The sequence below is a fragment of the Manacus vitellinus genome, unplaced genomic scaffold, assembly GCF_001715985.3.
Source record: "Manacus vitellinus isolate BGI_N305 unplaced genomic scaffold, ASM171598v3 scaffold_2_pilon, whole genome shotgun sequence".
NCBI lineage: Eukaryota > Metazoa > Chordata > Aves > Passeriformes > Pipridae > Manacus > Manacus vitellinus.
The window spans coordinates 31,020,695-31,257,412 of NW_021940208.1; the positions used below are offsets into that span (position 1 = coordinate 31,020,695).

General features: G+C 40.1%; 4 protein-coding genes across 12 annotated transcripts; 3 read left to right on the forward strand and 1 right to left on the reverse strand.

The window, feature by feature from the left end:
- The first annotated feature begins 11,340 nt into the window (after positions 1 to 11,340).
- Positions 11,341 to 126,970, forward strand: FNDC3A (fibronectin type III domain containing 3A). Of its 7 annotated transcripts, none has more exons than XM_029960847.1 (26): positions 11,341 to 11,450; positions 30,554 to 30,682; positions 51,646 to 51,721; positions 75,497 to 75,573; positions 80,145 to 80,382; positions 82,214 to 82,486; positions 84,519 to 84,577; positions 93,061 to 93,218; positions 94,380 to 94,439; positions 97,267 to 97,405; positions 98,007 to 98,060; positions 98,678 to 98,802; positions 102,580 to 102,754; positions 103,381 to 103,467; positions 108,406 to 108,544; positions 110,218 to 110,286; positions 111,606 to 111,724; positions 113,817 to 113,922; positions 114,014 to 114,189; positions 115,284 to 115,397; positions 118,121 to 118,270; positions 118,355 to 118,638; positions 120,290 to 120,499; positions 121,878 to 122,044; positions 122,635 to 122,762; positions 124,655 to 126,970. In XM_029960847.1, exons 2-26 carry the CDS (start codon positions 30,581 to 30,583, stop codon positions 124,967 to 124,969), a joined length of 3,600 nt encoding a protein of 1,199 aa, XP_029816707.1. In that variant the 5' UTR covers positions 11,341 to 11,450; positions 30,554 to 30,580; the 3' UTR covers positions 124,970 to 126,970. The 7 variants fall into 7 exon arrangements, with proteins under 7 accessions (XP_029816707.1, XP_017926703.1, XP_008927344.1 ...); XM_018071214.2 differs by lacking the exon at positions 11,341 to 11,450 and adding an exon at positions 11,536 to 11,607 and having other exon boundaries at positions 124,655 to 124,975; XM_008929096.3 differs by lacking the exon at positions 11,341 to 11,450 and adding an exon at positions 20,980 to 21,122 and having other exon boundaries at positions 124,655 to 124,975.
- Positions 126,971 to 127,365: 395 nt separating this feature from the next.
- MLNR (motilin receptor) lies at positions 127,366 to 131,437 on the forward strand (the record flags this gene model as incomplete). The annotated part of the gene is made up of 2 exons (XM_025894978.2): positions 127,366 to 128,125; positions 130,025 to 131,437. Coding segments are annotated over 2 exons (1,074 nt in total), but the record flags the coding sequence as incomplete, so codon positions are not given.
- Positions 131,438 to 152,928: 21,491 nt separating this feature from the next.
- Positions 152,929 to 165,680, forward strand: CDADC1 (cytidine and dCMP deaminase domain containing 1). 2 transcript variants are annotated; one of them, XM_018071311.2, is made up of 8 exons: positions 152,929 to 153,030; positions 154,562 to 154,739; positions 155,524 to 156,102; positions 158,075 to 158,124; positions 159,172 to 159,347; positions 160,375 to 160,564; positions 161,202 to 161,262; positions 162,492 to 165,680. In XM_018071311.2, the coding sequence occupies exons 1-8, from the start codon at positions 152,929 to 152,931 to the stop codon at positions 162,563 to 162,565; spliced, it is 1,410 nt and encodes a 469-aa protein (XP_017926800.1). In that variant the 3' UTR covers positions 162,566 to 165,680. The 2 variants fall into 2 exon arrangements, with proteins under 2 accessions (XP_017926800.1, XP_017926801.1); XM_018071312.2 differs by having other exon boundaries at positions 159,178 to 159,347; positions 162,492 to 162,819.
- Positions 165,681 to 173,210: 7,530 nt separating this feature from the next.
- Positions 173,211 to 236,680, reverse strand: CAB39L (calcium binding protein 39 like). 2 transcript variants are annotated; one of them, XM_008929094.3, is made up of 11 exons: positions 236,571 to 236,680; positions 235,384 to 235,510; positions 219,918 to 220,141; positions 210,044 to 210,192; positions 198,243 to 198,407; positions 193,784 to 193,902; positions 188,173 to 188,341; positions 184,664 to 184,723; positions 183,075 to 183,140; positions 182,269 to 182,412; positions 173,211 to 175,053 (listed from the first exon to the last, which is right to left on the reverse strand). In XM_008929094.3, exons 4-11 carry the CDS (start codon positions 210,143 to 210,145, stop codon positions 174,874 to 174,876), a joined length of 1,005 nt encoding a protein of 334 aa, XP_008927342.2. In that variant the 5' UTR covers positions 210,146 to 210,192; positions 219,918 to 220,141; positions 235,384 to 235,510; positions 236,571 to 236,680; the 3' UTR covers positions 173,211 to 174,873. The 2 variants fall into 2 exon arrangements, with proteins under 2 accessions (XP_008927342.2, XP_017926864.1); XM_018071375.2 differs by lacking the exon at positions 219,918 to 220,141.
- Between the last annotated feature and the right edge of the window lie 38 nt (positions 236,681 to 236,718).

The following is a 236,718-nucleotide window of genomic DNA, read 5'->3' on the forward strand; positions in this document are numbered from 1 at the left end:
AGTTTTACCACCCAGATATACAGCTTTATTGGTGTACCAAAGCCTTTTTCTACACCACAGCTTTCATGACTTGAGCTTTGCCATACAGCCCAAAATATACGTGCCATTGCCAACATAGTGATGGAGAGATCATAGGGATCATCTGGTGTAGAGGATCAAGAAAAAGAGGATGCTTACCTTGTAAACAAGATTTTTCCTTCCAAATATTTCAGGGAAGATGCCATACAAAGCCTTCATATTTACCTATTAAGGCAGATCAGAAATAAGTATCTCTGAAAGACTGCTCTTACTTAATGTTTTACCACTTAAAAAACTGGCTGAAACAATTTTCAGTTGATTGAGGTTATTTTGTGGAAAATGACAGCAGATTTTCTCATACTTTAGAGGATTAGTTGTGTTTTTCCACTTTCTGCACTGATGGTTGCTTGATGCCCTGTTAGCCGGTTATCAGGAAACATTCACTTGCTGTTGTCCATTCCGACAATGTCCCATCCACTTTTATCTCCTCAAGTCGGGGCAGACAGGAAGGTGAGTCAGTAACGTCATTAACTGGGAGTTTGCCCACTCATGGTAAGTACCAGAGCAAAAATGCAGGAGTGTTTTATTGGTCTCAAATGTACAAATACCCTGGTACTAAATTAGGGACTACTGCTTCAATTTGGCTTTTTTTACCCACGGTGGATGGAATTTAGCCTACAGCATTTTAGGGAAAAAGAAATCAGAAAACAGTTTCTATGCACACAGTCCTAATTAAACAAGTTGGTAGATATGTATTCAGATCAGCAGGGAAACTATTTCATCTTATTTCTTATGCCTGTGTATGACAAAATAAAAATAAGAGTTTTAGGGCAGGAAGGTATGAGACCTCTGAAAAGGGTGTTTAAATTTAGAACAGGTTGGACTAGTAGTTACCAAACAGTGGTTAATCTAGTGAAACACTGTCCCTGACAGTATTTGGATTGAAATAGAAAGCTAAAAAATCATGTAATGCACAAGTCTTAATAGTGTGCCTCCAGAGGAAGTGTCTTCCTGACCCTAAATAGGAAGTGGCTGACTTTCATCCTGAAACATGAAGTTTTATAACCTTTTGCATATTATTTCTATTGAAGGTAGCAGCAGAAATTCTTGCTCAACTCCTGTTAAAACATTTTCTTGAGTAATGAGTTCTGAAAGTCTGTGTGCTTTTTGGAGAGACAAATTTAATCAGTTTGAGGGGTATTGTCATTTTAACCTCACTGGGAACTCCCTTGAGCTCATGCTTTTGCAGAACCTAAGGAAAATTTTGTTTATACCTACTATATCATTCCTTGTTTGTTCTTTCACAGCATCTAATAGCCTGACCTTTCTGTCTCTGTCTCACAAAGCCTATTTTTGTTGCTTCCTCTACACTTTTTTCTGTTGTATTCTAACTTCAGAGAGGATCAGAGTTCAACACAGTGACTCCAGCTTTACCACTTTCCAATGAGGTTTTCTAAAATGCTTCTGGACATAGTCTCAATTTCCTCAAATGTAAGACTCCTTGGCACACTGTCTACAAGCAATAAAAATGTGCCTGGAGAAGAAAAAAGTGGTCTAAGAGACGTGTGCAAGACTGTATGACAGGTTCTCAGTGCAACAGTCCACAAGTTTAGTCTTGCAGATATTTTGGGGTTACTCTTATGGTATGCACAAATCTATCCCAAGAGAGGCACTGATTGATTCTGCAACAACATAGTATATCTTAAAATGGTCCACATTAGCCTTTAGTATTCCCAACATAGTCCCACATCTTTTCAGCACACAACTTGCATCAAATGCCCCTGCAGTAAGAAATGTTAAAGCACGTAATACTAGAATAAACATAAATCCTTCAGCTATTGCACATTAAAATTCTTTATCAGGAACATGGAAATTCTTCGTCCACTGAAAGCAAATTACTTTAGTGAGGCTCGCAGCCCTGAGCACAGGACCTAAAATCTCAAAGCATGATTTGTAGAAGGTTGTGAAGCTAGAGGAGTCTGATTGCTTCTCATAAAAATCCTTGAAGAAATAAGAGATCATCACCGAAAATATAAATAAACACTAAACGATTGGAACAGAACTTTAGATAGGTAAAATAATCTTATCCTGTATGCTGAAACAGACCAGTCTAGACTGCTTTCCTTATCTTGCAGCCAAACTGTTCTCCCTATAGCAGTCAGTTTTACCTTTCAGTGGGCTCTCAGTCCAGGCGCACAAAAACATCCAGGGGAGGAGCTCTGTAAAAGCGCATGTTCTGTTGGGGCAAAAGCTGTTGGAACTGTGTCACCAGATAAAGAGAATTTTCTTCAGGCACCTTGGGTTGTAGCAGTTAATGAACACTGGCCAGCAGCAGAACTAAATTAAAGACAATAATCTTAAGTTGCAGAGTTGAACTAGTGAAAGTCCCGGAGGAGCTGAACCCCTACAGATATACGGAATGCAACAAAAAAAATTTATACATTGCACCATTCTATATCTTCAGTCAGTAAGTGCCAGTGGAAAGGAAGATTGGAAGAGACTCTTGTGTCTGACACCAGATAATTTGGGCAGACTTCTCCTCTACCCATTTTCACTTAAAATCAGAGGGAAGTCAAAAACATAGAATAGAAAAAAAAATGAGATGGGCTGCACCACACTGAAAATAAGATTAGCGCTAAACCAAAGGAACAAAAAATAATACAAAATTAGAAGGATCTGTGACTGTGAGTGAAGACCCAATATCCTGGGTGAAAAAAGGACAAAGAGTTAACCAAGTCTTCAATGACAGGCCACACTGTGACTGGAATCTAGAATGGTTAAAACTCACATAATCACGTGCCTTTTACCAGGAAACCCAAAATTAATATTTCCCCAGACATCTCAAAGTTTGCCTGAAACAAATTGCTTACTCTAGAGTAAATGTTCCTGTAGTAAGGACCATGCCTTAATACCCTCAGCAAGATGAAAACCCAAAACACTACTTGAAAAGAGGTCTAACTTTTTAATTTTAAGTGTAAAATCCACGCTTCATTCAATTCAGTTACTGGTATGAAGAACAGACAGACTTAAAAGATGATAGATGAAGAAGGGGGAGAGAGTTACTTAAGAGGCATTATAACAATGATGAAGTTCCTATATTTTTTAAATGCCTATATTTTAATAAATGGTCAGAATACAGAAGTACTGACCATAGTAAGAAAATGAGTACAAGGTAATTGCTGTTTCTTGTGGAGCTGTTGCCTGTTTCTCAGACAAATGTTTCAAATCACTGTTTTGTCCACAGAGATCTCCACTACATTCTGGGTTTCATCTTTCCAAGGGAGAATCTGATCTGCAAACACAGACAGCTATTTTTTGCACAATCCATGATGAGACAGTGGTAGGACTTCCCAGCATAAACAGAGTTTAAGGGATATCTACTGAAGCAAGAGGGTCATATTGACTAGACTATGTCCCTAGATTCTTCTCACTTGTCAGGGCCTTTGGAGTGGTGCTCATCCACCCTGGAACAAATGGGGAGTGATTCCTGCAAGACCGAAAACAATTAAGAAAAAATATATTTTGCTCTTTTTACATCATCAGCAAAATTTCAAGCTGTTTGACTCTTATTTTCAAAGAGAGATCCTTTCAAGAATTGTAAGGCTGCCATCATTTGCAAGGTCAGCATACAAGAAATCTGCTTGAGTTATCCCTGAACATATCCCTTGCTTGGATTCAAAGAATACTAGAATGAAAAAACATCAAATAGAAGCTCAAACTATTTATCTATATTATTTTTGTTTATTATTCTTAATACTTTATTAGGAAGCACTTGTCAGTTGTCTATTCGTTTGTAGGGACATGCACAAATAAACAGAAGCTGCTCACTTGCACAGTCTGAGGACTCTTCTAGTTTGTAAAGAAGTGTCTGCAGTAGTATCCATAATCAGCCACATATAAGGTTTAACAACCTATGGTCTCTGCTTGAAGTGCATGGAAAGATTACAGCCTACTTGGGGGAAAATTAAAGCAGAATTAAATAGTTTTCAGTGTTAAAACAAAATCAGCTAGAACAGAGAGATGCTTCAAGGTAAACAAAAGGATTTCACTTCATTAAGCAATTTTTCCTACCAGCAATCTAAGACCACAGCAAGTACTTACATGTTCTGCTCATGCCTCACATATATTAGTGTTCATCCTCAACTATATCAACATACAGAACTGGACAAAATCTTGGCTGGGGCCAAGGTCTGCTCCTTACAGACTAACACAACGCAATTTAATTTCTTTGTAGCCTATTCTTTGTTACAATTCTTTTGCACAGGCAAAATATAAACGCAGATGTGGACGAAAAGGCATAGCAGGTCAGACCAAAGTGAAGTTGTTCTTGAAAGCCTGGCACCCTGTCTCCAGCAATGGCCAACAGCAGTGCAAGGAGCAGCCGCACAGTAATACCTTTTAACAAAATTTTCCCATCCTGTAGTAATTTGTGTCTCAAAGATTCCTAAGCCAGATGCAGTGTCTCTGTTTTTAACAGTCCTCTGTGGCATACGTTATTCCCCTTTTTCATCCTGCCATGTTCCAAACTTTTCTCAACCAACGCAATTGCATTAACCAAGTGACCGGCTAAATATCTGAGTTTGCCCAAAAGTTGTGCACACATTAGCCAGTACCATTCGTACCAAACGAACAGACCACACAAAAGCAAGATATGTTTCTCTGGGGACTAAAACAAATTCACTTACAATACATGGTGATTAAAAAGGAGAAAACTCCAGTTCCAACAACAGATAGGACGGCTTCTACTGCTTATAGCACTGAGTTGCTTTTGTTATTTCCTGCCACAGGAACCAATTGCCAGTTGTTTGACACTGCTAACGTCTCTGAGACACCTCATCAACCATGACTTAAGCTTTTTATTGCACAGAACTTCAGAAGTCAAGACTGTTCTTTGTGCTCATCTTGGTTTGAAGATTTTTCAATGGCTCCACTATTCTGAAGCTAGTGAAGTACACTTGATTTCCACTGTCATAGGGTTTTTAGGTATGAACAGTATTTGTCTGAACACACAGATGATACTTTCACATCATCTGAATGCTTCATTTGGAAGAAAAATACTTGAAATAAATATGAGATGAACCGACTTTCTCCAAGCCATCATGAAGTAGTTAAATTCTTCTGGAAAACCACAAAGAATGTTGGTGACATGCTAAATATTCAGACTTCTTGGGGAAAGAAAAAAGAACAACCAAAAAACCAACCCAACCCTCCCAAAAACCCCAAACAAACAAAAACAAAACAAACAACAAACAAAGACAAAACCAAACAAAAAACAACCACACAAAACAAAACAAACAAAAAAACACACAGAAAAGCAGGAAAACCTGAATGAAGAGATTAATTAGTATTCCCTGAGCACATTGAACTCAGGTTGTTATCTTGGTGGACAAGGATTTGCACTTCGAGGTCCTTTATTGAACAAGTTTGAAATACACCCTTATGTGAAGAGGTTGATGAAACCTTTTTTCAACTTCTTTGTTTCCAAGCACAACATGAGTCTGGTATTTCAAAGGACAAAAAGAGTCACAGCAGAAACCCTAAACTCAGCATTTCAGGATGAGATAATGGAAATCTCGTGCTTCTCAAAACTCCTCAAAATAGGGGCATAGCTGCTCAAATGGGACAGGTAGTTTCCTTGCTGCTCAATTAGGACCTCAATTAGGTCAAAAAGTCCTAAGCAGAGTCAGTCCATACTAAACGCTGCCAGGTTTCATCAAAAGAAAGGTGATCTTCCAGAAAATTCATATTTGACTCTCAGCGATTCATCAGATGAAAGCTACTATTTATCCAAAGAGCAAATCTCTTGGAAAAATCTAAACCTGGGCATGAAATTCCTGAATATTCAAGAAGGAAAAAGGTCCTGAATAAATGTGGATCGGTAACCTATCCACTTATATTCTGCACCTGAATCTTCTAAGCCTTTCTGTTTCCATACAATGGATCTTTTAATGTCTAACTTTTCACCATGGTTTGAAAAGGAATGCTACAAAAGTATTTCAAACCAACTGCAAGTAGAAGCACAAATTCAAAGTATGCTTCTGGTAAATATTTTGATTACAGCCAGCGCTGGATGATTATTCAGCTTTATCTATCACAAACCAACTGTTAACTAAGAGATCACTAAAGACATTTCAGAAATATCTCTGCTCACAAAGCCAAAACAAACATCAATGTTTTCTGAAAGTAATGAGGCTAATAAATACTGCTTTGTCTACAACCCCTGTTTTAAATATCACTTCAAGGCTGTAAATAATACGAGAGCATAGCTTTAATTCATGATGGGAAAATCACAGTCCAACCAGTGGCTGATTTCAACAAATAAAGATTTGCAAGGTACAAAATGATCAGTTGCAACAATGCCAAGGTGAACATAACTGCTAGGCATTTTTCACTGTTTGTATTTTAGTTTTTTGACATGAGTTTGAAAAGTAATATTATAACAAGTAGGTTTGTGCCATATATTTTTTCCATTTTAACAAAGTAAGATAAATAATTTTGGTTCTAAACCATGTATTTCCTTTTTGTTCATGTAATCTCTGACTCTATTTTTCTTTTCCTCATAGCAAATAGACATATCAGAAAAACAAATGCCACACAATTAGGCTGCTTTGTCAGCTGGGCTCCAGTGAATGTTTTTGAAGTCTAGATTGCACTAAATTTAAAATTTAAAATTTTTGACTACTTAATTTTTCTTTTAGAGTTTGGTCTGATTTAACTCCTGAACCTCTTAAGCTCACAATGTCATACCTGTTTATGTTAATCAATGTCCAGTTCTGAAAGCAATCCCCTTGAAATCAGTGAAATTTCTCCCAGAAATCAAAATAAAGGAGTAAGAGGGAAATGGCAGATTTCAGTTAACCTCTGAATTTAACAAACTGCGATTTCCCTCAAATTCCCAATTCTGTGTTAGAGTTACTTTTGTAATGCAGGAGCTGAATGGTTGAATTTTGTGGCCTCTGATGGGATTAGTATTTTTATCTATTTAATCCTCCCATTCATTTTCGTGCCATCATTCTAAAATTTCAGACAGTTTAATCCTGTCATAGAATGATTGACTTCATCATCCATGTCCTGAAAAGCAGGTAAAGAAGACAACGAGTTGTGGATTTGTGTACTTTTAAGGTGTTCATCAGAATTTTGAGAAAAGCATGGTAAAATATATCATACAATATTTATTCTATAACAAGTGTCAAAAACCAGTTATAGACATGACAAAAATTGTATTATATGCCACTACTCAATGTGTTCTGAGTTCTACTAATTCACCAAATTTAGAAAACACAGCTGATAATATTAACTACATCTCAGATTCCTTTTTCCCAACTAGCGTGTATTTTACCATTGAAATGAATCATGTCTAGTATTAAACAGTTCTCATCGAACTGTCATTTTGATACATCATTCTGATATTAAGGTGGGATTTTTACAGTTCAAAACCTTTCATACAACTCAGAAACCAGCAAATAATTTATACTGATTGGCAGCCTCTTTGAAAGAAATCTGGACAAATACAATGAGTGTTATGCAGCTCAGGTGAAGACATTGTATGCCTGAGATGACATAAAGAAATCAGTAACTCAGTTTTGTGATAATAAAGTTTTCTGCAATTTTTTTTACCAACACATCAAAATTAAACCTCATTCACCTTATAAAGCTGCTATCATCTTATAGCTTGTTTATTTTAGGGGAGTTATGCTTATACATTAGTTACTTGTTTAAGAAAGTGGACACTTGTCTTTATTTCTTTACTTGTTGTATATTATACTGATGGTACTTGTCTGGTAGAAGACAGCAGTGCTACTGAACTCATGGTTTTTACAGTCCACAGTCCAAACTGCTCTCCTTCTGGTGTGTGAGACCACGGTAAATGTTCCCAGCAGTGTTTTCAAATGAAGTTTGGATGACAAACCTGTTTGTTTGGTGGTACATAAAACACTATAAAGTATAACTGCAGATCTGCTGATCTGCATTTGGCAACCACTGCCCTTACAGGAGGTCCCGTGTGACAGCAGTAGAGCTGCCACTACCAAGAGAGGTCACTGTTCTCCCTTCTGGCAGAGGTGCTACACGTAGTTACAAACTCGGCTGAAGTGTAAAAACAGGTCATTCACCATGGAGGCAGATGCACGTGTAAGAAACTTGCTGAACTCTCCAACATAAGCCACATTATTTTCACTTTAGAACTGGAGGTTTTCCTCATTTCATTGTAGAATGGTTCATAGAATAGTTTAGTTTCAAAGTGACCTTTAAAGCTCATCTAGTCCATCCCCCTGCAATGAGCAGGGACATCTTCATCTTGATCAGGCTGCTCAGAGGGGCATCCAACCTGGCCTTGAATGTTTCCAGGGATGGAGCATCTTGCAAGGATGGAGAGAATTGGAGAATTGGATCAAGTGATGTGCATTTTAAAACTAGCATGAGCTTCTGAGTTCTAATCCCAGCACCAGACTGCTACATATTTTGCTGAGTAAATACAACTTAATGCAAACTTGAAGTAATGACTGTTATAACACCAATTTTTCACAGTAGTCTGGAGACAGTAACTTTGTTTGACTGAAAAAATGAGGGCCAAAGAAGGAGAGCATTGCTATACAATCATGACTATATCTTAAGAGGGTACTCTGCAATACATTTTTGTATTTGTCTCCCCATCTCTCCTCTACTGTATTTAGCTACAGTACCAATTTCATAAATGTTCATCATGAGCACTTGGATGCGTATCTGTAAAAAATTTCTGTCTCCGTGAGTCCTTCTGGGAAGTTCTACAACAGATGAAAGGAAGAGCATTGGGTCAGTTGTTGAGAAGTGCCTGAGAATTGTATAGGCAATTCACACCTGTAAATAATCTAATCTATCTTAGTTTTGGCTTAGAAAAATCCATTTATTTACAAGCCCCTAAAAAGAGACACAGAGGTCGCTATATTGGTTCCCCAATGCCTTCCACTCACTTTTAATATTATGCAGAATGATTTCCAGGTGACTTTAATTGGTTCTCCAGCAGAAAATGGAATTTTATACGCACTTACTTATACATCTATGATTCTAAAATGAAGGAAGCAGATGAAGGACTGTGCCGTGCAATGCAAACTTACGCACCACCAGGACCAGTGTTTGGATGGGGAGAAGGGCCCTAAGCACTCTCATCTATTCCCTGTCACAGCTGTATGTCTGCACCCATATATCCAAAACATCACACAGATTTCTTAATTTCACATGCAAGGAATGTGAGGGGGCAGCACCCCTGAGAAGCCAGGAGACGACATGAAGGACGCTCTCTCCCAGGGCAGTGGGGCACATACAATCATTGCTGCATGCATCAGTTCAAAACTGTACAGTCTGACATAAAGCCAGGATCTGTGGCTGCCTACAATGGCACCCATGGCTGCTGCTGCCACTGCTGTTCTTGGCCCAACCACCAATGAGTGGTGCCTGATATAAGCAACTGTGGAAACCCTCTGCTGTATTCCACCAAAACTGCTGGCTAATTCCAGAAACCCATACTGAAACTGGAACAAGGTATGAAAATCAGTGATCTCCTAACAGCTGCAATTGGCAAAAATCTCCAGTTTATGCCCTTGGATGGTACAACCCACAAATGCTGTGCAGTGGCATTTGTTCAGCCTGACTCATAGACAGACGAATGCCACTGAATGAATCACCAGCAGCATTTTCCGCAGTATATAACGAGGTAGCTCATCCAAATATTGATCAGGTCCATGTCTCTCTAGTTTTTCAGATCTGAGATACCATAGTCTAGGATGCTATTCACCACTGAAATTATGAATTTTGGAAAGGGGGCCTATAGTGAGCAACCAGGAGATGGCAAAACATTGTTTAATGCACGCTTTGTTGATAGGAGCTACCTATCTGCCTGCTGTAAAGCTATAAAAATGGTATGAACACTGCTGAAATGCAAGAGAAATAACAACTTATTAACTTAATAACAGAGAACTTCAAGGCAAATTAACAAAATCACTTTATAAAACATCTCATTCTGTTTGGTCCACTGCTGCAGAAGGTCATTAAGTCAAACACTGTAGTAAAATAATTTCAATCCATAATGGCTGAAAGGACAAACATTAAGCAAAGGATAATCACAAATCAGCATTCAGAACACCAGCTGAACATTGCAGGTGTTGAGGGAAGACAGTTGCTCCCTGCACAAGCACCTGGAAAAGGCGCGTTTCTTCCCCTTTCCTCTCGGATATTGGACACTACATGCTTGGGCAGCAGGCAGGGTATGCCCCAGGTGCCCACAGCCTTGCACATGCACCTGGAGCTCTGCTCAGTCTCAGTCCTTTGACTTTCATTGCAGTAATGGCTGTACAGAAAAGAGGTAGCCCTTCCTACCCTTCACTCTGCCAATGCAAGGGCCCAACCTGGGCAAGCCCCTGCCCCAGCACCATGGTTCGAGTTGCATGTTACAGGAATTATCACAGCAGAAACCACCCAAACGAATGGAAGAGAAGCTTACAAGAAGCAGTGCATCAGTGACTCGACATGAGCTGACTTTGGCGCCCAGTAACTCCATACAACACACCCCTTCTCCTGTCCCGATTGACCACCATAACTGATAGAACCCAAACTCATGGAATAAATGAACTCAAAAGACATTTTGTGGGCCTTTGTGGCCATTTTATGGACATTTTACAAGGGTGATCCATTGACTAAAGGAATGACATCTGTGTATTATATCAAAGTACAGGAAGAAGGGGGATGGTTAAAGTTGTGCTGAATAGTGTGGGACCTGGGCATGATGTAAATGGTATGGCATAAAGCATGGAATGTGCGGGATTTGGCTGGGGTAGAGTTCACTTTCTTCACAGTGGCTAGTATGGGGCTGTGTTTTGGATTTGTAGCGAACATGGGGTTGATTAATATAGAGGTGTTTTCCTTATTGCTGAGCAGCGCTTACACAAGCAAGCCCAGACCGCATGCCCCAATACCAGGGCCACAGGCAAGGCTCAGGTGCAGCCCTGACCCCAGATCTCAGACCACAGACCCAGACCACAAAACAGGCCCAAGACCCAGACTCAGTACCAGACCCCCGCCTCCCCTGATGCCCTCCCGCACGCCCCCCCTCCGCTCCGGCCCCGCTCCTCCGCTCCGACCCCCCCGCTTCGCCCCGCCCCGCGATCGACAAGCCCCGCCCACCGATCTGTCACCGGCCCCTCCTCTGATAGACATCCCCCCACGGGAGTTTTTCGCGCAGGCGCTCTGCGCGCCGGAGCCAACTCCCCCTCGCGGCCCCCCAGGCCTCCCCAAAGACTGGCGGCCGGGCGCCGCCGGGTGAGGTGGCGGACAACGCTGAGGCGGAGGGCGGGGGCGGGGGCAGCGGCGGCGGCTGCAGCGGCGGCGGCGGGGAGGCCGTGACAGGTGCGGGGAGGTGAGGAAGGGACGGCGGCAGAGTGGTGCCGGCGGCCGGACCACAGGTACGTCGAGTAGGCGGGCAAAGGGGTGGGGGGAAGCTCCGCGCCCTAGCCTGGTCTGCGCCATCGGGACCCCCCTCGGCGCTGCCCGCCCCGGCGCCGCTGCCGCGCTGGCGGCGGAGCGCGGACCGTTAGCCGGGAGAGCCGCGGGGCCATGGCGGGAGTAGGCGCTGCTGGCGAACCGCCCCTTTCCCCTCGGCGGGGCGGCTGGAGGGGTGCGAGGGGACCGGGGCAGCGCCGATACCTGCCCGCGGTGCCTGAGGAGCGGCGCTGCCTGCGCTTGCCCGGGGAGAACCGGGGAGCCGGTCCTGCCGGCGGAGCCCCGCGAAAGAAACTTTGTGCCTCCGTCCCTGCTCGGAGGTGCCTGTGCCGGCCGGGGCGGTGGGATCGGCCCGCTGTCAGCGCCGGGCGGCCGCGGGAGGAGGCGATGGTGGAGCAGGAGAAAGAAGCAGATGCGGAGCGCGACCAGAACAGCTGAGCCGGCTGTGACAGGCGGGGAGAAGGAAGTGGTGCTGTTCAACACCTCTTTCTCGTTGTTGTTGTTGTTGTTCTGCTAAGCCTTAAAGGTTCCCTCGGAACTCCCAGCTAAAGGGATTGAGCTTCTGTGTGTAGGTAAAACAATCTTCCCGAAAACACGGTAATCATCTCGCCGAGTGCTGGCAGAGGCATTATTCTTTCAGCGAGATTTACGCCCGATTCCTCCCTCCCCGAGCATCGCCCAAGATTGGTTCTAACCTAAACAGAAACTTTTCGTTGCTTCTAGGCAACTTAGAAAGTGAAAACAACTAAAAGCAAAAATGAAACTTTTCAGCTGATTTTTATTGTCCAAAGTGAAGAAAATAAGCAGCAGAAACAAGGGAAAATAAATACACTGGGTAGGAGCAGACGCTATGACCGGCACCTCAAGACGCGTTAGTCATTAGTTTAACCCTGTCAAAGGCAATTTTATAAGCCACATTGACTGTCAAATGTTATTCCAGAACATTTCACATCATGAAGTAATTTGTTTTTAGAATTTAAATCTGCATTTGATCAAATACATATCTGATTATTAATGCCTTAAGGTATTGTGGAACCTTAAAATTTCATAATTTTTTACTGCTAAATACTTGGTGACTTCTGTCTTAGAAACTATAGGACCCAGTCCTGCTCAGCTTTTTGCTTAAAAGAAGCTATTTTGTTGTTATGGCAATGGGAAACTTTCTACTTTACACAGCATAGAAATTTAACTGTAGCCATGATGTGAACCTGCATCCACAGATGTGTTTATTTTCTGTGTTGTAAAATAGCAACACAAAATCACAGCAATCCAATGGTCTTTAAAGTTCAGAAAGGACAATCAGTTACTTTTTTTCTGCCTCTTTTTTTTTTTTACTTTTTAAGGAAATGGTCTCAAATAATTATGAAATTTAATCACATGATGAATGGGGAAGTAGCAAGCTTTCAGGTAGGGAGAAAGCTGTGCACGTATGTGAAGGATGGAAGTAGCTGAGTTTCTGTACTACTTGATGTTGCAAATTGGATAGAGTTCATAACAGCTGGTGTTTCTACTAAGCATGAGGGAGCAGGAAGGGTGCTGATCAACACGACATCTAGTTTTAGGTTCACTCTGTGTACCGAGTGTACACAAGTCATCTTGACGCATTATGTGTTGAATCTGGGACTTGTTTTGGCAAACTACACTAGAATGGTTTTTCTGGCGATTTTGGGGGAGAAAATTTATGTACTGTATCAGTTACATTGGGGCATTGGATTATGATTTTTGGCAGATGAAGCCTTGGTTAAGAGAAACACAGATCCTTGTCCTCAGAAGGGCCAGGACTCAGTGATCAGTTGCTTAGGTCACTTGGTCAGGAGGAGAGCAATCTGCTTTGAGCAGAGTCACAGCCTGACTACTGTAGATGGTAAGATTAAGACAGAATTAGATGAGTGTCACAGAGTGTTTTTGCAGGGCAGATGGAAATCTTCTGAGGCTTTTTGCTGTATGACAAGTGCTAGATGTAGGAATTACATGAGTCTCAGGTCATTGTACCCAACACTTAAGTTACCTGATTTCAGTCCATTAGTGGCATTTCTACCTTTTTCAGTTGGATTTTCTACTAGTTTGTGAACTTAAAACTCAGAAGCTTTAGATTTTTATAGGCAACAATGTAATAAAATTGCAGAAACTTGAATTATGATTTGGACTAATAAGTCACTTGCTTTGGGCTGTGAGTCCTGTGGATATTGGGATGCTTTTCTTTGTTATTCTTTGCCTTGTGGCCATTTAATTTTACTTGAATTCGGACCTACGTTGGCTAACTCAGTGTTATGCTGATAATCATTTTGGCTCAAAATATCTCAAGGATATCCTTCATAATTGTTATGGCAACTTTACTTAACTGAACATGCTTCTGCAGTGTTCTGTCTTAGGACTTACTGGGAAGCACAACTCTTAAAGCCTGACTTTGGGAGAGGTACAATTTTTCACCTTTGTCAATACTTTCTCATAAATGGTTTTAACTTCTAAATGCTTGTAGGCAATGCACTGATTTACCTTGCTGGAAGGTCACTTCTGAAATAGTGTATGCTATTGTAAATGCATTCATCTCTAGAAATACTAAATGCTTGGAAGGTGTTAAGTGCTATTGTCCATTGATACCTCTAGGAAATCCTGTAATCCAGTCCAGTCTCCTTTTTGGGTGGAACTGGCAAACATGCAGTCTTGTTCATTCCCAGACAGAGAGACACTAGAGAAGACGGTTTTTGTGAGGATGCAGGCCCACTTCCCAGACAGAGTTGTCTGCAGCTATTGATATTTCTTGTCAGTGTATCCTGGAACCCGAGGAATTCTTAACCTCTCTCCAGCAACTCTGTACCTCTTTTTCAACTCCATCTTCTAGTCTTTATGGGATTTCTAGTTAAATCTCTGCTAAAATATCTACAAGTAACATGCCGTTTTCATCTCTGTTATAGGTGTCAGTAAGACTTCTAGATTTTATCATTAATTTCTTTAGGACTGTTGGCTTGGGGAAATTCCAGGCAATCTGTAGGAAAATTCAACTTGGCTGCAATTTATAGTGCACAAGTTCGATTGTGAGCCATTAGTTTTCCTGTAGGACCAGATCTAAGTAAAAATAGATTTGACTTGGGTTGTCAACTCTTTAGCTTAACTAAAAGATACTGTCTGTATCTCAGGAAAGCGATAATAGTTTGGAATGAGTACACTGCTGCTTTTTCTGTTCAGCAAACACGAACAATGTTTATTTTGCTCATGGGGCCAGTGTTTCCTGAGCTACAGAAATGACCATTTTTTTGCTCGTTCTTTGACATATGCAGTAAACTTTGAGCTTCCTTAATGCCGATGTTCACTTGATGCCAATAGAAAAACATTATCAGCCTTTTTTTTAAACTTGTCTATCAATGAGGTTTAATGGTTTTGTTTATGTTCAGTAATATTTTGGATTGTCATCCCGAGGTCTGTATTTTGTAGGGCTGATGAGGTAGCAGGATGTTTAGAAAGTGTCTGTAACACTTAATGCTGTTACATGTTTCTTGTAGGTTGTCATCTTTAATCATTCCAATTAATTAACCTTTAGTTTCAGATGGAACAAATATTTTTTAAGTTGTTCTGTTTGCCCCCCAGAGATCTCATCCCATTCCAACTGCTCACATACTCTTGAGCCTGTAACCACTGAAAAATCTTCAGACTTTTTTGCTAACCTGTCATAGATGACCTTAACAAAATGCAAAATTAAGATAGAATTTGCTATGCTCTTTTGTCAATAATTAAATAGAATTTTTAGCTGTTGCTTTCACACTGGACTCTTTTTATACTCACTTGCTACGTTATGCACCCGTTCTTGGTTGTGTTGATAGTCTGTTTCGGTTTCAATACATGCTGCATAGACTGTTGGTCTTCACTTTGATGGCACAGTTGTATAGAGGACTGTGTTACTACTCTTCTTTGATGTATTGATTTAGAATGCTTTTGTTTTCACCATTTGTGTCTGGGCAAGCACACTTGTTGACCTCAGCCTCACCAAACCTACCTGTGTATCTACCAGTTTGGTTAATATAATTTATATTTTTGTCTCCCTTTAAGTTTTTGCTTTTTCAAGATGTGTGGACCTTCTGCTCATGCTGTTCTGCAGTCAAAACATCACCTAGGTTAACGTTGATACCCACTCTTTCAGTTTAGTATCTTGGGTGTCAAACACCATCCCAACAGCAGTTTGCAGAAGTTAAACGGGAGCACTGAATGTGCCTATAGTGTACCTCACCCCAGCTTTGCTTCCAGAACTGTTTCAAGGCATTTAGGACAGATGAAAAGATAAGCTGCAAAACTTCTGCATTTACAGGCAACGGAAAGTGTTGTACCTTATTATATATTTAATTACTTGAGGCATAAAGAGTTGTCAAAAATTAAATTATCCAGAAGTTTTCAATCCCAGTGTTACCAGTAGAGCTAATTTTTATTATCTATTAGTAAGAGAAGCACAGCACTTTCTAAGATGAAATAAGTGCCTTCTGCTTTCCAGAAGGACTAAAACAAACCCTTTTACTTTCTGGCAGCATACAGGCTTCTATAATATAGTGTCAAAAATATTGTTTCAAAACTATGACAATTCACTAAATTGAAGCAATGTCCTCCATGTTTTGAAAAATCTATTTAACAAAGTCTGGGAAATTGTCCTAGGGAAAGTGACAAGGTCCAAAAGGATTTGTACTGTGACAGGTGTGAATAGATAGTAACTCTGTTCTGTAATCGGGAGGGAAAAGGAATATGCAAGACACAAATGTTAACTTTACCTTCTTCATGACAGTTGTTTTTGAATTTACTTTGGATTTATTTTGTACCTTTTTTGCATTTAAATCTGGGAAACTCAGTTCTTAATGGCTTTTGATTTTAAGTAATTTGAAGTGCAACTTAGCAAACCTAGAGCTTTACTGTTACCTGCAGTAAAAAGTAAAAAAACTCTGTACTTCGCAAATGTAAATACTTCCTTGTAAATGGGATGGAGTTTCCCCAGTGTACAGATCCAATGTCTATGGTGTGCAGGATCCTACAAGCATGGACTGCTGTCAAGCTGTTGTCTCATTTCCCCTTGCTAACATAGCATACTCAATACTATATCTTACACCTTTGATTATAAAACAAATTCTTCTCTAACTTCCAGTTTTCAAACTGCAGGGTTTTGTTTTTCAGGGTTTGTTGTCCTTTTAACTGGAAGAACTGTATCTACTAGATGACTTGACAGAAGGAAATGTAGACATAAGCAACAGAATAGCAAGTGGATTAATTTTAGTTTGTGGCAAAGGAACACATTTTAGATAGTGATAGCAAATCAAGTAGTAATGATCTGCAAAAAGTGTGCATGTAGCTGGAAACTAATCTGTAAGCAAAAATTGAATGGATAAGAAGGTTTAACATGAACTTTGGTGATTGAAATTAATGCCTTGGCAGTGAGAGAGAACCATGACTATAACAATTCATTAATATTTCAAAATAAATATTGATAGGCTGTTAGAGGACTTTCTACATTAGGAATAAATGTCATAAGCCACAAGAGCTACCATGCCTCTGGAAATCCTATAGATTCTATTAAAAATGTAAATGGGGAAGACCATATTTTAAGACAATTATTTACCTATTTAATCTAGTATGAAAGTAGATTGAAGGTGTTGAAATGACATACTAAGAAATTAGGGCTAAAAGAAGCTGTGGAAGTGAGTAGTGACTGTTGACAATGAACAGTCTTAGGTGCAGCTGAAATATTGTTTTACCTTCTTCAGGCATGCTAATGACTTCACTGTCCACATATAATAATATTAGTATGTATGCACATTCCACTGAATGGTGACATTTCAAGGGTGAGGATAAGTTACCGTACATCAAGCATAGATCTCGAAAATACCCCAGTACATTTAATTGTGTTTATCATGGCAATACAGCTCCAAACAGATCAGTTTCTGATTTTTGTGGCTGTATTGTTGTTAATAAATTGACAACTATTGCAACTTCATGTGTAAAAGAGAAGGCTGAGAGCAGCTTTGTCCTCTTGATTTGATTGGGCAATCCAACTAGTTGGTCCCATGGTGTTTTGACTGACTAATACTTTTCTTGGAGGATGGTGTGGAACATGGGAGAAGAGAGTGCTGATATCATCGGAGAAACCTGCTATTGTTTTGCTTGTCTTCCCATCAGTAGTTGCAGACACTCCTCCACTGGAGAACTCTTGCATGAGTAGCACATTCAGTCTTCCAAGAGTTGCATTCAGGTTGAGGTGCTGTTTGACTGCTCTGCTTTATTTTTTTTTTTTTTCTGTGGCATACAAGTAACTGCTTCGGTACCATTGTGGCTACGTTTAATATTAGGAAAGTGAAGCACCTGGCATTGTCAATGCCTCTTGACCTTCTTTACTGTCATGGTCTGTAGCTTCATGAATGCTACGCATTGATGCTGGCAGAAGCAGTTCCTCTCGAAGCACATCGTCTCTGTTTATTCCTGTGCTTGGCATTCATTTGTGCATTTGCAAAAAGGGAAATTGATGAGAGAACTGTTCTATGTTAAAACTAACCAGTTTTTATATGTTTCGTTTTAAACTGCATCAGTGCCACAGTTTAATTCACTTTGTTGACCAGTTGCTTGCAGTGGTGCAGGTTGGGAGCTACTGGGACAATTAAGCAGAACTGACTTGGAGCAGAGCAGTTTTAAGTCTTGATAAAAGAACACCCTTTAAATGTGTTTGTTAGGCCTCAAAAGACCTTCCGTTTTGGTGGATTTTTGCTCTTGAGAAGTAGTTTCCATACGCCTGTCTTGATTTGTCATGTTTTGTGCTGTTGTCTTATTCCTTATGGAAGCGAGACCTACAGGTTTTCCAAAAAGAATCAGTGGAGATGAGTTTTTAAATCTCTTAGACATGTAGCCTCATCAATCGTATGTCATCTTACATTTGGATAGCACAGTTTCCATTTTTTGAAATGAACAGAAAAAAGCTGTTTCGTAAGAGTTCTTTAAAAGCTGCTTGTTCTGCTTGAATCATGCACTCTTTGTAGCTCCAACACTGGCAGCTGCCTCTGCAATAAATTTATCTCACTGACCAGTTGCAGGCATTAATAAAAATATATCTATGTTTTTAGTTTGCCTTAAAGGAATCATATGAAAAATTATTTGGAAATTTGTCCTTGTTACTCATAGCCTCTGAAAAAGGGGAGTCGATAACAAATGGGGAAGTAGCTTGTTTCTTGGCATTAAATTTGCTTGTTTTCTCAAAAAATAAGCATGTTGTTAAGCAGAAATGAAGGCAAGAGTAACAGTTAACTGGGAAAGGCCAAGTTGGTTTTGAAGCCATGTGATTTTCAGAAAACAAACTGAAGGAAATCCAGTCCTGGCAGAAGCTTAGAAGAACCTAATTTAGCTGGTATAAAGCTAGGAGGCTTTAAGGAAGTTCTTGAGAGTAACAAGAGTGTAAAACACAAAAGTCCCATAGTTCAGATCTATGTAGCATAAATAAAGTGGAATTGCATTGCAGATCTTTCAAAGTGGTGCAAAAATACACTATGCAGTTCATTCTCCTCATTTCTTTTTGAGGATGATTCCCAAGAGAATCTAAATGAAAGTTGTTCTCTAAGACAAAGGAGGCCACAATGTTGCTCTCAGTGTGTGTCAGTGCATTGGATTAATGTACCTGCTAAAGACTAGGTGTAAGTTTGCACCTAGCACTGATAGTTTACTCATTAAATGTAAAATGTACACTATGAAATTAGTTCCAAGTAAAAGTAACAGTTTTAATTCTGATTTGTGGTAGGGTTGCACTTACCACTTACTAAAAGTTACAGAACCAGTTTAGACTTCTTTGAAGGTATAAGAGGGATGGGCAAATGGTTGGAAAGCACTGAGTTTTTCTTATGCAATGGCTTCAAATTATATGTACTTCATCCACATAGGACTGTGAATGTGGTTTTTTTTTATAATCTAATAATAATAACATTTAAAACCAGAATGTGGTGTTTTCAAGTCGTCTCAGTTGCACTGGTCTCGCTGTGTACAGTCAAACATTTACGCTTGTGCTGGACAAGCTGAGGTGGTAAGTGCCATGAACATATTGTGCCTTTATGGATGACTGGTTTATCAGTGTCTAGTTCTTCTCTATATACTCTTCACCTTCAAAAGTTTAGTTTTCTACATCAACTACTATTAAGAACTTAGCCTCTTTGGCTCAGATTCAAAAACTGCTGGCTCATAAATACAAATGCATTAAACTTGAACAGCTGGAGCATTTCCAATTATCTACTATGCATTCCCATCTAGGTTATAGTACCCAGGGCATGAATGCATGAACTGCGTTTAAAACTGCTTCTAAATCATTGTGGTTCATATCCTGAAGTATGAAAGTAGCCTGAAGTAAGTATTAATTTACTATAGCATGCTTAACTCCTGCAGTGCTAAGGTTTGCCATTGTGTGGCTTGGCCATTCTTGCTTTGAATAGATCAGATGTTTACTGTTGGGTGTGAGTTAGATCTGGTAACTGTTTTGGCTGTTTGTGTGCAACTTGCATTCGCTCATCAATCAATGTTTCCTTCATAAGAGTATTGCATTAATTTTACAACTTCTGGTGTTCAACTTCTAGCGGTAATATAGTATGTACAGAGTTGTGTATCATGTTTCTCAGACTTTGAGAATCATATTGAGTGAGTGTGACAACACTTGAGAGTTACAGCTGAAGTATTTCCATATTTATGGTATATGTTGTAGATTCTTTTTTCCATAGGGAGTTCCAGTGCTTATTAAAACATTTAGCATATCTTCACTTTTAAGTGAATGTCCGACTCTGACTTTGTTGATTTACTTTAAGAAACTATACTTATTATAATTTTCCTGTATTGTCTATCTGCAATTTTGTATTATGACCAGCACTGAAGGGAATAGCCATTTCAGTTTCACTGTACTTAAAAGGGGATTGTCAAATTAGTGAAAGAGAAATGGTCCCCAGAACACCTTTCTTCTAACAAAAAATAACACTTCTCTATTCTGCTGGAAAATGTTTTATCAAGTGTCCCAGGAAACACTTCTAAAACAGGAAAAATACTTTATTGGGAACAAATCATATATTTTAAATAAATTGCATATTAATTGAAATAATTAGTTCAGAACTGAAAAGAAAAAGCTAGTGTACTGTAATTTCCACATCTGAAACTGTGTGACTAGAATGTGGTAAATGTATGGGGGGGAGGAATTAAAATCCTTCTGCTCAGTTCTGATTCTTAAAAACACAAAACTCTTCATCATGCTTCATAACTTTTAATAGCTCAGCTACAACCTTATGGATCTCTGGGTAATTATATTCTAATACATTTCTACGCCAGCTGCATCACTCTATCCGAGCTTTTTCCAGTACTACATTAAGTGATATGACTAACATCTGTTGTATATTTGTTCTCTCCTCTTCACCCTAGGATTGCATTGGAATATTCTAGAATTTTCCTCATTTTAGCATATTTGTACGTGTTGGGCACTTGTATTTGCCCACTCTTATCTGAGAACTTCTGAACTGGATGACCAATTTAGAGATAGGAAGGAATTATGATAGTAATTTTTACAAGTCTGAAATTGTCAAGAAGGAGATATGTTTTAAGGACTCTAGGAAATAATAAAGAATTTATCTCACAGTAGCCACCAAGGAATGGACAAGGTGAGTATTTACTTATAAATGTTTCAGTCATAGGAAAAGTTTAAATAGTAGCTTGCATCTTCTTGAGGAGTCACTCAGATGTGAGGCTCTAATCGATATAAAATAGGGCTTTATTGCTTCAACTGTTTGAAAGATGTTTGTTTTTCAAGTGCACCTGCTGCCTTCATATTGGAGAAGGCAGAATCAAAGCATTTCCTGCGTTAGGATTGGGTGATGGTTTTATGGTCTTTTAGGTTCTGTAAATTCATTCCTTGGTCTTTGGCAAAACCTGGGAAGTGCTGTCTCCTGTTCAGAGAAACCTTTCCTTCTTACTGGAAGTTATCTGGACTGGAGGATGAGCCTTACCTGTGGTTCCTGGGGGGAACATAGCTGAGGGAAGACCCAGGTGAAGAAGGAATGCACACCTGCTCTGCTGTACTGAACTCACTGGGAAAACACACCTTATGACAACCTTGAATTGGCAGCTGTAGTATGACACAGGTTGAAGCATGTATGAAACTTCATATGTATGATAACCCTGGCTTTATCACTTCTTATGTAATAATAATATACAGTTTGGAAACATTTAATATTGATTTCATTAAGCCTGTTTCTTACACTGTGCCCTTCTATGTTAGGTGCTTTTGTCTTCTCCCTGCTTAAACTTTTGTGTAGGATCAAGGCTCCTTTTAACTGCTCTCACTAATGATAAAAGTTTGTGTCTGTTCACTAGATTTGACAGAATTAGAATGTGAAAGAGTATTAAGTTGCTGTAAGGATTGTGATAATAAGTAGGTAGGTAGAGAAGCAGCGTTCTATAAATCACAAAAACTGAGCAAAAAAACAGCAATGCAAGTTTCTCCTTCAGTAGGCACCAGAGACACCATTGTGGAGTGTGGCTTTGTAAGTCTTCCAGTGCTGGGAAAAACAATTATACTTCATATCAAACTCAATAGCCAGAAGCAATGAATCTCTAGGAAAGGAGTGGTCCATATGTTTTTCTTGTACACAGCATTATTATTAGCTGTCACTACATTTATCAGAGTAGTGCCTGCAGCCCAACCAAAATGGAAATCCTGCTTGTGTAGGATGTTTAATACAGAAGTACAACTTTTTAATTCATAGCTATCCTCTAATGCAACCTTCTTCCTCTTATTAGGAGAAAGGCCAGATAATAAAGTAAGTCTGTTATAAACAGAGTTATGGGTATGTCTTCCAAAGTTTGAGTTTTGGTTAGTGTTGTCATTATTACTTTGAAATTTGAATTGAGAATCTGGCAGCTTTTAGAGCTCGGAGGCAAACTAGTGTCCTTTCTCTGGGTTCCAGTCTACTGAAAACCATTTAACTTTGGCATTATGTGTTGTATTTTGATTGACTAATATCCTGGAATTCGTGGAAGAATTTTTCTTGACAGGGCCTTTGGAGATTGCCTGCTTCAACCCTTTGTCAGGACCTTGCATAGTCAGGTTTTGATTTTCTACAGCACCGGTCTCCAAATTTTTTGATTATGTACCCACCCCATCAGTAAAGGTGTTCTGAGTGTGCTCTTCCAATATATGTCAATTTTTAATTATATGCATATGCTATTCTACTAATATATGTATACTATAAAGCAACACATAGAAAAAAAATAAAGGATAAGATAAAGATGAAAACCACTATTTAAAAGGTTTTTTTTTCAGTGACAAAAAATATTTTCTTCTCACACTCCAAGGCCTTTGACTTGTGCTGGGGTGCATTTACCCCTTTTTGGAGACTGGTGATCTACAGGATTTTTGCAGCCTCTCGGGCAACATAGGCCAGTGCTAAACCTCTCTCACTGTGAAAATATATTTATTTTTTTCCTTATGGCCAGGCAGAATTTCCAATGGTACAGCATGTGCCTGGCATAGAATCATAGGATATGCTGAGTTAGAAGGAACCCATCATAATCACAGAGTCCAACTCCTGGCTCTGCACAGGACACCCCAAGAAAAACACCATGTGCCTGAGAGTCTTATCCAAACACTTATTGTACTTTTGCAGCATGGCCTCCAAGAAGAGTTTGATTTAAGGCTCTCAACAAGCATCCTTCAGGTAGTGGGATCTAGCTAGGTGACCCCTGGCTACTCTAATGCTCTTAGCTTCTCCTTGTCTTTCATGGGCCTAAGCCCAGTAACAATCTTCATGGCATCTCATACTGGGGAGGAGGAGGTGGCTGGGAAGAGCAAAACCAAATACAGTATTCAGATTCCACCTTATTACTGCTGAGTAGTGGGGAATAATTGCCTCCTCCCTCAACCCTTCAACTGTGCTTCTCTGCAAATACAGCCCTGTATGCTGTTAGCCTTTGTTCCTCCGAGGACATGTGCTGCTGACTCATGTTGTTTTACCTTGGTGATCCAGCTGATTTAATGCTGATGTGTTTTTCAGAGACTATCCTTAAGATCAGCTGCTAGTCTCTTGGAGATGTGGAACACTGATCCTTTGCATGTGCAGAGGAAATGCACTGAATGCACTGCCCAATGATCTCAGCCTTACAATACTCCTTAACCCTTAATGAACAACTGACTAAAAAGCAAAGTTGTATTGTGCTTTACAACATGAGAGTAATGCCATAGAAACATCAAAGGCCCAAATCTGAAGGCATTTAAGAATTGAGTTAAATTGTCATTACCGTTCAAGAAGGCAAACTTGCTTGCTGAACTATGGAATGCTACAGAGGTTTTGAACCTCAACATTGTTTAGCCTTTTGCCTTTTTAGTGTAATCCATTCCTTAAAGGTTCCTGAGACATAAGTCCTGGAGTCTAAACAAATCATAACCAGTAAATTTAGATACCCTCACTTTGTTTCAGCTTTGATAGCCTTCAGAAAAATTTTTCAAAGTATTTTCAAATTCATATGTTGATAAGAAAAATTAATAGCATTTCAGGTGGGGGTAGTGTGGAATAGGTGGTTTGCAACTTCAGTCTCATACAAAGCATTAACCTACACATTTTGGTTAAACTCTTAGGAGACCCTGTACTTTCATCCTAGGACAGACTCGGTGCAGATTCTGAAAGAACAGTGTCAGCTGAGTTAGCAATCCTGAACTACGTTTTGAGTGTCTGGTCCTGGTTCAGTATATGCAGTAGCAAGACAAGAAATGAAATGGCTATTCATGCAGCAGTTGTTGCTGTGCATGAATCTGTGTGGATTTCTAAATAACCATGCATTTAATGCACCACCAGTAGCAAATTACTTCTCAGCTGCTTCTGTGCTTAGCAACTGTGCTGTGAATTATCTCTCTGTTCATCTAATGTGTCCTCTTTCTTGTCTGGTCCCTTTTAGTATGTCCACAAGAATGGTGCGGTGAGTAGGCCTTTAATGAATCCTTAGGTTTATCCCACATGTTATTTTACCCCTTCTAAAGGCTGCTGCATCTGTTAGTTTTCAGTGGTGCAGGAAACCTGACAATAAGCTAGTGAATTGTTTGTGTGGGTTCTGTAGGCTGATTCTTACCTGTTGTCCAAATGCAAGTTGCTTTTCTTGTGCCCTTTCCAAGACCTCACTAAACCCTGAGTACATCCAGAAACTAGGTGGAATTGGAGGACAGTTACATCATCCAGAGCAGTTTTATGAGGAGTACGGCTGAAATTACAGTATGCACATTTTGCTTTTGGTATTTTTAATATGGAACAATATTTTCAAGAAGTTGTCACTCATATTACACTTTGAAAAGTTATCAACAATTTTAAGTCAGCCAATTGTAGACAAAAGTTTGTAAAGTTATTCCAGTAGAGATTGTAGGTATTTGCAGCCAGAGGCAGGGAAAATATCCTCCATGTTGCTAAGGGAGGTAGACCTGTTGATATAATTGATAAAGACTTTTGGCAAGCCTGTGTTTGGCTGTCCACTTTTATTATTCTATCATTGTCAGAATCAGCCCTTCACAGGATTGAGTTCATTCTTTTTTGGTTTAGAAAGAATAGTGTTACCTTTATGTACTAAAATCTTCTGTTATGCCTAACTTTTTAAGCTATTCGTGCCATTTTAGTGGAGTGAAATAACTTCAATCTCTTATCACTGGTTTGTCATTTCCAGACTTTCTTTTGACTTCCTTTTCTTTTTTCTTTTTCTCTCTTTTTTCTTTCCTTTTTTCTTTTTTCCTTTTTTCCTTTTTTCCTTTTCTTTTTTCTTTTCTTTTTTCTTTTTTCTTTTCTTTTTGCTTTTTTCTTTTTTCTTTTTCTCCTTTTTTTCTTTTTTTTTTCCTCTGCGAACATGGTTAAAAATGTGTTCTGTAATGAGAAGCCAAGAATTGATACCTCCCTTCCTATTGGAAACTCGTGTGCTCAACAACTCTGTTAATATTTAAGGACTGTCTGTCCAGTTTTAATCCATGTAATATCTGTTCAGTGTTTTTATTGAAGAGAAATGTTGTGTAATGCCAAATAAGGTTTTAAGATTGTTTTTCCACTTCACTTATTAGTACCTTTTTCAGCAATGTCCATCACCAGAAGATTCGCATCAAGTTAATTGGACAAGCTTTTTCAATCAATCTTACTTTTATTTTAATTCTTACAAATAACATCCAGTGTTGACGTTCATTTTTATTTGGCCTCAGATCACTGTTTGATAACAGGCTTATATTGTCCCATTTACCCTTTTACAATAATTTACCCTTTTACAATACTGTATTTAATGCAAAACTTCAAGTTTTCTTCCAGACCTCTGAGACTTTCTCTGAACCCCAAAGGATTTGCAAGTAATTCTCAAAGATCTAGGTAGATCTCTTCCAGAAGTCTTGAATTCAAGCTGCTGATCTAAAGGCTCTGTTTGCAGCCATTTGAGGTCCTTGGATTGAATGTGATTTAATTTATTTCCAGGATAAGTTTATTGACCATTTCTTATCCTCATGCCAATCTTTTGTCAATTTTAGCTGACTTCTCCTTCTGCCACACACTAATTTTCTCTTTTCTAATTGCTATTTTTCTTTGTTCTCATAGTAAAAAAAAAAAGGCCCCTGCAATGGGTAGACACACCGCGTCTTACTGTCTGACCATATTATGCGTGCTGACTTGTAAGATTGCTGCCTCTTGACTACTGATGGCGAAAAGTCTTTCGATGAACGTGTAGTGTAGACCCACATTGGTGTGAAGTTTAAACCTTTAGTCTTCGAGACTAGTTCAGTGACATTGCAGAGGAATCTAATATTGTATTGTCAAGAAAACATTGATTTATTTTTTTTCCTAGATTGATTACACAGTCTGACAGGTAGCACTTTTATTATTGTTGCAGAGGGTGTCAGGAATAACACTACTAGTACCTCCTGTCAGGGTTTATCGATGAGCAGCATGCTTTGTCTCCAGAATAAATCAAGCACTTGGATCCAGACATGGAGCTTAGCTGTGCCCCAGTTAAGGCATGAAGGCTGTGTAACAAAGGTAGACTATCTACCTAAGCACTCAGATGCCTGTGGAAACCTAATTTTCATAAAAATCAAATTGTTAAAACACCTTTGCAAAAAAAAGGAAAGCTGCTTTGTGGAAGAGAACATGAGGGTGCTGGTTGACCTCCAGCTGAACATGAGCCAGCAGTGTACCCAGGTGGCCAAGAAGGCCAATGGCATCCTGACCTGTATCAGAAGTAGCGTGGCCAGCAGGATCAGGGATGAGCATCCCCCTGTACTTGGCACTGGTGAGGCTGCATCTTGAATCCTGCATCCATTTCTGGGCCCCTCCCTACAAGAAAGACATTGAGGCGCTGGAGTGTGTCCAGACAAGGGCAATAGAGCCTTTTGGGCTTGCTCACTACAACTGCCTGAAAGGAGGTTGTAGTGAGATGCGTGTTGACTTCTTCTCCCAGGTAACAAGTGATAAAACAAGGGGAAATGGCCTCAAGTTGCACCAAAGGAAGTTTAGATAGAATAGTAGGAAAAAATTCTTCACCAAAAGGGTTGTCAAGCATGGAACAGGTTGCCCAGGGAAGTGGGTGAGTCACTATTCCTGGAGGTATTTAAAAGATGTGTAGACATGATGCTCCGGGACATGGTTTGGTGCTACACTGGGTTGTGCTGGGTTAACAATTGGACTTGATAACCCTTAAGGTCATTTCCAATCTAGATGATTCTGTCAATGAATGAACCTGAGACCAAATGTTAGGCATGTCCAGAGCAATCCTGTCTTGGAAAGCCTGAAGAACTTGCAATGATGTTTTTATTGGAGTCAGTTTGAGTTATGTTTAGTTCTCACTGATGTTCAGTTTGATAGACATGTTTTGGTTTACGCCCAAAAAATGATGATAGCACTGAGTGCATCATAAGTTATGAATTCAGTCAAAAGTCATTTTGTGTGATAAAGGCAGTTAGTGCTTTCTGATATAAGAAACTAGTCATTAGCATGGCTTGGGAATAATGAGCTGCATTCAACTTAAACCTGGGGAAATTCAAGCCAGCTTAGTTCAGAAGTGTGTTGCATTATTGCTTGGAGTATTGGAATTACCTTTCTCTCTGTGATGCTTTAGATACCATTGTAAAATATTTGGAGCTGTAAGACCAAGAAATGGCACCAAGAGCAAGCCTGGTTTTAGCTCTTGTGGGAGCAGGAATCAGTGCCTTGATTCTAACCTCTGCTTCCAGGCTGTGTATTAATTATGCATTAAACAGTCATTGGATAATATCCTGGGAAGCTTATCATCAAACTTGCTGTCTTGAAAGATGATCCAAGTAAGTTTCATCAGCCCTCTGCCCACCTGCAGAAGTGTTGGGGACTGACTGTAACCTGGAGAATTTGTTTGATGAAGAGGAAAGCTTTTAAAGTAAGATAGGAATAAAAACCTCTGCTCTTACTGTTTGAGAGACTAATTAGCCTGGCTAAGCAGGTATAAATGACTTAGCATAAGTGTTGATGAATCTTCGTATTCACAGTTATGTTTCAGTCTTTTAACCTAGAGGGATTTTTCTTCCCCAGTTTAAATCTTTGCAGACTATACCAGGAAAGGAAATGAATCCTCTTAAATAGCATCAGAATGGATTTTTTCCCAAGTTTGTAGTTTTACAGCAGGACAACCTTCAGTGTGGGAATAGTTAAACCATTTTTATATGTACTATATATGTACTGTATAAGCTGTACAAGAGGCTTATAGTGCTATGTTAGTGCACAAGTCCTCTTGTACTGACAGCACTGTACTACGGATTTCAACCCACAGCAGAGGTACAACATCTGCCTTAGAGGGGCAAGAAAGTAAAAGCAGTCAGTTGGGTGGGATGCCTCTGAGTCAGTTTAGAAGATGCCTCTGAGTAGTAATCTGCAACAGCAGTTTTTTAACTAAATATCTCTAGAGCTTGGTATTGAAGTCAGTGTCATTAAGCTGATTTTATCACTCCTTTCTTATTTAAAGTTACATGCTGTAACAAGTAAACATCTCTGTTTATAAGCAGACAGTATATTTGTGTGAGAAGTTTGGAAGTCTTTGTAGAGAGTTTCATTAGCCAGATGATATCAAGGCAAAACATGTAACGCCTGTGGCATTACTGACTCAGGCTATGTAACTTCAAAATTGTACCTACTTTTTTTTACCAACCTACTGTGAGTACTGGCTAAGAGAGGCAGTTTTGTTTAAAAATACTGTACAAGCTGCTTCTGAGCTTAATCTTTATGTCCATGTTTGATGTTAAGTACTGTTTTCAGATGCAAAATATGATTAACTTGTGGGAATTCTAAATGTGCCATTCACCCAGTGAATTTTTTCCATCTGTCTTTCTGGTTTTTTAAGGAACACCAATATCTCAATTCTTGTTGATCTAATTCTTTTTTTATTTCAAAAGCTAAGTGTACTGAGTCTAGCTGGGATTGAGTTAAGACCAGTACACTAAACCAGTATAACTCAGTGGTTTGGTTTTGCAGTTTTTTTCAAACAAAATGAAATAAAATTTTAAAAGCAGCTTATAAGACTTGCAGTATGTATTTCCAGCATGGAAAAATGTTGTTCTTCAGCTTTTTTGGTCTTAATTCTTCCATCCAGTCTTCATATAGCATTAACACACAAAATACCAGAAAACACGTTACTTATGACTTGTTAAGGTAATTGAAAGGAATGCTTGGCTGAAACTTGCTTTCTGTTATGTTTGATGCCTAAAGGTGCTGAAAAAGAAAAAGAAACTCCGGAGCAGTTAATTGAGGATAAGAAAAGGGTTTAATTTGTGCCTAGGCATAAAGATCACAAGACAGGCGCGCAGGCTGTGCCTGAGATGTTACATTTTATAATACTGCCCGACCAATCTAAGTTTTGTCCATCCTGTAGCTTTTGCCCTGGTCCACCCCCTGACCCACCCTGGGAATTGGGTCTGGGGCCTTTTCTTCATCATCTTCATCTTCTTCAGAGCACAAAGGGTACACGGTCACCCATTTCTTGACTGTTCTCTTGTGGTTCAGGCCAGGATTAGATGTCCTCAAGCAGAAGAGGCCTGCCTTGACAAAAGACTAAACATTTTCTACTGGAATTCAGGGGTAGAATTGATATGGGGACATAGAATGGGGTGATGGGGTAGGGAATGTGTAAACTATTGTGCTAAAGGGTGAGGGAATAAGGACTGTAGCTATGTTGCTATGTGATCCTCCTCAGAGTTGAAGTGTATCACTGCTTTCATGGGCCTCTTGCTTCTGTGGCTTTTTTTCTTGTCATCAGGTTTCATGTAACTTTACAATGTGTGCTAGCAAGGGCTTTTTTGTAGTATAGTTATGAGGATTATAATTCCGTGTGTGGGCATCACCTCTTCCCTCCCTCCCCAGGTTTTAGCTGCTGATTAAAGCTATTAAAGGACCACTGATTATCAGAGTGACACAGCTTTATTTCTGGGTCTAATACACTTTGAAACTAAAGAAATGCCAGACTGTGCAGAAGATTTTTTTATTATTATTATTCATTTGTGCCTCACTTGGACATTTTCTAGTAACTAGTTGTTCCTATAATGTGTTCATTCATGATAATAATAGGAAAAGTGAGTTGATTATTAAGAAAAAAAGCAAGTGTCTCTGTGGTGACCCTGTAAGTCTTGGGGTTTTTTACCAGTTTCATATAAACAAGAACACTATATATATGGATTCTAAGGCAACTGCTTTTTCCTTTTCTTTTTTCCTCAGTAGGTGTTTTGTCAGCAGTGCCAGTCAAACTTAGACAAAACCTTGGTTTGTTATCAAAGTTAAAAGGTTCGGGTTTGTTAGCTCCAGGTCTGTGATGTTTCTTCTTCTGAGGTCCAGCCGCTAGAGGGGGTCTAAAGCAACCTCTCTCTATAACTAAGGCTTGTACTCGCTGACAAAACACATCTTCAGGATTGAATGATTGCTGGATTGTTGTGGAAACATACTTTTGAAAGGAGTCTGGTTTCATAATATTCTTTTGCTATTGTTGTTGTTTCTGAAGTGAGGCTGTTTTTAAGGATAATTATTCAGGAATATTTAAATAGTTTAACCATTTGAGTAACTTTTCTTTGCAGGTGATCTGGTGAATTAGTGTACCATCAATGATGGCAGAACATCCACCATTACTAGATACCACTTCGATTATAAGTAGTGAAATCCCTCTTCTGACTTCCCCCATTGTTAGTGGGGATGGAGCACAACAGGTAAGGAAACCTCAGTTGTATTTTTTTCTTTTTTTTTTTTCCTTACAGCAGTATCACTGACATATTGACACTGTAAAAGATAGTAATCCTTCATCTGGAAAATATTTGTGCAGCTTTGGCCGTTCATGAGAGGTTGGGGTGAAGGTAGAACTGATGCAGAGATGAAATTTGTAAGGAGTGTGAAGCAGAAAACCTGTATTGTGAAAGAACTTCATAGAAGAATGGGACCAAACAGCCGCCAAGTTGACAAGCTGCCATGATTGCGTCTTAATTTGGAAGCTATATATGTAAATTACCACATGATCTTATTAAGGTTAATAAACCTTCCCCTACGGTAGAACATAGTAGCTGAGGCACAGTGTGTGCTAACAGCTATGATGTCTAGATTGATACTTGCTTAAAACTGAGTACTTTAAATGGTGGGACTTGCTTTTGTATGTTAGTGTCTGCCTGGACACTTCTTGAATTTATATTTCTGGATGGCAGTGCATCCCATCTAGCACATCAGCTGCTCCTCCCAACTTTGTGTCTCTTGATGATGTACTTTGTCCCATCATCCAGGTCTATAAAGAAGATAGTAAACATTCTCTGCCCCAGGGTCAGCCACTGAGGTAGGTGACTAGTGGATGGCCTCCTGCTGGACTTTGCACTGCTGATCACAACACTTCGAGACTGGCACTTCATCCAGTTTTCAGTCTGTCTTGGTGCCTGTGTTCAGTCTGTGATTTACCAGTTTCTGTGTGAGGATGTTATACAAGACAGTGTCAAAAGCCTTGCTAAAGTCATGATAAACAGTAGCTGCTGCTCTCCCCTCATTCACCAAGCTCGTAATTTCATGTTGGGGGCCATCTAGGTTTGTCTGGCATGATTTCCTCTTTGTGAATCCATACTGACTACTCCCAGTCATCTTTTTATCTTTAATGTGTTTGGAAATGGCTTCTAGGAAGATTTGTTCACTCATCTTCCCAGAGCTGAAGGTGATGTTGACCAGCTTGTAGTTCCCTGGATCCTTCTCCTTGCCCTTTTTTGAAGATTGCCCTGACATTTGCTTTCTTCTAGTTCTTGGGAATCTCCCCTATTCATCATGACCTTTCAAAAGTAGTTGAGACTGAGCTACTTGTTCTGCCCTCCACAAAAATAAGACTGTCAAGCTGTGCTGTTAAGCTTAGTCTGTAATCATGCAAGATTTTGAGTCAGATATGAGTTTAAATGTTCTTTTGGATATGCCTTTTCTTTAAAATGTTGTGTCTTTCTCCTGCCAAGTAAGATTAAAACTGGAAAACAAGCAAAGTGTTTCTTCAAAGAAATAAATTTGCGGGGGGTTATGTTAATCTTCTTAAGGGAAAAACAGCATATATACTGTTGGTGCCCTTTTTTGTTAAAAATAAAGGGCAGCTCATAAAGGCTACTGTCTAAACTGGAACTGGTAGTGATCTTGTATATTTTAAAAAAGAGAATCTTTAGAAAATATTGGGCAAATTCTCAGTCATCAATAAGAAATGTAATTTTTTTTCCTCATTTCATGATAACTAGCAATTATACCACAATGTTGTCTACTGTCCATGTTCCACAATGTCTAGTGAAAGTTGCAACTTGCATTTTCTGTCCTTCCTTCCCATCTGATACATGATTCATGAAGAATCAGCAAGTGCATTTGTTCAATGGCAGGAAACTTTACTGGAAACCCTTTTTGCTTCTGGTGATTTAAAAGCCATCACTAAGTAGAAAATACTTTGTATATCTGAAATATGGGAAATCCAGAATTGCAGGAACTGCTTTCTCTGTCAAGGTTGTCCCATTAAGACTTAGGCTGCAGAAAGGTCAGGCAGGTGCTTATTTGTTTGAGTCTTAAAATTATTTGTTTGGTTTTTATGGTACGCTAATGAAAGGGGTAGATGTAAATGAAGTGTGATGTATTCAAGTTCAAAACACTGTAATGCTGAGCCTTTTTCATCTTTTTTGAAAAATATTTTTAACCTGAATATTAGTTCATTAGTTCATTGTATTACTTTTTTTTCCCTCTTGTGACTTTGAAACTACAAGAAGGGAGAAGACTTCTGCCTTCATGATGGAGTTGCTATTTTTTCTGAAAGCCTGTTTAATTAGCTACAGTACACATATTCTGTCAGGGTTACTTCCTTAAAATATGAAAAATACTTCTCCAGTTGCTTTCATAACAGCATTGTGGTCTTGGATTGCATAAACTGTAACTTCATCTGTAGTGCTGACAGAATTTGATTGTGTTCCTGCAATCAAAATTCAGAGCTATTTTGTCCATGTAAATAAATATTATATTCTTTTATCTTCATAGTGTATAGGTTGGTCTGTAGCTATTCTAATTAGTTTTAGTCAGTCCTGACTGAAAAAGTATTGAAGACGAATAGAAAATTCTTTATTTACCTATTTTGTTTGTATGTTGGTATTTTCTATGTTAGAATAGTTAACAGTATCCTCAACTTGTAAGTTTTTGTTCAGCTGTAAAACATCTGAGGATTTTTTTTTAACAATTCTCCCCTTCTTGCATCTTATCAGAATTAATTATTATAATTATGGTATATACTGCATAGCTGTAACCAACTGAATACAGACCATTCAGTACTTTTCTGAAACAGTTCATATGTTCAAGATAATCTGTTTCAAATACTTGAAGTTCTGCTAGCAGTGTAAATGTGAAATAGCAGTACAAATATTTGAACATGTTAAGATGAAAGGTCATATGCTTCAAATAGTGGAAGTGTCTGATCAGGCTAAAGCTGTAACTTTCCACCATGTTTTAAAACAAAACAATCCACAAAGTTAGAGGAATATGAGTGTTCAGTCAGAAAACATGGGGAACTTAAACTGAATGTTCATATGTCAGTCAGTGCTGCTGTGGGAGACTGCTGCATTCTCTGTCCCACAGAACAAGGGACTACTGTTAGTTTCATAGGATAAAACCAGTGAAAAGGAAAAGCAAAGACTAAGCCTGTGGGCTCCTCCTTCTCTGTTAAGCACAGAAGTACTTCTTTTACACCTTCCTATCACTGTGTTCAGCATGAGTGGGTAATGTACTTATATCTTGATGGTGAGTAGGGTTGTGGATGGAGTGTGGAGAAGATCTGTAGGAATGGATAGAAACCAAGTGACTCAGAAAATATTATGAGAGGACGGAAGTGCTTGAGAGTTTTTCATGTAAGGAATACTACTTCAGTCATGCTCTACTGATTATTGTTGAGGCTGGACAGGAAGGATGTGCTTGATTATGTGAGTCCTGATTTGGTGGGAGGAAAGAAAAAGAAGAGGCAAGAGTTCAAACTATTTTAACACACTGATGTTAAATTGTTTTGGAAAGTTTCTGCAGCACCCAGTGCTATTCCAAAACAAAACAGTAAGTTGCTGACTCAAGTTTCCAGCAGCCCTGAAGTTCTGGACCTTCACAGCACCTTCCCACTAAAGCTAGCAGTTGCAAAGTGAGGCATCTCTATATAACCTTTGTGTCCTTTATTACCAGAAAAGGTAGATAGCACTCTCAAAGTAGCCCAGTACCTGTTAACCATTTCCTTTTCTCTGGGAATTGGACACACAGTGTTTGACCTTTAGTCAGCTTTATTTCTTGGCAAGGTGTTGGGATAAAGTAATACTTCTAACTTGGGAAGCTGGTTGTTTGCCCTCCAAACTTTATTGAGAAGTTTAGATCCTTGGTGGGTTTTCCAAAAATTACACTCTATATGTATTTGTGTGTAGTGCATGTGTGTCTGTATGTATATACTGTGTGTGAGTTAAAGTAGATACTTAGCATCAAATCTACAAGGTAGTGTTTCTAAAACAAATTTCTTCTTTAAATATTTAAACCTCTGATCTTAAAGTTATTATTAACCTGTTATCATAGGAGAAAATCTTCAGTCAGCAGAGCAATAGATGTCTATAAAAACAAATTAAACAATCTGCTTTTTTGGCTTTCAGGTTGTTTCCATATGGGGCAGCACAGCAGAAATATAACAGTGAAGATGTAGACTACACTGCTAAATGCATTAGCTCAGTTTTCTTTCTGACACTTCTGCTTCTGAAAAGCATATGGTACATTATCAAGTTCAGTTTGCTTTGTTTTTCCCTTACTGCTGAAAATCAAGCCTACAACTGCATATGTTTCATGATCTTTTCCTCTACAAGAAAAAAATCCGTGTTAAAAGTTGTTTAACAACATATACTGTTTTAACTGTTGTCCCTGGTTTCCATATTGTGCTGTTTTCCCTTCATCTGTGTTTTGATTTCATAGAACACAGAGTATGTGCATGACTGCTTCTGCCTTTTTTGGCTGAGTTTTTCTGTTATTCTTTTTTGTACTTCCCCTTTGACTCTATTGAATTAGCAGATACGTCTAACTTCTCATTTTGGAGATTCATTGAAGTTTGTTTTAGTTGACAATTATTCTTTCATCCTTCAGTGACTTCATAGCATTGAAGTGCACCAGAAATGTGTTCCGTGGAACCATTGGAACTCTCAGGCATGCAAGTGCTTCAGTGCCAGCTTATTGAAGCTCGTTATCAAGCTGTATTTTTTCCCCAGGATTGATTAGTACTTTTGTGTAGCAACCGTCACTGGAAAACACATCATCAAACTTATATGAGACATTCTGTATACAAAAAAATCTCTTCCATGAAAGTTTTTAACTGTTTGTTGGCTGTGATTTTTTTAAAAAAGCAACATCGCAAAAAAGAAGCTACAAGGATGTGAGTTTTGATGACTCAAGATTACTAGGTCCTTCCTCTATTTGACTTAATCATATTTTGGTTAGGAAGTTTTGTCTTAGTTAAATGTAAATTTTTTTTGCCTTAGAGATCAGAATTTTTCTGATGTATTTAAGCTATATCTTTGATTGCAGATGCATTGAAAATTTACTTTAAAATTCCTAGAGGAAACCATCATCCTTAGCAGAAAGTGAAGATTCAAAATTCTTTGGTACCTAGTAATGTACGAATACTATGCTGCTTTTGGTTAGCAGAAAGCAGCATCAGACTTATTGCACAATTTATGCTAGCATTCAGATATATTTATTTTAATATTTGCTATTGGAAAATGAATGTAGAAACAAGAGTGAAGGCTGTGTAGTTCATAGCCTTTTCTACTTGTATTTGGTATGAAAATTTATGGAACGAAACATCATCATAAAACTTCTGAGTAATCCTCTGTTCTCTCTAAAATGTGTTTTTGTGTGCGTGATATAAATCCTGGGTTAATTTTGGTCTCTGATACAGTAGATTCCTCCCAAGGAGGCAGGATTTCTCCTGTTGAATGAATCTGTTCAGAAACTGACATATGGGAGAATTGGATGACATGTGAAAATTGGATTTCAAGTCATTTAGTCACTGTAGGTTGCTAATACAGTCAATGGGGAGAAATAAGCATGTCCAGAAGGTGATCCCTTTCATGTTTTAGGAAGGTGGCTAAAGATCTGTACTTATTTTTTTTCTCTCTCTTTTTTTATGAGGTGAGAAGGTGCAAATTGGCTGGATCTATCAGCACTGAGGTAGCCCAGTTCTTCTCTGCAGTCTGTTGCAAGTGGGCCCAGTTCCTGAGTCTGTGTGCTCTTTTATCAGTAAGGTTTGGAAGGGTACAGTTATGCCTAAGTGGTGTCCTGGACTCAGACATGTCCCCATCTCTCCCCTTCTCCATGCGATGGGAGACTTAATGCTGAGTAAGCCAGGATCTGAATGCCAGAGTCCAGGACCTATAAAGTCCTGAAAGTGCTATAAAGTGCTTACCTCTGTTTCCTCAGAACACAGGCTCCTGTAATCTCTCTGTAAGTTGTGACAAAAATGTAACTGTTTTGCAAAGTCATATTTTTAATTACAGAAACTCCACTCTTAAAATATATGAGAATTACACACTTGGCTAACAAGTAATCTGAATACATCCTCTGCTAGCTGAAACCTGGGTTTTTTGCTAGGAAGCATTTCTTTACTGAGAGGTGGTGAAACGCTGGAACAGGCTTTCCAGAGTTGTGGCCAATGCCTCAACTCTGTCAGAGTTTTAAGAGGCATTTGGACAATGCACTTAACAACTTGGTCAGCCCTCAATTAGTCAGGCTGTTGGACTAGATGATCCTTGTAGGTCCCTTCCAACCAAAATAGTCTATCATATTCTATTCCATGGTGATTGAGACTTTGCTGTAACTGGGCAGAGTCCATCTAAGCCTCTCTGTGTTACAGAATTATACACTGTATAGAGCAACCAGAATGACATTCTCTATTCTAAACTCGGGTTTACGTACTATAGCAAAAAATGGCCCTTGGCTTTAATTTTTCTCCCTTTCTTTTTGAAGTAGGAGAGAAAATATATGGGAGAGAATTGGGGTGTAGAGATTTCTCCCATCAAACCATTGGTCCATTGCTGACTGAGCATTCCCAGTCTGATCTAATTGGGGATGTATCCTTTAATTTCTCTTCCTGCTCAAGTTCATGTTGTCACAGTGGTTTGATATATGGTGATGCCCAAATTTCCACAAAGCTGGGTGTATAGGGTACTTTAGCAGGGTAAAAAAAGCCTACATTAGAAGTGCTATTGATACGCTTAACATTCTTTTTTTTTTAATGAAATGCTATTTTGAATAACTAGAAAATACAGTTCTTCCTTTGGCACTTTCTTTTGTGCTCTATTTAAGGTAAAAATGTTAGACACATCCAATAGTTTTAAATATTGTGGCATTTTAACTTGCTATATCCCCAAACAGGAATCTGAGCTGTCAGAAGCAATGTTGGGAAATCTAAAATTCTCTCCTAGTCCATAATACTTTGTAAACCAGTGGCTTATATGTTCCTTATATGTCTGAATTCAATTTCAGCTTGCTTATTTATATTTTTCTCTTAATTGTTGCAATTGCATTGCAGGAAGGGGGTTGTTCTTAAAGGATATAAAGGGTATTCATGACAGACTTTAATTTGATTTAAATTTTGTTCTGCAGAGTTCTTTAAAAATTGAGAAGGTGGTACCTTTTTCTCCTACTTATCCCATTGGCCCTTGAAACAGCTGTATAAATTACAGAATACTGCACAGCCTGAGTGAGCTCAGCTTTGACATGCTTAGGGAAGATCTCTGAGGGGGAGGCTAAAGTTCATAGCATTTACTGCTTGTAGGGGAGAGAAAGAAGAGGGTCTATGTGGCTTGCTAGGCCCTCTTTTTGTGCTTCAGAAGAGTGAAAGAAGTCAGGGCAAGGGCTGAAAGGGCTCTGCCTTAGCCTACAGAGGGGGAATCAACTGTCACTATGACTTTTCTGAAATAATGTTGTTCAGCTGTTATCACAGAACCATAGAACATGCTGAGTTGGAAGGGACCCACAAGGATCATCAAGTTCAACTCCTGGCCCGTCTCAGGACACCCCAAGAATCACACCATGTGACTGAGAGCATTGTCCAAATGCTTCTTGAACTCAGGCTTGGTGTTGTGACCACTTCCCTGGGGAGCCTGTTCCGGCACCTAACCACCCTCTGGGTGAAAAGGATTGATCTGGTTTATAATGTTGGATATTGTTTCTTGGTAAATGCCTAACTGGTTGCACACTCTTTCAGATATGTTTAATAAATCTTTTAACTGTCCACCTCACTTTGTTCATCTTGGCTAGCTTTCATAATGTTTGTGAGATTCTGGTTTTTAGTTATGACTAGGTATTACTCGGAAGGAAAATACTAGCAGAACTCTCTAACAATGGCACAACTGTTCAGGTTGTTTCAAATATGAGCTAAAGAGCAAACTAACTCTTCCCTTCCTCTCAGCATTAAAGTCTTCACAACAGATTCAGAGAGCCTGGAAGCAGAGAGTCTTCAGGAGTATTATTTTTTGCATAGGGAAACTCCAAATAATACCTGTTCAACACAGAGGACTTTGTGGCAACTGCTAGTACAGGCTGCAAAGTGTGAGAGTTGCAAAGTACGTACAGTTGAAGTACAGCTGAAAAGTGTCTTCACTTTTGATACTCAATTGAAATGATTGCAAGGGTGTTTTGATTCCACAAGTGTTGTAAAGAAGACCGGATTATTATGGGAAGAGAAGATTATTATTTTTTTAATACAGTATGTAAAAAACTGATAGGAATCAGATGAAAAATCTTCAAAGCACCTGACTTTCTTTGAACAATGCCACACATTGTACATTACAGTAGTTTTAACGTGAGTTTGGGGGGTTTATTCTGTGTAATATTTAGTAGCACCTTAAGCAACTGGGGGGTTGGGTGTTTTTTAATTGTATTTTTCACTTCAAAGAATCTTTGTTAAATTACTTAGTTTTCCAACATTAAATTGGCAGTTTTATACTTTCAGGGCATTTAGATAAAACTTCTGTGAAAGTTTACTCCCTGATTCTGTTTTGGACTGTTGCAGTTGTTGATCAGGGAAAACACCTACTGAGGGGACTAGCCCCTGGAAGGTATTAGTTAGCCCTTGCTACCACTTTGCTGTGCAGTATGAGTTTTGTTCCTCATCCACTTTTGCTTAGCATTATGGAACTGAAGTTTTGTGGCCTTCAAACAACAAATCATGAAATGAGAATAATCTGATTGAAGTCCTCCAGTTTTTATTTTTAGAGGTTGATGTGTCTAACCACTGGCCATGACTAGAGTTCAGTGACTGCCCCTAACACTGCTTCCTTCTAATTCCCTGTAAACAAGGCTTAGCTTAAAACTTTGAAGCACAAATGTTTGTCCGTTGCATTATCGAAATTCTTTGAAACACTGCTTACATTTATACTTTTGCTGATTTAAAGATATAATAGTGGTATTATTTTAAGAAGCAAATTTTCTATGCACTATCTGCTAACCACAGACTGTGTCAGTGCTGCTGAAACAGATTGGGTTTGCTGTAAATGAGACAAAGAAAACTTTGCGCAGCCAAGCTGTGAGAACTGAAAATGCAAAAGAGATGAGACAAATAAAGCAAAAGCAAGTAGATGAAAATTATAAGTATTTCTCAATAATAAAGAATTAGACATTGTGGAACATAAATTGATTGACACTGTTGTATGTGGACACTAAGAAGTCTTGAATGTTTATCAGTGATATTAGATGCAGATTTTAACATTTATCTTTTACTGGTTCTTATAAGAAAACTTTGTATTCTTATAAAACAAGGCTCCAAATCATCTTTCCCTATCCTTCTTCCCAGGGATCAGCTTTCTGCTGATCATCTTCCACATGAAGAGAAGGGGGAGAAACACAAGTACAGTAAGAATTTAAAAAACTTTTCATAGACAAAAACAATTTATTTGCTAGAATAAAAAAAACCAAACCAACAATTCTTGGATCTTTCCAACCTGCCTTTCTACAATAAGCAATGAAAGCCAATTGAAATCTATAGTTTTTGAACGTCACTGCCAATGAACAGACTAGTCATCTGTCCAATCTCCCAGTTTCCAGTTGCTTCTAGGGATATTCTGTCATCTTAACACATTCAGTGGTGCTGACAGAATCTTATAACAGTAGTTAAAGATTAAATGTTTGCTGATTTTATTATCTGTCAGCTGCCTTTTAGAAAAATGATGAAGAGTTGCTTGGTCTGTCCTCTGAAAACAGGCCTTAGGAGCATGTCACCAAAAAGGTGGCTTTTTTCTCTTACTTTTTCGAACATGCTGCTATTATCTGTGTAAGCTGAAATAGTTTGGGTTGAATTTGTTTTTTAAAAATCACAAGAATGTAAATTGCTACTATAACATATTATGTAACACTTAATTCTGTATGGATTTCCTCCCTAGTCCTGAAAACCAGGATTTGTTACTGGTTTTTTTACGTCACTACCTGTATGTTTACTATTCTTCATTGAGAAAGTGTTAAACTCCATATATAGAGCAGTTAGATCCTTACAGTTAATATTAGCAGATGCCAGGCTAGAGAACTGTGTAATCATGGGAAGCCTGTAAATTCGAATTTGTGGAAAACAGAATATTTAGAACTTTAGTGTTAAGATTGTTACATCATGTTATTTGGACAAAGATCAAAGTCTATAGGACACTTCTATAAATAGTAGTGAGAGGCCCGTTTTCATCTGTCATTGATACTAAAAACAGAAGATACTTTAAGGGAAAAAAAGAAAATTCTAACATTACTTTCCCTTAGAGATAACACAGAAATGTGTGCTGAGTCTTCTGCGAATTGGTGTGGTATAGTACAAAGCTCAACCTAAAATTTTCAGAACTCTTTATTGGTTAGTAGCCAACATAAATGTGCAGGGAGTAAGTTTTTAGGAGATGTAAAAGAAGATGGGAGATAGAAAAATCTTATGAAAGATGGCTTTAAGAAAGAATTATATGAAAGTAATATTTTTACAACCATGAAATTCATACGCCTTTGGCAATTCAGAAATAAAATTTAAAGTACTGTCAGATGTCAGATGTTCCTATTTAATAATCATATCCTCTCTGTAATACCTGTTACATAGATATTTTGCATTTTTCCATTTAGTATGTTTTCTAAGCGTTAGTGGGTTTGATTGTGGAAAAGAGTAGTTCATAGCCTCATTAGCCTTGTTATGTTATAAAAAGCAGATCTTGAACACACAATCAATGGAAAAACGATTGTGCCGTGTTTGTAACTGACATCACCTTAGCTCAACCACAGATGTGATTCCATCTGGCAATTCCGGTGCTGCTAATGAATAACAACGCTCTAGTCTTGCAGTATTCTTTGATAAGTAGCATGGAGGAACTTACAAATATTGTTGTACTAGTCCTACAAATGGGAACTCTGGCATAGGTGAGGTTACAAACCTACAAATCACAGTAATTCCATGTTGGAGCCATGGCAGAGCATCTTGAGTCTGCGTCTGATTTTCCATGTTCACTGAACCACACTCTGTGAAGCCAATTGATTATTTCCTTGCTTTATCTTTTTATTCTATTACAAGGTATTTTTTTCCTCCTTTCTTTCTGGCTTACTTGCAAAATGAAGTCATAAGCTGCATCACAGATTATAAAGTCAGAAGTTGGTTGATTCCGAGTTAGTATATCCTATCTGGGAATCGGGAGGCTAGATTAAAAATGCAGTTATAAAATGGCATATATTTGGAAGCTTTGTTCTCTTAAACCCGAACCTTCTGTTGACTGACGTTAGATGATCCAGAAGCAGATGCTGCAGCAGCTATTTGTTGATTTAGTTGCTATGGTGACATGATACATTCGTGTACAGCAGGAAGCTCACTGTACGTTGGCTAATTTGATAGGAAGGAAGGCTTGAGGTAGGTATTGCTGACTATATTGTTAATTGATCCCACCTTTCACATCCTGCCTCCACATGCTTCGTGGATGTACAGCTATAGAGGAAGGTAAAGTGAGATACTCCGGCGTGGCATTTAGGTTAAGGTGCCCTGTTAAAAGAAGGGGGGGGCAGTGTTCAACACATCACTGAAGATTACCTCAGTATTAAGTGAATGGAACAGATTGGAGCAGCTGGAGTGGTGACTGTTGAATCTTCTTCATCCTTTGTCACTGTGGTAGCACCAGTTGAATGAGAGAAATAAAAGGATGCGAGCAACAGTAAGTCAAAGTGCTAAGGCTTTTGAAATGGGTTATGAGATAAAGCATGTTGCTAATTAACATCTTGATTGAAGCTATTAGTGGAGAAAAATGTAATTGTTCTGAATAGGTGCCCTAATGACAGAGCATAACTGTAGCTCTGCCTGGAAGTTGTGCTGTATTATATTCACCCTTTTCTAGAAATACACCCTTTTTAAATCTTGTTGCAGACAGACTTTTAAAGATACAGTGTACATCTTCCAAAGAGCTTGACTGTACCATCCTCTTAAAAGGTTCAGCGTTTTAAATTTTTTTGAAGTCAGAATGACAAAGAGCATTAGCTAAAATGCTTTCCTAAATTTGAAAAATGTTCAAAAATTAATTTACCTTTGTCCTTTCCGTTAAAAATTTTCTGAGTACTGCTGAGCTGATTTCAGTTGCTGTATTTTTAGACAAACCACTGCTGTCTCTTTTTTTTTTCCCATGTTGATGTATATTAGTAGTGCATTTAGAAATACGATTTTGGTAAAGTCTTTCCATTATTTGTGGATTTTGCTGACAATCATTTGCTACTGACTCAGCACCTATAACCATATAAAGCTAAATATAGATACTTTCAGATTAATAATAAACAAAACAAAACAACCCAAAAGCTCTCTCCTATTTCCTAGTAAAACATCTCAGAAAATAGTGTTGTTTCTGCTAGTATAGAAATGGTTTGTGATTTTCTTCTCTTTAAATTTTGGAACACTTAGCCATTTTGGTTTTTAGGAAGTTGTAGGAAAAAAAACAACTCCCTGCTACCCCGAGAAACACACACATCCCACAAAACCACTCCAGAATGAGGGAAAAACAGAACTCTGCTTTTTGGTAGTATTGTCTTGCTCCAACTTGTAATCTTTCTTGTTTTACAGGAACAGTCTCTTACTATGTGGTTATGTTGGAGTGTACTTTAACCACAGTTGTAATGTAATGTAACATACTCTTATTTCTTCATTTTATATATACAATTTTAGCAATGGCTAAAATTAATGTAACGTGTTCTAGCTTCCCCACACACACTCCCTCCACCCTTTTCTTTCCTTTCTTACTTCCCCACATTTGTCAGTACTTTAATATGTATGACAGACTAGGAATCAGTTTTGTTGCTAAAGGATTTTTGGTTTTTTTTCCCCCTATGATATATTTAGTGGTAGATCTATTAGCATTCTAGTTGCATATATTCAGAGGCTTTTAACTTGGTTGGAAAATTTGTCCCAGATTTCACTCATTCTGGAAAAACATGTAAATTCACAAAGCACATCTAATTTCCTTCAGAGGAAGATATCGAGTAACCCACTCAGTTCCTTTCCCCTTCAGAGTGAGGTGGTGAGTGACTGGGGAGAGGGAAGGATTCAAAATACTCATTTACACTGAAATGCAGTCCAGTGTCTTTAGTTTCTTTGCCTTTGTGGCTGTAGACAGTGCCAGCCTGTGGAGAGAACAGAGTGCCAGTTCTCATGTGGGCATATCCTGCAACTTCACACATGACACAAATATTTAGTGTATTTCAGTTTCTTTAGCCTCAGTGAGGATTAAAAAACTTAACCTTTTTCTTTTTCCCTTCAGGAGGCTGATAGTCCTTGGTACTGAAGGACGTGTTTGAAAGCCAAGATATTTTGGACAGAATGAGTTTGATGTTTATGTAGATTTTTTTTTTCTTTATTGCAAATATAAAAATCTTTTTTATGTCCCAGGAACCCTAAAATTATAGTTTCAGTCTTTCACCTAAGACTTAGTTTGTTAGAAATAAACCTGCATGTATTAGGAAAAATAAATATTTTTAAATTTTCTTGCATATTGAGTAGTTAATAACTACTTCTGTGGACAAAGAGGCTTTTAGTATAAAAGCATTTATTTGGGCAACACTGTTTGTTACCTGCTACAAAAGATTTGAAAATGTGACTGTGAATACCAAACTTGTAAATAAGGTTTTATTGTATCTGACTTGATTCTCTTGATGTTTGTGCTGGTTTAAAAGAATTATAAACTGTTTCAGTCACTCCTGTCCTTTAAGAAATACAAGTATTATTTGAACTGGGCTGCAGAATGTATAATGCTTAATATCATCGTTATGTGGTAAGGATAATTAGACTCTCTTTCATAAACCTTATTCAAATGGGATCTGCAAAACTTTCCCCAAATTAGAAAGGTCTTCATAACTTTATAGAGCAGAGGAGAATGTTAACAAGTGTCTTAATTCTGAATATGTTTTGTTTTGTATCTGTGTGAAAGAATATCTAGTATACTTCCAAACACAATCATTTGTTGTTTGGGTATTGGGTTTTTTGTTACTCTTTTTTTTTTTACTTTGGACTAAATTTGAACTTCTAGAACCTAAGCAATAAATTAAAAATACTATTAATATTTTGCATATGTAGGGTTTTTTTTAAATAAAATCCCTTTTGCCTTACAGGTCCACTGCATATATGTAATCGATAGAAATGGCAAAATAATTTTGAGGCACTAGTTTTTGACTGGTTGTATCATGTGTGTTTATTTGGAGAGAAAACTTTGTTCTTTAGCTTTTTACATTTTATTTGGAGAGCTGCTTTTGCACATATATAGTTGTGAGCAAAAGAAGAAAAATATGTCAAACTTGCTATGAGATCTTTTATGAAGTTAGTTTTTAGAGCTCTTTGAGTTGTTTCATGGTTTACTTATCAGCTTTTTATTTTTTTCCCTCTGTAGTGACAGAAATAGTTTGGACTTCTGGTTGTATTTACAGTTTCTGCTATGGAAAGATGTTGCCTTAAAACAGTAAAGTAACATCCTTGTGGATTAGTCCTAAGCTGCTTTTGTTTTCCTGCTCTGCAAGTCCTTCACCTCATCTAGGGTCCTTATTAGGATGAATCTGATTTTGATATTGGTACTTCTCAATAACATCCATAGGTTTATTTCCATCTTGCTTACTAACCACATGATGAAGAATAGTTATTAATTGTGCAAGCCTATTTACAGTCTATCACTTTTTTTGTCACTGAAAGTACCAGGGGAACATTTCCCTTCTTGTTGTAATGTAAATATGCATTTATGATGATGCCACAGGTCTGATGCTGCCCTTCTTTCCTGTCAGCTAGCTGAAATTGTTTTGAAACCTGTCAGTCTGCTAGTACATCACTACTTGTGTTAGGAGGATGGAAGTTCAAGTAGAGAAGCTTGTAGAAGTGCATATCTTACAGAATGAAGGCTTGGTTTTAATTGTTATTTCAGTGAAGTTAATGAGATTTTTGGCTTTAATTAGTGTGCAAAACAACATATTCAAAACAAGGTTAACTAGTTCTGTGTTATAAATTCCATTCTGTCCCTCACTGTGCTCCAATGAAGTAATACGTTAACTGTGTATTTGTCTGGCACAAGCAAAATCTTGAGCTGCTTGTGAAAGTGTTCTTATACCTAAAGACTAGGATTAGTAAAATATAAATTAGCTATATTTTGTATTGTTGCTGTTTTGCTTTTAAAAGACACTGCCGTGACCATATTGGCAGAGTGAAATACCTCTAAAGTATTTCAAGGAGCCTCTGCTTCTTGCTGATAAAAGTTACTTCTAGACCTTTTTGGAGATAGGTGTTAACATTTGGCCTTAAATTTTTCATTTCTTTGGAGGCAGCCCTCTGAGTCAAGGTGGCTGCAGCTCTGCCTTGCACAGATCTCCCTTCCAACTTCTGTTGTTTGTATTCTTAGTCTTACAGGGTTTTTTCTGATTCCAACCATTTTTATTAAATTCACATATTCTGTGGTAGAAATAAGCCAAAGACTTTGAAAAAACATTAAACTGCTTTCCTGCTTCAGCCTGCAGAAACATCCTGTAGTTTCTCTTGCTGATAGTGAAGAGATTACCAAATAAAAATAAAAAACATTGAGCATTCTCCTCTTTGAACATTTTTACTTCTGTTAATTCTCTAGTTGCAAGATCTGAATATTTTCCACCCTGTTCACACAAATGTAGTAACAATTCATATAGAATATCCTGAGATGCAATTATTTTTAAATTATCATATCTGTTGGTGGTAGTATGTCCAAGTCAATGTATCTCTGTAGGATGTGATTATACTACTTGACTTACAATAAAATTATATTTTAATATGGAATTCGTTGAAGAGAGAAATATTACAGAATAGTTTTATATAAGATTATTGTATTCTAAGAGTGTATTTGCCATATCAGACCAGCTCAAATTGTGATTTAAGTTGAAGAAGAGATTTTAAAAGCTACTTCAGAGTGTGTCCCTTAACTAATCCTTGAAAGAGGCAAAATGTAATATTTCTTCAGGCTACGGTCAGGAATTGTTTATATATTAGTAATTTAAGTGTGCTCCAAATGTTTATGGAAACTGAGGCTAAGTGTCATGAAGCCAGTCAGTTTTAGTAAATCATCTTTTCTTGCAAACTGCCTGGTAAGAGTGATCTCAGGAATAGTTTCCAGTTTTATATGGAAGAAGATTGCTCCTTGGCGTCAGCCTGTGTTGTGCTCAGGACTCCTATAGCATATTCATTATTGCAGGTGAGTGTTCTAGCACCTGGGAATGTTCCTGAGCACTGCTTTCTTTCCGAATACTTATATGCGTTTAGGTATCACTGACGTAGTCAAGGGAACGTAGCAGTTCTCCTAGGAGAGATCAGAAATATTAGGACCCCTCAGTTTGCAGGGACTGGGGACAAGGAGGGGGGAATTGCCAAGGCTTAAAAAAATGTTGAAGGAGGTGGGTGAAATTTACTCAGAACTGTTTTTCAGCAAATCTCACAGTAGAGAAACTAGGGAACATGGAATTAGTAGGAGATAGTTTTAAAATGTCTAAAAAAGTAAACTTCAGGGACTTACTGCCATAGGAAGTTGTGGAGGCAATTCAAATTGTAAGTGAACTCAAAAATTTAGGCAAACTTATGGACAATAACAGAGTCCAGTATAGGACTGCAGAAAGTGGCCTGGCTCACTTGCTCCCCTTTAACTGCATCTCAATTGATGCAGTAGAGTCAAAGTGCTAGGCTGGATGGACTGCTGACCTGGTCTGGTGCCCCAGACCTTCAGCACATTTCCTGTGCTCTTAATGGTCTTGAGCCACTGCCTGAGTTCAAACAGCAATTTCAGGAAAAGCATACTGAGCTTTCCAATGTATGGCATGATTAGTTTTGTTAGGAGGATGGTCTTTGCCAATCTGGGCAATTTAATTAAACTACTACAAAGCTTAGTATGTTGTTCATTTGGTTTGGAGTTATCTTCTAAAATAGCCTTTGTAGAATAAATTAAGTACTATTCAAAAGTATGAGATTTTACTGTTTAAACCTGACAGTCTTTGGCAACTGATGTTATAGGTATTTCAAACTTTAGCCGTTTGGCTGGTCATTTTGTTTTATTTATGCAATATTTTAGCATAAATGTGTAGCTGCACTCTTGTATTGTCAGCCTGTATGTTAATCTCTGGAAAGAGATTTTGTACTGTTTTTCATCAAGAACTGTATTGAGGTCATGTGGATCATCTTTAAATAACTGTTTAAAGGAAACAGTTTATAGTCCCAGTGGAAATGACACAGAACTAGTTTTTGACCTAGTACTCCAATTTCTTAATGGCAATGCCTTAACATGTTTTGATTCAAAAACATGTTGAGTCAAAGTTCTGTTAGCATTGAGAAATTACACTCTTAAATTTTGTTAGGTTCTGTTATGGTTGGTTATGCTTTAAAAGTGCTTGTAGGATTCTTGGCTTTTATCAAGGCCTCAGTGTCCTAAGTTCACATAATTTTGTTAAGCTCGAGAAGTCCTTAATTAGTGTTTTGTTGATTTAGTAAGAGAAATGGCATTTGAAAAGTGCCCATGTTAAAGGTTACTCCCACTGAGACTGACATATCAGAAATGAGTCTTTAGGTGCTGTGAGTAAAGCAACAGAATTTGTCACAAAATGATTGATGCATAAGAAGAGAGTCTGAACCATCAGATTTTTCCAAAGCTTTTCACTCAGTTTAAACCAACATAAATATTTTGCCCAGAAGAGGAAGGAGATCAAGATCTACAATATTCAGTGTGAAAGACTCAGGCCTTGGTTTTCAGAAGCACTGATGCCAGGGTTCATGAAGTAGCATGTTCACTGATGGGATGTGCAAGCCTGCACAAAGCCACTTAGAATAAGATGAATGAGCTATAAATACCAAGCAACCCATAGATTTTTATTTTTTTTTACCTAAAACATGATGCTGTGAAAAACCCATGTTACACTTTCTTTCAGAGAAATTTTCTTGCATCTTTGATTTTGTGCTGCTTCCTTTCTTTCATTAGGTAAGAGGGAATCCCTGTGAGTGACTGTCTTTGGTAATACCTCTTCTGACCAGAAAAGTATCAATCTGTCTCTGTGCATAGCTTTAATTTTTCTTCTTTCAAATCACATCTACTGAGGTGGTGTCAGAAATGCCCTTCTCAAAGCTGTGATCACTCCATGGGGTTCAGCAGTGATAAGGCTGGCCAGCAACCAGTGCTGGTCACACACTGCCCCAGCACAAAGACTGTTGAAGCAATCAGTTCTTGAAACTTCTGAAATTACTTCAGCCCTGATTCAGAATCTCTTTTGGCACACTTGGCAACAAATACAGCCTGTCTTGGAACAATTGTAAAATACAAATGTGAATGCTCAACATAAAAGCAAGGCTGAAAGCAGGAGCCAGTGAAATACACAGTCAAGGATCAAGTAGGCTAATTGTCCCTTGACAAAAAAGACTGTTTCCAGTTCCCAGGAACTGACATCTAATTAAACTGCATTAAGTTGGTAAGTTTCCCCACCCTTCTGAGTGAAAGTCAGATGTCGTCAGTGATGTGAAAATCTGATGGTATCCTGAGTGTCAGAGTGGACCTGGACTCCATCAGGAGATCTGTTGCCTCATAGCACAACTGCTGCATAACAGTACCCCTCTCACTCTGTCACACCGTGGCTGAGCCTTTACCTTCTCAGACCAGCTGTGAAGTGAACAACAAAGATTCTCACACAGGAGAAGCTGCTATTAAAACAAAACCAGGAGGCATCGGCCCCACTTGCTGCAATGGGGCTGGCATGCGTATTCCCACACTCAGATCCACTCTGCTGGCTGGACCCTCTGGTTTGGATGTCCTGCAGCAAGAGGTCCGGAGGAGGAGAGCCAGCAGGTTCCCAAGACAACATTAAGACAAGAGGGCATGGTCTTAAGCTCTGCCAGGGGAGATTTAGGTTGGATATTAGGAAGAAATTCTTTACAGAGACAGTAATCAGGCATTGGAATGGGCTGCCCAGGGAAGTGGTGGATTCTCCATCCCTGGAGGTTTTTAAGATGAGACTGGATGTGGCACTTAGTGCCATGGTCTAGTAACCATGGTGGTAGTGGACCAAGGGTTGGACTTGATGATCTCAGAGGTCCTTTCCAACCCATCTGATTCTAGGATTCTATTATTACCCAGATTACCAATCTTAGGCACTCACACAGAAAAAATGGGAATAAAATGGGAATACCAGTCAACCCCCATTCCCTGTTACTTTAAAAGCAGGCATCAAGGACCAGCAATTGTCCTAAAGCTTTTCTGCTTCTCATGTTTCATATGATGGAGATGAAAAATATTGATCTGAAAGTGGTACAGATTGGCACATCAGCTGCAGCCAGCATGGCACCTCCCAGGAGTTTGAGTATCTAAATCAGCCAAAAGACTTGGGCAATGGTAGGTACCCAACCCACACATAACAGATGGAAAGAGACTCTCATGTACTGTGAAGCTTTTAGGTCCTTTTATTCCAGTCTAAATTTCAAACTAAAACTTTCAATTGTAGCAGAGAGGGGAGAGTACATCAATGAAACGTGTCTTTGAAAAGCTATGCCTGCTTGGGGAATCTGAAGAAGAAATTGTAAGAACTCATCCACTCCTATTTCTCTCCTTTGTCACATTCTGAAGGTGATGATAGCCAGTTGTTAAAAAGCTACCTTAAAACTCTTCTGAATAAACTCTAGCAATACAATATTTTCTTAAGACCTTTAAGTCTTATTTGAAGCTCATTACTAAAAACATCTTGTTCCTAAGTTTAGATTATATTATGAATGTTACCTGTTAGTTATAATTTTATATTAGGGCACACTTCAGAAGATCTGGAAAATTTATTAACATGATAAAATGTAAATAGTGATATAGTTCATTGTTTCTTCTCAAAGAGCCTAAAAGTTCTGGAAAAAAACATGTGAAACAACTAAAAATAGTGGGTTTTAAGTGCATGCTCAAAGCTGAGCTAAATCAGTGTTGAGTCACACAGTCCAAGCTTGAAAATATGAGTGTCTGTCATATCTCATCAAAGTTGTAGCTATATTAGAGTAGAACTTGCCATCTTTTCATTAATTTGTGAAATTACTCTACCAGAAGGGGAGGAATTCATGTGATTTCTGCCTTCTCTTTTCTCCCTTTCATTTCTCTCTGGTATCCTAAAATGAGTAACACTCAAGTTTCCTGGTTTGTTTCGGTTTTGTTTGTTTGTTTGTTTTTGTAAACATGACAAATTTTCTTTTAGCAATTTAACAAAGTAAATTTTTGACCAGTGCTTAAGAGTCATGTTTATAAGGATTCATACGAGGAGGAGGACATAGGCTCCATTTAGACTTGTGCAAGCAAGACTGAAGAAAAATGTGACCAGAAATTATGAAATGCACCTGCTCTTCTGCCTTTTCCCCCCTCCTTTGTTCATAATTTTAGCTAGGTGTTTCATGTTTACAAGCTTTTTTCTCACAGAAGGGCAGGATTCAAGTAAGAATACAGAAATCTAAAATAGTAACAGGCTGCTTCTTTGGTACGTCAGACTTCCTCTGTTTATTTTGGCTGATAAGTGTGCTTTGCTATCATTTCTGCATTGCTTGGGTTTACAAAATTAGGATAACCAGCTTTCCACAAATAAAATTATACATATTGTTTCATGCTGGGCATCTGGTGCACTTACTTTGTCATGACTTCTAATAATGTTTTATCGTTAATGAATGTACAAACATTCTTGGGTCGTGTAAAGAAGGAAATGACACAGTATTTTCCGTATGTTGAAAGCTGTTTGTTGGGTGGTTGATGAAAATTCAAACACTGGGAATTCTAGGCTTCTTTCTGGAAGTTTATGTAATGGTTTGATTAATGTTGAAGTTAATGCAATTTGTTGAAATAATTTAAGCTGTACAAATAGCTTTTTAATTATACTAAGCAGTTGAGAAAATAAAATTTGTACAGGTACTGTTTTACTTGTTATTCTCTCCTTCTTTGAAAAATGTTTGTTTAAAAATATCTGTGCTTGTTCTTGCTTTTATCTCTTTGTGGGATGAAGGCAGCAAGCAGTGTGAAGTGAAAAATAATGTATTTACTAACTGGAAAAAAAATGGGTTTTTCCCAGTAAATTTTTTTTTTCTTTTTTTTTGCACATACCAGACTTCTGTAACATATTCCTATGTAATGGTTGTAAACACTCTTTTATTTTTAAGGTTATTCTTGTGCAAGTTAATCCAGGGGAAACATTTACAATAAGAAGAGAAGATGGACAGTATCAGTGCATTACAGGTAAAGCTGATAAATTTATTTTAATATTTCCTGAGTCTGAATCAGGATTAATAAAAGGCAATTTGTGGTGTTGAAAGTAAAAGACTGACAGAACTTATTTTAAATACAAGAGCTGTTTAAAGACCTAAAATACTATATTCTAAGCATCATTGGATTTAGATTTCCCTACCATAAACAAAGTACTTTTCCCTATATTAGATGAAATTAAATTTCTTGGGGAGGGGAAGGGGGGGAACATTTTCAGCTTGCAAAGCAAACAGGGAAGTGCTGTTATAGCAACTTCTGACTAACCTCATTTACTGCACAGACCTCAAATCAAAAGCTACAGTTGTTAATATGGTTTGAGGAGGATTTTTTTTTTATTTTTAGCTGTCATGTGGACATTGTTTCCCACTACTAGTTTCTCATCTCTGTGGGCCAAATTGTGTTATTTCTGAGTTCTAGGAACTGCAGCTTCAAAATACAAATGCTTCAACTAAGTGTAGCACCCCCTTATGCAATGGTCAGTTTGGGTATTGTTTTCTATTCTGAACGTCAGGAACTACCAGTTAAGCATCTCTACAAGAGGTACCACAAGAAATGAGCAGTCAGCTATTGCTGTTTAGAATACCATTTTACTGTGTTAAGAGATTATCCACAGGTTCAGCTATGGGGTCAAATTTTTGCTCACTATCTTCTGGGCCAGTGAATCCTACCTTCTTTTTTTTCTGAATGTTGGCCCAGCTTCAACAGGTACTGTTATGGGAATTTGAAGCAAGTATTTTCATCTCCTTTCCCTCTTCTCTCCAATCTGAGAAGAATCAAAAGGTCTGGTTTCCAGTGTCATAGGCAGGTCTTTTGGCTACAAAATAACCTATTAAAAGGAGGCCTTGAATCGTAATTAGGTTTATATTGACAGTTTATTGAAGTTTACACATCTGTTAATGCCATATTTCAAAACTTTGTGCTGATTGCATGGTATTGTTGCATCCTTTGAGCCACAAATGAATCAGTGCTGCAACTCATGGTTCTATAGGACTTATTTGAAATATGGTATGTAATAGTTACTTGGGGAATATGTAATAGTTACCTGAGGGGAACATAGTGAATTTTGTCTTGCAATTCAAGTTAAAGAACAGATAAGATGTATTTTGTTTCTGTTGCACAAAATACTGAGGAGAATGCCATGTATTGCATGTTTGCTTCTGATTTTTAGTTTATCAAATGGGCTTAGTGGTGGGGAATTAACTGACACTTTCCTTGCATGATCGCCTTCAAAGCAGGAAGTGTTTAATGAACTGCAAAAATATTGAGATCATATCTTTATAGATACACTCTAACCTTTCATGGTACAGCTTTTATCCTTGCCTAGTCCTGCTTTCTTTCCGAGGAGGCAGCTCGCCATTGTGATTTGATTCAGCTGTGGATTTCTTCATGCTTTAAATATGAAAGTGAGCATGAACAGTTATTAGGCAGTTGTTCCTGGGACTCACTAAGTGTAAGCTGAGGTACAGTATTTACAACTTTCCTGAAAGGTGCTAGTGGCAATCTAGAAACCTACCTCCCAGGTCAGTTCCAAAGCTTTTGCAAACCTCCTGTCACACAGACATTCTCCTTGTCCTTCCTCCTTCCTGGAGATGAAATTGTGGCTTATACTTGGTAGTTAAATAGGGAGCATAAAGTTTTTTTCATATCTGTGCATTCACTAATCTTGGTACAGAATCCGAGTTGCACATGATCTTGTGAATATTGCTTTTCTGGTCTATTCTTGCCACTGTTGAGACATTTCTGTGTTTTGAGAGCTATGCCGATGGATCTTTCCACCTTTTGGTTTGTTAGGTCTGTCTGGCTTAATAATTGATGCTGTAGCTTTTTTCATTATATGTATTGCAAGTAATGGAGTGTCTACTGTCCTGTTTTCTGTGTAGAGATTTGTATAAAGTGAACAATTTCAGATGGTGTAAGCTGTAGAGAGTAATTCGGTATTGGTGGTCCTTTTTGTTCCGCTACAACTTCTCAAACATAGTTTGCCCTTGACTTGTCTACAAAATGAATGACCAGTCTGCAAAATGAGTTACAACTGCAGGAGTCTATTGCATTGTCTCTAAAGAAAGAAAACTCACAACTAGTTCCTTGGTTGTTTCTTCATTGTATGCACTCAGTTATTAGGTGAAATCGAAGTTAAAGATGCAGAAATATATAATGAGAATGGTTTGGATAAATGTACACAGATGCTTATCTTAAAAAAGGCATGAAGAAGGCCAAGGTTGACTGAAATTTAGTGGAGATGCAATCAGTGGGAAGTTAATTTAGTCATTATAATGTTTCTTAATACTTTTCAAATCTAGTTTTTCCTGTAAATATTTACCCATCTTTATACCCTTTTCTGAATGTATTAATTTAAAAGTCTCTGCAAAAGCGCATATGCAGCTTTTTCATGAATGTACTATATATAAAATTGAAATTACGTAAGTACAGTGCTAAAATGAGAGATTGGAAGTTGAGAAGTAGTTAGCTGCTTCTGGATTCCCAGTAGAAGCGCAGACAGCCAGATACATTAGTTTGGATGATTTGGTAAGTCTCGCTTCCTTGGATGATTCTGGATTTCTCTTGTGCTTGGTTGCTGGTCAGCTCACCTTGAGATTGTGCTGTCTGCTGAAGTCAATGTGAATTGTTAATAAATCTAACCATAATGTTAATTGTATTATCTTGCATCATATATTTGTCTGTTGGAAACATTGAGATGCTCCGTCAATCTTTGTGCTGCTCCTCTCAGATATTCTATTTGTAAAGAGAACTATCCTTACTTTGGCAACACTATACGTAGGGTAGAACTTCTCAACCTGAAAATAATGAGTCAGTGTCTCTTCAGGAGAAAAGAGAGGTGTGACTAAAGTGACTGTTTAGAGCTGTCCTTGAATCAATGAAGTAATGAAAATTTAAAGCACTAATTAATGGAGAAACAAACAGTGCATTTTCTATGAGCCACACTTCTGAAGAAAATGCTGCATTTACACACAGGTCTTTGTATTGACTTACCATCTATTTGCTGGTATAGCTCTCAGATGATCTGTAAAGCCTTGACTGTTTTGGAACTACATTAAGCGAGTAAAGAAGTGGCTTCTTAATGTGGGCCTCTTCCATGGGAGTTAAGATGGGGTGAAAATGCACCTAAGAATATTTACAGGTTTGAACTCTCTAAGGATGGCAAAAGAGCAGTGATGGTTAAGGCACCTTTTATCCTTAGTGAATCCTATTACTTTATTTTGGTGGAGTTTTGATGACTTAAAATAATGTGTGTATTTTATTCTTTATTTCTGTAGAATAAGAAATGTGATTACTTTTTATTTCTGTAGTTAGCACTATTGGATCATAGTTGTTTTTATATTGTGTGTATTTTGACCTAAATACAGCTTTGAATGAGCACTTCTGAGTGCCAATGGCCATTTTTTCTGATTTTATTAAGGATTTACTTTGCCTGCATAGTGATTTGTCTGACAGTGATGACTTCTACTCCCCCTTGATGCAACTTCAATTTTAGCCATTTGTCAGTCTCTAACTAAAAACTCTGTGTTTTTCTTGCTAGATAGATAGGAAGACATCTATGTATCCATGTGTTAGACCAAAATGTTTATTTTCAAAAGAGCTCTTTTAGATTTATGAAAATTTTCTCACATTCTAGAAATACACAGACTTCTGTGGAAACCTTCCTTAAGCCAAGATTTTCTTCTGTTAAAATGAAATAATCAGCTACATTACAGTGATTCAGAAAACCAGGTTTGAAATGTATGAATGGGCTCTCTTTGTAGAAGTGAATTACTGCAGATCACTCATTCATGAATTCTTCCTATTGCAGAATAAATGAATGAAGATGACTCATCTTGAGCACATTTTATAACAGTCCCAAGTTACAGCTAAAGGCTATTAAATGTTACTTGACATAATAAGAGAGACCATGTTCTATATGTCTCTGCAAAGGAAAATTGCCATTTTCATAATAGAATAAGAAGACTTATGTAAATTAGAATGAGTCATAAATACTCCATGCTTTGAAATTAAATGAAGTATCAGTATTAAGGTTGGTTTCTGGGATAAAAGTTAAGCAAGCTTAACCTAATTTTTTCTCTTGAAATAAGAAATGCAATACTTCTGAAAAGTGTTTTCAAGGAAGCCAAGAGGAGAAGAAGATACATCAATTCTGAGACTGCAGTAGTGAAACACAAACTTTAATTGATTCTAAGACTAACTTCAGCTTTGCAACACCAAACCTGCCCATTATCCAGAATGTTGTGTGAATAAAGCTGTTAGAGAATCATAGAATAGTTTGGGTTGGAAGGGACCTTCGAAGGTCATCTAGTTCAAACCTGACATGGGCAGGGGTGCCTTTCACTAGACCAAGGTTCTCAGTGCTCCATCCAGTCTGGCCTCAGACACTGTCAGGGATGGGGCATCCACAGCTTCTCTGGGCAACCTGTGCCAGTGCCTCACCACCGTCATAAAAGTTTCTTTCTTATATCTGACCTACTCTCAGTTTAAAACCATTACCCCTTGGCCTGTAACAATAGGCCCTGGTAAAAAGTCTTTCCCCATCTATTTTTTAAACCCCCTTTATATATTCAAAGGCAGCATTAAGGTATTCCCAGTACCTTCTGTTCTCCAGGCTGAACAACCCCAACTCTCTCAACCTGTCTTCATAGGAGAGGTGTTCCAGCCTTCCAACCATTTTTGTGGCCCTCCTGTGGACCTGCTCCAAGAATCCATGTCTGTCTTGTGCTGAGGAACCCAGTACTCCAGGGAGGGTCTCACAAGAGCAGAGCAGAGGGGCAGAATCACCTCCCTCAACCTGCTGGCCATGCTGCTATTGATGCAGCCCAGGGTATGATTGAATTTCTGGGCTGCAAGTACGCGTTGTCAGCTAGTGCCTAGTTTTTCATCCACCAGTATCCTCAAGTCCTCTGCAGGACTGCTCTTAATCTATTATCTACTGTTTTCTGCTGTCAGGTTTTGTGTGGTTTTGATTGTTTGCGGATAGCATTTGAGCAGCCAAACTGAACATCTTGAAATCCAAGCTGCTATTTAAGTATATTTGAACAAAAAAACCTCTAGATTTATCTTGTTCTCATATCATCTGGTGCTTTAGTGTTGAGTTTTATTTAAAACTAATATTGGAGGTTGTTAAAGACTATCCTAAATTCTGTACAAGTTGCCACAGAACCCTCAGAAGGAACTTTGTTAGTTGCTAATGGTCACTGGGAGATGATTCTCTCACAAGACCACCACACTGCTTATTATCAAATACTAAACCACTGTGTTAAGTGGAGGAATTGTGCATGGTCATTCTGTGGTGATTTTAGAATGTACAGGGATACCTGGCACTGCAGTAGTGATCCTATATGTTGACTTTAAGGGTGACATCACCTCTAGAAATACCATATCTTGTTTGTTAAATTACTTGGTATCCACTTTAGCACTGGGCTAAGTTTAGAAATAAAAGAATGTTTATTTAAATACACAGCTCTCTAGTAATGGAACAAACTAGCAAAAGCAATAAAACACTGTTAACAGGAGTTCTCTCTTTGAGCATCTCTAGTCTTCTAGGTAGCTTAAGAACCTGGATAATGAACTCCTTACAAGTAAACCTGGATGAGTATTACAAAGTTCTAGTCTTCGGTTTACCTGCTCCTGTTAAGAATAGCGTACTGAAGCCAACCAGAGAAGCTGCTCTAGGTAATCTTTCTTTTCTTTCTGTAGCCCAAAAAGAAACTAGTTCTTTATCCTTGTTTCCATTTACCTGTTTCTCATTTCAACTGAAATGTTGCATGATGACATGTGTAAGTTAATTTCCCTTCCTTTTCGTGTTCAATGATACTTTGCAACTTTTCTCCACTGTAGCCTTCTGAAAACACAGATACAAACTTTTATACATCAGTTCATTTAAAAAAAAAATCTCAAAACAACCCCACCCTAAATGGTAAATAATCTCAGTTGTCTTCTCCATTCCTTCTGTGTCAATGCTGTAGAAGACCGAACATGTTATGTGAGGCTGAAACTGGATATGGATACTTAGATTTACATCCTCTTCTACATATTAACTTTAGGATCTCCATCAGAAGTATTCAGAGGGCCTTCATAAGAGGCATTGAGGGAAGCTAAGACAAGTCAACTGAAAGTATGGGGTCACAGCAAGCTACAGTGGCTTACAGCTACTTAACTCTTGGTTGAGAATGTCCCTGTAGAGGATCAGAGCTGAGTCTAGGGGTAGCTTAACTTTAAAGCACCTCTGTTTGGAAATTGCCTTCAATATACACAATTTAATAATTGTTTCATAGGTTTTTTTATTTCTTGGTATCTACAGTCAAACTAAAAATAATAAGAATCTTAGTATTGGTCAGCTATGTGGGAGTATGACTGCAGAGGAGACGTAGTTCTGTTTTGTGTTGCAACGAGATGATGAGAGAAAGTGGCTGCAAAGCATGGTTGTAGCAGCTTGATTTGGAGCTGTCTCATTCTGAAATAATTTTAAGTAGGACCTGCTCTTTTTATACCTTAGACTGATAAACAGAGTGCAAATATTGTCGAAGACTTAACCCTTCTGCGTTTTACAAAAGGTGTTAATTCAGATGTCTTTCACAATGTTGATTGTAGTGGGTTTTAGGGAAAACATAGTTTTTCTGCCATTGGTTTTTATTTAAAATGTGTTAAATAGATTCAGTTTCTTTATATGGACAAAACGTATCTATAACATTTTTGCCTTAGCTGTTTTCTCATTCTTCTGTTAGACATTTTTCTAACTTCTATCTTATTTCATTTTGAGATGTGAATGAGTTCATAACATTCTATATTCATCATAAGGTGTTCAGTCAGGTTCTCCATTTCCCCTTTGATTTTCCTGTATATACAGATCAGTTAACCTTCCCTGGTATGCTGCACACTGCAAAGTCAGCCTGACTTTAGGAAGGTTCTGGAGACATTTGTTTGAAATATCAGTTCTTGAGCTGCATACTGAAGGCATCTAATTTTAGGTGTCTAAATGTATGTTTCTATATGTGGCCTGGGATCTAAGCTCCCATTTGAAACTAGTCAAGATTTAGTCACTAGCTGTAGTACACTCAGTGCTTTTCAGCTGACATCAGTTTGTGCTCAATAGCTCTCCAAGCTGTACCAAGTAGATCTCCACTTGCTGTAATGGGAGTTTAAAGTCCTAACTTGCATGCAAACACGTAATTTTAGATACCTTAATGAAGTGTCTCCATTGTGGAGCTAAAGCCTGACTATTATAAGCTGAAATAAATAAGGTTACATCGTGAAGATGCCTCATTTGGGTGTGTTGATTCACAGTTGTACACACAGTGAATGTCTTTATCTTCAAGCATTTGAACTCTTTGAGCTCATCCATTTCTGTGAGCATCTAACATCTGGTCTTACATGGAGGGTACTGGTACTTGGAGGTGCATGGTGAGAACGGAGTGACAGCTCTGAGTTACAGCTAAGAATAACCCTAAAACTTGTTTTCCATGTCTCTAGTCAGGCATGTCTAGCTCACAAGGCTGTGAAGTATTAACTTAAACTGCTGAGATGCAGGTGCTACTGTTGCCTGAGTCTGGAATCAGTTGGATGAGCCTTGTATGAAGCATGTTAAGCTTGACAGGCCTGCATCTGGCAATATTATAGTAGTCCTGTGGCATTGCAGTCAGTTAGTCTGATTTGTTGCCTGACTATGCTGTCGATGGGGAAAAAATAGCCCTGTATTGCTTGCTTTATGGGAGGAAAAGAGGGAAAAATTTATGTAGGATCTCTTCTCGGTTTCTAGTGTAGGTAGAAAGTTTGTCTAATGTAAGCAGTTAACAGTTTGAACTAAATCAAAAATCAGAGATGCAGGCATTTTACTTAGTATTGTCACTTAATGTCCTAACATTTAGCATAACTTACACTGGTAACATTTTCTATATCTTGATTGGATGCAACCCAGTTGATTGAAATAATAAAGATTCATGAAGATTGCTTATTAAATAGAGGAAGAAGTTTCCTAATTTCATTATCTGATTATTTAAAAGCAAATGGAACTTTTATTTTATAGAAACTCAATGTTTTTAAGTGGACTTTGTACTGAGTTTCATAAAAATGGAAAGACTAGAACTTTGTGCATAAAGGACTTTTGCTAGATTCTCTTTCACCGCTGTGTACAGTATGAGTACATGCTGGTGGGTCACCTGTTGGCAAATGCTACAGATTTTTAGATGAGACCCCAGGAAAGTTCTTTATAGTTCACCCTGTGAGATTAAGGTTTTATTGCTAAATTCTTGATGCTAAATTCTAGCTGTCAAAGCATTCAAACTTTTATTACAGAATTACTGTTAATAAGAAATAGCTTTGAATTAACTTGATTTACTCTTGTTTTATTTGTACTTCAAAAAGTAGTCATGCCTGCCTTATCTTGTGAACCCCTGTCAAGCACTTGGTAGTTGTGAAGGGTGGCAGACAAACTGGGAAGGAAAACAGTCTTCCTGGTTGTGGAGCAACTCTCCTGGCCATTGTTTTTTCAGAGTTCCTCAAAACAAAGCGAGTTCCTCATACATGCCCAGGCTGCCACAGCCATGCCAGCAGTTTACAGGGTCTGACATTGCTCTGCCTCCATGCTTTCGCTGGTGCCAGAAGTTCTTGAGTAACCAGAGGGCCAAGGCAGCAGTGGGAAGAGACCAGGAGGTTAGTCTCCCTTTCCTTAATTTTTGCCCATGCAAGGCTACTGAGTTGTCTGGTAGATCCAGGTACACTTTTCTCACAAGAATGTTGTATCTAACTATGTGTTGCAACTTTGAATCCAGGGATTTTCTAATTCTGTTCTTAGTTAGTTTTTTTTTCCTAATGGATGAATCAGCAGCACATGGCTTGATAGATATGGCTGTGCATGTGTTATTAATAGTAAATTAATAGTTGTCTTTTTTTGACTGTCTGTGAAATGACTGAGGTTTTGTCAGCTTGCATGACTTACATGATCATGACATTCTTCAACTATATTTAAAATCATGGTAATAAAACTTCCTTTCCCCTTCTTCCTTTTGCAGACATGCAGCAATCTGTTTTACATCTAAGGCAGTTTATTATCCAAATGAGGGAAAGAAAGAAGATGCAGAAGATAACAAGGCCATTACAAACATATAGCCTAGCTGTGCACAAACATAAACAGCTCCCGTGTAATGTGAGTTAAAGACCAGTTACAAACTGTGTAAGTTCAGCCACTTAAAGCCATTAAGAAACAATGTAATCACATGAGGTTTCAAACAAAGTTAGAAGGACCAAATTCACGGGTAGTAAATACAGCTATATATGGTGCTGTTCTTTCTTGTTTCTTTTTGCCAAAGAGAAGCTCTTTTTCGCACTTCAAGTGGCTTTCCAGTTGTCCTTCTAGAAAACACAGTTGTCTAGAGCAGGTGCCCTAGGACACCATCCAAAGAGCCTCAGGTTTTTTCAAATGACTGTACAGCACCCAATAACTTGTAGATGGGTCTCAGGTTAATGGATTTGGAGCTACTAGAGAAGCTGACTACACTTTGCTTCCCTTTTGATTAATCAGCTGTTCTGTGAGGATATGGTTTGTCTCCTTTGCCTGTTCTCAATTTGTATTCCCCATAGCCCATTCTTCGGAAGTTTCACTTCTCCTTTCCATTTGGTGCCCTATATATGGGCCATTTTCATAAATACTGTGTACTGTGTTTCCCTTGGATGATCTTGACAGTTGTATTCAGAAGTAGAACAGATGTACCTTCCAAGGCAGCCAAAGAAAGAGCTGCAGTAAGAACTATAAATGTCAAACCGATAGTCTATATTAATAATTCTTAAAAGGAGTTAACATGGAATTGTAGTTTCAATGAGATGTAAGTTACTGTGAGTGGGGTAGTGAGTATTCCCCATGATGGCCTCTTCCTAATGCAGTATTTCAACAATCCTAGGAAAATCTTACGAAATACAGACAGGTCATTTAACATTGAAGGATTGTGCTGAACAAAGACCACAAGAGGACCATGGACTAAGACAAAATTTCAAAGTAGGAAAAAGTAGGGAAAGCCATATTCCTAAAATAACAGCTTTAGCAAGCCAGTTCCCAAAACAAACCAAAAAACCAAAGCAAACAACCAAAGCAGGTGGAAACAGTCAAATTCCTGGAAAGAGACAGGCAAAGAACTGTTAGGTCCAGGAAATGTAAGTTAATGATACTGCAGTCTTCTAAGAATGAAGAATGAATCAGAATGAAAGTTGAAGATGACAAACAGAAGGACAAAGAAGTGTCTACAGAGAGCTGTCAGCCTTTCTCTTTTTCTCTGTTTTTCCCACAAGTTCTATTTAGGATAGTCTCTGGAAAGATGCTATTAAAGTGAAGTGCTACTGAGTTGCATCCTCAGCTGCTTAAACTCGAAGAGATTGTACTCTGAAAGGCACCACTCTTGACAGAGTTAATTCTTATGGCTTTTGCAAGAAAGAGACATCTCAGTAAAGCTCTTAAGTAGCAGGTAGTTTTGGAAAATTACATGAAACATACTTAAGTTTGCATTTATTCTTTTTGTTATACTTTCCATGTATTGTATTTTGTTTCTTATTTTGCGATCAGGCAAAGATTTGTTTTGTTAGATGTACAAAAAAAGGTACTTTGACTCTTACTTAGCTTTTAAATTCAGTTTAATCTGAAATCTTACCTGACTTTTTACTCTTATTTTTCAAATGATAATACATACAAATAAAGGTGTCTTGCAGGCAGATCCTTGGAGTGCCTAAAACCCACTTGGGGAAGTTTCTCTGATTTGTACTGCAGATGGATACAAGAGGACTGGCAAGCATGAGGTTTTGAGATTGATTATTGAGAGTTTGATCACTTTTTACTTCTGGTCCAAGTGCTTTTCTACACAGGTTGTAAATCTGAAATGCTATCTATGTAGTCTTTTCAATTAAATATTTGTAAAAGATATATTTTTATGCTTACCACACCCTTCTAATTCTTATGCAAAGGAAGATTGCATCAGCAAGAGGAAAGCGTACCTTGGAAATATCCTATCTTTTCTTTTAGTTGTGGCTATATACACATTAAAGTTTCCTTGCATTCCTTTCCAGCAAAGATATAACACATAGTAGACTATTCATATGCCCACACAGCCTTATCTGTAGGTTGTTTCTCCAGTTCATCCTCTATCAGGTTTTTAAAATGCCATCCAGAGTACTGCCTTGTTCATAATAGCTTTCCAACTGTGCATTATGTTTGTGGAATTTCAGTGTGTTGTCACTTTTTCTAAGTTACTGAGCCTTGTCCTCTCAACTGAAAAATGTATCCATTATTTTTGATGGGAAAGAATCTGGTCTCATGTTGGTGACGGTAGTTAAATAGAAGGGTGTTGGATTTGGAGTTTTCTTCAGAAGTGCATAAAAGTATGGTGCTGGATCATCTTTTTCTGTGGCACTGTTGTGCTGCTGGGTCTGGACAAGTAGTACATTCGGAAGTAAGTGTTTCTATGCAGCTTCAGAGAGCTGGACAGAGGTCTGAAGTGCCTGGGAACATGCCACAGAGAAAAAGAGACTTAATGTTGGGTAAGGTTATATCTGTGTAGGATCTAGCTTTAGGGGATATGAAGGCCACTGAAAGTAGATAGAAGGACTAGAGAATGCAGTGTAAAGAACTGCAGGTGTGCAGTGGAGTCTTGAGGCCAGATACCTGCATACCTCCTTGAAAGCATAGCACAGAATGTTTTTTGATCACTATCTCAGAAGAGCTTCATCAGAGTAAATACAACCTTCCCTATTTTTTTTTAAAGTTCTAAATACTGGATGAAATATGAAAGGATTGAAGGCTAAAGCATGATGCACAGATAGCCTAGGATGTAAATATGTCCTTTCTTAATCATTCAGTAACCAATGCACTTGGGTATCTTTCAGCTAATGAGATATTCCAGAAATACTTGATGTTTCAGAAAAATTGGTCATCCAGACAACTCTAATGGCATAGGAAATCTGTATTCCAGAAATGGCAAAAGATCAACAAGAACATGTATTAATTGTCTAAAAGAGTGTTGTTTGAATGGTGCCACTGAACTGGGTGAAATGCAGTTATATACAATGCAAAGTTGTGCATAAGATTAATGGGGATGCATAGATGGGGATCTCCTCACTTGAAACTTGAGGAGGAGGAAGAAGCAGGCAAGCTGTTTAACTCAAAAGATAATACTTATCTCCAGTATAATGTGTCTGTAACGGTTACTGTGATCATAAAATGCATCAGGGCAGTTGTTGCTATTATAGCTTGAGATGTTTAGTAGCATTTTACAGGATTCTGCTGAGACTTCAACTGTAATTTGATAACTCACGTTTACAAAAGAATAAATGAAGCTGATTCCAGGTGTTGTCCAGGAAAATGAATATAAACAGAAAGTAAAAGAGCTTGGTTTGTTAGGCTAAAAATTAGTTTTACTAGGAATTGGTAAGAAAACACCAGGGATTTAAAAAAAAAAAAAAAAGAATGCCAGAGCTAGTGGCTGTCAAATAGTTGTGAAATGACTTTTGTCTAATTACAAGAAACCTTCTGGCTATGTAGGTGAGTAGTGCTCTAGAACAGCGGTCCAGTGGGAGATGTATGGGTAAAAGAACTGTTTTAAAATTGATCTTCATGCTTTTATGTAGAATCCATTTATGATGGATCTTGATGTATGATAGTGGGGGAGAGGAATAAAACTGCAAGGGCAGGTGAATAGACTTGATTCATGAGGTATTTTCAGTCCCTAAGCCCTCACGGTCCAGCAACAGATAATACAGATCTCCTGCATCCAGGCAGTAGCGAAGCAATGAAAAGGTTTCTGCACAAAGGACACATTTACTTTCCAGCTATTAAGCAATTTTCTCATCTAGGCTTCTTAATAGAGGGACATATTGATGCATACATAATGTGTGGTAAGGAACTCCACTGTATGCATCTGTCTTTTTTCCTTTCTTCTCATTTGGAATGACAGCTTTTGTATGTGTGAGTCTTAGTTGTTTCATCCCTGGCCTCTTGTTTGGCACAGGTGCATAGATTCCTAACATAGTTCTTTCTGGCTGCAAGTTAATTTTGGCTGCTGAAGCAGTGGGTATGTTACTTGCTAAAACATATTTGGTTACAGAGCAAATTGAATTTGAAGAGAACACTGCAATTGTATAGGCTTATCTTTATGTCTGGGCCCTTCTTACTGCTTTTCCAGATAACTTTCTTTCTGGACGTATTAATTAACAATGTTGAAAGCTTTTTATCAACAAAAATCTTTGTCATAGACGCACTTAATACTTGAGCTTACATACTTCCCCTTGTGGTAAATTGTTTGAGATTTGGAGAAAATAATTCCATGTTGAAGGGATCCGTAAATGGCTCATTGTGGAGAATCAAGGAGCTTTTGTAACATAAAACACCAAAAAGACCAAATTTTAAATTTCAAATGCTATAACAATTTAAAAGATGTGAATACAATTTTAAAAAGTCTTATTAGTTAGCCTGAGATTATTTAATTTATTTTTTTTTAGCTAATGCAGATCCTGAAAAACACTTTCAAATCACTTAAAATAGTAAAATGTGAGGTTTGCAGTGGGAATTGGCTGATACTATTCAGTGATTTGTGTGCTAGTGGAAACATTTCACTACAGAAGAGGCTGCATGTGTTTATAGTAAGCATGGCGCCTTTCTATGTTGCTAAGTCGGACTAAGAATATCAGTGCTTTTTTATGCATACTCTGATTTGGGGTTAATTCAGGATCAAATTTCTGCAAAGTTTTTAAACATGAAAATTCTTTTGTGTGGACTTTAAGTCATTAGCAGAACCAGAAATCTTAATCTAAATGGTGAAGTATTTATCATGTCAGTTGCAATGTTAAGAATTTTCAAAACCAGTAGTTTTTTAGTCAACTTTTATTTCCGCTGTCTTCAGAGCATCCCCTATTGTAGCTGCATTCATAGGCTTTCTTGTTATTAGTGAAAAGACAGAAAAGAGAACAGGGAAAAGACAGAAAAATATGTCTGTGGAAAGAACTGTGCAAGGGGTCACATTCAGGATGTTTGATTCCACCTTAGCTGTAACTTAGATTTAGCTGCAAAAGTCTCACATGCAGCCCAGGACACCTATTGAATCAGGATCTAATCCTAGCAAGCAAACTGAATCTGTTGCTTGTCTTGTTTTAACTATATGCCTGTAATTGTACAAAACATAAAGCTGCAGGGGCAGTCAAAAGCCAGACATATAGAGACAGTATATAAAAGTTGCCTTTCTGTCTCTCCATAAAGAAAGGCTGTGTGTTTACTTGGGCTATATGATCGCAAACGCAATCAGCAGCAGGAAGTTGATTACGGCACTCGCCTGTAACCAGAGAGATCTGAGCTCTACAAGCACCACAGAATCTGAATTTGTAGCTCCCCAATTCCAGCAGAGTCCCTTAGCCATGAGGCTCGGGGATACTCTAAGTTAAACTTTTCTCCGTGTTGTCTTTTAGAGATGGGCATCTTCACCTCAAAAAAAGATTTCAGAGGGAAAATACATGGGAAAGCAAGCTGCCTTTTTTGTCGATATAATGGGAATTACTGTATGATTCTGTTTTAAAGGCTTACTCTGTATTTTCCATTTAGAAGCTCTTGGATTAAAGGAGTTAAGCATGTTCCATTCCACTTTCTAGTTGTCCATCTTCAGCAGAGGTGACCTGATTATTCCATAGTCTGGTGTTCATAGCACTCTCCTAGGCCAGGAGCAAGCTGTGGGGTTAGTCTGCTTGAGCATAGCACAGAATTTAGTCTACCTACTAACTGAACAGTAGGAATCCTTTTTCTGACAGTAGGAATCCACTCTGACAAAACTTGATGTATTCTACTGAAATTGGACAGAAGAGTGACTAGAGCAGGCCTGAACCAGAGATCTGCTTGAGGGCACATGGTTTGTGCTTAATGATTTGTGTCATTCAGTATGAGGTGACTCCCTGATAAATGTGCAGAGAGTTGTCCTCTGGAGGTAGCCAGTGAATCACCCTGGTGAGGCCAAGTGTTTGGTTTAGATGCTGCAAAGTGTAAGGTGTATGACATCAGATGTTTTCAATTTGGTCTTTTGTCTCTCTTTTGTCATGTGATTCTGTATAATTTGCCTGGGGCTTCTTCCCTACTGTTTGTGTCATGACAGAAGGATTTCACATTGCAAATGTCATCTTTTGAATTGTCAGCTTCAGGGATTGTTTTCTCCACTCATTATTTGAAACAAAACTGTGTAATAAACTGTTACTTCAAAATTTATTTCATAGTTTAGAAACCTACATGAACATTTCTTTGTGGAACTGCAGTGTTGCTAAAACTTGGTTAGTGGACTCAAGTGAACCCCTCAAATGTAGGCATAAAAATAATTGTATGCAGTGAGTGTGAAGAGAGGCAGTCCTGTAGGACTGAACTCTTTCCATTGCTTTGTATTGTTAGAGATGATCTTTTTATCTGACCAGAACAGCAAACTCACCTACTACAGGGAATTGCATCTAAGGGAGTAAAATTTCAGTGAGGCAGAGCTGTTGAGTGTGAGGGTTTTTTAAAAATCAGCAATTGTCATTAACTTTTTACGTTATACTAAGAACAAGATTTAGCCCTGGTTTTGCACTCTAGAACTCCAGTTGTGGAGTCAGTGTCATTCTAGATTTACGTATTTTTCCATCTTTCTGGCTTATCATGTAGAATACTGGATTGTGGGGCTTCTGGAAAACTGAGACAATTCATGTCCTACTAACTTCTTTTTATGTCTTCTAGTTAGGAATGACTACTCCCAAATTGGTTCCTGTAAAGAAAGATGTGTTTTGTATTTATTTTATGTACTAGAAGGATTTCAGCTGCTTATAATCGTAATAATTTTTGTTCTGCTTTGATTTTGTTTTAAATGGACATTGTATTTATTTATATAATTAGCTCGGAATCTAAACAACTTGAAGGTTTTCAGTTATTAGTAGACTCCAGGGACTCGGAGTAGTACATCTTTAATGTCTGCCTCGAATAGAATTAAAAATTTGAGTTAGTTACCAAATTTTCTCTTGGCAGCCTTTTCTGATAATAATTTTTTCTAGGATTTCTGACACTATATGTGTTGTAATAATCCCAGTTTGCTCAAACAGATTTTTTTTTTAAATCCACAGAGTCTTCTCTCTTATCCATACTTTTAAAATACCTTACCCTAGAATTTGGTAAAATTGTTTCAGTACTTAAATGAATGCTAATGATTTGCTTAATCTATACATTACATTTGTATAGGTAATATTCAATAAATCACATTCAATTCATAGTTTGTGTATATATATATATATATATACATACGCGTGTGTATGTGTGTATAGTAGTTGGGGAGGGGGAATATCAAAAAATCTGCACAAAGGAAGGGGAGCTTCTCTGAATGCCGGGTCTGCAACAGCAGAATGTGCCAGATAATTTTGCATTCTAGTTTTAAGGCAATGTACCTAGGTAGGTGTGCACAGAAAAAAATAACTCAGTAGTGTAATAAGTTGAATATCAGGATGCTGAAAAAGCCTTTACAAGTAATTATATTATGTAATTTCATTCTTAGCACAAGCAGGTGGTGGTGGGTGGCAAGGAAGATGAAGTTAATGCTTGTTCCTTCCAAGATCTGTCTTCTCTGGATCAACAAACGCTTTTGTAGAAGCCACTGTCTACACACCAAGGACTGCCAACTATTGAGACTCAGTTGTGCTTTTCACCTCTTAACCACAAGTAGCTGTCAGTAGCAGTGCTTAACTTTTTAACTACCTGGTCTGCAGTGTTATATGGGGATAAAAAATAAAACCACCTGGTTAGAAAAACACAAATTCTAGTGGTAACAACTGTTAGATGATTAAATTATAGTTTATTCTGAATGTTGTGAATCAAATGGAACATGATTAAGCAGTATGCACAAATATTAAGTTATTATTCTGAAAAAGTTGTGCATCAGTACTGCTCAGCATTGGTGCTAGGAAATTAAGCTCTCCTTGAAGAAAAAGCCCAGCAAATATGCAATGCAGTTAGATTAGAATGAGTGCAGATTATTTTTCTTGCTAAGAATAAAAACATTTTTATCAAAGCTTCTCCATGTTAAGAATGGTATATCACATTTTACTTCCTTTGAAATTGAGTGATTTATGGTTCACCTGATATTTAAATTGAAAGACTATGGGGGAAAGAACAATTTTTTACTTAACTCTTCCACGTAGTTACTAAATCATTACCCTAAACCGGCAAACTTAATAGAACAATTTAACAGTCTAGGATGCACAGTACAAAAGTGTGTGTTGTATTTCCACATTAATATCTTTGAATCATCAGTACTTTTTTTTTAACAAAGTAGGATAGAGTTGGTCACTGTGCCACACAATTGCTTCAGAAAGTACATATAAAAACTCTTATTATTGGAGTATCTCAAACAACTACAATCATCTTTATGCAAGCTCCCAAGTGTAACTGTGTGTTGTGAAGTTTGCACCGTTCAAAGGCATGGACTTGCAATCTTTTTTTAATCACAAAATTACACCATGGTCATTGTTTAGAAACAGGTGAAGTAAAAGTACATTTAACATTTGAACATAGAAACCATTGTCACCTTTTTCCTTTGAAAGTACATGAGGCCATTATAAAAGAAAACTGATAGCTATATTCATGATAAAGTGCTACAGGAACCTGTCATCTCTGCGCTTTGCCTATGGGAAGGGATTACACATCCTTTTTTTTTTCTCTCCTGAATATGTATGTGTGGTTTCATGGGAAAGATCAGGATCTTATTAGGATGTGATCTTTAGAAATATTGTAGTTAGGCTTCATAGCTTTCTGTTCTTTTATCCATTATTCCAAAGTCTGTGTGGATGAAACTGATGCTTTCCCCCCTGCTTTTGAAAGCAACTATGATAATGTTTTATCTTCAGTGTTTCCTTGTGTTTGCCAGCCTGCTGCCTGCTGATAGATTTTTTTATTATTATTATTTTTAGCCAATTAATATATTTAAATTGATGTTGCTGCTTTGTCAGCTGCTGTTTCCCAGCCTTGTTGGCAAAAGTAGACAGATGGATGGGGGAAGGGAAGGGATTGTTTCGTCAGGGTGAATTCAGAGCATAAGGAATATGTTAAATTGACAGCATTGCAAGCTGAAGTCTTCTGATTGCCTGTGTCCTTGCAGCATTCACAGTTCCTTCCTGTGCCTCTTCCCCAGCTCAGGCCTAACAGTAAGTTCTGTGCTTGCTTCTCTTTTTTCTTATTGCTTGCTTTTATTATGTTGCACCTAGTATGTGTAAAGCTGCTGATATTAATGTAAAGTACTGATTTGGAAGTATGTTTCCAGGCACAGTTTACAAGACAAATGTAGACCCATTGGTGGTGGTTATCGTTACTGATTTTTGCAATTAGTTGTAGCTGTTGGAAGTCCAAAATAAAGCTTTGAAGTCTTAGCCCTTAAGTAAAAGACAGAGTGGTGCAACTGTTTGTGGATCTGGGACTATTGATTTACTGCAGCTCATCAGTGTTAGAGGGGTGTGCTGCTACGTCAGCTGTGCGCTCTATTGTTTCAGCTGCTGTGGCCTTTGTGTCTGATCCTGTCAGTGCTTGCGTCAGTGATGCATATCATCGCCTGTGTGATGTCAAAGTGTGGGTGTTCGGTTATAGAGCCATAGTTAACCTAATGTGCTGCAGTAAATCCTGAATGCTATTTCCTCCTGGGGATAGCAGTGATTCATCACTGTTCACATTAGACTAATGCTAAGTATAGCAGTGTTCATGAGCTGCAGTATCCACATAGATTAGTATCAAAGTCATTGCAGCCTTCCAAACGCCGCCCCGGAAAGTGTTTGTTTGCAACCAGATCTGTTTGTGCACTCCCTTTCTTAGGTGTAAACTGATTAACAGGTCAGCTCAAGGAAAATCCTCTGGAAGGACTAGGCCGAAATAATTCTTTAGCACTTAATTATGCCAATTAACGTAAAAGCTTTCGGCTAAATGACTCGGATCACAGCAGGCAATGACAGTGGGTAGATTACAGTAAAAACCGGGCCCAGGAAGGCAAAGGATGCCGCTGCCCCTCGAAGGGCGGAGCGCGGGGCGCGGAGCGGCCGCGGGGCGGAGCGGGCACAGCTGCGCACCTGAGGGGCCGCCCCTCCCTTCCCCGCCCCGCCCCGCACTGCCGCGGCGCGCGGGAGCAGCGCCCGCCCGGCCGAAATGAGCGGTAAGGATCCGGGGCTGCGGTGAAAGACGAGAGCTGCGGGCGGGCGGCCCCGCCGTGGTGGGCGAGTGGCGGATGGGGGAGAGCTGCGGTGGCTGGAAAAAAAGCCTGAGGGGCAGGAGCCGGAGCGCTGCCAGGCCCTGTGCCGGTGACGCGCTCCGCGGGCCCCGGAGGCGGTGGCTGCGGCCCGGGGCCGCGGTGGCCCCGAGCCGTGAGGGGAGCAGGGCGGCCGTGAGCTGGGAGGCCGCAGGAGCCGGGGTGTTGTAGCGCAGGGCCGGGAGGGAGTGCCCCGGAAGAGCATTCCCGGCCCCGGCTCTGGGAATCCGGTGTGCGCACCTTTGCCGAGCGCCTTTAGGAGACACTTAAAATGGAGCGATGCTTAATGGTTGAAATAAAAAATAAATGGTGTATCTACTAGGCGAACGATGGCGGTATCCTCGGGTTTTCAGGTTTTGCTATGCTTAGATCAGCTTGTCACGATCCCAGCGATGATGCAGCGCTGGTAATTTTGCCACACGTTTATGGTGGCTGTAATGAACATAATGGGGGGTTTACAGTCTACTCAGATAGACACGTTGGAGAACTTCACCTGCTGTTGCTACAGGAAGGAGATATTCGTCCCGCTGTTGCGATTTTTAGCACAATAATAAACAGAGTGTGCTGAAACATCCTGCGTTGAGTTAAATCAACCTTTGCTGAGCTTGATGAGACATTTTTCAGTAATAAAGTAACATAGTTATGTGTTCGTTTTCTCTCCCACAATACTTCTTTTCCACTTATTGTATAAGAGAACTTGTATACCTGAAAGTATACAGAAGATTTGAGACGTCCTCTTACGACATTCAAATAATCAACATTCATAGTACAGTGATTTGGATTAAGTCAATTCCATTTATCCCCAATACAGAAAATTAGATGTTTGCTTAACATTAATTCCTCATATTGTTATCTGCTGGTTCTAGATAGTAATTCTCATGTCATGGTAAAGCACACCGGTTTTGTCATGCAACAGCCTAGCCAATACCTAAAAGCATGAAAATTACTCTTGTGGTGTATTTCACTGAAGGAGAGCCAAGATTTTCACATTAGCGAAGGAAAAAAAACCAACACATTTTTATAACATTTTATCTCTAGATAAAATTTTGGAGGTTATAATATGCTTTCTGTCAAGAAATCAGTAATTTTACTGTAAAACCCAGTATTCATTAAAAATACATGTGAAGTCTGCCAACTTTTTGTCCCATGCTTTCCATTTTCCTGGGTGTTCCTTTGCAATCTAAGTGCATTTCACAGCCACTTGGAAGTCTAATCACGAGTAAATTAGAGTTCTTGAATATTCAAAATAATGTTTTCATTACTTCTGATACTTTAAAGTGCTAAAAATGGGATGCAATTTTTGAAGCTACTGATTTGACTCTATTCTAACACTGCAATATTTTTTCAGGTTCATACATTGCCTTTATGTCTTTATTTTTGTGACTGCTAGGTTATGGGTTTACTGAAAATGGCTTTGTGGATCAACCTTTGTACTGGATTGGAGATAACTGCTTTTTTATGTTTGTTAGAGAGATTAAAGTGCTAAGTAAGTAAGCTTTAAAAAGGTTGTTAAACAATATTCTTTATATGTTTAAAGGAAAACAGAAAAGACAAACACAGATACTCACTAGTTCACAAAGAAACTGGCTGTTCATGTTAGAGTTCCTTTATCCCCCAAGGACATTGTGTTCTGTAAAAAATTCAAGTAACTGTGCTCTTAATTTACTTGAAACTTACACAGTTTAAAATAGTGAGCTTAATAAAAGTGTCAGTGTTTTATATTAATTATAGAAAAACTGCAAGTAAACAATGCAAGATACAAGTCATGTAAAATCCATCTTCTGACGTAAGAATTGAAACCATTATTTGTTTGAATGGCAACTTAAAATAAATATGCTTCCATTATTGTTGACCTTTTTGCATTTATTGTAAGCTAGCGCTGCAAAACACTTTTTTAGTTTCTCTTGCTGCTTTTCACTTCACTTTTGTTTCTTTTTAGCACTTCATACTCAGGAGAAACTTTTGCTGAAATATTTTTGAGTTTCAGATGAGCAAAACTACCAGAGGAATGTTCAGATCCCAATTTATAGCTTACTGTAGTCCTTATATTCTTTGTTGTTACACAGTTCATTTAATCATTCAGTTAAGACCTTATTGTTAAAAAGTCTCATCACCCCTTCCTGCTGTTGTGTGTTAGCATTTGGTTGATAATAAAGCTGTGGTTCTTTTTAGGTAATATGTTTGAAAACTGCTTTATCTTATCCCAAAGAAGTCCCTATAGCATGTGTAATGAAGTTGGATTGCATGCTGCTTTTCTGAGTGCTTTTCATTCCTTCTCCCTGCTCTTGGCAGTCAGACATAGGTGCCTTTATTTTTCTGTCAAGCCCATACTTATCAGAATGAGGTATGCTAGTCTTATATACTGTACTTTGCATTTCCATTTGCAGATCTAACAGAGTTTAGAAAACATTAAGGTGGAGCTGTGAACACCCTTTCAGGAATATTACTGAAACTGCACTAAGTTGGATTGGTGCTTTTGATAGCTTCGCTACGCTGAATTGGAAATTTGGAAAATGCATTCTAGAATGTCTGAATCCCAACCTTATGCTCTTGTCACAAAACCTGCTCGAATTATATTGCGTATCAGTTTTTCTTTAATAATTAAACTTCAGTGACTATTCCCTTGTGTGTTTTAAACACAATAATGTAAGGACATCCCTCTTGAAGCCTGTGCCAATGTGCTTACTCTGATAGAGGCCAGTATCAAGTACTGAAGGGGACAGCATAAGGACAGGACAGGCACACAGAAAAAAATTTCTTGTTTCTAGATTCCTGAAACAAAAGTAAATCTTGTATTTTTTACAACCCTTAACAGACTAGCTCTCCCAATCTGAACCTAATCTTTGGTTCCTGCAGTATTCTTAAAGCAATTTAACTTACACAATTTAGCTGCACATTTCATGAGACATCCCTTTATCTGTTTTAAAACTTACCCGGTGAATTGATTTACTATATCTGGTTCTTGTAAATGAGATATTATAAATGATCTATCTTTCCATTTGTAGGCAGTTTATGGGTGGGGGTTCTTGGTAAGTCTTTTACTATTTCTCTACTGCCAGCCCTTTGAACCATTTTCAGGTGGAAAGATCCTGGTCTCTTATATCTTTCCTGGTAAACAGGTAAAAAGCCAGCGTAAACTTCCTTTTCTGTGTGTGTGTCCCCTTTTCTAGTTCTGTGTTTTCTTTTTGAAAGGTGGAGACAAACGTATTACTCAAGATATTGAAAGTACAGTGTGAATTTATACCACAGCATAATGATGTTTTCTGCTTGTTCTCTGTTCTGTTACTTATGAATTTTAATTTCTGCGAATGCTACTAAACAACGCATGGCTGGTATTTCTTTCAAAATATATGTAGTAGCTGCACAGTATGTTTATTTACATCTAATTTTTGGCTTATTGCTGTAAATAAATACTTACAATTTTGCCCAGGTGCTTCACTTCACATTTATCAACACTGTTTCTTCTGGTTTTTTATCATCTGGTCATTGAGTACTATGAGATCTTTTGCAGTTCTTGGAGAACATAACAACAATTTGTCACCTCCCTGTTTTTTTTTTCCAGAAGTTTTGTTTAATACATTGAACAGGTTCTTTGGGTGCCTGTGGGACTTCTTTGGTCACTCAAGCCACTTTGAAAGCTGATCATTTACGTATCTTAATTTCCTGTTCTCAAATCAGTTATTCATTAAAAGACCATTTCCCTTTTTAACCAGAGGCAGAGTTGCTTCTTTAAGAGTCTTTGAGGGACATTGTCAAAAGCTTTTTGAAAACCCAAGTATGTGACAGCGTCCCTGTGCTCTTTGAAGGTATCTGATTTTCCAGGCAATACTTTATCTACTAATGCCTCCTTACCACATTACCATTGTGTCATATTCATCTAAGTGCCTCCAAACTCCATTCTTTATGGTTTGCATGGTACAAGGATCATCATGGTATCATGACTTTTCCTATTAGTAAGAGTAGACTTCCCAGTGAGTAATACACTGGCTTTTTCCCTGGGACCTTAAGTTAGTGACCAGTTTGCTACTTCCCACTGCTGTGCTACTGACACTACTTTAGATGATAAGACCATAATAACAGAATAGCAATTTTTTAAGTACTTTTCCTTGTAACTCTTAACTGCTTTCAGTAATTTGTTTCAAATATCTTTTTGATTTGTTTCTGTTTTAAAGTCTCTTCTGTTGTCTTTTCATCTTGGGGCACTTCTTTTGACTTGTCATCTGTTAAGATTTGACATGAGCTCTCCTCTGAGCTTATTGACAGAAAAGGGAGAAATGTCTGCCAGTGGGGGTTTTTTAGCTTGTTTCGATTCAACTGATTTTTAGATTTCAAAGAGTGCCCTTTGCTGTAATTCTGTCTGTACAGTTCATTGCCTTTGTTTATCCATGTTATCTTGTATATTTTTCACTGAGACTTTGCTATTCAGTATGTTCTTTCAGCTTTCTCAAATTATTAAATGGTGTTGTACTGAATATTTCTGTAACCCACTTAGGTCCTGCTCAGGTTCCAATGATGTCCCCAAATGGTTCAGTGCCTCCAATTTATGTGCCTCCTGGATATGCCCCACAGGTATGTCACTTCACTCAATTCTTATTTTATTTCTTTTCATGCAAATTATGGGAGTAGAATCACAATAGCTAATTCAGGAAAATAATTTGTCAGATTTCAGAATCACTGTGATCAAGCAAGTAAGCAAGGGGAGATGTCCCATGGTGTCTCTGAGATGGGAGACTTCCTATGCTGTGTATGTGCCTGTTTGGTTATATATTAACTACGTACATGACAATAACAAGCACAGTTCCTTGTTGAGTTCGGACTCCTGATGTACTAGATGCCCTCAGAATATAAAATACAAACATGGCCAAAATAGCTCCTTGTGTAGGACCTGTACTGATTTCTGTGTTAGTGGATTTTTTCTCTTGGCTGCAATATAATTTTATACATGTACATGGTTCATGTCTGGGAAGTTCCCTGCCAATGAGGAGTAAAACAGGTCAGTTGAAAAAGTATAGCAAACAACATGGAAAAATGTCAGCTGTCCATTGGGGAAAAGTTATCATATAATAGGTGTTTCTACCACTTACCTTAAAATGGGGCTCTCATTTTTTTACTGCTGTGTGATTCTTAATTTAGATGCTTGAAAATTAAATGTGAGCTAGATAACCTGGACATCCTTTAAAGTAGATTAAAAGGATGATTCCTCTTGGCTATTTTTGACACATGTATTATAATGAGATGTGTGGCCTCCTAGATGGTGTCTCTTTCTTTCCCTCAACTGAGAACAAGTTGAGGAGTTAGTAGGTCAGACCTGGAAGTTAGAACAGAAGAATGCCACTCCCCATGATGTAAGTCTCTCTCAAGACATTCTGTTGTTGTAATCAGTCTACCTCTGGCTTGGTGTGCATCCCATGGTGTACACCAAGAAGAGACTACAACTTGTAAAACCCAACCAAAAAGCCCACAGTGTCTAGCAGATGTTGGACTTATCTAAACAGCATTAAAAAAAATTGTCCTCTGGCAAAAGAAAAGTCTGTTAGGGTAGGCAGAGTAGTACTCTGTGATTTTATCTTTCTTTTGAAAGTTGGCTGATAAGTTGATTCTATGTGTACTTCATAGTTGAGTTCCCAAACAGGCAGAAGAAAAATGAATTACAAATAATCAGGAAAATCCATTTATCTTTGGGTCATAGTAAAAAGTCTTGATTCCTATTAGAATTAATTTTTAAAGAACGGAAAGAAGTTTTGAGATAAGTGAAATTCTGAATTTTACCATATTTCTGGAATATTTAGCTTCAGTTGATGAAGTTAAATATTAATTAAACACGAAGTACTTCATGTTTAAAAAGTTGTGTAACCTGTGCCAGTCTGAATAATGTTTTTAAAATTCATTTATCCTTCCTTTGAAAACAATTTGAAGCAAGAGGCTAAGGGGCTGGACCTTGCTGAGGCTTGTCCATGAACCTTTCGTTGGAGTTTGTTAGTGCAAGCAGGTGTTGTGTTAGACTTCTAAACTGAAGGTGCCTCACATCTGCTCAGCGCAGTACAGGTGGATGAGCTGTTTTTGTCTGAGTAGAAGTACCATAGTCCAGGAAAACCAATCATTTATAAGCCTTCTGAAGTGTTTGCTATTGACAAAATATAGCAGCCACTGAGGTTTATGATGGAAGTTCCTGTTACAAACCAGAAGATTTGATAGTAGTGTTGCAAACAGGCAAGTCTGTTGAGCTAAGAGTTCTCCTGAACGTAATGCAGTCCCAGCAAAGTAACTTAGCTGGTTTCTTCAGGCATAATATATTTTTAAATGTCAGCAGCTGCAGTTGTATTTTCAGATAAATTGGAAACCAGTTAAATGTCTAAAGCTGTCAGCCTGGAAGAACAACTTCAGCATAACCATCCTTTGTCTATCCATTTTCATTTAGTTCTATTATGCTTCTGCCTGCTTCAATGCCTGCTTGGCAGTGATACAGCATACTGTCCTCTGTTAGAAGTTGGGGATGACTACTGAATTAAAGATTTATTTTTCTTATATCACATAAATAAAAAGCAATTCATAAGGTGATTTTTTTTTTCCTTCCTCTTCTTTTGGAACTGTAGTTGTAAAACTCTGAAAGAAAGCACATCTTTATTCATCCTCTCTAAGCTCTCTATATTGACAGTCTAGTAAGTTTTCCAGTGATGTTTGGTTGGTTCACTCAACGAAACAGGCCTATGCCAGAACCACATGTTTTGCTAGCACAATTAGGATAATAGAGAGCTTGTTTACTTTTTTAACTTAGAATTATATACTTGGCATGATGCTCTTACTGCTGTTTAGAGGGTTTTTATCTGTGTAGTTGTCCGCTCGAGGCCTACCACTGAGTAGATGTTTGATCTAGAAACACGGTTACAGACTTGTCAAAATCTTAATTTTACACTATTAGACTTAAGGTCCCTGCTCTTATGAATTGGGTGTCTGTTTCTGAGGTACTTAGGCTATTAGCAGACCCAGGGAAACAAGTTATAAACTCAGTAGCTTGTTTGTTTTTTAATGGAAGCTACTTCCTACGTAATCTGAATCTGCTCATAAAATCATAGTAGATTGCAATGTTTTGGGGGGGTTGTAAGCAAAAAGGACTTAAATAATTAAAACTACATTTCAGTGTTTACAGAATTTCATTGGACATCAGAAGTTCTAGTTGTATTTAGTGCTGCTAATAAATTTTGCCTTTAGGATACCATACAGCTGTGGTTACACAGATATGAGTAGTGTTGTCTTTAGTGAAATTACTCTTTCACAATACAGGACGATTTCTGTATACTGAAAATAACACATTTTTTAAAGACATGTGATATACATGTGTTTTAAAGCTGTGTTCACTTAGGTAATTTATATTAATTTCCAACTCTATTTATGTAAGTAAAGTAGGATTAGCTCCATTATGTACATATTTCTAGGTCTTCTGAATGTTACTGCATATGCATATGCATAGAGATCTTCACTTTACCATTACACCAAAAGCATGCAGCTCTCTCTACAGTGCTCTCTCAGTACAGTGGTGAAGTTTTGAAAGTCTCCTAGACCTACCTCACTTACCTCACTTATTGGTTCAGCTAGCAGGATAGTTTTGGGGTACACGAATTAGATTGCTGTCAGAGAAAACAAAACCAGAAGCTCCATTCCACTTGTATCAGATGCACACCAACTTCTAATGGAGACATGGTAAAACCAATGATTGATCCTCTAAGCAGCTTTCTGTCATGGACTTGGTGGAAGCGTTCACACCAGGGCATGGGACTAAATCTAGCCAAGCATAATACTGTTAAGCTTAAACAGTGGAGCTGGAAGCAGTTTGGCAGTGTTTCAATCTATTGTTCTGCTCCTGTTGCACAAGGATGTTCATTGATGTATGTGTACATGTCCCCATTTTGTTTCAAATGTTAGTGAAAACTTATGTCATAGGGTTGCATTGTCCCCTGCTATTGAATGTGGTTGTGATATTCCGTTCTTCTCCCCCTTTTCTGGATAAATGTTTCATTCAAAAACTTACATTGCAGTTTTTGCTGCGACATTATTCTACAGCATTTTACTAAGAAATAAAGAACAATTTATTCATTGGCATCCCATACGCTAAAGTTACTGATACCATAATACACACAAGTCAAATTATGCCAAGATGTCTGTAGGTGTCTAGCTGTCACCAACAGTCATGTATTTTTGTGAATTTACCAATATTGATCCAAACATTTAGAGAGAATAATGATGTGAAGTACTTCAAGGAAAATGCTTGTTTCTGGTCCAGTTGATGACTGGACCAGAAATACATTTTGTGAAAAGCATTTTCTGCTTCAGCACTTTGTACAATTTGTGCCCTTGGGCCTTCTTTCCATCAGACCCATCACATCTCCCATTTGCTAATTTTTCTCAAGCCTCTGCACAACAGAGTCTAGCAGAGGCTGCCACAAAGGCCCCCACTTTCTGGGTAGTATGTTGTTTCCTTAAGGGTGCAAGACATTTGAACAGGCAGGAGGATGGGGGAGAAGAAAAAAAGATTTTTTTAGAACTACCTTGACTTGTGAAGGAGTCTTGAGAGGGCTGACTACCACCCTGCTAGTTTGTTTGCTAACAGTTTGATGCAGACGGTGGCTGCTGCATGCTAAAGGGGCAGTATGGCAAGTGCCTCCTGGGTTAGTGTTGGGAACAGAACAATAACCACACAGCTTGCCTTTTTTCTCGCTATTCTTTCTCACTATTTTTGTGGAGTAAGGTCTGTCAACTCACTCTATGAAGCAATCTAGTTGTTATGCTGTAGAACAAATCCTAGAAGCAGTGTAGCATACAAGCAATGTGAATGAGGGTGGGAATGGGGTACCCTAAGGAGAAGCCACACTCGTGCCATAAACATACCTGGCTGTTTGTAAGACGTTGTTACAGTCAGATTTTTTTAACAGTATTTTTCCCTACCGCATTGAGAAATTAATGGCATTGCTGCAGTTAATACACGTAACATAGATAGCCCTTCATTTGTCCTACATCAGTTTTCTTGAGCTCTTCTGTTTGCCTTTCCTCAAATTTAAGGGCTTTACTATTCTTAGCTTTGTTTAAGTATCTGTAGAAACTTACTGACATTTCTCTTTTGGTATGTGGTGTCTCTCATTGTACAGGTTATTGAGGATAACGGTGTTCGAAGAGTTGTGGTGGTTCCCCAGGCTCCAGAATTTCATCCTGGTGGTCACGCAGTAATACACAGGCCTCCACATCCCCCACTGCCCAGCTTCCTTCCTCTTCCAACCATGATACCCCCTCCACCACGTCACATGTACTCACCTGTGACTGGAGCTGGTGACATGGCAACACAGTACATTCCGCAGTATCACACCTCACAAGTCTATGGGGATGTGGGTAAGTAGCTCATCAAATATTGCAAGTTCTGTCAAAGGGAATAATATTCTCTTCATTTCCAGCGTCTGTTATGCTGCCGTGTACGCTTTATCGAGCAAGACATATAGCTTGAATGGGAGCCATACACAGAATTTTTTATGAGGATACCAGCCTTGATTTTTACTGAAGCTTATTATTCCAGAAGCTCTTTTAATTTATTTGACTTGTCTCTTCAGTGATCCATTAAATATGCAGATTACTTCTTATGTGTATCAGTTGTAGATTTACCCAGGAAAGCAATGCAGAAAGTGTTTGTAGTGGCTCAACATTTAAATCCATACCTGTGCACTATTCCGAGAGCTCATGTCTTGCAAGTATCCTGCTTGAAGCATTGTGCTGGTTTAAAGGTAAACTGGCAAGAGAAATTAACCCAACTCAAGAGAGACCACAAGTCAGAGTTACAATTTAATAAAAAATAATACAATAATACAATTATATGGACAAGCAGTTGGTTTTAACCCACAAAACCCAGATGTATAACCCAGCACCCTGGGGCACGAACTGAATGGTGCTCGTTGGCCCCGTGCTGAGCCCTACATGGTCCCCCTGAGTCCACAGTAAAAGGGGAGGGGAAAACCTGTTGATGAGAGTGCTCGTCACTGTCTGGTCGAGGGTGGTGATCACAGTCCGGTGGAGGTTCTGGTCCTCCTCTGGATGCAACCAGTGGTACCAAGAACCCAAGATGATATACACTCAGGTTCAGGCAGGAATGCCCAGTACCTCCCCCAGGGCGGGGAGTTCCACAATGGGTGGTTGTGAGTCAGGAGATATTTTTGGAATCCTTGGTGTCCTGTTAGCAGACACGACCCCTCAGGCTGGGTGTGGAGGTGCTAGTGACTCCCTGGAGGGGAGTTAACATTGCCCATAACTACAGCCTGAGGGGTCAGGTGTGCTCTGGGCAGCTGCTGCAAATGGTCTATTGTTAACAGTTTCTGGGAAATGGCATAGAGGGTATAGAATACACAGTTTGGGTTGCACCCACACTGTGATGAAACTGGTCCCGGCTGCTCAAACTAGGACAAGAATGAAATAGGAAATCTTAGTATTGATTACAGAAAAAAGTGTGCCATTTTTCATAAAACTTTATGTATTTAATTGAATGTCCCTTTGAAGTCCAGTTTGAATAATCAGGTGCCACTAACCTAAGCTTAATACTGTAGTTGAAACTTTCTTTGGTAGTGCTGTTGACATCTGCCTTTAATATGGTTTATTGGCAAAAGTGTATATGTGTCCTAACTCAGGTCGGGTTGTTAGATTAATATTTACATTTCTGGTAGACTTGCTTTTCTTTAGATAAGGCAGGTGCCGACCTTGAAAGGCTTTCAAAGAGCAATTCTAGGTTGCTGTTTTTAGAGAAAGCCTCTCCTTCCACAGTTTCTAGCTAAACACAACTGCTCAGCATTCTATGATGCTACTAAAATAACTTAAGGATGGCCTACATATAGTTGCTTAAATAGTAATGATGTACAAAGTGGTCAGAAAAGAATATACCAATGTCTAGATCTTCCTGGAGTTCTTAGTGTTCTTCTGTTCTCAAGTTGTACTTTATTTCTTCTGGTGCTACTCTGATAACAGTACATTGCTAGATGCTCTTTGGGTGCTTATTTGTAGTTTTATTAATTTCCTGATTTCCTGATGGCACTTGTCTGCTTTTAGTTTGCTAAAATAAGAGATTGAATTGTGATAACTCAATGCATAAAATATAAAGGATACTTTAATGAAATAATATTTTTCCAGATTTCTGCTGCCAGATTATATCTCTTAATGATTTCTTTTTTCTTCTTTCATTTAGATACTCTGCCTGCGCATGGAAGATCCAACTTTAGAGATGAAAGGTCTAGTAAAACATATGAAAGGTTACAAAAAAAATTAAAAGATCGACATGGAACTCAGAAGGATAGGTTAAACAGTCCTCCATCATCTCCTCAGAAATGTCCTTCTCCTACAAGTGAACATAATGGACTTACAAAAGGACAAGATGCAGGTGGTATAAGCACAGGTTCTACCAAAAGCAAGTCTTTGGGTAAAGGAAAAAGCAATTCTCAGACGGACACAGAAGTAGAAGGTAAGTGTTATCAAAAGTAATATATATATATGCACATATAAATATATGATGCAAGTTCAGTGTCCAACTGAGCATAGCATTTGTAGAACACCACACTTTGACAGTCTTGCAGTTCAGAAGTAACCTGTAACTGCACTGCCTTACGTAGAGTGGAGTTAAAGGGCAATTGGCTTGCTCATCATGTTGGAATGATGGGCCTAAGAGAACAAAAACAACTGACATGGAAGTCTCCATCTAAATTTGAGAAAATATTATCAGTCATACTTTATAGACATAACAGTGTTTAAAGAAAAATCTCTGCTTTGTCCAGAGTTATTGGTTCTTGCATTTTTAGGAATCGCTGAATATTGATGGCCTGCTTGATGTTGTAGAAAACATGGAAAGAACCAGGTGTCTGATACAGGAAACCTGCATTCAACTTGTTAAAGAAGAATGTTTTGTAAAAGAGATACTGCTGTTGTATGAAATCCGTATAATGCCTGTCCCTACCTACTCTTTATTGAAGGACCCTTGTAGGAAAAGACTTGTCCTCACATTAGTCCATGGGAGTTCATGTTTTCTAGGACACTGCCATAGGGAGTGTGTTTATTATTAATATCTTTATTTCACTTCTGGTCTCACAGATAGACTGAATTCACTGAGTCTTGGTCATACAGTCATTGTCAAATCTGAAAATGTGTCACTATGCAACTTTGAGATCATTGGCATAGCCCTTCAGATTCTGAACACATCAAAGGCTTGTTATCACAGCCAAAACCAGTTTTCTCAGAATAGGAACTGGTAACTGCTGATGTTGAGGGGGAAAAAAATCGTGTTTTTTCTCCACTCGCTGAAGTTTGCCTTGAGATGATAATTTTATGACAATGTAGAGTAGATTGCTGTAAACCAAAGGGAGTGTGACAAAAGTACATCTAATCAAAACCAGGAAATCTCAGCCTATGAGAGCTGTTTAAAAGTATGTGTAGATGATACCCTGTGAAAACTTAGTACCAAATGCCACCTCTGAGATACAGCCTGAAGTCAGAAGTTGGGAACTGTTGCTCCAAACTTCAATGAATACTTGTCACTATAGTTCCAGAGTCTTGACTTCAGTTTACTTTGTTAGTTGGTACTGATCTGTGAGCTAACTTTACCAAGGCACAGGTGATAAAATGTACTGTTGCTTACATATGTTACAAAAATTATGTTAATGGTTTTTTTAGAAGTATTTTACTTAAGAAATGGAAAAGTCCACTTTTCAAAATTATTTAATTCAGGAGACATTGGGGAGACATACTGAGACTTAGACTTGTCAAGCAGAAGTCAGAGAACCATTTAATTAGTTTCAACAGCATAAACCATCTTAGAAACAAAGTTGTAAATAGATTTCATCTGTTTTGTTTTTTAAAGAATTTGTTTTTTAAAGAATTTTGTCAGTCTTTGTTTTTCTTTTATGTTTAGTTTAAACTAAAGGTTAAGTGAATTAAAAATCACTGGCCGCACTATCAAAACTGAGTAGTACTCTATCAAGACAATAAAATTTTAATATTGTGTAAGAGAGAGTACATAAAACACTTTCTATATACTGTGAGTCCTTTGAAACTCAGCAATACCTTCAGCTGAAACAAAAGACCTTAGATTCTTTCCCTCGCAATTGAGGGAGGCCAGCAGTGTTACCAGTAGGCTTCCAGATGATGTGCAATAACATATTTAAAACTACTGCAACTTGACTGCATCTACATCCAAAGAGAAATCTATGGAAATATCTCATCCAAGATCAGAAGTTCTCCAGAGCAGTAGTTACAGTTATACATTAATAAAAGATAACCAGGCTTTCTGTATTCCATAAATCATAGGACAGATTTAGAAAAACAACTTCATCAGGAGCTTTTTTGGTTTTATGTTACCTAGACGAATGCAAGTTAGCAAGGTGTTCTATTTTGTAAATACTTTCATCTGTGTGCAGTTGCTGATTTTGAAGAGATATTTCACTGTAAAGTCACTGCACGATATTCATGGGTACTTTCTGTTCGCTTTGATTTTGTTTTTTAAGAAAAGGATGAAGAAACAAAAGCACTGGAAGCACTTCTTTCTAATATAGCCAAGCCAGTGGTAAGTAACAAAAGCTTTCAATAAAATCAGAATGTATCTGTTGCCATTTTACAGTTACACCTCCTTTTCTCTCTCCCAAGTTTAAAGCATCTTTAACTTTCCACACTAAAGCAAATTCACTTATCTCCCAGTTTCTGAAGTGTAAACAACCAAAGTAATTTTTAATGTATTAACATTTATGAAGCTAAAATTGTCTTGATACTTATTTATTATGCAGAATTCTTCTTTGCCACTCTGTGAATGTCAGTATTAACAGTAGTGGGCAGTAGTAGCAAGAGACTGAAATCACCTGAGAAGGATGAAGATTGGTGAGACAAAGATACCAAAACTTTATTGAGAGGCTAAAGGGCTGAAGTAAACAAAGAGTACAGACTGGAATTAAGAACGGTTCATTAGGACCAGACTTAAAGAAGCTGAAGAAAGGGTCAGAAGAATTTATGGCTGTAATAAATTAATATCAGTCTACATCTGATAACACTGATTTTTATCCAGGATCTGGAGTGTAATCCAGCTTTCCCACATCTCATCTTTCTTCTGACAGCTAGAACCTCCAAAGTCCTGCCAGCAGAGGTTTTGCTGCCTGTTGTGCATCTCATCTCCCCAGGTGTTAGCAAACACCTATTGCTATCACTCTGGTAGATCAGGCAGTAGAGACTTGTGCAGGGGATCTGAAGACTATAGGTTTGCTGTAAGATAATGCCAGAAAGTGTTTAAGGGATTCATTTGCTATTAAAAATACTACTCATTACTAATGAATAACTTAACCTAACTAATGCATTACTAATAAGTGACAATGTGGATGGCCCTTTCTGTCCTGACTAGAAATACAGGGACCAGTTCTCCAGACGTGTGCTTAGTCCTCTGTCAGTGGACAGGACATACAGAATGCCATCCAAGTTGGGGTATTCTCAGTGGCTGCATTGCCAAGGGGAACTCTGAACTTCCTAAATTAGACTGTGAGAACTGTGGATCAACAAGTGTGGTCTTCTGCTGTGTTACTAATAACATAGGGAAAAACAACGGAGTGCTAGTACTGTTGTTTTCTTTCACTCCCATCCCAACTCAACCATCCATGCCTTTTAGGCAAGCACGCTACTTGCCTTCCCTACCATGTCCTTGCTTGAACGACATTGTATGTAGCTGTGTGCCTACAAGTGATCTCTGCAGACCTCAGAAGACATCACGGGCATAGGCAGTGGTGGTCTCTTATAGACCACATAGTGTACATGAGGCAAAAGGCCAAACTTCCGGCACTTGGAAAGGCTTATGCTTTATGAAGGTAAGGGATAGTCAGGGCTGGAAGTGGATAGAAGGCTGGGTGATGTTGCAGCTTGGGGGAGTGTGGTGTGATGTGATAGGAGTCTCTGTTACTTACTCAGGCCTTGCAGGATCACAAGCAACCCTCCTACAGTTTCATCGAGGAAATGCTTTCCTCATGCTCCCACAAGCAAACCAGGAGATTGTTCTTTCAAACCTTCCATTTGTAGTTCTCATCAGAAATATTCCTGCATGATTTTTATTGGTTTGGTTGAAGAACTCACTGTGTGGATCATGGTTCCTGATGGATCGTCAGCACCCTATTCCCTGGGTGAACAGTGCTGGCACAGGCAGTACTGGCTGTGGTGGTGGTCATATGATAGATAATCATACAGGGTGCTGTCCAGTGTCATGTCCATTGCTCCATATCCTACTACAGAAAGCATGGAATAATGCTGAAGGCTGACCTGTCCTGGGTTGTCCCACGTCTCAGTGCCCACGTCCAGGGCATGTACATCTAAATCAGGTGGTGGTCTCCATTGTGTACTTTCATTCACACATATCCTTCAGTTCTGTGTAGTATGGGATACATAAATTTTACTACCTCCAGACTCCTGTTAGGTTCTGATTTTCCTGAACTTTTGCCTGTATGGATCCCCTATCCTTTCATACATGGCAGTATTAAGTTGGTAACGTGATACTGCTGCCAAATGACCCTTCTGCTTAATGAAGTCTTGCTTGAACTTTTTTATGGTCTGAGGTAAGTTGGAGTGGTTCTGCAGATTGCACCACGATGTGTCCTCAGCGTCTGACTAGAGTCACACCAGTTGTCATGTCTGTTAACCAAATAACAAAGCAAGCAAAAGAGAAGAAGAGGAGCCCTGAAAAGGCAAAAGCAAAATGAAGAATGGCGCAGAAGGCTGAGTATTTAATAAAAGGCAACAGAAACGCAGAATTTGATGATTGTCTATATAGCATGTAAATCACTTTGGAGGGCATCGTATTTTGTGGTTCTGTGTATGTTTGTGGACTTCTAGAATGTGATGCACCTCACAGTTAAGTATCCCATGTCACTGCGAATGCAATCCAGATTGCACATACTAAAACTGCTCTTTTGTTTCACCCAAATGACACATATAATATAGTTAATGAGGAGATTCACTTTTGCAAGCCCACCTCTTGTTTCTTTAGTGCTAGGGCTCTGACTCAAGTATTGTGCTTTGCTGAAGCACACAGCTCAGAGCTGCAAGGAGGATCAATTGCAGCTGCTTGAATAAGCATACAAAGTAAGAAGTAATGCCAAGTTTTCTGAAAAGCATCTCAGAGCACATAATAATAGTGGATTCTTCTGATCTTAAATCTTTGTTCTTCAAAAATACTTTTTTCTCCTTAGAGGTTTTTTTTGGAAATATGTTAGTGTTTTGTGATTGAAAACTGACAGGAATTTCTGAATATTTCTGTAATAGAGCTTTGGCTAGCATTCAAAAAGTCAACTATTGGGATATTATTGAACATCAAGGATAAAGGACAATATTAAATAGAAATTCCTAATTACTGTCCTATACTTGTATTATGAGTCTTGTTTTAAAGTAGTATATGCTGATGTAATCTAAGATTACCTGTTATGATCAGGTTCTTAAAATTATTAGATAGATGCCTCTGCCTGAATTAAGGTACAAACAAGACCATATGGCAAAGTCAATAGTACAGATTTTATTTAACAGTAAATGTGAGGTAGAGAAAGATAGAAAGAAATAGGGAAAAGGGGGAGGAGGGGCAGGGAGAGAGAGTAATGGAGAGACAGATTAAGTAGAAAAAATATCACCACTCTGTAGATTCTGACAGCATCCCGCTGATCCTCTTCTTGTGGTCTTCTCAGTGATGAGGGTTCCAGTCTCGGCAAAGTGATGGTTGCAGTCTGGGTCCATCGAGGGAAGCCCAGGATGGTGAGGGAAGAAGCCTGTGTGTTGAGTGAAGTCTGTGACACTAAGGAAAGTCCCATATGTCTTTTAATGGGCTTAGGCCACCTGGGGCGGGGAGGTTTACAATGGATGATATAATACTGGACTGGATCACAGGACATTTCATGAGTCTTTGACACCTTCTAAGGCATTACAGCTGTCTGTTATGCCAGCGGAGTTGAGCCAATTATGGCCCATTATGGCCCATTCAGGCTATGTGTGAATTGTCCTGGTGCTTCCCTGGAGGGGAGTTATCACAGCTGAGTCACTTGTGTAAGGAAAAAGAAACACTACCCTGCCTTGTAGGATTTGCCTGTCTCCTTATCTTGTTCAACACCCAGCTTGTAGCCTGAAGTGTGGGATGGGCCCTCACCACCTGGGCTGTTAGTTGCACATTGTCAGCTTGCACCTGGATTGTCTGAGCCATTAGCATTGTATTCTTCTCCTGGGATAATTGGACAATATTACTACCATTATCTTATCTCAAGTTCCTGTCACAGTCCAAATTAGTAGGCATATTCAGGGAGGGTTGGACTTTGGTAAGCAGTTGCTTCTTTGCAAAGTTTGCTATAGTGGAAAAAAGTCCTTCAGTCATTTTTAACAGTGTTCAAGCCATAAACACTGTTAAATTTCTGTGGTTCACAGTACCATAGTGCATATATACAATGGAGAAAAGTTTTTTAAAGAAAATTTTTATTTTAGTGATTCTTGACATTTTAATACTTTGCTCTTGTCCCTTACTAATAGTCTTGTGAGGAAGAATGTAGCTGAACCTAGACTAACTTACCTTTAAGAATCATTTTGTTAGCTGGAAGTTGAATCTGAAAGCAGTACCAAATGTTCTATAAATGAGTTGAAAAGGACTTGAATTACTTCTCTGATTCTTTCTTGTCAGTGCTTGCGGCTGTGATTTAAAAAACTTTTTTAGCAACTGAGTGTGGTTGAAAATACTCATACACCTATATGTAAATTTACCAAAAAGCTGCTGAATTAAAAAATATGTAACATCATATAGAATATGGGTCCAGAAGAAAAACCTCTATATTACTCACTAGTCACTGCTGCTGACTCTTTTCTTTTTGTCTGATTACTGACCCCTCATGCACAAGCTGTATTTTTGGAGACCCCATACTTCTCCACTGCCATTCTCTGGGGTTGCAGAAGAGAAGGTGGCAACTTCAGTTAGATTCAGGTGTATGGGGGACAGGGTTGGAAATTGTTTACAATATTTATCCCTGCCAAGGAGTTAAGTGTTGTACCTCTTGTTCTGTTCTTCTGCCTTGAGCCCATTCTCCTAGACCCTCAGGTATATGCCTCTTAACACTTGTTCCATAAGTAGTTCACTCCCCAGTGCTCCTCAGCAGGTCTTACTAGTTTAGACTTGCAACTCCTTGGTTTAATGTGAGTGTACATTTCTCATGGGGAACCAGTGTTTTAACCTGGCCACCTTGTTTATTACAGATCCCTCACTTAGATTATAAATTTTTTAGCAACAGGGTTGCATAAGATGGATATGAACTTCAGCCTCATTGCAAATGCAGGATGGATTTATAATTTTAACTTCTACATCCACCAGGAACAGAGCAGTGCCTCACTTGGAGCTTCCCTGCTACGTTTTTTCCTTTTTTTTTTTTTATCTTTTGTCTTAAATCCTGTTAGCCTTTTTGTTTCACTGAATGTTTTTAACAACTTCTGTAAATTCTGTTGAACTGTATCTTTTTGGCTAACATATTTCTCCCTTTTCCCTATTCGCCCATGTGTGCGTGGGTATGTACAAATAATTTATATCTGGTTTATACACTGTGGCTTTTTATGCACCTTTAGGATGTCCTTACTTTCCAGCTTCTGTGAATACTTTTCACATTGCTTTTCTGGTTCTACTGACTGTTGCATTTAAGTTTTGGCGAATTGGCACAACAAAGCTTCAGCCCTTCATAATATTCTGTAGTCACAGCCTGTTTACACAAAGTAAAACACCAGAACAACCTACATAGTCACTGACTTTTAGTTTGGTACATAATGCTGCTTCATTGTTGTAGTCACAGTGTTAACATTTGTCATCTATTATTTTACAAGTCTTCTGGAAGGTGTATACGAGTTCACCAACAAACGTTGCGCCGGGGGAATAACTTGGGATAACAATTTTTCATCCAGTCACAGACTTAACATTTCACCATGTTCTCTGTGATGCTTGTTGATATATAATGATTTTCACTAATACTCTTGAGTTTAATTTTACCAGTCAAAGTCCTGTAAGTTGTCTTTTACTCTGTAGTCTGTAATGTTCTCTTTGATCTCCCTCCCACTCTCCCTGCTCTCTCTGTACTGAACAGTTGAAAACTCTAATCTTTTAATGTTCAAATAAGATCTGTGGTGCATTGACTCTGGCTGGGTGCCAGGTGCCCACCAAAGCCCTTCTATTGCTCCCTTCCTCAGCTGGGCACAGGAGAGCTGCCAGGACCCTTTTCCAGCGTGGGCTTCCCACAGGGTCACAACCTCCTCCCTGCTCCAACATGGGGTCCTGCACAGGCTACAGCTGGATCTCTGCTCCCCCCATGGACCTCCATGGGCTGTGGGGAATGGTCTGCCTAACCATGGTCTGCATCACAGACTGCAGGGGAATTTCAGCTCCAGTGTCTGGAGTACCTCCCCCCCCTTCCTTCTTCACTGACCTTGGTGTCAGCAGAGCTGTTTCTCTTGCCTACTCTCACTTCTCTCTCTGGCTGCAGTTGTTCTTCTGCAGAGTTGGTTTTTTTTTCACCTCTTCTTAATTCTGTTATCCCAGAGGCACTCTCACTGTCGCTGCTGGGCTCAGCCTTGGCCAGTGGTGGATCTGTCTTAGAGCCAGCTGGCATTGGCTCTGTCAGACATGAGGGAACCTTCTGGCATTTTCTTACAGAAGCCACCCCTGTATCCTCCCCCATCCCACCTACCAAAACCTTGCCACACAAACCCAATACAAGTTGTAATGCCACCTCTCACTCCTACCAACAGCATTACTTCTCTGGTGTAAACAAAGATAGACCAAAATGTAATCGGTCAGGTGCGTAAGACAATTTGGCATTAGCAAAGCATTAGGTGGAATATTATGTGCAGTCCTGGGTAAAGCACTAATAAAAATGACTCAATAGGAGATAGAGAACAGTGAGAATGATCAGAGATTTGATGAGGGGAGACTTGAATACTAAGTATCTTCAAATACATAAGAAACAACTGCAGAAGGGAGGGGAAGATCTAATGTTCAACTCCATGGTGGCTAGGACTAGTAGACTTAGCTAGTAGTGAGAGAGACAGTGCAAGGACACTAGGAAATAAAAATTCCGCTGTTAAGGTAGCTAAACATAGGAATAGAATCTTAGAATGGATCCTACTAATTCTGAAGTACAGTATGTCTCCATTTCTTTCCTTCAGGATCTCCTGCCACCTTCTGCAACTCAGGACAGTGGGATTAAAATTGTCAGAGAGGGTGCTTTTATCAGATTCTTCCCACAACTCCAAAGACTTCCAGAAATGCTAGAATTTTACTGAGGTGGTTGTAGATAGTGTTAGTCTAGTTTGTGATCCCATCAAGCTGATAGTGGAATTTTTCTTACCGTGCTTTGAATTGTGTTTCCCAAGAATTTCAGTCTATAGTCATACCAACATTTGATCCCTTTCAGGTTATGATACGCAATCTTGTTAGTGCATAAGTGTTTAGTGACATTATTTCCAAGGCATTGAGGCTCAGACTGTTTGAATTTTTTCTTCTTTCTGTGTTTGTTATCAGTAAGTCATGCCCTCTCTGCTTCATTCTTGAAGTTGACCCATTCAGTTTTTTAGGTCAGTAGATCATAGCAATTTGCGAACACCAGTTGTAAGGATAGCTTTTTGATTCTAATACTCAGGTAATAGATTTTCAAAAGCAATTATTCCCAAAATAGATACATATTACAGTCATATTGTAAAACTAATCATTTCATGTAATGAATGGAATGTGTTTCACTTCTTTTGTGAAATGATTGTAAACAGTATGTGGGTGCAAGGTACAAACCACAACAGCAGAAGTGCAATATTTATAAGCACCCACAAAATTCTAGGCATCCTTCTATAACAGATCCTAAAGATTTGTAATCACCTGCATGCACCTAGGCACTCACATGAGCATCCCCAGCCCCTTGCAGCACGTGTGGATTTCAAGCAGCACCCACTGTTCTGGGAGTGTGGGTGCCTCTAGTCACGCATCTCCATTGTGCGTTAGTAGCTTTGCATGTAACCGTGTTGTTCCCTACAATCTACTAATCCAGAGGCCACTGAGAAAATTCTTCACCAGGTCACATGCACACACCCAAGCTGTAGGTCTGTGTCTGCTGCATCCCAAACTGCTGTCACAGCAGCTGGGGTGCAGCTACTCATGGCATCCATCAGGCTTGGATGGAGGCAGCAGTGGTGGCAGGGCAATTTCCTATGCTGTCAGGCCAGGTTTTGATCATTGCTCTGTTCCACTCCAGCATCCTTGGGCTCTGTTACAAGTTTTCATGCTGTATTTATACTTCTGAAGCTGATTACTTCTGTGTTTCAGAAGTCTCTTTGTGATTCCCCATTTCCATTTAACCCACGTGGGGATCGCTGCCTTTAGCATGATTAGTCTGCTGGGACAAACACTTGTCAGGCAATTGGAAGTGTTGCGTTCGCACACACTGCTTATACTTGTATTTCTATCACACCAACTTTTGTTATCCAGGCCTTTCTGCAAAGGCTGTGCAGGCAAGCAGCACCACAGGAATTCTTCAGGACATTGTCTCTATATATGTTTATGTATATGTACATGGACCTTGTGAGCATGCCTTCATCTATATGTATGTATATATATTTCATAAGAAAACTGAGTTGGCAAGAAAGTATTAAAAAAAAAATCATATTCTGTGTGACTTCAAAGAAAAATGTACCTGAGTGTGGTATAATGAAGTGCCCAATGTCCCAGGATGTGCTTTGCCTCACCAGCGCTTCAGTCCATGTTTCAGCAGCCCACTGGGTGGCGTTCGGTACCGAGAGATGTCTCTGCCCTCAGCCCCGTGCCCGGGATTGCGGTTTTCTCATGGCACTCCTTGTATTTCCAGCTTGATTTCATCTGTAAAAACAAGTTAGTAGCTATTGTATGAGTATAAATATTCTGATTTGCTAATGGTATATTATTTTCTTCTCTCTTATTTGATCCTTTTTGGCAAAGTAGTGTTTATATATAATAGCACTTAAATGGCAGAGATCTCAAAAGTTGTGTTTCTGCAGGTGTCAGATATTCAGGCAAGAACAGCACTGCTTATGTGGTCCCCTCCATCCAGTGACACCAGAGAAGACACTGACAAGAACGACATGCCAGAGGTTTATACTTACGAAGTGATGATTTCAAATACTGGAAAAGATGGAACGTACAAAACTGTATACGTGTAGGTGTTTGTTATTTTCATTTAATCGCTGCTACATTGAGTTATGTCGGTTAAAACCTCATTTAAAATCTGCTTGTTTTCCAGAGAGTTAAATAATTGCCAGTTTTGTACAACTGCTATTTTGAAATTAACTGCTTTTTTCAGTAGTATTTGTTTTATTACTGAAGTCTCTGCCATCAGTTGGAATGTAAAGACTTTGTTCTTACATGTTGCAGGTGTGTTTTAATACCACTTTGCTCTATTTCAACCAGATGCATTAGAAACCATGGGTTCTCAAATAGTGAGATATGCAAGTGAGAAATACAAATTGTATTTATCAGTATTCATGTCAGCACATGCTTCTGCTCCCAGTAATGTTATTCCTCCCTTCCCCAAAATTGCTCTTTATAAGAGACAGTCTTATGATATGAAAAAAATAAGTAAATTTATTCAGAACACAACTCATAGTAGCAGCAAAGCAAACAAAACTCTTTCATTGTTTCATTCCAAACACAATGGTCTTCAGTCAGTTTTTTGCAACTTGGAGAAACATAACAGTAAAATTTAGCCTTAAAGGTGTAGACCTCTCTAATAATTATAAACCTATGTATCTAGCTAGTTTATCATGGTCACCTTCCATGGATTTCATGGAATCATAATATTCCTATCCTAGAAACTGGAGGAAAAGAAATGAGCTTTGCTATCATAAGCTGATGTCAGCAAAAGCAAACTATTTGATGTTACTTAGGTGCCTTTTCTGTTTACTAGACTCTAGCAAGTAGGTATATGCAGTCAGGTACAGTTTTAGATAATTGTTTTTGCAAGGCTGAACTGAGCTTCTGTAGGCCCCAGTACTGTAATGGGGTTTTTTGTGTAATAACGTGCATGCATACACGTGCAACTTACTGAGTAAAGAGGAAAATAAAAATTATTTTTTAAAAAGCACAAACAAACTAAGAAGTGCCTCAAAACCACCACGGCAAAAGAACAAGTAATGCAAGAAGCTTCTAAAATTCCAAGATAAATGCATTTACATTTTACTATATTTAGCAACAATGTTAAACTGTTAGCAAATACATTTCATAGAAGGTATGTTAGGTGAGTGGGTTAGATGATGTATGTCTTTTTTATAAATGTATGGGATTCTGAAATAGTCTTTAATAAAATTGTATCTCTTTTCAGTGGGGAAGAAAATAAAGTTACTGTAAATGATCTCAGGCCAGCAACTGATTACCATGCAAAGTAAGTATCTCATTTTCTCTTCATTAAATTCAGTGGAGTTATTTTAAAAGTTTCATTGTATCTGTGTATTTACATAAGTTTTCAGAGATTGTCTTTACTGTTTCTCACCCTCCTTTGAGTCACAAATGGACATTTTTGGCTTAGTTGACCACTCAGTCCATTTTGGAAAACATATGATGATTAGTGCACCCCTATCCTACCTCCATGCTCTTTGCTTCATGCCAGCACAGTGACCTTTTTCTGTCCTTGGAGCCAGGCACAGATGCTGCTTTCTCTCAATTTTCCACAAGCAGCAGAGGAAAGTACCTAGCACAGGAAGATGCTCACTGCTGGCCACCTGAACATCACATTATGCTGCTTTTGCTTTGCTCCAGTAGATCAGTGAACCTGACCCCACATGTGCCAGAAAGGATGGCCCCAGCTCAGTGTAATTGTACCCTTCTAGCAGAATTTGCTGCTTCAGGAGGTCAGAAGAAATAGCATAGGATTGGAAAGATGGGGTTAGGTGTTCTTCTTCCCTCTTTGTTTTTAAATATTGGAGAGTAATTTGGAGCTGAGCTTGGCAAGGGGTGCAAAGACTAATAAGGGCTTCTGTAGCTCTGTCAGCCAGAAAGGAAGGGCAGAGAAAGCACATCGCCCCTTATGAACACAACTGGCAAACTCATAACAGCAGACAAGGAGAAAGCTGAAGTATTCAACAACTCTTTTGTCTCAGTCTTCACTGACAGCCTCTCTTCCCACTTCTGTCAAGTGGATGGACCGTGAGATAGGGACTGGGAGAGTAAAGTCCCTCCTACAGTAAGAGAAGAGCAGGTTTGGGACCATGTGAGGAACCTGAACCTAAGTCTATGGGACCTGATGAGTTGCATCCCAGAGTCCTGAGGGAATTGTCTGATGTAGTTGCCATCTCCATCACATTTGAAACCACTCTCCATCATATTTGAAAAGTCATGGCAGCCAGGCAAAGTCCCAGGTGACTGGAAAAAGGGAAACACCACACCCATTTTCTTTAAAGGGTAGAAAGGAAGACTTTGGGAACTACCAGGCTGTCAACCTTACCTCTGTGCCTGGGAAGATCATGGAACAGATGCTCCTAGAAACTATGCTAAGGCACATGGAAGACATGGAGATAATTTGAGACAGCCAGCATGGCTTCCCCACGGGCAAGTCCTGCTTAGCCAACCTAGTGGCCTGTGGTGGAGTGGCTACATCAGTGGACAAGGGAAGGGCTACAGATGTCACTTTTCTGGACTTCTGTAAGGCCTTTGAGACAGTCCCCCACAACGTTGTTCTCTCTTAATTGGAGAGATGTGGAGTTGATGGATGGACTCATGGGGGATGAGGAATTGGTTAGGTGGTCACATTCAGAGAGTAGTGATCAATGGCTCAATGTCCGGATGGTATTCCTGAGGCATCTGTATTGCACCAGTACTGTCTAATATCTTCATCAGTGATGTAGACCAAGTGCACTCTCAGCAGATGACACCAAACTGAGTGGTGCAGTTGACGTGCCTGAGGGACAGGATGCCATCCAGGGGAATCTGGACAAACTTGAGCAGTGGGCCTATGCGTTCAACATGGATTGATGAGATTCAACAAGGCCAAGTGCAAGCTCCTTCACTTGTGTCAGGGAAACTGTGGGTATCAGTACAGGCTGGGGGATGAAGGGATTGAGAGCAGCTCTGCCAAGAAGGACATGGAAGTCCTACTGGTTGGAAAGCTGGAAATGACCTGGCAGTGTTTGCTCACAACCCAGAAGGCTGACTGTATCCTGAGCTGCATCAAAAGCAACACGGACAGCAGGTCAAAGACGGTGATTCTGCCCTTCTACTCTGGCGAGACCCCACCTGGAGTACTGCATCCAGCTCTGGGGTCCCCAGCACAGGAAGGATGTGGACCTGTTAGAGTGGGTCCAGAGGAGGGACACAAAAACAGTCAGAGGGCTGGAGCGCCTCTCCTGTGAAGACAGGGTGACACAGTTGGAGTTGTTCAGCCTGGAGAAGGCTCCAGGGAGACATTTTGTGGCCTTTCAGTATTTAAAGGGGGCTTATAAGAAAGATGGGGACAGACTTTTTAGTAGGGCAAGGGATAATGATTTTTGTATCTTCATAAGCCAGCAACCCAGGTCTTATATCCATGGCCAGAGGAAAGGGGGTTTTTTGGGGTTTTGTTTTTTTTTCTTTCAAAGGAACAGATGAATCAGAATAAAGTGCCGTTCACCTAAGGAAGACACAAGGCATAGCTACACAAGTTAGGGGGCAGGGAGAGGCCAGAAGATAGTAATGTATTTCCTTTTAGAGACAAGCTGTTTGAAAAACAAACCATTTCTCTTTGAGACAGAAGCAAGAATTCACTCTTCTGAAGTAGGTGGAGAGTTAATTCATAGCCTTCCTAAAGGAGAGGGCAGGGTGAACAGGCTCAGCAAGGTCTTGAAGAAGTACAGAGGAGACTCTGAAAATGTATCAACAGCTTCACTGTGCTCATCTGACGGAAGCACTTGCATATCAGTTAATACGTCTGCAATAGATAATGAGCCTGCAAAATGTTACTGTTATTTCCCAACCGAGGTACAGCTAATAACAGATATATTTCAAATATAATTATGAGACTAAAGCTGACTGATGGTAATGATGTACATCCAAAGTAAAGGATTCTTTTCTTTCAAATTACTTTAATTGACCAAGATGTTTCCAGTTATTTATTTATAACAGTGATATTTTAATAATGAAGCAGCAAGGCAGTAACTTAATTCTGAATACTCAGTTTTCTTTGGAAACTACAGACACAGATTTTGAAGCAAAATGTTATTGACTCTTTTCCACTTCAGAGTACAAGTAGAATGCAACTGTGTAAAGGGGAGCCCTTCAGAAGCGGAGAGTTTTACCACAGCGAGTTGTGAACCTGATACACCAAATCTGCCCAGGATAACTAATCGGACCAAAAATTCTCTTACTCTTCAATGGAAGGTAAGAATTGCTTCACAGCCTTTAAAATAAATATTTTAAACTCTTCAGAATTGTTGTGGATTTGTCAATAAAATATCAGTTCATTGAAATGGAAAATTTTCATCAAACACACTAATTTCAGTTACAGTTCTATGACTGGAAATGGATGCACTGGGTTAAATGTGGCCTTCAGTAAGAAGAGAAGGATTCACAGAAAAGCAAGGAGCCTTTGCAAATAAAGTTACTGAGTTCTAGTCTCCTACTGTACTGTGGAACCGATTCCTTTCTCTGCCATTGAACATGGCTTGTTTGTGCAAAGCAAATTAAGTAGTCTAAAAAGACTGAAAATTGAGCAGAACTGCAATCTAGCTACTCAGAAAAATACTATAGCATTTTACACAGCTGCCTGAATCTAAATTACAAAACAAAACCATAAACACAAAACAAGTGTTCAGTGGATAGAGACTGAACTAGGACTGTCTTGGCAAGTGAAACAATTGTATAAGGGGAGCATCATTTGCCTTCTGCTGTTCTTGTCATGGTTTGACCCCTACATACATTTTTTCCTTAAATGGTCTTGTTTCCAGTTAAGAGTTCTAATTTTCTTGTTTTCCTGTTGCAGGCATCTTGTGATAATGGTTCCAAAATCCACAGTTACCTTTTAGAATGGGATGAAGTAAGCAAGTTTTTTCTATTGTATTTTTAATTTCGTAGGTTTTTTAAGTAGTTGCATGTGACTGTGCACATCAAGTTGTGTGAAAATTATGATTTCTGTTTAGAGGTGTGTGACAAATATGGAATTCCTGAAGCAATTATCAGAATATTGCTTAATTTTTTTCCTGGGGAATATAAAATAGTAGGATCTTAATTGCGTGATTCTTCTACTCTTAATAGTGGCTTTTTCACTTGTAATCCAATATTGTGTTCGAGAGCTGACACTGAAGGATCATTTTCCAATGACAGTCTTTCTTCTGTACAAAGGGGGTGGGTCAGCTATGCCTCTGCAAACATCTTGCAGTCCCTACCTGGACAGCTATCCTGAGATGGCAGAGCTGCAGAAGCTTCATGGCTTTTTTTGTTTCAGCCCTGTGGAACTGGGAAATGGCAAGGAAGGGGAAAAGCCGCTAATTTAATATACATACAAAATTTCATATGCTGCTACCTCACTAAATGGGAGATTCTTGAGTTATATTTCATTTCAAAAAATTAGTTTACTTCATATTTGTGTGTTACTATAATTGATGGATGCATATATAATAGAATGAATAATGTGATTCATTTATTCCTTTTTAGGGAAAAGGAAATGGAGAGTTTTGCCAGTGTTATTACGGTCAACAGAAGCAGTATAGGATCACTAAACTATCACCAGCAATGGGGTACACCTTTAGGCTAGCAGCCAAAAATGACATGGGAATGAGGTAAATATGCATACGTTCATTTGGGAAAAACATATGGTGGCATTTAAAGAAAAAAGTCTTTTGTCCAAGTGGAATGAACTGAACTATAGAATATTTCAGTTGGAAGGGACCTACAGTGATCATCTAGTCCAATTGCTTAGTTAATTCACAGCATATGATTAGATTATCAATTTTTTGGATTACCTGTGCCCTACAAATCACTTGAACCTGCTTGAGCAGGGGAGGTTAGATGAGATGACCTCCAGAGATCCCTTCCGACCTCAGCTATTCTGTGATTCCCAGCATAGCGCATTTTGTTCAGGCCTGGCATGGCTGTGTACTACAATTGCTGTGTGTGTGCATACTTACCATATAAATGCTACAAATTTCAGCCCCTCTTAGAAGCAGCATGTGCTGCTGCTGTGCTGACTGGGGAGTACCTCATTACCATGCTCTCTGCTGCTCTTTGTTCCAGGCAGGTTTGATATGGTGCCAGACCTAAGGTTAGTTCCTGAAGTTGGTGTAATAACAGTTTTCAAGGGCTTATCATCACTCCTTAAATTTAGAGTCGTAGTGATGACAATATAAAGAGATGTCAGTAACTCTTCTGGAGCAGGAATTAAGTCTGGCACAACTCCCACTGCCACATGTTTCTGTTGTGCTTTGTGCCACATCCCCTTACTGGGATATTGTCCCTTTATCTAAGGTATCTGTTAGTCTCCCTGGGAAATAGACAGAATATGACATTACCATATCAATGAATTCTTTGGAAGTTCTAGAGCTTATTATAAATGCTTAGGATATGTGCTTCTTGCTTTTAATTACTACTTTTCAGAAGTTGGAGAGCATCAAACTTTGTTTTGAATTTTTGAATGAATGGCATGTGCCATGTGCTCTAGGACTACGCTGCTTAAGCAGAGAGGTTGGACTAGATGACCCACTGTGGTCCCTTCTAGCCTGACCCATTCTGTGATTCTGTGACATCTGATTTCAGTAGAGAATATAAATAAGACCTTGAAAAAAAAACCCAACAATGTGTTTTCAAGTTATACTTGCACTACTGGGTGCATTAGTTCTTGGGAACGCTTCTTGGTCATCAGGTGAAGTGAATTAACGTGGCTAACAGTCACACTACCAGGGCTCATCACCTCTAGAGCAGACTGCTGGTGTCCATGCTACCTAGTAGCACTTGGACCTTGAAGTCTTATGTGGCATAAAAATAAGATTTCCCTAGCCATCAGCCTAAAATTGCTATTTTGCATTTGTTTTTTTAATTCACTGTTTGAAATATTATGAAAATTGTGCTGCAGCTTATCAGAGTGCTGTTTTTGTAGCGTGAAATAGAGGATGTGTGCTTTGTGTCCTTCCGCTGGCAGAAGGAGGTGCTTGAAGCAACAGTGCCTGCTTGGACAGTGTTGAAGGACAGCATAAAGAGTAGGGAGCCAGAGCTGAAGTCATAACTCATGCTGGGCAGAAGAAATCTTCTGGAGACTATTAAGTGTGGGGAAAATACAGCTGGCTCGGGAGATCTGAGGCATGTGTTGGGAGGCTTTGGAGAGTACTCAGGGAATGCATTGCATATAGTGCCTGTTCCCATATCTCTCCTTAAGCACCTGCTTTGGGCCACTGTCACTGTCTGAAGACAGTATAGTGGACTAGAACAACTGTTGGTGTGCTCTGACAGTCTTTTTTACGTTACTGCCTTCTGGATGATGTTCTTGTAATTAATTATTCTCTTTAGTCTCTCCTGGACTTCGTCTTGATGAGATTTAGTTGGAACTGTTAAAAATAAAAACCGGGAGGGACTGGCAGTTAACCAGGGTCCAGTGCTCAGGCTCTCTTCCTGTTCCCCTTTTGCATCTGAGTGTAAATGTATCCTCTAGGAATAGCTGCACATATTACAAATTCCTCCAGTGTAAGCTTTGAAGACACTGATCAGTTAAGTACCCTTCTTAAACTAATCAGGCTGAATAGATTTTTAAATCAGTATTTCATAGCCTTGTGAAGATGTGCTTTATTGTCTTCATGGTATTATTTAATTAAGAAGTCTCTTGAAATAATGTTTATTAGTGTAGAGTGCCTGTTTATTCCTTATAAAGAATGTTGAGAACATTAGGCATCTGGAGACAGAATTTTGTCTAAATAATTTTACCAACAAGAACAGATATTTTATCTTCAAGTTACACATTTTTAAATTTAATTCTAACCTCACATGAAACAGTGGCTAAAGAATACTTGAAAAATTAGATCTATTTTAAAAAATGGATAGTATTGTTGTACTTCTGAGGAAATTGTTTAATAGTCATTCAAGTGTGGGTATTGCTGGAACTCTTTGTTTGTGTCAGTGTGTTTTGAAGTGGTTCAATCAAGTAAAGAGATTAAATCTTTTTAAGATGTGAGATCTTTTACCTTATATCTGCTTGTAAGATATAAGTCCTTCAGTAGTTTGTTGTGAATAGAGATAGACATAATATTTATATCAAGCCTCTCTTAATGCTTTCTCTAGACTATCTATAAAATTGCTGACCTTTGTTTAGTTAATGTATTGTAGGTATCAAACAATCTCTATTTCAGAGATTTTCTTGCTTGTGATTTCTTACAAGGAAAAAAATTACTTTTCCAACAAATTTAAAAAGTTTTCTCATTTTGCACTTTTTCACTTCTTGCTTGACAGTATTTGACAGTCTGCATGTCCACACAGGCGATATGTCAACTTTGTGTGCTATCAACACTCTTGATAATGTGTTGTCTGTAAGATTATTTTTTTTAAACCTCAAAAGTACTTAAATGCAGACGAAAATTTAAAGTATGTGTGTTATTATAATGTAGGTTGAGTAAGAGGTATCTTGAGGTTCTTCAGGCAAGTCATGTTCCAACAGGAGCTATTTAACTGGTACAGCTGTTTGAGCCGTATAGAGGGTTTCATTTTCAGGGCCTCCTGATGCTCACTTAGGTAATCCCTAGCTTTCAGATTAAAATTACACATTTGTAATTTAATTGTAACATTGGTTTCATATAGTTAAAAAACCTAGATTAGCTTTAGGCCTGTGAAAGTTTCTTCAGATCTCACGTAGAAGCAGCAAATGCCACCTGAGAACAGATGGGTTCTTTTTAGTACAGCTTGGATATGTTAGACCATCTGTGCAAGCATAGTACCTGTTTAGTGACTTTTGCATCCCTCTGTTTCACATGAGGTCTTTTTATATAAATTGTTTGTGTTTTCACCACAAGGTGTATCTAATTGTCATCAGATAAGGTTAACAGTTGTGTTAGAAGATTCACTGGTGTACAGTCTACGTCATTTGTTCTGCAATAAGATTTTCATGTTATCAACTCTTAAAGTAGCTTAACATTGAATGGGACTATTACTCTATTTTTCTGAATCACTAGAGAAACTAGTACTTCAAAGTAATCTTGGAACACATAAGCAAAATTTGTTTTGAGGTCTTCCCATATACGCTTTCATGCCTTCATGTTTTCATTTTGAATAGGAAGGACACTGTGGTATTAGTATATTATTGCATATAGAGCTCTACTGTTTTAGAATACTGAGTTAATATGAAAAAGTAAAACATTTTGGTTAGCAAAACATTGAAAATCTTTCAATTCTGAATATGTTACCCTCGTTCAGATGTTTTGTTACTGACAGACTAATGGGCAAGTTAAGTCATCTGCATGTACCAGCTGACAATTTCCCATTGTGCTTATGTACAAGAAACTGTCATAACTGTAAGAATTTTGTTTTTCTGGAAATAATTGTTGTGTTTAGTTAGTTTACATACTGTCTGTTTTAAACAGTGATTTTAGTGAAGAAGTCCTGTATCATACCTCAGGCACTGCCCCAACCACACCAGCAAGTCCTTTGCTGATTAATGCTGGAGTTACTTGGTTATCCCTTCAGTGGACAAAACCCTCAGGAACACCATCAGATGAAGGAATCTCATATATATTAGAGATGGAGGATGAGAACTCAGTAAGTTTAGAATACTTATTCTCAATAAGAAAAGAGACTAAAATGTGTGTGTTTGATACATTATTGTACTAAGTGTAATAATTATTACTTTTGATAGAATATTCTGCAAGGAACTGTATTTTCTGAAATTAAGCTAACGACTTGCCATTGTTGTGACCAAACCACATAGCTTTCTTCTTTTTATTGTGTTTAGTGTTATTAAGCCCAATTCCTCCAAAGACATTTAAATTACTTCTAGCTTTGTGAATTTGTGTGTGAAAGTTAAGCCTTATAAGAGCTGGATCAAAGTAATTGCATCATGAAGTGTGGTCCCTCTAGATGTCATTTCAGCCTAACTATCTTTGTTTTAAAATAATTACTGTTCTACACTTTAAAAGTTTTAGATATAATTTGTGGTGATCCTGTGTATGTTTCTCTTACTGTTCTTTTCTCCTCTTCTGATTGGAAAATGGATAATGAATTCACTCCTCTCAAAAAAAAAATTTTGTGTTTACACAATGAAAGTGCACTCGTTACTTTGTCAGAAAGCATAACAATTACAGTTTGAAACAGTACTTATTTGTATGAAGTACCTTACATCCTCTGGTCTGCAAAGATGTTTCAAATGATCCTATTTAATTCTGCAGGGATATGGTTTCAAGCCAAAATATGATGGTGACGATCTTACCTACACAGTGAAGAATTTGAGGCGCAGTACAAAATATAAATTTAGGGTAAGATTTTTTCATATGTTTGAGTGGGTTTTTTTGTACCAGAGTAGCTTGAGATTGACTCAGAACTGGAGAGGGCCTTTTCTAAGGAAAACTGAATTCAATGCCAGTTTCTTACAATTTCAGTCTCTTAAAACTATCATCTGAACACCTGCTTCATTAATTGTCTCTGTAGAAGGAACAAGAACCTCTGTAAGGGCACAATTGCAGATACCTTGAAACTCCAGGTCATAAGTCCGTTTTATTTAGCTTTTGTATTTCATATACATGGGTAGTATTACTTAATGTAGCTATGAGGTTCTCTGATAGACTCTAAACATGTCTAAACACAGTTGGGATCATCAAAAAAAATTGTTAGCAAATCATTGATATTACCATGGTGCTGAGGCCATTCTAACAAGTCTTGAAGGCTGAACTTGTTAGGTTAGTCTGGCCTTGGGTGTGGTTAAAAGCTAAAAAGAAGCATCTGGCCATGGGAAGGTGACCAAATAGCCATCAAAGACTACAAGAACCTTTTTAGGACATGCACAGTTGCAGTTGGGAAGGCTGAGGATCAGTTAGAACTGAAATTGGCCTGAGGTGTCAAGAACGGCAAAAAAGGGTTCTTCAGATATGTGAGCAGTAAGCAGAAGCAAAGGGAAGGCATACAAAGGCCCATTGCTAAACAGGACTGGGAAGCAAGTAACTAATAATGCAAATAAGGCAGAGGTTCTCAATACCTTCTTTGCCTCTGCCTTTGCTGTCATAACTGGATCCCAGATCAAAGAACAAGGTAGCTGTGACAAGGCTGAGCTTTGGTCTCTTGGAAGGACTCAGTCCTCTCCTGGATGTTAAGAGAAGTGGCTGACATTGCTGCGAGATCACTATATTTGATCAGATGTCCCTGGTGACTGGAAGAGGGCAAATGGGAATAGGGCATCTACAAGAAGGGCCCAAAAGAGGACCTAGGGAACTACAGGCCCATTAGTCTTACTTCAGTCCCTGGAAAAGTAATGGAAAAATCGTCCTACAGACTATTACAAGCCAAACGAAGCAGGTGATTGGGAAAAACCTATACCAAAAGTAAATCGTGCCTAACTAACCTGATCACATCCTACATCAAAGCAACACTTTCAGTTGTCCCAAAGAGATCAGTGGATTTTCTTTACGTAAACTTCAACAAAGCATTTGACAGATTCCCACAGCCTTCTCCCTGGACAAAGTGGCAAGATACAAACTGAATAGGTAGTCTGTGAGATGAGTAGAAAACTGGCCCCACTCAGAGGGTGGTGATCAGTGGTTTTTACTCAGGCTGGCAGCCTGTCTGCAGTATGAGCTCCTAGGGATCGATATGAGGCCCCACGCTGTTCATTTTCACAACTGATCTTGACAATGGGATTGAAAGCATCCTCACCAAGTTTGCTGGTGCTACTAAACTCAGTGGTCAGATGAATACATCAGAAGGAAAAGCCATCTTACAGAGAGACCTGGGCAGGCTAGAAGAGTGAGGTAGAAAAACAGTATGAAGTTAAACAGAGACAAGTGCAAAGTTCTGCACTTGGGTCAGAATAACCAATGAGTCCAGTATAGGCTAGGAACAGCCTTGCTGAAAGGGACCTTCAGGCAAACTGGATCCTGGTCTGACTCTGCAGGGGCATTACTAACAGAGATAAGAGCTAAGATCATCCCACTGTATTCAGCACTTGTTAGATCGCACCTGGAGAACTATGTCCAGTTCTGATCCCCACAATCCACAAAAGACCGACAGACTGGAGATGGTCCAAAGGACACAAAAATTATCATAGGGCTGGACAACCTGCTCTATAATGAAAGTCTAAAGATATTAGATATTTTCTGCCTGGAGAAGACTCAGAGGGGCCTCTGAGGGAGGAGGAGGGAGGTTCTCCCTTCACAAGGAGCCACCTGGATTGGATGAGGGGCAATAGTTGCAAGTTGCATCGGGAGAGGTTTCATCTCTATAAGAAAGAAATTTTTCACAGTGCGATCAAGTAATCACTGGAACAACCTCTCCAGGAATGTGGTGGAGTCCCCATCAGTGGATGCTTTCAAGATATGACTGGACAGGGTGCTAGATACTCTCATCTAGACTCACTTTTCCCTGAAGGGTTGGACCAGATAATCTTTCAGCTTCCTTCCAACCTGGGTTAGTCTATGTTCTTTGTCACTCTTGAACAGTTGCTTTTGGAACAAGGCTAATGTCCCACAGTATGAATCACAGAATCATTTAGGTTGGAAAAGACCTTTTAAGATCATCAAGTCTAGGTGTTAACCCAACACTAAACCATGTGCCTAAGCACCAAATCTATTCATCTTTGAAATACCTCTAGGGATGGTGACTCAATCACTTCCCTGGGCAGCCTGTGGCAATGCTTGACCACCCTTCCCATGAAGGAATTTTTCGGGACCTTCAGTTAAAACTTACCCTGAGGCAACTTGAGGCACAGTCAGAATAACCTCAGCTCTGCCTACAAGGGAAAAATGTTGGTAGCTGTTGTCATACATAACACCTAAAATACTATTTCTTAAGGAAGAATTGGGAACCGTTGAAGAATAGTTTCTCTTTGCAATATGAAGGGTAACAGTTTAAGGGCTGGTTGGTTTGATTTGAGTTAACACTAAAGCACACAAGTACTCCTTTTCAGATGATATTTTGCACTTTTGAACATGATATTGTTGGGGTTTTTACATAACTTAATATTTAAATAATTTAAAATACACAGTATGTTCCTAACACTATTATGGCCACACATGAATAGCTAATTACCTTGAAACTAGCTTTTGCAGGACTAGTCACAGTCTTCCTTTGAAAGTAATCTTTAACGTTAAGCATACTAATTACTACTAAATGTATAGTTACTTATACGTTCTAAGTTTCTCATTAAAATAAAAAAATCAATGTTTATTCCCTATTGTTATTAGCAAAACAGTAAACAGAAGTCTCTGTTCACTCATTCACAGGGCATAAAGGAGAAACAAATGTTGTGTTAATCAGGTCTTTAATTTTTATTATACAGGGAAAGACTTAATTAGTAGTAATATTCCTTAAGGCTTTTGAAAGAAGCTTTATAACCATTTGAAACCTTATTATAATAGGTAAATGCTAACTGCCTGTTTAACTTCATTTGTAAGGGCACAAAGACAAGGAGATGATTATTAATCTTGTAAACTGTATCAGGAGACTTACTGTCTGAGAGACACGCTAGCTCACATTTCCTTTTCTCAGTCTGTACTAACATCACTGCTGTTATTTTGATTCTGCTCATTTTTAAAACAAGTATAAAAGCCAAAAAAACTTTTTTTTTTTTAGGTTGTTTAGCTTGTTGCTAAACTAAACAAAAAAGTTAAGAATAGCAGGAATTTTGTTTCCTGGAATCACAGAAAAGTCTAGGTTGGAAAGGAGTTTTGGCAATCATCTGGGTTAAATTTTTGGAGAAAGCATGGCCCTAGGTTAGGCAATTCAAGCCTGTCTCAGCCCTGTTGAGCTGAGATTTCAGTATTTCTGGCAATGGAGATTTGCCCATTTCCCTGGGCAGTCTGTTCTAATGGTGCTTACTTTCTTTTCTCAAATCCAGCTAGAATTTTCCTTAACCCATTTTGTGTCTACTGACTCTTGTCCTGTCATCACAGATCTTTTGAAGGCAGTATCTTCATCTCTTCTGTAACTATCCTTTCGCTATTGAAAGGCTGTGATTAGATCCTTCTCAATTAGATTTCTTTTTTCTTAGGCAGAATAAAACTACTTTTTCTCCTGTATCAAATTCTTCAATCCTCTAATCATCATGCTGGCTCTCTTCTAAACTCTCCAGTTTCCCAGTGTCTCTTGAACTGAAAGGACCAAAACCAGACACAGTATTCCAAGCATGGCTTGAGAAGTGCTGAGTAAAGAGGCGTAATCACATCCCTTGCTCTTCTGCCTAAATTCTTGCTGATGCAGCCCCTGAAACAATTTGGGTTTGCTACTGCAAAGATGCCTTGCTGATTCATTTGGCTTGCTCCCACCCAAGGTCCTTCTCAGCAGAGCTGAAAAAAAGAAAAGCTGGCTAGTCAGACCACAGACTGTACTGGTGCTGGGTTATTCCATCCCAGGTGCAAAATTATTTTTGTCCAAAGCTCATACAGTTCTTGTTGATGCAGTCTTTCAACCTGTCAAAGTCTGCATGGTGGCTCTTCCCTCCCACCTCTGTCTTCTAGTTTGGTGCCATATGCAAACCTAGGAGCATCACTCACTTCTGTCATCCAGAGCACTTCTAAAGATATTGAATAGAATCTGACATTGGATCAGCTGCTGAGGAAATCCCCTCTTAAGCAGCTGCTAATTTGCCTTCAAACCATTAACCAGCACCTTTTGAGCCAGGCATTCTGTCAAGTTTTCTACACCCATCTTGTGGTCCATCTGTTCTGTCTGTGTTTTACCAGCTTGTCTACATGGATGCTTTGGGAGATCATATCAAACTAAAATTAGGGTAGATGATGTCCACAGCTCTCCCCCATCTGCTGAGCAAATTGTTTCATTGTGCAAGGCACTCAGGTTGGTCGAATGTGATTTACCCTTGATAAATCTAATTACTTTCTTGTCCTTCACATGCCTGTAATAACTTTCACAACAACCTTTGCCATCATTTTCCTTGGGACTGAAGAGTTTATATCCCACTTGCTGTTGTTAGTGCAACTTACCCATATAAACCCTTTTTTATCTCTGAATGTGTTTCTGTAAAAGAAGGTACTATACTAGTGTGAGAGGGATTTTTTTAAGGTTTGGGGTTTTTTCCCAGGAATTTGCATGCATTTTTATTTTCAGTGTAGTAATTGTCTAACTATGGGACTAAATAACTTCTTGTGATAATTTATTATGTATCTATCGGTCTAAATACACATCTATATTAAATTGTCCTTACAATAAACAGGATACCACTGTTTATAGTATTTTATATGTATTTGCAGGTAATTGCATACAACTCAGAAGGGAAAAGCAGTCCAAGTGAAACAGTGGAATATGTTACTTGTCCAGACAAACCTGGAGTACCTTCAAAACCCACGGTGAAAGGAAAAATTCATGCACAGAGTTTTAAAATAATCTGGGGTAAGAATGTTGTCCAGCTCTGTTTACAGTATGTCTTCTGTATTTTATATATCTAAAATATTTTATATATATTTGTATATAGAAGGTGAGGTTTTACTTCAGTAACACTTCAGTCAACTGAGCCATTACAATCCATTTTCATGGAATTAAGAAAAATACTGATTCAAAACTGTAAGACATTTTAGGAAATTATGTGGGAAAAATGATATACTAATTGTAATAGGGACTGTTATTGCAGGGGACTGCAATAATTATTAAAAAAAAAGTGTTAATTGGTGCATTAAGAAGTTCTGTTTCTCCAGCACAAAAACTGGATGACATTCTGGGTTTTTATTGAAAGAGAAGATCAAAGTTCAACACATCTTTTCAAAGTGTTTGGTTTTGATGGATAAGTGATTTGTTTGCTAAGGATCTTGAGAAATTTTTCCTTAGGCTCAGGGGTTTTTAGCCTTACACTGTGAAATAGGAGAGGGTAAAACAGTACTGTGTGATGCAGTACTTTAGCAGAAAATCAGTTTAAAAGTTTATTTATTGTCACTTCTTACCTATTTTCATTTAATAGTGTGTTTAATTCTTTAATATAATAAGAAGAAAGTTACTTGTAGAGTATAAGTAGTACTCAGGAGGTCCAGTCTTGCATCTTTCCAGACTGCTTTTCTACATCAGAATCTGATACTTTTATCTTTTATGGATGATATAATGTATGAAGTTATTACAAATACCTGATTTGTAAATCAAAAGCTACCTAAAATGTTTATTTATGTATAAAACCTTTAATAGTCATTATGTTGAACAATAATACTCTTTTTATGTGATAATTAATCTGATAACTTTATCTTTCATTTGGAGTAATTTGATACCTTCCAACCAAACAAGTGCTATGTGCCATATAAGTCGTCTCATTTTATTTAGCAGGTGTGATATGAAATGTAACCCTTGCCTAAGACCCAGCATCATTTCATCCAGCATGTAAATAATGTGATGTTTTGTCAGGAGTACCCTTCTGTGTTGAAGTATCATGCTGTCTTCATATTTGTTCAAAATGTTGTTTTTCCACATTATTTTAATTTTGCTTATTTTAAGTCATCTTTGAAAAACAGTATTAGGATTATATGTCAAAGAAAGGTCTGTAGGTTCATACCTTGTACATGAATATTGTACCAGGGAGGATAGTGCACTCAATTTCTAGTGACGTATTAGAAGTTTAAGAGATAAATTTTCAGTGTAGGACTCCTGACTTCTGATCCCAAAATATTTAGGGTTTTGAAATTCTGTCTTTAAATAATTTTGAAATATTCTTATGTACAAATCAGTATGATAATCTTTTCCTGTCTGCAGTCCAAATTACAGGACCATTAGGGTCTGAGTCCCTGAATCCATAATCAGGCTGCCTTCTGCAGCACTTGAGACTGAAGTGTTTGCTGTGGCATCTCCCAGGTGCCATTCACTTGTCACTCTTCATCTGCAGAGTAAACAGTAGGGTTGTGAGCTGGCAGCTTTGCATAGCAGAGACTTGGAGTGATTTGCCACTGCCCTGAGCCTAGGATGCTGTCTGTGTAAATAAGAACCCGTTTCCAGTTGGCTGTTGATTTTTGCCTTTTGTAAATCCTTCCCAAAAGCTACAAAAGCATTTAATTTATCTTGCTTAGTTGGAATATTGCTGGTTTTTATAGATCCACCAAAAGACAGTGGAGGAGCAGCAATAAATACATACGTTGTGGAAATGTCTGAAGGCTTAAATGGTAAGTATTAGGAGCATATGTTGGCATTCAGCTGTGGGGGTTTTTTCCTGTCTGTGTGCGCCTGTGAGAAGAACAAAATGTGTATTATGACATGAAAAGGTATTGCCAGGGACTGCCATCAAAAAAAATAGAGGCATATTGATGCTTGTGTACAAGTTCCTTTTCTCTGGTTTAGAAAGAAGATGCCACAAAATTCTGTGTCAAAAAAGATGCTTCTTGATTAACTTTTAATTAAGTGTATTCTCTTTTGGAAATTAAATGGGAAATTGTAGACATTTTAGGGCAAGAAGACGGACGTGTAGCTTTGTCTGTATGACAGATGAAAGAAAAACTAGTGCTCTATTTGTCACAATTAAAGGAGAACAGTGAGGCAGCTGGGATAACTATTTTTGCTATTTGCCGTTTTGTCCTTCCATACAGAAAGGAAATTAACAGTATTTCTAAACTGGACATAAAGCCATCTTGCATATTTAAAAATCTAGACCTTGTATGTAACCTTTTTAAGTTCAAGAACAGAGTTACATTGAGAATGAAAGTTTATACTTCTCCAGTGTTGTGTCAGATTGAGACAAAGCACTGTCCTCAGATGTGATGGGAGCCCTCTCAGGGCTCTCACCTGTGGTTCTTTTGATACTTATTCTAGCCTTTCCTTACTCCGTCACGTGTCCACACTAAGTCACTTTTGGAATGATGCATCCAAGCCTTTTGTGCAGATTTAATGAGCTAAATGTAGTGTATTACCTTTTGTTCTCAGTCTTCTAAATTCTGTGATATATTGAGTTGTTGGAGACTTAATTAAAAGTCCCAGGTTCCCTGCTTAATCTCTTAAAAGAGAGAGAGACTGCAAAAGAGTGTCTGATTTAAGAATAGCAAATGAAATCAGTATTTCAAATGCTGCTGGGCCATTAAGAAATACAGGAACAAACTTTATCAGTTGTAAACTGTAGTTTCAGCCTGCAAAATGATGTTAAAATTAGAAGTTTCTTTTCCATGGAAAATACTGCTTTTGTATCTTTCCCATTTATTCAGTTATGATGTTGAATGTGTTTGCTGGCCCAGTAATAATTATTTCATTAAAAATAAATTATCTTCTAGTTAAGGTGAATACCAAAGGAAGCTATTTCACTTCAACAGATTTACCTAGGAAACTCTTTATGAAATTATTGGATCTTCCAGGAAACTCAAAGCAAGTCTTAATTTCTTTTCCTATAAACATCAGGCACACATTTATTTAGTGAAGTTCAGATACCTGCTGTGGCTGGGACTGACGTGGGGCAAATTACACCTTGGTTCATTGCACACTTATTTCTAACTTTCAGGAAACAAATGGGACACAATATACAGCGGAGCTGCCAGGGAACATGTGTGTGACCGGCTAAATCCTGGCTCTTCCTATCGGTTACGTGTATATTGCGTTGGAGAAGGAGGACAAAGCACGGTAATAGGAGCTAATGTTTTTATTAAATAAAATTTCTTTCTCTTTAAGAAAATCCGGTCCAGTAGATAGATTTAAGCAAATATTGTGCAGAAGTGTCTAACAAAATAGCCATAATTAGAACCTCAAAGAAGTTCCAGTATTGATGCCCAGTATTTCAAATTTCTGCTCATTTCTTAAAGAAATAAATGAATATTCTTTTCTGATACTGTATTTGGTTTAACATGATTTTTCTTATTTACAGAAACATACTATGTCTTTTCCTCTGTGATACATTAATAGAATGTCATTTATTAAGGCCTAACCCAATGTAGCAGTGTAAGCAGGGCACTGGAACAGGCTGCCCAGGGAAGTGGTCACAGCACCAATTATGACAGAGTTCAGGAAGCATTTGGACAATGCTCTCTCACATGGTGTGGATCTTGAGGTTGTCACTGTGCAGGGCCAAGAGATGGCCTTCCATGATCCTTGTGTATCCTGTCCAACTCAGGAGATTTTGTGATTCTGTGAATTTAATGTTTTCCCTGTGGTCAGTGGAGTACCTAGTCTGAGTAGCCAAGTCAGCCCAGCAAGCAAGGGAGGAAGTCTCCACTTAGGCTTTACAGGGTTGTGCCCTGTAGTTTCTTCCCATGCTATCTCAAGCACAATTAAAATATTTACATTGCCCTAGTTTTCAATATTCCCAATTTGCTGTGCCATACTATGCACATTACATACACACACACTTGCACTGTTACTTCTGTGGTGAAATTCAGCTGCCAGTGCCAAAATGTTGTGCTGTATTCCTCTCCCTTCTCAGCACCAAGTGTAAGAAGCCAACCCTGGCTCTCTACAGACTTCCCGCAGGGCTTCACTGTCCAGCCAGTCTCCTGAAAATCTTAAAGCCTTGTATTCTTAGTGTTGGCCATTTCTATCCAGCCCTTCCCCCTTACTATATGAAATGTATGTTTTCTTCCTCCACCTATAAGTCTTCTGCAAAGATAACCTTGACCACAGCCACCTTGTCATAAGAATAAATCTGGTCTCCTTCAATGCTGGCTTGCCGTAGCTCAGGGGGCAGAGGAAGGCCGTCACCAAACCACAAGTGCATGTGTCTTTGGCAACTTTTACTCTGCCAGCCTACTTCCCCACAGCCCAACTCTATTACTTGAATAAACATTAAGAACCAAAGAGAAAAAAACTTTCAGAAAGTCCTGATACTTTCTGAAGGTGTCAGAAATCAACAGAAGAACAGTAAAGAAAGATGTAATTAACTCCTCTATCGCTTGTCATGGACATATACCTCCTGAGAAACATTCTGTTTTTTAAGTAGCATCAGTTGTTCAGTGCAACAATACATTTCAAAGGAATTGAAAACCAGCAGAACTTTAAATCCACTCGTTCTTGAACATAGGCAGAAAGCAGTTGTGAAAAGGGGCTCAGATATGCATTTCTTTTGTAAACTTAAAGACTTACCAACATTGTTCTGTATCACACTGCAACCAATAACCCCTCATCATCTCTACTCGTTTCTGTCTGCATTCAGAATAGCCAATGCCATCTGCTGTATGTTGTTATGCTATGCATTTTTGCCCAAATTTCAAATCAGAGGGGAAAGCTTGTTGCACATTAAATATTACTAAGCAATGAGAAAAGTGATATCTCAATTTTTTTTAAATCTCTTCTGATTGAATTTTCTGCCTACTTTTGCTTTCTGCGAGGTTCTTGTACAGAAAGTATGCAACCCTTAGAGTAAGGGTTTAGAGCTCATTAAACTGGAGTTTATGGAAAAGAGAACGAGTTTACGTTGAACAAGTCAAGCATCTATACTAGGTTTGTACTGATAAATAATCACTGTTTTCAATTCTACCCCTTGCATGTGTGCCAGAACACAAAAGCAGAAGCTAATTTTGCATATTGCATAATTAGTGTAGCATGTTGTATTTAGCTATTATGAAAAATACACCAGATCATTTAAGCATCTTCATGTATTTGAAGATATGCTTCAGAAAAGGGAAGATCCTGTTTCTGGGTCAGTATTTGCCTTTACTTGTGACATAATTGATAGTGCTTGTTTTGGCCTAGATGGCTTTGTTAATTTGTCTTTCCTTTGTAGGCATCTGATTCTTTACTGGTCCAGACACCAGCAGTGGTTCCTGGTCCATGCCAGCCTCCAAGGCTACAGGGTAGACCAAGAGCAAGAGAAATTCAGCTGCGTTGGGGTAATTCTGTTACAAGTGTTAGTGATTGTAAGGGATCCAAATGTGTTAAGTGTTAAAATTAAATAAGTTTTTCTTTTTTCCTTATTTTTAGGACCACCCCAGGTAGATGGTGGTTCACCTATTACCTGTTATAGTCTGGAAATGTTTCAGACAGAAACTGATGAACACAGAGAGGTTTACCAAGGCTCTGATGTTGAATGCACAGTCGGCAGCCTTCTTCCAGGGAGGATGTACAACTTCAGACTGCGAGCAGCTAACAAGGCTGGGGTAAGGAGGCAGTCTGAAATGAAATTAGTTCCAGGGACTGCAATCACTATTAAGGATCTTTCCTTTCAAAAGAAGCATTTAACAGTAATTTTAAAATCAGATTTCCTAATGTAGAGTTATTTGAGTCACATAGCTTATTGTTGTGTGGGAACAGACAGTTACACATCAGTTTATAATGAAGGGGATTTTTAGATGAAGGGAAGATAAAATAGATAATTATGTCTCTTATCTGAATAACAACACTGAGAAATTATTAGGAAATGCTAAGTACTTTATTAAAGCACTGTTATAACTTTATAGTGTTCTCATGTGAAATCAGGTAACAAATTATTTTCTATATACAGCTTTGTAAATTGATTGACCTTCATTTTTACAGCTGTTGGTGTTCTAGAACACAATAGTGTTTCCTGACTCTCTCAATTTTTATATTTAGTTTAGCTTCTGAGTACATGTTCTGTCAGATACAAGACTATTCTCCCTCTTTGGAATACTAAATGTGTTTAAATCAATAGTTGCTATAGAACAAGCTTTATTTAATTATGTACCCAAAGTCCCAATTTAAAGGCAGAGAGGCAGGGCTGCTTACATTGATCAGTAATGTTCTCTTCATAAAAAACTATCAGGATGAGTTGATACTGTTTGTGGAGAGGTCTGGAGCTTAAAGCTATAAAGCACTGTCCTGACTTTTATCCTTCCCCCCACAAGAATGGTCTATAGCCCAGCAGTTTTTGAATCTTTTATTTCTTTTAGATAGATATAAAAAGGCAGTTACAAGTTGTTTAATATTCCAGTGCAACCATCGTGTAACTTCAAAACAAGGCTTTGGATAGCGCTTCCCTGTTTTGCCCAAGAGTTTGAAGTGCCAGATTTATTCACATTGCATTTGCTGTAGTAAAGAAGCATCTTGCAGCTTTTCTGGAGAATAGTCACATACTGAAATAAATCCTGAATCCACAGTCCACAGAAATATATTTTCTAAACACGTAATACAAAGTTTCAGGCTGTTGTTATACGTCCCTACTATGGTAAACTGTTATTTAAAAAGTAGTAATTTTGTTTTTACAATGTAGTTGTATCAACTGTCTTCTTAATAGTTTGGACCTTACTCAGAAAAATGTGAAATAACTACAGCACCTGGACCACCAGATCAGTGCAAGCCCCCTCAAGTGGCATGCAGGTCTGCTGCATGTGCTCAGGTGTCGTGGGAGGTAAGAATGCCGTGTTACATCTATTCTAACATGATTGTCTTCTACATTTTTAAGCTCAGCTTTAAAAGCTTAATACTGTATTGTAATCCTATTTGTAAGCACGGGATTACCTTATTATCCAACACTTGATAGGTAAAACCTTAGTCATTCATCATACCATTACACGGCAGCTGTAAGTTGGTAGCCTGCAGGTACTTGAGATCTTATTGTGTTCTTTTGTTTAAGAGTTTTGCCACAACTGCTGCTCTGCATTTCTGAGTGATGCAGTCTCTTCTTAAAATTTTTCTTTAATGTAGTTATATTTCCTCAGAGAGAATCTATCCACGTAATACAATAGATGATTGTGCATTTGTTGGTTTTATAACCTGATTTAATTTTATGTAATTACATCAGTAATAATGTAGCAAAAGCCTCACAGACTTCCTATAAACCCATAGTATTTAGATGTCTGATTAAAAAAATGCAATAGATAAAAATTAAGCTTGTAAAAAGAAAGATTCTATCTGGGAATATTGTTTAAACACAACTTTTCAGCAGCTTGAGATGGAGTGAAATATCTGAGTTACAGAATTGTACAGAAAAAAAAGATTAAACTATTTTACCTGGAAAGTAGTGTTCATGCTTCCTACTGCGTATGTCAGAGGAGCACTCCTTAAATATCTACAAGGCAAAGCCTTTTGAAAAACACCTCTTACAACATTCAGGTAGGATTAATTTGAGTGATGTTAAATGTCTACTTTTTAGAATCACACAGTAATTAAAGTATAAGTAGACCTCCAGATGTTATTTTGTTCAACCTTCTGTTCAAATTGGAGGTAACTTCAGATTTAGGTCAAGTTTCTCAGGGCCTTGCCCGGTGAAGTTTTATTTATCTCCAAGGATGATGTTGCAGCCTGGTAGAGCTGTCTGGGTAAACTCTAGTGCTGTAGGATTTTGTTTATGTCTAGTCAAGATACCCTTTAATGCAAGTCACAACTCTTTTCTTGTCACTGTGCCACCTTCAAGAAAAATTTGTCATCTTCTCTCTACCCTCCCGATAAGTAATTTAAAGGCAGCAGTAGGATCTCCCCTCAGCCTTATCATCTTGCTATCAAATAAGCAACACACAACTTTTTTGTTGTCTGTTGCACTCCGCCTTCATGGCCCTTCACTGGACTTAGTCCCTTACATCAATGTCCATCTCCTTTTGGGGAACTCAAGACAGGACATGGTACTGGAGATGCAGCCGCACAAGTGTTGAGTAGGGGAGCATCATTACTCCTTTTAGTCTTCTTGCTTCTCATGTGCTAATACAGCCAGTATGTAGTTCATCTTCATCAAATACACACCTTCTTTTTTGGTAAGGTTGCTCCTCAGTCTGTACTCTTTTATCCCAGCTCCAGGACTTTGCGTTTGCCACTGTATTCGTGGAACTTCTTGAAGTTTGTATCAGATTCCAATTGTTGAAATTACTCTGGTAGCCATACCCCTCAGCCTATCAAATGCCTACCCCACTTTTTTGTCATCCCTGCACTTGTTGGCTTGGATTCCCTTACTTTTGTTAAGGTGAACTCCATTACATCTACAGCAGCAACAGCAGTAACATTGAGAAAGTATTGCGTCTTCCCTGACTGTGGGAGAGCCATCCACAGCTGCATTAGTCCTCTCACCAAACACATCTCATTGTAAAGGAGAGAAGGGAAGGGGGTCCTTTTTAGTCACCAATCAAGAACATCAAGTGTTATTCTTTGAAATGCTGTTTGTTTTCAGTCACTTAACTTCACATGGCCTAATGCTAAAAGTAGCTAATACTTCTCTTTCAAAAGAAGGGTAAAGGAAAAACATGCTTTGGAGCAATTATCTGCACCCTGGTGTGATTGCTGTCTTGGAATATTTACTACAAAAGCATGTCAGCATTTTTCTTCTGTTTTCTTCACAATCTAAGAAATTGGTTTACTTTTTGGTTGACTTTATTACTTCATTGACTGCTGATACCTTTCTGTAGTCTCATATTTTAGTCTGGCACTGGAACAGTGATTTTAGCTGTACTTCAAATTGTTATTTCTAAGGGGTATTAAAATCATACAACTCTCAAAATGGGGAGGCTAAATTTGGATTCCTAGGGCAGGTAGTGAGGAAAAACAGGCTACTTGAGCAGGCATTTCAGTCCAGCTCTGTCTTGTTACTTACATGTCTCTCCCCTTTGCTTCACAACTCTATCTTAGGAGAAGACAGAGTGCACAGTTTTCTGCTTCCCACTGTGCTCACAACCTAGCTTCCATGCACAAGAGCCATGATGTGCTCCAAAGGAGGACTCCTTTAATCTGTAAGATAAAGACACTGTCACCAGTGTGCTTTTGCATATTGTGATCCCTGCACTAGAGACCCAGCCAGGGCAAACTCTCATACCCTCTCAGGAGGACTATCTCTTACCATTGACTATTGAGGCTCCAAAGCCAAATGCCATATGCTAAATGGTATCTGTATTTAAGCAACTGAAATCACAATTACTTTGTAAAGAGTAGTCTCTGCAACAATAAATAGCGGTTTTGAAGTATAGGTGATCCAAGGCCAGTATTTTATTCTGATTTATTTGTATTGTACTGATTTAAAAATCAGCAAAGAAATGGGAGTGTAACATTCCTCTGAAAAAAATAGATGTGGTTTGGTTGACTTTTGGGGGTTTTGGAGGGTTTTTTTAAATTTAAATTTTTTATTTTAATTTAAACTTCTAACTTTTAAAGGTTCCAGTAAGTAATGGAGCTGATGTCACGGAGTATCGACTGGAGTGGGGTGGCGTGGAAGGATGCATGCAGATCTCCTATTGTGGACCTGGGCTCAACTGTGAAGTGAAAGGCCTTTTGCCTGCCACTATATACTATTGTAGGGTTCAGGTAAAGATGTAAAATTATTGTTAGTGAAATCAGGAAACAGGAATTGACCCTGCCATAAAAACATGGTCTACTTTGGATTTACAGGCAGTGAATGTTGCAGGCGCAGGCCCTTTCAGTGAAGTAGTGGCATGTATGACTCCAGCCTCTGTACCTGCAGTTGTGACCTGTCTTCGTGGACTAAGTGAAGATGAAGTTGAAAGTCCACACTATTCTCCTTCCACATGCCTTGCTATAAGCTGGGAAGAACCTTGTGACCATGGATCTGAAATCCTTGGCTACAGCATAGACTTTGGAGATAAGCAGCCAATTACTGTTGGGAAGGATCTGACCTATTTTATAGATGGCTTACAGCCAGATACTACCTACAGGTATGCCATGCACAGCTATGTGACAGCCTACTGTTTCTTCCATAAGAGCAGATGCATTGTTTGTTTGTTTTCCTTTTACTTTTTTATTGCCTGCATTATTACTCTGAGACAACCATTAGTACTGCATAGCCATGGAGCAAAACGAAGCTTTGTAATGGTGATCATCATAAATAGATGAACTGTGCTACCTTTATTTTCTTTCAAGAATGATTTATTTTAGTTTGTTTATTGTAGTAGTGTTGTGTCTGTCTGGCTAATGTGTGAGGTTAACTGAATTCACATAAGGTATTCAGATTGATAACTGTTTTTTGGACCGGTTGCTTCATAGATGACCTCTAGAGTGTTTGACAAGATAAAATCAATACAAGGAAAGAGCTTCTCCAGTCTGATCGGTCCCACGGAGGTCAGAATTTAAGCCCACTCTGATTTCAGTGTAGTTAGGATATCATCTGGCTGTGCAGTTTTCTGAATCCTTAATTACTTTTTTAATGCTTTACGTAAGACCACAATGTTTCTGTGTGTCTTATAATTATTTAACAATAATGCTGGCAATCTGAAGAACTGTTACTCTCTGCGTCAATAGACTGAAAAAAGAGAAGCTTCTATTGTAGTACTTCTGTACTTCTACCCACAGAAGTGGTTTTTTTTTTTTTTAGAATACACTGTCAACTCTGTGCAAATGAAAAATTACATATATTAACCTTAGTTCTGGGCTGTAATACATTAGCATAATGTTAAATATTACTGTAGCAAAGGAGAAATATTTATTCTTGAGCCTGTACACACATTTGCATTTCCACATTTTGCAGCTGTGTGGTTAATTGTTTCGGAATTTAATTATTGTGATTATTTTTTTCCAGTTACCTAGACACTATTTTGGACAAGCAAATGTTAGTCTGCAAAATGAAATTAGACACACTTTGTTCTCTGTGGGTACCTGTGAAATATGTTTTCTGTTGTATAACTTTTCTGTTGTATAAGTCGTTTAATTTTTACTTGTAAACCAAATGCCAGTGTTGTTTTCCATGGCATATTAAAAAAAAAAAAAAACCAAAAAAGAAAAAAAATTATCCCTGAATATCAAATTTTGCAAACCCCCCAGCTGTGTGTCCTTTGACTTCTTTTGGTTTTTCCCTCTCACTTTCCAGGTAGATCCAAAATTTGTGTTTGCAGGTGCCCAGAGATGTGTTAATGGTGGAAACAGCAAGACAGCTGGCTGGGCATTATCACTTTATTTTCACATGAATAGGATCTGTTCCAGAAAGTCCATAAAAATTTCTGTTAGTCATCCTTGAACGCACCTGATGTAACACTCAGAGATATGATTTCCCCTCTTTGGGGATGGGTTTTTTACCTTCCCTCATCTCTCCAATGTGATATCAGAAACTTTGGTAGAAGGACTGCAGGGTCAGGAAGATGGACCACTCTTGAAGTAGCTGATAGAGCTTTTGCATCTTTTCAGTAATATGAATTTATCTGAATATTTTTAATCAATCCAACTCCTTAAAATGTGGTAAGGAAAGTGATGCTCTGCATATTAATGACAGTCTATCAAAGCATATTCTCTCTTTATTGTGAATGATGGAAATGACCAGGGGTTTTTTAGAATCTAATTTCTAATTAATTCATTCTCTCTTTTTCCAAATATTAGAGTACGAATTCAAGCCCTAAACAGTCTTGGAGCAGGTCCTTTCAGCCACACCATAAAGCTGAAAACAAAGCCTCTCCCACCGGATCCACCTCGCCTGGAATGTGCTGCATACAGTTCTCAGACTCTCAAGCTGAAGTGGGGAGAGGGAACTGCAAAAGTATTAACTGACTCCATTCAGTACCACCTTCAAATGGAGGATAAGAACGGAAGGTTGGTTTTGGCATCGCTTTAATCTGCCCTGTATCGCTGTGGTCTGATGCTTGGGAGATGGCAGCAAAGGGCAGAATTCCATGTGCTTTGCTGAATTTACAACAGACATAGGAGGTCGTCTCATCTGGCAAGGCAAGAAGGGCTCTGGTGTTCTGTACTGGGAAGTACAATATTAAAAACTTCATTGTTTTTTATTTACAGTTACCCATGAAGAGTTCAATGCAATGTTTCGTACCAGCACGCTTTTCTCTCTCACTTTTGGTTAAATACTTTGTCAAAGTAGCAAGTCCAATCAGTGTTATGGATTTTATATACCTAATATTGGAAGGGGTGAATTCTTTACTCTCTGTTACCTTATATGCAATTATTTTAGTGGAAAACAGTACAGATTATTATTTAAGGGATCCCTTGTCTCATGTTAAATCAGAGTCTAAGCTGAGATGGTACAGCAAGTACCCTTGCTTAAATGGTAAAGTGAGCAGTACTGCTACACTGTGTACCACGTTTGAGTCTCTGAGTAGCTTTAGCTTGACAGTGAAACAAAATAGATCTACTAGGTGAAATTGCTGTGCTGTAAGAAAAAAATAGACTCTTACCTGGAAAGAAAATCATTGCCATTACTAAAGACGAGGTCATGTGCAGGCACCATCTGTTTTAAATTTAAAAGGAAAGAAAAAGTCTAAGGAGACGACAATCCCTGCAGGAAGAGATAAATTTGTGCTGTGTCCTGGGGATACCAAAAATGAAAATCAAACAAGAGCTGCCAAGATCAGTTTCTGCAAGAATTACAACAGGAGAATGGCCAGTGTACAGAACTCTCAGAAAGGGACTTGGTGTGTGGTACAAGTGTGACTCTGGCCCCCTGTGCAGGTCTGGGTGGGCCCATTTCCAGCAATGTACAAGATGTACAAGAGCAGTTGTATCCACGGCACTGTTGGAGTTTTTAGGTGGGAGAGTTACAAAGGAGCAAAAAGCTAAAATCTAGTTATCTAATTTTGAAAAGCTAAAGATGTTGGAGGAGTAGATGACCAAGAAAAAACCAATATATGCAGCTCATTGGAGAGACACAACTGCTGTCCTTTGCCATTGTTTCAAGTGCAGAACGGTTTCTTAAAATGGACCATTTTTGGTAAGAGAGAATCTGTAGTATTCTTCATGCACGAGATTTTTATTTCAAAGACAGGAGAAATAAAAGCTTGGCCCTGGAAAATGAGCTTATTGTTTTATAGTAGCCAGAACCCTATTTAACTCTGAAATAAACATTTCTGGGCTTTTCATTAGATTCTGGGAAATTATGGGAACAGATTTCAATACAATACAGTAGCTATTTGAGAAGTCCTTTTCTGTGTTCAAAATAAGCTACTCATTCCATTTTCAGGTTTGTATCCTTATACAGAGGACCATGTCATACATACAAAGTTCAAAGGCTCAGTGAGTCTACATCATACAAATTTTGTATTCAGGCATGTAATGAAGCTGGTGAAGGTCCCCTTTCTCAAGAATATGTTTTCACTACTCCCAAATCCGTTCCAGCTGCCTTGAAAGGTAAAGGTTCTTCTTTTTTTCATTTGGGGGGCTGGGAGGATAGCAAGTTGATTTTGGTATTATGTTGTATTTGGGGTATTGAGAATGCTAAGCCCTTTTCCAAGCACAGGTAGGGATAGTGGGTGAATGCTCCTTTCATGTAATTGCCTAAAATATTTACTCCAAAAATTAAAGACTCAGGGTTTATGCATTCTTTGACATAAGAGGTTTTGTACTTAGAATCCCTGCTTACTACAAGAGAGTGACCAGACTGTTACAGCAAGTTGGGGTGAAAACACTTCCTTGCATGTTTAGAATAATTTTAAGTGTTGCAGCCTTCTTTTTTTTTGTTGTTTTTTTTACATGATGCACACTTATGGTCACCAAATTTCCCTTGCTTTCTCTTGAATGATAACTGAACTAGCAGTAGAGACCTATGTGAATTGTTAGTTGTTGCTCCAGAAAACTCTAGAGGAAGAATAGATTTAATTCTGAATCTTGTGTTTCTCTGAGACAAAATAGCAGGTAGAATATAGAATTTTATGGGTCACTAGAATATAACATTACACGAAATCAGAGCTAGCTGTCACCTTTGTGCTTACTTCCTTCAGCACCAAGGATAGAGAGAATAAATGATCACACTTGTGAAATCACATGGGAGGTTCTGCAGCCCATGAAGGGTGATCCAGTTATCTACTGTCTTCAGGTCATGGTGGGAAAAGACTCGGAATTCAAACAGGTATGATGTGTTTAAGTTACTGTATTTTTCTTCAATTACTATTTGTGATAACAAGTTCAGTAAAATTAGTTTACTAAAGATTGTTCCAGTACATTTTTAGTCACCATGCTAACTTTCTGTTACTAAATAATATAAGGTAGTATCTCTTAAAGCCATCATCACATAGAAAGGAGATTTAAGTAATACAAATTCTGCAGTAAGTTGCAGCCTCTCTGCATTACACTGATGTTTACAACTTGACATCTCAAGTGGTGAGGAAGTCATCCATTAATGGGAACAACTGACAAAAAGAAACCTTTCACCCAATGGTACATAATTGAGACTGAAGAGAAAAGGAGCAAAGGGTTCTCTTTTCACTAAGACCTGTTTGAAGGCAGTAAACAATATTATAAAAGTGTTGATTTTGTTCAAGTCATACTTTTTTGCAGAGAACTGCAGAGGAAAGCCTCCTACTTAGGCAATATAGACATTCAGTTGTAGGAATTTTTTTAATGTAATTCGGTGATTAGGTTTTCACCATAGGACCATTTCAGCAGCAGGGCATGCTGTAACTACAAAGGTTGAGCTGTTTCCTACCATTTCCCTGCCAAAATTTCAGTCTCTTCTCCTTCTTCTCCCTGATGCATTGTCCAGATTGTTCATGTCATGGCTTCTTCCATGCTAGAGTCAAAATAAGTTAGTAATCTGCTGTATGAGCTATATACATCAGTCTAAGCTCTTAGAGACATTAGGAAGCAACCATATAAATACCCCAGCAAATACATTTGAGGGAAAAGCAACTTTTGGCAAGGCACTGAGGACAAGCAGCTGAGGGCAGTAACCCCTGCCAGCTGGCATAGCAGTAGCTGGAGTAGGATGTGTGTCAGTGGCCTGTTTGCTCACTACCAAACACATGATCCAAATTAGCAGAATTTTGAGGAAGCTGCACTTCCGATGACCTGCCTCAGAAAGAAAAGTCTCTAGGTTGTAGATTCCAGTAAAGGACAGCAAGAGCTCTTCAAACAGCAGAATTGGAAGGGATTTCCTCCTTTCATTGAATGGTCAGTGGTTTACATTTGTGAAATACTGTCTAACAGTATGGTAACTGTAGGGAAAGGTCTTGCATGATGTGATATTTCTGTATCCTGTTACCAGGTAATAAAGGAAATCCAGATATTGGGAGGTAGGAGGGTGAGGGGTTTTAAGAGAGAAATCAAATTGTACTGAGCCACATAATGGCTCAGTACCTATTGATGTACCTGTAACTGTGCCTACATGAGTTTTTATTGGCTTTCACAGGACCTTTATGTAGCTGCAGATTTATTTAATTTGAGAAACCAGCATTTAGATTTCACTGAATTAGGCACTCCATGCTGAAGAGTTGTAAACTCATGTTAACCAGCCAACTGAGACACCTTTGGAGAACACCTTCATAAGTCATATCTGTCTTGGGAATATGATGAAATTAAGAATCACTGAGAGGATTCCTTGCAGCTTTCCTGATACAGTGTTTATTGGGATAAATTATAATATTTTAAATACACGATAACTTAACTACAACAAACTATGTTGGATTGTATTAGGCTTATTGAATTAGGTTTATACAGAGTTAACTGCCTAAAATCACATGATAATGATATTGTATATTACATCTAATTATAAGGGGTCAGTAAAACACCTTAACACTGGGGTTTCTGACAGTTTATTTAGTGTGTACTCATCATTCCATAAAAGCAAATGTAGTTCTTATGTTTCACTAAAAGGACTGGAGAGTTTATCTGGCATTTAAATTGCATGTTTGAGCTTTTTGCACAGGTGAAAACACTGGTGAGTTGTCATCAACCATACTGAGATACATATGTATATAGGACTTTTTACTTGATGTATCTTTTTTGGTTTTCCTTCACTGCCAGATCTATAAGGGTCCAGACTGGTCATTCCGATACACAGGCCTTCAGCTGAACTGTGAATACCGTTTCCGCGCATGTGCCATTCGACAGTGCCAAGAGACCGCAGGTCACCAGGACCTGGTAGGCCCCTACAGCGCACCAGTGCTATTCATCTCTCAGAGGACTGAACCACTGGCAAGCACCAACAAGGACACTGTGCAAACCACAAGGACACAATGGTCACAGAGTGACCAAGTGTGTGCTGCTGTCATCCTTGCACTTTTTGCTATCTTTTCCATTCTGATTGCTGTTATCATTCAGTACTTCGTCATAAAGTGAAGAAAAGAGATCTATTTTATAATGCTGCCCATTACATTTTACTTTCTCATAATCTAAAAGTAATTCTGTTCTCTTGCTTTTACAAAAACAGGCATTTAGCACCGGCATTGAGACTGATGCAAACTTTTCAGCCACTTTAAAACACTTAGTCATAGGTATAGGCTGACACGTTATTAAAATGCAAGCCACAGAAATATAATCTTTTCTTTATATGCCTTCTTGCAGTACAAACTCGATATGGGGCAGGCACACAGTGTTTAATGAAAAGGGTTTGACCATTAAACACGAGTGTAAAGATGATTTCCTGGCCCACACTTCTAAGAGTTGCTACCATAACAGGGAAGAATGTGTAAATCGCATTTAAAACTTACACTAACAAACTTGTGCTGTATACAATATTAATCTGATGCTGTGAAAGCAATTTAGCGCTGTATTTCTACCTCCTCATTTGTCTTAATTATTTGGGAAGCAGGATTTATGCTGAAAAACAGAAGGGGCTTTTCTCAGGCAGCAAATAATAAATTCGATGGAAGAGCATGCATGAAGGAAGCTTCTTACCTGATAAATGTGGAGTTCTTCACTGCAAGTAGATGTTTTCGAAAGACTACAAGGAGATGGCACAAGTGGTTTATCTTACCCCCAGGATTTGATGTTTACTTACAAAAATGCCTCTTTTACTTCTGAATATAGAAGGGAGGGTGTGAGAGAACTTCTTAGACTTATTATTTAAATTGCAAAACACATTTCTAAAGCTGACCTTTGACTGGATGCAGTTTATACCGATGTCTGTACCCTCTGATTTTGGCTAGTTAATAGATTTTTGAGATAAAATTCATTATTGAATTTTTGCTGTTTCCCCAACATTCACTTGCCATATCCACCAGAAACAAGCACTGCCTTTGTTTATTTGTTTTCTTTCTTTCCTTTTTTTTTACTTTCTTTCTTTCTTTTCTTTGGGGCACCAAATCAGAAGACGAAGTGTAGTAATTTGCACCAGAAAACTTAAAGCTGCTTTTTTCTTGAGATCCTAATGTTTAATGTAATGTCTCTTTGGATACTGTACCAAATTGTTGATTGCATGTAGTTAATGTTGCATTAGAGCACTTTGCAATGGCATAACTCATCAATGTTTTGTGAGCTTGCATTTGTGAGTTCTTGAATGACCAGACTGAACTTTAACAAGTATCCCATTGAACATCTTGCTAGATGTCAATGACTGCCAGTGACACAAAGCTTGTAGTGAAACTTATCTTTAAAAAAAAATCCTTGTCTCATCACACTTATGTTATTTGTTATACACTTTGTAATTAGCTATTTTTAATTTATTTGAGTTACAAGATAGTGGATCATTAATGGCTTCTAGTTGTGTTCAGTTTAGCATTTTTAATGGTATTAAACACTTCTGTCAGTCTTAATAATAATAAAAAAGGAACCTCTGTCTTGTGCTTTGAAGATCTCTGAAGAATTTCTCTTATATTAGAACGGGCATGTATTGTAATTGTTTATACGTCCAACGATCTGTGCTGTAGAATAATGTTGTTGAGTTCCATTTTTAAAGAAAAAAAAAAAGAAATGGCAAAGAACTAGGCCTCCACGTGGCGAGAATGATCTGTCTTTAAAATGTACTGTATGTTTACATTTTATTTCGAATTTGTCGTTTGTACTTATAGGCTGATACCTTCCCACAGGATACCACGATAACTGATGTTTTCTAGAACCTTCTTAAAAGTGCCATGTTTGGCAGTGCAAATGAGGTTGCGTGTCACAGCCCAGAGATTTCTTACGGTTGAATGTCTAAAAACGGTAAGATTTGTTACTGCAGGTAACCTGCAGTGACCTACGTTTTTCATAGTAAAATTCAAATGAGCTCCTATTTTTGATAGTCATTTAATAGTGTATTTGCCATTTGAGCCTCAGTGCATATTACTGCATTGACGACAGTTTTTAATGTAATCTTAATTTTACCTCATATACTGTACATTCCAAAAATAAATAAATAAATAAAAGAAAAAGAGAAGCTCTAAAGTTTTTAAAACTCTATAGATACACTACCAAACATATCACTTTACGGTTGTACAACGTCAGGCTCCATGAAGACCAATCTGTATAGTCTGATAGAAAATACATAAAACGATGTAGCAAAGTACCTTTAAGAGTCTGTGGACAATAAAAGTACCTTCTTTTTCGCTGCTGGTGGTCAGTCCTATGCGCGCTCCGCCGCCGCCCCTCTCCCATCCCTCCTTCTCTCCCTCCCTGCCTGCCGGACCGCGGGCGCGGGGCGCGGGCGCACGGTACCCCGGGCGGCTGGGGGAAGTCTCCCAGCCGGGTGGCAAGGGGCGGCCGGGAAGGAGAGGCGGCTGCCCAGGGGCACATGCGCGTCCCCGGCGGGATGCGGGGCAGCGCGGCGGCCGGGGACGCCACGAGGCGAGGGGCCGTGGCCGTGGCCACCCTGCGACGAGCGACTGTGCCTGGCGGTGCCCCTGTGGGTGCTCGTTCCCATCACAGCCATCTGCCTGGGGCTCTTCGTGCTCGGCGTGGCGGGCAACGTCCTCACGGTGCTGGTCATCCGCAGCTACCGCGACATGAAGACCACCACCAACCTCTACCTGGGCAGCATGGCCGTCTCAGACCTGCTCATCCTCCTGGGGCTGCCCTTCGACCTCTACCGCCTCTGGCGCTCCCGGCCCTGGATTTTCGGGCAGCTGCTGTGCCGCCTCTCCCACTACCTCAGTGAGGGCTGCACCTACTGCACTCTCCTCCACATCACCGCCCTCACCGTGGAGCGCTACCTCGCCATCTGCTTCCCCCTCAAGGCCAAGGTGGTTGTCACCAAGCGCCGGGTGAAGGCCATCGTCGGAGTCCTCTGGGCCTTCGCCTTTCTCTCTGCCAGCCCTTTCTTCTTCCTGGTCGGCGTGGAGCAGCCCGACAACCACACCGACTTCAGCCGCGAGTGCAAGCCCACCCCGCAGGCCTTGGAGTCCGGCCTGCTGGCCACCATGTTCTGGGTCACCACCTGCTACTTCGTCCTGCCCGTCATCTGCCTCAGCGTCCTCTACGGCTTCATCGGCCGGGAGCTGTGGCGGAGCAACACCCGCCTGCGGGGCCCCGGCTCGGTCCTCCGGGAGAAGGGGCACCGCCAGACAGTCAAGATCTTGGGTGAGTCCCTCTGCCATTTCCCCTGGGCTGTGGCTGGGGCTAGGACCGGGGCTAGGGGGCCGTGGCTGGGGTTAGAACCAGGGCTGAAGCACCTGCAGCTCCAGAGCAGGATAGGGAATAGGATAGGGGGACATCCCAGCCATGGTGCTGAGCCCACCAGTGCTCCTGGGAACTGCCACGGCAGGGATTTCGCTCCCTCACAACTGAGGCTTCACTCATGTAGGATTGCACATCCAGCAGCACAACTGCCTTCTGTAGAAATACCCTTTTTCTAAACTTTACCAGCCAGAACTGAGTACAAGGTAGTCTGCAACTTCAGTAAAACTGTAACATCAGTAGTCCTTTCCAGTGGGCAGCAACACCTCTGCACAAAAATTTCTGCTTCTGAAAAATAAGTTTGATTTCCTTAGTGGTCATTTGTAGCTCTCGTAGGAGTAAATCAATCCATTGGTTGCCCAAGGGGGCTAAAAAAAAAGAAACTTAACCCTTATGAGCTGTTTGAAGACAACTCATATAATACCAAAACACTTCCTACAGATGTAGGATGCTGTTCATTTTTAGTTTATTTTTTTAGTCATATATTAACCCAGCATCAGGCTCTGGAAGGATAGAGATCACAGTCTGCTCTGGGGCTTTAAAGTTTGTAAGCAGTGACCAATCTGAAGTGGGGGAGGAAAGGAAGGGAAAGGAATGAAAAAAGAAATCCAACAAAGCAGCATAAAAACAACGGCCTTGTTATTTTTTTCTTTATACCTTTAGTGCAGTTTTTACATGCTACACAGGAGACTTCTTTTACCAAGGATCAGGTCAGGTAATCAGCTGGATGGAAGTAGTGTATCACAAAGGAAAGGAACAAATAAGCCTGAAAAAATTTTTGCTGACTTAATCGAGGAAGGTATTTACATTGAAGCAGGCATAAGATTTTCCAACAGAAACACCCATATCCGTGATCTCCTCAGAACCCACTGAACCAGACCAATGCTCCCTTATCTCGAAGAGCCGGGAGCAATGTGTTTGTGGTGTATTTCAGATGTAAACTTTCTTTGGCTATAGCCTTTTTCTTTTAATCTCTGAGAAACACAAAGAATGCTCCACAAATCATTGTTTTACTTACATACATTTATAAACAAAAATAGTTAAAAATATGGATACAGTAATGCACTTATTTAATTGTTCTTCATCTGCTCCTGCTGTGTTGCTATTGCAAGAGTGTTTGTATTTGTTTGCATTGTGCTAAAATGCAACACAAGCCCAGGAGAACAGCTGAAGTGACTCAGGCTAGAGATCCATCTAGTAAAATATGTCTCCAGCAGTAATTGTCTGGGGATATGTGTTGGAGCTTCAATGGAAAAAAAATTAATAGCCCAGCTACGCTGTAAGGTCTTTACATTAGATCCCATCCCACCACAATAGTGCAAATTGCGTAGGAGCTTGGGTGACCGACTTGCAGCCCTGGTCTTTTTCAGTGATGTAAACATGTTAAACAACTCTGCAGCAAATGGAGCTGCTGTGGAGCTTCCTCAAAAACACCTCTTCTCATTCTGAGTTTTGTTTTCATATCACATATGTGGCATTACAGACATTGCTGAGAGGGATCTCTGTTGTGCCTGCTGTTATATGGATGTTATGCCACTGTTGGTTGTTTACATTTTGCTCAGCCAATTTATCTCACTGTTAAGATTAAGATTTTACCAGTTACCTTTTAATCCAAAGACTTACAGTCAGACTTGATGCTATTCCCATTTTCATGGTTTTCCAACAATTCGCTGCCATTATTTCTACATGTCATTTGTATCAATTAGAAGAACCTGCAAAATCAGCTGCATAAAATTTAGTTTACTGTACGGTTGAAAAGTTAACTCACTCCTTAACTACCGCATATGTTATTTTGTCTTATAGCTGTGGTGGTTCTGGCCTTTGTAATTTGCTGGTTGCCTTTCCACATTGGCAGGATCATATTTATAAACACCCGAGACATGAGGACGATGCTGGTCTCCCAATACTTTAACATATTTGCTCTGCAGCTTTTCTACCTGAGTGCAACCATCAACCCTGTCCTCTACAACCTCATGTCAAAGAAGTACAGGGCAGCAGCCTACAAGCTGCTGTTGCCACGCCGAGCTGCAGAAAGGGCTTTCACAGTAACAAAAGATGCTAGTGGCTACACAGAGACCAGCGCCAGCACAAGGAACGAGTACACCACCAGCTTCTGAGACTGCAGCCTGCACTTTTTTCCGGCATTCTTGCCTAAGGAAGGAAACTTCCTTTTTGCAGGAGAGTTGTAAAAGGATGGACATTTGTTAGGGCTTGTGGTATTTCATAATTGTTTCTGTTTTGGAATGTACAGGTATTTTGGAATACCTGTATTTTTGTTAACGGAGCAAACGGGCACCATAAAGTAGGTGCAACTTGTTCAGCTCGTGAAAGATGAGGAACAGTAAATTGCCAGTAAAACCGTGGTTTTACTTTATACATGTTGTTCATTGCATATCTTCTGTGCAATTTCTAATATTTTCTAAAAATCATAACATCAAGGTCTGCAAAGGAGCACTTCTTGGATTTAGTAATGGGTAAAATTCCCAGACTACCTTTGCCATTTTAAATCGGTTTTCTTATAAACGAGATTTTGCAAAACACCGTCTCTCATGGAGACAGACACCAAAAAAAAAATCGCCCTCCAACTTAAACAGCCTTGGAAGAAGAGGTATATGTTTTTACTACCTGGTCTCATAGTCATGAAGGGGACTTTCCTGGGCAATTTCAGTAACTCTTCCCTTAGGAAAGCATCTGCACTGCACAGCAGCCTCTGGGTTTAATCCTTTTGGCCTGCCCCACATGATCAAAGAAAGTCTCTTATTTATATGCTAGCAGCCAGTTCTCTGTATTTGTAAAAGTTTAGATATTCCAGATCATTTCTTTGTGATAGATGTGTAGTGTATGGCAGATGTTAGTGGTATGTGTCCACTGTGTCCCGTTGTGTACTGCGTGTGCAAATAATATGCCAAGTTAACCCATCTTGCCACAAATGAGACCTGTCACCGAACATGCTGGACTACACTCAGGACTTACTGCTGTGTAACACTGCACTGCAAGTCGAGAGCCAACCCACTGATTCTGCTCCAAAAGATTTTAAATGCAAACTTCAGCTGTACAATTTAGGAAGGAGGCTCGTCGTGAGAAAAAGCTAGAAGAAGCTGCAGCACTGATTTCTCCAGAGGATCGTCGCATCTCTGAATTTTACCTGTTACCTTCCTGGCTATAGTGATGTAAATCTGGACCAGATTCCTTGAAGTGGGACTGTGCTAACAGAAGCATCACTGTGGTATGTCAACACTTGCCCTTGGTTCTCTGTTAATTCCTCCTTTCCTTTTAGGTAGTTGTAGAAAGTGATGCAGTCCCCCCTGAGCCTCCTTTTCTCCAGGCTAAACAATTCCAGCCCCCTCAGCCATTCCTCATATGACTTACTGTCTAGATCGTTCCCCAGCTTCACTGCCCTTCTCTCCATTGAGGTGCTCCAGCATCTCAGTGTCCTTCCTGAACTGAGGGGCCCAGAACTGGACACAGTACACAAGGTGTGTCCTCACCAGTGCCAAGTACAAGGGAACACTGCCCTGGTCCTGCTGGCCACACTATTGCTGATACAAGCCAGGATGCCATTGGCCTTCTTGGCCACCTGGGCACACTGTTGGCTCATGTACAGCTGCTGTCAACCACCACCCACAGGTCCTTTTCTGCTGGGCCACTTTCCAGCCACTCTTCCGAAAAAGTCTCCTATCTCACTGAATACACATTAAGCTTTCTTTTTCTTGTCGGCTTCATACTGGTGGAGAGCAGTTGTCTGCAGGGCTTGGGTTGGTTTGCTCTTGCTGCAGGATGTCATTAAAATGTTATAAAAGAACAGCTATTATTTTGTGGGGTTTTTTTAGATAAGTTATTATTAACAGTATTCTTTGTAAATGTATGTAGGCCAAGGGGGGAAAAAAAGCTTTATCACATTAATATGTGGACATGGAGCTGCTTCTGCGTGCCTGTGATGTCCTGATAATGGCTTTCCTTTATCAATAGTTACTAAATTGCACTACGAGGTAAACAAATACTTGCCTGGCAGAAATTTCCCTGAAAGCAATTGCATAGGTACCCTGAGCACAAGCTGTGAGTGGGAGAAGGGAGGGAAATGCCCTGGTGGGTTGCTGCCCTGAACCCCCCTTTTCTAGGGTGCACTGCCTTCCACAGAGAGCCCTGGTGCTGCTCTGCTCTCTGCATGTGCTGGGTGTCAGGGGCAGGTCCCTCACAGTCGGGACCGGGCTCACTGATCACTGACTGCTTGTGGGGGGACAATGTTCCTGCAGGGAGCTTCAGGCTTGGGCTGCTCCTGCCTGGCCTCAGACACCACGGCAGCAAGCCTCTGCTCCCAGTGGCAGACTGTGGAAATGGTCTGGTTTTCCGGGAAAGTCGTTTATATCTCTGTTATAAATATCCTCTTTGCCTGCTTAGTAGAGTAATGCAGGCAGCAAACTACACTTGTGAGATTGTGGTGCCTTTTTGTTAATGCTCTCTACCCACCAGAACAAATGCTTAGGAAATGGATGAAGTTTGGGGTATTTCCTCAGAATTAACCAGGCCTGGCACTGGTGGTCAGTACTCAATTGTGTAAGGAGGCATGTTGTAAATAAAAAAAAAAAAAATAGCACTTATTTATTCCCAGGAAGTCTGTGTCCAGGTGCAGCCAGGCTATCCTTAGTGTCAATGCCATGCAGGCTATAAAATACAAGGGAAAATGGACTAGAGGTGCAGAGCAATGTGACAGGCAGAGAGAAAGAAATCATAATTTTAAAAAGAGAGAAAAGGGGGGGGTAAAGGAAAAGCACAAATAACGAATGATAAAAAGGAAAGGATGGCAAGGTGGTCTGGTTTTTAAAGAGGTACAAGCTTAGTTACATTGACAATCACAGGAAAGAAAATCGGTGATTTGACAGAGACCACGACTGACCCTGGAGACTTGTACTTTATGAAGGCATGAAACCACAATTAACCAACTGAAGTTTGGAAGGTACCTAAACCCATTCATTCTTAAACATGTGAACAGGTTGTATTTAACAGAGTGGAAAGAAAGCCCTTCCAGGAACCGTAGCCTAAACCCACAACTTTAAAACCCCAGCGGTGGGTTGGCACCGGGGAATGCTCGTGACGTCCCATCGGCTTCGGTGCCACAGGGACCCCGCAGTCTCGGGCTCTGCTTGCTGATTGCCTGCCCCGGACGGAAGGCAGACAGGCAGGGAAGGCAGGAAGGCAAGGGAAAGGCGAGGCGAGGAGGGAGGGGAGGGGAGGGGAGAGGGCTTAAGGGCAAGTTGAGAAAAGACCAGGAAAATCCATGGAAACCCTTTTCTGGGAGGGAGGTGACATCTGCAAAATCTTACTAGTTTGATGTAGACAGATGAAGCTTGTGAAAGCTTTACAGTCTAAACAGTTGTGACAGAGAAAGAAGACTGATAGCCTGTGAAAAACAGATCATTAGTATGGGATCTACCCGTGGCTGCCTGTGCATCCAGCCTCCTGTGAGCCTGCGCTGAAGCTGCTGCAACTGCTTAATAAATTTATCAATACCTGTTTTAAGTCAGTAGCTTGTCACATCTGTTAGGCTGTCCCTCTAATCAGGCATAAACAAAACTGCTGGAGTTATTTGGAAAACATATTTGCGTATTGTGTGGATTTCAGCCAAGTGTTCCTGCTGGTACAATCCGGGTTCGTTCTAACAACAGTCAAAAGGGAAACAGCGAAAGCAGCAACCACTGCAATGGGTAGTGCTGGTGCAAATGTCAGAAAGTCACTCCCCATCACTCTTCTTATTTCCTATCTGATTTTTGTATTCATTAGCCAGTTGTACATGGTGTATGTAACTCTGCAATAAACATGGAATATAATATGCCCTGGCTGTGATGTAATTTCATTTGCATTTTTCACCATTTCACTTACCATGACTCTAAATCAAATATATATTATATTGTCTATATTAGACAATAGTTATTTGATATCTATTCTAAAAATTGAATTTCTGTTCTAAAATAAACATGGAAAACTAGTTATTTCTTACTGTAAGAACCAATATTTCTCTCTTCTATTTAATCAGATATAGCCTGATCTGCATGTGTTGATCCTCATAAGGGACTCAAAGCACCTCTCATGCCCAGTAAGTTGACACTTCATGGTTTATTACTTATTTCCCATCAACAAAATACATACATAGGTGTGATCTACTCAGATTTAACTAAAACTTTTTTCTGGATTGGAAAGAAATGGCTCTTCTGGTCCTTGTGGAACGTCTGCATTTGGTTTTTTACCGATTGTTATACTATTTACAAAGACTTTTACAAAAAAATGCAAACCGGTCCTATTTTCCCTGTCTCTTCAGAAGTCACATGAACCAAGAAAAGAGGATTTTTTCCAAGGGCATCTCCTGCAAGGAATTGAAACATTTAAACATCAGTTTCCAAATGCTGCCACTCCAAAACATAATTGCCAAAAACCAGATGGTGGCACCAGCTTTTTTCCCTTCCAGTTCAGCAAAGAACCCAGGACAGCAGCAAAGACCCACTCAGGGATGCACAGGATGGCCCTGGGGCATCCATCGGGCAACTCCTTCCCTGCTTGCCCTTCTCTGGGGGAGTTTGGTATCGGGGCAGGGGGAGGCGACTGTCACCTCCTTCCCCAGCCTCCATGTTTCACCTGCCCTCTTCATACAGCAGGTTCTCAACTGTTGCTGGCCTTGACCTGTAAATCAAAAATGCCTTTGCTGTCTGTTTTTCTCTGTTAGAATAATAATAATTAAAAAGGACAACTGACCAGAGGGGCACCATCACTAGTTTATAGAGGTTTGAGCTTTTGATGAATAAAGACCTTCCAAGTTCAAAGCTGCTCTTTTACTTGCTGTCTCCAAGGCCATGTGCAGCTGGCCTGACAAACAGAGAAGTGCAGGGACACATTTTCTCCCTGCAGCCATCCCCTTAAAGTCCCATTTGGTACTGTGCTTCATTGCTCCCACAGGGAACACAAAGCCTAAGGCCATCTCCAGCAATCACATGGAGAGATTACAGAAAGTAAGAGGAAAAAAAAACAGGTATAAAATGACTCAGGTGTAACTCAAACTGCTCTGAATTAGCTAAACCAACTGAATATGACCTTAAGCTTGGCTGGGGTTGCCTCCTCCTATTTGATGTAGGAGCAGCTAAACTTCACCAAAATAAGCCCATTCTATCATAAAATTAGTATCCAGAGGTATATTTCACTGATTTAGGGAACTATTTACAAACTGGTTGGCTGTCACTTTATGCTCTTGGGCACCTGTGATGCTGCACTTGAGCTTTGTTGGACATTTCCTGGAGCTCAGAAGAAAACTGGGAGAAAACAGTGCGGCTGGGGATAAGGTTTGCATTTGAGCAACTAGAGGGCAAATGTGACATTAAACCTCTTATACCAGTAGATCTTAAAACATTTTCTCATGAGGCTAAGCACAGCATTTTCCACAGGCTCAAGTCCAGTTGTTGTGTTATTGTTTATTGCTGATGCAGGCGCAGTGCTTCTCACGACAAGGCAGACAAGGGCTTGCAATATCTGGGTGAGTATCAAGTGACCAAGCACCTCTGGAGCCTGCCCAGACATCATTTATGGAACCTCAAAATGAGCCTCAAAACACTGGGAGCAAAAGCAACGCTGTCTTCTGCTCAGTGCCCCTACTGTGGGAACCCTCTGGTGACCCCAAATGTTAAGGCTGATGCCATCCAGTGCTTCTATGCATAGAATCTCCACAAATCTCCAAGCATGCCACCTAAGCTTAAGATTTCCAGAGCATTTAGAAAAGCCAGCTTTGAACCACAAAATGGCTGTCCAAGCTGGGAAGTACCTAACAGAGGTGAGGTTGGAACCACCTCCTGCAGCAGCTCCAAGCGGCAACACCCACTGCTCTTCTGTCCTAGGCCTGGGTACATCTGAGTCAGTGTCCTCAGTCCCCCACAGCCAGGATCAGAGCTTCCTTACACATCACCTCAGTCTCCTTCCTGAGCTGGGGGCTCTCAGGCCTCCTTGGACAGCAGAGCTCCAAAGGTCTATACCCAGGGTGGGGGTGGCATATACCCAGGGAGAGGACAGAGAGCAGTAGGTCTGACAACTCTCTCCTGCCTCTCACCTGCTTCATCTTCCCCCATCTGCATGCCAACCCTTTTCCAAGGTGAGCCCCTGCTACTTCTAACTCCACCTTTGGACTTCATGTGGCATCTGCCTCCCCTTGCTGCAGAGCACCAATAACACCATCTGCTTTCCCTCCTTTTCTCTTTCCTTCTTCCAGCCAGAACTCACCAGGTGGATTCATTTATTTCTCATTCAGAAGTTGCCTGTGACAAATATCTCTTGCCAAGGGGCTCATCCAGGCTGCCAGGGGGTGGTGGTAAGCCAGATGTTTCAACCACAGCCTGTCCCCATCAGCCATGAGCCTGGATGAGCTCATGTCATTTAAAGTTTTTAACACCAACTCCATGTGAGCTGATTTTAAAAAATATTAACCCTTAAGAAAGGCTGTGTAGATTTTTTTCCCAAGATATGAAGGCCATGTAAAGCCCTTGCTTTACATACCTTAAGGTCTGGGAGCACTAAACCCAACCTCAAACACCCAACAGCCACAACAAATCTCAGTTCAGCCTGGATTAGCAGTTAAAAGGTGGGGAATTTCACCCTGGAAGAGCAGCCACTGCACTAGCACAGGTTCCCCACAGCCCATCATGGGCACTGTCCCAGGGCCTACAGGACCAAACGTAGCTCAGGCAAAATGTCAGGGCAGAAGAGGAAATTCAAAGTGTCTTCTCTTTTCCCTCGACCCCAGCATGTCCCCTGGGTGCAGCCAGGAACGTACCCACAAGGTCAGTGTGGGCTGAAGTCAGGTGTCCTAAACCTGGGACTACACCAAATACCACTGTCATTAGTGAAGAGCCCAAATTCAGCACAGTGCACAAGCTGGAGAGGCATCATCTGGAAATCACTCCAGTATGGAGTGACAGAAATGCAAGCCAGATGAGAGGGCATATTTACCTAGAATGGAAGGAGAACCACCACCAGCGTATTGATGCAACACGAGGCACTCAGATCCCTCTGGAGCGTGGTGCAGTTGCTGCATCAGAGATGACAGCTAAACTGGCCAGAGTAAGAGATAAAAGGTAGCAAAAGGATAAAAGTTCCCTCCCCCCAAACTTATTTAACATATCCCACATAGCAAGTCACCACAGCAAAAGCAAGCCAGCTCTGTGTCCGTGCTCTCAGAAACTCAGCTCTGCTGTCAGCTCACAGAGCCCATGACAGTTCCACAAGGCTGAGTAGCTGCCTGCTGTGGTATCAGGGGTATCCCTGCACTGCAGAACTCCAAGCGGGTTCAATCCCTGTGATATGCTTTGAAGCTGGCTCCCTGCCAAGTCTCCAAACCTTACCACAAGAAGTCGTCCCCCCCCAAACCTCAGGGAGAAGAAGGAGAAAAACAACCAAGAAAAACCGAAATGAGAGAGACAGCTAAAGCAAGATATATATAAATATATTTACACTTATGTTACAGTTATATACAATTGAAATATATATACAATTTCACAAGGGAAAGGGAAGGGGGAAGGGAAAAAAGGAACAAAACCAAAATAAAATATTTATATATATATCTTGATTAGTAGCCAAATATCTAGCAACTAAAAGAGTTAGCAAAGAAATAGCTCACTACTCTCCTTGGGACAACCGAGGGTCGCTCTGGAACGATCGCCGGCAACCTCTGTCTCCCAAGGTCGACAAGGCCTAACCAGGCCTTGCTCCCCAACAGGACAGACTCAACAGCAGGGAACCTGCACCTCCAAGCCACCGGAAGGAAAGAGAGCGAAGGCCTTTCCTCCTTTCTTCTTATAGTCTGGCTTACGTAAAAATCGTAGGGAATACTGGGTACATCTGGACCCTTCCTTGGTTACAAACTGGTCACCAAGGAAGGCCCAGACCAAACTACCACACCCTGTATGGACCATTCACTTAAGAGTTGGACTCGATGAGCCTTGTGGGTCCTTTCCAACTCAGAATACTCTGTGTCATTCTGTGTAATGTTTCCGCACTCTGAAGCTCTGCAGAGGTTGCAAAGCAATTGCAGGAAACCTTTGAAAGCAACAAAAAAAATGTCCTGGCTTCTGCTATAAATCAAGGATACCAGCACTGCCCGGACTACAGCTAAACTGATTATAAAGGGAAGCATATGCCCAACAAATGTGTGGCTCCTGTGCAACAGATTTTCCCCATCTTAACAAGGAAACCAGTTTCCTAATTTGAATATAAGTCTGCTTTTTGTCTGTGCTGTGCAAATACACCCCAAAGACAAGTTGTGTTTTGACCCTGTGGAAGCAGAGGCTGTCCATAACCACAGAAGAAGAGGAATCTGGAGAGAGGCTGAGTTTTGCCCTCTCCTGCAGCTGCTGAGCATAGCATAGGGAATATTTTCCTATTTCAGGGTTTCAATTCTGCTGACTCGAAGTTAGGCAGCATTCCCAGCCCTGGAATTTATTTGAGGCTTGTAGGCATTACCTCTTCACAGTGCTTCATGTCAACAGACTTTAGCAGAGTCTGCTGGATTGACCTGGATAGGCCATATCTGTGCCAGGGAATCATCTCATCCACTCACCCCCAGCATCCTGCTCCTCCAGAGCAAGCCTGTGTGCTAAGGGAGCTGAGACAAGGGAAGCTGTTCCCCCATGGACTGGCAGGCCAATTTTCTTGCCTTCTGGAAGGTACTATAAAGATGCAGAAGGGACAAACTCAGAACAGAGAAATGTTTGCTCCTTTCCATGGTGCCTGTTGCAAAGGGAGATCCCTACTGCAGAGGCTGGGGATGGGAAGGAAGCAGAGAAGGATGGAGTTGGCTGAAAATAGTCCTGGCTGAGACAAGCCTGGAAAGGGAAAGGAAAACAAGAAAGAGCAGCAAGAGGTGGTCCTATGGAGCAGAACTCCCCTACCATGCAGATGGGACCCACCCAGAACCATTCCTACCTCATACAGTCTATTCCCTCTTTACTGATTTGGTGTCCAGAGTCTATTTTGCGGCTGTTGGTCAAAACAACAGCTCTTGTCAGGAGCTCATAATAGCCAGAGTCCTCATTTTCATTTGGTTTCCTTTTTCTCAGAGGCTTCTTGCTTTGCTAAGTGCATGTGTGTGTCCGAGGAGCAGTATGTGGAAATTTCAAATGTATTCATTTTAGCCTGGGCTCTAGAAATACTGCATTTATTTTAAAATACAGAAACAAATTTGAATTCTTGCCTCCTTGTCACCAAACACGAGACTGTTAAAGGTAACACATAACAGTAAGAAAAATTGACAGGTCATTTCTCTTACAGAATGGGAGAAAAATCCAAGCCACAGCATTTGACAGCACTCATCATTGCATTACAACTGATGTCCAAAAAGACAACCTTAGAAGAAACTGTTTCTGTTGCCCTGCAGACTGGAAGAGCAGACAGAGTGTTGGTTTTGTGCTGGGCAGTCTTTGGGATATTTACACAACAGAACCATGAGCTTTATTGCATGAATGACAGGGAAATCCCATGCTCGAGCTCAGGGAAGTTGAACTGTGAATGAGTTTGGGTCACAGACCCACAGGGCAGGGTGGTGTGGAGTGCCCAAGACCTTACACTCATGTTGAAGCCCGTGGATCAATCTCAAAGTGGTTGCTGAGCACCAAAGGACTCTCCTAATGCTCGGTGCCGTTTGGGAGGAACCCTAAGACAGCCAAAGGATGCTCAACACTTTGCAAAACAGGTCTGCTGTGCCTTAGAGGCTGTTGTTTATTAGAAAGTATAAGCAGGTGAGGGTTTGACTCCAAGTATCTGTAAGCAACTGCAGAAGCAATAACTTCCAGGCTGTCAGCACAAACCTGGCCTTGTTAGGAGGAAGGAAGAAAGAGGCATCACTATCTGCTTTTGGTGACTGGCATGGAAAAAGCTGTTCATAACTCAATTACCAGTGGTGCCATGTGGCCCCACAACAACATGATGCTGAACTCTCCCCTCACAAGGAGGGTACTAGCACCTACAGCTCCTACAGCAGGAGAGAGGTGGAGGGTTTGCAAAACCATTTTTGCTGCCTCCATGTTGTAGACTTGACAGATGCTGTCTTCACTGTTGTCAAACTGACTTTTATGATTCCTAATCTTGCTGGTTTTCAAAGCAATGAAAAAGAGAGTGATGAAGACAGAGTGTGATGTAGAGACTTAAAGCCCAAGCTTTTGCAGGAGGTCTCTGGTTCATCTCCCTGCTTCTTTTTACCCTTTCTGCAGCTTGTCCAGCAGGACCTTCTCCTGGCACAGTGAGTATTTCAGAACCTAAAATACTGTGGGCCAAAAAGTGCCCCCAGGGGCTGAACCTTCAGCCCTGGATTTCCCACTTCAGTGTTACCATCCTAGGTCTCCACTTGCAGCAAGGTTAAAGCATGAAAAGCAGGCTGGGTAACCTATGGTAGGAGAGTGGTCAGGAAGATGTCCAAGCCCTGTGCCACATTACAGATGGAATGCTTAACACAAGACACTGTATTAAAAGCCTGTAGCAAGCATGGCCTGCACTGGACCTGAGATTCCATGTGTCCAGCAACAACCACCATGTCAGGACCCTCAACATAGCAGCTATATAAGATAGAAACAAAGAAAACAGTGAAGAACACTTCTTACAGATGCCTCAAAGATTGCTCTTCTACTACAATTGCTTCTACTGCAGCCTAGGCATAGCCAATGTGCCCTGGCTTGTGCCTTGGGAGTTCAGTTGATATCCTTCAGTAATGTCCCCAGGGCATTACTTGGATATGGGTATGGGTACATACTCTTGGAGGGGCTCCCGCTCAGGGCAGGTTTCCCTCTCAGCATCTAAGCCATCAAAATCACGCTTCTGTTATCACACACTCTAAATATTTCCCTTTCTGCTGTGCATACTTCAGTATCCTGCTTTATAAAGCAAGCATATCTGTTCCAAGTTCATTTATACACGTTTTTTTGTGTGATATCGAGGTTGCTATCTGTATCAGAGTTATACAAACATTTCCTAGAAGAATTTAAACACGTGAAAAAGATTTGCCATTTATTCCAGCCTCTTCTGAAAGGTATGTTTTTATCTTTTCCGAACCCATAATTTCTAACATAAAACCTTGTCTGACATTTTGATGTATAGGACACTACTAAATGTTTCTTGGCAAATAAAAAGTTAACTTGTGTTAATTAACATTGGAGATTCAAAGCACAGTAGCAATACGTCAATTAAACTTGTGTTCCTGTCATAACTGCAAGGATGTGTGTATGCACATGCAAATAGCTAAAGGAAACTTAGACAGCACTGCAGCTTAAAGCATAACGTGGGTATAAAATGCAGTTGGTTAATATGGCTTGCTGGAACAACGGTTCATCACTCAGTTGCTAGACATATAAATTTTGGTCATCTAAATCAGCAGCTACTCCAGATGTGTGGCCATCTGGCACGGATAGAGAATAGGATGGAACCAGAGAAGTTCTTGGCCCAGTTACGTATGGCCTATGCCTTTTCTTCCTTTGGAGACTGAACCAAACTACCACTAATTTGGTCAAGAAGTTGAGCACATCCATCACAGAGGTGAAACACAGCAGCTTCAGAGAACAGAGCATGAACAAGCTCAACTCTGTAAGCCTGGAGTATCAGAGCTCCCAAGTTTACATTCCATCTGAGCACTGAGCTGTGGCTGAGCAGACGTGCAGCAGATGCCACTGTCCCTCAGTGAGACCCTATCCTCCAACAGGATAATGCAACCTTCTTCATTGCAATGCACTGAAAAGAAGAAATTACCTTCTTGATTATAAATGGATTTATTTTCCTCTCTTGTTTTCATTAATGTAATTAATTCCCAGTTGTCTGCTTGCTTGATGTCATTTCAATTACTAGACTAACAGATATTTTTACATACTTAACAGACTGATGAGATCAAAGAATGTATCTGGTTTTACCTGACACCAGAGCAAAAGCTATTTTCCAATGAGTTGTCAAAAAACATAGCCCCAGCAGAAAACTCCTTAAACATGGCTTGCAGAGATAAAATTAACAGCTTGTTGTGTTTGCATGGTACAAACAAATATCAGACATTTCCAACATGAACTGATGGGCCTAGCTGTTAAGTGATGCTTAATAGCATCTTCTAAGAGGAGGGGTTTTAGTTTTAAATCCCGAAGGTAAACCAATGGTCAGCATTGAACATCTAGAGATTGATAAAGATCCGAAACCCCAGAAATTAGCACAGTAAGCTCTAGTCTTTAAACAGATTATCAGCTTTACTGTTTATCATGATACTCCAGCTAAGATTTTGAGGTAGGTGTAAAGTCATCTGCCTTAAGAGAGTCGATAGTGATGGAGGAAACCATGTTTCAGGATGTAAAACCCGTAGTGCACAGAGACAGAAAGATACTGTGAAGCAGGTAACCGCAATGCAGGAAATCAACTCCAAAAGAGGTGGCGATGGTGAATGAGATTTTCAGTCCACTGATACCATCAAGATGAGGGTGTAAAAATTTACTGACAGCCATACAAGAAGCATAAGAAAAGCCCAGAAAAGCATCTCAGCAAATTTTGAATGAACACTGCAAACATAGTTAAACTGAATGGCTCTTAAATTATTCCAGAGGATAAGATCCTTAAATTCATCAGCTGAGACAATCACAACAGCTTCATAGCACTGGAGGTATCACAAGGTACCCGCTCAAGGGAAACATATCAGCGATCTGAGAACACATGGGACGCGACAACTTCCAAAGGACATTTTGGCACAGTGAGCTTTAGCTTTCTGTCATCTATCAAATCAAAACATAATATATCAGCAATGAGAGCCTTCTGGGACACTTTGAATGAGGCATCCTAGCAAATGGGTCTGCCAAGTAAAGAAAAAGGAGTGGGGAGAAAGGGGTGTTAAGCAATCAATCACTGAATGAACTTGGTTTGTAATGAATTTGGTTTGTAAATCCAGGATGTAGATGCAGGAACAAACTGAAGATGTTGAGAGAAGAAGTAGGTTTATCCAGCAGGTCTGATTCAAGGAGAAAAGGCCATTCAGAAATTCTTGCTGATCTGTAAAGTACTCAAAATTGCAGCTCTGAGGCTAATGTGCTTGTTAACTGGAAAGGCTAGATTGCCTTGAATTATATATAAAAGGTACAGCAAGGCTAAGAACCCCTTTTCCTCATTACTACCATCTTCCACTTCACTGTAATCTTGCCAAAAGAAGCACATTTAGCCTGTAGGCAGAGAAGCTTTCTGCATTAGGGTTGATGCCATTCTTCTTGCAACAGATTTTAGGGAATGACATGGTCTCTCTTGATCCTGGAGTGAATGAGCACCCTCTTCATGCTCCACAGAGATGCTGCCATCAGCTGCCCTCTAGCTTTTACTTGCAGCTTTTGGTGGGAGGCCAACAGGAGCAGCAAATCCTTTAGTCCCACTCCACCCTAGAGCCTTCAAATTCAAAATCATAATTAGATGAAAACCCAGTGTAGAATGAGACGTCTAGAAATCATCTGCCTTCCCTCTTGTGAGGATGACTCTGGCACAGGTAACAGCAACTTACACATGAACGTTGCTGTGAATTTGAATTCAACTTACTCCGGACTTACTGACCACCAAAACCCCCATCTCCATGCCCAGCTGTGAATGGAAACCCTAGGGCACACAAGTCAAATACTGTGTCTGAATCAGCAAGCTACTGGTGAAAGAAGATGATTCTCTAACACAGTGGGAAAAAGAAAAAGCACCTCAAAATGTAACAGAGCAGAGAGACTTCTTGCAAGTCTTTTTTTTGGTTTTGGGATACCAGGAGAAAAACATACTGAAAAGTGTTACCCTTTTGCTTGCTGCAGGTCTACATTAACACAAAATGTCTCTCCTCTTCCTACAGCAATGGTCCAGTCACATTTGAGAGACTGGTGAGTGAGAATGCAGATGTCATTTTTGCAGTCTTTCATACAGAGAGAGTCTAGAAAAGAATTTTTCCAAATGGAAAAACAATTCACTTGAGATAGTCATGTAATACATGCACAGCAAAGATATTAATTTTAGACCATACAGGAAACAAAGGGATCCTTTAACTATTTATAACCTAAGTCATGCTCTTATCCAGTTTCTGGGCTTATTTTTACTTGATTTGAGACTCAAACGATTTTGTATTGTTTTAGGGCACATCCTCAGGAATTCTTTTAGTAATTTTTGGTTCTCTTAGTCTTTAGTCTTTTTAGTCTAGATGGTCCAGGACTCACTTCTGAAACTCTTCAAGATGGGATTTTATTATCACTGACTGTGAATAATTATTTTGGTTTTTATACATGACAGCAGTTTATGGATTTATCTCCAAAAATTTATTCACAGAGAATCTTTTACATACCATGATATTTAGAAAAAGTGGCAGAGACATTAAACATTCCATCACAGAGACTCTGGTCAAAAAGCCCAGAGGTCATAGGTAGATGCCTTTTTTTAAACAGACCATGAAGCCCAGCAGAGCTTATTAATGATGGTTGATCCTTCTAGATGCCTATGATGAAAGCTGAATAAACTGTCAGAGCATAACCCCCAAATCCCTCATAACACCAGAAAGTAAAGTGCAGTAGCAGAGGTTCTGGGTTTTGCTCCACCTGCACCATTTGCAGCTGAACTGCTTGTTGCAGAAAATAACTTTCTGGAATCCAATTCCAGTCTGGCTTGGCCCATTAAGGCATGTAGCTGCAATCTTCTGCAAAGGTAAATCCCCACTGAACTCTGAAACAATGTACTTGGCCACTACATGAGGCAGCCAGAATTGTTTCCCAGTTAACCACAGCTGTTCGGAGAGCCAACACGACCCAAGCATCACTTCTACAGTAGTTCCTAGGAGAGGGGATATGAGGCAGCAAACAGTTTATTTTGCATAGACATGAAGTGGTATGTCAGTCTTGGGCTTCCTTCTACTTCTTTCACACTTCCATAGCAGTACATAAATAGGAATTCTCTTCAGAGAGTAAAATACTGGGGAAATACTGCTCTGAGTTACCTAAATGTGGATGTTATAAATATCTGTTTGTTCTACTTTTCAGGATGACCGGAGGCTTTCCCTTGCCACACTAGTTGAGCCAGGGAGGTTGTTAAAATTTTCCCAGAGAAAATAATTCCTAGATTTGGAATTTTAGAGGGTTATCTTCAGAAAATGGACTTAATTTCATTGCAGAGATGGTTCAGGGAGTGTCTAAACACCTTCGGTTTAAATGGGATTTGCACACCCCTTGGAGACCACAATCTAGTGGAAGAGCAGAAAGGATGAATCAGACTATCAGAAGACAAATTGCCAAACTCTGTCAAGGAATCCACATGGAGAGATTTTGCTTTAATGAGAATCCAGGATCTGAATCACGCCATGTGTTAGGGAAGGAGTAAACCCCTTTGAAATTCTGTATAGCAGATCGTATCAAATTGACACTGTAGTGACAAAAGGTGATCAAACACATGTGAAAGGTAATGACATGTTGAGAAATTATCTATTAACTCTCTCACATGTTTTCTTCTTTCCATATAGTCATCTTAACCAGCTGGCCCCCCGCTTCCTTTGGATGAGGTTGCCCACAGCTTTCAAGCATGAGACACTATGCCTAGACCTGGAAGGATGAACCCTTACAAGTAAATGTAAAGGTGTTATTGAAGACACATACAGCTGTAAAGGTAGAAGGAATCAACTCCTGTATTCATTACAATCATGTAAAAAGGGCCTTGATATCTGAACAAGATAACATGATAAGTTGGAGATCTTAAACTACAATGTACTAAAAATAGTAAATGAATTGCACTTGGACTGAAGAAAGTGCTTGGGAGTATTTACATTGTTCACAAGGACTTATATTAATAATAGTAGGTCTTTAACCATTTATCAATTTTTTTATTGTATTTACATAAATCTACTCATTTTTCATTGTTACATAGACCTGGAAATGCTAAAATTGAAAGAAATCATAATATGTTGTTGTTGCCTTGTAATGATCCAGGGAAATCTAGTCCTACAACTTATTCAATCATTGTTGAGAACCCACAGTGTTCCAGCATGTCATTACTAAAGTCAGCCGAAAATCCTTTGGATTGGGGAATTTTGTCATTAGATCTCAATTGAACTCATAGAGACATAGTAGAAAGCCTGTCTAGACAGGTGAAACATGTACTGAAAGACAGTAAAGTATTAATTTTGGGAATATGGGTTTAAGCAAATCCATACTATTGTGCAAGTATGACTACACCTGCAATGGGAATAAAAATACCTTGTGAAAATTACCCATGGGGAATTGATTTCCCCCAAATTTTGTCAGGGCCTGACGAAGGAACATGGCAGTACATGCAAACTGCATCACGGTGCACAGAATGGATTGGAGATGATGAACTGAATTCAAACAACATGCAGTTATTGTAATCATCAACCTGATGAAATAAAACAAGTTGCTAAATCAAGTAGAGATCTTAGAAATTTTACAAAAGAGAGCTGGTGAAAAAAATATTATGATTTTGCATTCTCGCTTACTGGTTGGCTAGCAAGTCTGCTTCAAACAATAATTGCAACAAGCATTTGCACAATTGTAATCTGCATGGCATTAAGTTTTGTTAGGAGGCTGATTGTGCAATCTACAGGAGGAACTTGTGTAATGATAGCAAAGAAAAATAGTGAGGCTGATGAGGCTGAGATGAGATAAAGTTTTGATGCTCAGGGAGCCAGCCCATTGTGGGTTACCGCCAGCTCCCTACTTTGTGCAAACTAGAAGAAAGAAATGGAAGTACATTGTCTTGGTGTGTAAACTGGCGCTGCACAGTGGGCAGTGAACAACACTTGAATCCCACATGCATCACTTCAGGAAAATTGTCTCTTGACAGAGAAAAAGAAGGGGAAGCTCAAGCAGCAAACTAATTAGGGGATGTTAACATCACCTCAGCTGTGCATCAGTTTTGCTTTCCAGTACCTTGTCTGTTCTTCATTTCTCCACAGCATTGTCATGAGATTTGACCCACAAAAACAAGGCAAAAAGTCTGGGTGTCCTTCTGGGTTCCTTCTGAAAGCCTGTTCTTCAAAAATTATTTCCTGGAAAAGGAATTGGGCATTTACTTTTCAGTGACTCCAACATAAAAGTCATTATCCCCCTCTTTCTTTTCCCTCCAGACTTTGTCCACAGCTCACTGGGACCACAAGACTTCATCTACTTTTAACTCATACCTCAACCACTTTCAGTGATAGATCATTTCTTCCACAAACCACTAACTGTTTCTTTATAAATGTACACAGCTTTGGGATGAAGTAATTTCCTTGTATTAAGTTTCAAAATCTTGAAGTTATCGCATACTGCAGCCCCTCTTGCAATCAATAGTAATTATGTGGATAACTCCAAATCATTATCTTCATAGAAGAAAAGACACTAAATATGAATACTGGGTATATTCTAATTACACTTTCACTAACCTGTTAGTCCATGAACAGATGCAGTCAAATCCCTTCAAACTAGTTCATCTTTCAGGTGCCCAGTGCTTGTCCCAGAGACAAACATACCATTAATTATTTACTCAAATCAAGACAAATATTTAAAAAACCACGCACACACACACACAAAAAAAAAAAAAAAAAAGGAAGAGAAACAACAAAAACAACCAGCCCATTTCTACTGTCTTCCAACCTTTCTCTCACTTTGGGTAGTCAAAGATACAATCCCAGAGCCAGTCTTCCTGAGCCTGAACATCAACTCATACAAGAAGAAGAGTTTTGGTCTGCTTACAACAGCCACGACATATAAATTAAAAATTAAAAAAGGATTAATCCTCATAGCTTGCTCTACACTGACAAGGTCTTGCTCATTGTCTTACAGAGGTTTGATCACCATATCATCAATCTGCACTGGAAAGACAGTTTCTAACATCTAACTTTACCACCTGGTAAAGTTCTGCTCCTGTTCCACAGAGGAAGCCAGCAGCACAGGTGAAAAGCTGGATTTTGCCAGAGTAACATCTCCCTTGAAGAACACTTGTGCTGCAGCAATGACTGACAGGAACATGATTTTCCACACACTTAGCCAAGGCAGTTAAAACAGGAAAACATTTTGCAAGGAGCAAGAGAGAGATGATCCCAACACGTGGAAAAACCCTGCGCTATGAGCCACCTGTTTTGCAGCCGGCTATGGGAGCAACTTCTGAGCTGGGAGCAGGTGCTGACCCAGCTTTGGGGTCCTGACCAGAGTGCCCTTTGGATCCCTTTTTTACCATGCGAGGCCACCAAGGGCCAAGTAGGGGATGGGGTCAGTCTGGGATGGGGCAGCTGTGCAGGGACGTCCCGGGAATGGGGCGGCATGACAGCCACGTCTAAGCACCTGGTGACCCCAGACAAGTGACACCCTACTGGGCAAAGGGGTGGGGGGGGGGGAAGGGGTGTGAGATATATGCGGTGAGGGCACCACAATGTAAGAAAGACATTAAGCTGTTAGAGAATGTTCAAAGGAGAGCAACGAAGATGGTGAAGGGCCTGGAGGGGAAGCCGTATGAGGAGCGGCTGAGGTCACTCGGTCTGTTCAGCCTGGAGGAGACTGAGGGGAGACTTCCTTGCAGTCCACAACTTCCTCATGAGGGGAAGAGGAGGGGCAGACACTGATCTCTTCTCTGTGGTGACAGGACCCGAGGGAATGGCACGAAGTTGTGACAGGGGAGTTTTAGGTTGGGTATCAGGAAAAGGTTCTTCACCCAGAGGGGGAGTGGGCACTGGAACAGGCTCTCCAGGGAAGTGGTCACAGCACCAAACCTGACAGAGTTCAAGAAGCGTTTGGACGATGCTCTCAGGCACATGGTGTGACTCTTGCGTCTGTCCTGTACGGGGCTAGGAGCTAGACTTCGATTATCCGTATGAATCCCTTACAACTCAGCACATTCCCTCACCCCGTGCTCCAGCCTTAACACCCCGTTCCCGAGGGCAACCCGACCCCCCGACCGAGAGCCATCCGCACCCACCCAGCCAACCCGCCCCCCGTTCTCCCGTAGGGCCGCTGGCCCCATTGCCCGAGCCTGCCCGCCCGTGCAGCCGGCCGTTTGCCGTGGGAGACGGCACCGCCCCGCGGGAGGAGGGGCCGCCATGAGGGGCGGGCGCCGCCATGAGCGGCGCGGGGCCGGCGGGGCTCCGGCGGCACCCGACCTATGCACGGCGCGGAGGAAAGCGGGCGGGAGGGGGCCGCGGGTCGCGAACGGCGGCGAACCACGGCTAACGCGCACGGCCGAGCACGGCAGACCGGACAGCATTGTGGCCGGTGAGCCGGGCTGCGGTGTGGGCGGGCCGGGCTGCCCCGCCGTGATGGGGCCGTACTAATTAGTCCGCGCCGCGCTGACCGCGGGGCGGAGACAGGAACAAGGACCAGGGGGGTTTGAGGGACGTGTGCGCTGAGACCGGCCTCCCGCGGGTCTCTCCTCACCCGCCGCGTGCTCCCAGGTGTTTAACGAAATGCCTCGGTTTGTCCTCTCCTCAGGAGGCTCTTCCCGCCTTCCTGGGGCTGTTCGGAGCCCCCTCCTTCCCCCTCCTTTGCTGCTGCTTCAGAGAGTTCTCCTGCCCCTCAGTGGAGATATAGGTAGATAGATAGATATACACACACATATATGCATACATATATATACACATAAACATACATATATAGAGAGCATATATACACACTATATATGTACATATAAAGTGTGTCTGTATATATAAAAAGTGTATATATATATTTAGATATATAAAGGATGCATATACTTATATGTATAGTATATATAAGCATATATATACCTATATATAAGAATATATACTTTATTATGTATACAGTTTATGTATACTGTATCTAGTGTATATATATAAAGTGTATATATATATATATATATACTTATTATAGTATATGTAAGCATATGCATATATATGCAAGAAAGTATATATATATATCTATATATATCTCCTCCCTCCTCCCCCACCCCTGCTTGGCAGCACGGTTCTCCATAAGGGCCTTTTGATAACATAAGCTTGTATTTTGCTTCCCCACCCCCATCACAATGATCTCTTTTTCCTCTCCTATACCATGTCTATTTGATAAGTATAATAAAATGCAATGTGCATAAGAACACTTGCCTTCTAAGGGGTGTTTTCACTAACCCCTATAGCAGGGCCCAAGTACGGATTTAGTAGAGAGCAACTTCCTCACAAGGCTGGGAGTGCCCAGATGAAGCAGATTCTGACAGATTTCATAGATCCCATCGCTGCGGTCCCGGGGAGTGGTGTGCTCATACAGATGTGGTGTATATATAGCTCCCACACTAAGCACCTTGACAGGGCTGCCAGGTCTCTGATGGGTAAATGGGTTTTGTTTCTTCGTAGTTTTAAGGAAATCCTGCTTCCAAGCAAGCAAAAATGATGAACACTGAAAATAGGTTTTAGTTTCCATTTCCCAGGCAGTACAGTGATGTCACCAGTATCCTTCTCCTTGATGGTGTCAAAGCACTTCTTATAAGCCTTACAGACTTTGGACTAAGAATTTCTGCATTACAAACATGGCATAATCCTGTATCTGAGCCATGTCTGGATGGGCAGTGCCCTGCTCCTATTTGCTTGCAAGTGCAGGAGCAGTGGAGTTTTCGTCACTAGCCTTCACAGCATGCTTTCCCTGGAGCATGCTTTGCCTCACTGAAGCAGGATTCATAACCCGGAGGAAAAAATCATACCTTTGTGTGAAGTAGGGAAGCTGTGGGCTTAATACACCTGAAAAGAGCACTCCTTTTATGCTTGGTTTTACTCTCAGTAGCAGAGAGCCTGATTCTTCTACTTCCTCAATCTTTTGTAGTTGCTTTAAATTCTGTAAGATATCTTTTGCCTTTTTCTGGTTCACTTTAATCGGCAATCTTTGCACTCTGTTGAACCCAAAGGAGTGTTTAAGTACCTAAGTGAGTAAAGATACAAACACGTAGATATAATAACTGTAACCACAGGTCTTTCCTTTTTCATCATAATATTCTCCTGCTTCTCATTACAAATTCATGTCAGCTCACAACAGTGATGTTGTGATGTGCATTCTTCATTTTGTTTCCCATGTGTTTTGACAGGTTGCATTCAGGTTAGGTCCAAGAAAACAAACAGTAATTAAAACTTTTTTGTGGTGTATTCTAAGTCCACTCTGTATGTCAAATTGTAATCCATGAGGGTATATGTATGAGTTGGTATAAGTTGCTTTGTTTCTTTTAACCTGCTATCTGGGAACTGTACCTGCTTGTGCTACGACAGCAGTGTGTGCTGCCTGCCATATACATTTCGAGCACACCTTGTACCCCTTCCAGTGCTTGTGTGCAGTGGCATAGCAGAGCTGAACAGCCTAAGGAGTAATGAACAATGTGGCATCAGATGGTGCTGCTCACAGGCCTATATTTGCTTTCCAAACCCACACTTCTGTGTCAAAAAAAAGCTGCTAAAATACTGTCTGAAAATGGTATTTCAGTTATGGATTCCATATGTTTATCTGCTGTCCTAATTGTTGTGGTTCACAGACATGTCATTAAACGAACCCTCTCCCCACCCAAGCAATCGTATGTGATTATATCTCTTCCAGACGGCTGGAACTACTTAAAGAATGTTTTCCTCTATTGTATTCTATTCTTGTCTCTGCCTTTTCCCCCTTTGCAAAAACTGTAACGTTTGTGGGAAAGGACAAAACCAGAAATAATACTATTGTCAGACAGCACACATGAGACCTGCAGAGGAATATGTGTTCATTACAGCTCTCTGTAAGCACCCCTGAAATAGGGACTGGAACTTTTTTGAAGACTTAATTACCTTCTTTCCAAGTATGAGGCAAGACAGCTTCACATCTGGAACAGTGCAAGCTTTCCTGAGCAGTGCAGTACTTCCTCCTTTTTCCTTTGTGGGACGCTCAGTGCTGCTGAGCACTGGCCCTCACAGGACCACGTCCAGATTTTGAGTAGTAGCACAGCACAGTGCAAGTTGGTGGTCCAAGAAGGGATTCTTTGCCACCTCTTTGGTTATTTTGTCAGAAGTGACAACCTGAGCAAAAGGTTTAAATTTTTGTAGAAATCTAACCAAAATCTGGTTAGTAAAAGTCCAGAAGCAGGATCTTCACAACTGATGTAACTGGAAGGTTTCACAATGGCTACCCAGGGAAGTGGTGGATTCTCCATCCCTGGAGGTTTTTAAGACAAGACTGGATGGGGCAGTTAGTGCCATGGTCTAGTAACCACAGCAGTGTTGGATCAAGAGTTGGACTTGATGATCTCAGAGGTCCTTTCCAACCCAGCTGATTCTATGATTCTATCCCCTCTTGCTGCAGGTGTCAGTGTAAGATCATGATGCGTGCCTAGGTGTTTCTGCTCTCTTTTGTGGTGAGCCTGAAGCTGAATCAGAAGCTATGTCTCAGATTCTGTAACCATCTGTGAACCATTTGAGCACAGTTATGTGGGATCTGATGATCTGATCTGTGATTTCTGCTCTTCACCTCTTAGTAGAATTAATTCACTGAATTTCAATGAAAGCTTCATCACTTCCTCTTGTTGCACAGATCTGATCTCTGCATCCAGATGTGGGCATCCTGAGTGACTGCCCTGAAGAGGACCATGTGGATTTAGCTGATGAAACAGCAGAAGGGGTTGATGAACCAGCTTCTGTAGCAGCTGTGGTGTAGAAGACTTGAAAAACAATGTTCAGTAATGTGGAGTTTCTTTATAAATATTCTCTAATAAATATTTCCTTTTTCCTTCAAATGACAGGTCAAATGCCAAGACTTTCTAAGGTCAATCTTTTTACTTTATTGAGTCTCTGGATGGAGCTCTTTCCCTCGTCTGAACAATGGAAAAAATCACAGGTAAAATGTCTATACTTACTGTTAATTGGTCTTTCTGAGCAGCTCCTGCAATGAACTTAACCCAACTGCTCTTTATATGACAGATAGTCCAGACAAAAAAAAACCACCACCCCCCCCAACAACAACAACAAACTAGTAAACTTTTTGCAATTATTTCTTAAAAGTACAAAAAAATCCAGTGGTGGGAGAAAAGTAGCAAAATGAGTGAATAGCATGCTATTTCTGAAAAACTCTGAAATACAAGATATATTCCCAAGGGGTGAAGCAAGCACTAAAAAATGGTGGGTATTTTAAAGAGCATAACAAAGGAGGAATGGTGTATACTGTGTGTATGCTAATTATGACTTTAAAGTCAATGTAGTCAATGGTGTAGAGATACTCTTTTAGAATTACAATGTCATGATTTTAGTAGATCAGTTCTCTTATACAGAGGAGGTGCACACAACTACTTGAAATGTTTGCTGATAAAGGACTTGTAGGTAACTAGTGACAATGAAAAGAAACTGTGCTTGAGAATGGGTCTTCTAAATAGCAGCTGTTACTGTTACACTTCAAAGTAGAGGGGCATTTTCGGAGTGTCCTGGGACAGGGTGTTTCCTTTTGTGATCAGACTTCTTATTGCACTATTTAAAATGATTACTACATTTTGCAGAGCACACCCCTATGCTAAGATCCATAGCACATTATCAGCCAGGGCAAGGAAAGACAGGAAAATTACTTGAGTGAAAATTAACCCTAATTTTCAGAGCTTGGTGTGCTAGATCTGAAAGAAGGGTAGACGAGGAGCACCAGACAGACTTCAAAAGCAGTTTGAAATTCAGTAATTCGGTAAGGAATGGCTCTTGGGTTGTAGGTAGGGCTTTTGTACAGCCTCACTTCTGTAACCACAAAGCAACTGAATAATTTACAGATCTAAGGCAACAGTGTTCAGTAGCAGCTGGATTGTCTAATGAGATCTGTTTCACCAGCTTCATCAAACTAGCTTGTATCCAGTTTCCTCACAATACGTGGGAATTCAGTTGTAATAGCTCTTGTATGTGGTATACAGAGTTTTTTCATTGAAGATCCTTTAGAACTAGGATTCATTTCCATTAAAGAAGAGACTGAAATAAAGCTGGAGAGGCTATTGGCTCCCTCAGTGGTCAAACTTAAGACAGAAATTAAATTTATGAGCATTTCCAAATGCTGGCTGATTCAGGGGGGATTTCAGCTATAATTGACAGAATCTTCTTTACTCCTTCTGGATTTTGTTATGGGCAAAACAATGACCAGAAAAAAATCAGGAATTTGTGACAAGTTCCTATTTGGAAAACAAGCACTGGTGTTAACAGGCACATGTGAAAAAAAAAACAACAACAAAAAATGTGTAGGAAAGTGTATCAGAGATTGTTTAATGGTTCATATTACAACTTGTACTGAAGAACTCTGCTGATGGTTGCATATTATTACTCAAGGAAGACCTCTAACATCTCTGTGGTCTTCATGTTGAAAAAAAGTAAAATAATAATAATAGTAATGCATTTTTCTGTAGGTGAAGAAGAGTGGTCTAGTTGTGGTGAAAAACATGAAGATTATTGGTCTTCATTGTTCCAGTACAGACTTGCATGCTGGCCAGATTGCACTCATTAAACATGGATCAAGACTTAAAACCTGTGATCTTTATTTTTCCAGAAAACCATGTTCAACTTGTTTAAAAATGATTGTAAATGGTAAGCAATGACTGTAGTAGAAAAACCCTGTTTTCTCTTTGGACTCTCTCAGTTGTGAATGCCAGTCCCTAACTTGTGTAGACTGCACAGATATTTTCCAAGAGTCAATGTACATCTCCTGGAGCTGATGGTCAAGACACTAGGGTTTGCTCCCGAGAGCCTGTTTCTCTGTGCAGCTGTTATTATTGGTGGTCCTTTGTCTCTCAGGTGGGCTGCACTGCTGAGATTCTGACGTACCTGTTGCACTTTGCCAGAGCATCCCTAAGCCTGATGAAAAGACCTAGGTTGCTACATTTTTCCTTGCCTTCCCATGGCTTGTTAGTAACACTGGAGGAAGGGTGGTTTTCATGAGAGAGAGAAATCACAGGGAGTACTTAAGGGTTTCCTTTTCCCAACGGAGATGAAGACATGCCAGATTATTCACTTCATGAAATTCTGGCACACCCCTTCTGCAAGAATTGATTTTTAATCTCAGCAGCAACATGTATTAGTGCTAACTTTTTGTGTGTGTTGTTAATGTAGCTGTTGTAGGTAAGATGCAAAATTAGGCTCTCGCAAAGATCTTAGAACTTGGGAAACTCCAATTTTTTTCTACAGTCTGATTATCAAGCCAGATAACCCCTTGATACTTGTATCTACCAGCATTTTTCTGTCCAGACTCACCTTAAACAGCACTCAGGCCTTAGAGGAGTAAAACCTGGGTTAGGCAATAGTGTGTTGAATATGAGTTTTATGTTCCACTGTGCTCGCATGGTTCCTTTTGCTGCATTATCTTCTCTTCCAGCCGGGGTGAACAGGATTTCTTACTGGCCTGCAGATCCTGAAATCAGCTTGCAAAACGAGGCGTCCAATCCCACGAGTACTGATGACGCAAAGTTAGATGCCAAAGCAGTAGAAAGACTGAAATCAAATAGTCGTGCTCGTGTGTGTGTGCTGCTTCAGCCTTTGGTGTGCTATATGGTGCAGTTTATTGAAGAAACTTCCACCAAGTTTGATTTTATTCAGAAAATAGCAAAATCACAGCCTGACTGTAATACTGACTTTTATACTGCGTGTAGGCAAGAGAGAATAAAAGAGTATGAAAGCTTATTCCTAATTTCAAATGAGGAAATGCACAAGCAAATATTGATGACAATGGGACTGGAGAACCTCTGTGAAAATCCATACTTCAGCAACCTTAGGCAAAATATGAAAGATCTTGTCTTGGTCTTGGCAACAGTGGCTGCCAGTGTCCCCGTCTTTGGATGTTTTGGATTTTACAGTTGTGAATCACCAAGAACAAATGAAACAGATGAGCAGTGTTTGCCCCAAGACATTGCAAGGCACTGCATGATACAAGCCAGGCTCCTTGCGTACCGGACAGGTGAGTTGTTACAGCAGCGGAACAAGGATGGGTCTCATGAGTAGAGAAAGTTCCTGATTTCAGTCTTATTCTTCCAAATGCTTCCTTGAGCAAGCTGTGGAACTCCATTCCTACATGTGTGAAACAGGTGCAGCAGTAATAGTAGAGTCCACAGGGGTACATAGTATTGTGTGTGAAAGCTTTCCAAGAGAACATCAGTGCAGGTATTTCACATACAGTGCTGGCAAACCCTGCCCTGCCAACGTGTCCAGCATCCTACTGAAAACAGAACAGAATGACGTTTACATTCTTCAAGCTGCTCTGAGGCTCTTTTTACTGAGGTTTCACAAGATACTTCTGTTATCAAATAAATGCCAATATTTCAAGCAGATTATGTACACTTCAGAAAAAAAGCAGTGAAATAATATCCTTTCAGTAGGGCATTAAGTACAGTTATATCAAGTCTCCTAGTTCTAATCTTCTTAGTAGAAGTGCTTATATATCTGATTTTTTTTTTTTTTGCACAGATGCTGGAGTTTTATGTACAGGGTTCTGGGGTGGAAGGATATTTATTACTCTCTCTTGATAGAGATGACTTCTGTTTGCTACTTTATTCTCTCTGGGTAGCCACATAGTAAACCAATAAGTTCTTCCAGAGAACAGAATATGAAGACTTAAAACTTGGTGGTACTCCTTAGTGATGTTTTTGTCCTCCAGATATGATAGTTGCTTTTTCTAAACCATTGTAAACAAATAGAGAGTACATACATAAAGGTTAAACCAAAACTAATCCCCCAATACACACACACACAAACCCAACCTATCAAGTTAGGTACCCTCCACAGATTTGCTCTCCAGAAATTGCAGAGGAGATTGCATTTTTTAGATGCAATTCAGAAGTTTTACGTAACCAGTTGTGAGTTCTTTGTACAGCTACTGTTGTACTGAACAAGATGGAATGGCCAAGCTTGAGTACTCATTCTTGAGGCAGCAAAATTCAGTTTTATGTGTGGTTTTTACCCTGGACTCAGGTCTGTTTTTTGAGGAAACTCTTATTCCACTTTAATCCTGTAATGAAATTAAACAAATAGCAGCCCCCCCCCATATTTAGATGCTTCACATTATTATATAGATGGATATAAGGGGAGCAAGATCATAGGATATTTTCTATGTGCAGATGATAATCAGTGATTATCATTTTCATCACTTCATCAGTGACTGATAAATATGCAGAATATAAAAAAGTTCCCATAAAATATATCTTTGGCAGGAAAGACCCTTTTTGAGTGATTCAGTATGGTAGTGATGCTAAGGATGATGGAAATGATTAATAGAAACAGTGTGTTCTACAATATCAATCAATGGAAACCTGAAACATTTTTTCTCCTTGATATACTCTGTTTTAATTGGTCAAGACTCTCATCAGTCGCTACTGTGGAGGATTTCCAGGTTCCATAAAAACCTTCCAAGTCACACATAATGAAAGTTGGGTACCAGTTTTCCCGCAGTGGTGATATAACACACACCCCAAAATCCAGTGGTTAATATTTTGTCTCTGAATTGGGTATAAAATACAACTAATTTCGATAGGAATTCAGACTGCAGAACCATAAACTTAAAAGAATGGCAGAAATAAAGTAATTAAGTAGTAAACAATAAGAAGGTTTTTATCAGTTTGCTGTCTCACATCAGTGAACCTGTCCACATACATTCTTGGCACACATTGTCTTACCTATGTGTTGGTTGCTTTGTTGCATTTTTGAACAAATGTACACAACTAAGTCTCAGAATGACTGCCTTGCAGTTAAAGCACACCCTACTTTTACAGGAGACTCATATGATTTCAAAGCTCTTAATCTTTCTGCATTTCTTTCCTCCTGTCCACAAAGCAACAATAAATGTTATTCCTTGCTCTAGGATGTCATATGTTAATGTATAGGTAATTTGGAACTGCTTTATTTGTTATTTACTCCTAAAATGTTATGTATTTTAGAGGATCATAAGACAGGAGTTGGAGCTATTATTTGGGCAGAAGAAAAATCAGTAAGTATTGAAAAAGTTACTTTTCCTTGCACTCAAAACTCATACACTTGCTTTGAACTTTTTATTTACCATTATACACCTCTGTTTTTCATGCAAACACACAGCACTATAGAAAGCTTGTGCTTCTCGTGCTTTAGTAACTAAGTTAATGACTAGTTCACTGTTATGCTTTTAGATGAAGAGGAAATATAAATTATTTTAGTAACTACTACAGTATCTCCACCTGGACTTTCAGTGTGCCTGCTTCCCTAGTCATTGTCAGTTATTCCAGGTATCCTGGCTACAAGGTTTTGCCACAGCTGCTGATTGGGCAGCAGGTGCCTACTCTGCATGATCCCTCTTTGCAGCTTTTTTTTGGAGAGGTCTCAGTGCAATTATAGCCTGACAATCTCTTGAGGATATTTGTTGTACTTGAAATGCTGTACTGGCTTTAGCACTTTCCTTTTTGCATGAAAGTGGTATTTTTCTGCAGATATTGTTACAGTGCTTTTTTCCATCCAAACATAAAGGTTTTATTTCTTTATATCTCTCATTATGCATGTTACCAGTCCCAGGAAGCCTCATTCTTCATGCAGGTGCAACATACTCTTCATTTGTTTTTAGCATCCAGTCATTAGCTGCTTACTGCTGTTTTGTTTCTTGTTCTGGTTTCAATTGCTGTTCGCTACTTATCGGCCCACTGGTCGCTGGGTCTGTTGAGAGGGAGATGAAACACCATCTCTGGCACATCACGGATGAACTCCAGTTGTCTTTAATTTTATACATTGCAGACGAAGTCCTTCAGATTTCTTGTCACTGCTATCAATTACTTGCCAAAAGGAAAGCCTCTAAAGCCTGATGCAGCGTAACTGAGATGTTACACTTTGCCTGTGCGGGTCCTACAGAGCCCGGTGGAAAAGCTCCATACAGACATGGAGCAGTTTGCAAGAGCTGAGCTCTCTTTCAACTGCTGTAACTTGGCTGAACTGATAATGTGACAGCATACATTGCACAGCATTTTGACTGAGAACAGTTTAAATACCTCCAAATTTGGTGCTTTGCTTACTGTTGCAGAGAAGCTGTGATGGAACAGGAGCAATGTACTTTGTAGGCTGTGGTTACAATGCCTTTCCTGTTGGATCTGAATATGCTGATTTTCCACACATGGATGATAAGCAAAAAGATCGTGAAATCAGAAAGTTCAGATATATTATACATGCGGAGCAGAACGCCTTGACATTCAGGTAAATGGGCTTATTTTTACCACTGAAAAGAATGAGATGGTTCAGAAAGAATTCCATGGCAAATGCGTGTCATGGTTTAAGCCCAGCTGGCATCTGAGCACTGCACAGCTGCTGGCTCTCCCCCCCTCTCCTGGTGGAATGGGGAGGAGAATCAAAAGTAAAACTTATGGGTTGAGATGAGAACAGTTTAATAATTGAAACAAATTAAGATATTATAATAATAGTAATACTAATAAGGAAAAAACAAGTGATGCATGATACAATTGCTCACCATTCACTGATCAATGCCAGACCCCCTCTGGGTAATTCCCCCAGTTTACATACTAGACATGACACTGTGGTATGGAATATCCTTTTGGTTGATTTGGGTCACACATCCGCCTTCTTGTGCAGCTCCTTACTGGCAGAATATGAGGCACAAAAAAGTGCTTGATTCAGAGTAAGCACTTCTTAGCAACAACTAAAACGTCAGTGTGTTATCAACATTATTCTCCTACTAAATCCAAAGCACAGCACTGTACCAGCTGCTGAGAAGAAATTAACTTTGTGGCAGCCAACACCAGGACAATGCATGATGTCCCTGTGACGAAGTGTGGGTTGCAATCACAGCTTTGTTTATGCCTATGATGTAGAACTTGGATGTGTGTGGAAACCAGCCAACTCCTGGGGTTTCTTCAGACTTCTCAAGTGAACCTGGTTTTTGAAGGATATTCACTCCTTCAGTTACTATTCAATACAAGCTACTGCCTCTGCTTCCTGCTAGACCATGCTATAACCTGAAATACGGAAGTGTGGCAGTTGATGAGGCTTCCAGCAATGATATGTGTGGAGACATGGAATGAGTGTTTTGTTCACAGATAGTCAAACCAAACCAGATATCATTGTGTACTTGCACACTTGATAAGGAATAAGATGCTTCTGAGAGTAGATAACACTTCTTTGCTTCTTCTTCTGAGGTGTCAAGTTTGTCACAATTCAAAGCCATCAAGATACGAACTCTGAAATTCTGTTTTCTGACTGCTTGTAGATGTCGAGAAATAAAGCCAGACGAGAGAAGCATGATATTTGTGACAAAGTGTCCATGTGATGAATGTGTCCCTTTAATTAAAGGGGCTGGTATCAAGCAGATCTATGCAGGAGATGTTGATGCTGGAAAAAAGAAAGCAGACATATCCTATATGAAGTTTGGTGAACTTGAAGGTGTAAGCAAATTTACAGTAAGTGTCTAAATATAGTATATTCTAAAAACTGTGGACAGAATTGATGGGAGAGTAGAGTGAGCAGTCATCTGCAGCCAGCATAGGGGAGCACTGTGCTGTCAAGTTGAGAGGTTGCTCTGTCCCAGTACTGGGGAGAAGTGCTGTGCCATATGGCAGATGGTGGAGCCAAATGTCTCTATTTTCTGTATCTACAGTGGGGGTTTCCCTCTTCCTTTTTTGCTGTAGTTTGAGGTGGTCTCTTCACACTCTGAAGTTCTCCAAAGCCTCCCCTGTCACAGCATGGCAGCTGATGTTGGAGATCACTGCATGATTTTGTTGGCCCTTCCAGCAGCTCCTGAAAGAGCTGCAGTGCATTTTGAAGGCAGCCAAGTGCACCTGCACTCAGTGCTCACCATGATGAACTGCAGCACTGTTGAACAGGCTCATTTCCCCTTCTCAAGGGAGTAAATGTCTACACATTCCTTATCAGTTAGTTATCCTCAAAGCAAGTGTGTGTTCAAGGGGGAGCCCTTCATTTCTCACCTCACCCCCAGTCATGCCTCACAGTGTAGGTCTTTAGGGTACTTTTCTTTCCTCCCTTTGCTCCTTATTCTGTCTTCTGGAATAAGTAAATGTTTTCTTCTTCTTTTATCAGTGGCAACTAAATCCATTGTACTCTAATGCCCTTGAATTCCATGACCCTACAGCCAGGGAAAGTAAGTATTTTCTCATTAATTCATTTTATGACTGAAGTCAATAAGTGAGATCACGTTTTAAACAAACCTGAATTCCTCTGTGATTGATTAGTCTTAGTTAATCTTGTTTTCAATGAGTTAAATTTTGCTATGAAAACTTCTCTGAGTTTTTTGAATAAGTAGATGAACCAACTGTAAGTCAAAACCAAGCTTGTTTTAACAAATGCTTGGCATTGACACACACGTCACAAAATCTAGTAATGCAGTTATCAAGGTCATTGCCATGCTGTTTTGCATATAGATCATTTCAGACTACTTCATCATGTTTTAAGTTTTGTTCTATAAAGACTTTATATATTGTGTTCTATAAAGAGTGCCATTATTTTTCAGGAGAAATTGGACTCCTCCAAGTCATTTAAATATGTTATGCAGAACATTTCAGTGCTTCTTATGTATTTGTGTGTATATACACATGTATAATATAAAGGCCACAATATCCTTGTCATTGCACACCCTTTGTAGCAAGGGAGCTGTCATCTCCTGAAAACACAGTTTAGATAAGTCTTTCTTTGAAGCCTTTTTTTGCTATAAAAGGGACACGCCAAAGGGATCTTCTGTCGGCTACCAATCCTTAAAATGTTTCTCACCAAGAGGGGAAAATAACGTGGAAAAAGCAGCTAAATAATTTTTGTGCCGTGAGCAGGAAGATACAGAGTGTAAAGATAGGGAGTTGGCAGTTGTTCAAAGCACTGACTACCGTGATAGGGGCATTAGAAAAGACTGAAGGTGTTTTTTGTGGCACAGGAATAGCCACGTACTCCGTGGAGAAGTCTCTTCATTAGCTATTTCCTTATGGGCTGGGGGAAAGGGGGGAGGGAAGGGCTCAGAGCAGTGTTTATGCCCCTAGTGATCACTGCAAAATGTTAGGGCTTGTTTGTCCCTTCCTCTGTTAATGGTTTTTAGACCCAGCTGGAGAAAGATTCATCCCGGGGTACTTTGTTTGATGATCTTTAACGAGGCTCATTTCTCTAATGTTTTAGTATGGTGTGCTTGCATTTTCAACACTGAACTGTTTTAAGTTGCTCTCTTTTCTTAGTATGTTCCTCTTAGCTGTGCTTACTGTGTGTTCCTCTGTGAGGGAACTCCATCCCCTGCCCACCTCCATTGTTATTCCAGTGTGCCTGTCTGTGTTGAGTATTTAGACTATACTTGCTCTTGTATTAATGTTTGATGCATATTTTTTTCTTTAGATGGGGTCCAGAAAACAAAATCGCTGGATGACCAGCTGCACCAAAACAAGAAACTGTGTCTTGGTCACTATTGAATAATTAAGCACTTCTGCAGTCTTGCTTCATACTTTTTATAATACAGCCTGTTTGCACTTTCAAATAAGGAACAGTTTTATTTATTGTTTGGAAAGTGAATTTTAAAATACGTTTATTTATGATGTCTTTAATGTTTTATGGAATTACCTGAAGGTCTTTTTAATTTAGAAGCTCCTGGCGAAAAAATGCTGCTTGTATTTTCTGTGAAAGTAACTGGGGGGCTGATCATTGTTAACACATTAAAAAAAATACTGAAAGTTTGTTGCTGATAGATCAGAGTAAGAGTAAAATGATGTCTTATTTGCTTGGTGTATGGGTTGAGGGAATGGATTTTTAAGTTCTGGACTAGCAAAATGCAGAAATAAGCCCTAGTTCTTCAAATACAATGGTCAAGGGGATCTTCTAGGAAATGGTAGATAAATAAGCACCAGCAACTGTTTCTGTTCCTGAAAGTGGCTTTTGCTTCTCAGTCTGCTCTGCAATATAATAGACACAAAACCATTAGGATAGCAATCATTGTTAGGTAAATGATTTGGATATTAATCTTGTCTCTCATACACACTGTCTTCCACCTACCATAGCAGCAGTTGTTTCGTGGTACTTGCCTTGCTGCTTTGTGTCCTTCCTCAAGTGCAGTCCATATGTTTTAATGAAGACAAAGATTAGCTTTGGTTTTTCTCAGCTTCTGGATGCAGGCCTAAAAGCATTTGGCTGTATGCATCTCACTGGCCCCTACATAAATGTGAAGATTGCTAGTGTTTTGGTTTTGTTAATCTTCACTAACAGGCTTCTAGGACTACAGAGGTGAATAAATTGCCAGCATCCTGTTGTTTCTGAGATAGGACAATCTGTACCAGTGGAATAGTCCAAATCTTTTCAGGTGCCAATCTTTAATGTTGAGCAAGGGTGACATTAAAACGGCAGTGAAACTGCAGTCTAGTGCTTTTGCTAGTTTTGAGGGGGTAGGTAATGGTTAACCAGAACAATGAGTTGTACCCATCTTTTGAGAGGTCTCTCTCCTAATTCCCATCTGTTTCCTGCTTTGAATCTGACCTCTAGCTGTTTGTTTTAACAGATGCCTCAAGACTTTTTGTTAACTCCTCTGCTGAGCTCTCAAGTGCAAATACCATAACACTTTTTTCTGCTGCTGCTGGTAGGATACATGAACAGCCCTTTTCCAGTTCTTTCATGCATTTTGTCTTTGCTACCCTCCTTAAGGTCCTGGAAGGGGAATCATGTCTTAAGATACTGCTCTAAGTTGTCTTTGTTTCTTTTAGGTTTTGGAAAAGCTTGGAAGTAGACAGCAAAGCTGTGATTGGATAGTGTGCAGAGCACCCTTAAAGTGATATTATTATATGGAATTTGTGCTCACCCAGTTTGGATACTGGTCCTGTAATTTAAGGTACAGTTCTTGATGCTTGGAGCTGCAGGAAGGAGCTGTGCTTCCCCATGGCTCATAGCATAGCTTCATTCTTGAGTACCTGGACTTTAGAACTGGGGAATGCTTATATCCTCTTACCATCATGAGAATTCACTCTTCCTGAAGCTGGAGAAGCTGCTGTTTCTCTGAGCCTAGTAAGAGTGAAGGCTACTTCAGGGCTGCTGGTTGAATGTGGTACGTGCAGGGCTGGCAGCAGCAATCTCACCAGGCTGACCTCCTTCACCACTGCTGCCTTGCCAAGCAGGATGCATACAGCTTCCCTTCCCAGGACCAGGTAGAGAGCAAAAGAGAAAAATCTGACCCTCTTTGTCAACTTAAGGTCGTGATGGTGAAATCCATTTTTGCATCACGCCTCAAAAGACTGCTTTCTCAGCGTAGCTCATGGGGAAATTGCTGAGCTGCCACTTCACCAGGTCTTGTAATCCAGTGCTGAGGAACCTAGGTCCTGAATCTAGGATGAGCAGATCCAGCTGCAAGGGGATTAAGTTGTTGATCTGGGTGCTGTATAAACATCAGAAAGACAGTTTTTTTCTCTGATCAAGGATTCTATAGTTTCATTGTTTGCATCTTTCATATGAGGATAAAGTCAAATGTTGGAGTTTCATAATGGGTTTTTAAATCATAAATATCTTACTTCGACATATGTCCTCCTCACTTTTTATAAGCATCTTGTGTTAGAATAATTACTCTTGGCTTTTTCGACAGATCACTGCCCAAATTAAATTAGTCTGCCCTACTCCACCCACTGAAACCTTCTGGTTTCCATAATCCACTGGCAATACTCTTATACTTGAGGTAGAAGCAAGGAAAAAAACAGGGCCATGTTTAAGTTTGATCCTCTTCAAGTTTTATACTGATCAGTCTGCTGGTATTAAAATCAGTAAAATCTGTGTCTTTATATGAACAGCTGAAATCAAAAAGTCCCTGAAACATTATTGGTGGCCTGGATACACAGAGAAGTGGTCAAGATACAAGTCAAATATCACGCACATGAAATAACTACACTGCAGTAAACACTGCTGGTAACTTGTACTTCAGGAGGACTTAAGATTCTACCTTTACTTTAAATAACTTTTTTTTTTAAAAGAGGATTTTTTTACAAAATTTTCTGTGAAACTTGCAGTTGCTTGTAAGGCTGAAGGCTTGGAAGCCTGGCTTTATTTGCGTCTTGCTGTATTCTACAGATTCCTCCAGGTGCTCACAAATTTCTGTAGGCTCTGATTATCAATATAACCCTACTTCTTCAATTTTTACTGGAATTACAAAGTAGAGGCTATATCTTGGCCAACAGGAACAATGTGGATGGGGTTTCTCTCTCAGCCTGTGGACTCTGTAGGTGCTGCTGTGCCTGTCTGCTTCCGAGGGAGAGCCATGGAAGATTGGACATCTCCTGCAGTGCTTATTTTGCAGATGAGCTCTAGGATGTTTTTTTCTTACATAAAAATTACAAAGTATTTACTCAAGAAATGTAAAAGTTATATATTTTATATGTTGTATGAAATTTCCATGTGCATTTTGTGTCTCTTCCATTCATTTCAGAACAATCATTTTAATTGCAGGTATTAACTATCAGTAATAATTTGGCCTCTTGACCAAGAATTACAGAAATTCACTGTTAATTGTCTGCCTTACAGCAAAACATGTTTTCTGCTAATAAATTAATCTGACAGTAAGTACTGAAGTGTATTTTTAAGTGCTTTGGATTATTAGGAACATTACGGAGTGCTTTGGAATGCTCACACCCCTTACTGGCCCAAAGCTCTCCTTGCTCCTGCAGCCCCAGCTGTTTGCTGAGCTGGATCGCCTGCCTCTGCACTGCCTGAAGAATTTGTCTCAACATGAGACTGTGCCTCCTGCCAGTCCCAGGGAAGGTCTGAAATCCCCCTCCTTGGGCCTGTGAGTATTAATTCCCTCTTCCTCAGGAGAGTAAGAAATGCCTCAGAGAGCACTACATGAGCTACCACCTCCACAGGCTGTTCCGTGGTTGGAGAGGATCAAAGTCGGTGAAGCTTTGACCATCCAGCAGTAAATTGGTCCCTGCTGCACTTCCTGCTTTGCTGCCCTGGATTGCCTGTATGGGCACAAGCAGGTGTCCCAGTTCCCAGTCACGCAGAGCAGAGCGGGATTGCTGTGGTGATCGGGGTCAACAGCTGTGAGAGTCTGTAGCATGAAGCAGGTGATGCTGGGGGTCTGACCCATCAGGGGTTTTACATGCACCTAGTTCCAGCCTGAGCACGTGGGCTGAGGGCCTGATAGCCCGTGGAGCACATTAAGGGCTATTCCTACAGTTCGTTTTCCTGTTAATCTGAAAGGAATCCACTCAGTGCACTCCAAGACTGGCTTGTGTCACGGAGTCACATGCAGTAAGCAAGGGGATGCATTTCAGAAGTGCTTTTGAACTGAAATGTCATTGTAGAAACACAGTGAACAGTCAGTGGGACACAGCCAGGCTGGCAGTGGGACAGGCTTCCCAGAGCCATGTTTAATGTGGGAACTACTCTGAAAAACTTTGTAGTCCTCTCAATAGATTTTTTTGTTTCAGTCACTGTGCCTGCAAACCAGACTTCAAATATCTGGCTTTAATTTGTTAGATCCAGTAAGTGACATTCCTTGGAGAATAGGAAACCAAAGGTGGCTGATGGTACGTGCTGATTTCAAATAGGTCTGGATTACTGTTGTACTGGATCTGTATATCAGGTATTGATAGTGGGTGGCTCCAGGGGTGGGTTCTGTGAGATGGTGCCAGAAGTTTCCCCCACATCTGACACAGCCAGTGCCAGATGGATCCAGGACGGACACATTGCTGGTCAAGGCCTAGCCAATCAGTAATGGTGGTAGCGCCTCTGGGATAACAGATTTAAGAAGTGGGGGGAAGTTACTGAACAAGAGCAGTTGTAGCTGGAGAGAAGAGTGAGAATAGTCAAAAGAAACAGCCCTGCAGACACCAAGGTCAGTGAAGAAGGAGGGGCAGGAGGTGCTCCAGGAACCAGAGCAGAGATTCCCCTGCAGCCCGTGGTGCAGACCATGGTGAGGCAGCTGTGACCTTGCGGCCTATGGGGTTCTACAGGCAGAGCAGAGATCCACCTGCAGCCCATGGAGGATCCCACATCTGAGCAGGTGGGTGCCCAAAAGAGGCTCTGACCTGGTGGGATGCGTGCACTCTATCAGGCTTCTGTCAGGACCTGTAGGAAGCCAGTGGAGATAGGAGCCCACACTGGAGCAGGTTTGCTGGCAGGACTTGTGACCTCGTGGGGATCCATGTCGGAGCAGCCTGTTCCTGAAGGAACAGTTGGTGAAGAACCACAGCCCGTGGGAAGAACTCATGTTGAAGTTTGTGGAGGGCTGTCTCCCGGGGGAGGGATCCACGCTGGAGCAGGGGAAGTGTGAGGAGTCCTCCCTCTGAGGAGGAAGGAGCAGCAGAGACAACGTGGGATGAACCGACCGCAGCCCCCATTCCCCGTCCCCCTGCACCACTGCGGGGGTGGGAGGTGGAGAAATCGGGAATGAAGTTCAGCCCGGCAAGAAGGGAGGGGTGGGGGGAAGTTGTTCTGAAATGTGTTTTTATTTCTCATTCCCCGGCTCTAATTTGATTGGCGATCAATGACATTAATTTCCTCAGCGCACCCGCCCCCCCCGCCGCCGTGGGAAGGTGCATCACGCATCGTGGCCGCGGGGGGCGCTGCTGAGAGGGAAAATGTTCCTGGGGGGGGCCCGGCCATGCCGGGGTCCGGCAGTCCGCCGGGGTCGCCGGGATCGCGGATCCGCGGGATACGCCCGGGTCGCCGGGGTCCGCGGGTCCACTCGCTCCCGGGAGCGGGGAGCGAGTGAGCAGCTGTGGTCTGCCACATACAAGTTATATTATTTAGTTATTATATATTATATTAGTGCATACAAATGTTTTAAGGCCGGGTGTCGACAGGATGGTGAGGCCAGACTCTTTCCAGTGGTTCCCAGCGACGCAGCATTGGACAACGGGTACAAACGAAACGCAGGGAGTTGCGTCTGAATATGAGGGAGAAATTCTTCACTGCGAGGGTGACAGAACACCAGAACAGGCTGCTCGGATAGGCTGTGGAGTCTCCTCCCCTGGAGACACTGAAACCCCACCTGGATGCAATCCTGTGCAATCTGCTCCAAGCGAACCTACTTTAGCAGGGGGATTGGAACAGGATGGTCTCCAGAGGTCCCTTCCAACCCCAGGCACTCCATGATTGCGTGACTGCGACCGGCACACAGAGAGTTCTGCTGCTGCAGACAGCAAAAGAAAAAGGTGTGCTGATGCTCACTGTGAATGTCAGAACGCTCGAGACAGCTCAGAGCTTGTAAATGGGAAGAGGAAAAATCGCGGCTGGCATGTCTGTCATGGACGTAAAGGGCCTCCTCACTTGGCCAGCGGCAGCGCAGGCTTCACCATGTTTGGGCTGGGAACAGACGTGTAGAGGAAAATGCTGAGCATGGCTTTTTCCCTGGGGTATTTTGCAGTGTGACATTTATCTTCTGCACTCCAAGTATCAGCTGTTTGTACAGGAAAGTTTCCACTTCACTTTTCTGGGGAGCCAAGCTCTGCCTCAGCACTGGGCAGCTTCCTGTAGCTACAGGACCACTGTGCATTCCCTCTGCTATTGAAGGGATGGGGTCTGTCCAGCTTCAATGTACTCCTGCAACATGTTCTCAGTGGCACTAGGCAGATATATTAACAACAGTGAAGCCTTTGCAGTCTGCTTGCATTTTCCCTCCTTCGCCCACATTGCTCAGCTATCTTTACTTTGGCTCCAGTGAGGTCACCTCACTGCTTTGCAAGTAAATTTTCCTCCAGGGCAGCTAAATTTCTAACTTGGAAGGAAAATAAGGGGTTGAAGAAGCCTGGGGAAACCATGAAGCATTTGAACAACAACTTCAGCAAGAGCCAGGCCTCAGGGACATGTCACACAAATGTCAGCATATACACATTGCTCTCTTTCCCCCCTGTGTCATTTCAGAAATACCTGAAAGACATATGTAAGATAGTGTGAGTGCCAGTATGTTCACCTGCAGTTAGTCTTTCATTCCTGTTGTGGGGGAAGACAGATTTAGCTAGAGAAAACAAAAGCCAGCAGGAAGCAGAGGAGCTTAACTGTATGGCTAGAAGTGCTATTTATTAGGAGGAGAGCTGGGTCTTTTGTTGGAATGAACATATGCCTCTCCTCCCTCTGCAATGCCTGCCATCCCCTGGGACATCCTGATTTCTTGCCTGCTAGTCCCCAGTGTCACTTTCCCTTAAGCCTTGGACAGCAAGCACGAGCTATTGCTGTCAGCCCACAGCAAGAACCTGCTCTGTGCCATGAGCTAATTGCAGCTCTGCCCTTGACACTCCTTGGGGCACAAGGCAAGTCAATCTGTGAATATAACTTTTCCCCCACACCCAGCTTTAAAATGGGGAGGAGATGTCTTTCTCCATTTCCCTATGGGATTTCGAGAGCCTTGCTCCCTGCAGGCTCCTGCTTGTTCCATGCACATAGAGCCTGTTGGGCATCTGACCATCTGCCTGAGCAAATGCCGGGTTTGTTTGCTCCCTGCTGGCTGCCGGGGCAGGGCAGTGCCGGGGTGTGCCGCCTGCTGAGAAGCCAACCCTGACTGCATGTTTGCACAAACAGATGCAGCGGGCTCTGCTTGACAGGGGTATTTTTAAATCCACTCTAGACCCTCATCAAAGCCAGCTGTTCTACAAGCGAGTTGAAGGGCATTGCCAAAGCTGAGCGTTAGGAGAGCCAATGTACCCTGCAATTTGGAATTAAAGGGCCTCTATTCATAAGGGTTGAGCAAGGCACTTCATGGCCCCAAAGACACGGTCCTGTCTTCTCTGTGCTCTTGGAAGAAATAACTCCGTTCACTAGTGGACTGGCAGCTCTCCCCAGGATTGCTGCACTGGGGATTTGGGTGGGTTTTGTTCCTTTAATTGTGAGGAGCTGGGCTACGGTGCTGTGACTGGGATGGTGTATGTCGTGCAGCCAAAAGACTGTTCATACCTGTCACCTGAGGGGTCAGGTGCTTGTTGTGTCCAACCATTTGTCAAACCTCAACATGCTGGAGGTGCCTGCTGGCACGGCGTGGCAGGTAAAACACACAGGTTACACAGTTAGCCATGGGACAATGAGGCTTCATTCCCAAATCTGGACTTGGGGGAGAGGCTCTGAAGAAAAGCACAGCTCATCCCATAGACCTGTGGACATCACTACCAAGGTGCAAAACTGACACCGAGGGAGAGAGAAGGTTGAGGTGGCATGGGAGACACACGAGACCATGGCTCATGTGCTGCACAACAGCAGATACCTGCAGTCTCATGGATGGTCAGGGCAGTGTGGGGCTTTCCTGGGGACAAGGCTTGGCAGCAAAGCCCTCCCAGCTGGTGCCAGTGCCATAGGGTGATGGAAACAGCTACAGAGCTCTTGTAGCAATGGCGAATTACGATGTTCAGCTGCAGATGCAAGGCCGACAGCTGTCCCGTGGGATGTGCTGGCACACCACCTGCCCTCTCCCCAGCACAGCAGTCATTGAGCCACAGGGGGGGAGCTGCCTCCCCTCTGTGGCACGGCTGGCCATGGCTGCACCCCTGACACAGGCTGTCCCCATGCTGCCACTTGCTGCAACACAGCCTGAGGTGGAAAAGGTTATTTTTACTGTGGCTTTGGAAAGTCCCTTGCAACTGATGCCATAGAAAAGGAGTGGGTTGTCTGATTGTTTTTCTTCCTCTCACATTTCTGGAAAGAGGGGCCAGCTCGAGGCAGGCGCTGTGGAGCAGGACCATGAATCAGGAGGGCTGGGCTCCTGGCCTGCCTCTCCCTGGGGTTCTTGGGGAAGCTGGGCCAAGTCACAGCCCTGTGAGACGCTTGGCTTAGAGCTGAACCACACGGCCAAAACTGCTAATCTTGCAGTTAGGCTTAGGCTTCCCCTTAGCCTTGTCCCACATTCCCTGCCCAGCACAAGCTGTGCTCAGAGCTCGCTTGGTCTGCTCATACCTTGTGGTCTCACAACAAAGCCTGAGGGATTGGAGCCTTTGCTGAAGGCAAGGCTCACCTTCAGCATGGGCTGGGGTGGCAGGGACTTCCTCTTCCTTCTCTTCCCTCAGCCACAACAGCTCTCGCCTACAGGAGTCTCTCTCACCATGGGGCCAAACCTCCCACTGGAGGCTCCGGGATACCTTATACCCAGTCCATGGAAACCTATATTTTTATGCAAGAATGCTCAGTCAAGAAAGGGGAGAGCTAAGGTACAATCACCTTTCATATCACAATGCCTTATAACAACTATCACCACCAGGCATAAGATGTTCTGCAGGAAGGGGCTTCCAGGCAAAATGTTGAAGTGCTTCCACTTCAGACAGAAAAATGAAGCACTTGTTGGCCCAGAGAAAAAGCCTCTCTACTGACCAAACACCACTGCGCCCTTTGGAAAGAGGCCCGAGTTCTCTCAGCCCTGCTCCAATTTCACAGACAAGAGCAAAGCACGCGCTAGAGAACAAATGGGATCTGGAGCTCCTCTCCCTCGTGCGTGTTATCATTAGATTACAAGGTCCAAGTCATTCTTTCCTTCTCATTTGATCTTTTCTCTGGAGAACGAAGATTAAGAGGCTCAAGCAGTCCTAACGCCCACGTTTGTTGCAGGCCAGAGTCCCGTGGCCTCCCCCTGGTTCACACCTGCTGGCGCACATGCCAGTGCAGACTGGGGAGCCTGTTGCCACCTCTAATCAGATTTTTCTTATTTCAGCACAAGCTGCCCAAATCCCAGGACAGAAGTTTATGGTTTAAAGAGTCCTGGCACTCTGCTGTATCAAATAAGGTTTGACGTTGCAGGACTGTACGCTGTGTGTTGGCAGAGATCCATTCATACGATCCAAACTCCCCTGAGTCTGGGAAGGAAGAGGAGAGGCTGCAGACCAAGCATCCCCAGCTTCTTTCTCTCTCTGGATTACAACCTTTTTTCCTGTCCTCACTCTGATGAACTGTGTCCTGCAATCACACAGCTCCCTCAGATAGTAATTTCAGATAAATTGTGAGTTCCTGCTGGGAGGACTCCCTTAGGCAGAAGAATCACCTTGACTGAATGCACCAAAGGAAATTGGGAGTTCTGTGGTTATATCAAAGTCGCACTAGAAAAGACCTCATTTTCATTTAATTAGGGATGTATCCCCATCTCCTTTGAAATATTATTATGGTGCTTAATTTCATCTTCACCTTTTCTTTTGCTTTTATTCTTTCAAAGACCTAAGCAAGCTGAGCCTGGGGAAGACTCAGTTACTTTGAGAGGTGTTGGCAATATCTACTTCAGGACTGGCTTCTTGTAAAATAAGCTGCAAGGGGCCTGGAAAGTGTAATTTTACTGTAAGACCATGCCTTTTTCCCCCTCTCTCTTGCAGACACACACACAACTTTTTCAAAGTTTTCCTTACCACTTACTCATGTGGTCCAATGACTGCTTGCCCTGGAAAATGCTGCCCTCACAGGGATGGGGCCCAACGCCCTGTTCCCCATTGGCCTTGCACATCTCTGCCTGCACAAACACCAGGGTGTCACTTCACTCCTCATATTACAGCCAGGTTTGTATGCCTTCAAGTGCTCCATGTCCAGGCCGTGCAGAAAAGAGCAGCTCACAGCACTGACCCCTCACTCTCTGGGCACCTCTGTGGGGGTCACATTCACTTTGTCAAGGACGGGCATTCCTCAGCAGCACTCCATTAGATGCTTCTTCCGAGCACCAGCTGGAAGCCCCGTGTTCTCATGTGACTCCAGGGACTGAGGCAATGGACACGTGTCTCTTTGTTAAACCAGCCTTGGAGACCAGCCCCACCCCAGGAGCTCAGAGCACAGCCAAGCACTCTTCGGATTCAGGCTCCAAATGTCAGAGGATCAAACTTAAATCACTGGCTCCAAGGACTGCAATTCTGGAGATGATCCCTCATCGACCCACAAGCGACCACTGACAGCGAGCACCACCCATGGGGCTGGAGGTGCAGCTTGTGGTCAGGCTAAGCTGGGCTGGGGTCACCAGCCCCCTGCCAGCCAGGGCTGCAGAAGTGATGCTTCAAAGTGCATTGAGCTCCAAAGGCAGTGCTGCTCATCTCTCTCCATCCGCTGAAACCAGTTGGCAAAGGAGGGAAGGAATTAACCACTGCATGGAGTCTGGCTACCCAGAAAGACAAGAGAAAAAAACCCCACAGGGATAGAAATAAAGGGTGATCAGTAATCATGCCTTTAATAGCTTGTAATTTTTTTTTTAATTCCAGGCAACTAGGATGTATATTTGTTGTGTGTATCTGACATCTGAAAAAAAAAAATGAGTCCACAATCTGTTCCACTTCTTCCCTTTTCTAAAGCACAAAAATTAAAGTATCAGCCACCCCAATATACCACAGTTTAATGAAAGAAAAGGGATTGTTCTGTTTTAACAATTCAGTGTCACCTTTTATCTGAAGCATTAGCTAGAGTTTTAGCTAAAGAACTGTCTTACAGCAAATAGGAAAACTCAGGCTGTCCAGAAAAATTCAAGAAATTTCCACTCCTTGCTCTCAAACTCCACTTCCTAATAAAGCCTCAAAGTAACATTTTCCTGCTAGAAAACAAAAGACCCCAAAAACTCTTCCAACACACCAGGGAAACACTATCTGTACCACAGAGCTTATTAAACTTAAAACATTAGCAGTGCAACAATTTCCCATTCTACAACTGTAATGCAGAACCTGAATTCACGTCAGGATGAGCAAGGACAGAAAACGCCAGACTATAAGTAACCTTTGGTGCCTGGGGCTGCTAAATGGCCTCCTACCCTTGATTTTGATATCCAGTAAATGCTCTGAGCTTTGAAAGCACCTGCAGGCTTGGGGACCTCAGCCCACTCAGCAGTTCAAGATGACACCTTTTCAGCATCCCCTTGGTGAACTCAGCTCAACCCCACCTTGCACAGACAGGACTGGAATTCAGACGGGAAGACACTGAGGACCCTCCTCTCTCACTGGTGCTGGGGCTCAGCACTTAGCATGATTCAGCTGAGCAGCTCTGGCCACGACCCCGTATTCTCTGCTATTGCTGGTTTCCGTAGATGCAGGATCTTTATTGGCAATAGAGCACAGCCTTGATGGAGGGGGGTTGCTCTTGCCTTCTTCCCACTGTGGGGTACATGGGCTCCTCATCAGACTGCTTGGGAGCTGATGGGATTGGCCTGTGCTCTAACAAAAGATAGATCACATACAGGGAAATGGGAGCCAGGCAGAAACAGCTCAACTGGCTGATGTATCCATCTGTTCCACAGTACTGAATAGGAAACCTCTGATCTAGGGAAAAACAAAACTTAAAAGAATACAAAACGAAGCAAAAACGTGACCTTTACTGCTTTTTCATCTCCCTCTGTTCTGACTAAAGGACTTGACCTACAAGTGCAGCTAACTCCAGAGACGAAGGTACTCTTTCACAGTCTTGTGTGTGTGTGTGCAGCGCTAGAAGCAAGTCACAATGACAGGTGTGAAGGAACAACGTTGCAGTCCTCAGAAGACCTGCACTGTGCACTTGCCAGCAGCTTGAGTTTGCTGATAAAGTTAAGCAAAGAGGTTCATTCTTCTTGAGCACAAATGAAAGTCTGCCACACCAGCTTCTATTACAGAGAGATTCTAAACTGACATAAATAATTATAGTCTTGATTAAAAATAATATATTATTCTAGATTTTTTGGTTTTTTAGTTCTCATGTAAAACCCCTATATTCTTGACATCTAGGAACAAAGACAAAATAAAAACCAGGCACTTGCTGTGCCTTCTCAAGCACTATTGTGGTGTTTAAGGGACACAGAGGAAGTTAACAACTCAGTTTAATGTCTACAGTGGAAAACAAGAGGAGTTCTTCATGCCGTCGGCTTTTTCAAGTCTCGGATTTGCTTAATCAGGTAGTTCTTCTCATCAGTGAATTGTTCGTCGTCAGTCCTCTCTTTCTGGAAATTGCCCAGAAACTCAATTAGCTTGGGTTGGTTTTTCAACAGGATCTCCACAATAGGCTGTGTTTTGTTTGGACTGGCCACAAAAACCTAACATGCAAACAAAATCAGGCATAGAGAGACAGTGAGGGGGTGGGGACAGAGAGAAAGAGAGAAGAACATCAGTGACAACGTACCCATAAAGTTATTTTCTAACAAGTCAGCTGAAGGCTGGCAGGCGGATATTCCACTGCTACACACCTTGTCCCAAGGCAGACAGAGAGGAGTTCAAACATGTTGGTTCAAGAGCAAATTGAAGCAAAGCTATGCCCATGTGTGGTATCGCTTCCCTTTCATTTTGCTCTTTGTTGATAAAAACTTTTGATTGTAAACCCAGCTGTCCAAAGGAAGCTATCAATTCTCAGCCTCTTCCACCCACAAGACAAATACATAGAAATTAATTATCAGAAGGATGGAAAAGCTTTGTGTCAGTATTGATATCATTTCCATATTAAACCAGGCCTAAAATTAGACTTGCCAGCTTTGTTTTGGTTTGGAAAAATATGTCAGAGGCCCAACTTCCCTCTGCCTAATCCATTCATGGGAGCGTGGAAACTTACAGCAGCAGGAGCAGGATGGTGTGCCCAGCACCTTCGCAGCCCTCACTGAGCAGTGGAGGTTGGCGATGGAGGGAGGTGACCTGAGACACAGATGCTCACCGGGCACAGCCAGCCCAGCACTGGGGACTTACTGGTCTTCTGCAATAGTAGGTTTTAAGGATAAACCTACCCATGCTCTGATTTTTTCCCCTGTAATCCCAAAAGCTGCAGTTTTCCAGCTCTGAATATTATCCCTTGCACTACAACACCATTTCTTTAAGTTTTTCCCCTGCGTTAAGTGCCGGCTGAGGATGGTAAACCTAAGGCTGGTTGCAAAGGCCAGTGGTGCTGAGCTCTATTTTCAGGGACCTCAGCCTGCAGAGATGTGGGCTCTGCAGACATCAGCCAGGAGGGGCAGGTGAGGCGGGGGGCTTGCGGTGGGAACACACGTGCAGCAACCCTGGGAGGAGTTCCCACATCTGGCTTGCAGCGAGGTTACCATGGCTGGTCAACAAAACACCGCCTGAGCGCTTGTGCAACGACGGAAATAACTTCAGTTGTTCTCTACCCGATGAGAAGAAACTAAGGATGGACAGAACTGGAAAGCACCCAGTTTCCCTCCAAGCCTGTCCAAACCAGAATGAAAACAAACATCTGCTGACAGCACAGAATGGCATGTTGTCTGTCCAAGAGCAGGGGCACCACTGCTGGCCCAGCCACGGAGCTGATGGCTCCAGACCTGGGGGCCTCTTCCACAGATTCGTTTATCTCCACTGAGGTCGTGCCCACATGAGAACCTGGGCCACGTCCAGCTGCACAGGGAGGAGCTGTGCTGCGTGAGGAGGAACACGCACACTCTGCTGGGGGCCTGCCTTACAGCCCCTTGCCCCCAGAAACAACACCTGGTACAGCCTGGGGCAGGGTTCAGACTGGACCCACTGTCAGGCTTCATACATTACAATAAGAGGATGTTCCACACTACCACTTGTATCAAGTGCCACATGAGGGGAATGTGTGGAAGGAGTGGGGTTCAATACACATCAACAGTGCCACACAGTATTTCTGCCCAAACAGGAAGGTAAGAGTACTTTTTTATTCCACTAAGGTGAGGCAAAGCATCTACTCTTAAACCCTGGCATCCTGATGCTGTAACAGCCCTAACCTCTGCCTATGCTTTTATCTCCTCTGGATCCCTCCTCCTCAGGCTGGTCCCTAGGAGTCTCTGCTTCAAGGTGCTCTGCAGAAAGAACTGCAACCTCTGCTATGCTGGGTGAACACTTCCAGACTCCAAGTGTACTACGAAGTTTTCCTTGATCCAGTGGCCAGGCTGTGGTCCCTGTGACAGCACAGTATCTACAGTTATTCACACAGGCCTCCTCACCCTTCTCTGATTACCCTGAGCTATAATCCTAAATAATTCCTTTTTTACTCCTACTTGCCACTTTAAACTTCTCAAGAGTAGCCTCCACTCTCAAGGACCCCTTCAGAGCACCCATTCTGGAAAACAGCTCTCCTGCACAATGTCCCAGGTACTCAGAAGGCAGTTTTGTACCAGGGACACACCAATCCTTGGGTGGGACAGCCAGTTTATAGCTCTCACTACACCTGATGGACTGTCAACAACTAAGTGTTCTGTTGCTGCCTGCAGCACATGAAAGCAGGATCTCCTCCTTTGCAAATAACTTTGATACACTGCTGTTGATGTATTGGTTCCCCCTAGACTGGAATAAAAAGGGTCTGGGGATGTACATCACTACTGAACATACTTTACAGCTTTCCAGTCTGTGCTTTACCTAGATAATCTTGAAATCTCATGTGTACAGATGTTTGGCTCAGCTAAGACTGCAGCAGTTCATATTCTCAGCTGGAGCTGCCCTAGGATGCAGCTCCCCATGTGCTGACCTACAGCAGGTGATCACACTGATGGAGACTGGATACTCCCAGGATTTGGACTATGATAAGCCCCCAGTCATCTGGACAAGCTTCTTTTGAGAAAAGCAGGACATAAGCCTACAGGCAGGGATAAGGAAAGTAACTGTTTACAGATCTTTATTAAAAGTTTTTAATTTTGGAGTTCAGTTCCACCTTGGTGACCAGGAGAAGAAAACCATCAAGTACGCTGGCAGGACCCACATGTTCAAAAATAATCTGATGATGCAAATGGAAGCCATTAAAGAAGGCCTGACCTTGAAGTGCTAAACGTCTTCCTTCAATGAATATTAGGCCTCTCTAATATTTGTCCCTAAATACAGGTGAAGGGTGACTCAAAATGAAGAAATCTAAATAATTCTTCCTGTAAAAGCTATCTGCTCTTCAAACAGAACTGGAAGGTTAGTGGTAAACCTAGTAAATAGCATTGCATATTGGTCCTACCACTGGTATTACCATAGCAAATAATTAAAGAACTTAGTTTAATAGAAGCCATCACATCCTGTTTATCTTCCTGCTTGAATATTTATAGATTATAATCTTCCCCTTGCAAAACTGGCAAACTGAACATTCAAACAAAGATCATCTCAACTGCCAGTCTTGCTCAGTGTCAATAGGGACTCGTAAAGAGAGAATGTTCAAGGACCAGAAAATTCCTGAAATGTTATTCAATAATTTAGCTAAGCAAACAAAATCAATTCTACCAGTATCAACTGATCAGCTTCACATAGCCCAGGAGTAGGACCACCATGAGACTTTAAAAAGAGTCCCCCTCATTCAGAACTCTGTATGGTCATAGAGGGAGAGATCAATCCCTAAAATAGAAATCATTATTAATGCTTTCTGGAATATTTCTACTAAAATGAAGTTGAACAGAACCACAGAGAAATTAGTTTCACCTGTAGTTTTATTATGAAAGGGTGAGTGTTCTAGAGCACTAAATTCAGATACCTGAGAGAGATGGAGACCCAAAATAAAGAGAGCACTCATATAAAAATTCCAACTCTAAATACAGCTGTTTTGGCACAGTTCTGTTTTGTGAATATTTGCAAAGTGGAACAGTTCCTATCTTCTCCATTAAAAGTCATACTGTATTTCTTCAAACAAACATCAAAATTACATGATTAGAGACTTTGACCTTATTTCCTTACAATTAATAACCAGGCATTACCATCCTCTGGGACTACAGCAGAGCAAAAGTGATTACAGAGGTTGGATGCCCTGGACTGAGTATTTTAAAACTTACTCTGGGGTCATGCACAATCTTACTGTCAGGAAACTGCACAGAAGAGCCTTACGATTTGTGTTGCTTGTAGCACAATGCTTTGCATAATAATTCCTGCCCTTTAAGCTCTCCAGCTAAGAAACAGAGAGGACACATCCCCACAAATGTAGTTTCAGCTTCATACCAAGAGGAAACTGCTGGTATAGTCAAATTATGTGAGGCCATTTGCAGAGCAAGCTGCAGGAGGTAGCTCGTAATGTGCATGAAAGAGAATGGAAAAATTAAACTAAGGTCACAAAACACAGTGTACCCATTCTATTTTTAGATTTAAACAGTAAAATATATCTTGCTAAATGTCTGCTTAAGAATGAGAAAGTTGCATAATGCCAGTTCACTGCTACAGGGTGTTTTCCTCAAAATAATCTAATTGTTTACGTGAAAGCCAAGAGAGCTTGTTGTTAACTTTTATTTGTAAATATGTAAGGTCAAAGGAATACCTGCACTGCATTCACCTACATCTGACAGATTTGGTCTCCCCTCCAAACAGGCAAATTCCAAGTAGGCTCCACTACTCAAACATATCACAAACCCATCACAGAAGCTGGAGAGCCCTTTCCAATACTTGGGAAGTCTTCAGTGTGTGTGTGTTCAAGACTGACATCTCTCCACTGAAATCACTGCAGAGAAGAACCAGGGACTCATAAGCCTACAACTCTAGGCAACCCCCTTGGATTATTTATGGAGGAGGAGGGAAGGAGATGAGGTGTGTTAGCCTTTCACAGTGGTTAAATACTGGGTAATCCTCGTGCATACATTGTCTGGGACATCCAGCTCTACAAAGCAGCTGCAGACATTCAGGATGGTGCTGAAAGGTAGAAGCTCCATTTTGCTCAGGGAAAAGGAAGAGAAGGAGCTGGAGTTAGTAGGAAAATCAAGCATCTCCACAGTGGAGAATGGAAAGAGGTACTGCAAGTGGGTAGTCTGTTTGTCTTCATTTTCCCACCCAAAGCAACCTGGAGGAATGAAATATTGTCAGAACTTGGGGGTATTGGCTTGTTCAGCCACAAAATGTTCCTGCAAAGTAAGTTTGCACTAGAAGTACTCATCATTTTAATCTCTCTTACAGTTTCAAGTCTTTAATAATTAGAAATTGCCTCAGGGAGTAAGAGTCATAAGCCTTTTTTTGGGTCAGCTGGGGCATGGGAGTGTTGGAATCTGGATGCTTACAAAACAAACACTTTTTCATTCCTACTCTGTCTAACTGGTGAAACATCTAAATCAGGTAATTTAAACCCAAATCTTTTGGCAGCTCAGACAGAGCAGCAAGTATCTACTTCTCAGCAGACCTTGATTCCAAATCACTGTGGTTAGTCTACTGTAATTTCAGCCAAGACTGCACAGGTATTTTGCAAACATAACTTAAAAATGTAGGCACAGTTTAAAATTTATGAGATTAAAGCTGAGGACAAGATTCCTCTCCCAGTTACATTAACATGAAATTATTACAGCTGACAAGAGAACCTGGCTGAGGGACACGAACCCAGAAACAGAAGGCAGGGACACTGCAGAACAGGGCACAGTCAGTCTCTTAAGGATTTCCTTCAGTAGTTCTCAAGCAGTTAGAACTCAATTTAAGAAGTGAAATCAGAGGGAAAAGATCTTCTCTGATCCTCTCTACAAAGCTAATTCACAATGCGATTTTCTATGACATAGCCTGTAATGACCCTTGCCCCCTCGGGAGAAGCTGAATGCTTCCACATCCAGGGAACCCAGATCCTTAGCGAGGAGGATCCTAAAAGGGGAGCTCTGCTGCACCTCTACAGTTACTCTCGTGTGCTGTTGGTGGTTACAAACGAGCCACTTCCAGCTGATCAGCCTCTGATCTGAGCCTGCAGTTTCCCCACGAGTATCGTGTGTGTGAGGCAGCGTGAGGAATGCCATGGCACTGTTGAAATGTTGCTGATTGGTACCACCAGAAAAAAACCAACAGCATCCCATTGAGCTGAGTATTTCAGGACAGAGCTTGGCCCTCCCTTTGAACTGAAGAGACACAATGTCACTGCTGCTCCCTCTTTGTTTTGCTGGGCACTCCAAGGTCCAAGCATTATGTCTACCTGGCAGCAACTGCTAGTGGTCAGGCAAGGCTGAGCCTGCAATATTCCCACTCTAACTGGAAATGGGATACAGTATACTGAAAAAGGAAAGGAAGAGAGGAATGAGAAGGCAGAATGGGAGCAACAGCAACGCATGACATGGTTGCACACTGGAATCCTTTCAAGTTATTCCAAGTCCTTTTGAATGCCTCTTAAAATAACTGAAATCAGCCATTCCCAAGGCATGGGTTATGCCTATCATTAATTCAGGAACAGCAACTCATGTGTTTCATAAATAAAAATCTGGCATTTATTCACAGCATGGCTAAGAGAGCACAATCCTCTGATACCTTCCCCTCATAGGCATCTCAAAGACTGCAAGTGTTTGCAGCCTGACTGCTTGCTTATCTTGGAACCACATACCTCTTGATAAGGAAGAAGAGTAGAACTTACTCACAGTGGCTCAGTTGACTACGGAGGGAGTCAGCAAGGAAACAGCTTATTTCAGGAAGGGATTTTTTTTTTTTAATCTTCCTTGAAGATTTTTTTTTTTTTTAGGAAACTAAAAGCTTTTTTGGAGAAGCTGCACATTCTCTAAGCCTCCACAGTGAAGATCTGAAAGCTTTTTTTCCAAAGCAGAAGCACAAAACTCAACAAGTCACCCTGAATTTCTGGAGGGTAATGTAGCTTTTTTTGCAGTCTTTTGGTGTAATCTGGTATCTTTCGTAACCATCTCTGGGAAGGGATATCTTTACAGGCTCAATTTCTTTTCTGAAAATCATTACTAATTCTGTTTATAGTTTGAAATTAATGTGCTCATTCCAAATTAAAGTTAGTTTCACATAGTAACAATCCAATTCGCCCTCTGTCCCAGAGCAGAGAACTCTTTTGATGGGAATTGGTAAACTTCTCACTTATGAACATTAATCATCATGAAAAAAAACGACATTGGTTGGGTTTGATAATTGTTTAAGACCGCATTAACAATATCACTGCAAAACAATGGAAGGATTAAACTCATTTCAAACTTAGATTTACTAAATCTTTTTAATAGCAAAATTTTAAAAGCAAATTGTGTTTGCACTGGTGCATAGCACCAGCACAATCTACTTTTAGTCTTAATGAAGAGTTTTTAGACTTTTTTTTAATCTTTACCCAGAATCACAGGGTAAAATGACCTAAGAGCTGGGGGAAGGTCCCCTGGATACTACTTAGAAGCTGTGTATTTTGTTACTTATAGCTCATCACTACTTGACTGATTACCTTCAGCCCAAACCAAAATGCTGCTGCTTAAGATCTCACTTGAAGGAAGGCAACCAGAAAACAGAGGTTGAGTGATAGAAAGGTTTTCGATTATGGCATTCTCAAAGGCTGGAAGTCACTGTAAACCTCAACTCTTGCCTTAATTTTCTGGGCTTTCTCTTGTCCACTTTGAAAGACACTTTTATGACTGCCACCTCTACAGCTCATACTGGCTCACCTTGAACACATGGAATGCTTCAAACTGAATGTTGGGGCTTTTGTCTCGCAGCAAGTTCATCATCAGCTTCAGATTTTCTGGTTTGCTAATGTACTTTGTCATGATGGCAAAGTTGTGTCGGTCCAGAATCAGTTCACCCAGCAGCTATAGGCGCAATTAGAAAAAAACATTTTTTTTTCAGTTCATCACATTATTTTTTAACGCAGAGAAAGCAGCAGCATATTTCAATGTTTCCTTAAGAGGTTTCAATGTCACTACCTTTAAAAAAAAAAAAAGGTAACTAGACTTGTTATCATGCAGTTGGTTACTTAATGCCCAGTAATGCTCATCTTCTAAACGCTACAGAGAGGAGAGAGATCCTGAATATGGGCTGGGTGTAGCAGGAGCTGGTGTGAGCAGTTAGGACAGAAGCAAGTGCAGTGCAGTGTCCCACAAAGACACCTTCATTTCATTCATGTGTTACATTAACACACCTGTCTGGTTCCATCTGCAGGTTGTGTCAGACTTGGTGCACCAAACAGAGACTACCATGTTACTCTCAAGTTCATTTCAACTTATGTTCTGAACCAAAGTACACATTTGAGGTCAGATGAAAAATGATAGGGCTTGTTCCATAGAAACGGCCCAATGCTTCACCAGACATCCAGAAAACAAAAGACACTGAGTTCCTGTGCATTTCAAGAAGAGCATCACAATTTTTAGTTCTTTTTTGTTAGAAAAACAGCTGCTCCACTGAGATACATACACCTTGATATTTTGCATAACATGGAGTACATATTGAGGAGGAAAGCGCTCCGAGCCTTTACCTTCAAAGATTGTCTCTTTGTCACGTAATTCTCAGAGTTAAGGAGTTTTTCATAATCCTCAAAGATCTAGAGTAACAAGAAAACACAAATGCATCAGATTCATGTCCCTCTTCCTCCTCTTGGTCCTTGCCACCCCAGAGGAGCAGCAGAGGCCACAGCAGTGCCACCCTCTAACAAGTCACTGCAATGCCATGCCTTTTTCCTTGGCTAGTTGTCATACAGTGAGTTAATGCCCAGAAACACTCCTCTTCCAAGTACTGCAGAGGGGGATACCACATATGGACTGGATGTAACAGGGGCTGGCATGAGCCAACTAGGACAGAAGTAATCCAGAGCCTGTACAGCCTTCTCTTACAGAAGGGTGAATGTGCTGCCAGGACACGTGGGTCTAGCATGTAATGTCCACTCACTCATATCGTGGGCATGACTGGGTGTGTGATTTAACACTGTGCCCAAAATGGCGATGGTGCATCCCAAAAGCTTCTTTTGCGAGGTGCCTGCTTTCAGCACCCTCACTCACTAAAGCCATTTACCCAGGGAGGATCACAGGAGCCGAGCATGTGCTGGCTTTTGCAGGACTGGGCCAAGGGAATCTTGTCGTCAAGAAGACTGAGAGAGAAGACTACAATATGTCCAAACCATCTACCAAAAAATGAAAAAACCCAACACTGCTGTCTGAGAATCACCTGAAAAAAATGCTCACTTAGGCAATTAATACTTAAAATTTTAAAATGTTAGATAAATGTAAAATGGGGACTGTTCCAGTGCAGTGCTTCAGTATTATGAGAGAAAAGTAGCAGAGACACTACTTTTGCTCCAGTTAAGCAGCATTTGTGACTCAGCAATAATTAGCCTGCTCTTTGTTTAACCTTCTTGGTAACTAGAATGAAAGAAATTTGTCTTTTCACTTTGGCAATGAAATAAAGAATAGCTCAGGTAACATAAGAATATAACCCATAGTAATATAATTCCATGATCTGTATCAGTCCAATTTTAGTTGATTCCAACTGAATTTTTCTGACCCACAACTCTGTCCAAAACAGAGCCAAAAAATCAAAGTGAAAAATGGCAGCTAACCAAAGGACTGATTGCCTTAGGATGGTAACAGGAATATTCAGACCTCAGTCCCTCATTTAGGCACATGTATTTCCAGTAATGCTAAAACTTCTTTCAGTAACTCTTCTTCTTTGTCCCAAAATATTATAAATAACACCAGCATGGCCCTATCAGTGCTGGGATATCACAAAGCTGTTTCAAACTGTGCACATTTTTGCCCATGATCTATCTACACATAAAGTTTCAGTTCATTCATATATGAGGAGATACAATGCACACACAGAGGAATAAAACTTGATTTTAAAGTACGAGTTCTCCTGAAACCTTGGCATGTGTCCCCAGGTGTGTGAAGAGGGGTTACCTGTATTTCACACATCATGCAAGGATTCTGCTCTAGTAAAAAGCAGTATTTCGTTTTGCAGTCATAGGTGACTATTTTACGTCAAAACATGAAACCCTCTGCTATTGAAAGCACGCTTTTTCCAGCTAAGCATGAACAGAAATTAAAAATTTGTTTTAGCATTGATACTCACTGGATCGTAATTTTGCTCCAGAAATTCTGCCACCAACGATTTATGTCGTGTTAAGAGGTCCTGGGGAAGAACAGAGAAAGGTGACCTGAGAGAGTGTGCTCATCTGAGGGTCCCTTGATTCTCAAATGTATTTCAGTACTTTTTACCAGAAGGTATTTACAACATGGTTTCTACAGACAACACTGCATTATGTGTTTAGTAGGACTTTTAGGAGAACTTAGTTAATGCTAACAGAATCAATTTAAAACTATTCTAATACTCTTTTTTTTTATTCCTGTTTCCCTCCCACCTTTTCTTATGTTCATTGGTCACAGTGCACAACACTTATGCTAAACCAGGTTAGAGGTAAGGAAGAAAGTAAACTAACCCTTTATGGAGGGACAAGCTATGGTCTCCAAGCCAAAAGTGACCTACATGCTACCTCATAGCTGGAAACTATGCTAAGCTGGATCAACTGCTATTGCTCATCTCTAAGAATACAACAAGGAAGACTCAAATTCAACTACCATATATAATAACTAATATATTCTGTTATTTAATAATGAAAGCTAGTCACCAATCTAAGTTAGACATCCAGGCTCCCTCCCCCTCCAGGCTTCCTCTCCCTCCCTTCCCTCCCCAGGGAAGCAGACTCAGGTAGATGGGATGAATCCCTTCTGCAGATCTTTTTCTGCCCAAAGTTGGCTTACTGACACAAAGTAGTAGCAGACCTTTCAGACAGCTGGATGGGATGCCTCCCATGCTAAAAGGTCAACTAATTCAAATTTAAATTAAAAGGAACCTCTCCCACAGAATGGGAATGCTGGTGCTCAGCAACAGAATCTCTTTACTGGATGAATAGCTATGAAACGGAGTGGCCAATGAGAGGCATTTAAGTATGATTTTGATCTTATTGCTTCTTTTCAAACTCATCACAATAAATGCCTGATGAAGTCCATTCAAGTTGGTATTTTTTTGTGAATCAGTTTCTGCTCTCTTTTTCATCCTATTTTCCTTGGTTTCCAACCCCAGTCACAGACTGAAGCTGATGAGGAGCTCAAGCAGATTCACAGACACATCGTCATAAATAAAAAAAAAAATCTTTACATACTAATCCTTTAATTTATTTTTACCATCAATTATAAGAGGGAAGCAGAGCCCTACAAAACCCAATGCATGTTTTTAGTACATTCCTTTATTTAGCAGGACTGCAATGATAGCAGTCTATAGCAGACTGAGTGAAACATATGTGAATCCAAATCTTTTATGCAGGGCACTTAGGAGGCAAGTACGACATCCTTCAACAGGGGGCACAAATGGAATATAATACAAAATGAGTTTTTCACAGAAAATGACAAGAAAGCCTGGAGCGGCAGTATCCAGTCAGCACTCTTTCCAACTGCTGCTTGCACCCTCCACAGCCAACTTGTATCTCTAAACATACGCGTTTTCCTCTGCATTTTTAACAATTGTGTTTTCTCTCTGCAGTGCACCTGGCTGAATTTAATTAAGAAGTACACTTCCAGATCATAAAAAATTTCAATACTTCCCTACTATAAATATCCTCAGATTTTAATGCACATTTAATTAAGCCCTCCTCTGGTGCACAGACCATCCAAGGCTTTCAGCTCTGAATCAGACGCCTCGATGGCAACACTACAAACCCAACATGGGGGCAACAGAACCCAAAACATGAGTTCAGTAATCCAGCCAACAAGCAATCATAGCACTTATTTTTCTGGTATTAGAAACGAGGTAGCTCCATATATCATGATTCAATTGCTTCCATATCACTTCTTGCTGTTCCAGCTGTTCAGAGTAACAGACAAATAGGAGATGAGATGAGTAGCTGGTTTATTCCCAGAATTGACCATGTATCAGGTGCTAAGAGGAAATTTCAAAAAAAAAACCAAAACAACGCAGTTTATACATTTCCCCCAAGCATTTTAAAAGGCAGCTTCTGACCTATGTCTGAGGATGAATTGCCCTCATACTCCTCTCTTTCCAGTGTATGTGAGGATGTAGAATTCTATTTTTAAATCCTGCTAAAAATACACTCAGTTCACAGAGGACAGAAGTACTTTCCACAGCTGCAGATCCGTGAACAATCAATCCCTCTTTTTTGGAAGGAGGGTTGTAGCAGTCTGCAGTCCTTGCCACAGCTTAACTGACCCTTGTCCCCATTCTGCCTCCTGTTTGGGGTGAAGACTGTCCATCACCAACAACACACTCTGCTGTCATGCTCAAAGCAGGACCCAGGGAAAAGATGCAAATCTCTTCTGTCAAGCTGCGAACTGAGTCCAGGAGCACTTTTGCTTACCACAGACAAATATTCTTCTGAGCATAGGGTAAAATGCCACAAACAGAAGACTTAAATATCTCAGTTATGTTGCATTTTTATAGAGTCCTACACTGTACTATTACTTGTCTGTGCTTCTAGCTAGTTTGATTTTTGTAAGATTTATCTAATGGACACCACAACATTGAAACTTAAAATAAGGGAAAGATGCTGCTATTGATTAGCTGGTGGTGTGAATTGGTAATCCTGCTCAAGTCATTACTGAAGAATGCAAAAAAGACAGGTTTCAGTATATATGTAATCACTGAGCTGAACTCTAACGATCCTTACAGTTATTCCAAAGGTCTATCTAATCATGTTTCTAATTACCTTTAAAAAGAAAGAATAAACAATGTGTTTCTATGACAGCAAGGAGCTCAGTGATAGAAGAAAAAAGGAGTTACATATATATTTAGAAGTGTATTTAACTAAAAAGAATTTTCCCCAGCTTTCTTAAATTGTTTTTCAGAAATAAACAATTCTTCTCTGTACATTAAGCCCATGGCACCAAATTTTGCTCAAAGACTATACTAGTCCATTATGGAATGAGGATGGTCACATACAAACTCCAAGAAATTTGGCAGGTTTCACCCAACTTCGTTTTTAATACAAAACAGACTCTATACAGAGTCTATGCAGTTCTTCCACCTACTCAGTTTTTAGCAGTACGGTCCTTACACTGAATCGTGGGTCACAAAAGTAAGACTATGAATACATTGTAAAATAATCAGCAGGCATAGCATTAATCTAGACCTAACTGCTGAACTCAGAAGGGACAGCAAAAATTACAAGGATTTCAAAAGTTACTTTTAAATGATGCCTTCTGTTGTGGTTGGGGTCACAATGGGCAGTGGTTTTGTCTCCGGGGGAAGGTAGGGAAAGAAAAAGGTCATGCACTTTACAGGAACCATATGTAACATATGATTAATTTGAGTTTTAAACAGCTGCATGAAAGACCTTGGGTTATCAAGATGAAGAACGTTAATTAAATACGTGTTTACATTTGTCTAAAGGTTCTTTGCAGACTTGATCACAGTTGTGAATGCTGTTACAATCAGACCAAGAATTAATTACATCCTTTACTGAACGATAAAAAAGCCACTCAGTTCAAAGCAACACAACACTCAGTGATGACTACTGATGGAGTACCATTTTTAACACAACATTATGGTGCAGGTATTGAATTATTTACCTTGAATGTAGCAAAGGCATCAGAAGCAATATCAAATGTTGACATTTCCACATATTTAAAAAAGTCTCGGAACTGTTCTGAAAAGAGTATTATTTTGGCCAAGGGTTCATGTCGGATACACTCTCTCAGCATAATTCCACAACGTAAGGCAATACTTGGGGATTCATACCTGAAGAATGAAAAGAAACAGAAAATATCGAAACACAGAAGAACAAAGATAAACAGACACTTTTCTCACAACAAGGAACTTCATAACAGCATAAAGAACACACATGCCAGAGGGTACACAACACACAGAGGGCAGCTCCCAGCCACAGCACTGTACCCAGCTTCAGGACCTCAGCCCAAAGCCAAGGAGCAGATGGCTGCCACAATTTTTCATCACAAACCTCTCTCTTCCCAAGCCAAAACACATTTTGGTGTAAATTTATTTTACACCTCCTCTCTGCAGAAAGACTGTGGGGAGTGTGTAATGTTTCAACAGAGCTCCTTCACCCTTTCAGATTTATGAAAAAGCAAAGCCCATACAATATAATAATCTCCCTTTTCAGATTTAATTCTGAGCTCTCATCCAAGAAAAATGTAACACCTCATGGCCATCCATCCCCTCACACTGTTCTTCTGGAGGACATTCCTCTAGAGTATTAATGAGGAAGGTAAGAAGAGTCTATCAAGGCAGTCTACACAGGATTAAGCTTTTGGTAGCTCTGAAGATTTTTTTTTTGCAGTTTATGTGGAATTCTTCTCAATCCCTCCTCTGCAGAGGCTATGACTTTTTTCAGGACACAAGTTCCTCAATTTATAATCCTGTTATGCAAAAGCCAGGAGCCAGCACACATCTCGATCTGTGCTGGAAGGGAAGGGAAAGGGAGAGGAAGGGAAGGGGGAGGCAATTCATATCTTCTTCTGTTTCTATAAAGTCTTGATTTCTTTAAAGCTGAAATTAATCTGAAACAAAACTATTAGAAATACATTTTTAAAAAAATTGAAGGATTAAATCCAACAGTCAAGAAAGACTTAAAATGAACTTCTTCCAGTAATCTTTGGACATGTGAAACTGGTGAAGTCCAAGGGGACAGAAAGCATGCTTCGTTCCAATAAACCGGTTATACTATATCAGAACTGTGTATTATCACCCAGAGCTTATCAGCATCATTTTTCCTTTGCACAATTAATTCCTATCACTAGGCCAAAAGAAATTTTAAAAAAAAAAGGAAGAAAAACACAAAATGCCATCTGTGCTGTGAGTGGGCCCTCAAATTTACCACCAGCTTGCAATTTAAAAGAATGGTAGTGTTTTCCAAGCATACCAGAGCTGCATACTTCAACCTAGTATCAACAATAGTTGGCTTGATGAAAAATGAATTGCTATTCAGAACAGGCAAATGAAACTTCCCACCCTCAAGGAAATGCAGGCACTCCAGCCCCTATTTGTTTTGGTTTGGGGACATTTGCAAACTTGAATTTATAACTCCTTAGACAACGGAAATTCACTGATATATCCCATTGAGGCATCAACTCCATTAACAGGAATACTAATTTTCAAGGAAAAAAGAGGCAGAGCTGCTCCTAGGAGTGCAGCCAGGAAAATATTTAGTAGTTGGCTAATGAATATTTTGGTTGGAATAAAAGCAAATTACATTGTTTCCAACACAATAACTTTTAAAAACATTAAGTATCAACAGAATCATTCTTAGTCAAATGCTCCATTATCTGGAAGTGGGTTATGGACCTTCGGCTGTTCATATAAGCAAGGAAAGTTGGGTTTGGCTCCTGAAATATGCCTGGAAGAAGTTTACAGGCTGCCCAGTCATAACTAGTATGTTCTCTGCACCCACACTTACATGCAAAGCCACCAGGCAGGAACGATAGAAATGTTTTTCAAAATCACTTCTAATGAGCAATTAGTGCTCTATGTTGATGTTTTTCCACAGCAGAAAAAAACCATTGAGTTCTTCTCTGTTTGGATGAACTTACAACCTAAAGAAATCCTCACTCAGTGACTACTGGGGGCAACTAGATAATGAAACAATGGACTTGAAGTATTTCAAAACACTTGCAGTAGAGGTTGAAAGAGGCAAGACAGAGCAGAGACGGATCTCAGTGTAAAGGGAATCATTCTTGCATGGTTAGTGCAGAAGACAGTACAAGGTGAGGAGCTCTAACAGGAGATTAGGAAGGCATCAAGCCTGGGAGACACCAGGTCTTAACAAACAGATATATTCTGATCTGATTTGACATTAACTTGTACAGCCTGGATAATCTAGTATATCCAAGGATAAACTCAAGGGGTATTCTGCAACCTCAGCCAATATATCATTAAAGCTTTAACTGCACTGTGATATGAAGAGGTCATCACAACACACATTGGAGCAGTGTCTAGGTTTGAGATAGCATGTGGCTTGATATATATATTCACAAAAGGGCTTATAAATTTGTCACTAGAGAAAAACAATGCAAGTCCCATAAACAAAGTCCTCAACAGTCACTGTATGGGAGGGAAAAATATTCTAAATTGCAAGGGACCAGAGTTATTTCTGGGCTAATGCAATATGTTGATGCCAGAGAAAAAAACTGGCCCAAATACATCTGATTCTCTATATGCACCAGACATTCTACTCATTTGAAATCCTACTCATAAAACAAAGCCTGCACACACAGAAAATAAGATACTATTAAACCAAGTCCTCCTGCAGCAGGAAGGTCAAATAACCTACCAAAATGAAAGAAAGTAAAAAAAAAAAAGAAAAGTAGGAACTATGTGCTGTATGTCTTCTGAAGCCAAGAAGCTGGAAGGAAGTAGGCAACAAATAAAACAAAGCCTAAAAGGTAAGAATAGTTATCTAAAGCTGGCACTGCCGCTGCAGTATTAGGCAGGAAATACTGGGTGTGATCTCTGATTCAGGATCCTTCTCGCATTAAGCCACAAAAATGCAACCTTTTGCTGTTGGGAACTGTTATGGGGCAGAGGAAACTTTGCATCCAACAGAAGTAAAACTATGAGAAGCCTTCACAATAGTCCTGGGCCATTTCTTCTACAGTCATGATAGAGACGGGGTTTTTTTTTTCTCTCCAGGTAATGTCATGATGTCATGTAACAAAAAGGGAATGGTACAAGTCAGCCAAATCCACTTTCCTTTAAGCAGATTCTGATTTCCTATATTTCATTTAACATTGGATAAATATATATTTATCTGATTAGATAAATATATTTTATCTAATATAAACAATATAATGCATTTAGCATTAAATAAATATGAAAACATCTTCAAGTTACATTTTGAAGTGGTGGTGTCTAACACAAAGTGTGTGTTTCCCAGTTCCCACTGCACACAAGCATTGCACACTGTGGGCATGCAGCAAGTTGTGCATTCAGGGCCTGCCCTTGCTGTAGGCACATAATTCAAGAATCATTTTTAGACAGTCCCAGCAGCAGGACACAGGCAGATAAGGCATCATCATGTTTGACATCACTACGTTGTTCTACAGTAGCTGCTCAGGCACTACTGTCAGGGCTGGACAGGACTGACTTCTGGACTTCTGCTGATGAATTCAACAGCACTTTCTAACAAGACACTCCAGAAATGGCAATTCTGATACAATGCAGTGCTGCAGAGAGCTAGTCAAGAAATCACGAACCAGGAGCCTGAGGACCAAACTAACACTGACATGCTGCTGCATGCATCAGGGATCTCCAAAAACACACCTAAATGATGCCTTTTAAATACAATCACTGAGACAGGTGACTTGCAGTAAATGTCCATCAGCAGTACATATGCATAACATAAAAACTTTACTATCATCTTAATGTTGTTGGTTGTTACAGATGCCAAAGAAAATCTGGGTCGTGACCTAAAAATATTTTTTATCTTTAAATAAAGCTCATACATATGGTAGCAATACATGCACAACATGCAAAACCAAAATGAGTGAAAAACTGAAAAAGCAAAGACAGAGAAAAGGGAAAAAAATTATTGAATCTATATATGAAGTTGAAGTTGTAACAACGATGGAGAGAATTATCATTACTGTCCCAAAACAACTACTTTGAGGTTTATATAAATGGTGAATTTTAATGAACTAATGAAACCAAAATCCATTTTAACTAGTTTACTTGTTTTTTTTCTGAGCAAGTCAGTGTTTAGTAACTCAAAACAAGTGAAGAGTTTCAACACTGAAGCTAAATCACAATGAATCACGACACTTGTAAGAGCAAGACCCAGCTCAGCCCAGACACTTGCATGGGCTACCACCACTCTGCCCTGCCAGGAAGGCAGCAAACAAGAGCTTTGCCACCACACTCAACCACAAGCTCACTGTTCTTGAGATCCATGGTAGTGACTAGTTCTCTCAGTTACTTTTCCCTTACTCAGCTGTGCTGGAATGTGGCCGCTTCCAAAGGAAACACATTTTAGAGGATTCCTGTGCTTATCCTTCTCCTGGCTGTGGTCTGCCCCTGAGAGAGGGGGGAGGCTGGCTGAAGGAAATTTTACCCTTGGAGCTGCAGCCTTGTCATGCACAATCCTTAGATGATGCTAAAGTATTTTCCTGGCTATGAAGCAAATGGTAAAAATGCAAATCCTTAATCTCAAGAGCAAGAAAGACACTTAAAAAAAAAATCATTCTCTTAAGAACTATTAGTTTAAAAGGTTTTGAATGGCTGCTACCAGTGTGACCATAGAGCTACTATGAGAGTTCACACTGTTTCAAATTGAGCAGCTAATAAATGCACTTATTTCCACATCAATTATTTAATCCAAATGACATATATTCTCTTTTCCTTAGGGAAAAATAAACGAAATCCCAAAGTCAAAAGAAAATTGAGCAGAAAACAGTAGACTTCAAGAGCTGGAAAAGCAAAACTGGTTACTGAACAAAAGGTGCTTTTAGTCAAAAGTAAAGGGGACAAAAAACTCGTGTTTTAGGTCAACACTTGTGCACTCCTGAATACAACTACAGCTGATGTCCTCTCCACACAGGAATCTACTCCCTCTCCTTGGCCAGGTTATCTTGGGAACTACCAGGTTCTGAGTCCCCAAGGTTAAAAGACCAAAAAAAAAAATTTAATGCTGAAAGTTGTGGAGTTAATTACAGAATTAATTAACAACTTAAACTGAAGTTCACTTGTGGTCACAAGTATTGTGTGAGAAGTCTGTCCCACAGGCACAACTACTCTTTCAATGCATTTTTGCTTCTCTCTGTTCTACCACACAGTGGTCCAGTTTGACTCCAGTTATTTACAGACACTCCTGCTGGTCACTCTTGCAATGCAAAAATGTCTAAATGAAACTCAGCATTCATCAACAATGCTACACAAGAGTTTAGGGTAAGAACTGAAGTACACATTACATGGGGAGCAGTCAAAAACAATCAGCACATAATTATTTCAACATGAAGTCTGGTAAAGAAATAATGGTCAAATAAAATAATCCAGTCAATAAAAAGTATACAGTTACATAGAAAGTCAATATGAAAGAAACAAAACAAGAAATCTAGAACAAGACCTGAAATTTTTTTTTAAAAAAAAACTAAAAGTGAGAAAGTAGATCAACTGCAATGCTGGCATGTTCCAAGCAATACTCTTTAATGGAAATAAAATTAAAGCACCTACCCTTTTAGAAGCATGAATAGGATATGTGGATGGGCACTAATGTAATCCACTGTAGGGCTGCATGTGCCGATTTGTCTTCTCAAGATGTTGTTAAATATCTGGGAAACATCCTTTTTGCCCTGTTAAAAAAGCAAAATATATCTTCGCTTTGAAAAACATGGACAAATGACCATTTACTATAATATCTATTTAAAGTAGAAATGAAATTGCAAACAGAACAAGTTAGCTTCATGTATCTTTGGGCTCTTCACAGTCTCACCACCTCATATTTGTTGTTTCTTCAATGCCACAAGAAGGCTTCCTTTGTCAGGGGCTCTGAAGACAATGATCACCCCTCTCCCATTTACATCTTTCTTTTTCTAAATGAGGATATGCATTCCTCTTATTCTGTAAAGCAAGTCCCTGGCTATTTTAAATAGCAACACTGAAACACCATAAAAGCAAGCCACTACCCTGAGTCAAACATGCTTTTGCAGTGTGTACTATTGCTCCCGTAGCCTCCAAATTTAAGTTGTCAAGCTAGTACTAATACACTGCCCCACTGCCTTGACCCACAAGGCTAAAGCTTTGCATTAGTTAAATGCAAACAATACCAAGTGTGATTGGGTTTCTGAAAATCAGGGTTCAATTTAAACTGTGCTCACTATTACACCATGAAAAATTAAATAATTACTACCAATAAAATGGCTGCCTCATATATATGCCTCTGCTTTAGTCACAACTAAGATCTTTCACTTTGTCTTAATTTCCTCCTGTATACACATACCTACATAATCACATTTTGTCTTCAAATGCTTCCCTGTGCAAACAGCTTTTCAGAAAGTCTTTTCAAATTATGTTCCATTCAACCACAAGGTTTGCCAATACATCTTGCATTAGAAATCCTCTTCCTCTCCCATCACTTTCCCCCCTGGCCACAGCAGACAAATTGATGAGTGAAATTAAGGGAGGGGAGAGACTGCTGCACTTAATGACCAGCAACCAAGGCACTGAGTCAACAGCAGGTCACTATGCACAGGGCAAGAGAAAGCAAAAGGTTACTTGTAATCTGTACGTGCTCATTGATCTGTCTTGGGAGGACAAACATTCCTTGGCAGAGAACTTATTGAATGTTTGAAGCCAAGGAGCAGATAGTTTCACACAGAGGAGAATTCCCTGGTTTCACCTCTACAAATAAATCACTGCTGAAAACCACAAAATATTCTGCTTTTCCAGCCCATCTGGCTTGGAGACTCAGAGATTTGGGGACTCAGGGAATTAAACAGGAGAATCAAATCAGAGCAGGCCAGGCCATCTGCCTTTATCTGCAACACTTTTTTTTGACCCTTGGACATCCTTTCAATTAGGTTAATTCTGTATAAAGTCATCCCATTCTCCCCCATCTTTAAAACATTCTTATTGTATGCCTGGAATCCTGTGATCCCCAGTGGCTTCAGCAAGTACTCCAAGAGGAAACCAATCCAGATAAAGAAGGGCTGTTGAAAGAGTGAGGTAAAGATGGCCAAAAATTTAGTGATCCTCTCTGCTATGTCAAATTTTATATTAGTTACTTAATATTGGGTGCATTGCAGCTTTATATGCAATAGCAGAGAGGAGACAAGATAAATAGATAGATATAGATATATATGTATGCAATTATATCTCATTTTCTAGAGATCCATGAAGACGAAAGCCAGAGTTGATCTCCCTGGCTTCTCCAGGAGGGAGTGGAGGCAGATAGGAGGGAACCGAGACAGACTTCCCTCACCACCATATATGAAAATTGTAGGAATACTTTTGAAATGCTTCTTACTTGGATCTGCAATTCAGCTTTGCCTTATAATGAAATATATATGGCCAATGAAGCACAAGATAAGGCAGCATGAAGAGAAAGTGCCTAGACATGAACAAGAAAAACTGCCAAGGATGTGTCATATAAATAACAAATTGTATGATACCTATCCCTTAACTTAGCTCCCATTTCAAGGTAAAGTAAGGAAAAGATTCTAACATAACCAGTACCAGGCTTGCAGCTATTTACTGCCTATTTTAGAGGCTATACAGCTTGTGAGCCTTTAGGCTTACATGCAGTTAGTAACACCTACATTTTTAGTTGACTTTTTCAGTGTGTACACTTTCCCCAGTTCTTCAAAGTTCAATGATAAATTTAGTATTTTAAGTCTCTAAATATTCAGTCTGATTTTGATTCTGAGCTCCTACCCAAACCCAACTTTAGTGCTTCTTAACAATATCATCACCAAAATATACCATGTTTCTTGAGTGGCAGAAGCAATAAAGCTGTGTTTTCTATGGATGTGTGATGGATTTGTGTGAGTCTCCCCTACACAGTCTTTGAAAACACATCTTCAAAAGGAAGTACAGCTGTGAAAAACTGGGATCCAAGTGGGCAACAGGGTCAGTGAGGAGTAGACAGGGAGTCATGATAAAACAAAGTAACTGACAGAAACATTATTTCCTTTGGAAATCAGATATTCAAGTAATTTATGATTTTGCCTTCTACCATTATGTACAGATCAAAAAAATAATTTGCATGTTATAGAGTGATGAAATTGCTTGTTAAACAAAGAAACCAAAATACCAGCTGTGGCCACCATAATAACAAAATGGAAGCAGAAGAGTTCATAAACTGGAAAACTCAGTGGGGATATGAACACAAAGCAGCACATACTCTTACTATCCTCTTGTTTGATGGCATTTTGTTTCTAGTGTTTTGCCAGAAGAGTATGTATAACAGCTTTGCTAAATGGTTGGAAAAGTTTTATCATGGGAAAATCTATTTTGCAACTAGAATTATTAAAATTGTAATAACAGTAATTCAGCAACAGATTAGGTATTTCATTCAGTGCTTTCATTTAAGGACTGTGCATTCAATATGTCCATACAGAATTTTTTTTTTCTGACAGAAGCAATACAGACTGTCATGTAATTTAAAAAAATGCAGTAGTGTCCCTTCTGTGCTGACAGTATCTTCCCCTCCCCATCTCCTTTTTTCTTAAAAAGTTTTCAGGGGTTTGGGTTGATGGGTTTTGAGTATTTTTACAATTATGACACAACAGTAACCAGAGGTGTCAAGGAAAAGACAAAGGAAAAGTTCTCAATAAATTCTAGTATTAAAAAAACCCCTCCTAAACATAAGACTTGAGAAAAGAGAGAGAGAACTCTACTAACAACACTTTCAAAAATTAATACAATATAAACAAATAAGTCCTTGAATCCTAGCTTTACTGGGCGTGGGGGGAGGAAGGGGGAAAAAGAAAACATAAGTCTTCCATTGTTCCTCCCTTCCATTCATGTACAAAATGGAAAGAAAATCATTTCAATATAAGGAGAAAAAACTTCCACAAGAAAGTGACTCCCACAAAAGGGGGGCTCTGAGAGCATCAGAAAATCTCTCTGAGAAACTGATTTATTAATTCAGTGTCTGCCTATAGGTTGGGTACTGCTCCTGCTTCAGACCTCAGTGGTGGAGGTTTGGCTCTTGGGAGCTGGGGATTTCTCCCTGGTGCTTGGACACCTGTAACAATTCACTAGCAGCCAGGAGCCACATAAATCACAGAACTCATAACAGCAGTCCCTGGGGGACACTATCCCGGCTGACTGTAGACCACAGGAATATTACAATGAACTGACAAAGTTTCTTCCCAGTCCCTACCAGTCAAATATCAGTTAAAAGGGTTTATATCTATGCTGAATTACTGTAGTCTTTTCCACTATAACTCTTCTTCTTCTTACTTATAAGCAAACATAGTTGTCTTAGCAGTTGTCTACTACGTTTTTGATATTAACAACAAAGCTGGTAAGAAGTTCCACAAAATATATAATTTTATATATATATATTCAATATATATCTATATACGATATATAGAGAGAGATTCAGATTAATCCTTCTAAAAAAGTTATATTCCTTTCTTCTTTTAATCCAAACAATTAAGTGAGGGCCACCCAATTTACCCTGCTGTGAGTTTTTAACAGATTTTTCAACTCCTTTCCTCTCAACTAAACTATTCCAATTTTTTTCAGTCTTTGCCACATGAGATTTTCCCATTTTTCTAATTATTTTTATTCCATGTCCCTGAACCCTTTCTAAATCAGACATACTCTTCAGAGACAGTGGGTCTGACAGTTGCACTATCTCAAAGAGTTTTATCACTGCAGCCTACAAGGTTGGTCCTAGACAGTATTCTCAGCATCATTTCCTATCTTGTTTGGATACACATAGTAATATCTTTTCATTGGTTTTGTTTTAATTAAAAAAAAAAAAAATCACATGCATTTTATTTACTGCCAGTGTATGACCACATCTTTCACGACACTGACCAATTTAGAGCAGCTGCTTTCTTCAGCACGTGAAAATTAGTTTTGAATGCAATAAAATTATTTAGATTTCACAAAAATACACTTCTGCTCACTGACAACACTGAAACCAAGGAGTTGAAAAGGTTTATGGATGCTGACCTACCTCAAAATCTATCAGTTGCAGGTTGGCAATAAGCGTCACTAGAAGGCCACTGTTGTACAGCTCTTGCGCCAGCTGGGCCACGATTTCTGTAGGTGGCTCTTTGTCTGTGGTCCCACACAGAATTTCCTTCATTGCTTGCAGAGATTTTGACACTTCCTCTGATGCCTGTTCGCCAGCAGAAACAGGTTTTGTTTTAAAGAAAAAGAGACAAGAAAAAGAAAAGGATTTTCTTTTAAAAGACATGCATTTCAAAATAACACTTCTGATCATACTTGCAATGATTGTTTCCTATTAAAAAATGGTTTAATTATTTTATGCAATCAACAAGGCTGAAGCATCCACACTGTATTCTGCAGGTCTTACACAAGATATATTCAATTTAAACACTGCATGCCATCAATTACAGACCACAGGCATAAAATAGGGGCAAGACAGCAATTACCATCAAGCATCTGCAAGATCCTTTACAGGTTTGGAGACAGGCACTGCCCTGCAGAAGCAGCACTGCTTCCCTCATCCTCCCCAGTGGGTTCCATCAGCACACGTGGGGCAGGATGGGCCAGATGGAGGTACCAAACAAGCTGGCTGCTCCCACCAGCAGGACGGCTGCTGTTCTGCCTCCCCATCAGCTGCTTGCTGATGGATTGTCCCAGCTCCTCTAATGGTAACCCAAATAAATCCTCATACCTCTGTGTCATTGTTTAACATGGCAGGCAGCTAAATATCACACAGCAATTTGCCCACTCTCCCTCAGTGGAAGGGGGGAGAGAACTGGAGGAGAGAGGAAGTAAATTTGTGGGTTGAGATAAAGATGGTTTAATAGGACAGAAGTCAAAAAATAGTAATAACAATAATAATAATAAACAAGTGATGCACAATGCAATTGCTTACCACCTGCCAAATGATGTCTAGACAGTTCCTAAGCAGCAGCCTCCATCCAGCTTTCCCCCCAACCCTATATGCTGAGCATGATGCCATAATTTATGGACTATCCCTTTGGCCAGTTGGGGTCAGCTGTGTCTCCTTCTAGCTTCTTGTGCCCCCCCCAGCCCACTCGCTGGTGGGGTAGGGTGAGGCAGAAAAGGCCTTAACTCTGTGTCAGCACTGCTCAGCAACAACTAAAGCATCAGTGTGTTATCAACATTATTCTTAGCCTAAATCCAAAACACAGCACTGTACCAGCTGCTAGAAAAAAAAATTAACTCTATGCCAGCCAAAACCTGACACCTTTGCACTGCCAACACCTATTTCTCCTCGTCACGTGTGGTTTTAGCCAGCATCTTCCACAAAGGATTTGCTTACTGAGCACACAGGTACTTCAGTCTCAGGTTGAGAAATTTTAAATTAAACAATTTGCTTTAGTAAAGTTCCACAGCTCTCACCAAGTGAAGTAAAACAAATCTTTCATCTTTTATTCCCACCTAGTGTAAACTAGTTCTGTGCAATGTTTTGGATACCTAATGTAGAGGAAAAATCAAGAATTACCTTACGAAAGATCTTGACCAGAATGCTTATAACAGGAAAATGAAACACATTCACCTATAAAAAGGTAACAGCTTAGCATTCATGGCAGTCAGCAGGTTTAAATCAGATGTGAATGACAACATCCCACTTCCCAAGGAAAATGACCACTGGCTGCAGCACAGTGGCTCTGGCTCACGCTCTCCTCACAAGTTTGCTCCACTTTGTATAAATAAAGACTCCATGGAGCAAAGGTGTTATTTTTTCATATATGTATATGTGTGTGCTTTAAATGCCACCTGCTCCAGCCGTGGGGCTATGGAGGCAATGGCTCTTCCTGGGTCTGGTTATATTTATTACACACATGACCTGCAGCAAGGCTGATTGGAGTCTTTGGCAGGGAGTGGGAAGTAAGTAAGGAACAGGTTTGAAAGCAAACCTAAGAATGGAAGCAAAGTGCCAGGCAGGATGGTTAACGATTCTGAAGATAAGGTAGCCTTTCACATCTATATTGCAAAACCTTTACTTGAAATTAGTATTTTGTTAGCATAGCAGGTGGAAAAAAATAATCAAGACACACACAGAAAACCCAAGAGTCATTTGTAAAACCTAATAGGACATTAATGGATATTTAAAGCCAGATCAATAATTTCAATACATCTCTCAAACAAACTGAAAGGAAAAATGTCATTCTTTCAAATACCACCCCATCAATCTGCATAAAATAACCACACAATGCTATGAAGAGGCATCTCTCACCTGCTGCTCATCTCCCAATACTTTAATATTGATTTAAATCACAGGTTTTATTCATATAGTGAATAAAAATTGTAGTAAAAACATAGAAATCCTAAAAAAAAAAAGAAAAAATAAAATAAAAAGCCACTTTTACATTGCATCTATCTGGAAGATTCAAGCATTGACTTGCACAGCATAAAGAACTGTTCTCCTCTAATCTCCAAGTACCTACTCTCAGTTTTCTGCTATTTGATATAGGTCAGCATGCGTGGCATGTAAATGAGTATGAGTACGTGATAACTTCAACCAGTAAAAATCTTGCTGTTCCTTACCATCACTCAGCAAAACAGCCTATTTTTACCTCAAATGTTAGTGGTATGTCACTTGAGAGATCCCACAGAGTACAGATGGGATTAACAACAGGGATGCTATCTTGGAAACTAAAGCTCTAAGTCTTTGTAAGAGCTGGGGAAATATTTTCATATCAAAGGAAAAACTCATACGTTTGGCTGTTGACCCGTTCTGCTGGGCAGGGTGGGAATATCTCTGGTGTTCTGTAGCTGAAAAAAAATAATAAATTTTGTTTTCAAGTGTAAGTAGTCCTTTCTGATATGTAGAAAAATGCCTGCAAGGCTCAGCTTTAGGTTTTATTCTCAAAAAGGAGGTGAAAAAGTAAAGTGCTGTGTGAGAAAATGAAACTACAGAAACTGGTGTTGATGGGCAGAACTGGGCACAAGAGCTGTACTTCTCTAATCATCTGCCATCCCATCTGATCTTCTTCTCAGCTTTTCTACGTGCAATTTACATTCTGGGCTTAACTTCCTCCTCCTTCATATCCTCCGGATAGTCTGGTTTGACATTCAGCCCGCCACCAAAAGCTATTCCTGGTCAAATCTGAGGACTGCTCTTCAGTGCCTATCCCCTCACTATCTGTTTGGAGGAAAACCATAATCCTGAACACAGATTCCTAAATTAACAGTCACTTTTAGCCTCCATTTTGACATTTCCACTTAATCTTAAAGCATTTTTAGAATAATACCTTAAGTACATAAGCACTGTTTCTGGCATGGAAACTTGCTAAAAAAAAAAGACATTCCAAGATCCAAAGACCCAAGATGTGTCCAAAACAAACAACAAAGCAAATACACTCACACAAATACATGGAAATACAGGATGACAGAAACATATCTACAGAAGAAGTCAGACCGGTCCTGACCCTCTTCAGGAAAAATTGCAAAAATCAACAAAAAGCCTCAGCAAGATACTCTTCCCCCTAACAATGCCACAAACAGAATCTCAGTGACAAAAAATAAAAAAAGAGATTTGCTAGAAACTCCAAAGTCTATTATGACTTCCACATTACTTTTTATTTTCCAGAAGTGGCAACAGCAACAATAGCAAAGTGCTGCAAGCATCACTTCAGCAGAAGTTATAGAGCAAAAGAAACAGTTTCATGAAATATCTAAGCACTTTTAGCCATTTGCCTCAGTCTTGCAATTAGTCACAATCTTATTTCCACCAGATTTTCCTTTTACCCTCTAAGGATGAGTCCTTTACATCATAACTGAATTTATGCCATTATATTTACAAAAGCTGTTGTGAACAGAGGGGGAAAAGGGGGGAAAGAAGAAAACTAAACACACAATCCTGAACAGAACGGCTTATCTGTATTACATACAAATGTCAAAAGTGGGATAAGCTGAACTTTGATCAGTCAAAAGTTGTGGGTACGGACAACAAAGCAAAGATGAAGTGCAAGCTGATTCCCAGCACACACATCAGTGCTGTCCCTGCACAAGATGTCAGGATCTTGACCTTCCAAGGCAACTTGCAGGTTTCTAGTCTACAGGCATCTTAGTTCACAATGTCCAGACTTGGGAAGATCCAATTCCACTACAGAATACTAAAATTCAAGGTGGGTGCATGGGTGAGTGTCCCATGAGTTACAAGGTTGATTTGCAATAGCTGTGTAAGGGGAGTGAAGGAGAGCACAACCTAGACCCACCCGTGCAACAAAGGCAGTTTTTTCAATGATGGCCATTTCTTCTCTATTTTGATCCAACACAGGACTAACAAGTTATTTCCAACAAGAAATAACTCTGCATCCACAGAGTATAGTTTATAGTGACCAGCAACCCACAAGAGGGTTTTGAGTCCATTTTGAAACACAGCATTTTGTGAAAATGCTGAAATCTAACAATCCTCTGCTAACCCATCTGGGCTAGAGGATGTACAATAGACTTAGAACTAGAAAACTGACAGCATAGATAAGCCTACATAACTTCTCCAAATTATAAACACGTTCAACCTGCCCTACTCATAAAGTTGGTTTTTTTGTCAGCATTTATGTGTCTTTCTAAACCTACCAACAGCTTCAACAACAAAAGCTGGAAATTTTATAAGTTGAAGATACCTGTCACAGCTTATTTTCCTCACAGATCAAAGTCTTGTTGCTGTTGACTTAACGGGAACATAACACAAAGAAAGGAGCTTACAGAGAAATGATTCCCTAAAATTCAACGCAAAAAAATCTTCCCTGAAAGACTTTAAGACACTCCTCTCCACAGCCTATCCCACACATGAAGATCAGCCAATCTTGTTGCAAATATCCAGTCTTTATTACAGAATGGATAACACTACTATGCCTGTATTGAATATTTCCATACTCCAGTGTTGATCTTCCTTTCCCACAGTTTTAATATTGGGTTCTTCAGTTTAACTTGCTTGGTCAGGTCTAGAAGACAATTTCTGAGCTTCATCTGTTCTTTTGGACTGTTCTCTACAGGAGGGTCAAAGTGCACGACAGTGTTCTTAGGGCAGTAATTCAGCATTATTAAGGAATGCTGCAAAATAGTTAATTTTCTTTCCTCTTATTATACGAGAGAGTTCAATAAGGAGTTTCTTGGGGTTTTTTTTCCTTTAAGGTACAAAGGAATCCTCCAAGACTTACATATTTTTTGTTGTTTTTACAAAATCTTCCAGTAAGATTTTAAAGAACAGCATGGAAGGCTAAAACAAAGCCTTCTTATCTCTTGTTCATGGCCAAAGCTGAATTTTCATTTCCATAATTACATGAGTTAAGACTTTCCATACTCAAAGGTTGAGCTATTTTATCTGCAACACTGCTTGCGTGATATAGCAAAATAAACAAAGTAGATCTGCTTCAGAAATCAAAACTTCATACAGTTTTTTAAAACCCCCATATATTTTACCAAGAATCCTCAACTTCAGCAACATGAATTTCTGGCTATTCCAACTGAGTTAATAAAAATTACCTCTACTTACTAACCTTGCCCCTCTCCTCTCCTCAGGTACTTATGGCAATTTCACATTTATCTTAACAAAGTCATATTAAGTGCTTGTGATCCAGACCTATTATGCTTGTCAGAGAGAGAGAGAGAGAGATGGATCTCCTCTTATTTAAGGTAAATCCATTGCATCTTTTTACTCCTTTCCAAGGAAGATTACAAACAACATAAAGGGAAAAACATAAGGCCCTGAATAATCAACAGTCTGAGCTCCTACACCTGAGCTGCAACTCTTCAAAGTTTTCAGTGGGCTGTCTCTATTTTACCTGTGTTTCATCAACAAATTAGAGGTCTCACATGTATGTCCATATGTTACAGGTCAGAAGGGCTTATTCTTACTTTTATTCATCTGGGGACTTAATATAACATTTATGACCAACCATAACAGTGAATAAATAACAGATTGCAAGAACTTTTTCCACCTTCCCAAACTCAGATAACAAATACACATAAGAAAAATACAGGATGCCTGGTGAAGAAATCCTCAATTGTTCATAAGAATATGGCAAATAGGGCAATACAGCTTCTGTTTGTGTACCTAGCATATTTCCAGACCAAAAATCTCTCTCTAAACTGTTGCTCTCTTGCACAGCAGCAGACAGTAACACACACAGATGCCTGCCAGTGTGATGTTAATTACTCCAATGTGTGATTCAGTGATCTGCCAGTACTCCACGCTACATACTGCAACCAAAAGCATAAAACTCCTTGATTTGGTTTTAACTGGTTTAAAAATACTCTCTCTATGTGATTCAAACCAATTTTTCTCCTAAAAGAATAGTGCCAATGCAGGTCTCTCTCTCTACAGTCTGTAAAGACTCCCAAGAAAAGCCATTAGCAGAATCAGAATCCAACATCTGTGTAACTTCAGGATCACCTCAGCTGACTTACTCTTGATACAATTTCATGCTAAACTGATCCATAGGAACAAACTGGACATTTTGGATCAGGAGGCCTGAAATTTGCCATTTAGTAAAACATTATGGACTAGTACTCAAGGAAGCTGGCAATGACAATTTGGCCAAGCAGGCACAACAGGGAAACACCTTTTAAAAGGGTGGATGATTAAATGGAGAAGACAGGTTTGCCCCACCTGGACATAAATTCCTTTCCCACTGTTAATCCCGCACTTAAGATAGAACTAAAGGTTGTGAGGCCCTTAAAAAATAAAAAGCAACCAGAAGAGACAGGTTTAAACTCTTGGCACCAGCACCTGATGGTATCTGGAGTTTCTCCCATCTCTAGAGCAACAACAGGCCTTAGCAGAACAGGGAAGCTGAAACATGAAACACTCCACAAAACCCCAGGACACACAGAGCAAGGAAGAAGGGGTGCCAAGCCCTTCTTATCTCATTCCCTGGGTTTCAGTCTGCAGCAATGAAGTCGAAGGCAATTTTGCAACTGACTTTGGCAGCTGAAGAATCACATCCACAGGTATTCACATTCACAGCAGTCACGCAACTGTTCTTCCATGCAAATGCACATCGTGTCCTCCGCATGCACCCCACCTCACACACCAGTCCCCAGACGCTTTATCAATGCAGCAGCGAGCGAGGTGAACAAGAGCCTATAATGGCTTCATTGTTGCTATGTAAAAAAGCAGGATTTATTGATAGAAATATTTGTTCCAGAAATCTTGAAGTCTTTTAAATGTAGCCTTAATAAAATGCTGTTCTCCTGATCCTTCTGAACAGTACCAAATTTGTTACAGCACACAGAGGTCAAACAGAGGACAGATTACAGTGACCTACCTAAACAAGCACTCTTGTTAGATATATTTAAGTGAAAGGGGCAGAAGCTAGACACTGCAGGTTATTGTACATCTAGCTTCACTCTTGTTTCTGAACACTGATAAAGGTGCTACAGCCTGCAGTTCTGCCTGCTAGGAAAACACTCAGCCCAGCACCCTGAACCTGCTGTAATGCATTTGGGTTCATTTTCCGCAATAAACCCTTAATCTTGGATCAGCCACACCAGAAACTGCAAATCTTCTGGCCCATCTAGACTACCTGCAAAGATTAGACTGAGTTTCAACCAATCTCAGATCCGTTTGCTGCACTAAATTAAAAGCCTGTGACACTTGAAAGGCTTTTGCTGCAAGGCAAGTTCAGAAAATGTTACCAAACCTGTAGGCACCACAGATGGCACTGAGTCAGGCTGCCGCACCCGAAGGTGTGTGGTTAGCAGGAAGAGGGTGATGTGTTCAAGGACATTCTTCAGTGACATCCTGGATGCCACCTGCACTGCTTTGTGCCGACTGGACTCAGCAGCTGAACACAAGACTTGGAGAAGTCAGGATGTCACACCCCTCTTTTTGTGAGGTGGATCAGGCATCCTTTTTATTAATGATCTTTTACAACATCAATCAACAGAAGACATGGCAACATATCAGTAATAAATGAAGGACTGTGACCAGCGTGTCACAAGCTGTCCCTTCTTCCTCAGGTTCAACAGATCTGAGCACTTGATATCAGGGTTTCTCCTCTCCTCATCCCTATTTACATGCATCCTCCGAATGCTACAGGATTCATGCCAGAAAGAAGGACGAGAGTCTAAGTGCTGAAGGCTTCCTTTCTTAGATATTTAAATACTTCCCTACTTTTCTAGCTAATTCCAGAATGGGCTTTTTTTATTAAATTCAAGAACATTTTGGTCCCACGTGACTGAGATTAAAATTTTTATTACATTTATAGAATTTTGTAATAAAACTTAATTAATTATTCCTCACCACATCAAAGCCTGAACAGGATGTCAGGAATCATACATGCTCCAATAACATTTTATTTTATTTCAGATGTTGGAAGAGAAGGGGATGGTTGATAAAGAAGGTTTTAGTCCACTTTTTCAGCTCTGTCTTACCCTACTTAATCTCCCAGTTGTTACATTAGATTTGCCAGTGCTACAATGCCTGCTTTAAAATAGATGTTATTTTTAAAAAATTATAAAACCAAGATATTAGAAAGAGCACTTCAGAGAAAAAGGAGCCACATGTGCTGGTACTTCTCAACCTGTGGTCTATCAACCATGAGAATGTAGCTGAGAAAATGGCAAAGCTTTAAGCACACACACATCCATGCAAGTACACAAAGAAACCCACACATAAAAGTAAGAACCACACATTCAAACTTAGCCTATTTTTCAGTTGAGAGTGTTTAAAAAGCATTAAAAAGCATTATGGCAACACTACACACATTAATAGTTTAAAAAAAATAAGACACATGGAGAAACTGGGTCAAATTCAATCCTTATCTAAGAAGACAGATGCTAGCTCAGTCAACAGTACTTAAAGCCTGAATGGGTACTACTCTATGACTAACAAAAAGCATCATGAAGAAAGAGTATAAACTTTCCTATATTATGTGTGTACATGGAAATGCCACAGAAAAGATGTATAATTTCCTTTGCATTTACAAGTGGCTTCTCTATCCTATCTTCTCTTGATCCTATCTATCAAGCTCTGTCCTCCACCCTCTCCCCATTACCCTGCAGTCTCAACTGCTCTGCTGTAAATTCCCTCTACCTGCGTCCTGCATAGCTTGGTAGGAATGATCATTTCTGCATTATTTAAAAACATCCCCTCCAAGACACAGATGGTTCCTGCTGACAGTTTCACAAAGTTGTATGAGAAGCATCAAGCTTCTCCCTGTCTGACCTTGTGTGTTCCCAGCTGCCCAGGGCACCTTCACCTCATACTTATGACTTCTCAACTGGGAAAAGAATCAAGGAGGTTCTCTGCTACCCCTACAGTTAATTCAAGCTTTGCCACACTTCCCTGCCAATTCCGGCTGTATTAGCAGCTTTTAGCTGTCTCAACCCACATACCATATTGGCTGTACTACAATAACAGCTCAACTGTCACAGGATAAATCTTCTTGTTTAAGTATCTGAAGTAAGACCTAGTTTGAAACTATTCTGCATGTAAAATCAGGGATTCTCTGGAGTCATACCCTGGAAGTTCTGGGAACCTTGGTTTTCTGGTGAGGCACAACAGTACCCCTCTAGTTCTCACAGCAGACAAGGAGTCAGAAATCTGAAAAACTTCAGATTTCTGCTTTCCAAACTTCTGTGTTCACAGGGCCACCAGGTCCAAAACCAGCTCTGAGATATCCAGAGTTTCTGACTCTTGGAGGAGCCAGACCTCTGGAGCTTTTCATGAAAGTTTGACACGTTTCTTCTCCATTTGAAAATCAAACTGGAGGTAAATTTAAAAATCTTGCCAAGTTTTGAGGAGCACAGTGTACAGCACTGTACTTTGTTTTTCTTTGCTTTTGTTTTCAGTTAAATTTCTCTAATCATACTCATGAAAACATGTTACTTATTAGCATTACTAACTTTTGAGAACCTTTGTGCCATTGAAAGTGTCTCCATCATCTGTTCTTCTCCAATTCAAATTTCAAACAACACTTAAAAATGGTATTACTAAGTCCACAAACCTGAATGGATAGTAGCAGACGCGACTGGGGGGACTGTCTTTCCTGCCATTTTTTAAAGTTTATCATCATCACAGTACTAAAGATATTCCTTACAATTTACTTCCCTAAACTCAGGAGAACAAATTTGGCTATTTTCTTTAATAGGTATTTATTTCAGAACAGCTCAGTGCACACTCTAGATGAAAGGCAGCATTACCAGGGAGTCTCACATCTTTCCTCCTGAAAGGAGGGAGGCCCTATGTGTTTCTTCTACATCACAGCACAAAGTTCTGAGTCAACAAGCCATATAAACCATATACTCACAAAAAAAAAGGCTGCTTTCTTCACCTTCTGCCTTGCTGCTGAAGGGACTGCCTGTCCCACTCCCTCCTCTCCCCAGGAACAGCCTCTACCCCATAGCAATGAAGGACATAAAAAATAACTGAAAACCAACCTCCTCCTGTAAAATAAGCGTCATTACGTTCACGAGCTGTTTCCATTCTAATATGCCAAGGAAACACTCCCGTATCTTTTGTTCTGTGCGGAAAACACACACCAGCTGTTCTGACTTTTATGAAAGATTTACATGAAGTTCTTGATTTTCTAAGAAGTCTGAATTTCTTCTCCTTTGTCACTGACACACAAATAAACAAACCAGTTCAAAGCCAAAAATTCTCAGAACCACAACCCAGAGGAGTCATGCTGCAAGGCAAATTAAAAAAAAATCTGAGTCTAGAGCTTCTGCTTTGAATGTCTTCTTTAATCAGGCTCCAAAAGATGAATTCAGCAGGGGAGAACAGATTCTGTTGGTTTATTTAGTTACTTATGTTTTAGTTGAGTCAAATTCTCTCAGTGCTTTTCAGTTAACCGAAGGTATTTCAGCATGAGACATCAAATACCGGAGGCCTCCCAGAAATCCGTGTGACCAATCTTACATAATTAACACACTCTGAGCTACTTCCTTTGAACTAAAAAGTTTCAAGAGGATTTCACTAAGGGCACAAAGGGCTCCATGCCTACCTTTTGGGTTGGGGTTGTTTTAATACACGCTCCTGCACAACTGGGGGAAGCACAACATGCACACATGCAAAAATCAGCTCCATGAAAACTCTACTAATATAACTTATCAGCTATTTCTGTTTCCATTGACATTCAGTTTTAACTTAAAATTATTTCATTGTTAATTAAAATCATATACTCAGACGCAAAAAGGAAAACAAAATTATTTGATTTATGCAAGCACAAATGTCTAATTGGGAGCATTTTTTATGTTGGGGAGCATCTTCTCAGGTGGTCACTGGAAAAGTGGCAAAAGTAATTCGGGTCTGTGTCACAGAGAGCAGTAATATTAGCAAAAGCCTAGCACTATAATTAGAATATGAGTAGCACAGTTCATTTAGGAAGCACTAGCACCTTGAACAGTGTAAAGGATCAACACAGTGAAATCTCTTCTGGATACATACAGGTTTGCTGGTTTATGTGAACTATGTTCATCAGAAGTAAGTGTTGCTCTGTGGGTACCTACACATTAATTGACAGTCTCATTTGTTATCCTGCTAAAACAATTAACAGTATAATAGTTTTCAAATAACCTTCCAAGCTGTTTTGTTAGATGCATTACTGTTTGAAGTAGTGGGAGATCATCCTTCATTTTGGCTGAGGCTCCTGGATATCAGCATTTCTGTTTTGGTCCCTGGATCTGTTGTATTTTACCTATGCAAAAGACCCCTGATCTCAGCAGAACCATTCCAACACTCAGCTACTTACACAGGCAAGCACCTGCAGAATCAGGGCAGTGAGCAAACACAATTTTGTTCCCTTTATTCTGCTGCTCCCTCAGCATAAAAAAACCTTATTGGTCTTCTACAACATCATCTCATACCTTGTCTGTCCTTTTTTCTTGTTTTTCCAATATGGCCATGTTTTCTTTCAGAACTTTCACAATCTCAGCAGGATTTTTGTGCGATTTACTAAACAAAGGCATGGTCTTTCTTCACCTGGATTTCTTCCTTCAGGACAGAAGAGGACTGCCTTAAATTGAACAAGAAATAAAAACAGGTTTTAAGGTTTATACAAAAACGCAATAAAAACACACAAAACCATTATGAACAAGAAAAGTATGCCTCAGGCACTACATTTTGTTTCAGCAGCTCAGTGAAGCAGTAAAAGTTCTCATGTACAGTTATTGCAAGTTCATCCAGGATTCTCAAGCCACCATTAGCATGTGGAAAGCAACTACTCAGCACCTGCACAGCAGCTGGATGCTTCCTAAAGACCACAGTCAGCACTCCAGTTAGTCTATGTCTATGTCCAACATATTTTGGACACTGTATCTGGCAGGCTCCTCTAGAATTCTCATAAGGGTTTCTGTCAGACTACACTAGCTCCATCATGATGCAGATAAGCAACTGTAAATGCCAGCACACCAAACGCATCCTTCATTTAGAGCACTGCAAGTTAAGGTCCCAGATCCTCTGCTATCTCTTCTTCTTCTTCTTCAGCTTCTTTTCTTTTTCAGCCTAAAGCTTCTTGGGAGGAAGCAGTTTAAGCTATCTCCTAAGTCTGACAGACTTCAAGAATCTGTGGGTCAGATCTCACTTGTGTAAAACATTGGTTGAATTAAATAAGGAACAGACAATCAGGTCCAAATACGAACACAAATGTTTTCATGACATTTAAATGGAAGACTGAGCATTTTAATGAAAATTATTTGTTTGTTTAATTTAAAACATTCCTTCTCTGTATGGCTAGAAAGGCAAATACCACATCACTGTATTTATATATGAAAGAAACCAACTAGATTAGTTTCTCATCTTACAAAGCATTAAGTTGTGAATTCTTATGGGTTTTGATGAGGGTCTAATATAAAGATCTACTGAAGTCAATGACTGACTGACTATAGATGGGAATATGCTCTGGTTAAAGCTGTACCACTTTCCAAGGAGAGCACTGTTCTGGACTGCATTCCAGTTTGTACAGAAACGAAAAAGAGGTTAAAAAAAAAAGCAGCAAAAATAATCTCAAACTTTCATCTCTTTCCACAATAAAACAAAACCATCACAATCCCTCCACACACACACACTTGCAAAATTTGTTGTGAAAACATAAATATATACACAAATCACTTCAATCTCATTATTCTTCAACTTTTACAATTACAAAAAAGCTTTATACAAGAGGTTTTAAAGGAGAGAATTAAATGAGCACAATACACACAGCATAAAGAAGAAAACCCAGTGGTCCCAAAGAATCCACTCCTCTCATGCTTTGTTGTTACTACTGACATGCTACAGATTCCATCAGGAAATATGATGCCATTTGTGCCATACATCCATGTGTTAGTAATCCTCAAATATCCTATGGAATTAATACCTAGATTAGACATACATTCTATTGCAACTATAAATAGCAATCATATAAAACAGCGAAGTACAAAATTCTGACTTTAAAAAAACAAATTTATACAGATTCTGTCTTAACATCTTACTAAAACATTTCAAAACATTTCTGCAGATTATCTTTACAGTTTCTATGACATGAAGGAAATATTTGTAAGTGTCTTATTTAACCCAAAATTTCTTTTATAGTGTCCACAGTAGGTGAATTTGTATATAGCTTCTCATTTGTTGCTAGGTCAGTTTTACAGGGATATTTTCATGTTCAATGTCTGAAACCTCACCACTTTCAGCTTTCCATTTTCAAGCTCCTCACAGTCCAGTTCAAACTCATTTTTATTTCTGCAGTTTTCGCTACATAACCTTCACTCCCAGCTGCAGAGCCCTGCTCCCATGCAGCTCACAACTCCAAGCTTTGGCACCACCAGCCAACTTGCAACAGAGCAAAGTCACATCTCAACCTGACAAAGTACAAGATTAAAGACTGGGTACCCTAACGACTCACTCTTTTGGGCATGTTCAGCTACATACAAGCACTGGAAAAGATTGGGATGCCAATAGTATACAATAAAGGTGCTTAAATGCTGCTAGCAAGTGTCAAGCACGTGGTAATCCCACGTGTGTTGCAAATAGAAGATTAATAATTCACAACATACTTTGAGAAGGACCTGCATGTTTTTATTATCCCTGAAGACACAGGATGAGGATGTGATGATGCAACAGAGAGAGTCTGAAAGCAAGAGAGATGCATTTCAGAAAAGAAGTATTTTCATCCAGGTTGGGGTAGTGTCATGGTTTGAGACGGCCCCCCCGGGAGTCGGGGACTCAGAGGTGATTGGGTGCCAGGACAGTGTTCCCTGGAGAGCCAATTACCACTCGTCTTGTTTGCTTCTGCTCAAAATCATATATACACAGCTACCAGAAGCTGCTGGTAGTTTTTTATTGGTGGTGTCTGCTGTATGTAGGTGGAGAAGGCCAGGGGATGGCTGGGCTCCTTCTTTCCCCCCTCCGGGGAGGGGAGCCCTGCGGCCCCCAACTCTGCCTAGGCCAGAGTTAGAGACAGCATTGGAGTGAGTGTTTGTGAGGGATGCGACTCACAGCACCTGAGGTAAGAGGAGAGGCAGGCCTTGCAGTCAAGCTCTCTTCCCCCCGCTTTCTGCGGTTAAGCTGTGGAGGGGGGGCCTTTTCTTTCCTTCCACTGTAAAGTGGAGGAGAGGCTCAGCATTTGAAGCAGAGCCAAGTGAACGGGCTGATAATAAAACAGCTCAGCACTCGGGAGAAGAATCCCAGGCAAAATTGGAGATGGGCCAGAGAGAGAGGGAGAGAGAGGCTCGGGAGCTGCCCTGCCGAAGCTGATCGGGGGCAGCCGAAAACTGACTTGGAGGAACGAAGATTCCAAACACCTACTGTGATAAGCTACACCACAGCAACAGCGAACCGAGGTATGAGACTGAGAAAGAGAATCACACAGCAGACCGAGGAGAAAGGACTCAAAGCTACTTTCTTGGACTTGGTGAGGAGAAAGACTGCAGCAAACAGCTGAAGGTTGGTTAGGGAGTATTCAGGGGCCCAGAACACTCCCACGAGAGAGAGACTGCGTTACCCAGCAGCCTTGAAAGGCTCTTCCTGGACTAAAGTTAAAGGGAGGGGCTTAAAAGGACTGATAGAAATGTAATATATATATAGTTGCCTTTAGTTTGTATAGTATTTATTTGTGTAAAATAAATGTAAATACTTCCCCCTTCCCCTATAGAAGCCTCTGGCCTGAAAGTTTCTCTCCGGTGTTGGGATAAACTGTGGGAAGGGGTGGGGGGAAATCTGGAAACTGGATTTTGGATTTTCTAATGTGGCTCAAACTGCCACAGGTAGGTATAACCAGAATGCTTAAGTCTTCCCTTCATCTTTCCCTTTCAGAAGACTCCACACAAAGAAAAGCAAAGGGGGACATAATTTGATTTTTAAAATGAAGTACTCCTCAGCTAGAGGTCCTGAGATTTTTAAAAAATGAAGTTCACATTTCTAACTGAAATGTTGACTATAAACATATTTTCATCCCCAAAAATACTTACATAACTGTCTAGAGTGTCTGTATTTAAAATAATCATTAATTTTTCCATAAAACTACAAGATTAGTTAGGAACAAAGGCTACAAAGTACAAAAGAACTTTGTACTTTTTTGACTATATAGTTTCAGTCTTGACACCAAGTCACCACAGCACCGTTCAGTGATAAAATACATTTCTCTTCACTTCATACTCTACCATTATCCTAACCACAGATTCTTACATTACAGTTTTTAACTCATCATCACCCGGCAACAGATGATCCATCACTTCAGAAAATACATACTGGCAGCTGCAGGTTATGATCCCTTTTGATTCTTCATGCAGGAATCTTCTAAGAGGACACCCGCTAATCACAATTACAAGTGGAAGCAAATGGGGATAAAGTCACTTAGACGAGATTTGAGAGTTGTACTCCTTAGTCTTATAGCTGGCTATTCCACAAGGCATGTGGCAAAACAAGGACTCCTCTCCTCCAGATTTGCTCCTCATGACTGGCTTGAAAGCATGAGCTCGTGCTAAAGCTCTTAACACAGTGGGGCATTTCTGTCCTGTCCTCCTCCTTGTATCAGCTGTCTGCTCTCTAAGCTTTTACTTGGAAGGTCTTCTCTTCAGTAGAGGCACTAACTTGGTTTAAAGGCCCTATTCTTTTCATCACTTATTTTCAGTCCATTTTTTGGAACTTGGTATTTGCCAGGCATCTAGCTCTCTGTCAAGGTAGCCTGAAATTTGACAGTAAGTTCAAAATTACAATGGGAAGAGAATTAGGGGGAGAGATAGACAGTGTCACCATGTAAGCTTCATTTTCTCAAGAAACCACTCTAAATATGACTGAAAACCAAAGATGAATGACAAGTGAAAAGAATGTAATACAGGCTTACTAAAGGTAGCTCATACTACAGTTCCTTATGAACATATTTTTAAGCAGAGAAGACACAGTAGAATCCATGTGTCCAACATGGAAATACACTAATTTGAACATAGTACAAAATAAACTACTTGAAAGGAAATTATCATGTCATCTGACTGAGAGGGTAACAGCAATTTGGGGACAGGACCATACTTAGATAGGCATGGGAATTAAGAGCCTACACAAAAATTGTGGAGACTCAAAATAGAAAGATATTATCAACACATAAGAGGATTGGAATATCATCAGAAGAACTGAGAAAATAAAAATGGGATAAAAGTCAAGAGTAGAAACTATCAGATGATGCTAAATGGTAGAAGAAACAGGATTTGTAGATGTTCCAGATACCTGGAAACATTCAAGATTAGATTGGACGGGGTTCTGAGCAACCTGTTCTAGTTGAAGACATCCTAGCCCATGGCAGGGGGAATTGGACTAGATGACCTTCAAAGGTCCCTTCCAAACAAAATCATTCTATGATTATCTGCTTCAAGCTGAGGACTTACCATGAGAAATGACAAAACCAGGCAGCTGGTGACATATACAAATATACACACTATTTTACAGACAGGAGAAAAATAGATGCAAATCTGTGATGAATTAAGGAAGTAATTGTCAACAGAAATACAAAGGTATTTATGTCTCTGTAGGTCTTGAAAGAACTTTGTACAGAACATTGTACACAATCCTGAACACCTGCAGTCAAGTAAAATCAACAGAGATTAGAGTGGGTGGAGAGAAGGGCCCTAGGCTGACCAGAAAAACGGGAAGACCAGCTTGTCTAGAAGGCTGAAAGTGCTCCCCTAGTAAGCTTAGAATAAAATACAGGGAAGCCGAAGAAGTTATTTTAGCTCAAATAACAATAAAACTTTATTTATGCAGAAGCAAATGGCTATAAACTGCTGATGAATAAAGGTTTCTACCCACTGGAGCTTTGAGGTTTTGAACCAGCCACATTACAGAGCTTGATTCATGGATTTTTGACACTGCTGTCTGGCAGCAAGGGACAGGGCTGAATGAGCCCCTTTCTTTTCCTACTCTCTAGAAAATTTTTTCCATCTAATGGTTATTCAACATATGTTTTTATAACATCAGAAATGGCAGTCCTGAATTCATAATGGGGGGGGGGGCAGCCAACTTCTGAAACATTTAGTTCTGATGATGTTATTTCACTGGTGCTCTTGTGAGGAGCTTATGAGACCAAAGGAAACAGCTGCATCTCACTGGACCAACTCTTCTGGCCTCAGAGGTTGTCTCTCCCAGTCATGAGGAAAATGTCCCAGCAGCACTGTAGGAGGAACAGTGTTTTCCAAAGCCTGCTGTTGCCATCAGCATGAACATGACATTTCAGCCGCCAGAGTTGGAGTGTCCAGCACATTTCAGGAACTCTACTTTTAGAAAAATACTTTAAGGGAATGTCATTCTGTGTTTGTCCAGGAGGAAAAAAAATGGCACTGATTTTATTTTAGGTAAGTTAAGAAGCACCAAAAGAAAGTATTAAAGCACCACTTTCTAAATGTCTGGCTATTTCTGTTTGAGTCAGAAAAAAAGGGAGAAAGAAAATCACACAGACTAAAGCAGTAAATTGAACCCTGAGATGAATGTGCTTTACAAGACATGACTTTTAGGGTATTCGGTAGCCTGTCAAAGGTAACATAACATGCCTTCATACTCAGGGCATGCCTTCCCTCAGAGGCCTCCAACTCTACAAACATTTAACTAAGATTTCACAAAACCTATATGCCTCCTTTTACTCTGCCCCCTCTGCAAAGGGAGAAACTGAAGCACAGAAAGATTAGAAAATTACCCAAGGCCATATTTAAAAAAATCAGTGGTTGTGTCAGGAATGCAACCTAGATCATTTGAGAACAAAGCCTATGCTTTATCAGTCCTCAAAATATCTCTTTTGCCAGTTTATCTGCTCATAAAGAGAAAGTACTAAAAAAAATAATTTAATACAGCTATAAAGTACAGTAAGAGATCTAGATCTGCTTGTAGGCACTCTCCCCAATTTCTTTACTTTTAATCATATACTTCCTCTGAAGACTATAGTGCAGTTGAACCTCTAAGCACAATGAAGGAAAAACACACGCAGCAATATCACTCTACTAAGTAGCCCATCCCACTACGAAGTGATTCAGTAAAGCAGCTCCGTAACAAATGCTTCTTCCTGCCCATGAAGGCAAGAATGGGAGAGAGCATGTGAGCCCATCCATGCACTCTCTGCAGACACTCCTCTGGACAAGCAATTTGGTTTTTCCAAAATAAACGAGCTAAAAGATTTCCTTCCCGTCAAGTATCAGACATTCATCTTGTCTTCATCAACTTATTGAACAGAATCAAAACATTTCAATAACTCATACCATGTGAGAATTTCTTGAATGGAAGAAAAGACCTTCATTTTTCATTGACTGCAGTGTGCCTAAGACCCATATATTTGGGGTCTGAGTTAGTACACTTTCTTTATCATTTTGGCTAATTCAGTTTCTACATCATGGAAGAGGCACTTTAATCCCTCCTCATTTATCCCTCCTGCCATATTTGGGAAAGCTGTTGCACTTACAGAGCAATGTACTCAAATCAGGGGATGGAAACTCCCATGTGTGATGATCAATTGGAGAAGCCAAATTCATCCTCCCCAGTGCAGTCCCCTCACATGACCCGTGTTTTATTTAATATGCAGAAGGAATCAGGGCTACACAACAATTAACTTCTCTGCAAATCCTCAATGAGGTACATCACAAATGAGACAAAAGATTAAGAGAAGAGAGGACAGTTTTAGGGTTAGGGTGAATGAACACCAACCCTGCTTGGCAACAAAATTATTCCAAAAACTCAAGAATTTACTCATCAATAAGCTTTGCTGTTGGCTACTTGTTGCATTATCTGGAATGAAGGTGGATATTGGCTGAAACTTCACCTGAACCCACAAAACATTGCAGTAATACCTACTATCACTACAAATCTCTTTTTTAGCAGATGGTATGCAACCTGAAGATCAGATATGGAAAAGAAGTAGGCAGCTCTGCCCTTAATCTGATCACCTCTACAGAATAAGAATATTATCACATAGTTGTTTAATACTATTATGAAACTGAAGGCACTCATGGTGATGCTCCACTCAAGTGCTGTGGTGAAGCACTCAAAGAAATTATTTATTCTGTTTGTAATCAAGTGCTTGAATGCCTATTTAATTAAACCCAAAAATTCTATGTAGTCTGTCAGCAAACACAGAGGATAAAATGAAACACCAAATAGCAAGCTGGTCACTGAGGCAACAGTTGGATGAACACTTGTCATGATGGTGACACCCCGCTCCACATCTACTCACATCCCTACAGACTCTGTTGGGGTGATACAGCTGTTTGCAGGACCACATGGTGAACCAGGTCAGGGAAGTGATCCAGGTTAACAAAAAATAGCTTGGTGGGGAAAATATGTCACACAGGTTTCCAGTCTAGTTCTGCCCACAGTCTAGAGCTGTACCAGCACAAGAGGGGAAGAAGGGGATGGAAGGAGGGTACAGAGACAGGGCTGCTGGAGCAGATGATACAGCTCAGGTGTTCACCAACCAAACCCAGAATGAGGCAGCAATGATCAGAATTAATGTGATAATACAAACAAAATACTAATCATAGAATGGTTCCAGGGTTAGAAGGGACCTTAAAGATCATCTAGTTCCAACACCTCTGCCATGGGTCAGGACACCTTCCAATAGAGCAGGTTGCCTAGCCTTGAACACTTCCAGAGATGGGGCATCCACAGCTTCTCTGGGCAACCTGTACCAGTGTCTCACCACCCTCATCGTAAAAAATTTATTGTTAATATCTAATCTAAATCTACCCTGAGTAGGGTATAGAGACTATATGGCACAGGCACAGGCAAACACCAGAATTGAAGTTAGGAACATTTTGGGTGTTTGACTTTGCTACTTAGTGTCCTTTTATTGGAAATCCTGTGCTACCAAAGCTATTGTTATTATAATAAAATTATAAAACAGCATTTGCACACTGCAATGCCAGGTAACATTCAGATTCTAAACCCATGCAGAAGTGGCAACCAGTGGCACCATACTCACACCAGCATCAATTATCTCGGTATCACAGGATTACACAGGCTCTCCCATTCATGTTAATGAACTGGCAAGAAATAATAGGTTATTACCTTATGTTCAATAAAACTATAAAGATAGGAAATCAGTGATTTTACAGCCACCAAATTTGCAGGATTGATGAGTCAAGAATATTTTGGATCCCAATGTGCATTTGTCACCAGAGGTCTTTCAAATCTAAAAGGTTAAGGATTCAATTCCATGCCTAACTGTAATCCACAGCAAAACTCCCACAAGCCCAAATAAGCAGGAGGTCTTTTAACTAATGTCTCTGAAGTACACACAATTCTAACAGAGGAGCCCTTAACAGCTTTTAATTTACTTAAGCAAAAGGGAAACCAAGTTAAATATCCATTTCTAGTAGGAATAATAACCGCAGAAATAATGGAAACTGGTAACATAATTTAAATAACACAGGCAGCAGCCAAGAGGGAATAGGACTTCCTCTAAACTCATTAGTGAGGAACACGAATACTATTTTTTGCTTTTTGTCCAATATTACTGAAGTTACCTCTCTACACAGCATTTACTTGACCATGTTTCTAGCAACTCTGCTGTATTACTTTCAATAGCTTCATAACACATTAAAATAATTTTCTATAGTAGTAATTTCACGTTACTACTAATATTAGCCCAAGAAAGAGTCTTTTCTCTGGAAAAAAAAAAACCAAAACCAAACTTCCCTTAAGCTCAATTAAAGTTCTGCCTGATAAAGACTTCATGAATCACCCATTGCACAGCATTAGCATTTCAGGTCGACAAGACCTATCAACTATAAATACCGAGATGGTTAATTTACATATGCCGTTTCTCCCGGCAGTTCACACGCACGCCCATCTTCCCTTCATCTCTGATCCCCCTGTCTTATGCAAGTGGCCACGCTCCCATTCCTCCGCATCTCAAGAGCCAGTCCGCAGCTGCAGGCAGTCAGTGGAGAGGAGCAAAAAAAATGATATATTGCAGATATTTTATTTTTGGAAACCACACTGTAAATAAAGCCATTTCCAGAGATATTCCATGGACACGGAGTGCTTGGTCGCAGAGCCAGCGCCTTATGTAACAGAAGGAGTATTGTTTAGGGTTGCCTGCATTAAAGAGCCACTCCTGGTAACACAGTTTACAAAGCTATAAAAAGCTACCAGCGTAACTACCGAGAACAAGCAGGCAAGCAGTTTATTACGAAAAGGCTGGTGCTGACAGGAAAAAAAAAAAGAAAAGTTTCAATAAATCATTTAACTTTCCTTCACTCGAAGGACATCACCTCGGCTGACACTTACTGTGAGTGGAAAGGTGGGGCTCTTAAGCAGCCCTGTGCAGCCCCATGGCCAGGTGCTGAAGACAGCTCTGCCGTCTCCCCGCAGCCCACGCCGCCAGCAGCCGCCTTCAGTGATCTCCCATTTAATTCCGCTTTATTCCCCCCGCCGATTATCCACACGTGGCAGAGACCAGGGATCCCACGACTCAACCTCCCGCTCTTCTTTTGCAGAGCGACCGTCAGCCTCTGAAAAAGCGTGAGCAGAGGGGATCACTCGGACATGCACAGGCGCTCACAAGCAGCTGTAAATTTCCACTCCCCGCTGCCTGCGGTTGGACTCCCGGCCTCGCTCCGGCTCCTCGCTGTTCCTGTTCCTACGAGCTCTGTGGCTGGGTGTGCGTTTTTCCCCCACTGCCCTCCCCGCTTCCCACTCCCTCGCTCGTCTTGCTCGCAGGCTCACACACACCTCCCAAACTCCACGTCAGAGGAACGCGTGGAAAAGAAAAGGATGAAGCGATCACTCCGCCGAGAGATTTCTCCAGGGTTAAGGGAGGACATGCGACGATTTCGCATCACTTCTGTAAGTTTCCATTCCTCAAAGTTTGTCGGTGCAGGGGAGGCATCGCTGATGGGTCCTTGCACCATCACGTGGCAGAGGCTGCTGGAATTAAATTATTCACCTTGCCGTCCTGCTAGGAATGCAAATAAGGGAGTCCAACATCGGGTTGTTGTTACAAGATAACAATAAAATCAACATGCTCACGCACCACATCTTTCAGCAGAGTCCTGTCCAGAGAAGCTGAAGTTAAGCTGCTTCCTGCCTGCCTATGTATCATAACACAAAGATCTGAATACTTTTCCACAGTAATACTTGAGGGAATAAAAAAAAAAAAAACTCACCCTGCCGTGTACTATAAGAAAAATTTAAATCCTGTTGAAGAAAAACATTAGGCCAAAGGATTTTTTCAAAGGCTAATATGATGAGGGGGGAAAAAAATCATACATTAAAGTATTCTGAAACAAGTATTACTAGCTATTATCAAGCACACAAATACAGCAGAATGCAATTAAAGGAATTGTTAATGCTTCACTTTTCTCTCTCGGCAACTATTGCTCAGCAAGCGCTACACATTCCCAAAGGAAATGTGTGCTTTCCTCCCTGCTCCCAGCTGTCTAACAGGCCTTGAGACCAGGGAAAGGAGGATGCTTTACCAGGCACCGTGGGCACTACAAGGTGGGATTTAAAACCTATCCTCATCTGAATCTTGGCCAAGTCCCAGCAGGGATGAAAGCCCAGCATGTATTTCAGCTGAGCTCACCAGCTCGAGGGGGGAGATTTCACCTCCCATCCCTTCTTCCTCCAGGCAAAGCCTAGCCAAAGTCCTACATTATTAAAAATAGTTCTGTATGCTACATTTGTCTGGGGAGCTGATCTCAGCCCCCGCTGCATACCAGCACTGCTGTTGCATCAGATCTTGATTTAGGGCTCACCTGCAGTAGCTATTCACAGCCTACATTAAAGGCAAGGAAAAAAGCATGAGAATCCTCATTTCTGAGGAATACAGATGAAAGACACCTTTTAAAGGGCTAACATCCTTTGCTTGCAATCCGAGCTCCTAACTGAAGCAAAAAGGAGTATCCCAAATCCTCACTTTGAAGAGCAACTTGCTGTCCCTCCCAGGCTCAGAAGGGCAGAAGCCATTCCTGCTCCCTTAACCGCCCTGCACTTGCTCCTGTGTTTGCACAGGAGGTGCTGAGCCAACCCCAGATCTGCAGATTTGTGATCTCAACTTATCTGTAAAGCATGCCACCACTTGTGCTTATCCTTTACCTAACAGATCACGACGATACTGCAGCCCCCTGTTTTCAGACCGCCCTGAGCAGCGCTCGGAACAGGCATTAATAAGTGCACCCAAAGCACTACAACAAGTGATACCAAGTGGCAATTTCTGCTTAAAACCCCTGGTGAAACGTTCTTCCAGCACTGAATTAAAGGCTTCAAGTTAACCACCCCGACCAGACCACCTCCAGAGAGAGCTCGGTCAGGGATGCTGTGAACGCCAAGCTCAGAACAGGATAAGCTGCCCTTTTAAGCAGCATTTTTCTCCACGTGGCTTAGTGGGCATGTGAACAACCTGCACACACTGACGTTTCGTGACATTGAAGGACTTGGGGAGAAAAACTGGTGCTGGGCATCCTTTTGTGGGTGCCCTGCTCTGCCCTAGCTGGGTGGGGAGAGAGAAGAGATGCCTTGTGGTACCTTACACCCACTGTGGGGCTGGCCCTTTTTTTTTAATTGGATACCATAGCCCTTGCGTAAACATCGCAGTGAAAGTCAAATGATAAACACTCTGCCCTTGGGCTACTACTGAAGGTACCAGCTTTTCCTAAGGCAACACAACAACCTTAGTACCCCAGTACTTCCATTGTGTGTTTTTAAGGGATTACCTGTTTTCCCTCTAACCCTCCAGTGGGAAATTATATCTTTTCCATTGTGAATCCACCATCACTTCAACAGGCAAAAAGACACCCTTTTGTTGCCCCGTGGAGTTCAACTGTGGTGGGTGCTACCCTGCAGTTGAATAATCACAAAAAAAGATGGAAATATCACAGAAAGTTGTTTTAGTTGCACATTAAGGGCCCCCCCTGGGGATAATCCATGTATCACTGAGTTCAATTAAGTATCCATGGACTATTTTGAGTATCCTGGCCCTTTGGAAGCATAAGAAATTTATCTACAAAATTACTATTCTCTGTTTCAGACTGAATATGCCTGTCTTCCTGATTCTGAGGAATAAATTGAATATGCACTCAATTATGGTTCAACTCTGCCCATCTTCTACCTGAGGAAACACTTTAGGGCTTTAATAGGAGCCCTCTATACACCAGGAGAGCAAGAAACTCACCTGCCTGCATCCCTGCATTGCAGCAGAAGAAACAATGCAAAGCAGGGTAGCTAAAGGGGCAGGGGAAAAAAAAGATTCTCTGCTATTCCAATACTCTGTTTCATCTTAAGTGGAGTTAATTTCCAAATGACAGGAAAAGGCCCTGAACTGTTCAACAGGAATTAAGCCATAATTACTTGGTGCTCTTATCTGTTTGTTGGGGGGTTTTTGTTGCTCTAAAACCTGAAAACTAGAGAACATCCCCCACAGCATTTCATTCTATTCTTACACATACCAGGATATCAACATTATGGCAGTTTATTGGGGTGGAGAGGAATTAAAAACAAATAACTTATATAATCTACAGCGTAAAGCTGTTACACTTTAACTCAAGGCATTTAGCTTTACGACGAAGCAGTATAAAAAGTCTGCCCAACAACACTTCCAAAACCTTGTAAGATGAGAGACTTTACAGTAACTTTGTGCTTCTGTGTTATTCTACAAGTTGGCAGATACTCCTTTTCCTCAGATCTCTGCAAGAGCAGTGCGGCCACTCCAAAATAATGCAAATAAATTCCTCTTCATCTAATAGATGCCCAGTACAGACATACACCAACACTCCCACTTTTTCTCATTCTACCCCATATAATCTCGGAGGGAGACAAGCTGAGAACCGAGTCTATATATCAGTCCCCCCAAAACAGCCACCAGCACTGAAAGGCAAATTAACATTTGGCTGCTCATTCAAATAGAAAATAAGGCAAAAAAAATGGGTACAGTCTATGGAGGGGCAGGTGGTTTTCCTTATGGCCATTTAAAAAGCAGCAAAGCTTCAGGCCTCTCTCAGGACTAGAAAATTGAAATTTCTCCAGTGAAGTGTGGGAGAACAGAGAGCAGCAAGATGCAGTGGCTGACCTGTAGCTGCACTTTAGCTGAAGTAAGCAGAAGCGTTTAAATGGATGCTTTATAAAAGCTATTTCTAAAAGTGCAAACATCTTCAATGGTTTTCCCCTCTTCTTCTTCCTTGCTCCCTCTAGCGTTTTTATGTACATACGGCCTTTTCTCTCCCTTTCCTTTAATGTAAATGCAATTGCTAAAATGATGTTTGTTTTTGTTGGGTTTGGGTGGGTTTTTTTTAAGACCTTCAATAACTCTTATAAACTGCTCAGGAGTTTTTACTGAACATGGTATTCTTGTGTACATCACTCCAGAAATCGAGCACTGACACTGGCCTTTCTACCAGAAGCCTTTATGTATTAATTCTTTATATACAGACCAGAGTATTTACAATTTTTCTCATTTTAAAGGCATCCATCAGTCCCATTGTTAGAGAAAGTCAACTGAAATGGATCCATTTCCTTGCACACTCCCACCCCAAGCAAATTAAGTCTAAACAGAAGGTTACTAGAGCCCAACAGCTGAAAAATATAACATATTAAAATTTTATGTCTGCTATAAAGAGTCACTCATAAAATGTTAATCATGTCCCTTATCTACTGTGTCCCAACATAAAACACAAATAAGAACCATACCTGCCACTCTCGCTTTTATGAGTGGAGGAACAGTAAACTCATGACAACATCACTCTTTTTTCCTGTGGATATATGCAAACAGAAACTAGTCCTCCAAAATCAGTAACTCCCTGAAGAGCTGAGCAGGTATTTTTAATATAATTAAAGCCTTCACCTCTCCAAACAGCTTCTATCCCAGCTCTGTACAGCCAACTACTTGAGTGTCCACGTTTGTTTGCTTAAGGTCCATTAGCAGAATTAAAAATGGGGAAAGGAAAGCTCATTTCAAGAGGAGCAATAAAAAGAGCTTTGCTGAAGACTTGAATTTTAACCTCTCATCACACACGTGCCATGAGAGGCCAAACTTTACATTTTGTCGCTGTACACTAAAAAAAAACACGTTCTCTACCGTAGTAATAAATAAAAGTTATACATGGCCAAACAAGTCCTCATTTACATCTACTATGCTGGAAGAGAGTCCTTGCATTCACTGCTAGTATATTTCTTCATTAAATTGAAAAATTCTTTCATGCGTGTCAAAGCATCTATCTATTATCTCCCATTTCCAAAATATTCAAACAATAGTAAGAGTGCTTGGTCTTCTTGCAAATACTGAATTTAGTTACTGGTTTCCACATAAATTCAGCAAGCAATTTTCTTAATGTTAGGCAGCATGAGGTACTGCACGTTAAGACATCCCCTTCCAACACACTCGCTTATGCAAAAAACCCTATATATTTCCTACAACTTTCCTACTGGTGAAAGACAATGGAGCATCCCTAACCAGAACTTTAAACTTCCTAATAGTGCTTGAAGCTGAAAGTTGTATTACTGCATATTCATCTCACAAATGGTGATGTGCAATGAAAATACTAAGCAGATGAACTGCCTTTTGATGACAGTAATTTCTTTATACACAATGTGTGGCTTTGTTTCTGACAACGTGGAAGGCATTAAGGGATTAAGACTTTTCATCTACTGACCACCACTAACTACAGAAGGCTAAAGCATTTTTCATCAGATGCTCTTGAGATGACTTGCAAACAAGCAAAATTAGGCATACTTTGAAACACAAGTTAAATGCTCCTATGAGGTACTCACTATAAGACCCAGTTGAGTATGAGGAAACTGAGGTGTCACCAAGCAAACACCCAAAGATGTACACTCTAAAATGTACTGCTAAAGAATGTCAGCAGATAGGAATCATCATTCTGGATCAGACAAAGCTCCATTAAATCCCATCTCCAAGAGCAGTTGACACCAAGTGCAAAGTAGAAAAAGAAGTATATACCAGAAGGACCACTCTACTCTTCTTCTGCTTCTGGCAATTAGCACCTTTGAGATTTCCTGAAGTGTCATCCAGAATCACCATGCTGAATAGCTACAAATGGCTCCACACCTGTTCACATTAAATATCCCAGAAGAGCATTATCCACCTTCTTGGGGGACTCTGAAATCATGTCTGCAATACTTAGATACAACAGATTGCTCAAGATTGCTTCTGACTGTCCAGACTGAGCAGCCAGAACAGCTCAGAGACTGCTACTTCCTGTAGATGAGGGATCAAACAAGATATGAGAACCATTAGTGATCTACTGAATTCCAGGTAGTTACTTCTTCAGGGCAGCAAAGCCAGGATTTACCCACAGAACCATCGTATTTTTCAAGTGGTTGCCTCAGACAAGGGAACGACTACTACTGGGAAGTCCCACACAGAGGCAGGGTGTTATACCAATGAAGAAATGAGTTCAGATCAAAGAAGACAAGAGCCAGTTCCTATTTAAGTCATACATTTCTACGTGATCTTGGAAAAGCCACTTAAGTTCCCCCATGAGAAAATGAATGCATTCAAGACCATAAGGTGCTTTGACACTACAGTGATGGAACCCAAACAAAAATATCAGGCAGTACCCAGCTTTCTGTGTCCTTTTCTTGGGATAACGATCTTGTAGTTTGTGTGATGCACATCTCCAGAAACCATGTCCACAGACAGAACAGACTTCTGAGTCTCTTCTCATGCAGGTTAAGAATCCTACTAAAGCAGAACAGTGGAAACAAAACCAGAATAATATTAGGCTAAAAGTCTAAACTGCTGCTTTCAGATGAAAAATTACAGGTTTTTTTCCCAGTGCCAAATAGTGAAACCTAAAGATTACTGTAATTCACGAAAAACAGCTGTTATATTTAAGCAAGTGTTGCTCTAAACTGACTTGCCTAGAGTTGCACAGTAAAATCTCTGGTGGTCAGCACCACCCTCCCTTGGAGGAGAACCCAGGTCTTCTCACTTTTTGCTCTTTACCAGTTTTATTCTGCAACAATGTTAGTTTAACACATTGGATCAGGACAGGGAACCTTGGGAATTTATCGAGCTCAAGCTGCACAAGGAGATATCATCTTCACAAGTACCCCAAAGTCATTTCTCCTGACAAACAATTAAGTATATTCATCACTTGTCAGACTACAAATATATTTGCCTTTGTGTGACAGATATGTGGTCAGTTGATGAAACACTGGGTGTTTGCTCCTATTCCACAATAAGGATCTTAACATGACTTTAATGTGATCACCCTACTAGGTCATGAATTCCCTGTTGTCACTGTCATTTCCCTATGTCACTCTCATTTACCTATGACAGATTTTAGTCACATATTCCTCTGGTCCCAGGATGGAGCCTCCAGTGCCTCCCTAATCAAAATTTAGTCCATCCTGGCCAAATGTGGACTACATTGAGACAATTAACCAGCAGGATATTCTTTGAAGTCCAGTACTGTTACTTCCCAGTGGGGAAAACCTACCCATGCACATTCCCACACCACTAAAAAGCCATCCCCTGTTCTACCCATCTGTGCTGGCCAACAACTAACATTACAAATTAATTATTATGTTAGACATACAACTACAAAGTATCCAATTAGGGGCTGAATGCCTTTTGTTTTAATTAATAAACCAGGGTCATGCCTTGAAGTCCTTAAATGGCAGCTAAAAGGCTGCAGGCTGGCATTTTTTAGTGCAGGAAGTCTGTCCTGAACAAGGACCAACATGCAGCAGTGTGCTTGTCATCAGGACTATCTCTGTTTTGGAGGGAGAACAGCTGAGGCACCTGGGTCTGCTTTGATTCAACTCCAACCCTGTGTAGCTTCAACAGTGAAGCCCTGACAGGCTCTGGATATCTGGAAGAAAATCACTCACCACATGACACATGTGGCAAGCTCTACATTATATAGGTTGTATCAGGTCAAATATACTGATGGAAATCTTCCTGGCAAACATCCCTCCTCTAGACATCTCCCAATGAAATCTGACAGCTCCTTTATTACACAGCACACAGATCTGTACTCACAAACTTTGTCATGCCCTCTGGAAATAGTTCAAGAAATCACAATTTTCTCATGCTAATAGTTGTTCACATATCTGCTCCCTTCCCATGGAAACAACTGATAATTTTTCTCCTGTGTCTGTGTTTTCACAGTGTGCATTCATAAAATTACCTTATCTGCCATCAAAAGCTACACTTCTGTAGGGTAAAAAAACTGCTACTGTTCAATGAAAATAGTCACAATTAGCACTGAAAATGAGCAAGGTGTACCCTTCCCAAATGAAAAAGGAGTCTCAAATTGTATCAGCCCAGACATTAGAAGTTATATAGTATCTTTGCAAAAAAATAATACTTCTACTTAGATGCTATCTGAGTCTGACCAGCTGCAGAACATATTTTCTAATATGCATGCATTCAGGACCTTGAATTTATGAGTCAGAGCTGTAGGCCTGATAGTGGAATTGAGAGAGAAAAGACTCAAAACTCTTTCTTTCAGAACTGCAGTGCTCATAAGGACATAAAATTATGTCTGGCATTATTCCCTATTTTGAAGTTCCCACCCAAGTACCAGTGAAAAGAAATGGCTTGTTTTCTCAGAGCAGGCAGAATCCTGTTAGAAGGTCACCCATCAGGAGCTGTATCAGTTCAACTTTCCATGAGCAAGATGGTTTCTACGAGCTGTCATCATGGGATGAAATTACTTTCACAAGCACAAGAACTTCCATTGAAAGATTTCAGCACACAAAGGCCTGTATCCAAAGAGCTGCACAGCAGCCAGGTAACCAAAGACATGAACTTAAGCTGTTTAATACCTTGTCATCTAACTCAACAACCACACTACTACCTTTGTGGTTTTCCATTAAAAAAACCCAAAAAGCAGATGAGATGGTTAGGAAGTTCAAAAGTAACAACTAATAAGAATCTGTGACAATTTACATAGAACTGGCTTTTCTTTCAAAACTGAGGACAGTTTCTAAATGCTTCCTATAGACTTACTTGTATTTTAAAAAAGTTTGAAATAAATTTTTTTCTTGCTCTCCTCAAAACAATAAATGAATGTTGTTACTACCATAAAAGGAGTTTTAAAAATTGAAAGATTTACTCTAGTTCTCACAAGACATGAGAGACCTTACAAAGCTCAACACCTGCTTGAATAAGAACAGCTCCTCGAAAGCTAATTTGACACTAATTTCAAGTGCTGGAGAATCTCTGAAGTCCAGCAATAAGATAGTGCAGTAGTTAATAGTTACCACTTTAATTTTTTTTTTCTTTTTATGCAAGTTCACGTAATGTTTTACTCTCACTTCAACAAACTCGGAATTTACTTTTTCACCACTGCCTACCTTAAGTGTATAGATATGGTTTTCCAACATCTACAACCAGTACTGACTTCAATTTTTTCAGATATTGTTCCTCATCTTTTAAGGTACATCCAGCCTTTCCCATAGTGATTAACTTCAGATTTCAAAAGAGTTGGCTAACATGCTCTTCAATTCAATGAAATACATGAAGTTTTGCCATCATTGATATTTTTCTACTCTACGTGTCCTAGATAAAACTGTCAGAAAGAATTGTGCATTTTCTTCCAACTGTGTGTTCATTTGAGGATTTTTTTTTGCAAACATCCAGTGACTGAACATCAAAAAATTACATATTAATTAAATGACTCTTCATTGACTGTAATGTTCTCAAGAGCCAGTTTCTTAGCCAGATTACAACAAACCCTTAATCTAACCAATATACCAGACATTTTATAATATCTGTTTTCTATTAATCATCTTGAATAGCATTTGCTTCATGACAATCCTTAAAATTTTGGAGATTTACATTAGACATTAATAAAAATTTCTCAGTCTCCATAAATTGGTAACACAAATTTTCAAAAGCATTCTTTCAGTCTTTATTTACTGTTGGAATATGATGGATTTGTTCATAATTATATGATTATTTGCAATATTCAGCTTCATTCTCACTACAGATGTATGCAACAGTTATGTATTTTCAGCAACATTGTTGACAACTTTACCACAGTCATCAGACATATGTTATTGTTCTTTTTGCTCCTGGTGTTTTTAGACCTTCTCCTTATTAGTCCTAGATCCTAAAGAAAATCCAGAGTTTTCTTTAATCGTCCTTATAAAAATTACTTATACTTATTCCTATATATTGGCTGCTGCCCTTGAACCATTTCTAAATCAAGATGAGACTCTTTCTTTGCTTAAACTGTATTTTTGTATTTGGCTCACAGCCATGTATTCTCACATCCTCGCCCCTTCCCCAACTTTAAAAGACACTTTCACAGGCAATGCTAGAAGTATGTTAGTGATGTAACAGCACGTCACGTCACACAGAAGAGATTTGCTTAGTCCCTCGTGGTTTTTATCCTCAAAGACAGGAACATGACGTAGTTTTGCAGCAGAGTCCTTTCCCATGACCTTATGAACTGTGATGAGACCTTATGAACTGTGATGAGGAGACACTCAGTTTACAGGGTGCAGAGAGTTCAGCGAGAGAGGAAAAACAATGGGTAACATCTCTGTGTGTGTTTTCCTAGCACTTCACTACTGCCCAAGACACTAGAATAGCATGAGGATATCCCAGCAAATCCTCTGCCAACATCTTCCCTTCCCTGACAAAAGCATGGGACACAGAAGAATTGCAGGGGAGTGTGTCTCCCTACATTAATGCTGGTTTTTTTTGAAAGGGCAGCTATTCACCTAAGCATTGTAATGTAAAAGACAAGACCTACTAATGACCTGCAAATAAGGAGGAGTCGGACCAAAGGTCAACACAATTTCTAAGTAATAAGCTTGCGTTTAGAAGGTTCAGCCTTACTTAGTTCATTTGCTTAAATGAATTTGTCAGAACAAAAAAATTAAAAAATCCCAAAACAAACCCACAAACTTTTCCCAGGGATTATGTGATATACACAATATCTGCCTTAACAGAGAGCTACAACCACCCTGCAGTCCTGCAATTACCCTATAAGTTCAATGTGGGGTCTTACTTCTAACAACAAATAAATCATATATTGCAGACAGCTTCTCTTGCAGCCAAAAGCAACAGGTAGTGAATGACCACCATGAATTGGCAGTCCAAAATAAGTTTTGCTTATTTGAAGAAGAGGAAGAGAGCTGTCTGACTGCCAGTGAACTGCAGAAAGTGAGAGTACACAATTGAAAGGTACACTTGAAGAGGGAAAGCTGATACAGCTGCGCCTCCCTGCTGACATACCAAAATAGGCAAAACAAAGAGCTGAATGCTCAGGACACTACAGATGCTGGAAGTGAACTCTTCCCACATAATTTTAAACTCTCCCTATTCAGCAATCTCCAATGCCTTTATTTAAAAAGCCCCACACAACTTCCCACACTTAAATGCAAGTAAATTGTATTTTTTCTGCAATAAATTTGCATGTATAAATTTGTACAAGTGCCTTTGTGCTAGACTGACATGGGGTCTTTAATAAAGATCATCCAATCTGATAGCTGTCACACAACTGCCCCCACATTCCAAAATCCAGTTATGCAGCAGTACTTTCTTCTTGTCTCTTGCAACAGGAAACACAAGGCACAAACACTACTGAGATATCAGAAGTGGGGTTCTTTTAAACTCATGCTGTAAAATAATTTAAAGATGTCATTTCACACAGTTGATAAAGTTGCTCAAGGAACACACTGCTGTCAAAACCAGAATTCCAGCCTTTACTGCCATCAGCTTCCTTGCATGACTGCAGAGGGAAGCAGATCAGCCTGCTGGGCATGGAAATTTACAACCAGAAAAAACCAAACTCCTCTTACTTCCCCTAAAAATGCAGCTTTTGGAGAAGTGATAGGAAGTGTGGAGGGACTTACCAAATGTAAATTGTGTGAATTTTTGGAACTACCTGTATCAGTCATTTCTAAAATGGACAATATGGACTACAATAATAAAAGAACAAAAGAAAGGAAAAACTCCATCCATCCATGAACATTTTCTTGGAGGAGAGGGGATGCAATTTTAAAATATTTCTATAATATGTGGCAGCAAAAACAGTTAAAAAATGGAAGTCCTGTCCCTTCTTCCTGATCCCCTATAGCCAGGTTGGAATGACCCATCTCGATCTGCTAATGCAAGGATTGTAGCACTTTGCTGTGAATTTAACAAAATTAATTCATTCTTAAAAATGATCCTTCACTTCAAGTGAAAGAAATTTATGCTACCAAACAACATCTCACGTAACTTGTTCATCACAAACTTGACAGAAACCCATTCTGTACACTTAAATAAGATAAAGAGCAGTATTTGGTGGACTTTTTTTTTTAATACACATTAAATTTATGTGTCTAGCAGCATTTAATCTTAATAAAACTTTATGTTAGTCTGTATGTAATCTAAATTGGTCTGGTATTACTGTGTAACAGATAGCATATGTATCTATTTCTGTGAGAGGAATGCCATATTTGTACACTGGAGTCACTCGAGTAACATTTTTTAAGAAAATGGGGGGTTCTTAAGAAAAAAGAGTTGCAAAGGTTTGAATCCACAGTTCACTTACTGAAAGGTTGTCACAGATGTATTCAACACAGCTTTTTGGTTCCACAGGTTCTTTGGTTCAAGAATTTTATAGGGGAAAAAAGTAACAACAAAGTTAAAGGCAGATGCTCATGAACGAAACCCATTAATCTCCCCTCTCTGTAAAAAAGCAGGAGGGGATTTTGGTCCAGGATAACTGAGAATGCAGAGAGGTTCAGGCTCTGCTGTGTGATAAGACCATCCACAATAACCCAGACACAGTTAAGTGTTCTGCCCATACCACCACTTTGTTCATACTAAAGTAGTTGCACAAACACTTTAAACTTGGATAAATGACACGAACAATTAAATTAGAAAGCAATCCATTATCTCCAGATGCTCATTTTGTACCCAGGCCACCCCCAATTCCCTGAGAGAAGCAGAAATACCAAGTGGCTGCACCGCAAATTAGATGGAAAACGTTATTCAGATAAAATTATCTGAGCCAAATAAGTAATTTTTTTTAAACCAAACCACTCCCCTGAGCAATGGCACAAATGAACAGGGAGGGGCTGAGAAGCATAGGATATCCAAACTGTTCCCTTCTTTGCCAATTTTAAATGTTCAGGGGACTGTGTCTTCCCTGACCCATCATAATGCTTAAAAACAAAACCAAATGCAATACATATTAATAAGACAATACTGCTTCCCATTCTTGCTTCTCCTTACAGTAAGGAGAAGCAGGTTCTTCACACCTTACTGTCAGTTCCACACCTTTACTAAGTTAGGCCAAACCAAGTGCTAATGCAGCACACCGAACTGGATCAGAGAAAACAGTAACTAAAAAATTAGGGTTTTCTTCAACTAAATTATTTTTCCAACAGGAAGTTGCAACTAAGGACTATTTAGTCCAGAATATACTTATTAAGAGCCCTATTGTTGAGCCTCTTCACCACAACATGTATTCACCCAGTTTTATAGGGTTTTAGTCAAATTTCTCTTAGTATATTTGAAACCTTACAGGTTTCGGTTTTATTTGAATGTGGTTATTTCATTTACACATAATAATTACTTCAGGTTGTTGCCATACGCTGCTTTTTTGATGGCTTTTATTAGTTCAAGTCCAATTCTATGCCAGGTACTGCCTCCCTGGCCTTTGCACACCTGCTACCAAGATCAGCACTAAATTGATGAACCTTCCATCAGCTGGCACCACAAGGACAACTTCCTCCGCAGTTGGATTTAAAAACTAAAAGGCAAAACAAAAGGGAGTGTGAAGGTCTCCACAGAACATCTCTTAAGAGTGGGAACACCATAGATTCATTCAATCTTGCAGATTGCTTAGAGATTTTTGTCTACTACATCTTCATTTAATGAAAATACTTGGTGCACATACTTTAATCTGCATGGAAACCCACAAACAGAACTCATCAAAAGGGTTGGAATAATTTACAACTACTAGATTTACTTCAGAAAATACCAGTGAAAATTTATTTCAGACAAATATACGGCCATGTTCACATGGAAAAAGGATGATAAAAAGGTTTTTAGGCTTCCATTTATTTTGGATTCCTTTCGTCATATACATCTACTGCCTTGTTTCCAGAGATCTTAGACTCTTTCAAGTGCAATAGTAATCACAGGCTTTCAGGTCTTGTTAATTCATCCAAGTCACCTAAAATTAGAGGGCAGAGTTTTACATTTTGATCATTGTGGTGGGGCTGTGGCACAGCAAAGACAACACATGCTGCTCAACTTGGGCCAACATTATCTAACCTCCAAACCAGCTCTTGCTTTCTGCGCTCACACAACTATCTGGAATGTATGCCGGCAATGAATACCGAGACTGTAAGACAGAGACATAGCTAAAAATGAAAACGTTTCTACTACATAAACAGTCTATAAAGAGGAAATCCATTACGTTATCAGTTTCCAAATACAGTCCTTGAAGAATATGCCAGCCAGCGGATTGTTAAGAATTTCAGCATATTGGGCCAGAATCCAAAACCCTCAAGCCAGTTAGTAATTAACAGACATCTAGGTCCTCCACATGAAAGAAGTCTATTGTTAAAACAGTGACACAAATTTTTCCTTTCCTTTTCATAGCCAGTCTCTGCCTGTGTTTTAAGATTCCCTTAGGACTATAACAGCCTATGCTCTTAGAAGCTCAATTCTCAAATAGACAATTTGTTAGATTTTTACTTGCCAAGAATGCAAACATGCTTACGTCACAGGTAGAACAAAATCATTTTACAGGCTTCTCAGAGACCCATAACCTCCCCTTTTTTCATTTAATACCTGGAAAAAATTAATATCCAAATAACCTCCTAACATATCTACAATAGCAAAAGAACTACAAAACATAGTAACAAAACATGCTGGGGGCCTGTAAATAGTCTGAGTCCAATTAGTGAGCAACGTACCTATGGGGAATATTAGCCCGTGTCCTCATAAATAATTATGGGTTACAGCAAAATTTCTAACATAAACCAAAGGTTGCCTCACTAAAAACATTTTGTTGGCAATGAATTTGTAAAGTAGCAATGATCTGTGATCTGTACAGAAGTGCCTGTTCTCTCTTCTGTTATCTTACTCAAGATGTGTGAAAAACAAGAGACTACATATAAACCATGCTCAAACTAATCAATGTAATAAAAGAGAACATTATGTTAAAGTTGCATTTTGAAAGAATGAAGTGCAGACACTCATCTATAAAGGAGCAAGTTAAAACACCAAAGAAGCATAATGGAGAAAGTGACAGAGAAGGAGCTGGCGAAAGTACTCAACTGATGAAGATACTTCAAGAAGAAAAGAGTCTATAAAACAAAGAGCCAAGCCCATCAGAAAAGGAAAAAAAAGCTATATGAGAGTTAAAAAGCATTTTCCAAATGCCCATGGCTTTCCAAAGTCTATGGCTTTGACTGCTTTGTGTTTTCTGGAGTCTGACTGGTGTCTCTACTTCACCCAAGTCTATCTGGTCATAGGAGGAAACACCCAGATCCCTACGGCATTCAAGCCAACAAAAACATCCCTGGAGAAGAGAACTAGATGAGACAGTTCCTTTTGGACCAGCTTCACCTCCTCCCAGTCAAAGGAGCTGTTTGTGGTCTGCCTGTCTATGAAATGAAATCGTCCATCTGAAGTCTCTACAGAACTACGTAACAAAAGCATAATTCAGCAACTCAAACAACAGCACCATTCACCAGGAGAGTCAGTCCTTTTGTTGTCACCCTAACAAAAGGTGCTAGTGAATGTGTAAGCACGTGAGACCGCTGCTCTCACCTTGGGGTGCAGGTAGTCAGTCCAGGTCTAGACTGCAGAGCCCCAGGAAGCTCACACTGCTGCTGGAGGAGTGCTGCAGGCAGGTTGCTGGGATGTCAGATCAGCATCGCTTGTGAGCTTCTGCCACCTAACAAGTTTGGGAAGAACTGAGCTTACTGGCTTACAGGCAGAATTTGCTGTTGTGTTGCAGAAAGCCTATGTTACAGTTCCAGGATAAAAGCAAAACAAAGGAAACTCGGGTATGTTTCAAAACTGCCTCATTAATTTTGTGTTAAGTCATTAATTTTGTTTTAAGAAAGACATATTTCCCTTTTTTTGCTTCAAATAACAAGCAAAATACATTACTACTTTCTAATATATTCATAATTTCTCTTTTGGTCAAGGCAGGCAGTCATGTTCTTTCAGCTTCTTCTCATCACTGGGCTCCATCTTTTCTGTATTTGGTATATTCCTCATGTACGACTTGTAAAGCCCTAAGTGTTTCCAAACACTCAGTATTCACAAACACATATATTAATAATTTAATTAATCTGCAAGCATCATCTCCTAATGCAGAATATTCCAAGAGCGAGAAAAGCTTGTGCTTAATTTTAAAATAAATAATTACAAGGGAGAAATCTCTTTTTTAAGATTTAAACTACTATTTTTATTGAGTGATTTGTCAGCACATCAGTGACACTGAGCCACCCTGTTCCCAGCAATGTTATTGTGAGTTGTCCCATTCCTTTCTGTGGAGCTGGGCAGTTCTCATGGGCTGAACTTCAGACACAGGCACAGATGTAGGCATGCCTGTGTAAACATTTAAAAGGTTTTATAGAAGTCCAAAGCAGATGCTGGACATCGAAATTTTCTGGAGGATCCTGGGTCAGACCAGAGCTTCAAGTCATGTAAATACAGCATTCTCTCCAAAGAAAAATTAAATTTCTATCTTGCTCTCTCCCCAATATTTTAGTAATATCCACGAGATTAGAGATCCTTTAACAATTATTTGAGCGTATTATGTTCATATCTACAGTTTAAAGCGGTGGCAAAAAAAAAAGAAGCGACAAAAAAGGGTTGACAAACCACCCTCACCGCCTTTTAAGAGCGGGTTATTTTTTAGCCCCTCTGAAAAACCCCTTTACATAGCCACAATGCCAACACTTGCAAAGGCAGCGCTGCTTAAAATTTTAAAGGGCGACACAAACCTTTATTTTCACACTTTGAATCGAAAAGGGCAGCGACAATTTAGCACTTCATAGGGCAGCGACAATTTAGCACTTCATAGGGCAGCGCCACAGCCAGCTAGGGCGAAAGGCAGCGGCCAGCAGTTAAGTTACGCAACTCGCTCACTCG

What these genes read in the sequence shown, in the direction of transcription:
- FNDC3A (XM_029960847.1), top strand. Translation starts at nt 30,581, where the DNA reads ATGATGGCAGAACATCCACCATTACTAGATACCACTTCGATTATAAGT. An exon ending in AATGTCTGAAGGCTTAAATG is followed by an intron (nt 110,287 to 111,605) that starts GTAAGTATTAGG and finishes TCTAACTTTCAG; the next exon opens with GAAACAAATGGGACACAATA. An exon ending in AGAAATTCAGCTGCGTTGGG is followed by an intron (nt 113,923 to 114,013) that starts GTAATTCTGTTA and finishes CCTTATTTTTAG; the next exon opens with GACCACCCCAGGTAGATGGT.
- CDADC1 (XM_018071311.2), top strand. Translation starts at nt 152,929, where the DNA reads ATGACAGGTCAAATGCCAAGACTTTCTAAGGTCAATCTTTTTACTTTA. An exon ending in TTTAAAAATGATTGTAAATG is followed by an intron (nt 154,740 to 155,523) that starts GTAAGCAATGAC and finishes CTTCTCTTCCAG; the next exon opens with CCGGGGTGAACAGGATTTCT. An exon ending in GCTCCTTGCGTACCGGACAG is followed by an intron (nt 156,103 to 158,074) that starts GTGAGTTGTTAC and finishes TATGTATTTTAG; the next exon opens with AGGATCATAAGACAGGAGTT.
- CAB39L (XM_018071375.2), bottom strand. Translation starts at nt 210,145, where the DNA reads ATGCCTTTGTTTAGTAAATCGCACAAAAATCCTGCTGAGATTGTGAAA. An exon ending in TGGAGCAAAATTACGATCCA is followed by an intron (nt 183,141 to 184,663) that starts GTGAGTATCAAT and finishes TTGTTACTCTAG; the next exon opens with ATCTTTGAGGATTATGAAAA. An exon ending in AAGCATTCCATGTGTTCAAG is followed by an intron (nt 175,054 to 182,268) that starts GTGAGCCAGTAT and finishes TTTGCATGTTAG; the next exon opens with GTTTTTGTGGCCAGTCCAAA.